Consider the following 246,326-nt stretch of genomic DNA (forward strand, 5'->3'; position numbering starts at 1 on the left):
ACTTTGTCTTGTTTAAGCCACTCAGTCTGTGCCACTTTGTAATGGCAGCTCTAGCAAACGAATATAGGCAGTAACACAGTTTCAAACACATTTATTGAGATGAAATTCACATAACATGAAACTCAATTTTTTTAAAGTGAATGATTCAGTGGCATTTTAGTACATTCACAATGCTGTGCAACCATCACCTCTGTCTAGTTCCAATATATTTTCATCAATCCAAAATAAAAACCTGAGCCTATTAAGCAGTTTCTTCCCATTCCCCCATAACACACTTTTATCAAGTGTGTTCTGTGTGTCAGGCACAGTACATATGCACTTTACATAAACGTACTCATTTAATTCTCTCAACAGTCCCAGGAGGCCAACATTATTATTATTATCCCCATTTTACAGATGAGAAACTGGGCCTCAGAAAGGCTAAGTAAGTCGCTGTAAACAACTGGTTAGATAACTGTAATCAGCAAATAATTATTGAGAATCTGCTGTGAGCAGAGCCTGTGAAAAGTAACTGGGCATCCAGACAATCCTGATCCTGAAGTTGCTTCTGATCTAGTAGGAAAGATGCAGGTTGAACAGTTATCAATTAAGTAAATAAATACATGACTGCAAAATGCTGGAAAGGCGCCATGTCTGGCTCTGGGGCTGGGATGAGAGAAGGGAGGAAGAGGAGAGAAGCCAGAAGGAGGGAGTGCCGGCATAAAGCGCATTCCAGGCAGTGGGAATAGTACACATGTGAAGGCCAGAAGTGGGAGGAAAGAGATCAGCCTGGCTGGGATAGGGTTAGTGAAGGAAAGAATGTCTTCAGACAGGCTTGGAGTGGTAGATAGGGGTCTGTGTCTTTGCAACAATGTTAGGGATTTCAGATCCCTAAGGGCAAGAGAGAGTCATGGATGGCAAAACAACATCCACGGAAAGTAACAGTTATTAGTTCAACTGTCTCAGGGCATTCTGATGATTCCAGGTTGGGGAGGAGGACGTTAGTGAGCCCTTCAATCAGGACAACAGTACTGACAACAGATTGTTCTGTACCTGTGTGTCCCCGCTACCTCCCGCCCCAATTGGACTTGGAGCTCCTGAGAGGCAAGCACACCATCTTACTCACCTCTGTATCCCCAGGGGACAAAGCACAGTGCCTGGCACTAAATGAACCTGAGTTTTCTTTTACGAGGGCAGACACTGAAAAGAGTACCCACTCACACCTGAGTGGGAACTTCTGCTTTGAGAATTCAAATCTACCACTTTTTGTCTCTACGACTTTGAACCAGTGACTCCCAACTTTCTGAGCCTTGTTTTCCTTATCTGTAGAATGGGTACAAACATGGTACCTACCATAGAGGGCCCAAATGAGGAGTCCTTGAGGAAGGCATGTAAAGTGGTTGGCACAGCATCTACTCAAGAATATTAAGTTTGTGATTACAGCATGCTAGTATGGTCAAGCAGATCTGGATTAGCATCTAGAACAAGGGGCTCTGAGCAAGTCTGTTTATCTCCCTGAACCTCAGTTTCTCTATCCGTAGGTTGGAGACAATAATGGTTTAAGAGGGTTATTGGGAAGGTTCGACGAGCTCATGCACAGGAAGCGCCAAGCACTATAAGAAAGATGGATGTTGTCATTGTTGGTCCACGGCTCCAAGGCCCACAGCCCAGTTACTTTCCAAAACGCGTTTCTTTCCCTTCGCCAAGGCACAGTCCCCGCAAGTACCCTGGGCAGAGGGGGTGTAGCTCCCGGCGTGGGCAGGGCACTCCTTGGGCCCGCCCCTCAGGGCAGGTGGGCGGAGCGAAGTGGGGTTCCCCCGGCGCGCGCGCACAGCGGCCCCAGGTACGCGGACAAGATGGCGGCAGCAGCGGTCGACAGCGCGATGGAAGTGGTGCAGGCGCTGGCGGAGGAGGCCGCGCCGGAGACGGCGGGCCTCAGCTGCCTCGTCAATCTGCCCGGCGAGGTGCTGGAGTACATACTGTGCAGCGGCTCCCTGTCGGCGGCGGACATCAGCCGCGTCTCCAGCACCTGCCGGCGGCTGCGCGAGCTGTGCCAGAGTAGCGGGAAGGTGTGGAAGGAGCAGTTCCGGGTGAGGTGAGCCTGCCGCCCTGGCCGCTCGTGCCCTGGATCTGCGCCCCCGGGACGCGGGCATGGCTGGCCTGAGCCGCCGCCTCCTGGCCCGCGCGCGGACCCCACCCCGGATGCCACCCCCAGACCCCTTCCCGTGGACCGACAGACAAAGGCCTCCAGGCCGCCGGCCCCTGGGGTCCGTGCCGCGCGGACCCTCCGGTGCCCAAATTGCGCATCGCGAAGCGCCCAGCAGCCGGGCCCTCCCTAACGGATGACGACGGTAGTATCACAGCTAATCCATTCTGCGCGCTTCTTTTGTGCCCGACACTGTGCAAAAATGTTTACATGGATCTGGTGATGCAGGGATCGTAACAGCCCTTAGAGGAAGCGGGCGCAGCATCCCCTGGTTGGTGGCTGAGAAGCACAGATTTCGGTGTGGACCCGGGATAAAATCTGGCCCTGGCATACTCGCCGTATGACCTTGTGGGTAGACTTCCCTTTTTTGAGCCTCATTCACCGACTTTGCTGATAATTAGACCTACCTTTGACTGTGCTTATTAAATGAGATGTGTAGGGAGCATTTGCCAAAGGGCCCAGCTCTTAGGAGGCGCGCAGGAAATGTTAACTGTCATTGTCATCACTATTATTATATTATCGCTACAGTTGTCCCCATTTTATAGATGGAATGGAGACACAAGCATTCATATTGCAATGCCAAGGTCACTCCGTGAGCGAGTGCGTGTGTGTTGGGTGGAGATTTGAACTAGGTCCATCACCAGGGCCCCTTGACCACTAAACCGTACTGCTTTCCCTGTTTTCCAAGGCTGCCTTTGATTCCTGCCTGCCTGCCTTTGAATCTCTGTTAAGCTGAGGGGATGTTTTTCTCCTTGTAGGTGGCCTTCCCTTATGAAACACTACAGCCCCACCGACTACGTCAATTGGTTGGAGGAGTATAAAGTTCGGCAAAAAGCGGGGTTAGAAGCCCGGAAGATTGTAGCCTCGTTCTCAAAGAGATTCTTTTCAGAGCATGTAAGGATCTGTTGATGTGGCTCTAAGCTTTTGCCTGGTCGTGGTGTGTGTGTGTCTGGGTTTGTAGGCATTAGCTCATCCAGCTCTTTTTTGATATCTCCCTTTTCAGTGCTCTCACAATCCCTTACTCACTTAGATGGCTGCAAGAGTCATTGTGTCCTTTCCCTCCCATCCAACAACATGAAGCCATTTGTCCCTGCCAGCTTTACTTTTCTAAAGCCAGAGAGAGAATGGGGGTGGAAAAGGAGGGAGGGCCCCGCAGCACAATGTAGAGGGATTTTTTTTCTCTTCAGCGTTATTTCTCTTCAAGTGGGTTAGCCATATTTTTTTGCAGCCTCCACATGATTAGGGGGATCATTGATGATTGAACACTACAAATCTCACCCAGTTGTTTTCCCAGAAGGCTTGACGAGATGAATATGGTTCTATCTCTCTGGCTTTGCAGGTTCTAACCAGTTGTGAACTGCATTATTTAAGCTAACAAGATTAAAAGCTATCTGTAAATCAAAATTATTGCTCCCTCAATTAAATTGTCTTATTTTTATTATCCCTGAAAAGTTTTTTTGTTTTTGTTTTTTTTTAAGTATTGCTGAACTGCATGGTTTTGTTTTTGTTTTACTTAACACAAAGCATTCACAGGTCCTGATTCTTAACTTTTTGTAACTCTGGAAAATAGTCCACACCAATATTTTACATTTATTTCTGATTGGGGGGTCTAGAAATACAGCCAGTCTTACTTATTTTATTCTCCAGGTTTACTGAAGATTAAGTCCTATTTTCTAATTTTAATTACTTTTACTTGAGTTCATACATTTGAAATATTTTCAAAGCTTTTCAAGTTTTGAAAGGGAACATTCAAATTTTGAACTTTGGACAAATTTGAACATATTCTTCTGTGGAGAATAAAATTAGGTATTCCTTAGTGCAATTCATCTCTATAAATAAATGTTAATGTTAGAATGGAAAAAGTTTATTTTCTACTTGGAAAAGCCATGCCCTAGCTGAAAGCATGCATAATCACAGATGTTAAATAACTGGTTTAAACGTGTTTGCACACACATATATTTGGATGCTGGATGTGTTTGATGCACTTGGTCACGGGCTGCTAGTTTGCAACCTCTGCTTCTAGTCCAGCTGGTTTTGTTTGCATTTTTAACAGCCTGTGCCTTTGTCTAATAATAATGAATTGTTATGTTTCTTCCTTAGCTCCCTCTTTCCTGATACTACTGCTTAATTAGAAGTATGTCAAGTACTTTGAACAACGCAGGAGTGTACTTAAGATTGATCTGTGGGTGGGTGACGACTTTGGCTCAGGACCCTTGTATTCCTGTGTTCTCTGCGTGCACACAGGTTGACATGAAATTCCCTGGCTACCTTCAGAAAGAAAAGTGGCAGAAGTGGTAGAATTTTAAACTGAGGGGATCTTAAAGCTTATTTGGTACCACCACCTCGGTTTATAGAGGAGAAAACATACAAAACATGCTCGGTGGGTTGAGTTGCCCAACGCACTAGACTTCTCTCTCCGGCCCCTCCCTCCTTGAGTACAACATAGCCTGCAGGAAGTAGTTCTTGGGAATTCAGAAATTTTATATTTCTAGTTCTTGGTTTTTTGTTTGTTTGTTTTCTTAGTTTCAGGTGTACAAAACAATGTAATAGACATTTGCACCCCTCACAAAGTGATAACTCCCCTCCCCCAATCTACTGCCCCCCTGACATCGTATATAGCTGTTACAATTTCTAGTTCTTGTTTCAGAGCTATTTTTCTTCCCATTAGAATTCTTGAGTTATCAGTTTCAGAAATTTCAGTATATGAAACTATCATTAATTTACAACTAACAACAAGATTTAAACAAATTATTGTTACTTTGCATGTTACTTTCCACCCATGGTAAGTGGTGCAAAATAATATAGGATAGCTGTTAACCACTTCCATGGAAATGACCATCTTTCTTTGCCACTCAGATTTGTGTATGACAGTGACGACAACATCATTACTCGTTATTGAGGCCTGTTTGTATATGTCTTTCTTCTTCATAGGTCCCTTGTAATGGTTTTAGTGACATTGAGAATCTTGAGGGACCAGAGATATTTTTTGAGGATGAACTGGTGTGTATCCTAAACATGGAAGGAAGGTAAGCCATGGTTACAGCAGGGATTTTTTTGGTTTGTTCATTTGTTTTAATAATAACCCCAGAATTAATTGCTGTAATTTGTATGTGGCCAAACCATGGGACATGTATTTCCAAATATTTCATGTGTTGCTACAGTTATATTTATTTTAAAATTCTGTGTACTGAGACAATTGACATTTAAAGAAACCATGCAAAAATCCTTTTGGAAAGAAAAGAGAATTACTCGTATGTATTTAGTCCTATTGTGGGTCAAATACGGTGCTCTGGGCACTTGTGTCTATTATGTCATTTAGGTAACATAAATTATCCTTCCTTTATTATGCCCTCTGCCTACCACCACCAGATTTGCCTATCATGCATTGAATATTTTAAAAAAAAATTCTTGGGGCATGTCTTAATTTAATGGATAATTTGTTACAGTTTCTGAATTTGGGGAAGAAATAATCTTACTTTGGCCACAAACATTAGAGATATTTGGTTGAGCCATTCTTTTATCTTTCCTGATCGAGAAGGATCCATTATCTCTTGGTTGTTGCTTTAAAATTTTTATGACTCCTATTTTCTGCTGTGGGGGTTAATTTCCAGTTTGCCTGAAAAATGACTTGCTTCCAGCCTAACTTACCTGTGAGAAAGATTTTCTGCTCTAAAAGTTCTGGAAACTTTGCAAGGGATGAAAGATAAGAATGTTAGTTTAGGGTCTTCCTTAAGAGAGGTTATTGGGAAATACCTCACAAACAAGGCATAAGATATTTTTCTTGTTTTTAAGGCAGTTTAGGGATGACACTTATCTATCAGTGGAACAACTGTAGGGGAGAGGTAGGATGTGTCACTGTTCTAGGCCTCGGAGGAATTCAGATGCAGAGGTCATTTTTCTGTTTCTATTTTGGTTTATCTATAAATGAATTGGAGTATGATCTAACAGTATTGTGCAGCCTTAAAAATAAAAGCTGACCTGTCTTTTTTACATATATATACACATACTTTGAAATACATAAGTGTAACATACTGAGTTTATTGTTTAATTAAAAAATACTGTTTTGTAGTATATACCATAAGTTACTTAACCACCCCTCTATTGCTGAGTAACCGTTTTCTTCTCCATTATTGTGTTACTGTGGAGGGTGATGTTTTGGTGGTTTCTTTTCTCAGTAAAAAGTTCCTGGGAATAGGCTTCCTAGGTCAGACTATAGATATTATTGAAAAAACATAAAATAAGAGTCTTGAATGGGAAGACTGACCATTATAAAAACGTCAGTTCTTCCAAAATTAATACATAAACCTATGGCCATTTGAGTTAGGCTCCAACAGGAGTTTTGGGAGAGGAGAGTTTTTTTATGTGTGTCTTAATTGGATAATATTGTCTAGAAGAAGAAAATCACAAGAAAAGCCAGAAAAAAACAATTTTGAAATAACCACAATGGGAAACTTGCATCACTACATATTAGAACATATTGTAAAGCTACCTGTAATGAAAACAATACAGTGTTGAAGTGAAAATTAATAGCCACATCCATGGCAAAGGATAATTCAGAAACATGTCCCAGCATAAAAGATAATATATTTAAACTCAGAGGGAAAAAGATGGACTATTTAATAGATGGTATTAGACATAACTGATTATCCATCTGGAAGAAAATAAAGCTTGCATCATATATAAAAACTATTAGGTTGGTGTGAAAGTAATTGCAGTTTTTGCAGTTATTTTTAACCTTTTAAACTGCATTACTTTTGCACCAACCTAATAAATCCCAAAAGACTAAACAACCTAAATTTTATCACAATGAAAATCCCTCAATAGGAGATTTTGTGTACAATCTAGGGAGACTTCCTTAACCAAGACCAATAATGCAGAAGCAATAAAAGAATATGGACAAACGATTTTGCAATTAAAAAGTAAACTTCTGTATGACCAAAGAAACCATAAACAATGTCTTAAAATTTCCAAGAGGAAATTGAAAAATGTCCAAAGGATAGGAGGATGATATCCACCAAACAGCAAATCTAAATGGCTGGTAATCATGTAAAAAGACCTTTAAATTCTCTCTTCAAAGAAATGTTAAAACTGTGAAATACTGCTCTTTTACTTACCAGATTGGCAAAAGAGACTGAATATGCACAGCCAGTAAAAACATATATTGTTACAGTCTTTTTAGAAATATAGATATGTTACCCCTTGGCCTGATATATATTTTGAGCCTAAAACAGTGTCGTTTTTAAATAACAAGGGGTATTCTCACATTTGTAAATATTTTGGATGCCAGTTTTCATGAAGGACCCTATTTGTCTTCATTCCTGGCAAGTGCTTGTTTGGATATGGAAAGCTTAGGAAGGAAGAAAGGTAGTTTCTATAAAGCACCAGTCCCTGGATGTTTGAAAACAATGCATTTGTGGTGTTTTCTATGTGATCTTGAAAGAGAGTACATTCCGCAATAAAGATGTGAAACAGCATATTAAAGGGTACATAGTACCTTATAAAATTGACCCAGAATGACCAACACTGAGACATATTTCAATAAAACTACTGATTTTAAAGACAGAAAAGTCCCTTGGGCATCCAAGCAAAAAAAAACAAAAAAAAAAGTCATGAGGGAAAGAAAATCTGAATATCATCAGACTTTTCAATAGCAATGCTCTGTGACAACGGAACAAAGAGTAACATATTTAAGATACATAAGGATCAAAAATGTCAGCCACAGATTTTTATATCCAGCCAAACTGACTTCCAAGTATAAAGGCCACAGACAAACTTAACAGCTTGCAAGAACTTGGGGACTTTTGAGCCCTTCCTGAGAAATTTGCTAGAAAATGAGCTTTAAACAACCAAATAGTCAGAGAGACATTGACATAAGAACCAGTGATGAGCATTAAATATTGGTTTACTTGTAGAATTAAATCCAAATGACAGTTAGTAGGGTAGAAAGTATTTATATAATGGCTATAAGCCCTGACAATGTAGAGGTAATAAAGTTGTTGGGAAAAAAACGAGCAGAGAATGGGGGAGAACACAAGTGACATATTTAACTTTTTGGTAATCATCAAGGTGATAAGAATATTAGTCTTGTTATTCTGAGGCTGGTGTGGTTTGGAGAGAGGGAGTGAGTGGAATAGAGCAGATGAGTACAGATGACCCTTGAACAACTCGGGTTTGAACTGTGCAGGTCCACTTGATACACAGATTGTTTTCAGTTGACCTTTGCAGTTCATTTGAGCTGCACAGTTCAAACCCGTGTGGTCCAAGGGTCAACAGGCAGTTGGGAAGCCGTGTTTGTGGAGGGCCAACTTAAGTTATAGGTGGATTTTCGACTGCTGCGGCGGTTGGTGCCCTTAACCCCCTTGTTGTTCAAGGGTCGACTGATTATGTAACTGGAGAAGCAGGATGCTTCTGGAAGAAAAAAAAGATACAGATATAAAATAGAAGAAAGTAAAAACTGTTAAGTTCTGAATTTGAATGGGAAATTTCAGTATCAACTCATGAGCTGTCTTATATTTAAACATATGTAGAGGGGGGTGTGTCTTTATGTGCACGCATACATACACCATACTTCCTATCTCTGTCCACTGGAAAGGCTTAAAACAATAACCAAGCAAATGGGAATGATCATGCCATTTCCCGTGAGAGAAGCCAAAGTGTTTGGAGAAATGGCTGATTCTAGGTCCGATACAGGAGATGTAAAAGATGAGCCTGGAGCATCTTGGAAGCCTGGAACCGGCTAGCAAGGAAAGTAGCAATACTTCATGTCAGAAGTCCGCGGGGCCAACTAAAGAGGCTTCGATTGGCCCAAAATGGGACGAGGGGAGCATGACTGTGGATAAGAACTAGAATGGACAGAAATAATCAAATATGTTTAGCTCCGTGAGTTCATAATAATATTTAACAACAGCTACTTGGTCACCTTTGGAGGAAAATAACAACCTAAAGTTTTACTCTAAAAACGATGAATGAAAGAAATGAGCATTTATCCGGCCTCTCTAATATATTATGCCATTGGGGGGCCAAGTAGTAGATAAGGAGAAATTATTCTTTATAGAAGTATTCTAGCTAATAAACGAAGAAGCGCTGGTTGAATTAAAATATCATTCCTTTGTAACCGCTAATGAATTAATGGACCTGGGCACTGAGCAGCAGCGACAGCTCACATCACAAAAAGAAACAAGGCAAGATTGCCTCCTGATTGAAGAACCCGCTGCCACCTAGGAAGCAGTCTCCCTAAGTAAATGACATCCGCATGTGATCAAGCCTCTGCATCCAATTTATAGAAAATTCAGAAGACGGAGGACCACGTTAGACTACATGATGCCGTCTACTATCCTAGAATCCAGACTCGAGGACACTTTCGAGTCAAACAGCCAGGTTTCTTCAACAAATAAAAGGCCGGGGGAGAAAGATGGGGGGGAATCCTGTAGATTGAGAGACTTCAACAGCATTGAAAGAGACAGGTCTAGAGTGTTCAGGGACGCAGACTTGGTGAAAACTAGAGAAAAGCAAGGTAGTGATGACCGGGAGGCATAGACGGGGGTTATTATAGATGGGAGGTGACGGCCCCGCCACGCAGGGCTTCTGGGGTGTCTGCAGAGTTGTTTCTTGGCCTGAGTGAAGGACAGGGTGTTGGCCTTACAATAATTAAGCTACTCATTTGTTTCAAGTGATTTGTCTGGATTGATATGTTGTGCACCTCAAAGGTTAGAAAGCTGGTAAAACCTGGCTCTGCTAATTTTCGTTTACTACCTGAAGCTTGCGAGTCCTTTGTTTCTTTGTGAAATCAGGCAGATAGTTCAACACTGTCTCCTTCCTACTTGCCATGATCCCTGTGTGTGTTTGGGAGATTTGGTGAAGAATTTCATTTACTCAGCAAGTATTTATCGGGAGTCTCCTTGCCACACACTATTCTAGGCAGTGAACAACATAAAAACCCTACCTTCTCGGAGCTTACACTCCATGGGGGAGATAGGCACTAAACAAATTAAGGTATTTATTACACTAGAAAATGAGAACTGCTATAGAGAAATACTAATCAGGGAAGAAGCTGGGTGGGCAGGGGGTGGGGGTAAATAGGGTGGTGGGTGAAGACCTGACTCAAGGGGACGTTTGAATCATAAACTTAAGAGGAGATAAGGACACAGATTGCAGAGCTCCAGGGAAGGAACGTTCCAGGAACGGAGAGTGCCATGGCCTGAGGTGAGCTGAGCAGCAGCCAGGCGTGATGAAAGAACAGCAGGGACGCCGGTGACTGGTGACTGGACTGATGGTGGGAATAGTAGGAATTGAGGGCAGAGAGGTTCGGGGGCGGGAGTGGAAGGGACCTTTTACGTCATCATTAGGACGTTGAGCACAGCGGGAAACGTTGAAGAATTGGCAGCAGAGAGTTTCTGTGCTATGATTTAACATGTTCACTGGAGCACTGGCTGCTGTACTGAGCATGGGCGATGAGGGGCAAGGTTCACAGCAGGAAGCTCACTCCTTGAGGAGGGTCTTGCTATGATACAGACAAAAGGCGATGGTGGCTTAGATGAATTAGTGAGAGGTGTTCACATGCCGGCTAGCACACTGGTGGGTGGATGGGACGTGGCTTCTGAGAGAAAGCCAGGAGTCCAAGGTGACTCCATGGTTGGGGGCCTGACTGGAATGATGGAGCTGCCTTTATCTGACCTCACGATGGCTCCAGGAGGGGAAGGACATTCGGTGCTCACCAGATCCCCAAGGGGGGATGTGGCGTAGCGGTCGGACATACAGGTCTAGAGTGTAGAGGAGATATTTGTTCTGAAGAACACATTGGGGGTTGTCAGTGTGGATAACATATGAAACTGTGAGGCTGGATGACATCACCGTAGCAGTGAGCATAGGAAAAAAGCTGCAGCCCAAGGCCTGAGTTCCCTCAGCCAGCTGCAGAGAGGCCAGCAAAGGATGCCAGACACCTCACCCTTTTCTCCTGAGACTCCCCCCTGTTTCCCTAACTTTTCAGGTTTCTCTTTCATTTCCTTTTAGTAAAGCTGAAGCCAGACAGGTGACCGTTTCTTGAATTTCAGCACGGCTGATTTACTGTTCAATTACAAATGCAAAGTCCTAAATTGTGTTGTCTGCTTCCATGATAATAAACTCTATATGATCGTGAACCAATGATGTTTGTCTTGTTTAAGTAGACTCTCCACGTGGTATGATTAGTGTGAAGTAAGAAATAGATCACTGAAAGTTTTAGTATCTTAATTTTTATTGACTTGTTTGTTTGTTTGTTTGTTTTCTAGAAAAGCTTTGACCTGGAAATACTACGCAAAAAAAATTCTTTACTACCTACGGCAGCAGAAAATTTTAAATAATCTTAAGGCTTTTCTTCAGCATTCTGATGACTATGAATCGTATCTTGAAGGTGAGACTTTAAATAACGGTATTTCGATAGGCAGCTAAGTTGTCCTTAAGAGCAGGAGTGGAAACGCTCCCTGAAGAACAAGCAGTGGAAAAGTGAACTATGCCACATGGGCGTCTGGAGGGTCTGGTCGTTTAGGTGGCAGAACTGTTAGATTCAGAGCTGAAATTCTGTCAGAATCTTGAGCTGTCAGCTGAAGACACAGTGTTTTCTAAAGATGCACCATCGGTTCAAAGCTTGAAGCTGAAATTTTGGCTAATGAGATTAATTCCTTGCTTTCCTAAGCTTTCAGGCATCATTTCCAAATCAGAAATAAATTTGTCCAGTTTTGTCTCCATGTGACCTCGAGCAAATCCCTTAACCTCCTGTTAGAGTTTAATGAGGACGAAATGTTCTTGTGCATCAGTGAGTGCCTGTCCCTAATGAGAAGTGAGGAGAGGGAAGTCAAGTGGGCAGGCACAATGAAGGGAATAACTTGCTGTTCCTCCTGAGATGAACAAGAACAAAATGTGACTTGATTTGTTAAAAAACGATCTTAAATTCCTAGCATATTACACCAACACTCCCATAAGTTGTGGTTATAAAATACATTCCCTACTCCCAGAGATTTACCTGATTCATTTTTTCCTTTCCAATGTTTCTCACAGTCATGTCTCCGTTCTCGCCACCTCTCCCAGCAGCAGCTTTCTAGGGAATACTTGCTGTCATGAGCGTCACCCCCTCCTGCCCTCCTGTCACCCAACATACCAGTGCCAGTCCAGCATGAAACCCGCCCTGTCCCCAGGCCTTGTAGCCAGCTGAGTGCCTGTTTTTTTCATTACGTTTCTACTTGCTTTTCAGTGCTGTCCGTAATTCAGTCCTCCCCCAACTCCAAGCCGTTGTCCTCAGTGGCGCCGTGCAAATACACGTGGCCGCACGTCCTCCTTCAAGGTCTCCCTTTTCCTTTGCATTTCCTCTTCAGTCCTGCTCACCCAAGTTCAGTCAGGTTTCTCTTCCGTGGAGTCGCTGGCAGCTGCAGCACTTCCAGATTTTCCTCGCCTCAGAACTCATAGTAGCGTTGACTGCTAAGCTGTATTGCGTCATTTCTATTTTATGTGTGTACAGGTCGTTTCTCCAACTAGACACTGATTTTCTTGTGTTCCTTGTCCTTCTGTATGATCGCCATATACTCCACAATGCCTTTGTGGGAGCGTCTTACAGTGTCATCCAAAACAAAATGAAAAATCGGTTGCGGTTCATGAAAGTATTCTCACCACCCCGGAATCTCCTCGTACGCATCCTGGAATTGAGAGCCATCCTACCTTGGTTATTCCACGGTCAAGAATGATTTGACAAGCTTTATTTTCCATAGGTTATTTATGAAAATGGCTCTTCATTTTCATCTTTCAAATATAAAGTAATATCATTTTTGAGTCACCTTCCAAATCAGTGTTGTCGGTATTGGGTACCATTGAAGGTTTTTCAGTAGTTGAGTGAATGGAAGTAGGCTCCAGGGTTTGGATCCTTGGGGACTGACGTAAATATTCTGATGCCATTGACAAGTCTGGGAATCATAGCATTAGGATGGAATCCACTTTGAAGTGTGACATAAATTCCTTCTGCGAAGAAGTCCCAAGGAGGCCCAGGAGCCCATCCCTGGCTACTGGCAAAACTGGGACTGGGGTCCAGGCCTTTTGACACCCTTTCAACTGCTTTCAACTCCTTGGGGTGTGGGTAGGGGGTCAGGATTCTGAGCTGGTTTGAGACTGCTTGAATTTAAATGATTCTCCAAGAGAAAATGTCCTATAGCCAAATGACGAAGTTAGCCCTTCCGTCTCTGGTTACAAAATTACCTAAGGCAGTGAAGAGGGGATTTTCAAGAGACAATGTCTCCAGTGTACTTTGTACAGCTTTTTAGCTGCAGGGTCCTTGAATGTAACTGTTAATGTAATTTAAAAGTACGGTTATCTTCAAAGGCCATTTGTTGGCTCTCCTCTGAGAGAGATAATTTGTTGTTGAAATGGCACATCTTTCGTTGAGTGCTTTCAACTCTTTTTTAAGTTGAAGAACTGTCTTAAATTTTCAGAGTTGTTGGGTTTCAAACTATAGAAGAATTAGAAAGGGAGAGAGAAAGAAGCTTGAAAAGATCTCCTTCGTAGCATTTATTTGTCTTTGTAATAGAATATCGAAATATGCCACGTACGGTTTTTGAGTCCGTGACCTCTGAGAGAGGTTTGGTTTATTTAAAAACCTAGTGACGTGTAAGATTCCCTCGTTGTGAGAATGTTTTTTGCTCCTTTTCAGCGTCTTAGCAGCCAGGCCTGACATCCAAGATACGCAGCTTATGGTGGAATGTTGTAAAGAGCTGTGGCCCCACACATCTGGGGTAAATGACAAACTAGTCAGAAAAGGGTAGAAATAGGAGTTGATGGCCTGATTTTTGTTCCTGTCCAGGGGCCGTGTACATCGACCAGTACTGCAATCCTCTCTCGGAAATCAGCCTCAAAGACATCCACGTCCAGATTGATAGCATCGTGGAGCTCGTGTGCAAAACCCTGCGTGGCATCAACAGTCGTCACCCCAGCTTGGCCTTCAAGGCAGGTGTGGAATCGCTTTGGACCCCACTGTGTTTGCAAAGGGAAACCTAGAGTGATTGGTTATTAGGACGTTCTGCAGTGTGTTCCCATTATGTCAGAAAAAAGCCATTCAGGACACAGCCCGTGTTCCCCTGGATAATGTACAAGACTTTAAGTACATATTGTCTTCTCCATCCTGGACTGGTGACACCTGGTGAATATTGTGGGGGCGTGGCCAGTTTGCATGTTACGGGTCGTGGGGGACACTGGTCGCAGCCTGGTTTGTGCTTGTGTCCTCAGAGTAGATCTCTGTTTCAGGCGAATCCTCCATGATAATGGAGATAGAACTGCAGAGCCAGGTGCTGGATGCTATGAACTATGTCCTTTATGACCAACTCAAGTTCAAGGGGAACCGAATGGATTACTACAATGCCCTCAACCTGTATGTGCACCAGGTAACTGTGGGTGTATTAGAAATAATTACATATGTATATATACAGACATATATATATATATATATATATATATGTGTGTGTGTGTGTAAGTTCATCTCCGATAAATTGCACAGTTTCTGAAGGCAAGTAGTACATCTTTTTGATCTCTCAGTACCCAGTGAAACTCATTTTGCCTCTAGTATAAAGATACTGCTGTGGTGTTGCCTATTTCATCATGAGTGTCCTCTGTCTAAAACCCTTGAGACAAATTCCTGATTAGAAACAGGTATTTCTCTGACCCAGTTTGGTCAGTTTGTATCTTATGAACACTGATCTAGGAAACTAATCCAGTCCATTTTTTTTTTTTTTGCACCGGCCTATGGGAAGATTGGAGTAAATCCGTGACCCGCTACGTCGTTGATGTTTATTTTTTATGGGCTTTCTATTTGGCTCCATTTTCATATCTAATTCTGTTGCTCTATGTGCTACTTGTAATTTCTTTTGTCATATCTTACACACTTTTTTTCCTTGAAATGGCCTTAAATTCTTTCTGGAAGGAGTACCTAAATCACAGGTCTGTAAACTTCTTCTGTAAAGGGCCAGACAATAAATGATGGGGGCCGTGTGCTCTCTGTCCTAACTGCTCAGTTCCACCATTGCAGCAGGAAGGAGGCACAGACAATACAAAACAAAACAAATGATTGTGGCTGTGTTCCAATAAAACTTTATGTGTAGACATGGAAATTGATATTTCATATGACTGTCCCGTGTCATGAAATACTATTCTGACTTTTTTTAAACATTAAAACTCTTCTTACACAGGCCGTGCAAAAACAGGTGGTGGGCCAGATGTGGCCCATGGACTGGAGTGTGTCAACCCCAGGTCTAACTAAATAAAATACTCATCCACTTAAGCCGCAAAGCCTAGTCTCATGCCTGATACACAGTCGGTGCCTGATAGAAATTTGCATTAAAAGAATGAGAACAGGTGGTTCACGTCTAGTAACTAAAGCATTTTATTCTCCTTTAGGTTTTGATCCGCAGGACAGGAATCCCAATCAGCATGTCCCTTCTCTACATGACAATTGCCCGGAAGTTGGGGGTCCCCCTGGAACCTGTCAACTTCCCAAGTCACTTCCTACTAAGGTGGTGCCAAGGTGCAGAAGGGTAAGCCATCTATGACATGTGGTCGGTCCTGAGCCTTCATTCTCACAGTGCTGAGAGGGAGGGAGGAAGTGTAACTAAACAGGTTAGAAAGAGAACTGGCATGGTGACGGGGCCGGTTCATTTCCTGACTGTATCCATCTCCACCATCTGGTCGGGGGAGAAGGGCACTCTGGGTCTCTCTGTATTTCTCACCACTGCCTGCGACTCTACTGTTATCTCCAAGTAAGAAGTTTAATTTTAAAGAATCAGACGAGGAGTTCAAGGGCTTGTGTGGGCCTCAAAGTCTCTTTGTTCCAAAGCAGATCAGAACAAAGAGTTGTTAAACTCGTACTTTCCAGTCTTCCATAAAAATCTCCCCCTCCTTCCCCACACAAGAGACAGAGGAGGGGAGGGAGGGTGGGCGGGAGAGAGGGGAAGAGAGAACAGGGCAGCCAAGCTCTTTATTGATGTGCAAAGCTAATATTCACGTTCTCACTCCTATTAGGCAAGGTTGGTGATTGATGCGCGTTTTGTAGACCAGGTGAAGAAGTTCTGTTTTGTTCTTTTTTTAAAAAAAACAAAACCTGGGCATAAAGCTCCTTTTCAGCTATAGTCTAGCTGTTCTGAAAGAAATAGTTCATCAACTAGGTAGCTATATCTTCTCATTAAATGTGCCATTATTTAGGTTATTTAATTACATCCTGTTCTTTGAAACTACTTCCCAGTGACTAGCTCTGATACCCTTTGGCGAAGTGATGAGCATATAATAGAAAGTATCTGAGCCTTGACGTCAGACTGGATTCAAACCGGGTTCAAACCGTAGCTTCCTTTGCGCCTCAGTTTCTTCTTCTGTAAAATGGGGCTCAAGTTTTTCATAAAGTGGTTTGGAGGATTAAATGAGATGATCCATTGCTTTACGCTTCTGGTAGAGTTGCTGGTGCGTACGAAGAAAAAACGTATAACTGGTCTCTGTATTTCTACCTCTTAGCTTAAGAAATAAAATGTATATACAGTTGGAACTTGTGGGATATTCTTCCTTATCTCTTTCTCCCTCCTCTCCAGAGGTAACCACCAGTTTAGTTTGAAAGTATTTGTTATTTCCATGCAAATTTTTATAGTTTCTTACATATGTATTTTTCCTTAAATAATAGGTACAAGCTTCCCTTTTTTCCAAATGTAATCTGTTCCTAAAAATGTATTCAATGATTTCTTTTTTGGATAGCAGGCACCCACTTTCCATAATTTTAATTGCAAAAAATGATTTTTTCGGCCCATTCCCTCTCCCTGAATAACCCAACCGATTTCCCCAAATATCTCTAAAATATATTCTTAAATGCTTATGTAACAATCCACCAGGGATTTCTGCATAATATAAAGCATTTAAAACACCAATTACCATATTATTTAGAACAGTAACTTATTGCTGGGTATACTTGCATGTGGTAGCAGAATCATTTTTCCTTCTTAGGCTACAGTGAACATACCCTACCGAGCAAATGAGCAATGAAATAATTTGTTAGCACCCCAGGCCCCAGGCAAAAACAAACATTGAGATTGAGACCCATCAAGAGCTGGTACCTCAGGGAAAGGCAGGGACGAGCCTGAGGGTAGCGAGCCAGCTAGCTACCAGGAGCTGGGCTGCCTCCTCCTGGCTTCCTGGGCCTGCACCCACACCATATTGTTTATTCACTGCCTTTATCATTGGTCCCAATACCTGGTAGGTGAGAGACCCCCATCAAGTTCTTCAAATTGCCTTGGCTGTTCTCAGCCTTTTGCTCTAATCTAGATTTAGAATCAGTTCATCGGCTTCCTTCAAAACCCTGGGTGGATGTTGATTAGCACCAGAGCCTACTGGGATTGTATGCACCGATTAATGTGAGGAATATTGCCTCTGAGTCTTTCTGTCTACACACATCTCCCATACATTTAAGTAGTCTTTAATATCATTAAAAAGATTTTATCGTTTTCTTCATCAAGCTCTTTGACATCTTGTTAGATTTATTCCTATGTACCCTAAGTTTTTGTTGCTGTTGTAAATGGTAATTTTTTTAAATTATGTTTTCTAAGTATTAACATTGTACAGGGTTATGGTTGATAATTTAGATACAGGTCTGGCAATCAGCACCTTAGCTGAATAAGTGATTAGTGTTAATAATTTGTCAACTATTTTGCCTTTTTTCTATAGACAGTTGTGAATCGTGACAGTTGTTTCTTCTCTCTAGCCTCAATAAGTTTTTGTTTCTTTTACTTATCTTATTCTGCTGGCTAGGTCGTCTTGTACAATGCTGAATAGAAACAGTGATAGCAGGCACTCTTGCCTTGAATATGACTGTAAATGGACTCCTTTTAAAACTTCACCTCAAGCATGAAGTTTGGGGACAGTAATTTTCATTGGGATTGTCAAAACTGCCTTCTAAATTCCTAGTTTGCGAAGAGTTGTTTTAATAACTTGGCAGTAGCTATTTTTTTCTAAAATTATTTTGCGTGTCTACTATGGTTTGTTTTTTTTAGTGCTTTTATGCTGAAATAGATTTTTTAATGTTCATCTGCCCTTTCATTCTTGGGGTGCATCTAACTTGATCATATGGATTCTTTTAAATACATTGCTGTATTTGATTTGCTCATATTTTATTTAGGATTTTTGCCTATAAATTCGTGCGTGTATATGTGTGGTTCTAGACTCATAAAAAGAGTTGAAGAGCATTCCTTGTTTTTGGGACATTTATATATATGCCTCGCTAAAGGAAGGCTATTAATGTGACTCAAGGAAGAAATCTGGGCTTTTTAGCAGCTTAGCAGAAAACCTCTCATGTGATTTGCAATGGGCATAAGATCAAAATGAAACAGTTGCTCAGGGAAAACAATAGAGCTCTTTGTGGCCCAGACACCCACCTAAGTGCCTCAGGAGTGCTCCTAGAGTGTACTTGCTGATGCAGTGAGGCCTGGCTCCCTGTGCCTGCCTCTCACTGCTCTGCTCAGCACACCTACCTGGTACAAGAGCACGGGAGGAGCCGTGTGCTTGAGTCCAGGGACACAGCTCCCTGTGGTCTGGAGCCGGTGCCCAGCCTGAGGCCATGGGTAGGCTCAGCAGGTGTGTGACCACCTGAGCGTGGATGCAGAACTGAGGGCAGAAGACCTGTGCAACGTGCCATAACTTTCATCGTAGCCCCAAGGGGCCCGGGTCCCAGGGCCCACAGACATTAACTACTGCTCGTGTGTGGGATCAGCTGAACTTCCAATAGATACTCCAGGCAATGAGTTTGAGGATCAGTCTCCCCGAAAGACGACATTAGATGGCATACGTCAGTACTCTTAATCTTACACGTCAGTGTGCGGTGGTCTTAACACAGCAGAGCACGTGTAAAGGGTCAGGTTTTAAACTTGGGACAAGGCCTTGATGTTTTCAGCAGAAATGCGACTGTGTTTCTCCTCAGTCTCTGATGTGAGCTGCTCCTTGGGGGCTTCTACACCGACTTGTTGCGCTCTGATCAGACGTGGCTGACTCCTGTTCCTTGCATAGGGCCACCCTGGACATCTTCGACTACATCTACATCGATGCTTTTGGCAAAGGCAGGCAGCTGACAGTGAAAGAGTGCGAATACTTGATCGGCCAGCATGTGACTGCAGCGCTGTATGGGGTGGTGAACGTAAAGAAGGTGCTGCAGCGAATGGTGGGAAACCTTTTAAGCCTGGGCAAGCGGTAAGGTTTTCTTGGTTTTCTGATACCTGTGTGGAGTGCGTGTCCTTGAAGGCTTGGGTTACCTTACAGAGAATTTTATTTAACGAACCTCCCTGTGACATGGCAATGCCGTGTGTGCTGTGCAGCACAGTGGGGATCTCGACAGCTGTCACCTACCTTGGAGAAAACCTGGTTCCTGTGACATAAGGCCTTCCAGATTTAAGATGTGCTGAGTGAGTTTTCCTTGAGAGCTCTGCAGTGGACGCAGACAGCCCAAGTCCTTTATAAATACCGAAAGCATTCCGTATTTATAAGCGGACTCTCGTTATGAGGAACGGGAATGATCTGGACGTGCAAAGATGCTCTTTCGGGGGCAGGATGTTCTCCTGTCCAAGTGCTTTGTCATCGCTTCATTTATACCTTTGCATCACTTAGGGAGAATTCTTTTTGTTTTTTAATAGGCTTTATTTTTTAGAGCAATTTTAGGTTCACAGCAAAACTGAGCAGAAAGTACAGAGATTTCCTATCTCTCCCTTGCCTTTGAGCACACATAGCCTCCCCTGCAATCAACGTCCTGTGCCAAAATGATAACATTTGTTACGGTCCATGAATCGACATTGGCACATAGTCACCCACAGTCATACATTCGGGTTCGCTCACTCTTGGTGTTGTACGTTCTGTTCTACTGCTTTCAGCGAACTGTGGCTACTGTTACAGTATCACACAGCACAGTTTCCCTGCTTTAAAGGTCCTCTGAACTCTGCCTATTCAGAATTCATTTTTAATTATGTACAGGGTTATTGAGGTGACTACGTAATGAAAATGCTTATGATTTTAGTTTAGTGCCCATCACCAAAGTGGGGTACAAAATTTATGTTTGGTGTGTGTGTGTGTGTGTTAAGACCATTGTAACTATTTGCTGACCAGAGAGGAAGTATCAGAATCAACATACGGGATTTGTGTCCGTTATTTCTCAAACCCGAGCCTTGGAAAAGAGGGTCTTGCTCAGAAGCCCACGGGGTAAGACGAAGCTCTCTCTCCCCTCCAGGGAAGGCATCGACCAGTCGTACCAGCTCCTGCGAGACTCGTTGGACCTGTACCTGGCAATGTACCCGGACCAGGTGCAGCTCCTTCTCCTTCAAGCCAGGCTCTACTTCCACCTGGGAATCTGGCCAGAGAAGGTAATTATTTTACTTTGATGCTTTGCACTTGCCTTAGAGAGGGAAATCCTAGCTTGGAAGGCGGCTCTCCCAGGCTTATCCTTACACTAACATGGGGGATAAACACAAATCTGTTCAAAGTCTCCCAGTCTTGACCCATAAATCAAATATTTTTTTTTTGTCTCCTTTTATTCTAATAAAAACCTAGTTACAGTGCCAGAAGTTGCCCATTCTCTTTGTGGTCAGGGCCGTAAGTACCCAAAACGACAGGTTCTGCCCTGCCACTCACCCACTAGTGCCCCAAAGGTGTGTTTTCCCCACATCACCCTGACTCAGCAAGGGAACACAGATCCTGAAATGCTCATTCTCCAGCTGTGCTGTTAGCAACTCAATTGACCAGGCACAAGCAGCCCTGTTTGACACAGGAACATTCAGTTCTAGATATGTTGGGGTCCAGCTGCAGGGCCAGTTAAGGACTGGTTATGTCTTTGAGAAGCTGTTGAATCTGATACTGTTCCACTTGGAGTTCTCAGTTTTATAATGGCCCCTTTGGCCAGCAGCAAGCACTTTCAGAAGGTCACGGTGTCGGGGGTCAGAAGCGCTCCTCAGGGAGCTGTGGGTGTAGCAGATGTTTACATCCAGTCGTGTATTGCAGTGCGGGAGCAGCTGGGCGCTTCCATCACGCCCTTGCTTTTCCATGGGAATGTGTTAATAATCCATTATGTTTAGAGCATCCTGGTGAGAGAAGTGAATTCTGAGCTCTCACAGGGCCGTCACCATAAGTCATCTGCTCGTGTTATTAGAGAGTGATGGAATCTCTTTCTTGAGAAAGTAAATCGTCTGGATGACTTGACATTGCTTAGATCTAAATTGTCTCCTTTACTCACAACTTCGAAGATCTGAAATAATTCTAAGAAAGGACACATCAGTAGGAAAATCTCTCAACTCCTCTCTGAAGAAAAGATAACATCTGTGGCCCAGGGAGCAGAGGCATGTGACCTGGTCAAACAGTTAGGGGAAATCTAGACTCCACCAAACTTACCACCTTCTTCCCAGAACGCTGTGGTCTAGGATTTAATAGCTTAATTTTATTTTTTTATTTTTGATGCTAGGATATACATAATTAATTCTTGTCACTTTTTACTTTAGATTCATTCAGGAATTTCATAACTTATAAAATGCAGAGATCCTTTCAAAGCAAGGTTCTTTATAAGTAAATTCCATGCTTAAGCGGCCCATCAGCTTAGGAGAGGTGAGGTTAACATCTCCTTTGCGGGGGAAAGTCTGCAGAAGCTCTGCGTCCTTACCTTCCACCACTGACTGCTTGCTGGGGATCCCCAGGGGGTCCACAGAATGACCAAGGCTGCCTTCCTGGCAAGCAAATGTCACTAAAACAAGATCCAGACGTGTTACACGCAGAACATATGTGCTTGTGATAACCATTCATTTATTCCTAGCAGAGATACGCCCCCCACTCAGAGATCAGGGACGGACAGTGGCTCATTCCCAAGGTGTAGCTGACTCCCCTCCGTCAACACAGACCCTGGCCAGGGAACCGACACCCGAGACAGTGAAGGAAAGCTGAGGGGCTCCCCATGAGGAGGGTTCCAGGGGTACTAGGTAATTAGAAAAGGCTCCTCTCTGGAAGAAGGGTTTGAGGTGGGCGTGGAAGGATGGGAAACCACTTCAGAAGGCAGAAAAGTAGGTTCCTCCAACGGGCAGGAACAGCGAGCACGCGGCACAAAGGTGGTGAGCTCGGTGTTTGCAGCAGAGAGCCACTTGACAAGGGTCTCTGAATGTGTGCGTGTGTGAGGGGAGAACATGGTTTTCAGGGCATGAGATCTGTGTGTGGAGGGCTTAGAATCTGCTTGACCTGGTTAGGTAAATGGGAAACCTTCCCGAGCTAGGAAGACCAGAAGGTAAGCTTGTTTTCAGTTGCATTAAATCAGAAAGAGCTAAAATAAACAAGTCCACTTGGTCACAGGCTCAGTAATCCGAGGCTGTTGTGGCTGCAGAGAGTATGTGATGGTCAACTTTTAAATAACACTTACCAAACACTTCCTTCCAACCCTGTGGGGTCCCTACTGATTTTCTGCCATTTTACAAAACTGAGGCACTTAGAAGTTGGGTAACTTGCCGAGGTCTCCCACACAGGCATGGATGGACCCAAGCCCACCCACAGGCTGCATTCCCTGCCCCCTCCCCACGGGTCAGTGGGCTAAGGCAAGATTGTCTGTAAGAAGCCAGCAGTCAGGGACGTTCTTCTGCTGCCAGATCTGCGTCCCTGTTTTGATCTGTGGTTATCCCTTCATCTTCCTCTGCATTTCAGTGGGAAAGATGTCCCTCTTGTTTTCCAAGGCAAGCCCACCTGTGCTCTGGGTCCAACTCTCCAGCCTTTCTGGAAGTCTGGGTCCAACTTCCAGAAAGGATTGCTGTTTTCCTTTCTTCTCTTAGATCTTCAACTCCCTGTTTCTACTGTCTACTGTCAGCATTAAACATACTCGGAATCTCTCTCATCTTTGGGGAAAAAAACAAAAAGCACTCCCATGACGGGCCGCTGGCATTTCCTTGCGGCTGCCTCCTTACCGCTCCTCCCCCACAGGGCTGAAATCCTGGCGTGCTGGCCGGCCTGCGAGTGGGACGGCCACCTGCCTCGCCTCCCACGCACTCCTCAGAACACGGGCACACATTGCCACCCCTGCTTCTCGCCAGCGGCTCTTGCCAAGGAAGCCACTGACCCCTTTTTGATAAACCATTGTCTTTGCTGCCAAATCCGCCAGATGCATGTCTTTCCTTATCTTTTCTCCTCAGTGGGGGCCACTTGCTACTCAGGACGCGCTGTTCCCGCTACTCTGTGCTTCCTGGTTCCCAGGCTCTTGCTAGTTCCTGGTCCTCTGACTCGCCCTTAAACCTGCACACCGTAGGGAAGTTTCTAGACTTGTTCTCACTCTGCACGTTTCCCCCAGCTGACCTCACCTGTTCCCCCGCGACTTCAGGGCCTGCCTGGACCCCGGGCTCCAGAGCAGCGTGTCCAGATGCCCCTACATCCGCACGTGCCTCTGTCTCCTGGGTCATTGCGTCGGCCTCCTGCGTGCTCTCCGTCCGCTACGCTGAGACCCTTTGAACCTGTTTTATACACGGTTGTCAGTGCTCTTAATCCCATCTCAGTTACGTCCCCTCGCTGCGTGGGATCCTGTGGTGGCTCCTAGGAGAGCCTGGCTCATTTTGTTAGTGTGGCTTCCTAGGTCCTGGGTGGCCTGGCCCTCCTTGCCCGGACTTTCTCATCCCATGGTTGCTCTTTCTGTACTCTCTGCTGCCACGACCACCTCCTCCTTCATTTGTCCCTGTCCTTTGTGTCAGTCCTTTGCACGTGCTGCATCTCTGCCTGGGGCACCTTTTCTGTTCCTCAGCTCCATCGCTGGCTCCCTTCTGCCTCTGACACCCCCTCTCTGGCCCCTTCTCCCATCGTGCTGCTCCTGCGCTGCCCTTGCCTTTTGACCCTCCTGCTCCACTCGCCTGTGCCTTTTAAGGACGAGGACCATCGCTGTTTCTTTCTTTACTGGAATTAGTCCCCTTGCCCTCAGCATAGTTCCTGCCACACAGTAGGTGTTTAAGGGGAAAGGCTCTGAGAGGATATCCAGATTTCCCAACAACTGTCTGGCCACGTGAAAAATGGGTATTTGGAGAACAGACCTGTTTTGGGGAGGGAGAACGTGTTCAGTTTGGGGTATGTTGAATTTAATGGGACCTGGAACTGGGTGCCACTGTCCCAGAACGTTTGGCAGGGGCACAGCATCGGCTCCAAAGGAGAGGAGCCCACAGACAGGTGGGCATCCAGAGGATGGAGCCACGCACTTTCAGGGAGAGCCTCAGGGGAGCCTGCCGTTAAGGGTACAGAGCAAGGCCTGCAAACTACAGCCTGGTCTTAGAAGTTTTATTTGCACACAGCTACGTCCATTTGCTTGCTTGTCTCTGGCTGCTTTCCAGCTACAACAGCCAAGGGGAGTAGTTGAGTCAGAGACCATATGGCTCACAAAACCTAAAATATTTAGCCTCTGGCCCTTTACCGAAAAGGTTTGCCAATCATGAGTGATAGGCTCCCTCTTCCGAGATCTGTACCCCAGAAGTCATGGACTCGGGATTCGAGGCCGAGACATTGGTTTGGACACATCACGGTCCCCAGCTGTCAGCACTGCCCTTCGGGAACACAGGAGGTCCATATCACCACAGCATCTCCGTGTCTGCCCCCTCCCTTCACCCTGCCATCCACACATCAAGGGAGGGAGGGGAGGATTATCCCTGACCCTCATCTCCTCTGGTACTGGGACCTCTTTGAAGAATCCAAGCTAAGCCTGTTTCCCTGCCCTGGTGGGAGGGGCTGCTAGGGAAGGAGGGGAAGCTGAGTCTGTGGAATGTAGCAGAAGCCTAGTTAGTCCTCACTGGTTGGAACTGATAGGGGAACACAAGGAATGCATTACGCAAACCCAGTAAATAGAAGCTTACTGTTAAATCCAGTGCTTTTAGCTACAAAAGATAAAGGTTGTTAGTGTCCCCAAGTTAAAAGACCTCTATTGGGGGGGGAGCTGGATGGGGGATTGTCTCTCAGCTGACAGTGGTGGAAGCTGGGTTTGAGGTACTTTGTGTCAATTCTATTCTATTTTTTAAGTGTCTGAAACTTTTCTTAACAGTTCATTAAAGTATCCCTACTCTTGCTTTGTGTGATGGTGGTGAGACCTAGGGTTTGGAGTTAGCCCCAGGTCCCATCCTCACCCACAGCTTCAGAACCCCATGACCTCGGGCAAGTTACTTCCCTTCACTAAGCCTAATGTCTGCTTCTCCATTGGGCTCATTATGAAACATAGTATATTGATGACCTGCAAGTTGGGAGGATTAAATGAAACAAAAAAGTGATGGGCTTGGCACAGCAACCAGTGAAGAACAAGTGTTCAGTAAAGACTGAGACCCTGCACGTCTCAACCTGGAAGGCAAGATTGGGTTTTAGAATAAGAGCTTACATTGCATACAACGGTAGTTTTCACACTTTGACAGGTTCCAAATCTATCAGGAAATAGGGCTGTTATTAATCATCATTATAAGCAAATAAATGAATTCAAAGGGAAAAATAGTGAGTTTTACAGATCTGGGACTAGAATCCAGGTGGCTCTGTCTTAGGACCCAGTAAGTAGGGAAAGAGCCTGTTTCCAAAAGACAGACGTGTCAGAGGCCCTCTGCTAAGGCTGTAATGTAACTGTGTTTGCATGTCCATGTGTGTATTCACGTTACTAGAATTTGATTTTCTGTAGAGACACCAGGTACAGTAGGAAGAATATAACCTTGAATTCTGCTTCCACTAGCTAGTCATTTAAATCCCACAGAGATATGGTTTCTCCCTGCCCACTTGAATATAAAATGCCATTGTCAGTTAAAATAATGAAAGTGACCAGTAGGATCTCAGAGCCCTGGTACTCAGGCACGTTTAACATCAGAAACTAAACTAATTTGCGTCCCTTCAGTGGCTTGTCTGTGACCTCTTCCACCTTCCCCAGCACTGAGGCAGCGCTGTCAGACATCCTCTTGATCTTGATTGAAGCGGCTTAGCATTTATTTTTCCTCCCCACTCATGAGTGGCAGCTTCAAATTGTTTCCTTTTTGTGTCTAAAAAACTGAACCGACACTGACCAAGAAAGCAAGACCGTTTGCGAGTTCACCTAGTCCAAAATGTGCCTGAAGATGGCAGGCCCTTGCCTCCTTGCCCCATGCTGATTCTTGTCCTCTGTGTCACCAGACCATCCCTTACCTTCACGCTGCTTGAACTTGGGTGTCTGGGGCCAGTTCCCAGTTTCAGAAGTGAGTGCACCAAGCCCGGGCTTAGGGCCGGGGCACTGACTGGGAGAGCCCCTTGGCCCCGCCTTGCCGTCCTTTGTCAGGTTAGGTAGGTGTAGTGCAGTGGAAAAGAAAAGGCCTAAATAAAAATATTATCACCTAGTCTTTCTGTCTCGTCCTGAAGGTGCTTGACATACTCCAGCACATCCAAACCCTAGACCCCGGGCAGCACGGGGCGGTGGGCTATTTGGTGCAGCACACCTTAGAGCACATTGAGCGCAAGAAGGAGGACGTGGGCGTGGAGGTGAAGCTGCGTTCCCACGAGAAGCACAGAGACGTCTGCTACTCCATCGGGCTCATTATGAAGCACAAGAGGTGAGTGCCCCATGGGCAGCGCCGCAGGGATGGACGTGCCTGAAGGGGACCCAACTCCCAAGCAGCAACTGAGCGCTCACTCCAGGAGGACCGGAAGCTGAAGTGTGTCTTTCACCTTTGTGTTTTTAAGAAGGACTGGCCTTCCTGACTGGGAGGGCTTCTCGGGGTTTTGTGACCTTTCCATGTCTGACCCTTTTGTTTGTGGGAAGACGGAAGCAGCTTTCTTTCAGTCTCCATCTTGAATCTGAGTTGTGGGTAGGGATTTGCTAGTGGGTAGGGTGTGCGCAGGGTGGATTTACATAGAATTAAACTATCCTAAGTGATTGCACTGATTTACATCCTACCAGCCGGCTGGTAGCTGATTGCCAGACCTTTAAAAAGGCACTTCTGTAGTAAATGGCAAATGGCATTTCATTGTGGTTTTAATTTTGCGTTTCCCTGGTTACTATGCAGATGAGGTTCTTTTCATAGGTTTCCTGGGCGTTCACGTTGCCTTTGATTAAGTGCCTCTTCAAGTATTTCGCGTATTTTTCGATGGCATTCTTTGTCTTTTTACTGATTTTCAGTCATTCTTTTTTTTGTATACTTGTCTCTGTGTGCACAGAAGTTGCAGATATCTTTTCCCAGGTTTTGGCTGATGTTTTCATTCTTCTGTTGAATTCTATGTTTTATTTATTATGGAAATTTCAAACATATATAAGAGCAGAAAAATGACTGGAAGGACCCAGGTGAAGCTCCCGTAGGAGCTTCAGTGCTTATCACAGGGTCAGGCTTCACTGTTGCCTCTCCACTCCACGCCCTCCTCCCGGGAAGCAAATACCAGATGTCACATCTGTAGCTCTTTCACTGTGTATGTCTACGAGGTAAGGGCTCTCTCTTTTGTTAAAAATACATTTACACAAAAAACCTAAAAACAAAAAAAATACATTTACCATCTTGTAAATGTATTTTAGCTAAGAAAAAGTATAAACAATTCCTTAACCTCATCAAATGTCTATTCTATTCAGATCGTGTTTCCGCAATTGTCTGTCTGTCTATACACACACATACATACATAGTACATATATGTGTATATACACACACACAAAGTCTGTTTGAATAAGGGTCCTTTAATAAAGCTGTCAGATTGATCAATCTCTTGCTTTATGGGTTGTGTTTTTAGTACCCTGTTTAAGAAATCATTCGCTGTCCCGATTCACGAAGATAGTTTAAAAGTTCTGCATTTTCCCTAGGTCTCTGTTCTTCTGACAACCAATTTTGTGTATTGTTGTCAGGCCTGGGTCCAATACCTTTTTCCATATTGATAACCACTTGTCTCGTCACTCTTTGTCGAAAACTTTATTCTTTCCTAACTGAAGTGCTATATTGATAGCGAGAGGGGTTTATACAGAGGGGCAAGGGTGTCCTGGACAATGATTCAACGTGGATACAAGCAGGTAAACTTGTAAGAGTGGGAGCTTGGGAGAAGCCAAGCCACTATTTCTGCATTGCACCGTTGCTGTGACCGGGTCGCAGGGAGTTGATTGGCCCTTGCTCCTGTGTTCATCAGGTACGGCTATAACTGTGTGATCTATGGCTGGGACCCCACCTGCATGATGGGACATGAATGGATTCGAAACATGAACGTCCACAGCCTGCCTCATGGCCATCATCAGCCTTTCTACAATGTCCTGGTGGAGGATGGTTCATGCAGATACGCAGCCCAAGGTAAGTGGCTAGTTCTTGTCTGTACCTTTAGTGACACCTGGGCTTATTTTAAGCACACCTTTGAGCGCTCCGATGCTGTGAGCACAGGTCATCAGTTTATTCCAAGATGGCAGTGTCCCATGGCTGACCTCGCTAGGGCCAATATTCAGCTAAACCTGGGTGGTATGTCCTGATGCGGCTGTACTACTGGTGACGTAGTCACGGTCCTCAGGGTCTCCCCTCCATCACCACCACAGACAGCTAGGACCCTATTCCAGTGTGGCTGCTGACCTCTCTTCTGATTGGTCATTGCTTCTGCCAATCAAATTCCCAAAAGTCCTGCTTCCCAGGCACTACCGTGGGCTCCCTCCAGGAAAAGAGGGTCGGCTTGTGCTCTGCCCATACCTCCCCCGCTTGAACTGGAGGGCATTGAATGGACACTGTTGGGGGAGCCACCCTAGCACCCTCTGGCCTCCTGAGAGTGACAGCCCACTGTGCTCCCCCAGTGAGGCCACGTGAGACCTGTAAGCCACAGCGCTGGCTCTAACAGCACGTGTGCTGCTAGGTGGGCCACTGCCAGCCTGACAGGTGCCAGCCCAGGGCACTCCTGAGACAGGCAAAGGGAGCCCGTGCAGGCAGGTTAGAGGCAAAAGTGCCTTCCTGTGAGCCTCCCTGTTCTTAGTTCCTCCATTTAATGGGATGAATTTACTGCATGCCTGCCTGTCAAGGCGTTCGTGACATTCATTTTATTGATAAAAACGAACGCAAATACCAGGACAGTGCAGCTCCGTGACAGGCAGCACTTCTGTACTGACCCCACTTGAGGACTCGCCATTTTCCTTCCTCATCGTCATGCTCTTACACACGAGGAACGGAAGCACATCGAGGCATGTAAATATAGAAAGTAGGAATCCAGTCCTAGGCCGCGTGGCAAGGAGCCTTAGCCATAACCATGAAGCTACACCTTTTTGTGCCTGGCCTAAAACATCAGGCTTGACCTAACTCAAGATTCTGGTCTGGTCGGTGCGTTAATAGAAACACTACGTATATAAAAATCTCAAGTGTCAAAAAGCCTATAAAAACATTCATAGGAATTATTGTTAATTCATCGGAAGGTGAGAGAGGGTCATATACAACAGGAGGAATTCTGTTTAGAGACCGCAGGTCGCTTTAGCCTCGGTCAGTATTGTGGGGCAGTCGTCGGAGGGGCTTGATGTGTGTGCCCCGGGGGAGGCAGAGGCGCGCGCAGTGATTTCATTTAACTTGAAGCTGTGACAGAAGAGCACACTCCCAGTTTCTAATAATCAGCACGATTTGGAAATTGTTGAATGATTCGCGGACTCTTTCTTCCCCCCACTAATCAGTGGGAAGCGTTTCAGACTGTGCATCGTGGAGTGTGTCACAAGCATGAAGGGAATTGCCTGTCGTCAACCCTGCTGCCCGGCGTCTGCGGCTTCGCCTTTCGCATTCATTGCCCGTTACATAGGTTTGATCTTAACACTTTCAGTGTTTGCTATTTGAGTTTCTAGAAACATTTATGTTAACTTAAACATGTTTAGAGGCGGTAGAACGATATTTGGTTTTAGGTATTCTGAATTTATTTGGTGTGCAGTTTGAAGATTCAGGAATTGTATCTTAAGTAAACATGCAATGTAAGGTGTAGAGTCATCATTGTAGTGACTTTGTAAGAAAGTTAAATATCTGGTTGTCAGTTTTACACTCCCTGAAACTGAGATTGAACTAAGTGGTTGTGGGTAATGTTAGCAAATTACCTTTTTAAATTTTAAATTCTGAAGCTTTTAGAAAATTTTTAGAGCTGACCAACCAGTCTCGCCTTACGGTAACTGTCCATCTTTTTCCACTAGTGATTCTGTCACTATATGACTGGAAGGACCCAGGTGAGGCTCCCGTAGGAGCTTCAGTGCCTATCACAGGGTCAGGCTTCACTGTTGCCTCTCCACCCCCCACCCCCTCCTCCCTGGAAGCAAATACCAGATGTCACATCTGTAGCTCTTTCACTGTGTATGTCTACAAAGTAGGGGCTCTCTCTTTTGTTACAAGTACATTTTAAGTGTGTTTCCTGGACGTCTGTTGTGTGCCAGCCGGGTGCCGGGTTTGGCGGTAAGTGATGCAGAGGCGTCCCATTGTAGGTTCCCCCAGAAGGGCACTCAGGGCTCTTCTCACCCTGTGGGGCTCCCCTGGGTCACCTCCTTCATTTTCACCGTTGGTGCATGTGGTGACCACTCCCAAAGCCTTATTCCCATCCCGGGCTCTTTTCTGGGCCCTTGCCCACCTCTCTAAAGCCCCTGGGCATCTGCACTCAGGAGCTCTTCAGGTGGCTCAGATATTCTTAACTCATCGTCACTCCTCATCCCCACCCCCTGCTCCTGCTCGTCTCATGGAACTGTGCCACCCGGGCACCATCTCTTCTCTGCCCCCGCACCCCCATCACATACCCAGTTAGTCAACAAATCACAGATTCCATCTCCTAAATGTCTGTCTCTCATATTTCCATCTACTTATTTCCATTCCTGTTGCCCTGCCCTTCTCAATGCTACGAACATTGCTTGCCTAAATTACCCCAACTTCCTAACTGGCACCCACCTCCAGGCTCACCCTCCACAGGGCATTTCCTTAGCAGCAGCTAGAGGACCTTCCACTTGTTTCAGCTGTCTTATCAGAAGTATAGTATTGGCCGACCAGACTCCTTTGCGTGGCCCAGAGGTGATCTAGACCCTCCTCACAACCCCATCTCTGTTCCTACCCTGTCATGCTCCAGCCGGATCCAACTGTTTGTTCCTTGAGGTCGTCATTCTCTCAGGTCTTGCACAGGTGGCTGTCCCTTATGAGCAGCCCTGCCCCCACCCCCAGCTTTGGGTCCTGCTTCAGGTTTAATGGCACCCCTGCCCTTCCCCCACTGCCCTCAGATTGGGCCGTGGGTGCCTGCTCTGCACGCCCTGAGCACCCGCCCTTCTGAGTCGTCGCGCCTTCACCTCCACTCTTTCCCCCCTGTGGATCCCATTCCTTCGCCCCATCCTGAGCCCTGTGGGTGCACAAGCAAGTCAGCCCTGTTCTCTGATGAGGCCCTGGCACCGCCTGTCATTCCAGACCCCTAGTCAGTGCTCGCGTCCGGCTGGAGGGATGGAATCCCTGTCAGAGAGGTTCGTCAGCCGAAGTACAAACTAGGGGATGAGTGCAAACTGTGACTGACAGGCTAACTCTCTTTGAATCCAACTTTGGAGTAAGAGCATTTGAAACGTGTGAAATAGTTAAAAGAACACAGTGATACCGACCCCACACTTGCTCCACTAGAATCAACAGCATTTACCATGTTTGTTTGAACTACAGATAGAGATTCAATTTTTCTGCTGAACCATTTGAAAGAAGCCTGCAGACATCATGACCTAAATACTCAATCATGCCTGTTCTAAGAATGAGGACATTTCTTCCTCTGCATTACCAGTTACATCATCACACCTAATAAATAAAAATTATTTTATTGTTATCTAGTATTCAGTCAGTATTCCAATTTCCCAATTGTCACAGAACAACTCTTACAGGGTATGTATGTGTCTGTATGTGTGTGTGTTCATTTTTAAATCATGATCCATCCAGCCAGGATTTATGCACTGCGTTTGGTCGTTATGTCTCTTGAGTCTCTTTTTAATAAAGGACAGTTTCTCATTCCTACTCCTTTCTTTACTTTTTCACAAGACTGACTCTTTGACGAGTGCAGGCGTGTTGTCTTATAAATGGCCTACCATTCCAGATTTGTCTTATGGTTGCCTTATCTGTGCATTGTCTGTAAACCAGAAGTTAAGTCTGAAGCTTGATGATATCAGGTTGATATTTTTGGCTGGAATCCTTCTATCAGATGCCGTGTGCGTCACGATTGCGTCTCATCCAGAGGCCTGTGGTGTTTGATGTCTCTCTGTTCGTGAGGCAGATTTTGGTGGCTTGGCTGAGATAGCGACTCACTCTAAGGCAGAGTGTTCCCTGTGCAGTTAATGAGAAATCCAAGGAGTCGTACTGTGACATCCTGTGCGTGTCCTCTTCCCCAGTAACCTTTCTCCTTATGTTCTTAGCACCGACTGAATTTCCTCCCCTAAGTTATGATGTGAGAATTGCAAAATGGTGATTTTTCTACTGCTGTTATTCCCTCTACTTCTGTAAACAAGAGCTTCCTCCCTCACCTTCTCCCTCCTCCTCCTGTTCTCCTTCCTCTTCCTCTCCTTCCTCCCTCTCCGCTTCCACCTCTGTCTCTATCTTTCCTTACCCCCTCCTGCCATAGATTCCCGGATTTTTGTTTAGTCAATGTGTTAAAATCATTTGGAACAATTTTATGCTCAAATTAGCCCATATTTAGCCAGTGGGAGACCTTGAGAGGCTAAATTTTTAAAAACACTTATTTAATATATATTATTTAACATTTCTGGGTTAACTTATTTGCTTTCAATTATATTGTTTTTAAACTTCATCTAAATTTTCAGCCTTTGGCTCCGTGATCCTAGTAACCTGGGTAGAACCCATTGATGAATGCTCTTCTGATTCATAGCTCTTCACAGGGAGTTGAAGAATGAATTATAGACCACCTGCATGCATGACATCTTCGAATAGTTTTAGTCTGCACAATTAAGGGAATTTTTCTGTCAATATGTGAGATTTCACCTAAATCCTAGTGGAGGGATATGCAGCATCTTGCATATTTATCATTTTCCCCACCAGGGGGCGTGCTGTAATACTTTCTCGGCCCCAGGTGGGCGACTCGGGTCTCAACTTCCCTACGCACTTCTTAGATGTGCTTAGATATGTGGGAATGAATGTCACAGATGCTCTGAATTTCAGTCAGCTGCCCATACGGGGGGGTCAGGAATTCAACTGTTCAACTGCGATGTGAACATCGCCTTCTTGTGCGTGTTTTGTATATAATGAGAGCACCCTGGAGAAGGCTTGGTACGTGGTACGCCCTCACCAAATGTTAGTTCCCTGTTCCGTAATTTGCCTTACACGTCTGACCGAAAGTTTCTAGCACACACCCCCACTCACACACCCACATGCAAACAGCCCATGGTGTCTGCACGTGCTGGCATGTGTGTGAGGATCCCCTCGCATCAGGCCGGGGGGTGGGTACATTTTCAACCATTTCAGAGGGCAGTATGGCGCTTTCTTTTAAATTGTCAAACTCTCAGGTGCTCATTCTGCTCCCCTCGGTCCCTCCACTAGAGAAACACCTCACCCAGCGGGCCTGTGGTCCCCTTGTTATAATCACACGTCAGTGTCATTCATAAGGGCTGGCCTGGTAGATCGGGCTGTATCTAAACTACGGCATACTAAGCTGCAATGAAATCAGCCAGTTGCAGGTGAATGCTTGTGTGTTTTGTATGAATAAACATAAAATAATACTGAATTTTCTCTAAGTACATGTAGTTATATGTAGATACACATATGTATGTTCATAGAAGGACTAGCTACTAGAAAGATCCCCTCACACTGATGGTGGTTTCCTCTTGGTGGGGGAGGAGGGGACCAGGGCAGGACACCTGCCCCCACAGGACTCATAGGTGGTGTTTCCATTCATATATTTGTGGGAAGCTTGAAAATTTAAACTAAGCAGACACATGTCTCTGGAAATTTCAAGGGAATGGGAAAGACTTCTCAAGATTTTTCCAGGACTTTTAAGTAGTCCCTGTTTAATATTTTGCTCAATTAAATTTTGTATCCCTTAGATTTCTCTCTCATTCCTCTTTAGTAGATTTTTTTTTAAACCTTGTTTAGTGGAGTGGGATTTATTTTCCCCTCATAATGCATCGTTGCCAACTCATCATAGTGTTTTTTCCTTCAAAAAAATTTTTTTAATTAATACCTTTTTCCTGTGACGCTAGGAGCCCAGGCAGCTACATGCACTGGAGTCCGTCCAAGGCCCTCTAAACGCCAGGGGCGGGCTGTGAGCAAGCGTCTCGTGCAGTGGCGCCCACCCCTTACGTGCTTTCCCCGGCGCTCTGTCTCACCTGTCATGCCTCTTGTATGTCTGACTTTCTTCACAGCAGGCGCTATCGCCATTTTGGTCCAGACAGTTCTGTGTTTGGGGGCCCCCCATTTGCTTAGCAGCGTTCTTGGCTTCTGCCCACTCGATGCCTGTAGCAGCCCCCCATCAGGACAACCAGAAATACCCCGTCAGAGGCAAAGTGCCCCCGGTTGAGAACCACTGCTCCTGACAAACTGGCGGCAAAGCAGTAGTTCTGAATTACGCACTTGAATTCTTTTTACCTGAAATATCTCTATCCTGCCTATCCTATGACAGGTAACAGTGGTCCCGTTAGAGCAAGGGGACTTACAGCTCCTGGTGGCATTCCCGATTCTTTTCCCTCCCTCTGATATGCCTGTGTACCTCTGCAAGAAAATCCAGCTGTGAAAACCTCAGCAGCTGACCTGGCTAAGGCACCAGGCCGTGGTGACACCCCCCTCCCCCCCCCCACCTCCCCAAGGGAGATGCAGCCAACACTTCACACATTGGGGGAGGGGCGGCAGGGGGAGGTGGGCAGGAAAGGGCATCTTCTCAGCCAGTGGCATTTTGAAACATGGAAGTTGTTTTTACATTTACTGATTTTTCCGATGACAACATTAGAAACTGTAGAACACAAAGAAGGACCTAAGTCACCTCAGAGTATAGTCACAGCAGAGAGGGGTCTGAATTAGCAGACTGCCCACTCTCCTGTCTGAAGAAGCGTGGGTGGCCCTGGTTTCTGCAGAGAACCGTCAGCTGCAGCCTGCTCTCAGCCTGCCCCCGCCCCTCCCTCTCGCCCCGGTCCCTCCTGAGTGGCAGTCACCCTGCCCTTCCCAGGTCCGACTGTCTTACATTTAAGGCCTGGTTGAATCCGCCTGTGGGCAGGTCCTTCACTCTGCTGCAGTTTAGCAAAAGGGAGTCAGACCACCTTGTCTGGTGAGCATTCTGTGAGCTGGAGCCTGGCACCTTGTAAGTGCCCAGTTTAAAAGAATCCATTTAAAATAGGTAGACATGCCACGTAATGCAGCAACCCGGATATGTGGCCTTCCAGGCTCGTCTAAGGAGCACGTAGGTTCTTACATTCCTCCATAGGGTCTTGACGACACACGGCTCATTTTCCCGATTACTAGGCATTTTACTTACTATTTTGCTGAGTTCACGTGCCATCATTTACTTACATAGTGACCTGTACCTGGATGTGTAGACTGTTTTTACTTTTTCACTGTCGTAGGTAATGCTGGGATAACCTCCTCGTTTTTGTCCTGTGCACTCGGGGCACACGGCCTCTGGGTGGAGGCAACCGAGTGTCCTGAGTGTGTTTCAGGATGTTTGGGGATGAAGCACTGCACTGTGGGTGTGAGTCAGTCTGACGGCCAGGCATGTGCAGAGACTCACTTGAGTTAATTCCAGTGATAGGCTGTGCAACATGTGGCTTCGTGTTGGTGGGAACCAACACTGCCCTGGAACGCGGGGACAGTGGGGACAGGCTGCCTGGCGAGCTCCTTTCTGGTGCCAGGTCATGGGATGTGAGGCTGGGCTTCTCCTGAGGGTGGGGGGGAGGGGCAAGGAACGGTGCACAGGGGCCGTCTTTTCATTGGGCCCCTGGAGGAGTCCTCTTCCAAATACTTGGGGGGAAGAAGCCATCTGAAAAGATTTTAGCCTTTAAAATACCTTGCCTGCACTGTCATCTTTTATTTTTTAATCCATTTTAAAGGAGTCTTATTTTTTATTTATTTCTCTAGTAGCAAAATAGCAGGGTATGGAGATAGCACGGTTTTTTAGATTACACAAATGTCACACCCCACCTCCATGTCCGGTCTGGAGCTGGCAGCCCCTTGTCTGTTCATGCCCCTGGATCTCGTGCTGCCCTGTGAAGCACTTGCCTTCCGAGGCACACAGCCACTGCTGCAGGGAACTGGGGTGGAACAGTGTGGTCTCTGTGGGAGGGGCCATATTAGTAGACAGGAAAGATGACAGGTACAGGACTTGTCACCAGATGGTGTATGTGGAGGCTTCGGAAGCTTAGCCGCAGGTGACATGGGGCGGGCTGCGATGCCCTGTCCTGTCCGATTGACTGTGTGTTAAATCACTGAGAGGAACAGGGTGAGTCTCTGGTGTGCCAGTCCCAGGAGACTGCTGGTCTTTGCTGAAGCCAGACATCTTGTTCAGAGAATAGGAAAGTACTTCTGTTCGCTAAGGAGCTGTTGGGGACCCCATGCCTCCTTCCCTTCGTCCCCCGACTGCCACCCGCTGCCTTTTTCCTCTCAGCTCCTCCAAATTCTGTAAACACCTTCTGTCTTTCCTTTCCTCTGCTTCAGAAGTGCCACTCAGAAAAGGTTGCTAGGAGGTGGTCTGGATAAATGACGCCGCAGAAAAGTGTGTTAACTAGAATGTGCCTCTTTGTCAACAGAAAACTTGGAATATAATGTGGAGCCTCAGGAGATCTCGCACCCCGACGTGGGACGCTATTTCTCAGAGTTCACGGGCACTCACTACATCCCCAACGCAGAGCTGGAGCTCCGCTACCCCGAGGACCTGGGCTCTGTGTACGAGGCCGTGCAGAATATTTACAGCGCAGAGAAAGAGCATGTGCAGTAAGTCCCGAGAGCACAGGACCTCCGCCGCTGCCGTCTTCCAGGAGAGCAGGATTCCGGAAGAAGCCTCCACGGACCCCTCTGGAGTCACCCGACGAGGAAGGCCACTCACCCAGGAGTGCCACTCGCCTCCTTCTGAGTTTAGATACGCTCTCCTCCAGCTGCAAACACAACGCCGCTCTCCGCCTACACTAGTGAATTCATTTGAAAGGCACTGTGTTCAGTGGCATGGCTTGTATGCTCGTCCTGTGGTGACCGTGTGTGACATTCTGTCTTCATGAGGTCTCACCGTCGACACTCACCATCGTTCTTTTTCTTCACTTTCCATTTTGTCTCTTAACATTTGTCTCAGAACATCTTATTTGCTGGACAGATGGGGTTACACGTTTGCAGTCATTTCTTTTCTGATTTCTCTGTGAGACACGTGCAGTCCTAAATCAGGACTGTTTGTCTTTTACCCTGAATTTAGTTGCTTATTCAGAGGTGAAGCTGTCAGTGATCTTGGCAGCATCTTGGAGATTGAGACGTTAGCAAACTCATCATTTACATTTGCTCTTTTCTAATTGAAACAGAGTTTTCAGGCATTTATCTTGTTCTTTATTTGAATTAGGGGGATAATACAGTTTTCCCTTCCACAGTCCCCTCTTGGATTTATGCTCTTATCTCTTTGAATCATTACTTTTCTACTTTATTACATAAAATTCTTTGAGAAAATGCATAGTAATGGCCTTGGGGATGGATTTCTAACATGTTCATCCACTATTCCTCCCTTTAAAATGAAGTACCTTTTTTTTCTGTTTTCTTTTTTAATTTTGAAAATCTACTCCAGTGTCATGAGTGGATCATAAATCAGTGATGGGGTCTCTTTATAGTGGGAAGTACAATCTGATGTTAAAATGTTTGCTTTTAGAAATGATAGTCTGTGGTCTCCGAAGACAAAATGAGGTTTCACTTTTGTAACCAGAAAAAAGAAATAGTGAACCTTAAAAATGAATGAAAAAGGTTTCATGCCCCCTGTCATTTCTCAGAATCACTTGAAGACCTTTTTGAATGTGGCAGGGTAGAAATAAATATCTTTCATTTGAAGAGTGTTTGATCAGTGGGAAGGGAAACATGAGTGTAATCTGCTTTCTCGAGTTACCATGGCCATGAAAGCATAAGGATGAAGCCTGTAGTCAAGTCCCACGGGGGAGTCTGATGTCTTACTCAGATCCCACTGGCTTCTTTTCCATGTTCTTAGTAACTGAGCATGAAGGTACCAAGTCTGTATGCAGCTCTGGGACTCCCACCATTTTCGACCTGCCTGATCTCACGTGGGCTAATCTAGTAGTTCCCCATTAGAAGCTGACCTCTGGAGTTAGGACCTAGTTACTTTACTCTCTAAGTTTAAAAGACTCCAGTTTGTAGTGAACGAGGCTTTAGGGGGCGGGGACCCAGTCCCGCCTCGCTGCTTGTCTGTCCCATTTGCATGCAGTATTTTCCCACCATGTTTGATGACGGCCTCTTGTTTATCCTTTGGAAACCCTGGGATGACTGAGGTTTGGGGAAGCCACCTGAGACGTTTAATAGCAAGTGACGGCTGTTAAGCAGTTATTAGCAAAAGATGGGGATTTGGCCACCCGACTCCTTCCAAGCCTGAATTCGCTATCGTTCAGTGTCCACGTTCCTCGTCCGTCCAATCCAAAGGCAGACGATTTGGACTTGCATTCAAAATTGTGACCACTCACAATGCCCAGCCTGCCTGAGGCTGGGGGTTTTACACTACTCGTCTAAAGGTGAAAATTAGAAGATGTGGAATAACTATTAACGAGATGCATTACTAAGAAACTGGCGCATGCTGAGAGTTATAATTGTTGGTTTTCTGATTTGATTTCCTTTTTTTCTTACAGTAACATCAAAGCCAAGAAAGATAGTTTTACCTTTAGTGACCCAATGTAAATATGTATCTAGACGGTTTTTAAATGTGTTTCTTCATGAATGCTTCATTTGGCTTCCGAAGGCCTGTCTCACCTGTGTAAGTTGGTATTTGGGCACTTTATATTTTTCTAAAACCGTGTTTTGGATCCTGTACTCTAATAAATCATAAGTTTCTTTTAAAAATTTTTTCCAAAAGTTTCCAGCCCTGTTATAAAAGTAGAAATTTCACAATGTTAAAATATTAAATATTTGGATATAGTAACTTCTCTTCGAATGAATGCCAAGATTTTTTTGATTTTTTTTAAAATTTTTTTTCTTTTTTTGTACAATGATTAATAAATGGAACTTATCCAGAGAAACCACACAAATGGCATGCCCGATTTCATTCCAGAACAGAAAGCCCTGCCACAACTAGCAAGTGTCTCACTTTTCTTTGGGTCAAAACAGGCAAAAATTTTCTCTGCTGTATTTTTCTCATCATTGGTAAATGAACAGGGTACCTTTACACTATGATTTTCCTGCCACGCGTGAATTTTGTAAGCTCGCTAGTCATCTTGAGAGTATCTGATTATAATGCAAAGACTGCAGCTTTTAAATAATGTTCAAGTACGTGTTTATAAAACGAGCACTGCACATGCCTTGGGGAAAACCCGGTTCTTGGGGTGTCATTGACCTGAGAGCTGGGTGACACACCACATTCCAGAATGACCTGCAATTCTTGGTGATATCACTGCGTACTGTGGAAGGAAAAAGTCCTGGGCCAAACAGTCACCAGTTTCCTTCACTGCAGTGTTTCTCAGAGCCTGTCAGGTGCTGTGTGCACTGTAATTCCCCAAGACGGAAGTGTGGCGTGCCGGCCTTGTCTTCCTGACTTCTTAGACCCTGGAACTCACCTCCCCCAACACACAAACATACACCCCGCAAACCTGTGGCCCAGTGTTTGCAGACCTACTTTGGGAAACACTGTCTCGGAGACAGCAGTTATGTCCAAAACTAGTCTGCCTTCTCATCAGCCCAGGTTTGCCAGGCATCTCGTTTGAAAACATTATCCAGCTAATTAGGTTTTGGCGGCCGCCCTTACGTTGTCTCTGCCTGGACTTCATCACAGTTCTCCGTTCTCAGTGTATTTACACAGCCAGATTGTTTCACGGGGAAAACCAGCATTAAAGACTGTTGCTAAATCGGTTTAACGTTTTATAATACCTACTGAACGTCTTGTTCTAATTTTCAAATGTCTCCATCCTAAATGTATTAAGTTGAGTCCTGCTCTCATGTTCTAGACTTTCTTCTGCTACCATCGAGTCCCTTTGCTATAAAGGGGAAATATTTCTTTCTCTCAGTCCATATTCCAGGGACATGAAATTGGAGTGCCAGTAGCTTTTTATTTTGAAAGTACCTTGTGGCCAGAATAACCCAGATGTAGCGATTCATGTTTGTCTTTTGTTTCTTGGAGGGAACGGGAGAATGTTCTACATGAAATGCGGAACTTGGCTATGTGGCGTTTATTTTTGGAGACATTAATAGCTGTTTTGCATGTTGTTACTTTGTATTGTGTGCTTATGTTGAGCCCGGTACTGCCTAAAGGCAACCCTCCAAGGCAGGGCCAGGTAGTGGATATTTTTTGCAAGCTGCATATGGTCTCTGTCACATATTCTTTGTCTTTAAAAATGTAAAAAAACATTCTTAGCTCGAGGGCTGCCCAGGCCGCAGGTTGGTTGTGGCGGGAGGGCCATGGTTTGCTCATCCCGGCTGAGGTATGTACAGACCTGCCCGGCACCCCACTGTACAGACGGGGAATCGAGACCGCCCTGCTTATAGGTGGGCAACCTGCCGTTTGACAACCACACTACCGATGATTCTAGCAACTACCTCGTTATGTTTTTATCCTTTGCCTTGCAGCAACTTTGACTTGTAACGTTTCGGTTCTGGAAATTTAAAATCTTGGGAGAAAAGGGACATTCCTTTGGTGATTAAAATCATGTGCAATTGTAGCATAAATGTCTTATGGCCACTTAGCAATGACTGTGTTAGGGGAATGCTAGTTCTGTAATAAATAGACCCAAAAATATATGATGGCTTCAACACAAAAGACCTTTCTTGCTCCACCTGCAATGGGCGGGGGAATGGGTGGGCGGGCGGCCCTCGGGCAATCATTGACACCCAGAGTCACCCAGCCACTACTGTCTGCCTTGTGTACAGGCTTCCAAGGGCACCCTGCAGCCATGTTCCTTCCAGCCTGAAAGGGAGGGAGCCTGGAGGGACATGTCTGGGCCGTTGCCCAGGCCGGGAGTGGCACTTATCGCTTCCACTCAGATTCCTAGGAATGGTGAGGAAACAGGAGTAATTACGGACCACAGTCTCAGTCCACTCTGGATATCTTCTTCCCATGGTGGAACACACCCCACTTCCCAGGGAAGCAACTGTGTGAAGTCCGGCTGGCTGTGGTGACAAACATTGCCCTTGTCATTGGTTCAGTCCAGAAATGGATTGCTGGCTTCTGCCACAGCATGACTACCAGGCAGTGGGGGTTATTCCTTACAGGTCGCGCTGCTATCTTAAATCCAGTCTCCGCAACAGATGGCGTGGGAGGGAAGGAGAGGAGACCTGACTGGGCAAGCTGCATCTGTCACTTCTGCCGCAGTGGCAAGAACTCAGGGACCCACAGCCTAACTCCAGAGGCAGCTGGGAAATGGCCTCCTGTGTGCCCAGGAGGGAAACGAAAAGTTGGGGCTCTGCCTTGTCTGTGCGTTTCACCTGGCGCCCATTTCCTGCGTCCTGCCCAGCAGTCCAACGTGGCTTCTTGGGGACCAACCCTCTTCCAATTCCCATTCTCTGGTGAGGCAGGGACAGGACAACTACAATGAAAACTCCCATTTGGGAAAAGAAGGAGACACACAAGCCACTGGGTTCTTGTGACAAAATACTGCTGGGTGGGCAAGGTGAGGACCTGTGTGGTGGGAATGGGGGCGGAGGGTGTATTCTCTGGGCGGCACCCCCTCCTCAGTTCCTCACACCTATTCCTGCCCTTGGACGAACCCTCCCTGGTGCCATCACACGTGAGTGTTGGGGTCCCTCCTCCCTGGTATCTGTGCAACTTTCACAGCCCCAATCCCTGCCTGGTGAGAGTTTGGGTGCCAGTCCTAGACTTTATTTATACAACAAACTTGAGATCCCTCTGGCAATGATTCCCTCAGATTTAGCAGGCTACTAACCTACCGTATTCCCCCCAAAATAAGACCTAGCTGGACCATCAGCTCTAATGCGTCTTTTGGAGCAAAAATCAATACAAGACCTGGTCTTATTTTACTATAAGGCCCGGTCTTATTTTACTGTAAGACCGGGTCTTATATTAATTTTTGCCCCAAAAGACACATTAGAGCTGATGGACCGGCTGGGTCTGATTCTTCGGGAAACGGTATCTGTGCCAGTAATCGTTCATACCCAAAGTTCTTTTCCAGAACTTTGCAGTCTGCTATATTTCCTTCCTCTTCTGTCTCATACCCCTCTTCCCCCTGACTTAACGTTGGCCACCTTAATCTGATGCTAGCCAAAGCAGAGACTCATGGTTTAACGGCCTGTGTCACTCAGGTGATTTTCACCCTCATCCCTTGCTGGGGGTGTACAGAAGCACCCACGTGCTGCCTTTTTCAACCTCAGAAGCCAGGATTTCTGACTCTTCATTTCAGTTCATTTTTGCCTGAGCTCTTCTCACCATACCTCGCTATCAAGCAGCAAAGAGCGACCGGCACGCCACATTCTGTCTCTTCGACTACTTCCCCTAGACAAGCTACAGCACCAGTGACTGACTCCACCATGCAAGTTGTAAGTGACAATTTTACCAAGTACAACCCCCAAACACAGCTCTCCTACCTCCCAGCCTGCTGTGGGTGTCTCCCTGCCACCTGACTGCTAAGCTGACACCATCCAGTTTAGGTTTTTGTCACAGTGGTTCTCCTTTCAAGGGTTTATTTGTTGTTTGAAAGTGGGCAGGTGTTTCCATAGGAAGTTCTACTTCCTATTTGGCTGTTCAGAAAATCTGAGGAGGATGTCAGCTTTTCTGGGGGAGTGGAAAGAACTAAAGCAAGTTGTTTGGTGAACTTAGGAAAAGAAATTATACAGAATAAAGGAAAGACATTTGGAGGAGAACCAGTGGGACAGTCTGCATTACGGAATCCTTGCGTGGTCAGAAGTTCCATCTACTCGTAAAATGACAGCATTCTTAATGGAAATTTTCATATTCAAGTCATTGCATTTGGGGAAAATTACAGAGCACTTTGAGAGTTAATTGTTATTCTCCAAAGCACTCTCCTTTCAAGGTTCTGGAATTCTTTAATAATCAACCACTTATTATGGTGATATCCACAATATATCTTACCATCCCCCACCTTGGTCTTTCTCAGCCTTTTTTCCACTGTTGTCCCCTCCAGGAGACTTATTTTAGACCATGTTTTTCCTAATTGCCTTCCCCCATGGAATTGTTTTGACTTTTTTAAAAATTGAGGTGAAATTCATATAAAATGAACCATTTTAACTCAGTGGCATTTAGTATGTTCACAGTGTGTGCAGCCATCACTTCTGTCGAGTTCCACAACCTTTTCATTACCCCAAAGTAAAACCCCCGTGCCCGTTAAGCAGTCACTCCCCATTTCTCCTTCCCTCAGCGCCAATCTACTTTCTGTCTCTATGGATTTGCCTATTCTAGACATTTCATATAAGTGAAATCAGACAATATGTGGCCTTTTGTTGTCTGGCTTCTTAACACCAGGTTTTCAAGGTTGCTCCATGTTATAACGTGTATCAGTACATCGTTCCTTTTTGCAGCTGAATAATATTCCAGTGTCTGGATGGACCACAATTTGTTCACCCACTCAGCTGTTGATGACCACGGGTTGTTTCCAGCTTTTAGCTGTTCTCAATAGAGCTGCTGTGAACCCCATGAAATTTTAATACCACCGATAACTATATGTCTGTGTAGGCATTGTATGTATATCTGTGCAGGCATTGTATGTATATCTGTGCATTACACATTAAAAGACTAATTGTTTTTCTCTCCCCACAAGAACCAGTTTTGCCCTGTGGGGGCAATATCACCCCAGTGAGAATTTGAACGCCAGCTGGGAAGTGGCGTTGGGAAGAGCCACTGTCTGTTCCATCTCACTGGTTGACCCTGGCTGTCCTGTCCTTGGGTGGCTTTTAATGCACCCACCTTTGTACCAGGAGCTGTCGTGAATACAGGAGAAGTACATTTCTGTCACCTAGCAGTGTTAAAATGTGTATTCTAAAGACCTTTTAGTACAAGTATATGTATTGTGTAATCTTCTTTGCTTCACTTAACTCCAGAATCTCATACAGTCTGTCCCTAAGAAAGAGAGAGCGAGAGAGAGAGAGAGAGAGAGAGAGACAGAGAGAGAGAGACAGAGAGAGAGAGAAGGGAAAACCCAACCCTGTTTGAGATACTGCCTCTTGTAAAAGTGGGATAAAAGAAAGTGACATTATAAGCCTTTCCGAGTTGTGGCTACCTTTTACAAAACTGTCCTAAATTGCTTCCATGAGATTAGAGAATTTGAAAGCTAGGGGACCCCTTACCCACCAGCTGCCAGACCATTCCTTCCCGATGTTTTACAAATAGAAATAGTGAAGCCCGTGGAGGTTGTGACTTGCCTGGCTCGTGCCTCAGAGCGAGGATTGGAGCCCGGGCCTTGGGACCTGACCGAAATGGGGTCTCTACTGCCCCCTAGTTGTTCCCTCTGTAGGGTTTTCTCGCCCTACAGGAAATGTCTTGCTAATATTATCCTCCCTTATTTGAGATTCAGAACCTTGTATGTCTCCGTCACCAACTGTGCTGAGGCCACTTTCAACCACGTTTCTTTCACGCACGTTTACTTTGTGGAAGGAAAAGGAGCAAGTGCTTCCCTCCCCAGCTCAGCAATCTGTGCTCTTGAAATTGGAGGAAACCCCTCTTCAAAACCTACACAGACGTTTTAAAGGAAGTTGCTTTTTGGTTTCTAGTGTTATTGAGGTATAATTGGTGTACGAAACACTGTATGTATTGAATGTATATAGTTTGGCGAGTTAGGGCCTGTGTCACCATCACCGCAATCCAGGTACTAAACATCCATCACCTCCAAAAGCTTCCTGTGTCTCTTTGGGGTTTCTTGTTTTTTTTTTTTTTTTTTTTTGTGGTAAGAACATTTAGGATGAGTTCTACCGTCATAATAACATTTTAAGTGCCCCAATTCAATCGACTGCATTGGTCAAGAACAGTGATTTGGGCTGAGGAATAAGACTCACCCATTGAAGGTCAGTCTGGGGCTGTGTTTTATTTCTGGGTGGGGCAGGGTGGGTCTCAGCCATTCTGTTTGCACAGGCAGAGGATGTAACGGCCTCTCTTCAGCACCTGCCTCATTGCGTGAATCAGCCAGTGACGTCCTGATGCATTGAAAACTGTCATGCTCTCGCCTCTTACCCCTCCTCTGCTTCAAACGTCTGCCCTTCTGGGCCCACTCAGGATGCATAGCCAGTGGGGTGGCTGTACCAACGGCTGCTTCTTAGAAGCAAGCCAGCCAGTTACATCTTTCTTCTTTAATGCTGTTTAATACAACTGTCCACTTCCAGACTGTGGTATGGGCTTTTGTTTTTCTGAGCACTGTGTAATAGGAAGGTTCTTATACACATGCCACTCTCCTCAAACAGCTTTCAGTTTTTAGAGACTTCAAAGCAGTCATCTTGAGAGGCCCAGCCGGAAGTCTTATAAGGACTGGAGATATTGTGCGCTGGGGCTCAGCCAAGTCTGTTCTTAGCCGTTTCCGTCCCCAAAACCTTCAGCTTTGCTCATGTGTGTTTAAATCCAGTTGGGTCAGTTGTCTGTTAGCGCTTGGCGTGGGTTGCTGGGCCAAGCGCTACGAGTCTGTTCCTCTGCTGTCGGGACCTGGACCTCATGATGTGGAAACCACGGTCAGCAGAGGTTTAGAACTGAATGGAAGTCTCCTCGAGTCTGGGATCACCCGGTTCCGTGTGTGTGGGATTTACACTTGAGGTGCCCACAGGTGTAGTGTCATGGCTGTTGAGACCCCACCTGGCTCTGGGGAGGAGGGGCTCATCCATCCCAGTTTGGTTGGCATCTTTCATTCCATGTTCAATGAAACATGGGTATGTATTGTGCATTTCCTTCTGCTTGGGGGAGGGGGCTTGCTTTTCCATCCTGTAAACCTCAGTGGGAATGTAAAGTGTGAGCTCCAGCGGTCAATATGCACACTCGCTCCTATCTGTGTTCATGTAAGAGGCAGGCGAACACTTCCAGAATGTTAGAGGAAGTCATTTACCTTCCTGTGACAGAACACGCTTTGCCAAAACACACAAACATTCCACACTGTCCAAACTCACACGCTTCTGAGCCTTTGTTCTGTGCCAGCCCTGGGTGCACTTGGGATGATCCCTGTTTGGCACAGGAGCAGACTTAAGGCTCAGAGATGTTGAGTAACTTGCCCAAGATAACACAGCTACTGAGTAGCGGGGCCCAGATCCCAACCCAGCTCTGCCTGACTCCAGAACCTGAGCTGTTCTTTAGAACTGCTATAGACTGAAGGTTTGTCTCCACCGAAAGGCGTGTGGTGAAACCTAACCCTCAAGGCCATGGAATTTAGGAGGTGGAGCCTTTCGGAGGTGGTTAGGGCGTAAGGGTGGAGCCCTCAGGAATGAGATTAGTGTTCTTATAAAAGGGACCCCCGAGAGCAACCTCACCCCTTCCGCCACGTGAGGACACAGCAAGAAGCTAGCCACCTATGAACCAGGAAACAGGGCCTCACCAGACGCTGAAGCTGCGGGCGCCTTATTACTCCAGAACTGTGAGTGATAAATGAGTGTTGTTTAAATCACACCGTCTATGGTATTTTTGCTATAGCATCCTGAACAGGCTATGATAACTCTGCTGGTGGAGTTTAACTCCTTCTTCTCCTGATAAAATAGAATAAGGCTACCCTCCCTTAGAAAGATGTCTACACTTTTCATTGATCTCACTTGGGACAAAGATCAGCGAGTGCAGGTTGGTTGCATTAGTGAGACTCAGAAGGGTGGACTCAGGGCACACACTTTGTGACCTTATGCCAAAGTGTGACCTGTGTGTACATCGTCAGTTTTCCTTTCCAGAGATCAGAAGCTGCCAGCCAAAGATCAAAGATGTTCAGAGGACCACCTATTGATTGCTTGGTTTTTCAAGATGGTGATTAAGTGGGGTGCGTGTGTGTGTAAGAAAGGAAAAAAACTGTATTAAAATTACACTGATGGTAACCACTTTGAGCACCTCTTGTCACTGCAGAAGTCAAACGTGACTTGTATTCCTCTTTTGTTATCGGTACATATTGAGTGTTACAATTTTAATATAGTATTTTCCTTTCTTAAAATGTGTATACATTTTTTGGCATCCTCTGTATATGTTATTTATTAACAGTTGAGGTTTCTTCTGTGTGTGTTAGAACTTCCACCTTCCTTGCTGAAATTGTCTGAGCACCATTTATCATTTGTTAGTCGCTTTTGTTTGGTTTTGCCCTCCACTGGAATCTGTGGGTGGACAAGCGCCTGCTGAACAGAGAGGGCTGGTTTGGGGTCTGAGACGAGCAGGTTTGTGAGACGCGGAGCGGCAATCCCGACCTGAGCCCTGTAGGAGGGAGGCAGAATTCCCCGGGCAGCATTGTGCCGGTGGTAATAGAGACAAACAGATGGCTCCCGGGTGAGGGAGGGTGATGAGATCTGGGGCAAATGTTCTGTAGTTTCATCTGGTAGTGATAGACTCTGCTAAGTGTCACTATCTAAGCAAGGTACATTCAGCATGTGTCACCCACCTGTCTAGATTGCACAGCAGCCCAAAGCAAACCGCACCACCAACTTTAAAAGCTCTTTAAGCTTCTAGCACTCTTGTGACCTGCCAAGAGGAGACTGCTGAACAGGGAGCACCAGGGGCCAGGATGGGGGCCAAGCCGCTGCACAAGATGGCCCAGGTGTCCTGCCAGCTGGTCACACACCCCAGGCTATGCCGTCCCCTCCAAGGAACCAATGTTCCCATTTGGGAACAAGAGAGAGTGAGAGTGGTAATTTTCCATCCTCCTTCCCCGGGTGACTCAGAAGAAAGCAAAATCTGTTCCCAGCTTGTTTTACTACTTCTGTCATTTCTCTTGCTGAGCCGCTCAGAGTGAAGGCTGGGAGAGATTTGTCGGCCCCCACTCCCCCTCCTGATCATGAGTTATTCTCACGATCTGCTTCCCTCTCCACCTTCAGAAGCCTTGCGTCTGCCAGGGGCCCACAGTTTGCCTAGAGATGCTGGCTCTCTATTGTCGTTATATTTTAAATGAAAATGCCGCTGCCCCTTGGTGGCCCAGGGACAAGTGGTGTCCAGGAGGCTCAGATGTGAGGTTTGGGTCACGCATTGCTACCTTATGGAATGTGCCCCAGATCCACAGAACAGAGCAGGCTGGGAAAAGTCACACTAGAGAGGCTGTGCCTTCCAAAACACTGTCTTTGGGATATCGATCAAAACGGGGACTTCCTTGGCTCCAATAAGTGACTCACAGAGAGAGGACATAGTTCTTCCCCTCCCATCCCCCATGGACTAGCACTGGCCATTTCTCGCTTAGGCCTAGAACCATCTCAGTGTTGGGAATGACTTGCCATGTCCCCACTGGTGGCTGTTTCAGGCAAGCGCAGGTGGTTGACTCACTGAGTAAATCAGAGGCATCTTAGGAGGGAAAACAGTTATGTGGCCTCACCCCCTGCATTTTTGGAAGTGCAACTTGGGGAATCAGACCCCTCCTTCTCCGCAGAGCTGTGCTGAATCCCCAGGGCAGATGAAACTCCTCTGTTCCCATGGAAATAAAGGGTTCACTACCCCTTATCCCACTGCTTACAGTTCACCACTAGGTCCTGCTGAGGGGACCACGTGGACCTGGGTCCCTCCCTGCTGCCACCACCTTGGTCCAGGACCCCATTGCCTCCTGCCTTGGAAGTTCAACTGCCTCTGACCCGATCTTTCTAAAATATGTGTGTCCACCAGCTACTCCCGTGCTTGGTGGCTTCCTGGCTGCCCTAAAGATCAAGTTCAAACTCCTCCTCCAGCAAGCAGACTGTGTTAGCTGGAAATTACAGGCTCCCTGACTTCCCTGCACGCACCTACTTCTGGCCACTGCAGAGGCTGTTCTCTCTATCGGGAACACCCTACCTCTACCATCCCCCCAGACACCACAACCCCCCCACCCCCGCCCCGCCAGGCCCCCCACACCCCGCCCCGCCAGGCCCCCCCACCCCCCGCCCCGCCTCGCCAGGCCCCCATCCCCCCCCCCCCGCCCCGCCCCGCCTGGCCACCCCCACCCCCGCCCCGCCCCGCCTGGCCACCCCCACCCCCGCCCCGCCCCGCCAGGCCCCCCACTCCCCCGCCCCGCCCCGCCCCGCCAGGCCCCCCCATCACCCCGCTCCGCCCCGCCTGGCCACCCCCACCCCCGCCCCGCCCCGCCAGGCCCCCCACCACCCCGCCCCGCCCCGCCTGGCCACCCCCACCCCCGCCCCGCCCCGCCTGGCCACCCCCACCCCCGCCCCGCCCCGCCTGGCCCCCCCCACCCCCCGCCCCGCCCCGCCTGGCCACCCCCACCCCCGCCCCGCCCCGCCAGGCCCCCCACTCCCCCGCCCCGCCCCGCCAGGCCCCCCCATGCCCCCGCCCCGCCCCGCCAGGCCCCCCCATCCCCCCGCCCCGCCCCGCCAGGCCCCCCACCACCCCCGCCCCGCCCCGCCTGGCCCCCCCCACCCCCGCCCGGCCCCGCCAGGCCCCCCACTCCCCCGCCCCGCCCCGCCAGGCCCCCCACCACCCCACCCCGCCCCGCCAGGTCCCCCCCACCCCCCCACCCCCGCCCCGCCCAGCCCTGGTCCTCCCAAGCAGTTTCAACCTCATTTTCTCTGCCTGACTCCTCTCCACATTACCCCCCCCCCACCCCACTGGGTGGGACATGTCTGCACGCCCTTAGTGTCCTGTGCTGAATCCTATGGGAGTACTTGCCACTCTGAATTTCCATTTCCGGCCTGGGTGCCCCAAAATGCTTTGAGCTCCATAAGGCGGGCACAGGGGCTGGGTCCCCGTTATATTTGTATTTCCTGCACTTAGCGTGGTGCCCAGCATTTGCTGAGTGGAGAGTGCCCTCACGATGTTTTGAATGAGGCTGGCATCAGATAGAAGAAATACTTTTAGAAGGAAAAGGGAAGTAGCCATCGGAATTGCCCCAAAACGGTTCCAGACATATAGACCCTCGTGATGGGGTACGTGTACTGTCTTTGCTTTTTGGGCGTGTCATCTTCCCAGCCAATGTATTGTCACCTTGAGGGTAACTGCTCCTCTGTCTTTTAAATATGTGGCTTATCACAATAAGGCAGGGGTTGACAAACTCCTTCTATAAAGGGCCAGATAGTAAATATTTTAGGCTTTGCAGGGCACACGGTCCCTGTTGCAACTACTCAGCACTGCTATTGTAGTGTGAAAGCAGCCATAGACAATACAGAAATGAATAGGTATGGCTGTGTTTCAATAAAACTTTATTGATAAAAACAGGGGTCAGCCATAGTTTGTCAGCTGCTGCAGTGAGACATTCAGTCAGGTGGTCTTTTTCTAGTCCCACCTTCTTTTCCTAGGTCACATCATGTGCTTAGCACAATGTCAAGGGGGTACTAGGCACTCAGGAAATAGTTGGTGGTTGGTTGAAAATACACCACATGAAACCAGGTATCTAATTGGACGCCAGGGGCAGCATTCACTTTGGTTGCCCATTCAGTAGCCATTTCTCCTCCATTCTTATGAACAGAACCCAGACTTTGTTCTGGTAGCAGTGTATCTAGTTCCAGGATACAAACTAACTGTGAGTGGGTAAAGCCAAGCATGTTAACTCAGTTTGCCAGTGATTGGCCTGGGATTAGGGGGTGTGTGACATACATTCAGTCAGAAGAAACAGCTTGGCAAGATTTTGCTCCCTGATGAAAGGAGAGCACCTTTCCATTCTGCCTCCTTTCTTCCTGATTTGAATGCTTTCAAGAGAGGATGTGATGCCTGGTGCTACTGCAGCCACGTTGCAGCCATGAGGGGAAGGCCCAAAGAATTTCAGAAACACCAGCCTAGAGCCCCAACTTTGCTGAACTTGTGTACCAGCACTAGAAATGCCCATCTCCAACTTCTTGATAAGAGGGATAAAACCAGTCTGTAATGTTTCCACCACGTTTTCGTCACTCACAGTTGAACAGATACCAAATAAGATATATATAATATATGTACACACACACACACACACACACACACACACACACGCTCATTGGTACAAAGAGAAGGCAGCTTAATGCATTTCCTCCTGCTGTGAGACTTCGCATTCTTGAATCATTTCCCTGGTTACTTTCCAATCAAATATGCAGACTCCTTGAGGAAAAGTTTTGTGGTGAAAACCTAGGTACCAGGGAACCAGAGGCCTGAGGAGCCCCAGCTGGGGAGAGCCATCTGTCTCCTCATGTCCGTTTTAGAGAAGCCCAACTTGTGCACTCCCTTTGCATTTTAAATGCAAGAACTAGCAAAACAAAGTATCGCAAAGAGTGACACAGCCACACCCCAGGAACAGGAGTCGCTAATCCGACAGCCCACATTTGAAAAGGAGCCAGGCCTGTCTGTCTTCAGAGGGACTCTTCCCTTGGATGAGGAGCTGGTCGTTGCTTCGCAGTGTGGTCTCCGTGGCAGGAGACCTGGGCTGGTCACTGGGTATACGTGGTGTGTCTCACTGACTCCTCACAACCACCCTGTGCAGTGGGTCTGATTATCTCCACCCCGTAGCTGGGACTTATGCTCTTCATCAGGCCCGCTGCTCCGCTCTACTGAGCGCCCGGTGGCCTCTCGGTTCACTGAACAGTCGAGAGAGGGATCGCTTGTGTTTCTACAAGCCTCGCTGGCCTCTGCCACTGAGCATCTTCATGGAGAAAGCAAACCCTGAGACCCAGGTGCTTTTAGTGAGGCTGCTTGGAGTAACACATAAATATTGCTTCTAGCAGCCGTAGTTAGTGAGCAAGGGGAAGTAAATGTAGTCGCCACCATCTCCCCCTTCTTGGTAAGAGCACCTACTATGTGCATGGCATCAGGCTATGGGACATGTTGGACCTCAGTATAATACAGTCATCTCCGCCAAACACCGGGAGCGCACTGTGTGCCTGGGCTCCCTGACCCTTACAGCAACCCTGCAGTGTAAGTGCCGTTACGTTCTTCTGCTGCTAGAGCCCAAAGAAGAGCAGTAACTAGCCAGGGTCACACAGCTGGCCATGGGAATGCCTGGCCGCTGTGACTGTCGTGTGGGCCTCAAAGTCTGGTCCCCAGACCAGCAGCATCAGCCACACCTGGGAACTTGTTAGAAATGCAGAGTCTTGGGCCCCACAGTTGCGGAATCAGGAACTCTGGGCCAGAGCCCGCAATCCTTGAATCAACTGTCCAGGGCTTCTGATGCAAGGTCAAGTTTGGGAACAACGGAGTAGTGAAGTGTTTTATGCACAAATGGTTTAAAGCCTGTAAAGCACTTATTTGTAAGCATGAGGTCGTAGTGTCCTAACGGCCTTCTGTGAAATATATTTTTCAGGGGCCTCTTTGATGGTTTTTTCAATTAATATTCTATTTTTTTACAAATACAAATTCGAAACACAGTTGTTCCCTAAGATTCTGTGTTGAATTTATGAACCTCACTATTTTGCTTATAAGTTGACCATATTTTACAATCACTTTAAAGGGTTTTTTTTTAAACCACTTCATTAAATTCCCTTAAATTCATGAAAGGAAGTAATGAATTTAATATGTTTGATTCTTCTTAAGCACTTTTCAAAACCTTCCCAAGTACTTCCTGAATTCTTTGCTATCTAATACATTGAACTTTTAAACATGGCAAATCTTAAATTCTCTGAAACCATCGCATACTGTTCGCAAACTTAGTAAAAATTCTCTTGTAACTTTCAAGCTAAAAATCTGTCCAGATGCAACAATGCGAACGTCTTTAACACTTCCGAACTGTACGCTTACAAATGTTTAAGATGATCAGTTTTATGTCATATGTGTCTTACCACAATTAGAAAAAAGATCTGGCTGTAATCGATCACTCAATTCATTTACAATTGGAATCACAAGCCTTTCTATTTAGACGATACCAAAACCTCTTGAACATTTCAAACACTTAAAATATGAAATATACATGGATTACTTTCCAATACAATACAGAGTCAAAACAAACAAACAAAAAAACGATGGCTTTGCTTTACTTCTTCAACTCTGTGCTAACCACTAATTCTCCTGGGGATTAAAGACCCAGCTAAGGAGCTCTATGCCTCCTGACAAGTTGGCGCTCCCCACCTAGTGCAGAATGCGGCAAATTGCTCTATAGCCAGGAAGGAAGAATTGATTTTTCCAGGGACCTCAGCTGAACCCTAATTATACTCACTATGTTGATGGAAGATTCCAGGTCCCCTTCACCCTGCACATGGGGTAATGGCCTCAAAGCCTGGATTCCCTCCAGTGACAGATATCCTAATTTGCTCCAATTTGAATCTTCAGTCCCCCTCCCCCACCCTTTTCCTCAGAGCAGCACTACGGAAGTGTGTTACCTGCCCATACGGCTTCCTCTCATACTGAACTCTGCCCACCTGCCAGGGCCATGACTGCTTTGGAGGACTTTTAATGCACCCCGCTGGCTCTGCACCCCTTGCCCCTGTTACTCTTACTGGCATTCCAGTGAAGGAAGAGGCTGGTGTGAGTCTAGGACAGCCGAGATGGATTTTCCAGAAAGGAGAATTTAAAACTGGTCTTTGGAGGATGAGCCGACAGGAGAAGGAAAACTTGTGAAAGGAGGGTGTGGGGACAGAGCCCCAGAAAGTAGTTTCCAGGCTCTCGGCCTCACATAGACAGGTGCTGGCTCAGGTAGTAAATGGCCATCAACTGTGATGGGATGGCCATCAGCTACAGTTAGTTGGCCGTCAGCTGTAACCAGTGAGCCATTGGCCGCTAATATAACTGCCGTGGCTACGCTAGCAGAAAGAGAAGAGAAAAAGAATGGGGGCTAGCAAGAAGATGGTGGCTGAGCTAGCAAGAGCGGGTTGCAGAGAGGCTGATGCCGCCAGCAAGAATATGGTGATATGACTCCCCTACCTATGGCTCCGTGGGTGTTCCTTGTTGGCCTCACCATATCCTGCGTTCTTGTGTGGGGAGTGGGAGCAGAGACCCCGCAGGTCTCCCCGCACGACAGAGGGGAATTCATTCTAGTCCGATAAACAAAATATTAGCTGGGCACGCTATTGAGTGCATCGCATTTGAGCTCCTCTTCCATCATCTGGTGGGGGCCAGCGAGGGGATGATAAGGCCAGAAATGGGGTAACCAGCCCCTTGGTAACTGACAGCCACCAGACTGAATGGGGGCTGGGGAGAGGCTGGCCCTGGGGGGGTCCTGTCACCCCCTCCTGGAGCCGGCAAGAGGCTCTGGCCCTGCTGTGACTTAACCAAGTGTTTTCCATCGCAATGTGAAAACACATGGGAAACACCTGGATAAAACCACCAGATGGTGTGTCACCGGGCAGTGAGTTATTCCAGAATGCCTGGGGGACAGCAGGTAGAGGCAGCGTCCAGTTGTCCTGGGTACCTGCTCTGGGCAAGAACGTCAGCAGAGCCTCAGTGTCCATTAAGAGAGAGATTTGCACACAACCAAAGCAGGTCCCCAGAGAACCTAGGCCAAAGATGAAGTCCAGGGAGGTCTGTAGGGAGACCGGGAGGAAGACGGGAACTTTCCAGCCTTGGCATATCTTGGAAGTCAGTTGGTCTTGGAGGCTGAAGATCATGGCGCCTCCCCTATTGGTGAGGTTGGTGCCTTGAAAAAGCTATGTCATTTAATCCTCGTGGTACTCTGCAGAGAGGATGCTATTACTATAAACCCATTTTATAGATGAGGGAACTGAGGCTCAGTGAGGGGACACCAAGTTGCCCAAGGTTCCCAAGACAAAAGAAACAGATGGTGAAGGAGGCTGGCTCCCCCAGGGAGAAGGAATGGGACTGGTTTCCTGGTGGTCGGTCACAGGCTCACAGATAGGGAGGTCCCGCCGGTCTTGGTGGTGTCTGATTCCCGCCCCCTGCCCTAGGGGGCAGCAGAGCTCCATAATTGACAGTGTGCTTCCCAGTGGAACAGCCACTGATTCAGATACTGCTTCTGTTACTGCGAGAGCGTGGCTAAGTCATTTAACCCGGAGGCGAGGTCTCCGTTTCCCGTGGGTGGATTGGGAGAACAGTACCTCCTCACAGAGTGCTTCTCCATCAGGGGCAACACAGACCCTCAGAGGGCTCAACGGTGCTGCTCTGAGCACTCTGGTTCAGTTCTTTTACTTTCATTGCCCTGGTTCCATTGAAGTCGACATAGAGGTAAAGGGAAACCAACGTGACTGCCTCAAGGTCACATGACCAGTAAGCGGCAGAGGCAGGATTTGAACCGAGGTTATCCAGCTGCATTGGAACTACTCCACTGGATCTACCTCCGCCGGCGCTTAGGACTTAGAACGCGGTTCAACACAGAATGCACTCTCCTGCTCGCTGTGATTACGACGGGGCCTCGTTCCAGGGCGGCAGGTAAGTTCAATTGATGGAAGTTATAAGAATGTTTACAACGTGCACCGGGGAGGGGCTGGGGTGCCCACCACCGAGACTCTTGGGACATCTTGCATAAAAGAAATAAGTACTTAACCAGCGGCCTGCACACAAGTTTCTCACTTATTTATGAAAAGCCTGCTGAAGTCTAGAGACTTCTACCAGGCAGAGGTGTGTTCTTGAGACTAAGAATAGCTGCTGAGGCCTGACAGAAGACGCCTTCTTGTGACATCAGAGTGGCAGCACCCTCCCTCACAGTCAGCAGCTTGGGGTGGGGGTGGGGGGGGGACATGGGTTTTCTTCAGCTAAGCACCAGCTGCCTGGTTCCTCCTGGGAGGCTGCATGAGCTTTGACTAAGGTGCAGGAAGTGGCCAGGGGATGCCTTAAACGGGCAGACTTTACCTGGAATCTGGAGGTTTCTAACTTGTCACTTCTCCCCTTCCCCACCATCCCACTGTGTGCTGAACGCTGGCCACCTGACCTGACCAGTGGATGGGGACAAAGAGCAGAGGTCACTGGGGATGGGCGGGGCAGACCCCTGAGCAGTCTTGGGACTTACATCCTTCCCCCAGCAGGGAGAGGGCATAGACTCACCTGGGGGGCTTCTAACAAGTGTGGACCCCAGCCCACCCCCCCACACAGGGGGATTCTCAAACACACCCCAGTTTGGGAGCTCCCCATCTCAGGGAAGGAGAACTCCCCGAGGAATTTGCTCAAAGCCCCAGCAGGTGACCACTGCCTCCTTCTGAAGTGAAAATAAGTTCTGGGGAGACAGTACTGATTAAGTCAAACTGAGGTTGAATTGTGGTTCCTGCCAGGAACTGGGAGCTTTCAGTGGCGGTGTTAGAGGGACTGAGGGGAAAGGAGAGAGGAAAGGAAATGGGAACTGTTTAAACGGGTTAATTTAAAACGATGTATTTAATGATATCTTCCCGTCTGCAGGCTCTCAGGCGTGGCATGTCACTAGCATGTTACTGGACATTTGCATTTATGTATTGTACGTATTTACCGCACAGAGTTGTGTGCATAAAGCTGGGTGCTCCCACCTTTATGGTCACTAAGAGGAGTTTGAGGGTAACTGAGGCTGCACGTGATTTTGACCTTGCACCCTGGCTCTGGGAAACTTAGCCCGCTAGGCCTCAGTTTCCCCTTTTCAAAAGCGTGGTTTTGCCTTGACATCTAGTAGGAGACTGACACGTCATCTTTTAGAAACTCATTACACCTGACTTACGTTCACCCACGTGCTTTGTCTTCAAGAAAGGACCAAGGACGTGAAAGCCAGAGAACAGAAGGAATTTGCCCAACATCACACTGACATGACCCAGACCCTAACGTTCTCTTTACCAGGCCTGTCCCTACAAGAGTGACCCCTGATGCTCCGTTGGCTGCGACTGGCAGCCAAGGAGAAGCAGTTCTGTGGTGCCACCTGTGAGCTGTCCCTGTTGGCAACACGGCCCTTAAGGCTGATGTGCCGGCCCGTCTCTGGGATACAGGGTTAATGAGCTGTGTCTCTCAGCGCAGCTGCCAAGCGCCTGTCTTAGCTCAAGGTCATCCCAGGACTCTCCAAGAAAACACTGGCCCAGGCACAGGGACACCCAGGGGGTCACAGAGGAGTCCCACCACCGCCCTGATGGGTTTTGTGATGATTCTCCGCCCTGGAGGCACCTTTGCAAAAACACCAACACCTGGGCCCTCCCCCTCAGGGATTGAGTCCATGCTCCTGGGACACACCACACAGGTATGCTTGATGCATTCCCCATGTGGGTCTCCTTCGAGGCGAGGGTGGCCACAGTAGTCGTCAAACCTGACAATGTAGTGGAGTCACCTGGGGTGGGGGGGGCGGAAACACCCATGCCTGCCCGATTTCACTGGGGTCTGGAGCATGGTCTGAGCATTAGGAGTTTTAAATGCTCCCCAGGAGGTTTAAAGGTGCCTGGGCTCTTGCCCAACCCACCCCCTCCACCCCATCCCCCACCCGGCAGAGGGCTGCTGGAGCTTTTCCAGTCCCTCCAAAAGACACTTTAGCCCATGGTGCTGCTTCGAAATCTGTATATGCATCTCGAGAAAATGCTGTTCTTGACTTCTGAATGTCAAGAAGTCAATCCAAAGGGATGTGTCTGTCTGTGCCATCCTCACTAGGAAATGAAAGCTCAGTGTGAGTGGCATGAAGGCTCTCCCCCTCTGCCCAGCTTTGGAGACAGAGGACAGGGAACTGTGCTGTCATCCAACCCCAGGCCTCAGCACTCGTCTTTGGAGGGCCCTAGCCTATCAGTCCCATGGATACGCTGCAGGATCTGAGCCCACAAATCCCCCCTAGGCATTTTGGGGCACCCCCAGGGCTGTCTCACTTGTGCCCTGATAGTCTGGCTTGGCCACCCTGGTGACCGAGGTCCCCTGGAAAGAACCCTCCCCAGCATGCGCTCTCCTGTTTGCGCTGACCCACAAGCCCACGGGACACCTATAATACCAAGTCCACTCCTGACTGCACCCCCTTCCCTCTCCTCAGAAACTGACACATATTCACCAGGTGACATCTGGTGGCTGGGCTTGAGGCCCAGGTTTCACAAAATCCCTGAGGCACGACCGCTGGGCCTATCTATATTCTGACAGGCCAAGGGGCAGGCACCAAATGTCCTTCTCATCACAAGCTGAGCACAGCTGCCCTCTGAGACTCTCGCCCAGGTCTGCCAGCTGGTGCAGGGAGACTGCCCTCTACCCAGTCCCCACCCAGACATGACCAGGACCAACAATTGTCCCTAAGTTAACCAGTTGACCAGAGTCTTAGCCACTGGTGACACAGTACTCTCCATGTGTCAGCACCACGCAGGCACTTCACATGAAGTGTCATGTACCCATTTTACAGATGGAGACCAAGGATTCCAGGGGTAGTCATTGCCTAAGCCCAACTTCACCCCCAACCTCTACAGTGGACACTCTCAAATCGGGGTACATAACAAACACCCCTGTGATTCTATCTCTGTAGGCCCCTGGAACCTGCATTTTAATACAAGAATGCAGGAGATCAGCCTTGGAGACTCCTTGCCCCGTCCCCTACTCTCCCATGCCCTGAGTCTTAGGACCTGTTCTAGGCCCAGCCATGCTCATCCTCGCTGCATGACCTTGACCCCTCTGAACTTCCTCCCCTGTGAACATGAGAGGGTTGAGCTAGCCAAGTCCAAGGGGCTCTTCAGCGAGCCTCGAGCCCCCCAACTTTTCTCCTACCCCATGTGCTGAGGGGAGCGGGAGAAGGCTCCTTTTCTCCGGGTTTCTCCCACCAGCAGGCTCCTCCACCAGGTCAAACAATGATCCCTGTCCCAGATTTTTACCTGCTTCTATAAGCAGGGACCCAGAAGCCCCCAAGCATCTCCTCCCACCAACTATCCTGGAGTGTCTGGCAGAGGGGCCGGTCCCACTGCTTAAAGAGCTGTTGGGAAACCGCCTGCCTTCCCTTCGCACCAGCTCCTTCCCTCATGAAGGGTAGGGCTTGCTTCCCATCCTGCTCTCCGCATGCAGCCAGCCCCCAGGAGAGCTGTAAGAGGCAGCCGAGAGTGGACCTCTGGGAAGAGCGTAGTCAGCAGGCCCTGGGCTCTGCTGAGTCAGCGTGGCCTGGGGATGCCAGGCTCCCCGCCTCTTCCCTCCACTGCGCCCCAGGCCTGCCCGTGCCCTCCACTGCCATCTGCCCGAGCTGGCCCAAATGGTAGGTGCCTGCTGCCTCCTCTCCCAGGTAAGCCCCAAATTACCGACTCCACCGGCTCTGAACCCCAACATGTATTTATCATCCTGCCTCACAGGCACTCAGCCGGAGTCTCGCTTGTACTTGCAGCCATCCCAGGAGTGAGGGAGGAGAGAAAAAGGGGGCACATGGATGTGCCTGTCCCCCTACCCCCTCTCCCTGGCTGGGGAGGTGCTGATGGTACCGCCCTGCTCTCAGCTCATCCATTGTCCCCAAGGCAACCGTTTCAGGGTCCAGTCCCAGCCCTGTTGCCTGCTACACACTGGGGGTGGGAGCTTGCTGCAGGCCAGGAAGCCAAGAGGACCGTAATAGCAGAGAAAGTACCAGAACCTGGTTTTCCTCGTGGTCTGTGCCCATTGGTGGCCACAGAGGTAGCCCCTAGGGAAGGGGTGTCCCTCCCTGCACCCAAGTGTGGAGTCTGTTCCCACAGGTCCCTAGGGACAGTGAGTCCATGAAAATCCAGCAGCTCAGTCCAAAGGGCCTCTAACTGCCCCTCCCCTGCCCCGTCCCGCCCCAGCTTTGCCCCCGGCCCGCCCCAGCTTTGCCCCCACCCTGCCCCAGCTTTGCCCCAGCCCCAGCCCCGCCCCAGTTTTGCCCCCACCCTGCCCCAACTTTGCCCCAGCCCCAGCCCCGCCCCAGTTTTGCCCCCACCCTGCCCCAACTTTGCCCCAGCCCCGCCCCAGTTTTGCCCCCACCCTGCCCCAACTTTGCCCCAGCCCCGCCCCAGCTTTGCCCCCACCCTGCCCCAACTTTGCCCCAGCCCCAGCCCCGCCCCAGTTTTGCCCCCACCCTGCCCCAACTTTGCCCCAGCCCCGCCCCAGTTTGGCCCCCACCCTGCCCCAACTTTGCCCCAGCCCCAGCCCCGCCCCAGTTTTGCCCCCACCCTGCCCCAACTTTGCCCCAGCCCCAGCCCCACCCCAGTTTTGCCCCCACCCTGCCCCAACTTTGCCCCAGCCCCAGCCCCGCCCCAGTTTTGCCCCCACCCTGCCCCAACTTTGCCCCAGCCCCAGCCCCGCCCCAGTTTTGCCCCCACCCTGCCCCAACTTTGCCCCAGCCCCGCCCCAGCTTTGCCCCCACCCTGCCCCAACTTTGCCCCAGCCCCAGCCCCGCCCCAGTTTTGCCCCCACCCTGCCCCAACTTTGCCCCAGCCCCAGCCCCGCCCCAGTTTTGCCCCCACCCTGCCCCAACTTTGCCCCAGCCCCGCCCCAGCTTTGCCCCCACCCTGCCCCAACTTTGCCCCAGCCCCGCCCCAGCTTTGCCCCCACCCTGCCCCAACTTTGCCCCCACCCTGCCCCAACTTTGCCCCAGCCCCGCCCCAACTTTGCCCCAGCCCCGCCCCAGTTTTGCCCCCACCCTGCCCCAACTTTGCCCCAGCCCCAGCCCCGCCCCAACTTTGCCCCCACCCTGCCCCAACTTTGCCCCCACCCTGCCCCAACTTTGCCCCAGCCCCGCCCCAACTTTGCCCCAGCCCCGCCCCAACTTTGCCCCCACCCTGCCCCAACTTTGCCCCAGCCCCAGCCCCGCCCCAGCTTTGCCCCAGCCCTGCCCCAGCTTTGCCCCCACCCTGCCCCAACTTTGCCCCAGCCCCAGCCCCAGCCCCGCCCCAGCTTTGCCCCAGCCCCGCCCCAGCTTTGCCCCCGCCCCGCCCCAGCTTTGCCCCCGGCCCATCCCAGCTTTGCCCCCACCCTGCCCCAACTTTGCCCCCACCCTGCCCCAACTTTGCCCCAGCCCCAGCCCCGCCCCAGCTTTGCCCCAGCCCCGCCCCAGCTTTGCCCCCGGCCCATCCCAGCTTTGCCCCTGGCCCGCCCCCCGCCCCCCCCTCCACCCCACTCCGGCACAGCCCTGGACACCAGCCTGTAGCACCTTTCATCAGAGGATTTGGGGGAGTTGCCAAAAAATATCATGTGAGCATACCCAGCCCCCGTCTTCTGCCCCAGACGTTAGGATGGTGCAGGTTTCTTCATGTGTGGTCCGTAGATGACCTGCCTCAGAAACAACTGGGACCCTTGTTACAAATGCATGTTCCTAGGCCCCCACTTTGACATGAGGAATCCTGAGGCACAAAACCATTTGAGAATTATCCATGTGGCAGCCCAGAGCTATGACTCGGGTATCACTTCCCTGAGCCTTCATTTCCTGGTGCTTACAAGGAGGGGTGTGAAGAATGCATGTCCCACAGTATGGTCTTAGGACACTGTGAGGTGACATAATACAGACAGTGCTCAGCACTCAGTGAAAGGCAGCCCCTGGGTTATTACCTAGTAGCAGAACGAAATTGTGGTAAACTGATTCCGCAGATGGAAGAAGCAGATTTTCCATTGCCTTCCATTTTTTGCCAGCCGTGTAATGTACAGTGAAGACAGACTCCTGCAAGAGGTATGGCTGGTTCGTGGGTCAGGGCTCTGTCACTTACTAACCTCGTGAACTCGAGTGTATGATTGGAGCCCCTGTGAACCTCAGTTTCCACCTCTACAAAATGGGAATGCTAAATTGCCCAGTCACGTACCCTGTGGCTGTGATGGTTCAATGATACACTTTAAGGAAAGCCACGTGGTTACATAGACACCATTCCCCCCTCTGGTAGTTCCCTGTGCTCACTGCCCCTACCCCCACTTTGGAAGCAAAACGTATAGAAGGGAGAATGACACCCCAGCCACTGTCCTCCGGTCTCAAAATGCGGCCTTCCCAGGGACTCCAACAGATCTTGTACACAAATGTCATAGTAGCATTATTCACAATGGCCAAAAGGCAGCAACAGCCCACGTGTCCACAGACCGATGAATGGATACAGAGAAAGTGGTGTATCCAGACAATGGAATATTATTTGGCCATAAAAAGAAAAGAAGTGCTGACACATGCCACCATGTGGTTGAACCTTGAAACATCATGCTAAGGAAAAAGCCAGTCACAAACCGTTATGTACTTTACGACTCCATTTATAGGGAATGTCCAGAATAGGCAAATCCACAGAGACAGAAAGCAGATGAGTGGGGGGAGGTGGAGGATTGAGGGTAAAGGGTATAGGGTTTCTTGTTGTGATGATGAAAATGGTCTGTAATTGACGGTAGTGATGGCTGCACAACTCTGGGAAGAGACTAAGGACCGCTGACTTGTATACTCCAGACGGGGGAGTCACATGGTATGTGAATTGTATCTCAATATAGCCATTACCCAAAAAAAAGACCATTGGAATCACCTGGAGTTCTCATTTCAGATGCGTTCCTGGGCCTCCTGAGTCAGAACCTCTGGAGAAGGGCCCAGGAATCTGATTTTAAATTAAAACTCCAGGTGATCTGCATACACACAGAGCGTAAAGAACCATCCCTCCAGAAGACAGGCTGGTCAGTGCCGTTTCCTTGGCACTGGGGTCTTGCAAGTGTCAACCCAGCCTGTATTCGTTTCCTACTGCTGCTGTAACAAATGACCACGAACTTGGTGGCTACAAACAACACAAATGCATTATCTCACAGTTCTGGTGGGTCAGAAGTTTGGAGTGGGTCTCCCTGGGCTAAAATCAAGGTGTCAGTAGGGCTGGGTTCCTTCTGGAGGCTCCACGGGAGAATCTGTTCCCTTGCCTTTTCCAGTTTCTAGAGGCTGCCTGCGTTCCTTGGCTTGTGGCCCTTCCTCCAATTCAAAGTGAGCAATGGCTTGAGCAATGGTCTTTCGCACATCATGTCATGTCACTCTTGCCTCTGACCCTCCTGCCTTCCTCTTTTTACGTATAAAGCCCCTGGATTACATTGGTCCCACCCAGATAACCCACATTTACCACCCCATCTCAAGGTCAGCTGATTTGCAACCTTAATTCTCTCTTACCATGTATAGTCTGCTGCTTAATGGTGTAAGATGCCTCTCCCCACGTCTCAGGCAGTGAGGAAATAAAAGTAGCCCATCTACTGGGGCTGTTGCCTTTGTGTCTGAGAAGAGGTTCTAGCAGATACTTCTAAATACTGATTATCACTGTCTACTTCCACAGCCCTGAGCCCTCTGCAAAGCCTGCCCCACCGCTCCATGTAGAGCGATGGTGAAGTTAAAATAGATTTTGGGCTCCTGCCACTGCTTTCTGCTTCTCTGTTGAGTTTGTTTCTCGGACAACAATGCAAAGTTTGAAGCCCATCCAGGGACAAACTTCCATCTGCCCCCTGCAAGTTCCAGTAAGAGGTCAGTATTTATATAAATAATAGAAAACATGCTCAAGCTTCCCTCCCCAAAGAGCCCCCCGTCTCCTATTTTTAGGCGGTCAGCCCTCCCGTCCGAAGCCCTGCCTCTCCCTCTGTGGTCTGGGTTGAGATGTAGATGCTGGTGGCTGTGACTGGAGGGGGCACAATTATTTTAAAATCTCCTTGCAGGGATCACTCTCCCAAGACCAAAAATGATTTCCTAAGATGTGGGGGCTGGGCCGAGATTCAAGTGTGAGTTCTGTTTATTTGTCTCACCAGGTATTGTGGGGAAGCGTGAGCTCGCAGAAGGAGGAGAGAGGGGCTGGCTGTACAGTCCTGGACCCCATCCTCCCAGGGAGGGAATGAGCAGCTGTGGAGGGAGGGTCTGCTCTATGCCAACCATTACATTCTTGCTGAATCTTCTCTATAAAGATGGGATTGTGGATCCATTATACAGATGAATCTATCTCCAGCAACAACCCAACGTTAGCTTGAAAGACTAGGGTGACTTGCGTGAGAAAGGATTCTTTAAATGAGACATGGCATAGAGCACTCGCAGGGTTTCCCTCCCTGGACATATTTTAGGAGAGCATTGCTAATCCTCACTTGTTTGAAGTGGTTTAGTTATGGTCTTCTTTAAGTGAGAGGCTAAGCAAGATGGCACTTGGAGTCCCCGTAAATTTCTTAAGAGTCAGTGACCTAAAGATTAAAGGAGTCTTGTTGCTCCCAGAACGTTGCCAAGCCTTAGGAGTGCTCCCAAGCTTGGTGATTAGAGGGACAGGGGAGTGAGCCAGGTGAGTGCTAGGAACTGCCATTTACCCCGCTTCACATCTGCACTCTGATTCTGGTTTACGACCCGTTCTGAAACACCTTGGTCTTCCCATCCATAAAATGGGCATGTGTTGGGTGCCTCACCTCCAGGCTCCCGCAGCAGCCAGGACCCATTGGTGGGCCCTTTAGTGATGGTTTGTTCATGTCTCTTTGCTTCCAGACTCTGGGATCCCTGACATCAGGGACTGACTCCTTCACTGTAGTGTCCAAATTCCTGGCATCCAGTAGTGAGTGAGTGAATGAATGAATGAATGAATGAACAAATGAACATATGAATTATGACAACAGTCAACTGCAGTTGTCTCGGACCTGCTTGTAAGAGCAAAGTGTTAAACATTCAGGAATTTTGCAAGCCCCAGTTGTTAAATTATTGGTAGCTTAAAACTGACCACAGTGGGCGTATTTATGCCAGAGGAATCGGCCAACACTACAAATCAGGGCTTCCCTTCCCTTCTTCAGAGCCTGTTTATCAGTCCTCCATGGGGAGCACTCACCATGTCAGCCATTGTGTTAAGCACTTTACATTTATGAATCCACATTTAATCCTCACACCCACCATTATTATTGCCTTTCTACAGGGGAAACTGAGGCCCAGGCAGGTGAAGTCACCTGCCCAAGGGTGGTTTCGTAGCCTTCCCTGACACGGATGTGGGAGAGACCAAGGAAGACCATCCTCGCCGTCTCTGGGCTCGGCTGCCCATCGTGGCCTCACAGGTACCAGCCACTCTCAACGTGGCTGCTGTTTTTAATCAGCTCTTCTGGGAGAAGAGACGCAGTTGCCTGGTGACTAAAGTGTTCCCTATCCTCAGAAAGTCACGCTGTGTGCTGTGTGCTGGGAGGATAAAGATACCACACAGGGTGCCCCTCGCCCAGAGCTCCAGACAACAGATCCAATCAGCCCAGCCAGACCCCATGCAAAGCTCCAGGCTTCCTTGGTGACGCCAACAGCGCTATGGGTAGGATTGAATTAAACCCGTGACGTCCTAGAACAGGCAGCAACAGGCTTTGTGTGGAGAGAGCCCTACCGCGTGTGTGCATCATTGCCAGAGAAGGGGGACAAAGCCCGGGCAGAGGGTGGGTGCCACTGCAGGGCCGCCAAAATTCATGGCTACATCTGTCTACCCAGTATTTGCCTTTGGCCTGTCCCTTTGGGACCACAGGTGGGGGACAATCATGGACTCCCCAAAATTCAGCTTAAGGGATAATAGAGTCCCCAGGGGCCATTCTGGCTTGAACATTCCAGATCTCTGTGGCCCTGTTTACCCCCCTGCATGGTCACCTCCTGTTTGTGGGTCTCCCCACTCCTCCAGGAGTTCCTTAGGAGTGAAAGTGTGGCTCCTGGTTATTTCTGGATGTGGCTCCAGGACCCAGCCAGAACTCTGAACACAGCAGGCTTTCCATAAATGTGTAGGGAATAAATAAATGAACGAACGGACCCACAAATTGTGCCTTGGAGTCTCCACCTTCCTGCTGCCACAAGGAGCTCCAGATTGTTTCTCCATGCCCTGCCATCAGGAGTAAATCTCCCTGGGTTAGGTTACCACAACCCAGCCTTCCTCTCTTCCAGCTCCCAGCTGACTGGCTGACTGGCGAAGGGGGCTTGTTTGGCAGCAGATGCAGGAGAGCGATGGGGACCCTGGGATGGCCTCTGGGTGACATTAACATTGAGATCTGAAGAGAAAGCCCAGGCCATAGGAAGAGGGAGGTGAAGGGAGCCCCAGGCAGAAGGAACAGCTTGTCTGGGAGATGACAGTGGCCAGTGGGGCTCGAGATAAAGTTGACCGCATAGCAGGTGATGGAGTAAAGGTGGGATGCCCTCACCCCATACCTTAGGGGGCCTCTCTGGTCACCTGAAGGGCGGAGCAAAGCCATGTGACCCCTCACTGTCCTGGAGCACCTTCCCAAGGCCTTTATCCCCAACCATGCCAAGGGGAGGCGATGCAGTTGCAAGAACTCCATTTTCTGTCTCCCCAGTAGAAAGCACCATCATTGAATCCTTGAATTATTTAATAAAATCCCAGGAACCGCTATTTTAAGTCAGAATAAAATTGTTCCCAGCAGTTGTGGGTAATTCCCGAGGGGTCTGGGGATCCCCTTTCTGACCCCAAGGCCAGTCTGGGTTTCTAGATACCTTCTGACCCAAAGTGCAGTCTCTAGGTCTGCTTTCCAGTTCACTCAGACCAGCTGGAGCTGACAGACAACATTTCCCCAGCTAGGTCTTAGCAGCACCCAACGGTGTTTTTAAAATGCAGATTCCAGGCACGGCCCCAGCTCTCTGAGTGCCCACCAGAGTGGAATGGGCAGCTGGATTTTCAACCAGAATAGGGCTGATTCTGCTAGGCTGGCAGGTTTCTGGAGCCTCCTGGTGGCTCTAAAACGCACCCCTGCTCTGGGAAGGGCTGTGACTTTTGGTTGAGTTCTGTGGTCTGCACTATGGGACCCCCTCCCCAGTGCCTTGTGCAGCTGATGTAGGGGGGCCCACTCAAGTCTCTGTGAGCACTGAAGGACCCTTGATCCCCCCGAGCCCTATGCCGAGGCTCACGCCCGGCACAGACACTGACTACATAGGAATCATTGACGGCTGTGTCACCAAGCAGCACGATGACCTGGCCTTGAGAACTGGAAAGTCTTGACTTTTGAGTTTCTGCTCTCAATGTGTGACCTCTCTGAAAATCAGTGCCTCACTTGCAAAGTGGACATGATTCCACAGAGACCACCTTGTGCTGGGTCCCCTGCCATGCCCTTCTGAGGGACATCTCATTAACTATGTTATCCCCATTTTCAAGAGAAGGAATCCTGGTAAGACAGGTGGCAGGGGTGGCCCCAGGCACCCAACCTGGCTACAGAACCCTGTCCCTTAAGTCATGTTAACACAGAACTTCTCTCACTGACTTGGGGACCACCAGCATGACATCTGACAGTTTGCCTGAAATGCAGCTTCCTGGGCCCTGCCTGAGTCAGAATCCGTGGGTGGTGGAGTTCTCTTCTCAAGTTTGAGAACTCCCCCGCGCCCAAGCTCCAACGCTGAGGCTCAGATGGGCGGGACAGCACGTGGGTGTGTCCACCTCACCAGGGTGCTGGGAGGGGGAGGGGGGGTGAGGGGGTTCCATGCAATAAGCCAAACAAAGCGCCTGGTGCACCTTCAAGGTGGATTACTATTGTTACATGACCTTTATTGTTGTTCACCATAGAGCTGGTTATTGCTCGCTGTCCTCCTTCATGGTCGCAGGGGACTGTCCCTCCTGAGATCTGGGAGGATATGTGATGGAACCCGGGTGGGGTGGGCACGGAAACCTCCCTGAGGTCTGATCCCTCCTCTGTTCACACCCCAACTCTGCTCACACCTGCGTCTTTCCAGAGCCGACAGGGGTGCGGAGGGGGCAAGGCGCGACGTGCACGTCCGCTGCTGAGAGACCTGGGAGGTGCGCTTCTTGAGCCCCCCCACCCCCACCCCGCAGTTTCCGGCCCCGGGGCGGGGCGCTCCCCACTCCCCGCAGTGCTGGAAGCCGGTGCGCGCTAGGACCGCGGCGCGCCGCCCTCCGGTGCTATAAGAGGCCGTGCTTCGGCCCCATGCGGAATCCGCGACTCAAACCTGTCCCCGGAGTCACACTCGCGTTGGACCCGAGGTAGAACCGGCCGTTACGCAGCCGACGCCAACCCAGGGCCTGCGAGGGACGCGCCCCCGGGAGTCCCCGCCGCGGGCACCATGGGCGCTGCCCACTCCGCGTCCGAGGAGGTGCGAGAGCTCATGGGCAAGACCGGCTGTGAGTATTCCTCGGGGGACGGACGCGGGGACACGGATGGGTACCGCTCGCCGGTTAGCGTGGGGGCTCCCAAACCACCGCCGCCCGCCCGGCTTCGCTCCGCCGTGCTGTGTGACCTTGGGCTAGTAGCTGGCCCTCTCTGCGCCTCAGTCTCCCCGTCCTTCAAATGGGTGCCTGTCGACCACTTTGCAGGCTGTGGCGAGGAATGCCGCAGCTGCTCAGCATTGGCACTCTCAGAATTGGCAGGGAACCCCCAGACCTGAGGACTACAGACCCGGGAACAAGCAGGGCCCGAGCTCCCCCAGGGCCCGCGCTGGGACTGGGAGAGTCAGCGCCGGGGAGAGCCAGTGCCGGGGACGCCCAGCTGGTGCGCGCCCCGCATCTGAAAGCCGTTTGGATTCACGATGCGCAGGGGGCAGAAAGTTTTGAAGTCAGCGGAAGATGGGTGGGAGCCGGGCTCTGGCTTCGTCCTCCCATCTGTAAAATGGGTTGAGGTGGACCCACCTCCCTGGGTAGCTGGGAGGTCTAAGCAAGGCAGCGTCCGCAGAGCACTTTGCAGGAGCCCGACGACCTTCCTCGAGCTCGCCGGGACTCCCTGGACCCGCAGAGGCGGGGCGCACGGGGGAGGCGGGGAGACTGTACAGCCAGGCAGGGCTGACCGCAGGGACTTGTCTGGCGGAAGCGCCTGTCGGCCCAAGTCCAGCCAGTCAGGGAACTTGACCCTGGGCCCTGACCTCCGGGGCCGGGCTCTGCCACCAGCTGTGAAGAGGAGTGTGGGCTGAAGACCGAGGGAGGCCAAGTGAGGGGATATTGACTTTGGAGATGGACAGACAGGGTGTGAGCATCACTTCCTTCCTGGCTGTGTGACCTTGGACTAGTCATTTTACCTCTCTAAGTCTCGGTTTCCTTCTCTTTGGAATGGGAGTTCTGCTAGTACCTGGTAGATGTTAAAAAAACGGCAGCTGCAGATGTTACTTCTAAGAAGGCTCTGGCTCCTGACACCTTCTTTGAGCTTAGTGCAGACAATCAGCATCTGTAGTGGGTCCTGGTAAGAAACCAGCTGTTCGTGCGTGGGCTGCAAAATGACTCCTCCTGACCCCCAATCTGAACACCCCTTTCCGGGAGACTTGGATGGAAATTACAGAAAGCTCTCTTAACAACTGGAATGTGTGTGTGTGTGTGTGTGTCTGTGTGTGTGTGTGTATACACGTATACATATATGTATGTCTTCCTGTGTACAAATACAGAATTATCTGTAAATGGAGGGGGAAAAGGTGTGGTACATTATATATAGTGTGAAATATTTTTGTTTAAAAAAGGGGGAATAAGAATATGTATTTGTAATTGCTTTATTTGCATCAGTGACTCTGGAAGGACCCACAACGCAGTAAAAATAATGAATCCTCAGGGATTTGGTGGAAGGGGTGAAGGGGAAATGAACTTTTCACTGTAAACTTAGTTATATTTTCATTTTGAATCATGTGTGAATATTTTACTTCTTCAAAAAGTTTTATAAGGTCCAGTTCAAACCCCAGGCTAATGTGAGAGAGGAGGTAGGATTCTTCTTGCCCTGACTTTCGTGGGTTTCCCCCGTTTTTATTATTTCTCGAGTGCCCCCTCTTTGCCTCTCGCTGTCTTGTATCTGGACAGGTAGAGGTTCTCTATAGCTGGGATCTTCCCCCCCCCCCATCGCCAAGGGTGGGTTGGCCACTGGCCCCCATCTCTCAGGCTGCCCCAAGGGCAGGCAGGCAGTCTGGGGGAATTCCTGCTGGTGGGTTTCACAGGTGATGGGGCCGCAGAGCATGCTGGGAATCTTGTCAGTTTCCTGGGTTCGGTCCTGACGGGAGGTGACATGCTGTGTTCCTGTTCTGAAGCTTTCCTAGATGTGGCTGATATGGTATCTTTTCTTGCTGGCCAGAACTCAAATTTCACTTCCCAAAGGAGGAAGGGGTTCTGAGGTCTGAGGGGAAGATGAACCCCTTCAGTTCTCCATACTGTAAATATGTGGGAAGTTCCCTCTAGTCCTCTGAAAGGGGCAGGCACAGTTTAGGCACTTTTATCTGTTCAGCCAGTATTTATCTACCAGGGACTGGGGATTTAGAGCTGACCCAGAGAGGCTGATGTTCCTGAGGGGAGACACACATATAATCAAATCAACCCATTGATATTAAACTCTGTGAACAAAATAGGGACGTGAGGTCTGGAGGGGTGGAGGGGGGGCAGGGAAACATTTCTTTAGGGTAGGCCAGGAGGGCCTCTCTGAGGAGGTGATAATGGGACAGAAACCCAAATAAGGAGGAGCCAGCCACATAAAGATCAGTGGAAGGTCCATTTTGGGCAGAGGGAACGGCAAATGCAAAGGTCCTGTGGCAGGAAGAAGTTGAGAACAATAAACAAGAATCGTATGAGATGAGGACACAGCCATAATCGGGACTCAGGTTTGGGCAGGAGCCTGATTTAAGGGGTCTTTCTAGGTTTATGGCTTTGGGCAAGTGTTTAGTTTTATTAGCTATGCTTTAAACACATTTGTATGTCCCGGTCACTCTGAGCCACAGCTGAGAGTTAAATCTTGGTCTCAGTTCTTCCTAGCTGCACGATCTTAAGCACGTCATTTTACCTCTGTCAGCATCAGTGTCCCCATCTGATCCTAGGTTGCTAGGCTCCCCCAGCCTCTCTGAGCACCAGGATGGTCCTGGATTTGAAGCATCAACCTGGTCCCTTTCCCCATCTGGAAAAAATGAGAAGGGTGAGCATAGGATGGTGTGGTCGACATCATTGCTTGAGGGTGAAAGTGCTGAGCACTTTGCACGCACTCTGGTGGAATCTTCACGATAACCCTCCAGGGAAAGTGGCCCTATGGTTGTTTTACAGATAAGGAAACTGAGGCTCAGAGGGGTAAAGCAACTTGCCTGCAGTCCCACAGCTTATAAGTAGAGGTTTGGGGAATCACAGGATCCCTGAGGCAGCGGTCCTGACACCACTGTGCTTTCACTGGGTTTAGTTGCCTGTCAGATTTCTAGGAACCCAGAAGGGGTAGGAAAAGCCTGCCCATATATTTTTCTCGCCTGCAGGCCTTTGCACAAACCGTACCCTCTGCCTGAAGCACTCTCTTCATTTTAGCATGTACAATTCAGTGTTTATATACGGGAATGCCTCAGCAACCACCACCCGGGTGAAGGTTGCAAACATTTCATCTTAGCTCTGCATTTTTACGAAGCTCACGCCCTTTATCCTTCAGGACTCAGCAGAGCTACTGTTGCCCCCTTCCAGAAAGCCATCCTTGCCTACTCTCCATGCCTCCTTTGTGGATGAAATGCCCGTCTTCGGGATTCCACAACCTCCTCATTCCCTCCCATAACAGCACACATCACACCCTGTTGTAATTGTCGGCTTTGTCACCTGACACCCCCTCATAACTAGGAGCTTCCTGAGACATGGGGATGAATGTGTCTTTTCACCTTTGCGCACAGTGTGTGGTCCTCAGTGATAACACACGAGACTCATATTAAAGGGGTGACAACCCTGGGGACTTTATAACCCAAGGAGTATTGCCCAGGAACATGTGTCCCGTAGAAAATCTAGTGGCCCCCCAACTAGCCGGCCTTGGCCACGCTGTCCCTCCCGGCTTCTCTGGTTGCCTCCTCAGGCCATGCATCCCATTGGCTTCAGCACTGAGCCATCTCTACCCAAAATAGGCCTGAGTCCTAGCTCACCCACCTCCCTTGCCTGATAGAGCCTCATTGATTGATTTAAAACATAAACAAGTATTCCCAAACATCGCCTCAGCCAAGAAAGCTGACTACCTCAATTGTCAAAATTCATGTTAAAAACCCAAGCGAAGCCATCTTGCTTGTGTGTTTGAGTGGGGAGCTGGCCTTTCTGACACTCCCTCCCTGGCAGGAACATGGAGTCAGGCCCAGGGTGTGTCCCCCCGAGGTGTGAAATGGGCCCTGGACAGGAAGACAGGCTCCTGAGGAACCACTCACTCAAGTCTGTTCCCCTTCACCACCTTGAGCTGACCCCACTTCCCATCCCCCCTAATCCGTGCCTGCTCCTGGACTTGGAAAGGAAATAATAAGGAGGATTCTGGGAAAGGTGGAGGGTCTATTTTTTCCTTCAGGCTCCAAAACATCTCCACGAGCATGTCTATGTAGATGCCAAGAAGCTGCCAGAAGGAAGAAGGAAAAGCAATCTCCCAGATCTGGGGTTCAGACTTTGTGATGGTAACAGCTAGTGTTTACCAGGTGCCTGTCCTCTGCCAAGTGCTGGGCTGAGCCACACACTTTATGCCTAGTCGCTTACAGACTCTCCCAGGAACACTTTATTTCTACTTTATGGAGGAGGACATTGAGGCACAAGAGACGATGCGACCTGCCCAAGGCCATAGGCTGAGTCTCTTTTTGGTCTGTTCCCCAGACCTCATCGTTTGCGGATGGAGGCAGAGTTGTGGGTGGCCTGTGGGGCCTGGCGGGGTGGTGCGGGTACCCCGTTTTCCATCGGATTCTCACCGCTGGGCAATACTCCTGGGTTATAGTCTTCACATGCCCCGGACCACCGCTGCACCCCATTCACCATGTACCACACGTCCACAGTGCTCTAGGCACTGGACCCCCCATTGGGCAGGTGCCTCCCCTACCGTCCAAATGCTCGGGGGCTCGAGGGGTAAGGACAGGCTGGCCAGTCACCGAGGCACAGTAAGCTAAACGGCCAACAAAACCTACCCGGCTCCCTTTCCATTTCCTCCCGGGTGGACAGTGGCTTCCAACTCGGGATCCTGGGGGAGTCTCTACACCCCATGAACTAGGGTACAGGATGGTGTCTGTATGGCTCTGGGGTGGAGTGGACCCCAAGCACTCATCAGGTCCTCAGAGCAGTGAAAATGTATTTCACTGCGTGCACATCATACATCAATAAGAAAGTAGTAATAAAAGCACTTAATTTTTGTTTTAAATAGAAACATGAAAAATCATGGCTCCCTGGTAGGAAAAAACAATCATGTGTGTGAGGCCCCCGGGGGACCAGTCCCCACAAGCTGAGCTCGGGGCAGGCCCTCGGGGTTGGGGGATGGTCTAGTGTCCTGGGCACAGTGGTCAAGATCACAGGCGGGGGTCCCCAGTGGCCACAGCCCTGCAGAGTCCTCTCTACCTTGGTAAGGTCGGAATACCCAGACTTCCCTTGCCCACCTCCCTGGGTGCTCACAGAGTGGACATGTGCAGGCTGCTTTGGGACGCTTTGGAAAAGGCTGGGGAGCAAGTGAATTTCATTCCTGGGCACCGCAAAGCACCCTTCTCGGGCTCACGCTGGTATTTTGTGTTCTGTTAGCTGGGCCCGGTCATCTCACCGTTAGCAGTAGCTGTGGAGCAGGGCCTGGAGGCCCGTGTGCCTTGGGTTTGCCCTGAGCCGCCTTGCTGAGACACGTGGTCCAGGCCACCACCCTCTGATATGTTCATTCCACCCCGTTTGAAAATGTAGTGATTGACCAGATGGTCTGTGATCCCTCCGGCCAGCTATGAGTAAGCCAGCAGCTATTTTTCTTGAACACTGCATGTCAATCATCTTCCGATCCTCGGTACAGCCCAAGGAGGGGGGGATTGTTGTTGCCATTTTACAGATGAGGAAACTGAGACTCAGACATGTGAAGTGACAGATCAAAGTCACTTAGATGCTGCATGTGGACCCTGAATTCAAAACCAGGCCTATTAGTGGTTGCCTGTTTTTCAATATTGCCTGATTTTCAAGTGCAAGGAGAAACTGCCTCTCCAACTTGACATAAACCCCATGCGGTATAGACTGAGACTGTAAGAGTCTACGAGTCTGTACGTCTGAGAGAAGCGACACTGCTGCTCCATGCCCTCATTAACAGTGTTCCACATACTTGGTTATTAAGTTGGAAAGGGGAGAATTAGATCTCCGGGCAGAAGGGATTATTTCTGGATGGTATGGAATGTTCTGGAATTGTGGGCTCTCCCTGAGGAGGGCAAGCTCAGTGGTGGGCCATGAGAGGGGCGATGGGAGGAAGAGGCTCATGTCTGTTTCAGAAGAAGAATTTGTGTTTTCTCAGTGTGGAAGCAATTGGCAATCCACTCTAAGACTTCCTAGCTCCGCGATTAGTAGTAATTAGATCCCTTATGCGTCTTTCTTTCTTGCCTTTCCCACCCCCTATGCTGGCAGGATATTTTTTTGTGAGTTAATGGCCCCCAGAATGCAGCACAAATTTAATCAACGCCCAGATACACCATACGGCCCAATCATAAGGACAGAATACTTTGAGTGTTGATAAGATGCTTTTACTTTTGCAGAGACCTTTAGTAGCTATTATCTCAAGCTGAGGGAATGAGGCATTTTGTGTTCATAAGTACTCACTGCTCTGGGAAGATAAGGCAGGGCCTCCTTCTGCTGGTGGCACTGGGCAAGGTGACAGGGAAGAGCCCGGCACCCTGGTCCTGCCAGCCATCCTGTCTCCTGATTCAACTGTATTATTAATTCATAAAGCCAGAAGGTCGAGTGGGTGATTTCTGTTGATGGTGGCAGCCACTTTGAAGCACTAGGACAAGAAGGCCCTTTGTTGTCCCAGCAGTGTGACCTTTGTGGATAGGCAGGCTGTCAGAAGTGGGTCTTCCGTTCTGGGCACAGCTCCCTGGGAGATGAGAAGGAACAGTCAGGTCTCAAGGCCCAAGTACCTCCTGGAAGGAGGGCAAGTGGCATCAGCACTGTTGGCATGGCGTGGACAGTGATGGAAGAGAAAGTGACTCCAGCGAATGACTTCCTGTGCACTGAGGTTAGAAGGGGGTTCCCTTCCTTCCTCCTGAGCACCCATGCCAGGGACTCCGTGATCAAAGAACCCCAAGTGAGCATCCCACACCTCGCAGGCCTCACCTGCCTGGTCGTTCTAAGGGGTTCTCTTGGCTTTTCCTCACCTGCATCCCTGAGACCTCAGAGATGCACATGGGCACACACTGGCCTCCCATTGCCAAGGCCTTACCCAGCAGGTAGGCGTGGGTTTGAATCCTAGTAGCACGGCTTTTCCCTGTCTAGGCAAAGTAACTTTGCCTCTAGGTCTGTTTCCTCATCTGTAAAATGGGAATCTGTCACAGGGCTGTTAGACTCAAATGAGAATGTAAGTAAAGCTTTTGACACGTCAGTGTTCAATAGTTTTTGGCAGGTATGAATCATATTGATTACAAACCTTTCAGAAGCAGGCTACATTTCTCCTTTTTTAAGGGCATTCTAGAACTTGCTTCCCTAATGCATTCCGTTTTTGACAACTCATCTTTCACGTGCCTAAATTCATTATTTTTTGTCCTCTGTAGTATTTTTTCTTTACTGTTAAGACGTATGTGTTGGTTTTATTATTGTTTTGTGCAGACCCTATTAATTTACTGCAACCATTCTTCCTTATAGATTTAGTTTTCTTCTTACATAGTATACCTTTCAATAGGTTTTTCGATGAGTCTCTGAGTGTTATCAGCTTTGAAAATATCTTTATTTTGCCAGCATACACAAACAATCATTTGGCCAGCTATAAAATTTGAGGTTGCTGCATTATTTTCTCTCAGCATGTTATGGTCTCTTGTTGCTCTTGAGAAGTCAGCCTTTTTGTCTAGTATTTCTTTGTAGAAATCTGCCTTTTTTTTTTTTTTTTTTTTTGCCTCCTTTAAATTTTTGTTGTTTTTTACTGTACTATGTCTAGATGTGGATTTATTTTACTTATCTTGCCTGGGAATGGCTTATATTGTTTCATTCTAAAGATGACTCATGTCTTCCATCATGAAAATATTATCTTTCTCCTTTCTCTTTATCTTCTTACTCAGTGATTCTTATTAGAAATACGTAGACCATGTCATTCTATCCTGAATGCCTCTTTACCTTTCTTTCACATTTTCTATCTTTTCATTACTCTGTACTGTGTTCTGGGTCATTTCCTTAGATCTGCCTTCCAGTTCACTAATTCTCTCTTTAACTATTACAACTTTGATGCCTTAACCTGACTATTAAGATTTTTAATTCCAATGACTTTTTAAAACATTGTGTAACTTCTATATGGTTTTCAAATTCATTATTTTGTCATAGGGTACTGCTCTTTCACTATTTGAAATAATTTAAAGCTTACTATGCTATATAGTCTCTTCTGTTTCACCTTCTTGGGTTGGCATTCCTTTTGTTAATTGTGTCTGCTGATTCTCCCATATGGTGGGTCATTTGCTTGTGTGGTTTGGCTTTTGATTATGAGCTCATCTTCAACGGGGCTGTCTCCTCCTGGTTTTCACATCCTTCCAGAACGATCTTCAGCTCCAGATTTATACTGAGGCCAAACCAAGTGGAGATGGGCTTACCGAATGTACCTCCCCTGGGTTACAGAAGTGCATTGCAGGGTGCTTTGCAGTAATTGTGCTAGGTGCCTTAGGCCTTTCCCTGGTCTGGAAAAACTTTCTGCATTAATTCTCAATTTGGCTTTCCTGCACTACAAAGGTTTGAATTTTCCACCTGCACGTGGCAGAAGCTGGAAGTTTTCATTCCTCACAGAGGCTTACCTCTCTCCTTTGCACCCTGTCTCCTGCTCAGCACAGGCAGCTTCCTTGACGACTCTCTGAGCCAGTGGGGGACATTTTTGCTAGCCCATCTTACATGGAGAAGCAGTTTGTTGTGCCCTAGCTTTTGATAAGAGTCTCACTTCTAACTCATATAGTTCCAAGGCCACGTCTGTCAGACTGAGTTGGAAGCCCCATCCTTAGCTGCTAGAACCTGTACCATTCTGATACACCAGGACCACCTCAGCAGCATCTGGCATTCTCACACTGCTGGGTCTGAGTTCACTCCTTGCTTCTGGCGTCTAGGAGTTTCCCTTCCTTTCAAGCTTAGTGGAGTATTTAAATATTTTTCTTATTTTATCCAGGGTTTCATGTGTTTGTGGTGGAATGGAGAGTCTGTGTTAGCTCCATGTAGCAGAAACTGGAGTTCTTTACCTAAATGTCCTTCCATAAGAAGCCCTCGTACTTTCAGGAAGCCTGTCTTCACTTGGTTTAGCCTCAGAATAAATCTGGAGCTGAAGACAGTTCTGGAAGGATGTGAAAACCAGTTTCTTAGATGCTCTGAAAGACGCCCACTCTCCAAATCTCTACTGATTCTCTGTTGCTTTTTTCCCCCTCCCTCATTTTAGTCTTTTTGTTAAAATAGAGACATTTTTGTCCCTTTAGTTCCATAAATGATACGTATTCATTATCCCAGTCACTTCTCCATCTTGGCATATAGCATAGCAAGTGGTTATGAGAACAGATTCTGGAGTCACAGACCCGGGTTCTAATCCCAGTTCTGCCGCTCTTGGCTGTGTGACCTTCAGCAAGTGACTTAACCTCGCTGAGACTCAGTTTCCTATGTGTAAAATGGGCGTGATAACCACCCTGAAAAGCAGACGCTATTCTGAGGACAGAAGAAGATGATGTCTGCCAGGCATTTGGCTTAGTTCCTGCCTCTGAGTAAATGCTAACACATGGCAGCTATTATTCCCGCTATAAGGCAAATGGCAAAGAACAGAGCATAGCTGCTGGAAAGTGAGTGTCGATGAGCACAGCACAGGCTTTGTGACCTCTGAGTCACGTGCACCCACTCTGACAGCTTTCCGAGTTGTCTCATTGCTCACGAGTGGAGGATATTTTCTAAGTCAAGTCGCTTCATTCTGTCCCAGCATCCCCTCCAGTCCTGAGACGTGGGGGTTTCATTCTGGATAGAAAACACCCACAGAGAGCCTAAGGAGACCCTCAGTACTTGAGGTTAGAATAAATACCGACCCCATGCTGGCAGGAGCCTGGGGCAGCTCCTACCAGGAATTCCTCAGCCTTTGCCACTTATGAAGTGGGCTGGCGTTCGCATGAAAAGGGTTTGAAGGTGCTGGGTAAAAGCCAGCAATCAATCATCTTATTGCTGTTTTTGTTTAGGAAAATAGAATTGGGTTTGGTAACTTCCTTCTCAAGGCCAAGTGCACCCAAGTGTTTCTTTGGTTTATTTTATAACCTCAGCAGCCAGGCGTGGTCTGGAATGTGTACCCATTGGGCCCATGGCGTCCAGCGGAGAGGCAGGTGAAGGAGAGAAGCTGGGCATCCAGCTCCGGTGTCAGGCTTTCGAGTGTGGGTCCCTCCATCCCTCCCCTCCCTCTCAAGGCCCATGATTAGTCATTGCTTTGGCTGTAGCTCCAGGCGGCACACAGCAAGTTGTCTTTTCCCTCCTGAGCCTGGAGCCAGCCAAGAGCCTAGCAGGTACCAGGAGATTATTGCTTTAGGGGCCTAATAATCACTGCCGTGTATCATGCTCCTCCTGCCTGGTTCAGTGCCATGTGCGTGTGTGATTTTTTTTTTTAATTGAGGCGAAATTCACAGAACAGAAAATGTACCATCTTAACCATTTTAGTGTGTATGTCGGTGGCATTAAGTGCATTTGCACTGTTGTGCAGATATCACCAATAATTACAGAACATCATCACCCCCAAAAGAAATATTATGCCCATTAGCAGTCATTCTGACGCCAACATCCACAGCCCCTGGCAACCCCTAATCCACTTTCTGTCTCTATGGATGTGCTCCTTCTGGGCATCTCATATACAGAAAGCATCCAATGGTGGCCTTTTGTGACTGGCTTCTTTTCCTTAGCATCATGTTTTCAGTGTCCATCCATGTTGTAGCGTGTGTCAGGACTTCGTTCCTTTTGATGGTGGCATCGTATCCCATTGCATGGATGGACCACGTTTTGTTCATCCATTCACCAGTCGGTGGACATCTGGGTGTTCCCAGCTTTCGGTGATTGCACCGTGTGTGTGACTTTGATTGTTTTTTGTCGGGTGAGCAGCTTCATGAGGGCGGAGGAGGCAGCAGCCCTGGGACGTGAAGCTGGGGATGGAACCCACAGGTCTCGGCAGCGATGTTAGCTCACCTTTCTGCCTGGCCTGGCTCACCTCTGGGTTCTGAGACTTTGGCCGATGTCTGGGATGAGTCCTGGCCATTCTGTGGGGACATGGCAAGTAGGAGGGCTTGGGGGCCCTGGAAGCCACTGAGTCCTTTCCAGTGATACCACTTGGTGTCCCAGGGCCTACATCCTGGAGAGGACCCTCAGGAGCCCACGGGGAGAGCGGGAGCAAGTTCCCAGCCACCCTTGCTCCTTCCAGCTGTGTCTTTGGCTGTTTACTGCTTTGACTCCCCCCGTTCCTATATTTTTGTGTATCAATATGAACTTTCATATAAATGAGATCTTGTAGCCCGTTGATTTTCCACGTAATCATAGACCATGAACAATTTTCTGTTTCCCACAACACTGGGGGGTGCCAAAACAGTGTATACAAGTGGACACTTTGGTCAGCGTTGCTCAAGCTGTAGTTCGCTGTCATCAGAAGTGTCTGGACGCTGATGGGAACCACTTCGAGCACCTCTTGTCATTGCAGACGTCAAATGTGACTTGTACTCATCTTTTGTTATTGGTATATATTGAGTATTACAATTTTAATATATTTTTTTTCCTTTCTTAAAATGTGTATACATTTTTTTGGCACCCTCTGTATTTAAAAAATATTTTTAAAAGCTGTGTAGTAGTCTGTCTTCAGGATATACCGGGACTTAATCAGTCCTGTGGCTAAGCATTTCCCCAACTTTTTACTGTTCTAAACAGACAATGAACATGACTCTTATCGGTTTTCCTTTGTCTCAATTCCTCAGTATTCGTTCCAGGGAGTAAGTTGCTGGGTCAGAGCACATACATATACCACTAGTGTCCACTACAACTATAACGAGAGGTGGAATCATTCTAAACTTTCTAGGAGTAATGTAAGGAAGGTAATTTTAAATGTTCTAGTAGGTGCTTTAAAAAGAAACAAGTGAAATTAATTTTAATAGCATTTTATTTAACACATTATATCTAAAATATTATTCAACATATAATCAATATAAAAATTACTGAGACAATTTCCATTCTTTTCGTATTAAGTCTTTGGAAGCTGGTGTGCATTTTACACTCTGACACATCTCAGCTTGTACTGGTCACCTTTCAAGGGCTTGGTGGCCACATGTGGCTGGTGGCTCCCTGTGGGGCAGTGCAGGCAGACATATAACTTTTTTGTTTAAGCTTTTGATACAAAGTGACAAGCCACCTCCCCCCCCCCCCACACACACACACACAGATACTAAAGATTGGACTGATTTAACTTCTACCAGCCTGGTGGAAGAGTGTGCACTTCCAATCTCAGGTCGAAATCTAAACCAAAGGTAACGAGGACAGGCACAGAAGCAGCAGTGTCTCTGTCCCTCATCTCCATGGCAACTGTGACCTCATGGGGGGCTGGTGAAAGAGCTGAGTACGGAGCAGGGCAACTGGACAAGTTTCCTTTCCAGGAACCCTCCTTCCCAGAGAACAGACAGGGCCTGGGTGTGTGACTCGGGCACACATATAACAGGTAGGGACCCAGGGTTAGCCCTGGCAGCTGGAGCTGAGGGTACATGGAGCTCAGCTAGGGCTAAGCTCTTGGCTCTGGGAATTTGGGTGCTGAAAAGGGTACCGGAGGTGGGAGATTGCCTTCCTAATGCCTCTGCTTTCAATCAGGCAGGACGAAAGGTGTGTGCACACCTGTGAGAGTTCATGTACATGGATGCCATTTGCTGGAAAGTCTTCATTAGAGAAACTCGGTCTATGATGATTTCTAGCTTATATACCTCTTCCTATCTGTGTGATCTTGGGCAGGTCTCAGTGTTCCCATCTCTAGAATGGGGATCCAATTGTCTTGCCTGATAGGAATGACGAGAAGGTTATGTGAGCCTATCAAGGGTAGAGCTGAGCACAGAGCCCAGGACACACTAAATGCTTAATTACCATTGACTGTTGTGATTGTCATGCTTATACATGTAATTTATGTTTTTAATGGTTTTATTCAGATATATCTTACATACCACATATTTCACCCATTTCACGTGTACTCAGTAGTTTTGTAGTGTAATCACAGGGTTGTGCAACCATCAGCACAATCTAATTTTAGAACATTTTCATCCACGCCAAAGAAACTCAGCCTATTAGCAGTGACTCCCCCTACCCTTCCCCAGCCCCAGGCAACTACTGGTCTACTTTCCATCGCTATGGATTTGGGTCTCTGAGTGTTTCATATAAAGGGAATCATACAGTGTGTCAGGCCTTTGTGTCAGGCCTCTTTCACTTAGCATCATGTTTTCAAGGTAACTCATCTTTAAACAGGTGGTTCAGGAGCCCATGTTTGGCTGCAATTTTTGATCATTATTTCTCATCAATGTACTTTTTTAATGTGCAGCTTCGATCTAGGTTTTCTTAATCTGCCAGTCTAATGGGATCACCCAAAGTGAGGCAGTATGTCCGTGAACAAATGTAAAACAAAACCACACCTATTCTGCCAGACAAATTGAGTGCAAAGCCTGGATCTGCCTCTTTCAAGTTTGGTGACCTCAAGCAAGTGACCCATTCCCTCCAAGCCTCAGTTTGCTCTTCTGTAAAATGAGAACAGTCTGTCTGTCGTAGGGCCATGGAAAGGATTAAATAAAAACATGTGTGCCCAGGACCTGGTACGCAGCCAGTGACTGATGATTCATCAATAATGTATTTGAGATCTTTTGGCTGTCCCATATGGGAGCATAATGTGTGCTTAAAATATTCATTGCATGAGTAATGAATATACATTGTATATTAGAAAAAATTTGGAAAACATAGATGAATCAAGGCAAAACAAACAAAGTCTTTAATCCCAGCTTTGAGAGATAATTGCTATTATTAGTTTGGGAAAACAAGTCTACATTTTTCTTTCATTACGTATATGCATTTATATATGTTTGTGTATTTCCCCCAATGTGCTGTTTTTGTAGCAAGCTATTTTTAGATATTATACGTGGAATGCATTTCCATGTCAAATATACAACTGTCATTATTATTTATTTTAACTTCCTTATTTTTCAATTACAGTTGACATACAATATTATATTAGTTTCAGGTGTGCAGCATAGTGGTTAGACATTTATATAAATTACTAAGTGATCACCCTGGTAAGTCTGGTACCCACCTACCACCATACATACTTATTACAATATTATTGACTATATTCCCAATGTTGTGCTTTATATCCCCGTGACTATTTTGTAACTACCAGTTAGTTCTTCTTAATCCCTTCACCTTTTTTCATTCAGCCCCCCAACTCCCCTCCCCTCTAGCAATCATCAGTTTGTTCTCTGCATCTATGAGTTTGTTTCTGTTTGATTATTTGTTTATTTTGTTTTTTAGATTCCACATATAAATGCAATCACATGGTATTTGTCTTTCTCTGTCTGACTTATTTCACTTAGCACAGTACCCTCTCGGTCCATCTATGTTGTCGCAAATGGCAAGATTTTATTCTTTTTTATGGATGAGTAATATTCCATTGTGTATATGTACCACATCTTCTTTATCCATGCATCCATTGATGGGTACTTAGGTTGCTTCTGTATTTTGGCCATTGTAAATAGCGCTGCAGTGAACATAGGGGTGCACATATCTTTTTGGATTAGTGTTTTGGATTTTTTTGGGTAAATACTCAGAAGTGGGATTGCTGGGTCATAAGATAGTTCTATTTTTAATTTTTTGCAGAACTTCCGTTCTGTTTTGTATAGTGGCTGCACCAGTTTGCAATCCCACCAGTAGTGCACAATGTTCCCTTTTCTCCACATACTTGTCCAGCTCTTGTTTGTTGATTTATTGATGATGGTCATTCTGACAGGAGTGAGGCGATATCTCATTGTGGTTTTAATTTGCATTTCTCTGATGATTAGTGTTGTTGAACATCTTTTCATATGTCTATTGGCCATTTGTATGTGCTCTTTGGAGGAATGTCTATTCAGGACCTCTGCCCATTTTTAAATCAGATTGTTTGTGGTTGTTTATTGTTGTTGTTTGTTTGGTGTTTGTATGAGTTCCTTATATATTTTGGTTATTAACCCCTTATCAGATGTATCATTGGCAAATATATTCTTCCATTCAGTAGGTTGTCTTTTTGTTTGTTGATGGTTTCCTTCACTGTGCAAAAACTTCTTAGTTTGATGTAGTCTTATTTGTTTTCTCTTTGTTTCCCTTGCCTGAGGAGACATATCAGAAAAAATATTACTAAGAGCAACATCGGAGAGTTAACTGCCTATGTTTTCTTTTAGGAGTTTTATGGTTTCAGGTCTTATATTTAAGTCTTTATTCCATTTTGAGTTTACTCTTATATATGATATAGGAAAGTGATCCAATTTCATTCTTTTGCATGTATCTGTCCAGTTTTCCCAACATCATTTATTGAAGAGTTTGTTTTTACCCCACTATGTATTCTTGCCTCCTTTGTCATAGATTAAGTGACCATATAGGCATGGGTTTATTTCTGGGTGCTCTATTCTGTTCTGTTGTGTCTTTTCCCCCCCAGTACCATGCTGTTTTGATTATTATAGCCTTGTAGTATAGTTTGATATAAGGTAGTGTGATATCTCCAACTTTGTTCTTTTTTCTCAAGGTTGCTTTGGCTATTCAGGGTCTTTTTTAGTTCCATATCAAATTTTAGGATTATTTGTTCTAGTTCTGTGAAAAATACCATTGGTATTTTGATTATTTACTGATTAATTCCTGTATTGCATTGAATCTATAGATTGCTTTGGGTAGTATGGAAATTTTAATGATGTTAATTCTTCCTATCCATGAGCATGGTATATCCTTCCATTTATTTGTATCTTCTTCAATTTCTTCAGTGTCTTATAGCTTTCCAAATGCAGGTCTTTTACCTACTTGGTTAAATTTATTTCTAGGTATTTTATTCTTTTTGATGCACTTGTAAATGGGATTGTTTTCTTAATTTCTCTTTCTGACAGTTTGTTATTGGTGTATAAAAATGCAACTGATTTCCAAATATTAATTTTGTATCCTGCTACTTTACTGAATTCATTTATGAGTTCTAATAGTTTTTTGGTGGAATCTTTAGGGTTCTCTCTATATAGTATCATGTCATCTGCAAATGAAATGACAGTTTTATGTCCTCTTTTCCAATTTGGATGCTTTTTATTTATTTTCTTGTCTGATTGCTGTGGCTAAGCCTTATTGAATACTATGTTGAATAAAAGTGGTGAAAGTGGACATCATTGTCTTATTCCTGATCTTAAAGAAAATGCTTTCAGCTTTTCACCATTGAGTATCATGTTAGCTGTGGGTTTGTCATATATGTCCTTTATTATGTTGAGGAATGTTCCCTCTATCCCCACTTTGCTGAGAGTTTTTATCATAAATGAATGTTGGAATTTGTCAGATGCTTTTTCTGCATCTATTGATATGATCATATGATTTTTATCCTTCATTTTGTTTATGTGGTGTGTGCGTATCATGTTAATTCACTTGCAGATATTGAACAAGCCTTGCATCCCAGGAATAAATCACACTGATCATGGTATATGACCTTTGAATGTATTGCTGAATTCAGTTTGTTAATATTTTGTTGAGGATTTTTACATCTATGTTCATCAAGGATATTGGCCTATAATTTTGTTCTTTTGTATTGTCTTTGTTTGGTTTGTAATCAGGGTAATGCTGGCCTTGTAAAATAAGCTTGGGAGCCTTCCCTCCGCTTCAGTTTTTTAAAATAGTTTGAGACTGTCTTTAAATATTTGGTAAAATTCACCTGTGAAGCCATCTGGTCCAGGATTTTGTTTGTTGGGAGTTTTTTGATTACTGATTTGATTTCGTTAATAGTAATCCATCTGTTCAGATTTTCTGTTTCTTCCTGATTCAGTCTTGGGTTATTGTGTGTATCTAAGAATTTATCCATTTTTTCCAGGTTATCCATTTTGTTGGCATATAGTTTTTTGTAGTTTTTCCTTATAATCCTCTTTATTATTCTGTGTTGGTTGTCACTTATCCTATTTCATTTCTGATTGTATTTATTTGGGCCCTCCTGCTTTTTTCTTGATGACTCTTGTTAAAGGTTTGTCAATTTTGTTTTATCTTTTCAAAGAACCAGCTCTTGGTTTCATTGATCTTTTCTTTTCTTTTCTTTTTTTTACATTCCATTTCATTATTTCCACTCTAATCTTTATTATTTCCTTCCTTTTACTCTTTTGGGGTTCATCTTATTTGGGACTATCTGTGCTTCCTTGACTTATAGGTCTATCTCTTTCACCATGTTAGGGAAGTTTTCAGTCATTATTTCTTCAAATAGGTTTTCAATCCTGTGCTCTCTCTCTTTTTCTGGTACCCCTGTGATGCAAATGTTGTTATGTGTGATGTTGTCCCAGAGATCCCTTAAACTATCCTCATTTTTTAAAAGTATTTTTTCCTTTATTGCTATTCTGATTGGGTGGTGTTTTCAGCTACCTTGTTTTCCAGATTGCTGATTTGATCCTCTGCTTCCTCTAATATGCTGTTGATTCCCTCTAATGTAATTTTCATTTCAGTTATTTATTCTTCCAAGCAAGAGAATTGTATTCTTCTGACCAGTTCTTTTTTATGGTTTCTATCTCTTTGTTGAAGTTCTCACTGAGTTCATCTGTTCTTCCCCTAAGTTCATTGTGTATCTTATAACCAGTGTTTTGAACTCTGCATCTGGTAGATTGCTTATCTCCACATCATTTAGTTCTTTTTTCTGGAGTTTTGTCCTGTCTTTTCATTTCAGACATGTTTCTTTGTCTCCTCATTTTGGCTGCCTCCCTGTGTTTGTGTCTATATACTAGGCGGATCTGCTCCATCTCCCAGTCTTGGCAGAGTGGCCTTATGTTGTAGATATCCTGTGAGGCCCAGTGACACAGTCTCCCTGTTCACCGGAACTGGTGGCTCCAGGCTTTTCCCTTGTGTGGGTTGTGTGTGCCTCCTGTCGTAGTTGAGCCTTGCTTGCTGTTGGCATGTCAGTGGGTGGGGTTGACTTTCATGCTTACTACCTCTGAGGGCTGACCATGACTACAGTGGACAAGCTATGCAGGGGCTGATTCCATGGAGCTGAAGTCGCTTTAGCAGGTCTCTGGTGTCAACCAAGTCTTCTTGTGGGTGTGTCATTCGTGGAACTGGTTGGGTGGCATTCTGGTGTGGTCTGAAGTTTGTCACCGGGTGTGTTGATTCTGGAGCCTCTTAGGAAGGGCTTGGGTGCCGGCCAATACCAGCCACCGTTTGTGCCCAGCTGGGGGCTGCCTGGTGGATGCTACAAAATGATTTGTGGTTGGTTGTTGCTTGTGCTGAGCTTGGTGGCACTTGGGAGAGGCTATGCTGTGAATCAAGGCCAGCGGCCACTAGTTCTAGGCTTGGGACCCTTTGGTGGGCCACAATGTGAGCTGAGGCCAGCTGCCACTTGTGCTGGGCTTTGACTGCTTGGTTGAAGCTTTGTTCCAAGCCAACACTAGCTGCAGCTAATGTCAGGCTTGGGGCCACCTGATGGGAGTGACAATGTAAGTTGATACTGGTCACCACTTGTGCCAGGCTTGGGGCTGCTTAGCAGAGATATAAGGCATGCTGAGGTCAGCCACTGCTTGTCTGGGGTTTGTGGACTTTTGAGAGATTTTAGGGAAGTCTGCAGCATGAGCCAAGGTAGGTTGCTTGTGTGGGAAAGCTGCTGGAAGAAGTTGGATCTCAGCGCTCAAGTTGGGTGGGGTGGGGTCTTGGGGAATCCCCAGGGCAGGGTGAACATTGTTAGCCAGGTTGATGGACAGCAGAGATTTGGCACCCACCTGAGCCTGCCGGCTGGGTGGGGATAGGGTTCAACAAAGGAACAATGGTGCCTGCCAGTGCTTCCATCCCTGGAGAGAGCAACTCCAATCCCAGCCCCTCCAGCAAGTCTATTTGATTCAGTTCCTCTCCGTATGTCCCTGGCACTTTTCGAGCTGCTGCCCCAGCACTGGAACTCAGAATGATTGTGTCTGTCAAGAGTAAGTCCATGCACATTCCCTTTAAGAGGAATGCCTGGGACTCTAGCAGCCCTCCAGACACAATCTTCACAATCTCTGCTGGTTTTCACAGCCAGATGTTACGGGGACTCCTTTTTCCAGCACTGGTGCCCAAGGCTGAGGAGCTGTGTGGGGCTGGGACCCCTTCGCTCCTCAGGGGGACCCTCCACAGCTGAGCTATCCCTCCCAACTTTTAACCACCACACGTGTGTGTGGGACCTGCTCATTTGGCATCTCTGCTCCTCCTACCAGTTTTCCTGTGGCTTCTTCTGTGTATCCTCAGTTATAGGATTTCTGTTAGGCTAGACTTCAGGTGGTTCTTGAGGGTGATTGCTCTGTAATTTAGCTGTGGCTTTGATGTGGTCGTGAAAGGAGGCAGGCACAGTTTATTCCTACTCTGCCATCTTGACCACATGTACAACTGTCACTTTTCAAGGTAGCATACTTTTTTTTAATTGGTGAAACATACCATGAACTATTTGACCAATCTGCTTTCGGTGTGGGTATTTAGGTTGAGTCCTGTTTTTAAGCTATTATAAAGAATTCAAAGGTGAACCCATGTGTGTATTCATCGTTGTTTTACCTGTTGGATTTATTTTTCAGGATAAATTCCTGCTGGGTCGAATTACCGAGCTTTTCAAGTAAACTTTTTGTTGTGATATAACATGCATATAGAAAAAAGTGCCTCACTCATAAGTGTACGACTGTTCCATGAACTTTCTGAGAACACATCAGTATAACCTTTACTTGGATCAAGAAACACAATATTCCCAGTACCCAGAAGTCCCCTCATACCCCATTCAAATTACTGCCCCCCATCAAGGACAGCCACTATTCTGACGTTTTTCAAAATTAAGACTTTGTTATTGTTGTTGTTTTTATTATTATTGGGGCAGTGTTAGGTTCCCAGCAAAATTCAGGGGAAGGCCCAAGTCTTTCCCATATAGCGCCTTCCCCCACACATGCAGCCTCCCTCACTATCTACATCTCCTACCGGAGTTTTGTTCTAATCCATGAACCTACACTGACATCATTGTCACCCAAAGTCCATAGTGTACATCACTCTTGGTGTTGGGCTTTCTGTGGGTTTGGACACATATATGTGGCATGTTCCATCATTACGGTACCATACAGAGTAGTCACAGCCCTAAAAATCCTCTGTGTCCCACCTGCTTATCCCTCGCCCCTCAATACCTGGCAACCACTGACCTTGTTACTGTCTCCATAGTTTTGCCTTTTCCAGGATGTCACGTAGTTGGAATCATGCACTATGGAGCCTTTCTATCCTGACGTCTAACGCTGTAGATGAGTTTTGCCTGCTTTTGAACTTCATGTAAATGGAATCCTAAAGTGTGTGCCCTTTCGTGTCTGGCTTTTTTTGCTTGGCATTACGTTTTTGAAAACTCACCCAAGTTATTGCACATATTGTTTGTTCATGTTTGTTGCTGTATACTATTCCATTATTTGACTATACCACACTTTTACACTTTATCCTGCCATCGCTGTGCATTTGAGTGGTTTCCAGCTTCGGGCTATTCAAATCTTACTGCCACAGGTATTCTTGTACACATCCCAAGTACACTGTTGTGATGCGTACCTAGGAGTGGAATTGCTAGGCCATCGGGTATCCAAATACCCTTGCTGGCATACATGTGATATAAAACGGCCATATTTACTCCAGAAAGACAATAATTGCTCCTGGTGGTTACCTAACTTTGCTGTCAGTTTCTACATCTGTAGCGTGGGGCTATAACCCCATCTCAGGATATCAAGAAGAAGAGACGCTTAACGCATGGAGATAAGCACCGAGCACATAGCGAGCTCGCAGTACCGGTGAGCAGTCATAATGAATATTTTCTAGCTAACAACAGCCTCTTGAGAGGCTTGAGAATTCTGAGCTACAGCTTCTTAGAGATCACAGCTTGAGCCTGAGGCCAAAAAAAAAAAAAAAAAAAAAAATTGAACACGAAGAAAGGTGAGCAATTGGCCTCAGAAATGAGCTCCCTCTGGAACAAGAGAAGGCACTTAGGGGACAGGAAATGCTATGACGATGGTGGCGGGAGATAGCAGTTTCCCAGTCCAGCTCCTATTTGGAGAAGCTTTACCCACACTGTATATAGTCCCCAGGACCCAGACCTCAAGGCTTTGAACTCCAGGATGTTCTGGGAAACAGGCAATATGTAGTGGTTAAGGGCAGACTTGGAATTGAGTCCCAGCTCTGCCATTTACTCATTGTGTGACCATAAGCACTCTCTGAACTCTGCTTTGCAAATTATAAAACAGAGAAAAAAGTATCTACTCACTCAGGTTTTGATAATGAAGACAGAAGGTGCATATACATTTTTAATATTGTGTTTCATAAAGTAAGCACTCGCGTGTAGGAACCCTTATAAAACCTGGAACCCACAAGGTCTGGTCTGAGCTGTGGAAGAAACATGGTCCACCAGCCAAAAATGGTAATTAAAAAGAAAAAAAACCGGGCCCGCCCGGTGGCTCAGGAGGTTAGACCTCCGTGCTCCTAACTCCAAAGGCTGCCAGTTCGATTCCCACGTGGGCCAGTGGGCTCTCACCCACAAGGTTGCCGGTTCAATTCCTCGAGTCCCGCAAGGGATGGTGGGCTCTGCCCCCTGCAACTAAGATTGAACACGGCACCTTGAGCTGAGCTGCCTCCCCGCATGGCTCAGTTGTTGGTTGGAGCGCAGGCTCTCACCCACAAGGTTGCCGGTTCAATTCCTCGAGTCCCGCAAGGGATGGTGGGCTCTGCCCCCTGCAACTAAGATTGAACACGGCACCTTGAGCTGAGCTGCCTCCCCGCATGGCTCAGTTGTTGGTTGGAGCGCAGGCTCTCACCCACAAGGTTGCCGGTTCAATTCCTCGAGTCCCGCAAGGGATGGTGGGCTCTGCCCCCTGCAACTAAGATTGAACACGGCACCTTGAGCTGAGCTGCCTCCCCGCATGGCTCAGTTGTTGGTTGGAGCGCCGGCTCTCACCCACAAGGTTGCCGGTTCAATTCCTCGAGTCCCGCAAGGGATGGTGGGCTCTGCCCCCTGCAACTAAGATTGAACACGGCACCTTGAGCTGAGCTGCCTCCCCGCATGGCTCAGTTGTTGGTTGGAGCGCCGGCTCTCACCCACAAGGTTGCCGGCTCAATTCCTCGAGTCCCGCAAGGGATGGTGGGCTCTGCCCCCTGCAACTAAGATTGAACACGGCACCTTGAGCTGAGCTGCCTCCCCGCATGGCTCAGTTGTTGGTTGGAGCGCCGGCTCTCACCCACAAGGTTGCCGGTTCAATTCCTCGAGTCCCGCAAGGGATGGTGGGCTCTGCCCCCTGCAACTAAGATTGAACACGGCACCTTGAGCTGAGCTGCCTCCCCGCATGGCTCAGTTGTTGGTTGGAGCGCCGGCTCTCACCCACAAGGTTGCCGGTTCAATTCCTCGAGTCCCGCAAGGGATGGTGGGCTCTGCCCCCTGCAACTAAGTTTGAACACGGCACCTTGAGCTGAGCTGCCTCCCCGCATGGCTCAGTTGTTGGTTGGAGCGCCGGCTCTCACCCACAAGGTTGCCGGTTCAATTCCTCGAGTCCCGCAAGGGATGGTGGGCTCTGCCCCCTGCAACTAAGATTGAACACGGCACCTTGAGCTGAGCTGCCTCCCCGCATGGCTCAGTTGTTGGTTGGAGCGCCGGCTCTCACCCACAAGGTTGCCGGTTCAATTCCTCGAGTCCCGCAAGGGATGGTGGGCTCTGCCCCCTGCAACTAAGATTGAACACGGCACCTTGAGCTGAGCTGCCTCCCCGCATGGCTCAGTTGTTGGTTGGAGCGCAGGCTCTCACCCACAAGGTTGCCGGTTCAATTCCTCGAGTCCCGCAAGGGATGGTGGGCTCTGCCCCCTGCAACTAAGATTGAACACGGCACCTTGAGCTGAGCTGCCTCCCCGCATGGCTCAGTTGTTGGTTGGAGCGCCGGCTCTCACCCACAAGGTTGCCGGTTCAATTCCTCGAGTCCCGCAAGGGATGGTGGGCTCTGCCCCCTGCAACTAAGATTGAACACGGCACCTTGAGCTGAGCTGCCTCCCCGCATGGCTCAGTTGTTGGTTGGAGCGCCGGCTCTCACCCACAAGGTTGCCGGTTCAATTCCTCGAGTCCCGCAAGGGATGGTGGGCTCTGCCCCCTGCAACTAAGATTGAACACGGCACCTTGAGCTGAGCTGCCTCCCCGCATGGCTCAGTTGTTGGTTGGAGCGCAGGCTCTCACCCACAAGGTTGCCGGTTCAATTCCTCGAGTCCCGCAAGGGATGGTGGGCTCTGCCCCCTGCAACTAAGATTGAACACGGCACCTTGAGCTGAGCTGCCTCCCCGCATGGCTCAGTTGTTGGTTGGAGCGCAGGCTCTCACCCACAAGGTTGCCGGTTCAATTCCTCGAGTCCCGCAAGGGATGGTGGGCTCTGCCCCCTGCAACTAAGATTGAACACGGCACCTTGAGCTGAGCTGCCTCCCCGCATGGCTCAGTTGTTGGTTGGAGCGCAGGCTCTCACCCACAAGGTTGCCGGTTCAATTCCTCGAGTCCCGCAAGGGATGGTGGGCTCTGCCCCCTGCAACTAAGATTGAACACGGCACCTTGAGCTGAGCTGCCTCCCCGCATGGCTCAGTTGTTGGTTGGAGCGCCGGCTCTCACCCACAAGGTTGCCGGTTCAATTCCTCGAGTCCCGCAAGGGATGGTGGGCTCTGCCCCCTGCAACTAAGATTGAACACGGCACCTTGAGCTGAGCTGCCTCCCCGCATGGCTCAGTTGTTGGTTGGAGCGCCGGCTCTCACCCACAAGGTTGCCGGTTCAATTCCTCGAGTCCCGCAAGGGATGGTGGGCTCTGCCCCCTGCAACTAAGATTGAACACGGCACCTTGAGCTGAGCTGCCTCCCCGCATGGCTCAGTTGTTGGTTGGAGCGCCGGCTCTCACCCACAAGGTTGCCGGTTCAATTCCTCGAGTCCCGCAAGGGATGGTGGGCTCTGCCCCCTGCAACTAAGATTGAACACGGCACCTTGAGCTGAGCTGCCTCCCCGCATGGCTCAGTTGTTGGTTGGAGCGCAGGCTCTCACCCACAAGGTTGCCGGTTCAATTCCTCGAGTCCCGCAAGGGATGGTGGGCTCTGCCCCCTGCAACTAAGATTGAACACGGCACCTTGAGCTGAGCTGCCTCCCCGCATGGCTCAGTTGTTGGTTGGAGCGCAGGCTCTCACCCACAAGGTTGCCGGTTCAATTCCTCGAGTCCCGCAAGGGATGGTGGGCTCTGCCCCCTGCAACTAAGATTGAACACGGCACCTTGAGCTGAGCTGCCTCCCCGCATGGCTCAGTTGTTGGTTGGAGCGCAGGCTCTCACCCACAAGGTTGCCGGTTCAATTCCTCGAGTCCCGCAAGGGATGGTGGGCTCTGCCCCCTGCAACTAAGATTGAACACGGCACCTTGAGCTGAGCTGCCTCCCCGCATGGCTCAGTTGTTGGTTGGAGCGCCGGCTCTCACCCACAAGGTTGCCGGTTCAATTCCTCGAGTCCCGCAAGGGATGGTGGGCTCTGCCCCCTGCAACTAAGATTGAACACGGCACCTTGAGCTGAGCTGCCTCCCCGCATGGCTCAGTTGTTGGTTGGAGCGCCGGCTCTCACCCACAAGGTTGCCGGTTCAATTCCTCGAGTCCCGCAAGGGATGGTGGGCTCTGCCCCCTGCAACTAAGATTGAACACGGCACCTTGAGCTGAGCTGCCTCCCTGCATGGCTCAGTTGTTGGTTGGAGCGCCGGCTCTCACCCACAAGGTTGCCGGTTCAATTCCTCGAGTCCCGCAAGGGATGGTGGGCTCTGCCCCCTGCAACTAAGATTGAACACGGCACCTTGAGCTGAGCTGCCTCCCCGCATGGCTCAGTTGTTGGTTGGAGCGCAGGCTCTCACCCACAAGGTTGCCGGTTCAATTCCTCGAGTCCCGCAAGGGATGGTGGGCTCTGCCCCCTGCAACTAAGATTGAACACGGCACCTTGAGCTGAGCTGCCTCCCCGCATGGCTCAGTTGTTGGTTGGAGCGCCGGCTCTCACCCACAAGGTTGCCGGTTCAATTCCTCGAGTCCCGCAAGGGATGGTGGGCTCTGCCCCCTGCAACTAAGATTGAACACGGCACCTTGAGCTGAGCTGCCTCCCCGCATGGCTCAGTTGTTGGTTGGAGCGCAGGCTCTCACCCACAAGGTTGCCGGTTCAATTCCTCGAGTCCCGCAAGGGATGGTGGGCTCTGCCCCCTGCAACTAAGATTGAACACGGCACCTTGAGCTGAGCTGCCTCCCCGCATGGCTCAGTTGTTGGTTGGAGCGCAGGCTCTCACCCACAAGGTTGCCGGTTCAATTCCTCGAGTCCCGCAAGGGATGGTGGGCTCTGCCCCCTGCAACTAAGATTGAACACGGCACCTTGAGCTGAGCTGCCTCCCCGCATGGCTCAGTTGTTGGTTGGAGCGCAGGCTCTCACCCACAAGGTTGCCGGTTCAATTCCTCGAGTCCCGCAAGGGATGGTGGGCTCTGCCCCCTGCAACTAAGATTGAACACGGCACCTTGAGCTGAGCTGCCTCCCCGCATGGCTCAGTTGTTGGTTGGAGCGCCGGCTCTCACCCACAAGGTTGCCGGTTCAATTCCTCGAGTCCCGCAAGGGATGGTGGGCTCTGCCCCCTGCAACTAAGATTGAACACGGCACCTTGAGCTGAGCTGCCTCCACGCATGGCTCAGTTGTTGGTTGGAGCGCAGGCTCTCACCCACAAGGTTGCCGGTTCAATTCCTCGAGTCCCGCAAGGGATGGTGGGCTCTGCCCCCTGCAACTAAGATTGAACACGGCACCTTGAGCTGAGCTGCCTCCCCGCATGGCTCAGTTGTTGGTTGGAGCGCCGGCTCTCACCCACAAGGTTGCCGGTTCAATTCCTCGAGTCCCGCAAGGGATGGTGGGCTCTGCCCCCTGCAACTAAGATTGAACACGGCACCTTGAGCTGAGCTGCCTCCCCGCATGGCTCAGTTGTTGGTTGGAGCGCCGGCTCTCACCCACAAGGTTGCCGGTTCAATTCCTCGAGTCCCGCAAGGGATGGTGGGCTCTGCCCCCTGCAACTAAGATTGAACACGGCACCTTGAGCTGAGCTGCCTCCCCGCATGGCTCAGTTGTTGGTTGGAGCGCAGGCTCTCACCCACAAGGTTGCCGGTTCAATTCCTCGAGTCCCGCAAGGGATGGTGGGCTCTGCCCCCTGCAACTAAGATTGAACACGGCACCTTGAGCTGAGCTGCCTCCACGCATGGCTCAGTTGTTGGTTGGAGCGCAGGCTCTCACCCACAAGGTTGCCGGTTCAATTCCTCGAGTCCCGCAAGGGATGGTGGGCTCTGCCCCCTGCAACTAAGATTGAACACGGCACCTTGAGCTGAGCTGCCTCCCCGCATGGCTCAGTTGTTGGTTGGAGCGCAGGCTCTCACCCACAAGGTTGCCGGTTCAATTCCTCGAGTCCCGCAAGGGATGGTGGGCTCTGCCCCCTGCAACTAAGATTGAACACGGCACCTTGAGCTGAGCTGCCTCCCCGCATGGCTCAGTTGTTGGTTGGAGCGCCGGCTCTCACCCACAAGGTTGCCGGTTCAATTCCTCGAGTCCCGCAAGGGATGGTGGGCTCTGCCCCCTGCAACTAAGATTGAACACGGCACCTTGAGCTGAGCTGCCTCCCCGCATGGCTCAGTTGTTGGTTGGAGCGCAGGCTCTCACCCACAAGGTTGCCGGTTCAATTCCTCGAGTCCCGCAAGGGATGGTGGGCTCTGCCCCCTGCAACTAAGATTGAACACGGCACCTTGAGCTGAGCTGCCTCCCCGCATGGCTCAGTTGTTGGTTGGAGCGCAGGCTCTCACCCACAAGGTTGCCGGTTCAATTCCTCGAGTCCCGCAAGGGATGGTGGGCTCTGCCCCCTGCAACTAAGATTGAACACGGCACCTTGAGCTGAGCTGCCTCCCCGCATGGCTCAGTTGTTGGTTGGAGCGCAGGCTCTCACCCACAAGGTTGCCGGTTCAATTCCTCGAGTCCCGCAAGGGATGGTGGGCTCTGCCCCCTGCAACTAAGATTGAACACGGCACCTTGAGCTGAGCTGCCTCCCCGCATGGCTCAGTTGTTGGTTGGAGCGCCGGCTCTCACCCACAAGGTTGCCGGTTCAATTCCTCGAGTCCCGCAAGGGATGGTGGGCTCTGCCCCCTGCAACTAAGATTGAACACGGCACCTTGAGCTGAGCTGCCTCCCCGCATGGCTCAGTTGTTGGTTGGAGCGCCGGCTCTCACCCACAAGGTTGCCGGTTCAATTCCTCGAGTCCCGCAAGGGATGGTGGGCTCTGCCCCCTGCAACTAAGATTGAACACGGCACCTTGAGCTGAGCTGCCTCCCCGCATGGCTCAGTTGTTGGTTGGAGCGCCGGCTCTCACCCACAAGGTTGCCGGTTCAATTCCTCGAGTCCCGCAAGGGATGGTGGGCTCTGCCCCCTGCAACTAAGATTGAACACAGCACCTTGAGCTGAGCTGCCTCCCCGCATGGCTCAGTTGTTGGTTGGAGCGCCGGCTCTCACCCACAAGGTTGCCGGTTCAATTCCTCGAGTCCCGCAAGGGATGGTGGGCTCTGCCCCCTGCAACTAAGATTGAACACGGCACCTTGAGCTGAGCTGCCTCCCCGCATGGCTCAGTTGTTGGTTGGAGCGCCGGCTCTCACCCACAAGGTTGCCGGTTCAATTCCTCGAGTCCCGCAAGGGATGGTGGGCTCTGCCCCCTGCAACTAAGATTGAACACGGCACCTTGAGCTGAGCTGCCTCCCCGCATGGCTCAGTTGTTGGTTGGAGCGCCGGCTCTCACCCACAAGGTTGCCGGTTCAATTCCTCGAGTCCCGCAAGGGATGGTGGGCTCTGCCCCCTGCAACTAAGATTGAACACGGCACCTTGAGCTGAGCTGCCTCCCCGCATGGCTCAGTTGTTGGTTGGAGCGCAGGCTCTCACCCACAAGGTTGCCGGTTCAATTCCTCGAGTCCCGCAAGGGATGGTGGGCTCTGCCCCCTGCAACTAAGATTGAACACGGCACCTTGAGCTGAGCTGCCTCCCCGCATGGCTCAGTTGTTGGTTGGAGCGCAGGCTCTCACCCACAAGGTTGCCGGTTCAATTCCTCGAGTCCCGCAAGGGATGGTGGGCTCTGCCCCCTGCAACTAAGATTGAACACGGCACCTTGAGCTGAGCTGCCTCCCCGCATGGCTCAGTTGTTGGTTGGAGCGCAGGCTCTCACCCACAAGGTTGCCGGTTCAATTCCTCGAGTCCCGCAAGGGATGGTGGGCTCTGCCCCCTGCAACTAAGATTGAACACGGCACCTTGAGCTGAGCTGCCTCCCCGCATGGCTCAGTTGTTGGTTGGAGCGCCGGCTCTCACCCACAAGGTTGCCGGTTCAATTCCTCGAGTCCCGCAAGGGATGGTGGGCTCTGCCCCCTGCAACTAAGATTGAACACGGCACCTTGAGCTGAGCTGCCTCCCCGCATGGCTCAGTTGTTGGTTGGAGCGCCGGCTCTCACCCACAAGGTTGCCGGTTCAATTCCTCGAGTCCCGCAAGGGATGGTGGGCTCTGCCCCCTGCAACTAAGATTGAACACGGCACCTTGAGCTGAGCTGCCTCCCCGCATGGCTCAGTTGTTGGTTGGAGCGCCGGCTCTCACCCACAAGGTTGCCGGTTCAATTCCTCGAGTCCCGCAAGGGATGGTGGGCTCTGCCCCCTGCAACTAAGATTGAACACGGCACCTTGAGCTGAGCTGCCTCCCCGCATGGCTCAGTTGTTGGTTGGAGCGCCGGCTCTCACCCACAAGGTTGCCGGTTCAATTCCTCGAGTCCCGCAAGGGATGGTGGGCTCTGCCCCCTGCAACTAAGATTGAACACGGCACCTTGAGCTGAGCTGCCTCCCCGCATGGCTCAGTTGTTGGTTGGAGCGCCGGCTCTCACCCACAAGGTTGCCGGTTCAATTCCTCGAGTCCCGCAAGGGATGGTGGGCTCTGCCCCCTGCAACTAAGATTGAACACGGCACCTTGAGCTGAGCTGCCTCCCCGCATGGCTCAGTTGTTGGTTGGAGCGCAGGCTCTCACCCACAAGGTTGCCGGTTCAATTCCTCGAGTCCCGCAAGGGATGGTGGGCTCTGCCCCCTGCAACTAAGATTGAACACGGCACCTTGAGCTGAGCTGCCTCCCCGCATGGCTCAGTTGTTGGTTGGAGCGCAGGCTCTCACCCACAAGGTTGCCGGTTCAATTCCTCGAGTCCCGCATGGATGGTGGGCTCTGCCCCCTGCAACTAAGATTGAACACGGCACCTTGAGCTGAGCTGCCTCCCCGCATGGCTCAGTTGTTGGTTGGAGCGCAGGCTCTCACCCACAAGGTTGCCGGTTCAATTCCTCGAGTCCCGCAAGGGATGGTGGGCTCTGCCCCCTGCAACTAAGATTGAACACGGCACCTAGAGCTGAGCTGCCTCCCCGCATGGCTCAGTTATTGGTTGGAGCGCAGGCTCTCACCCACAAGGTTGCCGGTTCAATTCCTCGAGTCCCGCAAGGGATGGTGGGCTCTGCCCCCTGCAACTAAGATTGAACACGGCACCTTGAGCTGAGCTGCCGCTGATCTCCCAGATGGCTCAGTTGTTGGTTGGAGCGCGTCCTCTCAACCACAAAGGTTGCTGGTTCGACTCCCGCAAAGGATGGTGGGCTGCGACCCCTGCAACTAGCAATGGCAACTGGACCTTGAGCTGAGTTGTGCCCTCCACAACTAAGACTGATAGGACAACAACTTGACTTGGGAAAAAGGCCTGGAAGTACATGCTGTTTCCCAATAAAGTCTTGTTCCCTTTCCCCAATTAATATATATATATATATATATGTATATATATATATATATATATTCAACAAAAAGAAAAAAAGAAAAAAAACCTCTTGTACTTAGGTTTTCTCAGTTTTAGATTATGGGGGAGTCTAAATACATTGTTCACAGCAGTGGTTATCAAAATTGTGTTCCTTTCCCTTCCCCACTTCCCTGTCCTACCAGATTCCCCATACATCTCTCACCACAGGGCTCCCAAGTCATTTCAAGCACCGACCTGAACCACTTTTGACCCTTTGCTACTTCTCTGTCTCTTAATAGGTGACTTCACAAAGCCCCTTTCTCCAGTAGGAAAGAAGCCATCTTCAGGAGTGGAAGAGGAGACAGTCGGACAAGCCAACATCTCTTTAGCGGGTTGGGGGAGGAGAAAGTAACCTGGCTCATGATTGTGCAGCCCCACGAGCTGTTAATATTAGTAGTAGTTGTATTATTGCTAAGGGGATCGGAACTAACGACCCAGAGCTTCATCACAGGATGAATGGGAAACCCTTTTTGGTTTCCCCATCCGGCGCTCGGGTTTGCCAGGTGGGAGATGGCAGGAGAATGAATGGAAGGAGGGTGGGGGTGAGGCAGAAGAGTGGCTCCAGCCCCCGCTGGTAGCTCCAAGTTCAGCGGTCAGTGATGTCTTTCCCTCTCTCATTTTGTTTCTTTCTTTCACTTCACAGTCTCCTCAGACCAGATCGAGCAGCTGCACCGGAGGTTTAAGCAGCTGAGTGGAGACCAGCCTACTATTCGGTAAGATCGTCAGCTGAGTTTGGGTGCTGGGCAGGTCCATGGCTCTTGGGAATTTCTCCTTCTGTGTATCTTTCCTTGACTGCAGAGCGACTCTGGGAGAACTCCTGGGTTGCTCGTTTTCTGAGGCACACTGGTAGTTGTTTTAATTATTCTCGTCACTTCTAGACAAGATGTTCTCCACTAGGAGAAAAACAGCCACACTGTTTGTACAGGAAGCAGAAACTTATAACTAGAGTGAAGAGAAGGGGTGAACAGCTAGCCAGCCATTCTTGCCTTACCTGGCCTTCCTCAAATGGAACATGCCTTGGAATCCCAGACACATATTGAGGACCTATTAAATGCCAGGATCTTGCCCACTGCTGGGCATCCAAAGATGAATAAATTGTGGTGCAGCCCAGTTCAGGGGCTCCGATGTTGTCAGGAGTCCCCATCGCTTCTTGACTCTGCTATCCCTGCCTTGTTAGCTCCAACCTTAGTTAAGACGGTGGGTGGCAACCTCAGATTTCGGTCAAGAAAACTCACCCTCCTACACTGCGTTTTTCATGTGCATCTTTCAGGAGGTGTGCAGGTTACTTTTTTGAGGACGAATGCTTTGACCTCTGTTCCTTCTTCTAGGAGAATGAGTTTAGTCTTAGGTGGTGGTTGAGTTTTTTGGAATCAGGTTAGTGAGAGACCCTACTCAGTGAGTGGATCCAAGTTGGTGAGGAAGCTTTGAGGTGAACCAGAGCAAGCAGAGTTTCCAATATACAGTGAATACTGTTCGACTGGAAACTTCCTAACAGATGTAGTTTCCTAAAATAAACATTCAAGGTCCCAAGGTTACAGTGTTGGCAGTTTGGAAAGAAACCTTTCAAAAGTCCTTTCCCTTAGTACACAGACTTAAATTTCAGTAAGTTTTATGGAAGCTGATATGTAAATATCTCCTTTCTCCTGTCTTTCCAAACAAAGACATGTTGTTAATCCATTGCACTCTATTGTCAAAGCATCCATTTCCAGAGTTTAGGTTCTGGTGGTCTCAAGATTCTTGCAGCCTCCAGTCTCAAGGCAGATTTGAGACAATCAGAACTTAACACCTTTAATTCTGCTCATCTCACTGACTAAACCCATTGAAAGAAAGAGCAGAGCCCAGCAAAAGGTCAGCTGGCTTCTCATTGGCTCTGGTGGGGTCACATGACCGAGTCTGAGCCAATCCCCATGATGGGCTAGAAATGCAAATTGTTTTTCCCAGGGCTGTGAGGGATTGGGGCTTGGTCATGAGCCAAGAGCAAGGATGGGGGTGGAGTGGTGTCTCAGGGCAAGGCGGGCCTTCGGGGGCCGAGGTCCAAGGAGTGGGTGCAGGGTGGGAACACCTCAGCAGGGCACCTTGATGTCTAACCAGAGGTGACACCTTTGCATGCTGGATTTTGGAACATGAAGTGTCAAGGACATTATTCGTGCAGAAGTTCATGGGTGCTTGCTCTGTGCCAGGTGCTCAGTACCTGTTCTGGTGGGCCTCACCACCATGCAGCTCACAGTGGGGGATGTGCCAAGGCAGAGCCCACTTTCTCAAGGTAATTTTCTAGCACGCTGCATCCCCAGCCCCGTAACAAGCCGCCTGGGCTTCCCGCTCTTATGGGTCTATGGTCTATGGGTCTAGGCTGGTAAGCGGCTTCAGGTTCAAATTGCACATGTGTTTAATTTTCAGACTTGGGGGAAGCAGAAACAAAAACCCAGACTTGGGAAACAAGTCGTATTTGAATCTTCTGTATCGCGGGCTGTGTGACTGTGGATTAGTCGCTCCATTTCTCTGAGCTTGTCTCATCTGTCAAGTGTGTCTCAAGTGAGCATTAAAGACAAGCGGGTGTGTGTAGGACGATCCCGCCCTGAGCTGGGTTTGCTGGCATTTGGCAGACAGGCTGTCGTCATTCCACCCTTTCCTGAGGCCGTGAGGATCCACCTTGAGACGCCCAAGTATATTATTGCTGGGGTGGGAGAGGAGGTGGGGAGCACACATGCTGTGAGAAGAGGAGGCTGCGGTGCCATTGGAGGCCCCTCCCACTTTGAGGTTCTAGCATCTGAACCTCAAATTGTCTAGCAGCCCCCCAGGGGCTTTGCAAAGACTTACTGAAATGGTGTGCTCCATACGGATTCTTCCCAATTTTCGTAGTGTGCGCACGAATAACCCGGGAATCTTGCTAAAATGCAGGTTTGGCTTCAGTGGATCTGGGGTGGGGTCTGAGACTCTGCATTTCTAACAGTCACAGCTGCTGCAAGTTCCTTGACTGCACTGAGTCGAAAGGCACAGCGCCTGAAGTGTAGTGAGAGCTCAGCAAACGCTGCTTCGTTGAAGCTGTTCCCCACCAGCCAGGCTGAACGCCACCCTGGCCTCAGCCATCTGTCTGTCTGCTTTCCTCAAACCCCCTCCTGCCTTTTCACACATCAGTCTTGACTAAATCCAACACATCGGTTGGGTCTCAGCAGGAAAGTCTGTCCTGACCCCCCACCCCAGACCTGGTCAGCACCCCTGACAGGCTGTCAGGGCCCCTTTCCTTTTCCTCTGTCGCGGTGACAGCATGTGTCGTCATATCGGGTGCCTGACACATCTGTTTCTGCCTCCCCGACTGGACAGTGAATGCAAACGTGTGCATGGGTGACCTGGGAACCTTGTTAACATGCAGGTTTTGATTCAGTCTGGAGTGGGCCTTGGCACTCTGCATTCCTAACTGGTGTGAGTGGGTTCTGGTCAGGTTGGCCTCACCCAGCACCAAGGACGCCCAGTAGGCCTTCCAGGCATGGGTGGGTGGGGGCTGCACCCCCCCGCAGGTGTGCGGCGGCCCATTGCAGGCTCCTGCCTCCCCCTCCTCATGGCCAGGCCAGGGCTGGAGAATGGGAGCCGCTGGCTCTGCCCACCCACCCTGCACTCTGTCTGCCCCGTTCCTGCACACCCCCACCCCCACCCGGGACCGCCATAGGTATCCCCCTTTCCACACCTGCCCTCTCCAAGTCCTGAGTGTGTCTGTCTGGACCCAGTGAGCAGCTCCTGCTCCCCAGCCTTCAGGGGCTCCCCAGTGCCCTCAATGTTGTGTCCACGCTCCTTAGCTGGGACCCACCAAGTTCTTCAGATGCTCACCTCTTCGCTGAAATCTCAGTGTAGACATCACCTCTTCCAAGATACACCTCCTGCCCCCTGCACTCCCACAGCCTCCTCTGGGGGTACCCATCCCAACATCTACCCAGCCCCCCTTCCAGCCACCTCCCCTAAGAGACTCTTGGGCCCTGGGGGCAGGGCAGGAGCTAGGTCTTTTTCCCTGGCCCTAGTACTGAGTCGGGGGCTTGTAACTGAGTAGCTACTATGGGAATATTTGGGTGAATGAATGAATGAAGCAAAGGAGTGAGGAACAAGTGAGTATAATGACCAGAAAGTCCTTTATATCATCCAAAAAGCATGGGGTAGATGAGACCCATTACTAATAGTATTTCCTTCATTGGGTTTACACATTCCCAGTAAAAGAATTTATCTGGGGCCCCCGGCACGTAGGAACTGTCCACAAATGCAAGCTATTATTTGAGCATGTTTTGTGTGCTGCCCGGCTGGAGCGTGTTACTTCAGTCTTATAACACCCCACAGGAAGTAGTGGTAGGAACGCCTATTCTCCCCGTTTTGCAGACAGGAAAGGCTCAGAGAGGCCACCCAGCTGGCCTGGGTCACAGCTCATGAGTTGGAGGAGTTGGGATTTGAACCAGTGCTGAGATCCTGCTGTAAGGAAGCTGGGGCCATTGCCTTGACGTGCCAGTTAGCCTCAGTCTCCCCGCTTTGCCATCTGAGGACTCTGGGGAGGGGGTGTGTAGTTCCCATCAGTGCAGCCCCTGCTGGGAGGTTACTGTCAGCTGCACACTGTGACAGCCAGCTGAGGCCTGTAGGAAGGAGGTGGACTGACCACAGGTCTTATGCAAACAGGCCTGCAGGAAGGGCCTCCTCCCTGTCTCCCGGAACTGGTTTGCCTAATTCTAACCCGCCCTCTGGGGCCTCGAGAAGGGAGATGGGGCAGCTTTTTGGGCGCCCTGGGCTTTCCTGTCCATCCTCCCAGGGCAAAAGGAATGAGCAGCCGTGGACTGTGTTCTGGTCCCCAGTGCTGTTCCCCCTCTGCCAGGGGTTTCCTGAGTGACCCCAGGCCAGGCCTTCACTCTCTCTGATCACCGGTCACATCCATGGGGCCTGGATGTCATGCTGGGGTTTTAGAGCAGGAAATGGATTCATTTCTTTAGCGTTTGGAAGACTGTTGGTGGAAGCTGGCTGGGTTGTGGGGACGTTTGTCCCATAAGAAAGGTGTTGACTAGGGTCCCCCAGAGTGGCCCCCAGCACCCCAGTCTGTGAGCGGATGTGGGAAACAGTTCCCTTGCACCCTCCCTCTCAGAGGGGCAAGGTGCCTGAGAGCATATTAGGAGTTTTTTAATATCTCAAGTGCAGAAGGCCCTTGAAAGTGAGCCGCAGGCTTTGTACATAGTAAGATTTGTAAGTTGCATTTAAAAGCTTAACACAGAATTGGGATTCGGAATTTGTGACTTTTATAAATTGAAAATAGCTTTAAAAAAAATCTCACAGGGTGAAACCTGCCAAAACTGATTTTCATTTCAACCCGCTATTTCCCACCCTTGTTTCGTCAGGTGACCTCTCTTTCTGAGAATCTTGTAAGGGTGATCAGCGATGGGTTTCCCCTGAGGTCTTTAAAGACAGGGCCTCAGGGTCCCCTCTGCATGGGTTCCTTGTGGCCCAGCACCTGATTTTTAAAAAATTTCATAGTGCTGCATTCTTTTTCTTTAAGAGGGCCCCCCAAATTATATATGTTTCAGGGCCCCCAAAACCTGAATCCACCCTGACCACAAAGCGCTGAGTTCTGAGGTCTCTTGGGGGAATGCTTGAATAGACAAAGGCCATCTGACACATTTGCTGTGCACCTAACTATGCAGAGACTTCTGTCCGCAAAGGTTTTCCTTCTGGCAAGGGGGGCCCTCGGTACACAAACCCATGAAAAGATACTAACTGTGAAGAAAAGGCAAGAATGGCTTCTTGCACTTGTTCTTTCATTGGGCCCTTTAACTGGTGACTTAAAAAGAACGTTTTACTTCCTGATAGAGCCCTGGCAGGCTCACCCATGCCCAAAATTAGACGGTGGAATTCTTCAAACACAGAGATGCAGGCCGGGAGGAGGCCTGATTAGATAGGGCTACGTGTTACAGAAACATTTTTAGGCTCATCAAGCCACCCAGTATGGAGTGATTCCTGGGATAACACAACCACAGACATGCGTGCCTGGGAAGGAGAAAGAAGTGGTGTTCGTGGCTCATGGCCACCAAAGGGCAGAGCAGAGTTCAGACACGCCACCCCCAGTGCCCAGCAGAATGTCATCCCCCCAAGGCCTGTGTTGTGTCCCTCAGCACCTCCCATTGCTTTGTGGAGTCAGAGGTTAGCTCATGGCCGTGAGTATAATGGGAGCCCTAGCTGAGGGCTGACATGTGCCAGGCCCTGGGCTAAATGCGTGGTCTTGAGGTTCTCAGGACCCCTCTGAAGGTCACACCACTCCCCCACTTACATGAAGGTCTCACCGCAGAGCTGGCTGACAGACAAGCTGGAGCCCCAACCTGCTGCGATCATGACCCCAGTCGCCTTTTTCTCCAAATCCAGTCACTTGTTAACCCAGCCGCTTTGCTTTTCACCTGTCAAATGGCTGGAAACGTGCGGCTGTTTTTAGAAGGACTCACAACGGGAAGAGTTGAGGCCCTGCCTAGATCATCAGCCTGTTTCACTGTCAGTGTTCAATGCGTTCCAAGAGTTAACGAGTCCTCCCGTGAAAGCCTCGGCTCGAGTGATGCACATTTATTTAAGAAGAAAAACCTACAGTCGCTTGTAAAGCTGCCCAGGAAGCAGTGGGTGTGTGTGCGCTGTTAGGGCTGTCACACCTGCTCAGGAGGGTGTGGGGGCAGGTGGGCAAGGAGGCAGCAAGTCAGTTTGGTGTGAAAAGGTGCTAAGATGTCCCTGAAGCAGGAAGACGCTTTTTCAATGGTCTTAGATTTATTAGCAAGAACACACATACCATTTCTTTACAAAGATTCTTTCCCCAGAATTAAGCCTGGCTCAGTCGTTGCTTTTAAAAGCAGGCAGTAAGGGCCTTCCGCGGCAGGTTCTAGCTCTGATGTGGTGAGTGAAAGTGCGGCTCCCCTCCACCCCTTATGGGGGGGCTTCTGTTCTAGGGTTGTGTGTGTTTTGGGGTGTGGGGGGTGTGGAGCCAGAATGGTAACTAGCAGAGAAGCAAGTTCATTATATATCATGATAAAGAAACGGGCAGTGAGGGACCACCGTGGGGGGAAGGGCCTTGGACTAGGTGGTCAGTGAATATGCCTCTGAGGTGGGCACATTGGGCTGAGAGCAGAATGGAGAGAAGAAGCCGGGATGTGGAGAGGAGGGAAGGGAGCTCGAGGCAGAGGGGACCACAAGTGCACAGGCGGGAGAGGGGACCGAGCCTTGTCGGCCAGAGTGGTGACAGGACCACTGCAGAGTCGGGGGCAGATCACAGAGGGTTGTCTTGGCCGTAACAAGGACTTGAGATAAAATACTCCTTCATGGTTAGAGATGCCACCTGGATGTTAATTCCCAAACTCCTGCCTCGGCCAGGACATCACCTCTGAACTCCGGACTCGTAGCAACTGCCCAACCAGTTGATGTCCAGAAGGCATCTGCCACTTACTGTGTCCCCAAGTAAGCCGCTCATTGTCCTCCCAGATGTCCCATTAGGGTGGACTTCATCTCCTACTGGGGTTCTGGCAGGAGCCTGTGTCGGGGCCCCCTGCTTCTGTGCCCACCGCCCCTCCTATGGTATTGACACGGTAATGTCCCGGGATCCTGTTACAATGGCACTTCTCTGCTCAGAACGTTCTACCTCGCCAAGAAAAAGAAAGTCAGGGCCACCGATAGCACTGTGTGCCCACAGGTCCCTGTGTGAGGGGCCCGCTACCCCTCTGACCGTCTGCCCTTTGCTCCAGCCACGCGGATGTTCTTGTTCCCGCCTCAGAGCTCTAGCATACACTGTTCCATCTTTCTAGAATGCTTTTCCCTGCAGCAAAGTTTCCATTGGCACTGGGGGCTGGAGACTTCTGGGGGACAGGGGGGTGCAGTCATGTATGTGTGTGGGGTTCAGCAGCATCCCTGGCCTCCACCCACCAGACGCCAGCGGCACCCGCTCCCAGTATAACCACTCAAAATGCCTCTCGACATCACCGAGTGTCCTCCCGGGGTTGAGGACTCTGCTCACGGATCACCTTCATCACGAAGTCTTTCCTGACCACCCCATGGAGACTTTGAGCAGCTCCCTGCGGTCCCTTGTCCCGTCCCTGCTCAGCTGGCCTGCAGTGTGCTTGCCGCTGCCTGAGACACCTGTTCTCCATGTCTAGGACCCCAGGAGGGATATGTCTGTCCCGTTCGCTGCTGGAGCCAGCACCAGCGCAGTGCCGTGCATGTGGAAGGTGCTGGAATACTTGTCGCTGCCTCCGTCATAATTGAGCCCCCGGCTCAGGCATGAGCAGTTACGAGGAGAGGAGAACGTGTGTGAGGAGAGGAGTGGCAGGGAGGAACGCTGCCCCAGCTTTTGAAAGAGACATTTGCTGGGGGGTGGGGGAGCCGGGCTCTCTTGCCAGCGTCTTTTGTGCAGAAGCGTGTGGGTGGGAGAACCGTCTGGGGAGGTGAGGGAGGGCGTTCCTAGGACGGTGAAGCCAAGAAGCCAGTGCTTCTCAAACATTAACGAGCGCACAAATCCCCTGGGGATCGTGTTAAAAGGCGGGTTCAGAGGAAGCAGGTCTGGGCCCGGCCACGACTCTGCATTTCTCACCCAGGTAATGCTGCTGGTCCAGGGAACACACTTTGAGGAGCTCACCGTCGCCTGGGAAGACACATGCTGAATGAGACGCAGTCCCTCCTTCATGAGCCCCTATGGGGCCCCCGTGTCCCCACTGTTTAATATCCCACCACCCCGTGTGGGAAATATTAAAAGTGAACCAATGAGTGCAGGGGTGTCGGCCTGTGTTGCAAAGACCCCAGTGGCTTTCTCGGTGCTGCAGGGAGCCCTGGGCCAGCGGAGAGCGGGGAGGCTGCAGTTCTAGGCTGAGAATGTGTGGCCTCTGTGTCAACTCGGGCGTCAGGAGTCCCTGGTGGGGGTGGTCTGTCTGTGTGTGTGTGTGTGGCGGGGAGGGGGGCCAGCCCCAAGTCCAAAACCCGAAGAGAGAACTTTGCAGTTGAGCTGAACCTCGAAGCCGCTGGAAACCAACCCACACCGTGAGGCTTGAGGAAGAGCCCGGCCTGCCCTCTGTGGCTTTTTTTAGGCTTGTCCTTCCCTTGCAGGCCGGATGCTTGTCTAGCCCTCTTTCTGAGTCCCGGATGGGGCCTCTGGGGGCTGGGTGGGAGCAGATGCCCCACGAAGATCGCTGTCATGCTCTCGCTCTTTAAAACTACAACCAGAAGGAAGTAGCGAGTATGAGGAAGTGCCCGGGGCAGTCAGAACCGGATGCGAAACTCCTCTGCTGTGTGACTGTGGCGTCGTCCCCACACCTCTCTGGACCTCATTTTCTCGCCTGTACCCTGGGGATTGTGGGCACGTGTGGGCGATTAAACGTGGTAGGGCACTTGGCACAGCCGGGCACAGAGAAAGCCCTTGGGGTGTGAGAGGGAAACTGCGAAACCCCAGGGCTCCAGCTCCCTGGGGGAGGCGTGGAGGCTGTGTGCTTCTGGAGCCCTTGTGGGTGAACCTCCCTTGCTGGCCACCGAGCATCCGCTCTGGCCTGACAGCAGTCACCTGTTCCCATGGCTCAGATACCTTCCGCTGAGCAGGTCTAACCAGCCCAGTGGCACCTGAGGGGCAGGTGGGGAGGAAAGAAAATAAGACCGAAACCAACTTTTATGGAATGTTGAACTGTGGCTAGCCTTTCCCAGGCTCTGGACGCAAGGCCTGAGCCCAACTTCTTGGGAAGGGAGGTTGGCAAATAATTAGGAGGGTTCCTGATGACCAGCCGGCCGGTCCTGATGCTCATGCTGTTGCCACGGTTTCCACGTGCCCCCTAAGTCACTTGGTATCATTCTTAGCAGTAGGAGATTTCTCCACCTCCCTGCCTCGGTTTCCCCATCTTTATGATGGAGATAAATTCCTACCTTATAGGATAATAATGTAAAGCTCTTAGAACAGGACCTGACAGCTTGGGCATACATAGAGGGTTACAGCTATTATTATTATTTTAAAATCGAGAGTTCACAGTCAGGCAGTATGCTAAGTATTTTACGGGCATTTATCTCATTGAATCATCCCATTAACCCCGTGATATTATCTGGGTATTCCCACTATCCCCATTTTGAAGGTGAGAAATCCAGAGACGAGGCTGTGGCTCACCCAAGTGCCTGGTCATGGGCAGAGCTTAACCAGCCCCAAGTGTGCTTGACTTCATATCCCTTTCGATATGAGAGGTGCTAGTTTTGCACCTAATTCACAGAGGAGGAAACTGAGGCTGGGAAAGGGTTAACAGGAGCCACGACTCCTTGGCCAAAGAAACCCAGAGAGGGCTTGAGGTCTCATGCGCTAACTAAGCACATGCACTAACTGTAGCAGCCAGTCGCATCCTTTCTGTTCTCCCAACATTCCCTCTCAAGCTCCACTTGGCGCCTTTAACTTCACTGGTTCCCGTCCAGGGCGCCCGGGCATTCTGTTTCCTCCTGTGTTATGAGGAGAAAGCGGGGGGATGGCTGGGCCGGGCTAGTGCAGTGGGGAGAATGCCAGGCCCAGAGAAAAGTGACAGGTGACAGTGAGATGGTCTTGTACAGACTGAACACACCAGGACCCCACACCTAGACCATTCTCGGACCCCAAGACCCCGTCACGCTCCCTCCTAGTCCCCGTCCCCTAGGAGAATTAGCCATTATCCCAACTCTAAGCTTTTGGAGTGTCATCGGTTTTTGTCATCAGTTAAATGTCATCGGTTTTTGTTTTTCCCATAAATGGAGTCATCATGCAGGGGTTTTCTTTGTTTTGTTTTTCAAAGATTTTAGGGAACTATTTTGACAGCTTTAGTGAGATGTCATTCACATATTATACTATTCACCCATTTAAAGGATACAGTCAATCCTAGAACATTTTTGTCACCACCCCTAAAAGAAACGCTTTATTTATTAGCCATCAGCCCCAGTCCCTGGCAACCACCAGTCTGCTTTCTGTCTCTATGAAGTTCCCTGTGGACATTGCGTATAAGCTGAGTCATAGAATATGTGTTCATAGAATATGTGACTTTCGGTGCCCTGCTTTCAGTTAGCCTGATGTTTTCCAAGTGCCTCTGTGCTGTGGCACGTGTCCGTACTGCGTTCCTCTTTATGGCCGAGTAATATTCGATCACTTCAGGCCAACTGTTCTGAGTGTGCCCCCTTCTTCAGAACTGGGCTCTCATGAATCTAAAATGTGGGGGTCCACTGACTCGGGCTCCTGAGTTTTGCCAGGGCCGAAAGCAAGCCAAGCTGAGAGTGCTGGGTAAGAGAGAGCCCGGAAGAAACACAGGAGGCAGAGAACACAGGTTGTCCAGGCCTGGGGCTGGGTCCTCTCTGTAAGGTGGAGGCAGGATAGCAGCCAGCCCTGTGTTTATGGAACCCATCAACTCCAACAGGGCTGAATTCTCTGTGTATGTGCCACTTCCTCCCTCCCAGCATAGATTTCTTCTAGTTCTGAGTCCTGACTCTGAGGCATATCCCACCCCTGGACATTCTTGTTTAAAGTAGCTGATATCCTTCTACTTCCCTGCCTGGGCGTGCCTCCATGTTCCCCGCGATTACCGGCCTGTGCCCTGGGTCTCTTCCAAGGCCACTGCCCATAGAAGTCCACAGAGCAGAAGAAAAAAGTAAGCAGGAAGCAGATTCTGAGAACAAAGGACGGCCTTATGTGGGAAGGTCAGGTAGGTGAGAGACTTACCTGCCTCTATGCCAGCAAATCCATAGCCTCAAGGCCCCATGAACACCTGTGCCCAGAGAGTTTGATTCATGCTTTCCTGTCCCAAGTCAGCACCTTTATCAATTATTTTTAACAGCTTTGCTGAAATAAAATTCACACAGCCTTCAGCTCACCCATTAAAATGTATAATTCAGTGGCGTTTAGTATTTCCACAAAGTTAAGCATCCAGCACCAGGCAATTTGTAGACATTTTCATCATCCCCCAAAGAAACCCATATCCTAAGCTATCACTCCCCATCACTCCCAACCCTCCCAGCCCCCTGTAACCACTAATCTACTTTCAGTCTCTATGGGTTTCCCTATTCTGGACACGTCACATAAATGAAATCATCCTATGTAGCCTTTTGTGTCTGGCTTCTTTCACGTAGTATCAGGTTTTCAAGTTTCATCTGTGTTGCAGAATTTATCCATATTTCATTCCTTTTTATGGATGAACCATATACCATTGTATGGGTAGACTCCATTTTATTTATCTGTTTATCAGTTGACAGACATCTGGGGTGTTTTCATTTTATGGCAGTTATGAATAATGGTGCTATGGACGTTCACGCACACGTTTTCATATAGACATACGTTTTCATTTCTCTTGGGTATTCACCTAGGAGTCGAGTCGCCGAGTCACATGGTAACTACATTTCACCCGTTGAAGACCTGCCAGACTGTTTCCCAAATCTCCAAGCCAGCAACCTGCTGCTCTGATTCTACAATGGCCAAAGCAAGGTTTTCCTACCTGGGCGCTCCGATGGGCCTCAGTGGTCTTTGACCCCTTGTAATGGGATGCAATTGTTGTGTCCTTGCATTTTCCTGCAGGTGAATGTCCAGGACATTTATCAGATTCCCCGAAGCATCTTTGAGCCTCCAAACCTCCCTGCTCCTTCCAGTCCAAAGGTTAGAGGAGTAGGCAGATCAAGGCAGCCGATTCCAGTCGGGTCTCTAAACTCTGAACTCTTCTCGTGGGGCCTGCTAGGGATACAAAAATAAGAATACAGCCCGATAAGTGGTGAAGGTGCCATCTGACATCTGCTTTCTTTTCTCCCCCTTTTCCTGGTGCTTCTCCTTCCTGGAACCCAGCAAGGAGAACTTCAACAATGTCCCGGACCTGGAGCTCAATCCCATCCGATCCAAAATCATCCGTGCCTTCTTCGACAACAGGTGGGTCCTTGTCCTGGAGCCGTCTGATGACCGTTGACTTTGTCCTTCTGGGAGCATTTTGCCCTTGTAATTTCTCACAACCACTTTGTGCTCAGAACACCCCCTCGAGCTGATGCAGAGAAGAGGAGGGGGTTGTGCTGGGTAGGAGTTATGAGCACAGATTTGGGTCAGACAGGTCTGATTTCGTAGCTGGGTGTTTTGGGCAGCTCACTCAATCCCTCTAGGCCTTTGTATCAGTTAGCTGTGGCTGCGTAACAAATGATCGCAAAACTTTGCAGTTTAAAACAATGATTATTATCTCACTGTTTCTGTAGATCAGGGATCTGGGTGCAAACTATTTGGGTTCTCGGGCTCAGGGTCAGCTGGGGCTGCAGTCATCTGAAGGCTCGACTAGGGGAAGCTGTGCCTCCAAGCTCACTCATGTGGCTGTTGGCAGATGGCATCTCAGGGACCTCCCCATGGGGCTACTCACACATGGCAGCTGCTGGCTTCCCTCAGGGTGAGATGTCTGAATGAGAGAGAGGAAGAGAGATTGGGCAGTGAAGATGGAAGCCACTGTCTTTTGTAACCTACTCTCACGAGGGATATCCCATCACTTCTGCTGTGTTCTCTTCATTAGAAGTGAGCTACTAGGTCACCCCACTCTTGAAAAGGGGACTGAGCAGAAGCGAGATGACCAGGAGGCAGGGTTCCTTGGGGGCCATCTTGGAGGCTGCTTCTGTGTCCTTATCTACTCAATGGAGGTAATAACAGCCTCTGCCTCGTGGGGTGGCTGTGAGGGTACACTGAGATGATACGTACGGAAGCACTAGGTTAGCTATCATTATGCTCATCTCCCTGGCTTACAGACAGGGAAACTGAGGCACAGAGTGGTGGTGCACTTTGGCCAGTGCCCCAGAGCTAGGCTCAGACTAGAGCTCATGCCACCAAATGTCCAGGGTTGTTGGAGTTGAAAGACTCATGTGACCGGAAGAGACACTGAGTCTGAGGTTCTGTCAGGCGGCAGGGGTGGGTACGCCCTCCCCAGGCCTGACACCCTATATCTGCAGAGATCGCTGACACACAGGGAGAACGGGCAGAAAGAGGAAGGAAGGGAGTGGGACCGTGATGGCCATAAGATGGGTGAGGACTTCCCTGACCCGTTTCAAGTTGTGTGAGCCTGCACTACTTGACCATGATTGTGCCAGGGATGGGGGGGCTGGTGCGAGGCGCTGAGCCTTCCTGACCCTCAACTATTCATAGGATGGGCATGGAGTCCCCAGGCTGACCCAGAGGATGCAGAGTCCTGCGGGGCCTGTAGGGGAGACCTGAGGAGAGAGTGGCCAAGAGTTAACTAGGCAAAGCAGGGAGAGAAGGTGCTCAAGAGAATAGAACTGCACGTGCAAAGGCCCAGAGGTACAGCCAGTATAAGTGGCAGAGAGGAGGCCCGGCTGGAGCACAGAGAGGCCGGGCATGGTGAGAGGTGTGGGGAGGGCAGGGCTGCGTCACTCCACCCCTAGGCCAGCAAGAGGGGTCTTGACTTCAACCAGGCAGCAGCAGTGGGGGCACTGATGGGTTTTAAGGTGCGGTGTAGAGTGTGAATCAGGTTTGTGTGACGTCACTCTGGCTGCCAGACGGTTGTAGGGGACAGAGGCCCGGGGGGTGTGGGGGGTGTTGCGGTTCCCCAGGCTGGAGGCAGGGCTGCTGAGTGGAGGTGGAGAACAGTGGGTGGCTTTGAGACACCTGGGGAGGTGAGAGAGCCAGTACCCCAGCAATCTTCCTGGCAAATGGTCACGTTCGCCAAAGGCAGAAGGTATGAAGTCACACAGTCAGTGGTGAAGATGGGAGAAGAATTCCGCACCCCCCCACCCTTACCTCCTTTTTAATCCTGGTTCTTCCTGAGGTACCCTCTTTGCTGGGCAGTGGGCCAGTGCAGGAGGGGAGAGAAGGTAGGTGCCAGGGTGGGAGACACGGCCCTTGGTGTGGAGCTGACATAGGCTGTTGGGGACAAGAGTTGGAGGCATCACAAGAAGAAGGTCGAGAGTGACCAGAGCCTGGGACGCGCCTGATGTGAGAAGCATGTGTGTGTCTGTGTGTGGATGGCGTGTTTCCAAAAGGCTCCTTGCAGACATGGTCACTTGTAAAATTGGCCAGGCCTCGGGGTCCCAGCCTTCTGTGGGGCGCCTCCCACCGTACTAGGTAAATTGAGGAGAGGACGATGGCCCCCGGGCCCTCAAACCCTCTTCCCCGGGGCCTGTGGGAGCCTCCTGGGCAGAGAGGCCTTGGCAGGCCTGGTTCTTGGGCCCTCACACTCCTTGTGAGGGAGTGTGGTTAGACTGGACAGAGGCATGAGGGAACTCCTGGGATGGATGAGAAATGTCCTGTATCCTGACTAGGGGTGGCTGCCACAGGCGCACACATCTGTCCAAACTCAAGATGTGTGCCTTTCAGTATATGTAATTACTTCTTTAAAAGAAAAAAAAGTCTGGCCTAGGTCACTTGGCTGTCAGCTGTCACCTGTGGGAACCGTGTTTTCAGCTCTCAGGAGGGGGTGCAGGTGTCTGCTAGGTGGCTCTCCACGAGTGCTGCCTCTGCTAACGGGACAGGGCGTGGGAAAAGGGGCTGGAGCTGAAACCTGCCTCTGGTGCAGGTCAAGAAGGCATGACTTTGGGGACCAGGAGAGAAGAGGAAGATCCCCAGAGAAGATTGGAGGAAGACGGGGTGTCCTGGGGGGTAGGGAGTCGAGGGGACCCCAGTCTGTAGCAAGGGCAGCTCATGTGGCTGTTAGAAGGAATTGGGATGATGAGCAGGACACAGAGGGCAGTGGCCAGGTAGGGGGTGGCGAGAGCCTCCCCGTCTGGGGGTCCTGGGACCTCAGCCTTGGCTGCTACTTAGAGAAAGTGGGTGTGGAGAAAATGAGGCATGGGCTAACTCGCAGGCAGCCTGGAAGTCACTGAGGAGGGGAGGATTAAGGAAAGCCCCCCCCATGGTCTGGACACAGAACACCTTGGGGGGCTGTAGCTAAGGGCCTGCACCTCCTGTATGCCCTTCACAGCTGGTCCTGGGAGTTCTGACAAGGAGGCAAGGGAGGCCCTCTGAGGGGTGCTGGAGGCTTTCAAGAAATACCAGTCTCAGCCTTGCTTCCCCAGCCCCTCCGGGAACAGGACAGGGAGCCCCGGAGCTTGTCTCGGAGGCAATTTGAGCAGCGTCTGTCCCCATGTCCAGGAGCTCCATGCCTTCCTCACAGGATCATGGGAAAGTTAAGGACGAGACAGTATTGTGCTAAGTTGGCATCTTTGCAAACACAGTTGAGAGCTGCCCTGTTCTTGAGCGGGGTTGCAGATTTGAATGGAGCCCCCATTCTTCCATCCACTGACCCTGGCCTTGGGTGCCCCACTTAGGAAATAGGAGTGGAGAGCAGGTGGGTCTGGCTGCAGGTGCTGGGTCTGGGTTTCCTCAGCTTATGCACTCTCGTTGCCTTTAGAGACTATGATGTTCATCTGTGTGGACCTCCCAGGGGCACTAGGAGGGGAAGGGACCCCCTCCCCAGAATCGGGTCCTGATGGCGAAGGTGCCTGGGTCTCGACCTTCTCTGAGAAGGACACACAGCCCGCCAGCCCCAGGCCAACCCCGTTTTCCCTGGAGCTAATCTTATGCCCTGCAGCTTTAGCCACTTGGGAAGGATGAGTGAGCCAACCTCACTCAATAAGTGCCTGCAAGGGGCCCGATAATTCCAGGGGCTATTTTTATGCCCTGTCCATTTGCTCTGTACCCCTGAGATTATTAAGAATCCATCGGGAGGAGCAGTGGGAAGCTTGATAAAAGATTTAAGGGGAGAATTAGAAAAAGGCTCAAAGACTGGGCTTCCTGAGTCTGGGGGGAAGATCTCATGTCCTCTCTCAGATTTGTAGGTTCACGATCCACCGTCCCTATTCCAGGCTTAGAATCCACCTCTTTCTGGAAAATCTCCTGGAATGGAATATTGGGAGTAGTGAGATCTGTGAAGCGTGAAGTGCACTCTTCGGGGGTAGTTGGTATCAAAGAGAGTAGATGCGCCCTAAAGACAGAACTGCATAGTCTTTTAAACAGAGGGACATTCATGACCTGGGTGGGACCCAAGTAAATATTAAGTGCTAACCCTAAACGATGAGTCATCCCGGGCCAGCTGGAGAACTGCCCCTTTGCAAGGACGCGTGAGGGTGGGGCACCCTCAGCCTGTCAGCCTGATGGCAACCCGGCCCTTTGCCATCAGACTGAGGTGTTCGAAGCCAGTCAGTGATGAGGGTTTGGCGGCAGTGGGTCAGGAGGCTTTGTTGGGGTGGGGTCATCTCCAAGCTGTTGTCTCAACACCTATCCTGTGCCAGGACTCGCCAGGCGTGTTCCTCTTGCACGTTTGCTGAGCACCCACTGTGTGACCCAGCGTTAACACGAGCCCTTTCTTGCCCCTTCAGAAAAGCACACAGATAGGGACAACCTCAAACCTGCCCTGATGTGGTGAAAAAAAAAACCAAAACACATAAAAAACCTGAAATCATTGATGGACTTCACACTTGGGTCGTAAACAAACAGATTACTCAGAGCTGCTTGCTGCTGTTCACAGCACTAGAGTGTCAAACAGCTGGTAGAGAGCAAGAGTCGGCAAGCTTTTTCTGTAAAAGGGCCAGAGAATAAATATTTTAGGCTATGCGGGTCACGTGGTCTCTGTCACAACTGCTCGACTCAGCCTTTGTAGCAGCAGGAAAGCCGCCACAGATGATACGTAAATGAGTGGGCGTGGCTGTGTGCCAATAAAACTTTAATTACGGACTCTGAAATGTGAATTTCATGTAATTGGCACTTATCATGAAATGCTGTTATTCTTTTGGGGTTTTTTCCCCCCCAAAATATTTTTCAACCATTTAAAAACAAAAATAGGTGGCAGGCGGGATATGTGTGGCCCATGGGCTGCAGTTTGCCGACCCCAATCTAAAGAAAAGGGTCAGGAGATGGACCTCAGTGATTTACTAGATTGCGTGGTACCTCAGTTTCCCCATGTATGAGTGCCCACCTCTGTGCATCGTCCCACACACCCAGGCAGCCCTGCATCCCAGCCCTCACCGACGGCTGGGCAGTGGTCTGTGTCCCCCCAACCCTGGGGCGGTGAGCTCTGGGAGGGCGACCAGGGGCTGGGCTGAACTTCTGGGGTCCCCGGTGTCCCCAAGAGCTGGTCATTGTGGAACAGAACCCAAGGCTAGCACAGCCATTGTGGGCAAATTGTGTGTCCAGAAGGGCTGAGTTCTCTGAGCTGTTGGCAGTGAAAGGAGGAGATCCAGGTAACACATTTCCAACACCCCCTCTCTGCTCCCAAAGGAACCTGCGCAAGGGGCCCAGCGGCCTGGCCGACGAGATCAACTTCGAGGACTTCCTGACCATCATGGCCTACTTCCAGCCCATCGACATCACCATGGACGAGGAGCAGGTCCAGCTGTGCCGCCGAGAGAAGCTGCGATGTGCGTTCCCCTGCCCGTTTGGCAGCTGGAGGGTGGGGAGGGCCGAGGACACCAGCCCCATCCCTTGGGAGGTCAGTCCCAGTGACACCCCTTGCGCAGGTCGCCGTGGGCGTCTCTCTCCTCCAGTGTCGTCCCATGGGGGCCTCCTCAGGGACACCCCTTAGCAGTTAGTGGTTTTCTGGGAATGGCAGGGGGCTGTGGGCAATGTGAAAAGTACAAGGCCCTGGCTTCATACATCTGGCTTCTGGGCAAAGCAGCTGTGCGACCTTGAACCGGAATGTGAGGGGACTGGTTGTGAACCCAGGGCTGGCTCCCAGGCTCGATGAGATGACACAGGCAGAGTCCTTGGCACACAGGAGGTGTTTCCTGAAAGCGTGTTTCTTCCTTCGTCCACGAGCTGCTGCGGGGCCCTGGGGGACCTGTCCCGGTAGAGCCTCCTCCTGCCTCTGGTCCGTGGAGTGCGCTTGGCTGAGACCCAGGCCGGCCAGGGTGGCCGGCATCCCATCTCCCTTACCCTGGACTTTCCCATGACTGCTGACTTCCCTCTCTACCCCACCCCGAGGCAGACTGGTCAGCAGGAGAATGGAAACAGGAGGGCTGGGCTGCATTTAGCTCTGGACTGGGTACGTGAGGGCTGGTGGGAACTGCCCCAGCTGGGTGTCCCAAGGCCTCCAGACCAAGGGAGGGCCAGGTCTGGGGTCGTGGGAGCCGTGGAATCAGTCAGACTCAGGTCCAAACCCCTGGTTTCCTCTCCCTTAACAAGGTGGCTATGAGCAACGCCTTAACTTCTCCGAGTTTTGACAGCCTAGTCTGAGAAATGGGCTCACAGGGTCGTGTGAGGCTGAGAGGAAAGGATGTTTGCTGCACTTTGCACAGTGCAGGGCCTCTGGTCAGTGCTGGACAATTCCAGGGCAGGGGACTTCGTGAGCCTGAGGCTCCCTGAGGCCGAGCCGAGGGGCAGACAGGATGCTTCTGCTGGCGGTGAGGTACTGGTGATGGCAACAAAGGAACAAAGTGGATGTCACCAAGAGTGGAATGACCTGAGGAGGTGCTAACGTCCCTCATGCCCGTTAGGGACAGCTTAGATCAGCCAGGGTGCTAGGATACAGGCAGTGGGGCTCAGGACCTGCCACAGGGCCAAGACGACAGCCACCCTGTGGGGTCCATCAGGAACAATACTGTGAAATAACACTGACTTAGCGTCATGGCAACAATACTGTCACATCATCCATGTTTGCAGTGTGCCAGGCATTCTGGGCCCTTACCCACCAGCTGTCACTTGCGGATCCCATACCGTACCGTGTAGAGGACGTGTTGTTATTCCCATTTTATAGATGGTAAAACTGAGGCTCAGAGAAGTTAGGTCATTGGCCCAAGGTCACCTACCAGGAAGTGGTCTGTCTGCCCCATGGCCTTTGCCTGTGACCCCTGTGGTTTTGGCTTTTAGGTTTCACTGTTGGGGGTCTTTTGCTCAGTTTGAGATAGATTTCCGTGTGGGGAAGGTTGGGGGGCCAGGGGGACCCAGGCTCCCCTTCCACCTCTCTGACTGAGCCCCTCTCCCCATTGCCGTCCCCCAGTTCTGTTCCACATGTATGACTCGGACAGCGATGGCCGCATCACCCTGGAAGAATATCGAAATGTAAAGTATGCTCCTCGCCCGGCCAGGGCTCCTGGCGCCTCCCCGCCCTGCGGCCCAGATGGAGGCCCACGATCACCTTGTCTCTGCCCCGCTGGCAGGTGGTGGAGGAGCTGCTCTCTGGAAACCCACACATTGAGAAGGAGTCGGCTCGCACCATCGCCGACGGGGCCATGATGGAGGCAGCCAGCGTCTGCGTGGGGCAGATGGTGAGCGCCCTCCTGGGGGATCCCAGAACCCTACCATCTACCTCCCCTGCTGACTTGGTCATAGTCTGTCTCTGGAAGGCCTGACAGGACAGACCACAGCTGTCCTGCTCGCCACTGTCACCGGGCCTGGCACAGAGCACTGCTCAGACACCCTCACTGCTTTCCTGACCTGCGTAGACACTGCCGGAAATCCCAACCCCTGGGGAACGGTGCCAGGCAGGGCAGGCCAGGCTTTGGGGCCTATAGACCAGGTGTGTAGCCTCCTGGGCCCACGGGCAGCACCTGGCACTGTGGCAGACCTGGTCAGCGTACGGCACGGGCTCACTTTACTTATTAATGAGTAACTCGGAGGGGATTTGTGACCTCAAGGCCAGGGTTGGCAGGGAGCTCTGCTTTGGGCTACCTGGTCTGGGGTCCTGAGGAGGTAAGGTGGGGCGGTGCACGTGGATGAAACAGAGGAGAAGGGCTCAGCTTTCAGAGCTTGCAGGCTGTGGAGGGGTGATCCCCCCTCACTCCTCGGCTGCCCCAGAAGAGGCACTTTGGAAGATGACCACTGTTGCTCAGGCCGAGCAGGGGTAGAGCTGGGATGGGGGAGAAAGGCAGGTGGGACCACTTGGGCATGAGCACAAGTGCTGGACACATCGTGAGGCTTGTCAGGGTCACGCTGGTGTAGAAACGGCCGGTCATCTCAGAACTGCTGGGCTGGCCCGGCCTGTGATGAACCTGGGTACGTTAGAGCGGGGTTTCTCCACCTGGCACTACTGACAGGTGGGGCCAGAGAGCTGTCAGGTGGGGGGGGGTGCATCCTGGACACTGGAGGGTGTGGAGCGGCATCCCTGGCCTCCCCCACTAGATGCCAGCCGCACCTCCCAGGTGGCAACAACCAAAAATGTTTCCAGACGTCAGAGGGGAGGGGCAGAATCATCCCCAGTGAAGAACCGCTGAACTAGAGGGTCGGAAATAAATGCTAAGTGGTAACTGGCACTTTGACCGTCTAAGCCAGGGGTGTCCAAACTTTTTTCAACGTTTTTTTACCAAGGGCCATATGCGGTAAAATACACAAACAGCCGGGCCACTCACTCGAGGTGAAGTACTATTGCCTCACCTGGTTTATTTAAGTAAACTAAATAAATTTTTGGAATTTGCTGTGGGCCAATTAACAATGGATCGCAGGCCGCAGTTTGGACACCCCTGGCCTAAGCAGTCAGTCACCAGCAGTGTTCGCTGTTGTTGGGCGTGTGGAGGTACCTGCGGGTCCTCCCCGGAGGCTCCAGGCAGGCCAGGCGTCCCCATGTGCTTGCTCCTCTTGTGGGGTGATCGTGCACGCACTATACCACCGTGTGTCCCCGAAAATAAGACCTAACCAGACCCTCAGCTCTAATGCGTCTTTTGGAGCAAAAATTAATATAAGACCTGGTCTTATTTTAATATTATATAACACCGGGTATAATAATATAATATAATGTAATATAATTTATAATATAATTAATATATAAGACCGGGTCTTATATAATACAATATATATAAGACCCAGTCTTATAGTAAAATAAGACCAGGCCTTATATTAATTTTTGCTCCAAAAGACGCATTAGAGCTGATGGTCCAGCTAGGTCTTATTTTCGGGGAAACACGGTAGGTATCTCACATACATCACTTTATAGATTTTTAGCCTGGTTTTACTGGTGGGGAAACCGAGGCTGAGAGATGGAAACACTTTTCTGGAGTTCAAGGATGGTGATTTTTACTCTGCTTGATGGACACCTTCTTGTAGGGTGGGGTCCAGGCCGGTAAGCCCTTGACACAGTGACTCTGAGCCCCCAGGGACCTATGGCAGGCATGGGACCGTCTCAGGGGACTTTGTCCCCTGAGGGTTTGGGGTGCACCCCCCTGAGGCTGTCCTCTCTTCTTTGCTCCTGTGTATCGAAAGTACACCTCGATTCCTTTGGGTTCACCACAGCCTGCGTGGAGGGGTGGTTTTTTGCTGGAACTTGCCATTTATGGCCCAAGCCTGTCACCAGGGGTCATGGCAGGCCGGGGCCTGCCCCTAGGGGTGGAGACTGGGGTCATTTTCTGGCCTGCATTTTATCTGTGTGCTTCTTGAGCCCAGGAGGAGGTTGCTGGCTTTGGTGAAACCACCCCACTCAGCAAATTAACTATTGCAGAAAAGGGCTGGTGACCTCGGTGGGGAGCGCAGGGATCCCTGCCGGTTGTTGAGCCAAATTCCCATTTGATTTAATTACACTCGCCTTCTTTAAATTGCTCCCCGTCCCACTCCAGTTTCAATTGGCCACAGTTTTCTTAATTTGCTGTAGTAAAATTGTTGGCAGCTGGCAGCTGCTGAGCTGCATAAATTCTGCTCAGCCTCAGAAGTGGAGGCATTTCAGAGCCGATGCCGGCTTCCCGGCTGGATGTCCCGAGCGGCTTTACTTATGGATCCTCTGTGTGCTCTTAACATATTTTCTCGTGTTGTCCTCGGCCCAAGAAACAGATGATCTCTGTGCACACACAGGCGAGAGGTGAGGGGCAGCCACGTCAGTTCAATACCACCTGGACTCTGAGGACGCTAAACATTTCTCCCCGTGCCACCCACAGACAAAGGATCCATCACCCCTCCCCCCGTTTAATGGACTTCCAAAGCCAGTTATCGATTGGGGCAATGATTTCTTTCTAGAGTACTCTGGAAGGTCTTTGGCTTGAGGTGGGGACGGCTTGGCTGGGGTATCAGCCTGGGGTGCTTCCCTGAACCCCTCTGCCTTCCTTCCTTAAACCGGGCACCCATCCTCCAGCCTGAGCTCGGGCCAGTGGAGCTTTGTCTGTAATTATCTCTCCTTGTTGCCCTGGGAACCTGGGGTTGTCCGCAGGGAGAGGGCCTCCCCTTCTCCGGGTACCCACGGGCCGGCAGGGCAGGGGGCCTTAGGAACAGGGCTGGCCCAGGTATCTGAGAACTGATTGCATTTATAAAGTTTAAAAATATTGATTGATTTGTGTTCTGTATTTAAAAAAAAAAAAGTAGCAAAAGGAAACCACAGCGGGTGGAGAATCCTGTCATGCACTTGGTGGGAGTTCTGCTACTCCAGCTGGACAAGCAGCCTCGTCTCTGTGCCCCTCAGTGGCCGTCCCTGTAAACCAGGTGTAAGAACAGGGCCCAGGCGGGAGGCTGTTGTGGGGTCCATCAGTCAGTGGTAACGTCAATAATATTTGTGAAAAAAAAAAAAAAAATTTGTGAGGCCCTGGGGACAGTGCCTGGCACGCAGCAAACGCCTCAAGAGTGCCTGCTGTTGCTTCCTTAAAGACATGTTGGGACAACTTCCAGGGAGGTACAGAGAGAGGTGTCTTTCTTTGCCCCTCCCCCACCCGCCCCAGTCCTGCTCCCTAAAGGGAACCACCCTTGATGGAGTATTCCCTCCCCCGCCCCCGATAAATTGTTTTTCAAAGACATGTACATATACCAGTGTATACCTGCGTGTCTTTTATTTTTGATTTCCATGAAATGGAGTTGAACTGCCGTGGCTTTTCCTCTTCTCCGAGCTCACCCCCCACGTCCACGCGGCAGATGGGGGCGTCTGGGTAGTGGTGCAGGAAAAAATCTACAGGCACGCACGGGGTCTGCACACATCTTTCTGCTCCTTGTTTGTGTGGGTGTTTTCCACTGTGTACATAGCTTGGCACATGTTCTGGATCGGCGTGTATAGATTCCCTGCCCCCCTTCCTAATGGCTGCATGGTGAGCAATACCAGAGACGACCGAGGTTTATTTAGCTGGTGTTCTCTTGATGGGTATGGGATGTCGGCTGGTCTTTCACTGTCACAAAGGGCGCTGCAGGGGAACGTTTCTGGAGACTTGGTTATGCCAGAACCTGAGAGTAGCAGCAAAGTGACAGGAGACCCACCTACCGTCTCCTGAGGCCCCTGTGTGCCCAGAGCAGGCAAGACACAGATGGAGACTGGTGCTGCCAGTGACTGGCGGGTGCGAGGCCCCCCCCCCGCCGGCCAGACATTGTCACAGTGATGCACGGGGCACACAGGCCAGCCCTTCTCCCCCAGGCCCCTTTCCCTAGTGGGTTGTGAGTGCAGATTAGCCTAGAACTGATTCTTATCAGCTGTTGTGAGGGGGCAGGGCCAGGAAACGGCAGGACATGTCTGTTGGTGGCTGTGTGGCTGTGAACCGCAGACAGGTGGTTGTGTGGGGAAGGAGAGCCCTGTGCCTCTGTGCCCACCCCTTGTCCACCCTCATCCACACGGTCCTCCCTGGGTGGGGAACGGGGGGTCCTGGTGAGCCTGTCCCTGCCAGTGAAGGTGGGACGTTGGAGTTCAGGCTGGCTGGATGGGAACAATCCAGAATGATCCTTTCTTCTTGTGACTCTACCTAAACAGGCCAACCATCTGTGTTCTGGGGGTGGGGGGCAGGTACCAAGTCTCCTGGCAGAAGCCACTCACCCTGCCCTGTGTTCTGTCCCCAGGAGCCTGATCAGGTGTATGAGGGTATCACCTTCGATGACTTCCTCAAGGTGGGTGTCTGGGAGCAGAGGGAGTGGCACGGTGGGGCTGCGGTGGGGACTTGCGGGGGAGCCAGCTGGTCAGGAAGAGACTGGCATCTCTGTGGAAAGGGGTCACGCCTGGGCGTGGCCTTTAAAACAATTTAAACTGGTTTCTGCTTATTTGTATTGAGAAAGTAATATTCACACCTGGTCAAACAATGGAAGCAGTATAAAAGGGCCCACAGTGAAAATGCCATTTCTCTCCCAGTATGAGGCCGTAGCCTGCATTCTCAGAAGCAATCCCTGTTCACAGCTGGAACCAGGGTTCTGGAATGTTCTATGCCTATATGAGTACCAGCTTTGCCCAGAAGCACACCCTGGCGCCCCTTTTCTCCTGCTGTGTCTCCTAGATGGAGCTTTTTACATGGCTGCCCACTCTTCCTGCCTACCCTGTGGACTCTCCAGCCCCCACTAGTGGACATTAGGCCTTGCCACGCCTTTACTTTTACAAACCTGCTTCCAGGTTGGGGACAGCGACTCCCCGCTGCTCTGATAGGCAGATACCCCGTTGCAGGGAGACCAACCCACCCTGCCCTCTGCCTGGCCCTTTGGCAGAAAGACAAAAAAGGTCAGGGGAACTGGCCTGGAGTGGGGCTGGGGACTCTGGTGGCCCAGGGGTCAGTGCAGCCGGGCACTCCCCTCCCAGCCTACACCTCTGACCTGGCTGGCCAGTCACCAGCAGGTGCAAGGGGAAGCAGGTGGGGGAGGGGCAGGCAGCATGGACCCAGCGACACTAAGATGGAAGGAGGTGGGAGGTCTCCTTCGCCCTTTGCAGATACATCTCCCCAGGGCTGATCAGGGAGAAGAGAGGCTACATTTCCTTTCTTTGCCTGAGAAACCAGCTTGTTCCCCAGGAGGCTGGCCTCCCCTCTAGTGCTCCCCAAGCCCGTGCCTGGGGGCCTCCTGCCCAGCCAGCACCCCCGTTCCTGAGCTCCACCAGTGCCCTCGACGGCCCCGTTGCCACCTGGAATTTAGCAGGAACCATCCTAGGTGTCCAGGTGTCTTTCCCTGGGAATGTCTCGTCCACCCAAAGAGAGTCAGAGCCGCTGACCAGATGTTTCCTCTGCATCCTCCCACCACACCCAGAACAGGTGCAGGAGGTGGGAACACCTGGGGACCGTGGGGTGTGACAGTGGCAAGAATTGCACCACAGCCTCCCTGCCGCTTTGAATTCCCCATTTCCAGCCTCGTGGCTGTCCCTGGAGATGCTGTGGGTGACAGCTTGAGAGTTTGAAGTTCTTACATAAGCAGGGAGACCGTGAGAAGTCACCGCCCACCACCTCCCTGAATTGGCTTCCTTCCTTCCATCTCTCCGTCTGTGTCCCTCTTGGGCCCTGAGTGGCCAAGGAGCTGCTGGCAAGCACACGGTCCCGGGAGTGGTGGGGCTTTGTAGGGTAGCAGTCGGGTCTGGCAGCCTCGGTGTCCGCTGGGGCCCCGGCCAGGGTGGATTGGGACTGCAGCCCCAGCACCAGGAATGTGGCCACGGACATGGTCTCTGGGTGGAAATTATACTTTTTCTGGGCGTGAGCTTGTCTGCATAGAGCATGGGTGACGTCATATACCCAGGGAGGTTATAAAGCCCAAACTGTTGTGACCTGTTAATGAACGCTGAGGGCTTAACGAAGCCTCACAGTTGCACAGCCCTTAACCGTTTACACTTCCAAGGAGGGCTGCATTTGAGCCCCCACTCCCAACGTCCTGTGGTGTGGGCAGCACAGGTGGTGGTCTCAGCGTTTACTGGTGAAAAGGAGGTGTGACGGGGGTTAAGGAATTTGCAGGAATATTGCAGAGCCTTAAGTGGTGGGTCGGATTCAGACGACCTGGAGCTCAGAGCTCGGATTCAGTACTTAATACCTTGTGGCGACGATCTCAGAGAGAATCCAGCTGTCAGAGCCAAAGGAACCAGTGCAAAGGCAAATGGAGGTTCCTCGTCCTCGCTTAGCTCCCCGCCCCCTGGTTCTCCCCGACGGGCACATCTCCCGTGGGTGGCGGCACAGGGAGGCTGGGGAGACGGCCCAGGACTTGGGCTGGTCAGTGCGAGGCCCTCTCACGCTGCTCGTCCGTTCCAGATCTGGCAGGGCATAGACATCGAGACCAAGATGCATGTCCGCTTCCTTAACATGGAAACCATCGCCCTCTGCCACTGACGCACTCATGGAGAAACTGCACTGTGCACCAGGCAGCCCCCCACGGGGCAGAGCTTGAGGTCCCGGGCCTCAGGGGCCTTTTGCGGCAGCTCCTGCAAACAGTTAACACTCCTCCGCCAGCTCGTTCCCCATAGGGGATGGTATGTGGGACTTCGCTGTTTTTATCTCTAATAAAAAGAACAGGGTTTGTTAAAGAATGTGGCTCATGTGTGTTCCTCACGTCCACTCAAGTGGCCGGGCCATTTGGTGGGAGCCGAATATGAGGAGCAAGCAGCTAACTCGTTTTCTTTTTTGCTTTTTATTCTTTAAAGTTTATTGGGGTGACAGTTGTTAGTAAAGTTACATAGATTTCAGGTGTACAATTCTGTAATACATCATCTATATCTCACATTGTGTGTTCACCACCCAGAGTCAGTTCTCGTTCCATCACCATATATTAAACCCCGTTTACCCTCTTCTAGAGCCTCCTTCCCCACTTACCCTCTGGTGACCCCTAAACTATTGTCTGTGTCTATGAGTTTTTGTTCTTTCAGTTGTTTGTCTTGTTCTTTTTGTTGTTTTTGGTTTATATACCACATATCAGTGAAATCATATGGTTTTCTGCCTTTCCTGTCTGACTTATTTTGCTTAGCATTACACTCTCAAGATCCATCCATGTTGTCACAAATGGTCCTATTTCATCTTTTCTTACCGCCAAATAGTATTCCATTGTGTATATATATATCACAACTTCTTTATCCAGTCATCTATCAAAGGACATTTTGGGTGTTTCCATGTCTTGGCCACTGTAAATAAAGCTGCAATGAACATTGGAGCACACGTGTCTTTATGGATAAATGTTTTCAGATTTTTTGGGTAGATAGGTACCCAGGAGAGGAATTGCTGGGTCATGTGGTAATTCTATTTGTCATTTTTTAAGGAACATCTACACTGCCTTCCATAGCGGCTGCACCAGTCTGCATTCCCACCAACAGTGTATGAGGGTTCCTTTTTCTCCACAGCCTCTCCAACACTTGTTACTATTTGTCTTGTTGGTGATAGCCATTCTGACTGGGGTGAGGTGATATCTCATTGTGGTTTTCATTTGCATTTCTCTGATGATTAGTGATGTTGAGCATTTTTTCATATGTCTATTTGCCATTTGTATGTCCTCTTTGGAGAAATCTCTCTTCAGGTCCTCTGCCCATTTTCCAATTGGGTTGTTTGTTTCTTTGTTGTTGAGTTGTATGAGTTCCTTGAATATTTTGGATATTAGCACCTTATCGGAGGCACTGTTTGCAAAAATCTTCTCCCATTCAGTTGGTTGCCTCTTTATTTTGCTGATGGTTTCTTTTGCTGTGCAGAAGCTTTTAAGTTTCATCTAGTCCCATTCACTTATTTTAGCTTTTAGTTTCCTTGCCTTTGGAGTCACATTCATAAAATGCTCTTTGAAGCCAAGGTCCGTAAGTTTAGTACCTATGTTTTCTTCTATGCAGTTTATTGTTTCAGGTCTTTGATCCATTTTGAATTAACTTTGGTACATGGTGACAGATAAAAGTCCAGTTTCATTCTTTTGCACGTAGCTTTCCAGTTCTGCCAGCACCATTTATTGAAGAGGCTGTCTTTTCTCCATTGTATGTTTTTTGCTTCTTTGTCAAAAATTATCCGTCCATATTTAGGTGGGTTTATTTCTGGGTTCTCAGTTCTATTCCATTGGTCTACGTGTCTGTTTTTCTGCCAATACCATGCTGTTTTGATTATTTTTGCCCTGTAGTACAAACTAAAGTCAGGGAGTGTGATACCTCCAGCATTGTTCTTTTTTCTTAGGATTGCTTTGGCTATTCAGGGTCTTTTGTGGTTCCAAACAAATCTGATGTTTTTTTTGTTCTATTTCTTTAAAAAACACCATGGGTTTTTGATGGGGATTGCACTAAATCTGTATATTGCTTTGGGTAATACGGCCATTTTAACTATCTAACTTGTTCTCAAAGGCTGGTTTGGAAGAAGGGATTTTTTTTTCTTTGGTTTTGGTTTATTTTGGTAAAGCGTCTGCTGTTTTCCCTGCAGAAGTGCTGGGAATTCATTCATCTGCCTTCTTGATCCGAGGCAGTAATGAGAAGCAGGTCCTCGCTCCGTGGAGGCTGGGACTTGGGTGGTGGGGTTCCTGTGTTGGGACCGTGTATTTAGAGCCTGTGCCAGCGGCAGTGACAGCCCGGGATGTCCCCCCCTGGGGGCACTCTGGGTGCTCAGGATGGGTGTGCCATGGCCCTTCCTGGCAGGAAAGGGGGGCAGCTGCAGGGCCCAGCACTCCCAGTCCCATGTTAGTGGCAGACGTGGAGACAGCACAGCAGGGAGGTGGCTGCCCCAGGTAAGCATCTCCCACACCTGTTGTCAGCTTCTGATTGGGGACTGGCTGTGGTGGCTGTGGTGGGGGCAGGAAGCCAAGGTGGTCCGTCTCAGGTGGTGGCTGTGGCCTGTGAGTCAGCAGAGAGCTGGCACATGTCGACCTTACCTCGCTGGTACTTGGGGCGCAGTGCTGCCATGGCTGTGGTGGCTCGTCACTGTTTGTTCCAGGCCTCCTCCTGGCTGTCACGTTTACCATATGCTTGGTTCCTTTATTTACACTGCCTGGGAGGCACCGTTCTAGCCTTCTAAGAAAGTTCTCCTGAGAACTGGGAACTGCTGCTATTTGCATTCTTGAGTTTTTATTTCATAGTTTTGATATTAAGCGTGCTATGTACTACTTTTGTTGGACCCACACAGTGGGGTTCGTACTTTAAAAGGTACAGACGGGCACGTCCTGTTCTTGGCCTGGCCCCCAGTTCTCCCTTCCCCCAGGCAAATCACATTAGCCCCTTTCTTCCACATCTTCCCAGAGCTGTTTCATGCACACAGAAGCAAATATGTTGCTCAGGATGAGGTTAATGTCGGTATTTAAATTTCAAAAGGAAAACAGCAGCAAGGTGAGTTACAGGGGACAGTGAGTGGCAGAAGTCCCAAGGGTGGCAGTTTGGCTTGGCCTCCCCGGTGAGAAGGCTGCCTGCCTGCGTCCTCTCATTGGTAAGCTCGTGGCAGGATGGGTCCCGGGCCTCGGAACCCAGCCATGACTGAGGATCGCCAGCCTGGACCGTGGCACTGCGGCCTCACGAGGTGGACTTCTCCAGGCGGACGGAGGCCTCCATTCTCCCTGATGCTGCCCCGTGGGCAGGCAGAGGCCCCGCGGCCCAATCTCAGGGTAAGTGAAGAGGGCAGTCTGAAGTCACTTTCAGAGCTCTGCTCCTTAGACTAGCACGTAATTCCACAAACGTGTAGACATTTAGAGCAGGTCAGGGGCAAGGCCTCTCGCTGCTTCCTGCCCTCCAGGGGCTGCAATCTAGTGGGAGGACAAACCCTGAAAAGTAGGAAGCAGATAGCCGGGCAGCTTCCGGGATTGGTGGAGTGGGGCGTGAGTTCCCTCCCGGCTCCCCTGCCTTCCCCCGCTGCAGGGAGCAACTGGCTCACACCCTTGGGTTTCCTGGCTGCTCGCAGGAGGAGGAATCGAGCAAGTCACTGGGCGGCCAGTGTGGCACTAGTTAGCTCTGGTCCAGCAAGCGTCTCCAGTGACACCGTATCTCCCTCCCCACACACCTCGTCTGTCCTGTGAGGGACCCAAAGGTGTCCCTGAGCAGCCGGATCGCGGGGCCGGCCCGAGGAGGCCTGGATTTTTTGGGACTCTCCCAGTTTGCTTTAATTTTGTTTTTCTCGACAAAGGCAGTTCATTAATGTAAAGTGTTTTTATAAATAATAAATAAATCTTCCGCCAGCACCTGTGCCCTGAGTTGGAGTTGGGGAGATGTGGGCACGCATCAAACAATTTCACTTGTTCAGGCCACGGAGGGGGCCAGCCTGATGTCTGTGAAGCTTTGGGCCATGGCTTACCTTAAACAGCTAATTAAAGTGAGATTTATTCACCAGCAGCCCAGTCTATGCAGCTCAAAAGAAAGCTCATCTGTTCAGTCACTGAGGGTGTCCTCTGACTGGCAGCGAGGGTTTGGGCTCATTTCCACCATAGTGTGAGCTGCCGGTCTCACCTGGAGCTCTCGTGCCCGACTCCAGGGCACTGTGTTCATCCATGAGATGGGGCTTCTGCTCCTTCTGTCATTTGGGGAGTGACGCACTTGGCGATTAGTCAGTGCAAACCTGCTCCTGAAAAGGATTAATTCCCCACAGCCTAGCGGGACTGCTGGCCTTTGATTAACAAGGCTGAGGGTCGCTGCTCTGGGCACAGGTTTCGGATGGCCATCTGCGTAGTGCGGTGTGTGCAGAGGATGGAGGCAGGTGGCCTGGAAAAGGCTCCTGTTACCTCCTGGACTCGTGGGTGCGCCCAGGAGCGGCCTTCTGGCTGCAGCAAACCCCCTGGTTCCTGGATGGGGCACCTCATGCAAGCAGGTGATGTTTGTTCTGAAATGTGTTCTAAAATAGGCACGTGATTAAGTCAAACATGTACCTTTGTTAACAGCCTTCCTTCTGTCAGGAATTACACCAGGGACTGAAGGGAAGTAGGCAGAAATCAGTGCAAAGTCAAATATTTGAAGGCAGCTGATAAGTCAGGGCAGTGGGGACCTCAGGCTGTGGGTTGAGAAGGTGGCAGGGATGGTGTCTCAGCCTGCCGGATGGGGGGTGGGTGAGCTCCCTTCTCTCTGCATAAGCTCGTTACCCCAGAATCAGGTCAGAAGCAGGATGCTGTCCTACTCTGCCATATTACCACGGGGGAGAGTTACCAGAACTCAGGTTTTGGATGAATGCGGCAATTTGACACAAACACAGCAATTTGGTAGGTTTACAAAAGGGCTATGTAATGGAAATCTAATATGAGAAGCTCAGGGGAAACATTCTGCAGCCACGTTAAACATGAATTATGGATAAGGGAACAGAGTAAGATTACAACAGCTTCCAATTTTGGCCAAGCACCCTCTTAGGGAACGAATTAGTGCTAGACTTTAACAAAACAATTCCATTATCTTCTGGTCCAAGGGACTGGAGAGTTCTTTTTGTGCTTTGCTAATGGGAGACGGGTCACATATGGATCCGATCTTTGTCACTGAGCAGTTGAACCTGTCCCACCTGCCTGCAGTTAACAAGGCTGCAACTAAACAGTGGCTGCAGACAGCAGCGTGACACACGTAGGCTGATGCAGAGTTAAAAATACTACAAGTTGCCTTGGTAAGCGTTCTGCAAACACCTGCTTTGCAAGCTGTCCTCCCACGCAGTGACCTTGGGAAGGCCTTGGAGAATTGAGTGGGAGGAGCCAGGGGTTAACCACAGTTTCCCAGGGCACCAGGGCCACCTTTGTCTCGGGAATCTTCCAGAATCAGTGAACAAGCACCAATGGGTTCAGTGGGTGGACGATTTAGGCCCCAGCAGGACTGAAGACTGATGGTCACATGGTGGCTGCTCATCCCTCTAGCTCGCTCGTGGCAAGTCAGCAAGGGACTGGGGTCTGGTCTTTCGTGGGCAGCGGCAGGTCCGGGAGCAGTTTGCTGTCACCTGCCTCTTACAGAAATGACAAGGCAGCATTTGTCCTAGCACTGGGCAAGGGAAGAAACGGCAGGGCATGAGCGGCTCAGCTCTCGGGGAGGGGGGAGTTTTCCCTCCCTCCCTTCCCTTCCTAGAGCAAGAAAAGGTCCCTAGTGTTGTTGGAAGCCTGCTGCTGGAAGCCCCCGTTCCACATCAGAGGCTGAGAGCGAGTCGGCGCCCACATGGCACCCGCTGGAGCCCAGCGAGAGGGAATCTGCCATCGCACATCAGAGGCAGCCCGTCCAAATCACCGCAGGCCCCTGCAGCCGTCGCCAGGTAACCATCTGGCCTGGCCGCGCGGGGTGAGGCAAGCGTGGTTCTCAGCTCAGCGGCCCAGGCTGGCCAGCTCCAGACGCGCAGGGCTGCCGCAGCTGCGCCCCAAAGCCAAGACCCCAAGGCAGGAGGGAGGCGATGGCTCCTGTCTAAGCCCAGTCACGGGCCACCCGTAATGGCACGCCACCGGATGGCTCTCACGAGAAGGCTGGGCCTTCACCAGGGGAAGCCGTTCCTCTATAATGTTGGGCAAAGTTGGTTTGTAGTGGCCAGGGTTTGTCATAAATAGAGTGGGAAGCACTAGCCTCTTAAATTTGGGGCCTTTAGTTCTCGAGGGGGATATGGGGGAAGAAGACTTCGTCTTGGGGATTGTCAGCTTTCCCTTTCGGAAAGGACCAAAACTCTAATCTTCGGGAAATTCAGTATTTCCTCTGATCAGTGGAAACCCAGTCAGCCAGGCTGAGGTTTCTACTTGACAGAGGAAGGTAATACGTCCTGGAATCTTTTAAACATCAATTCTTGCCTGAGCAATGGCTGCACCAAGGCATGGCTTGGATTGAAAAGCACAATTGAGAGGCAGAGATGGAATTCTCAGAAAATGCCCTGATGCACAATTTCACATGTTTAGTGTTGTGGGTTTCCGGGATCCTAGGCTGGGATCCCAGGTGGTTCTGGGAAAAACTACTCAGTTGTGGACTTCAAAACCAGGCCACCATTCAGGGTGACGTTTGCGTTGGCAGGAGTGGGGGGAGAGCGGAAGTGTGTGCCAGGTGACAAATCACTTGAGCAATAAATAAATTTTAAGAATTTAATATTAGAACCCACACAGACGTATTATCAAGCAGAAAGCAGAAGGCAGAAGTCATACAATGTTTTGCGACAAGACAGTAGGGCCTGGGGTATGCGCCCCCCCCCCCCAAAGTGTATCTGAGACTCTTCTGTCTGTAGGGGAGACATCGGGGGGAAAAATTTGAGAAGCAGAAGACGACAAGAAGAAAAGGAGACGATAAATCCACTACCAACTCAGAACTTGTGAAGAAGCTCTCTCAAAATAGCCAACGGGAAGACAGGTAAGGCAGGAGGAGCAGATGGGGCCGAGACTTTTTTTGTTGCTGGGTAAATGTTGGTTTATGTAATAAAGGAACTTTGATCCTTCCCGCATCAGGCCGTTCTCTTCCAGGATGGAAAATTTACAGCAGGAAACAGTGGCTGAGGGTGGTGTGCTTAGATTACGATTTGGGTCCGATAAACTCTGCTTCACAAAACCCAGGCATTTTTCATGAATGGGACATACGTTATAAACAGGTTGGGTGGGTGGGGGGAACCCTGCACTTGTAACATTTTACACCGGACCAGCTGCTGGCAGTGAATAAGAATAGTTTAAAACTATTTTTAATTTTAGTAAAATTTTTCTGGGTCTGATGGCTTTTAAATTCTTCAATTATCTTAAATTGCTGCCAAGCTAGGAAAGCAAAATGAACTATGAAATTTGACTGGAAAGGACTGCTTCTTAAAAGAAAAATAATTTGGTCCAGTTGCATTAAGACTATGAGAGATGAAAACCTTATAGAGCGAGGTCACCAGGGGGTCAGGCCACCATATGCCAATGACACTAAATACTTCATATGCTAAATGCAGACTGGCTTCGTGTATGAAGTAATTTGGTTGAAAGGAAGCAGAACGCCGCCCTGACAGTGTGGCCGCCCCCAGAGGGGCAGTCTGAGAGAAAGCAGTGCTCCCTGGGTTGAGAAGTGCTGCAGCTCTCGCTTCTGTCCTATCCAGCTGGACGTGGATTTTGAACAACTGGATATCTTAAGCAATCTGGAAAACCTTCCAAAACCGTCACGACTCAGGGGTCTAGGGCTCAAATGATGGCACGCATGTCCCAATTTTATATGCTCATGTACAGTAGAAAAGTCACACTGTCTCCGCACTGAAAATGCTTATTCTGTGTCTGTAGTTGTCTCCTTTCCTGTTCCTGGCGGTCCTTTGTGCCCACTGTTTTTCTACTTGAGCAAGAATTGTGTATTTTGTCTTTTGAAAAAAACTGCGGGGCTTTCTGAAACGTGACTGTTGGTTGGTTTTCTACTTCACTCGTGTGTTTTTTATCCTTTAACTCCTTCCTTCTACCTTCTTGGGGATCACTGTTACCTTTCCAAGCTCTCTGAGCTGACAGCTTACTGTTTCTCCCAGTCCTGTTCTGGGTTTTGTGCTTTCACTGTCACCCTGGTCTAGAGATAGAGAGTGCCTATTTTCCATTTTGATTTCCCTCTTTAATTCAGGAGTGTTTGGCATTTGCCGGTAGGTGTTTTTTTGTTTCCATATTTAGCTTTTTGTTGATTTCTACTTTTAGTGCATTGAGGGCTGGGGGGCAGGGAGGTCACTGAATCTGGCCTGTACATATCAAACTTTGTGCAATCTGGGATTTTTTTGGTGGTCTTCATACATGGTCATCTTTTGTGCATGGTCTACAGGTATTTGAAAAGTTACAAAATTCTATATACAGCTGTTGGATCAAGCTTGTAAATTAAGTAAATCCTTCTGATGCTTAAATATTTTTACTGATTTGATCTGTTGCTTACCCACTATGAGCATGGACTTTGTTTCTCTTTGTAGTTCTGTTTCTGCTTTGATATTCTAAAGGTGTATTAGGTGGCTGCTGCTGGGAACACTAAATCTCGAGGAATGCAATGGTTTGCCCTCTGAATCCTTTGGAAATGGAAGCTATTTATCAAACTGAACAGTTCTCTAGTGTTGTCCTGCTTTCTCTTAGTGGTTTAACGTGATGGTTCCTCTGATAGCTCTTCCCCTACTCACTCCTTGTAGAAGATGGCTGTTTAGCCAATGAATATGTAGAAAATATATACTTTGGATCACACGTTGTAGACACCATAGTAAGCAAAATAGTCATGAATGAAATAATGGTATAAATATATAATTATAAACTGTGGTAGAAGCTCTGAGGAGAAGGTAGTGCTACTGCAGGTTTACACTGGGGTGGGGGGTCGGGGGGGGTCAGAGACCACTCTGAGTGAATACTTGATCTCAGGTCCAAAGAATGCGTGGGCGTTGGGGCCTTGTAGACTCAGACACCAGCACATCCAAAGGCCCCAAAGAGGAAAAGGTGTGGAGAATGGAAAGGTGGCCGGGAGGCCGGGCAGGGCCCAGAAGGGCCTATTCACAGTGACAATGCTGGGCCTCAGGTGGAGCTGCAGCCCTGCCCTGTAGTGTACATGGTGCTGTCGGTGACCCACAAGGCATCCAGGAGAGAAGGGAGCCCCACTGGGCCCGAGGAGCCAGAAGGATGGCTGGGGGTGTCACCTGAGACAGGTAGGGGGTGGATTCAGGGCGAGGCATGTGTCTGTATGTGTGTGTGTGTATGTGTGTGTAGCGGGGGAAGGAGGTATCTCTCTGAGTCATCAGTGTCTGATGGGGCACAGAGCCATGAGCGAGGCCTGACGAACTGCAGCTGCCCGCAGGCCTCGAGAGAAAAGCGAAGGCAGTTCAGGAATGTGGGGGTACGTTTAAAACCTGGTGCAGCACGCCTCTGTTTTCAGGGCTGTAGAGCTGGTTCTTGCCATTTTCTCCCCGCGCCCAGATGAGGCTGCTCCCTAAATGCCGTCGTAGGGAAAAGCAAGCGCGAGGTCGTAGTTGTGGCCCGCCATGGTGTCACAGGATGAACGGCAGACGGGAAGGGCACTCTGAAAGGCCAGCTGGTCCACTGCGAACTCGTAGGCGTGGATCAGCCCCCGGTGTCTGGGGAGAGCAGCGAGATGGCCACAGGGTCAGTGGGCAGGGCCGGCCTTGCCCCTGGGGCTTCTGCCTTTGCAGCAGGCATCTCCGTGAGACAGGAGAGCGACTCACTGTAACAGAGGTGTCCTTTGGGCCCAGTGTATCTGATACTCAAAATTCCGGGACTAGAGCTAAACAGGCAGGCAGACAAGTGTGATGGAGGGAATTATGTGCTGAGAGGCGAGGCACCTCCCAAAGCGGCTGCTCAGAAGCCAGGCCAAGAGTCTAATAAGAAAAGGACCCTGAGTCACCCAGCAGACTGGGGACTCAAGTGTGAGTGAGGCTAGGGCTCCACCACTGTGACGAGGACTCTAACCACCAGGTCCCTCAGCCCTCTGACGGGCTCTCAGCACATATGGTCAGCCCCGCTTTCTGTGTCCCCACCCCATGCAGTCGTCCTGCAGAAGTGGGAGCTACTGGGGCAAACACTGACCCAGGCACTCAGCACGTGTGATTTGCTACATCACTCCCTCTACTGCGTCTGTATTTCGCTGTGTCTGAGAGCATGTCCATAGGGAACAAGGGCACGGTGGGTTCTATGACTAAAATCAAACTGAACTGAATTTTCTGAACAGCTACCAGGCCAGCCCCGCCCACTGACCTCCTGTGCGTGGCGAAGCCGTCCAGGTCGGAGTTGCGCACCACCTTTTCGTAGGGCACGTTGGCCGTGATGAGGCTGTGGCTGCTGAAGGCGATGTGACGGACGGGGTGTCTGGAACACAGGGGAGAGAGGACGCTCGTAAAGGGAAGTCCCACCGCAACGAGCACCTCCTGCATTGGCCGCAAGGGACTCCAAACCCTCTACACCAGGCATTTCGTTTACAGAGGAGGAAACGGGGACCCCAGAGGGGCTGTCTTGCCTGGGTTCCCAAAGCTCGTTTGAGCCAGGCCACACTCTGGGCACCACTCTGAACAAGTCCAAACACCCCTTATGCATTCTGGCCAACCGTCCCAACAACGTGGTGTGTTTTGGACATAAAAGGATAAACTCGGCAGGCAGCACGCCGTAGAGAACAGCTCCCTTCCTGACCCGCCCCGCTGGCCTTGGACAAGTCACTCTAGCTCTCCAAGCCAGGTCCCCACGCGCAGGCTAATTAGTGGTGATCCACAGAAGGTCCCCTAGACCTAAAGTCAGGGCTACACGTGACACATGCATGCTGGGTTGTAAAAGCACACTCAGAAAATCTTGGAATGAAGTTGCTTGAAATCTACGCAGTGAAGGTTTTTTGCTCATTCCAGAAACTTGTATCCAGTGCCTACTATGATCACAGCACGGAGCCAGGAGACTCAGGATGAAGAAGATGTCCAACGCAAGCAGACGCTGCCACCAGAGAACTGCCCAACTAGTTAAAGAAAGTAAGGTATGTTCCCACAAAACACAGCCCATGTTTCCAGAGCATGAGAGATGTCACAAGCCACAAAGATGGGACACAGGATTTGGCACTGGGGAGGAGGAACAGGAGACCACAGGGTGGCAGAGGGGGGAGAGTCTGTTCAGCCAGGGCCGGCCGGGCGCGGGCTTCGTGGCCAGAGCAGAGGACTCTCAAGAGAGTAATGAGAGTGAAGGGGAGCTGAGCACTGTCAGTCCAGGGTTTGCAGCAGCAGCTGGAGGACAGTGTTGTTGGGGGGCTTTGCAAGGAGCCCAGGGAGGCAGGAGGACTGGAAAGCAAAGGGCAGGTGTGAAGAAGACTCAAGGAAGACAGAAGGGAAAGACTAGGACTCAGTCCCCAGCTTGCACCTGGCTGACTGATGGAACCAGGGAGAGGCAGGGGCACACAAGCGAGAGCTGCTGGAGGAGGGGTGGGAGGACCTGGAGTTTGGCAGAAGAGGCTAAAGTGGGGCCGGACAGGAAGCTGACCAAGTGACAGCTGGCCTGGAGCTCAGAAGAGGGTCACAGCCGCGGAGTGACAGGCGAGAACCTGAGAGAGCTCATGGATCCTGAGCAGGAGACCGAAGAGGGAGCATCAGCCTTGTTCTGGTGGAAACGGTGCCCGCGTGCGGGACAAGCCACTAACTGGTGGTAACAACTGATGTGCATTCACAAATGAGTTAGGGAGGCAAATGCTGGGACAGGACGACAGTTCTGGGAAGACCTTACTTACCCTAGCTTCACCTGAATGACTCATCCACAGGCATGCAGCTTTTCAGGGAGAGAAAAACGAGATCTGCTGGAGTGCAGGCCTAGTGAACTAAACGCGCTGCTGATGGGAACTGGGAGAGGGGCTGGTGGCAGTCCCCGGGTCAGGAGCTGTCCTAGGGGCCAGGTTGAGCCAGCTTTTTTAAATAGAAGGGTTTCCTTAAAGGCAAACATTTCTGGGACTCCGTGTGGGAGTTTTAGTTGCCATTTGGCGCCACCTGGTGGCAATGCTGTGCATCACCACAGAGGTCAGAAAAAGGGCGTATGCCGCAGTGGGCCAAGTAAGACAGGGTGACAGGGTGCTGGGCAGGGCTGGACGGGACAGGAAGGGGCCTGGTGGTGTAGACTTCATCCAGGGCTCTGGACGGATAAACGTGGCTGGCTGAGGCACTCGCTAGCACTGCCCTGCATGGAAGAAACCACAGTCTTCTTTGAACCTTGCCACCTCTTGTACTTGACCCTGCGCTTAAAATGGAGACTGTGCTGTCTTCTCATAGGTCTGTTTTAGCATGGTTTGAGTGGGGATACGTCTCAGGTCACACTTACCGACCCTGCCACCTTGGTATGCCCTCCTTTATTATGCTCACAGTTGGCTGGCCCCAGAACATCGTTACAGTGGAGGGGGGGCACCTGCCTCAAGAGCAGGGTTCCCCACTGGAGGCCTGTCAGGTGACATGGGTAAGGTGGGGGTGACCTGAGGTCAGCTACAGCTGATCCAAGCGTAAGCACTTTGAGTACTAAGTGCCCTTCTAAACAGTGTAAGGAAAGTCCAAGAAATGGGCAGAAAATCACATCATGCAGGTCGAGACGTTTTGAAGTGGAAGAAGGTGGGCCTGGGCCAGCCCTGCCTGCCACCTGTGGGAGGGGGGCCTGCAGCGCACCTGCACCTCAATGGGGGAGTCCCATACGGTCTGTACCTGAGCTGGGTATGAATTACAGCACTTTGAACAATGTAAGACAGGAAATGTCTCTCTAATGACCAGCTCCATTTCTGAGCCTGTTTCCTCATCTGGAAAATGGAGATGCCAGCAGCCAGCTCGAGGGGTTATGGTGAGGATGGATGATAGCACGTCTCAGCGGTTCACCAGCATTAGCAATACTGTGATTACTGAAAACACCGCGAAACAGCCTTACCTGGAATGTACCTCCCACAGCTTCTGGTTCATCCGGTAATCCCACACGGAGACCAGGCCCTCCTCGCCTCCGCTGACGATCTTCCAGTCGTCCATCTGGACTGCAGAGACTCCAAGTTGGTGGGCAGAGAGTGACAAGGCGATTTTGTCAGTGCGCAGGTCATGGATCCTCACCCTGGAAGGCCAACGAGCACAGGGGTTAGATGTAAAGCCGGAGATGACAGCTTCCTCCTCAGCTGTGCTGCTCTGTGCACAACAAGCCTATGAAAACAAAGAATATGAAACCCTTCCGGTTGCAAACAACCAAATGCTGATGTAAAACGTTATCTCCTTCTTAGTAGACTGTCATAGGAAGCCAGGAGGCGATAGCAACGAACTACAGTGGTACCTTGGTTTTCTAACGTAATCCATGACTTCTGAAACGTTGGAAAACAGCCGACAGTTAGGCCTCAGGATCTTGCACTCAGCAGAAGCCATGTGACATGTTCGATTTCTGAGTTGTGTTAAAAAACCGAAGCATTTATTTCCGGGTTTACGGCGTTCATAAACCAAAATGTTCGTCAATGGAGACATTCGAAAACCGAGGTACCACTGTAGTTTAGAGTATCCATGACTGTTGAATCAGAATGATTTAATAGCACACAGAAGAGAGACTCAGGACAAATCACTTAGCTGCCCTGTCGCTCACTTTATCTGCTCAACAGGGGAGACACCTGTTCTGGGGACAAATCCACGGAGAGGGACACTGACATCTGACTGGTACTGTGCCCCTCATGGCGTCAGCCTGTGAAGGCTGTCCACATGGCGAGTTTAACTCTCAGCACGGAAATGTTGCTGGTGGTATAATATTCTGGTAAGAGCAAGAGGTAAACCAGCTACTCCTGTCTGCAGCCCAAACCCTTACCTGGTTGGGAAAATGACACTTTTCACATATTTAACTCAGCTTTGTAAGGTATCACCATCTTATTGAAATCTGGAAAGTGAGCACCTATAGTTGACTAAGTGTAACAGCAATCTCTTATCCACCAGAAACACTAACATACTTAGTTGCTGAAATAAGCCACAAGAGCTAAAATTGAATGTGGCAAAATTTATGTACAGGGGAAGTGAACAGACGCTGTGCTATATGTCAAAAAGGAAAAGGCCCCCCACCATTTAGCTGGGGAGCTGGGCACACAATGCTAATGCGTTAAATGTGACCAAAAACGTGCTTCACACAAAAAAATGTGGTGAGAAGGAACTAGCTGAACCATGTTCCCTGCCCTAACCTCTTAGTTATAGATACATGCACCCACAAACCCACTCTTCAGAGCTCAGAGAGAAAATTACTTTAAACCGAAAATTCTGTACCTTAGCTCACCAAATTTGAAGGCATAATTAAGAGTCTGTTTTTGTTTTCTTTTAACAGAAAAGGACTCAAAGTGAACTACCCATGGATACTCTCTGAAAGAAAGTGAAATAGCAAAATCCCGAAGACCTGTGAGGCGCCAGCCCACAGGCCGTGTAGTACGAACGTGTAAAACAAATGCTGAATGTAGTGCAAGGAAACAGATGGCTGAAGACCCAACGTGAGTGTTGGGTCAACAGATGCACACAGGACAAACCCACCTATTAACGAAAAGTGCTTCCAATGGGTCACAAAGCAAAACTCATTATATGCTACACACAAAAGGCATGTTTGCGGTGACAAGGAAGAGAGATGATCATTTTAATACCGGGAAAGGGATTTCGGAGCAAAAAGCACTCGATGAGAGTACTCTACAATGATGAAGGCTCTAGTTCACTCACTGGGCAAACTTGCCAGGAAAAAACAAAAAACCTACATGGACCTAATTTCTTTTTCGCAGGTAGCATCCCCCGGCCCCACTCCCGCTGCTTTTAGTAACTCAGTTTCTTTAGTCATTATAATCTACTCGGGTTTTCTATTTCTTGAGGTATTTTAAATCTCCAAATATGAAAATGTACTCATAGATGAATAAATGACTTTCTAGGAAAATAAGAATTACCAAAACTGACCCCCTTAGGGACAGAAAAGCCAAATAGGTAAAATCACAAACTTGGAAAGCTGTCGAGCAACAACTGTGCCTGCAAAAAAAAGAACCAGTGAAACCGGCCCAGCCTGGAAGGAACAGCCACCCCAGGGCTGTGGCCACTGCTCCACAGAAAGGGCCAACACTTCCAAACTCTGCATACAGCCAGCATTCTAGTACCAAGATACTGATAATGACAGCGCGATGAATGACAGTTACAGATCTGTATCAAGCCTAAGACCTGAATAAAACATTAACTAATAGAATCCATAGCAATACTCTGCAAACAAGAGGAATCCATTTAGGGTATCAGTATAATTCACATTATTGTAACAAACACATGGCAACTTCCATGGATGCTGAAAGAAAATTTGATGAAGTATAACACTTATTCCTCATGAAAAGTCTTTAAAAAATAGTGATCTATTTTTACTACTATTATTTCATTGTTTTTAAAAATTAGATATAACTGAAAGAAAATGAGAGGTAGATAAATTTATCACTAGAGATGACAATCCAAGGTAGTTCAGAATCAAATGTAAATTAATGTCAACATTAATTGCTGTCTTAGGTACAAACAACCACTAGTTTTAAAAGTGTAACCGAAGACCCCACTTGTAATAGCAATTAAAGGCAAAATACCGTATAATAACTTTCTCATCTTAGAGTTCTACCATGTACATTATATCAAAATAAATTATAGATGGCTCAAAGAGTTAAACAAAAAGTTAAACATAATTAAACTCTAAATATTCAGACTAGGGATAAGGCCTTTCTAAACATAAAAAAACAAAACGAAAAAACACAGCAGTCAAAAAGGAAAATATGGGTAACTAACTATATAAAACTGTTTAAGTTTTTCCCACATCAGGGGGAAAAAAAATCATAAGGCAAATGATAAACTGGAGAAAATGTTGGCAACAGAATGGACTGGCTAATTTCTTTTAAAAAAAATTCATTGAAATCGATAGTAAGGACTGAATCCAATATTAAAAAGAGAGTAAAGATAAGAAAAAACAGTTCACAGAAAAAAAAATGCTAAGGGCTTTTAAACATGTGTAAGATGTTCAAGTTCACTGGTAATGAGAAATTACGAAATAAAACTACAATGCAATACAACACTTGCCACGTGTCTACCCAGCAAAGATACATTTGGTAGAACTCTCAGGTCCTTTCATTGACATGAAAAATGTGAATGAGGGGTTAAGAGATAGGAAGAAGGGGACAGTTCAGCATATGTTCAAAAGAAGTCCCAGAAGGAAAAAATAGAGTATGGCAGAGAAGCAATATTCAAATAGTTCATTGTTTCCACCATTGATGAAAGACATGCGTACTCACACTCAATGACCACTAATCAGAATAAATAGAAATCTGTACCTGAGCGTATCGTAATAAAGTGGGAAAATGCAAAGGTCAAAAGAAGTCTTAAAAGCAACCTAAAGAAAAAAGACATTCCCTATGAAGGAACAATAATTAGACTGCCAGGAAAAATTAGAAACAACATTTTAGTTGTCATGCATCTGGATGGCACAATTAACTAGTTCCATCAATCGAGTGCTAGTTAAAGCACTTATGCTACATCCCACAGTGGAAGCCCGAGCAGCCGTTAGAGAATGAGGCAGATCTGCACATACGACAGGCGGCCGTCACCAAGACGCTGCTCTGAGAGCAGACCCGAGGGGCCAGCCGGTGACAGGTGGGGGCGTACACCCCTGGAGGACGCTAACCAGCAACTGCAGCGGAGGAAGGTGACAAGGCTTCTTGGGAAGAGAAGTCCCAGAAGTCCAGCTCCTCCCTATATCTGTCTTTGTGCTTTTGAATTCAGTTTTCAATGTGTAGGTTACCTGTTTAAGTAAAACTGAAAAAAATTAAAGAAAAAATTCTGGAAGGACATACCATGTTTCCACGAAAATAAGACCAGGTCTTATATTAATTTTTGCTCCAAAAAATGCATTAGGGCTTATGTTCAGGGGATGGCAACCTGAAAAATCATGCTAGGGCTTATTTTCTGGTTAGGTCTTATTTTTGGGGAAACACGGTACTTGAATTGGTAACAGCAGTTACCTTGGGGAAGAATAGCAATTGAAGAATGAGGGGAATAAAGGCAGCTTTTACCTTTTATTCTAGACACTGCCGTGTTTTTTAAGGAACAAGAACTCACTCCTGATGGGGAGGGGTACCTGGGGGCTTCAGAGGCACTGGCCACACTCTTTCCTAAGCTGGGCGGTACGTGCACAGGTATTCTGTTACTTGTTAAACTGTACACATACCTCAGACACTCCCATACATGTGCTCTGTGTTAAAGAAAACAGCATTTTAGAAATATGTCATCTTAGAGCACAAAGGAAAGATCCATGAATTCTTCCCAGTGAGACCAGGTAAGCAGCCAGGCGAACCATATTACTGAAGGACTCTATTACTATCACATGCTGTCCAAGCCCTCATTTCCCATGAGGGAGCGAGGACTAGAGAGGTGCAGAGAGAACCTGGCAAACCCAGGTCTTCTGTTAGTGCACAGACACACTTCTCTTTCGGCATCTGAGGATAAGAGAAGGGAGAGCAGGTATCGATGCTGTAAAAGCAACTCTGCCTGTAGCTACGACGGCCGCACTGCTGACTGACGGGAACTTGAAACGGACGGGGAAAAAGAAAATGTTAGCCCAAGTACTTTTCAGCACATATTTGGTTAATAAGGGTCTATTCTGCTGTGGTGATTTTCATAAAGAGCTCCTCTGTTGAATATTTATACTCTATAATTTACAGTTTGGCTGCTAAGGAGACAAAGGCAAACACAAATTTGGTCCAGAAGTTCAAAGTTTGCCATCTGTTTTCCTATTGTATTTAGACACCAGCATGGATGGCTCCAAACAAAATAAACAAATATACCAAAAGATGCAGCATTTGTGTGTTTTGTACAACCAAGGAAAACAAAAATGGGACAAAAACAGACTCGAACTTGTCCCCACAGGAAAAAGGAAAAGCATTTATATGGCATCTCCTTCGAGAGACATCACTCGGGTTTCTGGTCGATAGACAGAAACTGCAAACACCAGTGTGCGAAGCCCACATGAGCGTGCGAATTCGCATTACGGACCTGTGTCTGCCTGGAATGTCTGACAGCATGCGGCACCAACCTGAACCGCAGCATACCCTGGCAAGGCCTGTATCCTCAGCACGCAAATCAAATACTCAGCACTGGGAAACAGGTAGCACAGCAAATGGGCCCCAAAGTATGCCAAGACAACTGAATCCAGGGATAAAAAGCCGCCAATAGTAGGTACTGTGAATCCCTATCGTAGCGAGTATTTCATCAACTTCACCCGTTGAAAAGAAAAATAATTGGTCCGAAAGCTGTAATTGTATTATGTTTAATATTCATGGTTGGGTTTGGAGGGCTGTTCCAACACTCCCTCTCTTCAGCCCCTCTCTAATGAAAATCGCACCATAGGAGTCGGCTCTAGCCCGCCAATTAAAACAAAAGACACCAGAACCTTCCAAAGACTCCAACAGAGGAGCATCCATCTGATGGGCAGGAAAACGTGCTGGAACGGAGAGGGAGGCACGCTCTGGTTGGTCCTGTGCTAAGAGCTTTGAATAACTTATTACAACACTTGCAGATGGAGCAGATACAACATTTACGCCCCACTCACTCTCTCTCTAACAGCAGGCAGCAGAAGCAGAAGCACACCACAACTTTATATTTGTCAGGGCAGGAACTAAGTGCTAAGACTCTTTGATTGGGGGTCACAACTCAGGGCTCGATTCCCACTGCTTTGGATTAAATCGTCCCATATAATAACAGGAAACTGCACTTGGTGGTGAAGATGAAGCCTATTCCGACTCTGGCCCGGCAGTTTCATTAAGAGGGACCTGACCTTCAGCTCTATTTCTATCCAGAAAATAAAGGGAACAAGCAAGAAGGCATTAAAACATAGGCTTTTTAATAAAATGACCAAATTAATCAAGAAAACTAGTATTTTTTTTTTTAAAGAAATCAATACAAGATTCTGTTTTGTCTCACCGGACCTAGGTTTTAAAGAGGATTTTAAATATAATCTTATAGGCCAAAATCAATAGCTTTATCTATATAGCACTGATGATGGCCTTTAACGAATGATTCATTTGAAACAGCAACTAGAAAAGCAGCCCAGCTCAATCCAACGAGGCTTTGCTCTGTATATTGCCCATAAAGGGTAATAAAGCCTTCAGACTGATCACTCAACCTTCCTGGACCTGTTTCCTCACGGGTCAGCTCTGCTCGATCGAACATTCTGCGTCCATAACAAGCCAGCCCATGACACTACGTGTGGGCGTGAGGCTTTATATAACACCAAGCTAATAAGGCACATGATCCCAAAGTGAAAACACGGAAACATTTAGCTTACTTTAATATCCTTTTAAATTTTAATCAGATGAGTATACCTAGAATAACCCCTCGATTTTATGGCCAATTGATTTTCAACAATGGTGCCAAGACAATTCAATGGGGAAAGAATAGTTTTTTCAACAGATGACGCTAGGACAGGGGTATATCCACATGCGAAAGAATGAGGCTGGACTTCCACCTCACACCATATACAAAAATGAACTCCAAATGTATTGTGACCTCATTGTAACAGCCAAAACCTTAAAAATTCTTAGAAGAAAACATCGGGGTAAATCTTTGTGACCCTGGGCTAGGAAATGGCTTCTTCAATACGATACCATCAGGACAAGTGACAAAGAGATAAATTGAACTTCATCAAAAGTAAAAACTTTTGTGCCTCAAAGGATACCATCAAAAGAGTGAAAAGACAACCCACAGAATGGGAGAAAGTATTTATAAATCATATCTGGGGGTTGGTATCTGGAATATATAAAGCACTCTTACAACTCAATAAATAAGAAGACAACCCAATTAAAAAATAGGCCAAGGATCTGAATAGACATTTCTCCAAAGAGTCCAAAAAGCACATGAAAGGACGTTCAGCGCCCTTAGCCGTCAGGGGAATGGAAACCAAACCACAAGGAGGCACCACTTAGGACAACCATTAGGACAGCTCAAGTCAGAGACAGTAGGATAACAGATACTAGTGAGGATGTGGAGAGATTAGAACCCTTATGCACTGCTGGTGGGAGTGTGAAACGGCAAGGCCACTTCAGAAAAGAGTCTGGCAGGTCCTCAAATAATGTTACCATGCAATTCTATTCCTAGGTATATACATTTTATATCTATATCTATATCTATATCTATATCTATATCTATATCTATATCTATATCTATATCTATATCTATATCTATATATATATATATCTCCAAGAGAACTGAAAACACGCAGCTACATAAAACTTGTACTTGAATGATCAGTATTCACAATAGTAAATAAATGTAAACAACCCAAATGTTCATTAACAGATGAATAAATAAATGGGGCATATTCATACAATGGAATATTATTTGGCTACAAAAAGGAATGGAGTAGTGATCCATACTGCAATACAGGTTTATCTTAAAAACACTATGCTAAGTGAAGACGCCAGTCACAAACGGTGGCAATTCCGCTTCTATGAAATGTCCCAAACAGACAGATCCCTAGAGACTAAAAGTAGATCAGTGATTGCCTAGAGCTGGAAGGGTTGGGAGGAAATGGAGAGTCACTACTAATGGGTACACGGTTTCTCTTTGGAGTGATGAAAATGTTCTAAAATTAACTTGTACAACCTCATGAATTTTACATTGAATTGTACAATTTACATTGGTGAATTGTAGGTATGTGAATTTTATCTCAATAAAGCTGCTAACAATGTTAAAAATGAACTTGATATTATGGGGGAAAAGCAGCGGGACTTTCTGGTACAGTGAATGCTGACTTGGCAACCCACTGACAAGCTGACATACGCCCTTACCCCCCATTCTTATTTTGATTCTTCCCAGCAGACCCCTAATAAGCGTCTCCATTCTAGACTGCTGAATTCATCAGAAGAGCGTGAGCAGATCACAGATGAGAAGACCGAGAGCTACAGAATGGGAAGGGGCCTCGTTTACCACAGCCCTCTACTGCCAACTATGGCGTTTATTTAAACCACTGAAAAGAAAGTGGGAGTTCTATTCTGGCCAAGATGGAGTAAGCCCCAAACTGCCTGTCTTCTGCCGACTACAACCAAAACCTCTGGACAAAACATAAACAGCAAATTCCTGAGGACTCTGGAGAGTTAAGTCAAGATGGTGGATTGTGGAGGAAGTGGCCACATGAGGAAAGGGTTTCCCATTTTTTCCCCTTTTCTCTGTCTTGCCCTGAGTGTGAGCTCCAGTAGCAGAGCTGTGTGGTGATGCAGGAGCTAAAACTCCAACAGAAACTCAGTCTTTCTGAAGGCCAAGGAAAGGGGCCTCTGCAATCCAAAGAATGTGTGGGGGGGGGGGGGGGGGGACTCTTTCCCCCTCTTTTCTTTGTGGCTTTGCCCCAGAGACAGTCCCCTCGTCACAGGACTGTAAAACTCTGGGAGAATCCCCATATGCTGGTCAGTGGCCCAGGGAAAGAGTCCCTGAAGGCTGGAAAGTGTAGGGATGAAGAGAGGCAATGGGAGGAGGGGAGCCCACTGTGTAGGACCCCACAAGATCCCAGGCTCACCTCTGAGCTGTGCAGGACAGACCCAAAGCAGCACAGCAGAGGCTCTGAGAACTCAATGCGGTTGAATTGCCATCTGACCACCACCTGAATGGCTCATGTGTGGACAGAGCCACAGAAGCATGGCAAAGGCTTTGGAAATTCAACTGACACTGAGATCACCACCCACAGAGGGCAAGACAGGACTTGTAGTCTGAACCTAACCGGGGTTATTACCTGTTTAAAAAAAAAAAATCTCCAGAGGATTATGTAATAGGATCCACAGTGGACACAACACAACATTCAAAATATCCAGGATACAATCCAAAATTACTTACATACCCCTCCCCCCCAAAACAAAAACAACCCAGGTAAATGTGACCCATTCTCAAAGGTAAAAACGACGAGCAGGTGGCAATCCTAATGTCACCCCAATGTTGGGAATCATCAATGACTTTCATGTGGGTCTTGTAACTATATTCCATGAGTCAAGGTAAAATGGTACGAAAGGATGACACTTGGAGCAGAGAAGTAGAAACTATGAAACAGAACTGAACGGAAATTTTGAATCACAAAATATAAAACCGTTAAAGTACAAACCGCACTGGACGGGCTCAAGAGCAGGATGGAGATGACAGCGCAGTCAGTGAGCCTGCAGTTAAGTTAAGAGACACGACGCAATCTGAAGACCAAAAAGTAAAGTTTAGGGAAGAAAATGAACAGAGCTTCAGTGACCTGCAGGACAATAGCAAAGGGTCTCACATTCACATTATTGAAGCCCCAGAAGGAGAGGAGAAAGGGATTAGTGCAGGGAAAAAACTATTTGAAGAAATGGCCAAAACCTCCCCAAATTTGGTGGAAGAGATAAATGTACAGATTCTAAATGCCCAGTGAACCCCCAAACAGAGCTTAATTAGAAAACAAAAACCAAGTGGTCTATTTCCTGCAGACTTTCTCTTGCTAACCCACTGAAGCTTCTCACTAATGCTCCAGTTCCTAAGCTATTACTTCATTTTTGCCTTCACTGGACAAATACATACTTTCATTGAAAACACCACTGACAGTAAGAAGCACTGTTACTTTATGTGACGTTTTAAAATTCGGCCAATTAATTTTAAGACGCCATTGTGAAAGATACATCCTGATTTCACCGATAAGAAAATACAAGAAGGAAGAGAAAAGTACATCTCGGGATAAATACAAAACATACCGTGTTAAACACCCACTGAGCACTGGAAGACACTGTGGTGAGCGGAACAGACTCAAGCACCCAGTCCTAATACCTAATTGACACCAGGCGGCTAACATTACTCGTTCTTTCCGCTTGGTTTAGAAGACAAAATTTGCATTAAAAAAACTCACTGCTCTATAGCATTAAAACTCTTGTGCAAAGCCACCCCAAGCCCCTCCCCACGTCATAGCCCTTCTCTACCAGCCCGGGAAAAGCACAACCCAGCGATACCTCAGTTTCCACCCTAATCAGCCTCTTAATCTCCATCAGACTCAACTAACTTATCCTCTGTTTGTGTTTTTTTTCTGGAAAGGGTGACAAGCTACGTGAGCTATTTTCTTCCATTTTCATTTCTGCCTATTTCCTGCCCCGCCCCCCAAAAACTTGCAAAATTAGACCCTTGCCAACTAAATCAAGCTGATTTCCTTATTTGAACGAAAACTATTTTTGTCTTAAGCTGGGACAGTTTTATGTATCTTTAGAGTCCATTTCACCCTCAAGTTATTTATAAAGTACGAAGAAAATGCACTGGAAATTCAGTTTTTTAACAGAAAAAAAGGAGATTCTAGGTTTTTAAAAATTGCATCAGCCATTAAGTAACAGCCAAGGATGTAATTCTTTTCACAGTCTTTGACCCCTTTCACCCACTTGTGAAATAAAACATAAGCTGTACAACCCTGGGCGTGCCTCTCAGGAAATCCTACTCATAGCTATTTAAGCCTTTGGGAAAAAACCCCACAAGACCTCCCTCTACTACATTGAAAAGTGTAGATTCCTTATTCCTTCCTGTTTCCACATGTACGATTTTTTAACTCCTGTGTTTCAAATTCTAGTGCTAACACTGCTATTCTGATGCCTAAAGAACCTTCCAGGTGACGGTGAGCCCATGATGTCCCAGCAGTAGTCAGAGAGCTGGTACACAGATTTAGAACAGCCCTGATGAAACGCCACTTTGGATAGCCCCCGCCCCAATTCCAAGTCACTAGTCTGTTCTTTTCATCCACAGAGACGGAGGGGTTTAAAAAGAAAAGAACATTGCTTACTAATAAAATGGACTTCACGTGGTCAAAGGTGGATGTCAAAATGACCATGAGCTCTCGTACACTGAGCATTTAGCTCCTCTCCTGGCCATGGGCACATAATCAGGCAGCCCAGCCTCAGAGGAAAAAGTCAGCGTTCCTAGTCTCCTAAGTGTCACGACCACCTGGGTCTGACTGTTGTTCTAGAGCTAAGTGAGCTGAATGATACAGAAACGGAGGTCTCGTCTCTGGAACACCATTTTGGTTTCCTGGGAGTCGAGCTGTGGCTGACCACCTAAATGGCCATGCTGTAAACAAACTCTGAAGCACAACCTACAATCCCAAACGCTTCCATCTGGATGCCCCAAAGAGCCCTCTGCATTTGCTCTCTTGGAAAGCGAGCCGCTACTAGGTCCCTGTGGGGAGGGACCTCTCAGATAAGCCTTTGTACAGCTCAGTCTGGAAACTAAACCGTGACAGTAAAACTACAAAGCGATGGGTTTCATTTACCGTACCACATGTGGGGCCACTGATCAAGCCTAGCTTTTTGAAGAGAAAAACTGGACCCACATGGAAGAGTTCAGTGCTCAAGCCTCGGAAATATCAGCCATTTTCGGAGGCCTTGGGAAAAAAATGATCCAGTATTTTCTTTCAGCAAAGGTACTCGCATTTTCTTTTGGCTCTAAGGGAAGGGAGCGGTAGAGGGGTGAAGGTCAGGAGTTGAAAATATTATTTGACAAAATAATTATTTGTGCAAGCTGCTGCACTGGAGCCACAGAGATCTAGGCTTTGGCACGAAGGCGTACCCCACTCCCGATCTGATCCCCCCACGAGCAGCCTGCCACCTGCAGCCTGGGGCCGGGCCCGGGGGAGGGGGTGCTGGCAGACCCTGGCCTCCAGCCAGGCTACCTCTCTTCAGGGCAGTGGATCAGACATGGCAGATAACCAGCCAAAAAAAAAGAAAGGAAAAGACAAGGGGGAGAGGGGACAGGGAGGGGAAAAAACCTAAAATTTGGACTCAGAGAGTCTTTTCAAACACTTTAATCCTTTCGTGCTGATGGTTCCTGGAGCGTCCGTGGCTGGCACTGGACTCTGTACCGGGAAAATCCGAGTCCCTAAGCCAATGCGTTAAAGAGAAGACTGCTAATCAGCTAAATAGAAACTGGAATCTGTTCACATAAAGTCTCTTTTTTCCCCCATCACCAGAGGGACACCACAGTGTTCTGAAATACACTCTTGACATCATTTGGCAGGCAACCCTATTTTGTTGAACATGATTCATCCCTTAGGTTATTGTTTTTAATATTAGAAAGTGAGCTTTTAAATGCCAAACAAATTTTGCAGCAGGGAGACAAAAGATATTCCAAGTGGTCTCACTGGACCTTCCACCAACTGCGTCCACCAAATGGCTTAAAAGACAACCTTCCCATGGTGTTTCAGAAATGAGGCAGAGACACGGCTCCGTCCAACTATTACCTAATACGAGACTTTGTTCTCCAAGTTCACAGAGACAGTATTTATGGGATCGGGGCTGAACTCAGGTGGCCAGGCTGTGTGTGCAGTGAGGATGGAGGAGTGGGAACCGCAGAGGAAATGGGCGAGCACAGTGGAGGAGGCCGGGCGCAAGGCCTCGGCGGGCGCTGCGGCGGCTACAGCTGGCTGCGGGGTACTCAGACGTACCTCCTGTCCATGTTGCCACTGACCATGAGACTGGGAGGGCTGTCCCTGAGGTTGACGCACGTGAAGTCGCCCAGCGCATTGCCCAGCTTCGAGAGGCAGCGTTCTGCTTCCAGGCTGTACACCAGGATCTGGGGAGGAAGAAGATGCAATGGGCCATTACAATCCCGCAGACTCCCGTCAAACACGTGTCACTGCAGCGTGGCCCAGGGCAGCGTCATTACCTCAGCTCCCATTAAAGACGGTCTGCCACGAAGTATCCTGACCTTTTCCAGGTAACGATATGACAGGGAGATGGCTGGTAGAATGACAGAAGGACATGCAAAAGAGAAGAAAGGAAAAGCCAGAGCATTCCTCAGGCCCAGGTGCAAACAAACTCAAAGGACACAAAGAAAAATGCCAAGCGAGGAAATTAGGTTTCCCAGTTTCCTAACACAGAACAAGAGGCGTGGAAACTAAGGTCACTGGCTGCTTCTGGTTGGGAATTAATGGGGACGTTAACAGATCCAGAAAGTTGCGGCAGAGCCGGCATGGGTTCTCTTTTCCCCCTCTCTTTATTTATACTACTGGAGGTAAAACAAAAGTCCTGTACAAGTACCCCGGTAGATGAAGCTTGCGTAGTAAACCACTCGATGATTCCTTTAGACTAAACTACAAAGTCCGAGTCCCAAATGTTTCTCTCTTCGATCACTCTCCACTTGCCAATTTTAGGAAGCTCTGTTCCACAACGTATGAGGCAAATAAGACATTCTTCGTCTCTAGACAATGTACTCATTGAATGTGAACACTTCCAGTGACTTCTCTCCAGCAAAAAGAAAAAATAAGGATGACTCATAAATAATCTTTCTGAAAATTATTTAAGTCTTTTACTAAAAAAAAAAAAAAATCTTAGTAATTCAATTCCATTTGATTGACACTAAATGCCTGCTATGGGCCAGTCACTGTTGTAAGTACTGGGGACACAGTCCTTGTCCCAAAATTCACAGTTCAGAGGCCTCCTCATTCATACACACGCACGCACGCACACGCACACGCACACACACACCCGTGCATACATTGTATTCTGTGGACCATGTGGTTAAAATTAATCACTGAGCTCCAAAGTTTTAATATCAGTGTTTTGTAGGGAGAATCTCCTCTCCTAGCACACATGCTAAAATGGGTTTTTTTTCCCTTGTTAACCTACTCATTTATCAGCTATTAGGACACAGTTCTTATTTTAGTACTGAGAAGTTAATCAACTGTCTCCAACGTGAATACCAGCGATCTCACTGTCAACACACATTTCTAACAACGGAATCCTTGGGAATTCCTAATAGTACAAACAACACTATAATGTTATATATAATGCTAACTAATTGTTGCTAACAGCATCTGAAAGGGAAGAGTGTGCACTTGCAAAATTTACAATGGCTTCTTAATCCATAAGACCAGAGAGCAAGCTAAAGTTCATTTTTCTTTTCATGCAGTTGAAAATACAAGTTTCTGAGAAAATTCCCACAATTCTAAAATACCCAAAATAAGATTATCCTTCCAGGTAAGAACACAGAAATAATAAAATCTATCTACAGTGAAAACCTAAAAAGTGCATTAAATCAGCTCCTAGAGGGAGGGGAAAAAAAAACCCAGTAACCTCGGTCTGTCATGAAACTAATATTCTGCATTTATTACCATTATAGGGCTTTCAATAGGGTTCTCAGACTCAGTATCTTCTTGTTTTTAAAATACTTCAAGTTTTATAGCAGGAAGGTAGGCCTTTAAAATATAAAGTGTCTATGGTAAATATAAAAATTAAAATCTGATACTAAGTCAGTTCCTATCCTTTACTTTTTCTAGAAGCTCTTGACAAGTGGATGGATCATTTCGGAGTAATAGAGTGAGATCTCATCCCTCTCGAAAAAGACTGCAAATTCATCATAAAGACATCTAAGTTAGTCGTCAGGAGTCAAGTATTTTCTAAAATGTTTAATAATTCAATGAATTAGAACTATCTGAAGAGTACCTTCACCATTACGTTTAGTTAAAGACCACAGAGATTAGAAAACACATTACCCATCTCCAAGGCAGGTCTTTCCATGTTACAAGTCCCTTAACGACCTTTACCATTTCTCCCTCCCTCCCTCCCGCACTCTCTCTCTTTTAATAAGGTTGAGCAAATGGGACTTCATTTTATCTGATTGCCACAGACTAGTGAGATTAATTATTCATGCTCACACTCTCCCCCTTGTTAAGACCATGCATTAGACTAATTTTTCTCTTTATTGCCCTAGTTGGGTGAATCTCCATCCATGGCACTTGACTCACTCTCAGAGGCGTATGGATATGCTGGAAAGAAGGAAAAAAAACTACCCGTAGTGAAAATCTTGGAGAAAATATTCTGCCCTAATGTGACCGCCAAATCAATAGACGTTGCTGGAGATTTTTTTCTTTTAAGTAGCAAGTGTATATTACAAAGAGCTTAAATAGTGATTACTGAGCAAATCTTCATAGGAGTTAGATGTTTCTTTGAGAATTACCTAAGACGACTAAGCCACGTTAAGACTGGTGTGTATTTGCAAAGATAACTATGGGTGGTTTTCCCTTCTCTTTAGCTTCCAGGTAAATCTTGAGGGCACTGGTGGAAACAAGTATTGTTTAAAAAAAACTTTGGCAGAAAGTTTTCTTTAGGTCTGCTTTTTTCCTGCTTAGAGATCTTCAAGTATTTTTAGAACTCCTAACCTTAGAATCCTTTCAACTTTGTCAAAGTTAATTTAACATAATAATGTAACAAAAAGTGGTAATCTTTTGTATACCCGTCTCTCAGAAATGACCACTTGAAAGCTTAGCGTACGTACGGTTAGACTTTTTCTATACACATTTGTCTTGTGTCTGTCTGCTCCCACCCCCGTATGTCTGTATAAATTATTCTTTTCTCTGAATGGCATTATTGTTCTAAGATTTGTTTTTCCTACCAGATAACGTGAGAGTTCTTTCCTTGTCAGTACCTACAGATAAATCTTGTTCTTCATGATGGTGGCATAGGATTTCTCTATGGCTATATAATTCCATACTGATGGATGTTTGGGTTGTTCCTCATTTTTCAGACAAAATAAAGAATGCTGTAACTCGCTCAACGGCCAGTCAACAGTATTTATGAATCATCTTCTGTGCAGTGGGCACTGGAATGAACGGGGCCAGCGGATGACGTGCCGAAGCCTCAGCGTGCTGCCAGCTGAAACAATCCACCTCTCCGCCAGCTGGTGCACGGCCGCCAGCTGTCCTGCTCCTCCATACGTGGGACTTGCCTCTCGGAGGAGACCCACCTTCCAGCCATGTCCTAGCAGCTGGTGTTGTCAGCAGCGGGGGCAGCAGTGCAGTGAGGAAAGAGGTGGCCACCAGAGGCCCAGCACCCGGGAAGCATCAGCCACTGCCCTGTGCGGGCGGGCCCTGCGTGTGACCACGTGTGACCTGGGCCACCGAGTGTGCTGGAACGGACTTTCCAACAGACCATCAAGGAAAGAGCTGAGATGTGGCATCTGTCAGTCACTGCAGTGGGGTGGGCTTAAGGCAGGCCAACTTCCTCCTTCACCCAGTCAGAACTGGATTTGGCACTGCAAACACTTCCTAAAATCTAGGAGTGCTACCACCCTCGTTATTAAATAGCAACCACTTGCCTACAGAAATCACTATGAAGAGATCAGAGACATGCCGCCCCAGTCCACGACAGCGGTCATGTACTGATGAAGAAAGGAACCCGATCGCGTTTTCTCTGACTTTACGAAAACAGTGAGTCTTCCTCACACTCCTGTCTGCCAACAACAGAATCGACCCGGCCAGCCGCTCACCTCCCGAGAACCCCAGCACTGCCCTCCTAAAGTGGTGAGGAGTGGTCAGAAGGCTTCCTTACAAGACGACAGCATTTAACAAGGCTTGTGAATGAAAGCTAACTTGTCTGCCACCATTTTCAAAAAAGAGAAGGGACAGAGCAAAAGATCCGGAGATGCTGGCTGCACTGGAGCAGAGCAAAAGCTCAAAGGCAGGGGAGCAGCTTTGATTCAAATTCTTGGAGACGACAAATCTACCCACTTTCTTTTCTGAGCCCTAATAACCCACCTCCATTGCGACCACAGATATTTTGCTCTTCTGAAGGGGGCAAATCATGATAAGAAGCCAAATTCTAGAGAGTCAAGCAAATAACCCACATGCTCTCCTCTTCCATCGCTGTCACACTGATTTTGTGCTATGTTTGGCCCTTCACACACAGGGCTGGTTCCCTCTTGTCCGTGCTGAAGGCGTTCACCATCTATACCCTTCATCTGGTATTCCCACGGTGCCATCTTCAACTTAAGCGTTGGCTTCCTCTGACTTTCTCCCAGACCGTGGTTCTCAGACATGGGAGGGGAGGAGATTCACTGAGGAGGCTGATTCTAGCAGGTCGGCTGAGGCTGTTACCAAGCTCACGCCCCATGTGTAAGACACTGGCCTAGACTTTGACTACACGTTCCTGGGGAAAGAAACCCTATCGTTCATTCTTGCAGCTTTAGTTAAGGACCCAGCAAGTGCCAGGAGCTCAGTAAGGCCCTGTAGACTGACCGACACGCTATCAGGTAAACCTAGAGCTTGCCACAGTCTGGGACACAATCAGTACTCAGATATGCCTTGTTTTGCTTAACACATGCCCCCATTACTGGATGCCCAATCTTGCTGCTGGCTTGTACAAAGGAGCCACTTCATCCTACTCAAAATAGAAGGCGGTTCCATAGATCTCTCTCCATGGTATCCAGATTCTAGAACTCCCAAACTATATCCACTTCTGTCAATACGGCAGACAAGAATGTCTGGAAAACCCTCCTGTTTCTAAACGCCGGAAACACTAGGTAAGATTTGGTGTGTTAATAAAAATTCCTTCAACCATTATGCTCACCTTCTAAGAAATCAGAGAAATTCTGAGGAGCCAAAAATGGAGAGCATGAAAACCAGAAAGGAAAGTGAGCTCTCATGCCAGGGATACTCTGAGGGTATCACCAGTGTCGGGAGCCTAGAGAACTGGGAACAGGAGGCAAAGATCCCAGCCAGCACCAGGTGGAACAGCAGAACGGGGACCTCTGCATAAAGCTGGGGTCTTGTGCAGCTGTGTATTCTCAGGAAAAAGCAAATGGGGGGCGGTGTAATCTGTTCTTAAGCGAACAGGGCCTACCCAGAAGCTTGTCTGCCTCCGGTTCAGCTCAGGGTGGAAAATGTTTGCCCTGGGGTCTGTCATCGCACGTCTGCCCTCACACAGGTTGAGTTTGAATTTCTACTACCTACAAGGCCAACAATCCCCATGCCCAGTAATTAGTCTCAAGTATTTTCAGGTTGGTAACATGCCCTCTGGTACCTGGCAGAATCTTCTCAGGAGGAAAACCCTTTCAACTCAGGCCCCTTAGGAGACTGACAAACCGACATCTGCCAAATATGAGCTCATGATAAAAACAAAATTGCAAGTACAGAAAGAAACACCTCATCATAAGTGACAGGCAGAAAACAAACAGACGAATTAGACTTCCAAGGATATCAGATGAAGAAAATGTTTATACAAACAAAAGAGTACAGGGGTCAAAAACAGAAAACTAAAACACGCTGAAACACAAAACCAGAATTTCTAGACATTAAAAAGTCAATGGATGAGTTCAACCAGTAATTAGACGGAGCCCAAGAGAGAATTCTGTGAACTGGAAGATAGATTTTAAGGAATTATTCAGAATGCAACAGAGAAAGAGAAGGAAAATATGAACGAGCAGTAGAGAGCACAAAGAGACAACAAGCTGGTCTAACACACAACTAGTCCAGACAGAAAGAAGACAGAAAATGAGGGACAGGAAAATTTTGACAATGGCTGAGAATTTTCTACAATTGAAGGAAGCACACAAAAAAATCCCAAACGCGAAAAATAAAACTAAATCCACACCTAGAGGCAGAGTGAAACCACAGAAAATGGAAGACAAGGAAAAGACCTTAAAAGCAGCTGAAAGAAGAGAAACGGTCCTAGGAGGGAATGACAATTAGACTGACAGCCAATTTCTCAGTGGCATCCATCGAAGTCACAACCAGTAATCTCTGCAAAGGGCTGAGAGAAAGTAACTGTCAACCTAGAGTTACAAAGGACTCGCCAAATTACCTTAGAATGAGGGTGAAATAAAGAGTTTGGGGGGATAGAAATATGGAGAACACTTGTGGCTAAGAGACCCTCACTAAAGAAACTTCTACAAGACTTTTGGAAGATGGAAAACCATTACAGAAAAAAAGATGTGAGATGCTGAAAGGAATAATGAACAAAGATTCAGGTAAGTGTGCATAAAAGTATACAAATACTGACTATCTACCACAACAATGCTGTATTAGGGCTAAATAAATAGAGCCAACTGTATTAGTCCTTATTATTCCAAACAGTCACGTGCCCCGACTTGGGGCAATCGATGTCCCATGGCCACAAGGATGCCAGATGCAGAGGGGACCCTCTGGCATTAGTGTGGAGTGAACAGAGGCTTCCTTGGATACCTGTACCGTGTTTGGCACATAGGAGGGACTCAGTATACATTTGATGAAACAATGAACAATGCTATGCATCTCTGCCTGTATCTATCGATTACAGGCGGATGATACACCGGCCTTACAGTAAAGATATGCTCCTTGCATACAAATGAACACATTAAGTCATTGTGCTTTCCACCAACGGCAATGTATTTAGCTGTCTCAGAAGTGGGAGGTACAGTTTCATTCGGTACAGATCTTGAAGTACAAGACGAGTGATGCTCATTAAAAAAAAAAAGATACAAAAGAAAAAGACCTCCATTCTTGGAGTAGAATTTACTCATGTAAACGACGCAAGTTGCTCTTCTGACACAACATAAATATGACCTACAAAAAGGTGGTCAAAAATTTCATTACGAAAAATGCAGGGTCTGCATATAGATGGTCACATACAAAGCTAAGTGAATAGCCCCTATAAATTCACAGATGAGCTAAGATTTAAAAAAAAAACAATGAGAAAGACAGACAATTGGGGAGGGAGGGGGAGCTAGTGAGAAAAGAGTAAATCATACACAAAACAGCCAATAAAAAAATAAAAAAGCAGTTAATATACATGAATAATGGATGTCTGATTTAAAAGCAGTTTACTCCGATATGATGTAATTTTTGACAATCAGCCAGAGAGACTATTTTGTAAGTCCTTGCCAGAGATAAGTCAGAGCGTGAGGCTTGCTAACAGGCGTATCTGTGAACATGTGGAAAATGACTTTCACCACCATCCCAAAGGTGACTTTCTGTTGGCAAACAAAAACTAGCCTCTCAGGTGCACTTAGCAGCAGCAACCAGCAAGATGCAGAGCTTGAAGAAATGGACCCCTGACAAGCACAGATCCCTGAAACAGAGCACCCCCTCAGCAGTTTCCATGACATGCTTCTGGCACAGGCCACACTGAAACGCAGCACAAAGGGAGAAGCAGCCTGGGCTGCTTTCATGTTTAAGTTTTAATTGGAGTGACAAGCCCACGAGGCCAAGATATTTCAGGGATGGGACGGTGTTGCTGAGCGTCGCCAGGCGCTGGGGAGGCAAGGCCCGCGTGCGCGCCCCGCCACCACGTGCCAGTGCACCTGCAACCCCCACTGTTCCAGGACTGGACTCTGCCCGGGAAGGCACTGCCAATCACCGCAGACTGTGCCAAACTCGGGGCTTTGTGATGTGGGCAGATGTCTACAAAAGGACCAGAGCGAGGCCAAACCAACACCTATTGTGACCTAAGCCTGAAAGGAACCCAGAGAGCAGGAGTACGCTCCGGTGAAAACGCAGGCAGACACAACCCAAATCTCCCTCTCTCCCCATCCACAGCCATGGGTGCTGGAAATAATTAATAAGGGAAGGCAGGTCTGCTCGGCGCAGTGAGCAGAATACACACTCTGCTTTGCTTCGGCGACCTCTTTACACAATCTCTGTCCTAGCGCTAGAATAAGGCAAAGACGTGACCACAAAGAAATGGTTCATGGGTACATAAAATGAACAGGAAATGTTTACCGTTGGAGCATTTAGTCCAATGAAGAGATTATAATTATCATGCAAATGTGTGACTGAAAGCTGAAAATCCTTTTTATGCTCCCAACAGGCCTCATCATAATAAAGAGCATGGATAGTTTCAAGGCTCTTCACAAATATCAACGACATGTAACTAATCACAGTCCCCATGAGCAAAAAGTTATTATGAAATCTATTTTATATTGGGAGGAAGACTGAGGCTGCAAACTAGGAAATGTACTCTTTAAAATTAAAAGCATTTGGGATTATTTTAAAAACAGGAGGATTACAAATGACATGACCGTAAGGTACAGACAGCTGTGAGCCTATCACACCGGCTTGGGTATCCATTTTCTGCTGACTAGCCTGGCAACTGCTAGCCTGGCCCCAAGTTCGACTAGACAAAGGCTGTGAAGTGGGTACACAGGCAGGATGTGGCTAAAACCAAATGACCGAAACAAGTGACAGCTGATGGAGGAGAGTAAGAAATCACAGTGAACAACGGGGCCTTGGGGGGAAGGCAAAGAGTCCACCCACAGGCACCCCTTCACACCCCGAGGGCATTACGACCTGTAACAGCACGGAGGTGCTGGACCGCGCTGCACGCACAGGCTTAGCAGTGCCCTGCACGTAGAGAACACTCAGGATTAGCTCTTGGTAGCAATCGTGATATGCCTCCCACACAAATCCTGTCAGAACATCATTCCATTGGATTCTGACAACCACCAAGAGGAAGACAGACAAATACTACTGTCTACACTTCATGCATAAAGAAACTGGGGCTTCAGTGATTTTAAGTTCCTTGCCCCGAATTACACAGGTAGCAACAGGAGCTGAGGACACGCTTGGCAGAGCCCAGCTATTCTCAGTCCCGTGTCAGTGTTTGCCACCAAGGCTTCTTCCTGATTCCTGGCAGAAATGGTTATTAATAATGGCCAATGTTTACAGTGTTCTCTTTGGTGCAAACACTGCCACACGCTTCTCTCACCCGATCCCCACAATTCCATAAAGTGGGTACTATGATTTCACTCGCTTTACATATGAAGACGCAGGGGTGCAGAGAGGTCAAACCACTTACACAACCATGAAGTTCTGGAACCAGGATTCAAACCCAGGTGGGTGGGCTTCCAAGCCCGTGCTCTTTAAACCCCTACCCCGGGCTCTCGAAGTGCGGCCCCTGGACCAACAGGACCAGCAGCACTCATCACACATGCAGATTCCCGGGCCCGCCCAGGGTCCCTGAGTCAGAAGCCTGGGGCTGGGCCCGTGGAGCTGTATTTTTCTGACACCGCCGGGTGTTTGAGAACACCTGCAGTACACCTACACTGCCGCCCAAGCCAAAATTGAATTTCAGCCTTTAAAAAAGTGTTTCTCAGCTCTAAATGCTCACTTCCTGTCTCCCAACTGATGCTAATCTGGTCCAGAGTAGTGTTGGGCAGTAAGAGGCTGAAAACGTGAGCTGTGGAGTTGGGAAGAGGCTGGTCACTGAGAGCCGGGACAGCTGGGCAGGCTCCTTCCAATAAGTGGGACTCTGGATGGACCCGTCCTGAAAGGACAAGGAGAGACAGGAGGGGAGAGGAACACTACAGCTAATCAGGACTAAACGGGGCATAGTCCGGAAGCAGGGGTTCATTTTGGACGTGTGGGACTGCAGAATGGGGGCCTGACACTCCTGGTCTTAAAGGCCAGGTAGAAGGTGGGCACCAGGGCCTCACCCACAGCCCTTGGCATGCAGCCATCGCTGACAAAACCTGACATGGACCGTGAGGAGGGGCTCCAGCGGGTGGTAAGACAGCAAAGGCGGGGAAAGGGCAGCGGCAAGTGAGGGAAAGGGGCTGGAGAAGAACTATTTCCATTTCAATCTCAATATATATTTTAAAACTCCTTGTGAACGTGAGGTAAGAGTTCACAGCCCAAGGAAACGCCACAGTGCAGAGAGACACCTGGGGGCGCAGGTGGAGCCTGCGCCAGAGGTCCTCACCTAGAAAGATCCCAAGATTTCTGGGTACTGAATTCGGTCCGGGTTCAGCCAGTATCAATGGACTGTGATGGAGCAGGAGGTGAGCCGAGGCTGGAACCCAGGTCACAGCAGAGCTGCTCTCTGTGTGCGGCACACGGCAGACGCACCCTGGCCCCATCCTGCCGCCCTTTAACCTCATCCCTCCACCCGAGTCCCTTACTGTGGAATGTGAACATTCAAAGGCGGACTGGGCTGGAGTTTTCCTTCCCCATCTTCAAATCCGGATTTCCCGGTGTGTAAATTAGCACCACACTGAGAGAATGCTTAAGAGAGTGACTCTGCATCCCTTAGAATTCCGCTGCAACTCAATAATTGATAAGTTAATTATAAACCCACTGTCTAAAACAGTGCCTTCCAGGAGACTGCAGTGCTGAGTAAATTAATAAATCATAATCATTTATGTGTTGAATAAAAATCAAAAGTTCTCTACTTTGTAATGTTTCATGAGTCTAGCTTAAGGTGCTATTGTACTGCAAAACAGTAAAATATCTTCAGTATTCTGAAATTCAAACACGCGCTGGCCCTTTTCTGTGTGCCTTTCTCCTGCCCTCCCCCAAACCAACACAGGTCTCAAGTGTCTTGATATATATGTATGTATGGAAAGCCTGTAGCCTATCCTACGGTGTTACTGTCTTTACTTATAGAGCAAAGGCAAGCATTTCTAACAGCCATCCTCTTGATCTTCATTAACTGAAAAATAAACTGATTTTCAACCCTTGTAACAAACCTACTTGCTGATGTGGCATGAAGAAACCACAAGGTGAAATAAACGCTAAGACCGACTCCAAGTTCACAGTCTCCCACCGATGTGGAATGGAAATTCCATGTACATGATCAAGAAAGCCATTAGAAAAATTGGGCTGTAAATAAAATTCTAAGCTTAATTCAGAAGACAAACAAGAAAAACGGCAATGATCAGCATATATCTCAATGTAACGCTCCTGTAAGCTTGCTCGGAGCTTCAAGAACACGGATCAATGTTTTTGAAAATTAGAAAATAATACAAATGTCATTGGTACATAAAACCATGCAAGTGCGAGTGACGACCAAAGATGCTTAAGACACAGTGCCCTCTCCACAAGCCTTCGCCTCTCAAAGGCTTTCTACAAAGTGACTCAGCATTCTCATTAACTTATGGCATTCGTTCCGCAAGAAGCTAAAGTGACCCATCCCTTTCTATTCTAATTGCATTCTTTCAAAGCAGTTCTCTAGAAAATGAATCTGGTGAAGAAGCAGACTGCTATCACTACAAGTATGACGTTAGCCCACGGTACCTGTGCTCCAGCAGGCCTGGGTCACCCCGATGCTGCTTTCTGGCCCCTCTGGAAACCCCTCCTCCAGACCTGTTGCCGCTGCCTGGACTGCCCTCTTGCCCAGGCTTCCCTGATGAACTCCAACTTGCCCCCAAAGCTGGTGGAGATGGGGAGGTACTGGTGCTCAGTATCTAACAAGTACCAGCAACATACAAACCACAGGAGCTACCTTCCCCAGGTACGATCCTGTGTCCAAGTAGGGAAACCAAGGCATGTACGTAAACTTGCTGAAGGTTTATCTGACTCCAAAACCCTTGCTCAGTCCCCAGTGGTTATACTGCTCCTCTGACTGAGTGGAAAACACTTTTCTCTGTATTTACTTTCTGTAAGTGCAGCCTCCTGCGCAGGAGTGATTCGGAATCACTTAGAAATCCAAAGTACTCTTAGCTTCCACAAGCAGCAGCAGCGTTTCAAGAACTACTTCCCACAGAATCACCATCATGGTTGTACAGAAGAGAAGTGGTCGGGTCCTCAAAGGGCCCCAGGTCAGAGGTTTCTCACTGTGTTCTGAGAACCCTGAGGGCCCCAGGGGGTGCTTCAGGGTACTCCCAACATGTGAGGGGAATTTCATGTATTATGAAATCACACTAGCAATTCTATCACTTACTGACACCATTTTAATACGAACACACGTACAGAACGCATCTGAACGTTTCCCTCCTCATCTGCTTGTCCATATAATTGCTCATCACGCTAGAGTTCAGCAGGCTCACTGAGAGGGTGTCCCTATGACTTCACGTCCATCTCAGTGTGTAGAAAACCTTTTATACGGCAAGTTGCCGTTTAAGACCGCAAGGCTGTAAGCCCTGAGACAGAGGTCATGTTTGATTCCTCTCTGTTTCCCGTGCCAACCAGAACTAGCGGATAGTACTGTTCAATAAATGATCACTAACAATGACAGTAGCCTCAGCAACAAAACTGGATCCTCTGGGAGTCAGCATTGTTCAATATCCTGGAAAACTTTGGTCTCCAAGAACTCTTTTCCTAAACTACTCCAAGGAGAAAGTAAAGGTAAAACATTTTAAAGGTTTATGATGACAGTGAAAAGGAAATGAGACATTTACTTTGTGAACTTCCAATTCCAAAGTACTCATCCTGCTTGACAAAGACTAAGTTTTTAATCCTTCTCTGGAATGGAAGCTTGAACACAAGAAAAGCCGGACTGCATACTCTGGGGCAGGGATGGGGGCACGTGGTCAGAATTCACAAGCACTGTTTCTGAATCCTAAGGCTCTCCCAGACAGGTAATGAAACTCGTGATGAGCGCACGCAGCCAATCCAGAGTCTCTTCACATCCGTGTGAAGGGCTGCTTATCACAGGAGACGTGAGCCATTCCTTTCCAGCGTGATGTAAGCTGAGGCAGCAGCGTCAGGCCAGCGTCCTTGTCAAACCCATCCAGCCTTCGGGTTACTTCATTGCATCTCCCTGATTAGGATGCAGGCTGCGTGCTGCTTACTACAACCTGCCATTGGATGCCAAGCACTTCAGAACTAAATTAGGAAATGTGTCCATATACACAGGATGATGCTGAGAGCTCTAAATGGGTGTCTCTCTTCCTTTATGAGGCATGAGACTCATCGTCAACATAATGCTCTTAAATGAGACAATTCTGTCTCCTCACCCTCTGAGAGCAAAATTTAATTCAGGGAGCAAAAGAATTAATAAAGATGATACATTATCATAAATATGTTTTCATGGGTGGAAGTATTTTTGACAGATTCAGGAATTATGAGACATAGAAACAAATATTAAAGGAATGTTTGGGCACAAAGGGACACATTAACAGAATTGACTCAGATTTTCGTACTGCGCATGGTGAAGAGATAAGGCCAGAGAAATTGCCTGAACACTGGTTTTCTTTTATAGTCATATGCCACTTAGCAATGCCTACCTTTAAGCTCATTTAAGCCACTGATATCTGAGAACCCAGGAAGGCAGCAGCAAAACTTAAGAATCCACGTTCATCTAAAAGTAAAAGACCTCTGAGTGGCCCTTTTCACCACATACCCCTTGCCCAGCAAGACACAGGAACTGATGACACAGCACCAATTTCCTGCGCAGTCATTTCTGCCAGCAGTAAGCATGGCCTTTAGGAGATTTCCTTAGAGAAGAAGCAGCAGAGCGATGGATTCCTCAACCCACTTGAGATGCCCTCAGCTACCCAGCAGCCTCCCATCCGGGAGCCTCACATGGTGGAACAGCTCAACACAACAGGTAAACGTTTAAACCGTCTAAGCCCTTCATCAAAAATTCCAGGAACATGGATGATGGACAGAAGCCCAAAGGTCACGTGTCCTAACTCATTTTACAGAAAAGAGGCAGGTCAGCTTACTGTCTTACTAGAACCATCGCTGCTCCCTCAAATGGTACCAAAAAAGCCAAGAAAGGCCACATATCAGTGTGTGTTGCAGCTCTTTCCTCCCTAACAGTGGCCTAAGAGGGCTATCAGCCCCACTGGACTGGTTGTACGTAAAGCCATGTGATTCAAAACGAATAGTCTTCCATCCTGAAAGCAGAGAGCAGAGCTACAAAAATATCTAATGAAGAGCAGGACCAGACAAATCTCTGTACGTTCCTTCTGGCCTCATTCTGTTCTGCTCTTTCTGTAAAACCGGCGAGAGAAAAGATGCGAAGGAACTGCTAGGGGAGTGGGGTGCACTGCCATCTGCCACTTCCTGAGGGTTCCGTCTCCAGAGGGCGACAGCTGTCAGAATTACCAAGGCACAGACTCCTTTGACCCAGAAGGTCCACGCTGAGGAACTAACCCTACAAATACATTCACGTGGACTGAACGCCGTGCACAAGCGCAAAAGACCGCAAGCCATCTACCACCCATCACCAGGGGGCTGGCCGGATTAATGACAGTACCTCCAGAAGGTGCAACATCATCAAGCCACAAAAAGCAGAACAAAAAACCCAAAAAGCAAAAACAACAACCAAACACTATAAAGTTCTTTATTATATCATAAGAAATGGTGAAATAATCTTCAAGCAATTGTTGCAGGAAAACGCAAGGTACAGCACAATAATGTGGTATTTCCCTATTTATACTTTTTAAAAAGAGGGGCGTGAGGGCATGTATGGCTAATTTGCTTACATATGCATAAAATACGTCTGGAAGGATCCACAAAAAACTGAGGACATTGATTTGGCTGCAGGAAAAGAAACTGGGTGGCAGGTTGAAAGGGGCGGTCCTGCTGCACACCCTCCCTTTCGTATCTTTATATTTCTGAATCAGGTAAACGCATTACCTAGTCAAAATACACTCATTTAAAAAGATGTTTAAAGAGCTGATCTTTTAACAAAGACTGAAAATAGGTCATAGCCATTTTTTCCCTATGACTTTAGTTGGCCAAAGAAAATGCTGGCAAATCCAAGTGTGCCCTTAATTCTGACCTCTGAAATTCAAAAGCCCCTGTGCCGTAAGCAAACCAGATGTACCAGAGCACTAACTCTCTCTCATCCTTCCTACCTGAGCTGGGAATGATTAAACCAGCTGTATTCACAAGCCTTTTTTCTTAGGCTAAATGGATACGTTTTCACTGTCACTTAATTTCATTTCCTTAGAAAACTGTTTATTAACAGAGTTAGGTTCCTTGACAAGTACCAGTTTGTTGAAATCTGTGTGTACTGCTGTTTGATGCTGCAATGCCAGGAACACAACTGGCGCTCTGTAACTCTCTGCGATAAACACGTGAGGGCTGGCTCGCTGGATATATGAATGGATGACTCTGAACCACTATTATTTGATGCTCAAACAGCTGTGGACTTATAAAATGCTAACACAATCATCATATGATGCAAAGATATCTCCAACGAAACAAAATAACACCTCTGGAATACGTCTACAGGTTAAAGAAATATCAGTTCCTGACCAAAATTTATTCTGTTTATCACCATTTGGACTTCGCTGTCTGCTTTTATCATAGTGAATCCATAACGGACTGCAGCTAAACCCCAGTTCTGTATCAGGGACAAACGAAGATAAACCAAACTCTCTGTTCTCATAAAAGCTTCATCTGATTCCGAGTGATACAGGCCAGAGGCACAGACACAGAGCCCCATGTGTACGCAGCTCCAGGCAAACTCTACCGCTAATAGTCTCACACCAACCTAATAAAATGTGCTGGGAAGAGTGCTGCCAGGCCCAAACACAGACAGCACCAAAATAAGGCATTCATTAGCGAAGTGACACTGAGCGCCACACATGAGACTATCTGGGAATTAAGACGTTACAGGACAGCAGGATGACATGGCTTAATTCACACAGAAATGTTACCTGACAATTACATTTCTTAAAAATCCAGGTTTTTCCGAGGAAGCAGGAAATCCATTACCCATAATCATATGCCTCTGCACAAATAAGGAAAGTTTCACGGTAAAGCCTGACCTCCTTCCTGTCCGAGTGGGTGGCTTTGTGCTGAAGAAACATCTCAATGCAAAGTTATTACCAGCGCTACTAACAGCAACCAGCCACCCACCCAAAACAAGTGTTTGGAGGTTTGCTTATACTCACAAAGGATTGGGATGACGAAATGCTCGATTTCAGAGGGATACTTAAACACATTCTTGTAGTAAAGGTACTTCCACCCTTAATTTTAAAATACCAATGAAAAATATCGGTAACAAGTTATTTGAGGAACTATAAACTTTTAAAAATGAATTTTCATAAAATTAAGGCATTAATCAGCTGATGCTTATAATTAATTAGATTGGAAATTTCCAGAGGCATCCAAAAAAGTACCTATTTACATCAGTATCTAAAGGATGCTCCCAGTTTAATTTTGTGCTGAACTATCCCTTTAACTGGTTTCTCAAATGTATCTACTACGATTTTATCAAAATATTCAATTGCACAGAAATAAATCCACTCACATAAGTCAAAGAGAACTAGAACCTGCCAGATAAAAAATTTATTGAAAATATGAAAAATTTAAACCAGGCTAGTATTAAATATATCTATCACCTCCCTATACTGAGAACTTGAGAAATAAATGAGATAACCCAAACTTGAAAGCATAATGGATGAAAAATTAGAAAGCAAATACAAAGTCTTTCTTCTCTCAACAAATGAGCTCACCAGGGATTGGAAAAGAAAGGTTTTTCAAAGCCCGAGAAAGGAAACTGCCTTAGGAAACCAACTGCTGTCCCCTTCCTCCACTTCCCCGGGAGACAAAACACAGGAGTTATATCATCACAGACTTTCAGCTAACATATGCTAAAAAGGCCCCAACAAAACAGGCCCACCAAGCACAAAGGGTGTCCCTTCTCACACGGAGATTACAGCATTACAGCGAGCCACACAGATTTTCTACTGCTTTATCTATCTTCCTGGCTGAAGAGTACATCATTGGAATCCAGGATGCTTCAACTCTTTGATTACTTACTAAGTTGTAAAACCAGTGAACGCCGACATAAATGAGATCTGACCTGACAGGTGACTATATATTAGGGAAAACACGACGTAAAAATCACAACCAGAGGCCAGAATCGAGCTGCGAGTGGCAGAGATAACAGGACCCACACAGTGATGGTTAACTCGCACATTCGTGCCCGGCATTCTGCTTCAAGCTTTACGTGCACATTTTCATTTAATCCTACAATTCTGTGAAGTGGGTACTGTTATGACCCCTCCTTTTACAAATGAGGAAACAGGTGTGAAGAGGTTCAGCAACCTGCTTAAGGTCACACGGGGTGGTAGGCGGTAGGGCTGAGAGTGGAACGTGTGCGCCCAGAGCCTGGCTGCTCTCCAGTTCACACTACTGCTGTGTGGAGAAGGCCCTCCTCCCTTAGGAGCCACCGGGTCAGAGAAGTTTCTTCCCAGGGATTACACCACTGTCAGCGGGGTCAAGAGCAGGCAAATGGGAGGGAAAACAAAACAAAACTTTATCCCTCCCTCGCCCGATTCCACTGGAACAGAGAGTCCCATAAATCCGCTTTAAGACATTTAATACTATGTACCTGGCCGACAGTCTGGCTAGTAAAATGCTAGGTAGTGATAAAATTTAGCTATCATGCAAAGAATTTCAATTAAAACCTTGTCTCCTTGCTTCTGGCTCAGAGTATCAGAGGCACTTTAATGCAATGTTGGTGAGAACGTTAATTTTGATACGACCTTTTTTGAGGGCAATTTGGCAACGTCCGTCAACATATTAAGTGCACATACCCTCTGACCAAGCAACATAATTGCTAGGAATGGATCCCAGAGATACATTTTGCAAGTTGCAACATTCATTTTAGCATTGTCTATAATAGCTCAAACACTGGAAGCAATCTAAGTGCGCACCAGTGAGGGGATTGGTTAAACACTAAGCGCACGCTGGAATCCTAGGAAGAGGGAGCTTGGTACGCACCAACATGGACTGATCTCCAAGGTACACAAAGTGTGATCAAATATTACAGTGAATGTTCAAATTAAAAAATAATTATTACAGTAAAAGACACATTGCCATTAATCCCCCTCCCTTCGAACACACTTATCCCATCCTTCGTGCCACTTTCGGAAGCAGTTCTGGAAGTCCTCTTTTGTGAGTATCTTTAGTTGCGCTGTCATTGCTGCCTCGATGTCCTGAATCATTTTGACTTTGGGGAAGAGTCAGAAGTCGCACGGTGCCAGATACGGTGAATAAGGTGGATGAGGAGACATCATGTTTTTATTTGACAGAAATGGCCATATACCAGAAGTGATGAATGACACGAGACTTTCCGTTGTGATCAACAAATACGGTGACTGCGGCTGCCAAGTGCCATCCAACGGAAAGGCAGGGATATTCAATACAGGAACCAGTGCATCAAACCTTAGTAACAGTGTATGACAAGTTTTAACTTGTTCAGTGCAGTAAGTTGGTGTGAGCTATAGTTGAGAGAAGGTGTGTTTTAAAGTGTGCCATAAATCATCCTCAATCATGACAACACTCCATGTCACACATCGCTTCTGGTACAGCAATTTCTGTCAAATAAAAACATTATTCTGTGTCCTCATCCACCTTATTCACTGGATCTGGCACCATGTGACCTCTGGCTCTTCCCCAAAGTCAAAATGACCATGAAAGGTAAACGTTTTGAATCGATTCAGGACATCGAGGCAGCCATGACAGCGCAACTAAAGACATTCATGAAAGAGGACTTCCAGAACTGCTTCAGACAGTGGCAACAATGATGGGATAAGTGGGTTCAAAGTGAGAGGGATTAATGACAATGTGTCTTTTACTGTAATACATTTTTTTTATTTAAACATTGACCGTATTGTTTGATAACACCTCATATTACTAAATAAAAATGTTGGGTACAGAATAGTATGTAGACTATTATCTCATTTCTACAAAGGTATGTTTTTAAGTGTATAAATGTACCTATATATGCATTCAATTTTTCTAGATGGAGACCTAAAAACTATTAACCGTTTCTTCTGTGGAGTGGGGCTGGGGGAAAGAAGGAGAAAGGGAACAATTACTTTTTCATTTTATACCTTTTGAAGTGCTTGCATTTTTATACCATGCTAAATATATATTTTCTGAATATGTCTTAAAAATATATCAGAGAGCTTTACGTTTTTAATTGGCTTCTAAAAAATAAAAATTGATATTCTTTTTTTTGTTAATTGCACATCTTGCTTTTTTTGTACCTTGTTTCCTTCGTACACCCATCCCAGGCTCTTCACTCCAAAAGCAGCCTGGTTGGCTGAGACATCCAGACAGGTGACAGGCTGGCCGTAGACGTAATGGAGGGTTCTGGCAGAGTCGTCAGCTTTTAGCAGGTATACCAGATCTCCAGCAGTGGCCACTGCCACAGGGTACCTTCCGGTATCCGGAACTATTTCAAGGTAGTCAACCTGGTAAAGGATAAGACTTGTTTAGTCCTTCAGGCCCCAACTGCAACTCATCCTGACTTGGTCAAAACATATACAGTTGCTCCTACACATCAGTGAAAAGACCAGCAACGCCCCAGAAAAAGACAGGCAAAGGGGCAGTTCACAGGAAGTGAAACACAGCTCCTACACAAGTAAAAAGATGCTCATCGTAAAAGAAACACAATACAATGGCAGTAAGAGGAATATAAAGTAAAAATTCACCGAGATACCATTCTCACCTGTCCTATCAGTAAAGAGAAAATAGTCTGGTAAGATAACTGGGCTGCAAGTGATGGGGAACAACCACATGTGTGGATCCCACTATGGTTGGTGGGATGTAATCGGCCCAACTTCTATAAAGGGAAATCTGGCAACACTTTTCACAATGTCAATGCACGTACACTCTGACTCAGCAAGTCACTTCTTGGAACTGAAAATAAACTCACATTTATGCAAAACGACTATGTGCAAGGTTATTTGCTGTAGCACTATTTTGTCATAGCTAAAAACTGGAAAAACCTAAACGTGAGTTACCAAGGGACTGATTAAATAACTTACAGTACATCTATGTACTGGAATACCTCGCAGTCACAGTAAAAAGCATGAAGACGTTCTTTACAAACTGATACAAATGGGCTTATCTCTAAGGTAACTACAGAGGGAAAAGCAAGGAAGGAAGGTAATGGGATCCACACTGTGCTAACGCGTATAAAGGTGGGCAGAGGAAGTGTGTGATGTACGTGGCTTGTATGTGCATCAATCTTCTAACAATGGCTGCCTTCAAAGAGGGAAGGGAGTCGTGGGATGAGATAGAAGTGAGATTTCTCACCATAAACCTAACTGAGATTTTAAAATTTTGAACCATGAGGGTGTAATAATATATACATATATATATATATATTTTTTTTTTACCAGAAACTGCATAAAATTCACTCAGTTCCAAACGAGCAAAACTCACACTTTAACATTTGTGCAAATACCAACGTGTTTTCAAAAGGTTCAAAGGATCTGAGTTCTCTGCTCTCTCCTGGTTTCAATGTCGGGGAGAGTCGGCAGGCCACCACCAATAGCACTTTTATACCACGCAGTACTCCTGACAGCAATATTGTTACCACTTTCTCTACACCACATGCATACGAGGAGTTCCGTTCAAGAACAATTTGCTTTTCTAGATCCATAAGTGGCACATTTCCCCCGAGTACAGTTTACAACTGGTTTTCACCTCCTGGAGTAAGTTCTGAGCACGCTGTGTGATTATGAAAATCTACGGTGTCACAGGACAGCACTGCCCTGACAATAAGCCCAATGAGTTCAAAAGCCCAAAGCCTGTGCTGTGCAGAGGAGCTTCCGAAAGCAAACATCCGGGTGACGCTGCTCATCCTCGGGCCCAGCAGTGTGAGTGGGGGACCCACATCCACAGCCGAGGGCCCATCAGAAAGGATGGATGTTCCAGGCTAATGTGACAAACACGGGACACTGCCACTGTGATTCAGGGAGCCTGTCTGCAGAAGACAAGGGGCCAGCTCTCGGGGCCGGGTGGGGGTCGCCGCTCCAGTGTCAGTGTATTCAGTGGTAACCCCTTGTCCAGGGGGAGAAACAATACAGAAAAAGTGTTATAACACATGCCTCCACTAGTGGTTGCTTGCTTCCTCTCTCTAGTCTAAAACTCATTTCTTATTTTCCTAAAATCGACATCCTCGGCCTAGCCATTAATTTCATCTTAATGTTGGCATTTGGACAGACTGAGAGGCTCAGATTGACAGTGGCTGTGCCATTTGCTGGGAGCTGTAAACCTACAACGAAAAGCTTCTAGTCTGAGCCAGGATGTCCCCTTATTGCCAAGGCAGGATTTACATTTTATAGCAGGACTCACATCTTAAGTAATTGCCTGAGTTCATATAATTACCGCTGGTCTACAGTGTTCTTTAGTCGGAGACCAGAAAATAAGCACTATGGTAGTTTTGAAAACAAACAAATACGGTACTTTCACATTTTTCTAATAAAACCCAAGATGGGCTAATAGCCTCAGGCGGCTGTGGAGGAACACTAAACCCAAACTGCAGAAATCTGATCGTTAAAGGGACAAGAAGCTTATGGAGGTGAAGCAGTGACACCCTGGCTTTTTAGGTATTCAATTCTAACAAGATTTCTACCAGGAGGAAAAGGGACAGGAAGAGCATTTGTTCCAAAGTCAGGCCATTAATTCATTATTCGATGTTGGCTCTTCTGTTCACACTCCAAAATCAAGTTTGTTTAAATTAAATTCAAATTCAGCACAGACAGATTTGAGCGCTTCCTTCTTACCACCAAATCGTCTCTTCCCATACAAATGTAGATGCTCACGTACAACTGAATTCAGAAAGAGGCTCTCTGTAAAGATCTCTTAAGGTCAGGTCAGCTTCACACGTGACAACCTAGAACACGGCTACCCAATTATCACTGACTTAATCTACTTTCGCTCAGGAGTTACCCTTAATTCCAGGTGAGAAAATCTTGGGATGAAGAAAGTTGAGGATGGAAACCTTCCTTCCCATATGGACCGGGATGATACCGCTGAACTCATTTTCACGTCAGCTGACCTGGGGTTTCCAGGGGTGAATGTTCCGTTAACGGGAAAGAGGCTGAGGCCCACGGCGATGAGAAACTCTAGCCCTGAAGTCAGCCCTGGGGTTTGAGTCACTCCTTAGCTCTGAGACTGGGACAGGCCCATTCACTGCTATAAGTTTCCACTGGTAAACAGGGAACACGACAGTACCTCTTTCGCGAGGCTGTAGTGAGATTTAGGGATGTGAGGCCCACAGGAAGCCCTGACGAAATGGGAGCTGCCAATATTTTGTTGTTGGGAATATGGAGGAATAGGCTCTCTCTTTAATTGTTGGTAGGAATGTAAACTAATTCACCTACTTGTTTATGTTAGACCCAGAGGTGCTAAGAATGAAGAATAAAATGACGAGACTGAAAGCTCACCAGTTTCTGAACTTCAAATTCTGCAGCTATCTGCAAACAGCCCTTCTCGTTGGGGTGCAGCATTACAACATCAAAAGCAGAAGCTGTGGCAACAGTTGCACCTTCGCGGCTGAGGGCCAGTGCCTGTATTCTCGCATCATGCTCAAAGCGATGGATAGGATACTTTCCAGTCCTTAGATCCCAAATATTAAGAACTCCTATGTAGGAAATACAATGCAGGTAACAATTTTAAATTCACGTCAATATGCACAATTATAAAATAACTGTTCAATGTAACGAAAATTAAAAGATAAATGATAAAATGTTTAAAAAAATATTTGCATCACATAAAACAAAAGGCTAATTTCCATAATATATAAAGGGCTTCTAAGATTCAATAAAGAAAAAAAAGCAACTGAAAAGTGAGCAAAGGACATGAGTATGCTGTTCACAGAAGAAGACATACAACTGACATATAAACAAAAGAAAAAATGTAAAAATTCACTCACAATTAGAAAACTACAAATAAAAATTATAATGCAATACGATTTTTTTAATCAAACTGACAAACAAAAATTTCATAAAATATTTCGTTGTTGAGAGTATGGAGAAATAGACTCTCTCTCTTTAAATTGTTGGTAGGAATGTAAACTAATTCCCCTACTCTAAAGGTAATTTGATAATATTTAGCAAATTAGAAATGTATATAGGATAGTCACTGTAATGTTTTTAATTTGTCAAAAGATTGGAAGTTACCTAAATGTCCATCAACAGAGAACTGCTTAAATAACGCTACCTAGAACGTTTGGAATTTAAATAAAATGAGCAGTTAGAAAAGAGAGTCAATAAACAAGCTGTATGAAATGATCACCAAAATATATTGTTAAATGAAAAACTAAAGGACAAAATAGTGGTATATAGTACGCTACACTACTTTTGTGTTTTAAAATTTTAAACACACACACACACACACAAATGGAATCTCCTGGAAGGATACACAAGAAACTGTCAATAGTGACTAGCCTCTACGGAAAGAAATCATAAGATAGGAACAAGTAGGAGGGAAATTAACTGTATACAGCTCCTTGTACATTCTGACATGTTTTCCAGAAATTACCTTTACCAAAAAGATACATTTTTTTAAAAATGTTTTTATGAGAGAGACCTAACAAAAATGGGAGTACGTATGTTTGTCGCTGAGTAGTTTTAACACATGGAGTTCTTAACTCATTCTTCTATCTGTGCATTCATTCGTGCAACAAATAATCACTGAGCATTTGTTCTAGGCCTGGCACTGTTCTTCTAGACGCTAGCAATACGTGAAAACGGCCCTAACGCACCCTCCAAGTGGTTCTTGTAAGTACTGTACATCCTTCCTCACCAGCACCCTCTTGCAGCCCCAGCTGGCAGTGGTGCTTTCTTATGCATTGCTGTAAATGTGACCTTGGCTATCCCACACTTGTCAAAAACTCTGATTTTCCTATACGTCCTTCTCCCCAGCACCTTGAATGCTGCCACCCAGATGAATTGCTCTCACACACTGGTTGTGTCTCCATCTTCTCGAATTGTCTAGAGCAGGTGTCTCTGAGTGAGGTCCCAGAACCAGCAGCATCAACGTCACCGGGGAGCGGGTGAGAAACGCAAATGCTCAATCTGAGCAAATGCTCAAGGTTAAGAACCAGCAGTCTACAGGAACTTACACTTTTCTACCAGCTAGATACACTTTTCTGTATCTGGAATGCCATTTATTCCTTTTGTCTCACCAAATAATTTTTTTATCATTCCTATCCACTAAGCTACTTCTTTTCCCTCAAAGATTTGCCCAAGAAAAAATTACTTCCTGCACGTGCTGCATAATGTTCTGTTCCAATTCCAACTCATTTTATTCTTCAAAATTCACTGAGAAATAATTTGTGGAGCTAACATAGTCTGCAGCTATTTGTTTGAGTTCAAATCCAGCTTCACCGCTTGCTAGCCAAAGGCCTTGGGCAAGCTACTTAAAAGTGAGCCCGTTTCCTCATCTGTAAAACTGAAGATAATATTACCTACCACACAGGACAAACTAAAGGAGATACACCATATAAAATGCTGGAGACAGGTCACTCATATAGTTGTACGTAGTCTTTCATTCCTGCTGTGTTATAAAGTGTATTTAATCTATTAATAGCATGAATTTCTTCCCAACTGCTCATCCATAAATCCAGTTCTAGTTCTGTAACTTCCTATTACCTAAGCTTTTTCATTTTTCTTCTCTTTGCAATCCATCTTCCCATCTTTCCTTTTTCTTGCCTTGTACTTTGTCTTGAAACAAGAAATGCTTTGAACTTAGGATCTTACTGTCAAGGATCCCTTAGCACTAAATAAATATATAGTCAGAAGAAAAGAATACATTTGGGCTGCTTTGCAAGACTTTTAAACTGTCAGGAGGCTAAGTAGGTGATTATAAACAAAAGCAGAGCTCTCTTGAAGTTAAATGCTGCTTCAGATGTAAAACACAGAGTACTCGATATCTCAAGTACATAATATCAAGAATTATGATAAACTTGGGGGATAAGCAGATCTCAAAAGAAAACGTTCTATAACACATTTCCCGGCAAACATTTTGGCAAATTCTCTCCATTCTGACTCAGGGGAAACAGATATGCTGCAGAAAATGCCAGTGGCTCTACACATTAAACAGGAGACAAGCGCATTCCAAGACGCATTGCCTTTGCTTGTAGACATCACAATCTACAGTAAAGAGAAACAAAAAATCGCTATTTGCATAGAGCTTTCCAACATTCAGACGCTTGCATCTGTACGCTCGGGTGCTCACTTCCACCTTGGGAGGAGCAGCCATCCTTATTTATCCTCATTTTATAAAAGAGAAGAGACACAAGCTCCACGTAGTTAAACAACTGTCCAAGGCCACTTGGTACATGATGAGGCTGGGCTGGGATTTAGCTACAAAAGTGCAGGACGAGCAGCTGCATGTACGAGGGCATAAAATAACTATGAGATCGATGAGTAACTGACGTAAACTCACCCTGTGCTCTGCCAAGTGTGGAAGTTATTCAACCACAGCTCACTCTAAGCACACATGGAGTTTATCTATAAACACATTTTTCATTATTAATCAAGTATTGGTTTTGTTGGCATCATTTTCCAGCAGAATTGCATGCAATAAAATACCCTTCACCACAAGGTTGAGCTTCACAAAGCTATCCTGAGAAGGGTCTTTTTGGAAAATACATTCTGGGGTTCCATCAATGTAACGGTCACAGCCTTCTCTTCTGAAGGCCTGTTGTGTCATCGTCTTTCTGTCAACTTTCCCCGCTTCAGCTGTTCAGTGTAGAACTCGGAAAGATCCTCACTTGTCAATGATGCCATTATCATTTGCACGGTCAGCCCTCCAAGCTGACTTCTAAGTGCATCAACATTTAGGGTTATGTCCTCTTGATGAATTGACCCTTCATGAGATGAAATGTCCCCTCTTTACGCTTTTCCCCTGCTTATCTTCCTTGCTTCGCAATCTACTTTGTCTGCTATGGCTAGAGCCACTCCAGCTCCCTCTGACTACTGTTAGCACGAGCACTAACGTTCCCACCCTCCCCCTTTTCCATGTGTCTTTATATTTAATGCTTATTTCATTTTCATTCCTTTGTTGGCTTATTAACCACATCTCTGTGTTGCGTTATTTCAGTGGTTGCTTTAGGAGTTTAACATACACCTGTGACCTACCAGTCTACCTACAAGTGGTATCACACCACTGCTCAGACAGCGGAGGAATATCACGGCCGCACACTTCCATTTCCTCCCTCCCAGCCTCTGCGCTATTGTGGTCATACTTTGCATGTCTACATGTTATAAACCCCACGTACATTGTTATTATTTTTGCATAAGCAGAAAAGTATCTTTTAAAGAGACTTAAATAAGGAAAAAAGCCATTTATATTGACCCATGTAATGACCATATCTAGTACTTTTGCAACATCACTTTAAACATTACTAAATCCAGCAGCCGTGGTAAGATTTAGTTTCACTTTGCAACTGTATTGTTGGATATTTGACCCAAAAACACATGGTCGAGGTGGGCAGGAACAGACACAGCAGCAGCTAACAGGGAGGGATGTTTTGAGTGAAAGCTAATTTTGTGAAGGGCCAATTTATTAGTTAATATAGTTATATCACGGCTACTTTTACAACATCAAGATTGCAAAGACTCAGAACAGTCAATACTTGAATTATAACAATGTTTTATAATATTTTCGCAGATTATCATCCATGTTTACCGACATTTAGCCAAAAAGAAACCAATGCGGCCACCAAGCACTTACTGAGCCCCTGCTTTGGGCCACCCACCACTGAGGAAACCACAGTGAACAAGGCAAAATTAAGCAAAAAAGCCGCCTGCCTGGAGCTGACATTCTAGCGGCACCTACCAAACACCTCAATGTGGGGGTGTATCAACAGGATATGATCTCTGGTCTTACAAAACTTACACTGAAGAGAAGCATTAAAATATGATAGAACAGATACATGCCAAGTACAATAAGGCCACAGACAAGCTGAACTTTTTGCCACGTTGTCATACTATTTCAAGACCTAACCGGAGCAGCTAACTTTTCCAAACAGTTCAAGTCGAACCAGGTCCAGTCCACGACACGACATTAAGGAAGAAGCAGTCAATGCCTATCGGAGCCAAATCAGTTCACTTCTCAAGGAGGTGACAATCTGTAAAACCTGATGCAAACTCATGTGAAAGGCCACGTGTTCTCATATTGCAGACCCAGCGATAATACGGCTTTGGCTCCTGAGACCGGCTGGACGTGGGAGGTGGAAGGGTTGCCCTTTTCCCGCGCCATATACCCTGTGGAAGTGAATTCAGAGCACTGAGAGTGGCTGAACAGCAGTACAGGTTTGCTGAATGCTTGCTTGTCTCATGCTTTAGCAAGGGAACCTCTGGTTGTAAGAAACAGAAATCCACTGAAACTGGCTTAAATACAAAAGGAAACTGAATGGAAAGGAAGGGGGCGATTTCATGGAACCCAAGGGCAGGAAGTATAGCTGGAGATTATAGGGGGTCAGAACCAGAACTAGGAAATCATTCGGAACCAAGGCAGCTCCATGTGCACCACATATCTAGTCTCTGCTTCTCTCTACATCTGTTCTCTGTCTGTCTGTTTGTCTCTCTCTCTCCCCCCTCCCCACAAACCAGCTTTCTCTCTCCCAACACCACAAAGTCTCCTACTCCACGTACACAATGAGACTGACCGTCTGAGGCCCAATGCACTCATTCCCAGACTCAGTCCGGGAATCAAATGCCCTCAGGGCCAGGGGTCCCCATCCTTGCCCACCCAGCTGAAGCCAAAACACTAATTCAAGTGCTATGAACAGGCCCACCTCTAGAGGGGCTGGCGAGGGACCTCAGAGCAAGGTGGCACCCTGACAGGTGTCTGCTACATTTATTCTGCCTGCTAGGCCAAAGTGAAACGAGAAAACGTCTCACCAAACGTAAAGGGGGCTTCTGTGCAGTTCCTTCCTAGTGACCTGACAGGCCCGTCACTGCCGGCATTCCTGGAACCAGGAATGATCCCTCAGAGCTGGAGCTTCCGGCCCATTTCCCCCACACCAGGAACACTGAAAGGAGAGCAGGTGTCTTTCTGTCTCCCTGACAAAACTGCGGGACAGAAGATGTCGAACTCTGAGCTAGTGCTGGGGTCACAACGACGCTGTTTCAATCGTGAGAAATACGAAAAGGATGCAGACAAAATGAAAAGGGAAAAATCTGCAAGCACACAATAAGGGAGGGCCATCGGCCCCGTAAAGGACGCAGGAGTAGGGCTGGGCAGACCCTGCTCTCTGGGCTCAGGACCCTCCACCTTGACAAGGGGCAGCAGGGCTGAAGGAACTGCGAGTTCACCTTAGACTAGGAACAGCCATTAACGATGACATGACTAACGATGGCCAGTCTTTTGAGGAGACATAAAGCCCGCTTGGCAGCTGTGGACCGGCACCCATGCCAGTTTGCAGCATGCCCCTCCCACCTCCCAAAGGAGGCCAGCCAGAGTGTGGTAATGAAACTGCACATAGCGGAAATGGGATCTAAATGAGTTTAAACTGATTTATGCTAGCTTTTGTAAAGATTACTTGGTATCAGGAAAGTGCTACCACTGTGAAATAATGTCAACAATCCTTAAGACCTCCGCCTAATGGTACTTGCACAGAATATTTATATTCCTCATCATGGGAACAAGGACCATAATGGGTACCATTTTTGTTTTATTAGGGATGCATATTTAAATTAATCTGCTATTTGCCTAAACAATTAGCTGCTTCTGTTTGTGTGCACAAAGCCAAAATTGCAATTAGGCTTCCATCAAAAAGATAAGTCCCAACTAAAACTGTCCCGGTGGAGTCGTAAGAGCTCAGGGCAGAACTTTCCAAAATTACTTTTTAGCATAATGGTAATTATGTTAATTGTTTGAAAGGTAAATAACTGCAGAACTGGTTTTGGGGAAAAACCACAATTGGGATTGCCCCTTCCCTTTGATCTTTTTCACGCACCATAAAATTTAAAACAGGTAAACAAGAAAGTCAGACTGGTCAGTTCTAGAACTAGAGTTTGTCTCGTGCTCTTTAGTGCTTTCTCGATTAGAATTCATTTTAGCCATGTGCTCCTGTTCGATGGAGTTTGCACAATACACACCTGAGGCTTGTTCTCAGCTTCATAATAGCCAAGTAGCCAGGGTCAATTCACTGCAGTTCAGAGACACTGAGTGAGGCTGACTATTTATAAAGACAGCTGGCCATCTCGATTTCCACAATGTAAATAAACATTTGCCGATCAGAAACCGAGCAGGAGTCAAAAGATATTCTGCAACAAGAGAAAAGGCCTTTAAATAAAAATGTTAAATACACTGATAGCACTCACTGAACACGTACCCCTTCATTCATCAAGTGTACAGACATCACCATGAAATGTACAGCAGAGATGTGAAGGTGGCATGAAATCTGAGACAAGGAAGTTTTGCTTTCATGGAAGAAGCAGCCAATGGGCAATTAGTCCCAGTGCGAACGAGAATCATAAAGGGCTAAATCACGGAGGGTCTTGAACGCTGAATGACATGTCTTCACCTGGGTGCTGCATCTACTGTGCACGCACGTCATCCGCCACATTCCCGCTGAACACAGCTCTAAAGCTGAACTCTGTTGCCTGTGGCAACAAACAAACAAACAGTAACTATGAGGCACTCTGGAAGCTGCATTTTACACTGACAAGTGAGAGAATCTGAATGGGTGTTTTGGAGCAATGAAATGACTGGTTAGGACACAAGCAAAGCAGGGACCAGACATGAGATGATAAAGCAGAAAGGGAGTCAAGTAGGAACAAAAGTTAAATATATTTAGTAGTTTCAAGTTCAAAGCAGAAGGAAAGAACATTTTTAAAAGGATAAAAAAATGAAGAGATCCCGTAAACAAAAAAGACTATGACACTGCGATTAAATACTAGAAAAATTTACAGTTAGCTAAGTCAAAGGAAAAGCAGATCGATGGGGAGAATGTGGTCCAGCCCTTCTCCGAGGGGAAGTGCTGAGAGAGCAGAAAATGTGCAAGGGACATCTGTGCCTGCAGCCCCTGCCTTTACAATGTAACTGAGGGACAGAAACGTAATATGGAATATATTTGGAAGAGTGTATCAGACACTGATTGTAATCGATGCTTCCAGAGAAGAGTCTCGGGGGACTGGGTAATGGGGGGACCAAGTGTTTGTTGCCGGAGAAAAAACACTCACTTTTTACTATGTATCTTTTGGTACTACTTGCTTTTCTGCATGTAATACTACATCAAACAAGTGTTATAACTTCTCTACACATCTTTATAGACAGTAATATGATGTCGACGAAAAATATCCAGCCTAAGAGAAAGCTTGTAAGAGTCTGTTTGGGCCAAACTGATGACAATCGCCAGGAAGCAGAATCTCCACAGGTTGAGAAGATGCTCCACAAAACGGCGGTTTGCAGCTTATTTTATATGTAGCATCAAAGGGGGAGGGCTACATGAAACCCACTGGGGGTAGATTAAGGGGGTGGGAGAAAACAAGGCAGGGAAATCTCTGGGATTGGATAACAGTAAATTGGAGAGACAAGTACTTCTTGCACATAGGTGGGTGCAGGAGAGTTAATAGTTCTCATAGAGATGTTAATCAACGGACAAGAATAATGATGAGGGATTCTGCACTTTCCTGCTCAGGTCTGGATAAAGGGACTACTGACATTCCAAGGATGTCATCTTAGGTGCAAAACGACAATAGACAGGCTCACTTAAGGTGAAGATTGACTTCATGAAAGAAGCTTCAGGCTAAAGATGTGACTTCCCGCCATGGCCCACCTTAGTTATGAAATTTTTTATGTTCACACCATCTTATGTGGTTATTTTCAGTCTCCTGACCTTGTCAGGTTTAACCTGTGGCTCTTTTTCCGTCCTCAGTGATTAGTGAAGGGATATTTGTATTACTTACTCCAGTCATAATCTGCTTCTATTCTATAATATTTAACTCGGATGTACAAAATTAAAGACTCAAATTCTACTTCTGACCCATCAATGGGTTAAGGTGAATTAAACTCTAAAGGAGACTATAGCATCCCACCACTTCCCCAGATCAGACCAGCGCAGGGCCTGGGCTGGCGTTCAGTAGGTCTCAGCCTCCTAGTTCTCTCTCTCTCTCTCTCTCTCTCTCTCTCTCTCTCTCTCTCTCTCTCTCTCTCCTTATTCCCAAGAGGAAAATATGTCTATCTTCAAACATAGTTGCACTCATATGTTGAGTGACATAACTATAATATTTAGAAACCTATCCTTTAAGAACGACACTGGTAACTATTGAAGCTGAGTGATGGATGCACGGGGGTTCATCACACTACTCCTCTGCACCACAATAAAAGGATTTTTAAGAATAATAACTTGAAAGGCTATCGTTAAAAAAAAGTAAAACCTATTAACTTGTAAAAGTAACAAATATTAACTCAAGTTTTAGAAATGTTTCCGGTAGCTGCACTAGAAACTCAATGACTTCTCAGAACAGATTTACAATGCAAATTCCAGGGATGACATTTTGCAGCTTTTAGAAATGCCATTCCAAATCCTCAAAAGATCTGGATCATACTGTCAATTAATTCCCTTTCAATAACAGTATTAAATGGTTCAAATAAAAAGAAAAAAAATCCATATATATTTAGATTACGGCAAAACGGCAGTCCGTTATGTGTTACCTGGAACCAAGTGAGAAGAAGAAAATGGAAGCCTCAGGTAATCGAACCTCTCACGCAGGCATCCAGATTCAAATGCAAACCTGCCCAGTGTAGCTGAGCTGGGTCCGGAGGACCCTACAGGTTTGGAGTTCTCCCATCTCCCCTTGTGTGCGAAGGATCCAAACAGCCCAACACAGATTTCTCCCCTAAACTCCAGACCCACGGATTCACTTGTCTTAAGGCCAGTGGTCTTCAGACTAACGTAATTTTGAAGAACTAGGTCTCCCTTTCACATTTTACATATAAAACTGACAATTGCTCATCGTAAGTTTTAAGTTGTGGCAAAAAAGTAACCTCTAGCATAGTTCTAAACATTGCCATTTTAAAATAAAATAGCTACACCATTCTTTGGAAACTAAATACTACAGATTAGATATTCATCATCATGCATTTTTTAAAAGGTGGGTGGGGAGGGAGGGCGAGCTTAAAGATAAATAAGATACCAAAACAAAAAGTGTGTTGAGAATCCCTGTGTTGAGAATTCCTAAGTAACCATCACCACAAAAACAGATTCTAATCTCAGGTCCCTAGTTTGGCCAGACAACAGAAAATGAACAGGCACATTCTTTTCTGAGTAATCAATTAACATATAAAAGTATGGCATTAAATTGCTATGAGGAAAAAGAATCTAGTTTAATAATCTAACATCCTTTTTTTAAATTTTGAAATTAATAACCTAAGACTTTTTTTTATTTTGAAATATTTCAGACTTACAATAAAGTTGCACAAATGATACAAAGAGATACAGTATACCCTTTACCCAACTTCCCCAAATGTTAACATAGTATATAACCATAGTATGATCAAAGCCAGGAAATTAACGTTGATATAATGTTTAATCTATAGACTTCACTCGAATTTCACCAACTGTCCCACCAACATCCTTTTTCTGGTCCAGGATCCAATCCAGAATTCCACATCACATTTAACTGTCATGTCTCTTTCATCTATTCCAATTTGGGACAATTCTTGGTTTTCTTTGTCCTTCACGACCTTGACACTTGAAAAGTACTGAACATTTATCTTGTAGAAGATCTCTGAGTCGTCCCATGTTTATTCGAGTTTAAAATCAGGCTAGGCGTTTTTTGGCAAAAACAGCACAGATGTGTCTTTTCGGTATACGACATTGGGAGGTACATGTCAATGTCTCATTCCTGAAAATGGTTAAGTTTCATCATTGGTTACGGTGTTATCTTCAGGTTTCTATACTGTAAAGTTACCATTTTTCTCTTGTGGAGAGATAATTTGAGAATATGAAAATATCTCATTTCCCATCATACTAATTTTAGCTTCCACTGATGATTCTTGCCTGTAACAATTATTATTGTAGGATTTGCCAAATGTTTTCTACTTTCATTATCCTTTCTCCATGTATTAACTGAAATGTTACTGTAAGGAAGAGCTTTCTCTGCCCTCATTTACATCAGTACGGACTCATGGATATTTACTTTATTCTATAGGTTATAATCTATTGCTAACAAACTTTGTTGTTCAAATTGTCCCTGATTTGGCTGTTGGGAGCTCTAGTTTGGTTCCTTTTCCTATAAATAAAAACTGCCCCTTCCTGCATTTTTTAAAAAAACATCTTTACTTTCTGGCTTCGCGACATGTCCAAACTCATCGTGCCTTAGCCCTGGTTCCTTTTATTGAAGAATTAATGATATTTAGAAACCAAAATCTAGGCACTAGCTGTGCTCAGTTATTACTAGGGTAGCACAATATATTCTTATAACTCTTAGGAATTAGAATGAGCAAGTCCAGGTCTTTACCTCAAAGGCCATAAGTCGAGCTCTTAAAAATATACAGAAAGCCTTTCATGGCCTTGGAACAGAGGGGTGGAGCGAGCTGCTTATCCAGGAACTTCTTTTTGAAATCCTGATTTTTAAGTTCTGTTTGGCAGCCGAATTAAAAGGAAAGAGGAACAAACAATTCAGAGTACAACAGTCCCCCCCTTATCTACGGGGGAAGGAGAGGTCTGACAATTAAGTTTGCGAACTCATCCTAGAAAAAGTGCTCCATACCTCATTGCTGAATATCACTATGGTCACCTTCCAAGTACTCCCCTTGGGAAGCTATGCACGGATGGCAGCACCTAGTCCATCCTTCAATGCAATTTTGGAACTTTTTCTGGAATGGCCATCAGAGCTGTCATCCTATTACCCTTGATGTCCTGAATGTCATCAAAATGTCTTCCTTTCAATATTCCCTTTATCTTCGGGTAAAGAAAGAAGTCATTGGGGCCAGATCAGGTGAGTAGGGAGGGTGTTCCAATACAGTTATTTGTCTACTGGCTAAAAACTCCCTCACAGACAGTGCCCTGTGAGCTGGTGCATTGTCGTGATGCAAGAGCCATGAATTGTTGGTGAAAAGTTCAGGTCGTCTAACTTTTTCACGCAGCCTTTTCAGCACTTCCAAATAGTCAACTTGGTTAACTGTTTATCCAGTTGGTACAAATTCATAATGAATAATCCCTCTGATATCAAAAAGGTTAGCAGCATCATTGCAACAAGTTCGCAAACTTAATTGTCAGACCGCGTATGATCATCTCAAAGAAACAGAAAAAATGTTTGACAAAACCAATTTGTATTACTGATAAAAACTCTTAGTTAATCGTCATAGAAGGGAACTTTCTCCATCTGCTTAAGACCATCTATGAAAAACCTACAACTAACAATATACTTAATGGTAAAAGACAATGCTTTCCCTTTGAAATTGGAAAAAAGGCAAGGACATCCATTTTCACTAATATTATTCAACATTGTACGGAGGTCCTACTTGGTGCAATAAGAAAAAGAAATAAAAAGCATACAGATAGGAAAGGAAGAAGTAAAACTGTCAATGAATAAATTGTCTATGAAATCCTAACCAATCTATAAAAATTATTACCAGACTAATAAGTATCTTTAGCATGAGATCAATATGCAGAGATCAATTATATCTCTTCAAATTAGCAACAAACAATTAGAAATTGATATTGCATCAGAAATACAAGATAGTTGAGGATTAAGTCAGCAAAATATGTTTAAGACCTATGTGCTGAAAACTGTAGATGTTGCTGAGAAAAATTAAGGAAGGCCCAAATAAATGGAGAGAGTTATCATGTTCATGGAAGATTGAGTGCTGTTAAGACGTCATCTCTTCCCTAATTGACCTAGAGATTTAATCCAATCCCATTCGAAATCCCTGCAAGTTTTCTGGGGTAGAAATTTATAAGCTGGTTCTAAAATTTTAAATCTTAAAAAACAAACAAACAAAAAAATGCATAGGGCCAAGAATAGCCAAGAACAATTTTAAAAACATAGCATAAAGCTGGAGGACTTACCCTACCAGACTTCAGATTTACTATAAAACCACAGTAATCAAAACGGTGTGATACTGGCATAAGAATGGATCTATGAATCAAATGGAACAAAATGAAGTCCAGAAAAAAGACCCACCCACTGATTTTTTTTACAAAGGTGTCAAGGTAATTCAATGAAGACATGATCATCTTTTCAACAAATGATGCTGAACCAAGCAGGTATGAGTATGGTTTTTCTTTAGTCTGTTAATATGATTATATTGATTGATTTTCAAATGTTAAACTAACCTTGAATTCCTGGGATGAGTGCTGATTATGAGGCATTATCCTTTTAATGTGTTGCAAGATACAATCTTACAACATTTTGTTGAGGATTTTTACATCTATATTTATGAGAAATATCGATCTGTAGTTTACTTGCTTTCATGTACTAGTTATTCTTTTTCTTCTTTATCTGGTTTTAGTATCAGGGTAATGCTCCTAAAGTTGAGTTGAGAAGTGTTCCTTGTAGTTTATTTTATGGCAAATGTGTAGAATTGGCATTTTTACTTCCTTAAATGTTTGACAGAATTCACCAGTAAAGTCACTGGGCTTGCAGCTTTCTTTGTGTAGAACTTCTAAATTACAAACTCAATTTCTTTAATGAAAATAGAGCTATCTAAGTTTTCTCTTTCTTCTTAAGTGACTTTTGGTAGTTTGTGTCTTTCAAAAAAAATCAATTTATCCATTTCATCTAACTGGTTCAATTTATTGGCATAAAATTGTCTAAATATTTCCTTATAGTCCTTTTACCATTTGTAGTATCTGTAATGATGTCCCCTCTTACATTATTGTTGGTAATTAATTTTTTTTTTCTCCTGATCACTCTGGCTAAGGTTTGTCAACTTGATTGCTCTTTTTAAAGGGCCACTTTTCTGTTTCACTGATTTTCCTGTATTGTTCTCTCTCTCTTCTATTTTTTTTATTTCTGCTTCTATCTTTATTACTTTGTCCCTTACACTTATTTTAATTTTCTTTTTCTAGTTTCTTAAAGTAAAATGTTGTATTGTTGATTTGACTTTCTTTTTTCTAATAGAAGTACTTAATGCTATAAATTTCCCTCTAAGCACTGTTTTAGCTACACCCCATCCATTCTGATTTATTGTTTCTCATTTTCATTCAGTTCAAAATATTTCCTAATTTATTTTGTTATCTAGAAGTATGTTGTTTAATTTCCAAATATTTGGAGATTTTCTCTGCACCAGCCCTGCAGTCAGCCATTTGTGCAAGGCGCCTGGCTCCTTTTACTGGAGAGTGATATTTTCAAGATCCAAGCACTAAGTGTGCTTATTCCTACTGGGCAGTTGCTGTTTCTACACCTTCTCAGCAAACAAAGCTAGGACATACCGTGTTTCCCCGAAAATAAGACCTAGCCGGACAATCAGCTCTAATATATTAATTTTTGGAGCAAAAATTAATATAAGACCCGGTATTATATTATATAAGACCCAGTATTTTATATTATATATTATATTATATTATTATATACCCGATCTTACAATAAAATAAGACCGGGTTTTACATTAATTTTTGCTCCAAAAGACACATTAGAGCTGATTATCCGGCTAGGTCTTATTTTTGGGGGAACATGGCATATGAAATATATGCATATAAACATCTCTATTTACATATCTATCTATCTACAGTGAAAATCATGAATTCCACACTGACACCTCCTATTCCGATCTGGCCCCAAGGGGTTCATTCTGAGGATCCCCTTTCCATACCTGTACCTTCCTCCTCTAATAATAAGGAAACTGGCTCCCATTGTCCTCAATACATGTGCCTGCTCACTCTCTCTGTGCTGCCAGCCTCCTAAACCCGGCGGGCCACTGCTCCACTCAGACTACCTGCTCCACCTGGCCCTGGCCCCACGGGGCTGCCTTCCTACTCCACGGGGCCTGCCTAATGGCTTTTTGACTGAAAAGGCAGGCACATTTTGCTTTCAAACAAGAATACATTCCACAATTATATTTATTCCTGCTTTAATTGAGCCCTAGGGTTTAGAATGGAATATACGCTACAACCAAAATTGCAAGTACTGAAAAGGAAATTAAATTCTCTGACTTGAAATTCAGTTTATTTCCTTCCAAAAAATAATTCATCCTCGGTTTTCATTGGGTACATTTAAGCACTTGGATAATTTATCTCTCAAGTCTCACCCGTCTCCCCAAAGCTGTACTGTTTACTGCTCCTTTCCATTTTTAAGCTCAACTGTAATAAGACAGGACAGCTACTTTGAATTTATGCATCATACTGTGTCTTATTAAAAATCAGTTTTCAGTAAAACCACCCAATAAGCCAAAGGATTAACATCGAATCTTGTATTCTAACTTCAATGTGCCACTTTTTTTTCTGCATGAGAAAAATTATTTCAAATTATTTTCACCAGTAACTTCAACACTTCGCAGTTATCCAGAAATTGACCACCCGCTAGTGTGCACCCGACAGCATGAGAACTTCTCCCTCCAGTGCTTTTTAAATGTGAGAGCTCGCAGACCTCTAGAATCCATCTATGCACCCCTCAGTGTGAAAGACAAAGCATTACCAAGGCATGTAGGTGATAACTTGGTGCCAACAGCCTGCGACTACAAAATGCAAATTCAAACACTAAGACCCCGCAGGCAGGGCTCAGTTACAAAGTCAAAAGACCCAGATTTCTTTTTTTCTTTTTTTTTTTTTTAGATTACCATAAAAATACACTGATTTAAAAAATTCTCCTAAAGATTTCACAACTCCCACCCAAGATTGTACCTGTGGACTCCCCTTTGAGGAACACTATTCTATTATTTAGTGACAGTGCATATTCAGTCCAAAGCATCCATAAACAAGTGTAAACTATAATTTCAATCTCTTCTCACCGAAAATAGAAAAATCTTTTTAAAAAAGCACTTTTATTCAGCAACCTCCTCCAACACATAAATACTGTCTATGGCTTGTCTGTGAAACAAAATCCATCTTAGACCACAGCAGTCAACTTTAAAGTTCCATGCCCTAAGAAATACTTCCTCAACACAGAAAGAAGGACCTCAGTTCCGAACTCTGCATTTCCATTTTTAATTCCGCTCTGAATTATCTTGAAAATGTAAGCATTCCTACTGTTAAGAAATTGTTTAAATTTATTAATGTATCCTATCTTTTAAAAGGACTAGCCCGGGTATTGTTTGGTTTTTGTCTTGAAGTTGTTCTATTTTGTTTTGTCTGCTGAGAGTCTGAATACGACTCCTAAAACTAAGCACCACAGGCAAAGGTTTCAGGCAAGAACTGGTTATTGAAACTTCTAAGACAAAAATGACCAGAAAAGAAAGACCTTAAAAAACCAAAATGCTCCATAATCCACAGCCAGTTGTCCTAGCCATCTCCCAAGCAATACTTCAGTGGGTTAATAATTCACTTCTAAAACTTCAATTTTGATCAGGGGAGGAGGAAGAGATTGAATGTTGCATTTAAAGGTTACGTCATTACATTCAAATGTCATCATCCACATACAAACAAGAAACATAAGCAAATCTATCAAAGAACTGATTTTTTATTAAACAGAAAATCATACATAAAACTTTAGAAGCGCCTAAGTCTCCACAGTCGTCTCACTAAAACATGGGCCTCCACTTCACCGCTGAAAGGAAGCTTGGAGAGACCCACTTGCATCCATTGTTAGCAAGTCAGTAAATGAGAAATCAGTCACTTCAGCCCAGGGCAGGCAGTCTCGGACAATGGAGCATGTGTGTGTTCAGACAATTGTACTGGGCGTGCTGCAGAAGTGGATGAGCCACTTTGCCTTGCTTGACGGCACCACAGAAAGACGACCGTTGGCTGTCCCATCTAGGTTTCCACACGCTAACATGCACTGGGTCTTGTCTCTCCTCTCCCCACGTAGGGGAACACGTAAGAACTTCTTTGACCCTAAGAAGTGTGCCATCTCCTTTCTCTCTAACGAGCACATTTTCAAGGCAAACTCTGCAAGCAGGCAGAGGGTTTCCAGCACACCGCCGTGCCCTGACGCGGTGGCTCCAGGCCAGAGGCAGGCAGGCATGGAGCAGATGGAGTCCTGGCAAGGTCTGCGCTGCCCCTGCATTAGCAGCATCTGCTCATTACTCAGAACCTTCGCCTGCTTTATCTAATGCTCCAGGAAAAGCATTTTGATTTGATTCATTTCGGTGTGGTAACGTGCAACACAATTAGTGGTAAAATCAAACTGGAGGATGGCCAGTGCTGACAATCGGAAACAAGGCAGAAGAAATATGAGGCCAGTGGGTTGGAATTCAAAAACTCACAACTGTGGAGCACCTTGCCAAATCTCAACCCCCCAGGTGGGAGGACAGCGTTCTCGGAGGGGAAGGAGGCGAAAAAGGAGGAAGGGACGAGTCCCTTTCTCCCAACACAGTGACCGTCTCCCCTCCTGACGGTGCCGGCGGAGAATCTGCGTGCACACCGTGAGGGGTGTCTCAATGGCTACAGAGCTTCCCTTTGGCACAAGCCGGGAGCTGAAGTTCATTAACTCATTTTATTATCTTAGTCGTCTCTTCTGTGGGGCACAGTTACACATTTTATAAAGCAGACCCCACAAGGTAAGTTTCCTTTTTGCCATGTTGGGCCGAAGAAGTGCGGGTCCGCTGCTACTGGAAAGGAGCAAGGTAAAAAAAAAAAAAAAAAAAAAAAAATGTACGTTTGATGATTTCATTCTGTCTTTGCCCAGAAGTAGCTACTCATGAATAAATATCGTTGGTATAAATATCGCAGTGTCAGTCTGTTAAACTGAAGTCAGACTGAAGACAATGCCTCCTGAGGTCTGGGGGAAAGCAAGAAGTTGGTGTTTATCTCACAAATAGTAACAACACTGATCAGACTGGTAGAACAAGCTCAGAGTGACAGAGAGGCAAGAAAACACAAGAGCTGTTACCAAGGAAATAATCCTAACACCAAAAGGAATTTGGAACAAATCAAAGATTTCATCGTAAATGCTGCAGCCATGGAAGTACTGTCAACTTTACCTAGAATAGGGAACAATCCCCCAGAGCATGACGGGAAACCCAAAAGGACAAGAATGACAGACAGGATATCAATGTAAACAACGACACAGACCAACTAGAACAGAACAAAAGACCCAGAAACAAAAGAACTCCTATCTAAAGACTTGTAAAGGCGGCACCTCCAACCAGTGAGGCAGAAATGGGCTTTCTAATAAGAGATGCTGGAAAAAAGACATACTTGCAGTCATTATCTAATATAGCCTGGACTCCATACTGGTCAAGATTTCAATATAAAAAATAGAAGACAAAGAATTACAAGTAGCAGGTAAACATGTGAAAAAAATTCAGCCTCTCTCACATTAAGAGACATGCAAACTGAAACTACATTTGGATATAATTTCTTATCTGTCAAAGTGACAAATACCTAAAAATTTGAAGCATACTTTGCAGATAAAACTGTGAGGACGTGAGCACACCTTCATACCTTGCTGGTAAGAGTGCAAAATAATATAACCCCATTTGCATTTTTACAGGAAACTATCCTCCCACACGTACGTGAGAAGTGGTATGCACAAGGTTTTCCACTATAGTGCTGTAACAACAAAAGATCAGAAACAACACATCTGTTCTTCAGTAAGGGACTGTGTGAATCAACCACAGTACCTGTACGATGGAATACTATGCAGGTACGAAAAGAAGTACATTCTTTATACACTAACATGGCCAACCATTCAAGATGTGTCATTAACGAGCTATATTCGTATGCTCTCCCATGTTTCCTGCAGCATTATTCACAACAGCCAAGATGTGGAAACAACCCAAATGTCTACCAACGAATGAATGGATAAAAAAGGTGTGGTACCTATACCACACAATGGAATACTATGCAGCCATAAGAAAGGAAGGTATCTTGCCATTTGCAACAATATGGATGGACAATGAGCATTTCAAGCTAAGTGAGATTAAGTCAAAAGAGAAAGACAAGTACTGTATGACATCATTTTTATGTGGCATCTAAAGAAATCAAACCTGTAAAAAAATTTAAAAAGCAGAATAAAATGGTGGTTACCAGGGGATAAGACTGATGATGTTTAAAGGTTCAAATGAGTAGTAAATAAGCCATAGGTTTCTAATGCACAGGATAATGAACATAGATAATAATATTGTATTATAATTATGTAATATAATAAATGTCACTATAATAACAATCATGTTACAACATATAAATGTATCAAAGTAACATGCTGTACACCTTAAACTTACACAATGTTATATATCAGATTATTCCAGAAAAAGATATGTCATTAAGTGAAAAAAGCCAAGGGGTGTAATAATATAAGGTAATATGTCATCTTTTGGTGAGAAGAGGAGGGAGATAAGAATAGCTATTCATATTTGCTTATATTTGCAATGCAGAAATACTGGAAGGATTGACAAGAAACTAAAATACATGATTGCTTTAGAATGGGACTAGGCAAAAATGAATAGAAGCGAGATTTCTCAACACATAACTGTTTATATTAGTTTGATCTTATGTCCCTAAAAATGTATTAGTCAAAAATATTAAATTACAAATATAACCCGCTCATTTATGGATTAAAAAATTAAAATCACACACACACACACTACCATCTAGAAGAATAAACCATAAACAAAAGTCCACTGAAGAATAAATGACAAATTGAATAAATATTTAAAATAGATATGAGAAGGGTTATTTCTTTAGGTTTTTCTATTCAACCAGAAAAGATAACAACCCAAATAAAAATGGTGAAACATTGGAACACATAATTTACAGAGAAAGAAATACAAACAAATAATAACACAATAAAAAGATGCTCATGTGTACTTATAGAAAAAGGCAAACCGAAACAAGTCACAGGCCATTTCCACCTATCAGACAGGCACGAGGAAGCAGTCATTCTTACATACTTTTGGTGGGACTGTAAACTGGTAGAACCTTCTTGGAGGGCAATTTAGCAATCTTTATGAAAACCTGAAGTGTCTGTAGCCTGCGACCCAGTAATTTATCCCATGGCTATATGTGTACAAGTCTATCATGATATCTGTTCAAAGATACTGCTTGCAGAACTGTTTTTAATAACAAAAATAAACAATTCAGAGGGCCCTAATCACGAAGGACTCTAATAAATAAATGATAGTACAGCCACATAATGCAATATTACACAGGCTGAAAAAGAGTAACGTTGACCTGTAAGTGCTAAAACGGAGATATCAAGATGTGTCATTCGGTGAAAAAAGCAAGGTGCAGAACAGTATCTCGAGTAGGACGTAGGTGTAAACGTGTGCGTGTGAGCTGGAGGTAGGGTAACAGGGAGGAACGCTTCAACTTCTTTTTGGAGATGTTTTCTTTCCCATTTCATACAGTTTTGCTCTGTTTGTATTTTATCTATGAAAAATGTTTTAAAACCAAGTATTTAAAACATATTTTGGAAATTATTTGCCAAGTATTTATAGAAGAAAGCGGTTTCTCTATCCTATCTACATGGTTTCCCAATGTTTTTGTGCCACAATAGGGACGAGGGTGACAAAGACAGTTCCGACCGACAGTATAAAACCAGCAGCACTCTTGCACATCACCTCAAGCTATATTTTCAAGCTCACAAGATACCAGACCTGGGGTGCAATACGTCAGGTGCACATTTCTAGAAGTGTCTCTGTGTTTAGTATTACCTAATCAGCACTCCAACCACACATGGCCCAGGGGACACAACCTCAGCTCTGGTCTCTCTACGGACTAATGACTCAGCCTCAAGCAAATCTCTTAGCTGGTCGCTTTGAACCTCAGTTTCCCCCATTTGAAGAAAACTGTATGTGTGTGCACACATGTCTGTGGCAGGGAAGCTACTAGGTAATTCTAAAACTGTACGATTCTAACTGGAAAGTACTGCAACCTGTGCGTAGTTGTTTAAAAAAATCTCATCGATTATTTGGAAAAGTAGCAAACACACTCAAGCTGCTCATATGTTATCTGTCCAGGATCTCAATAAACAGATATAAAATATCAAAATATGCCCCCACAAGAAAGCTGAATTTCTAGATACTAAAAGAAAAAAATCCATCAATGGTATCTACTAATATCAAACCAAAAGAACAGAATTCATGTTGTTAAAATAATAAAATGAAAATATTTTCAAAATTTCAGCCCTAATTTTTATTTTTTAAATGGCACATGGACATAAGATCCCCGGTTACCTACTTAACTGCAATTCTGTCCACTGAGACAACGATAATGTCACACTGATAAGAAGATTCCGCAACCGTGCCACCAGCATCCTGAAATATTCTGTGGTCCACCTTTCAGGCAGGGGGGCAACAAAGCTTTTGGAAATTCCAACTTCTACCATCACGGAAGTCCGCAGCACAAGAGGTAGGAGTATAGGATACCCATGGCCATGAAAACTATTAGCTACACTCTGTCAAGTGTTTCTGTTTTAGACCATTCTTACCTAGTTCTGTAACTGCACAGTTGTTCATGCACAAAAGGAATTCTACCGGTCCCAGAGAGACAGCACATTCCCATAAATTATCTTGTATGGGATGTAAGTGCCAGGAAAAGGGAAGCACGGACTTTTATTTTTCTACTTCCATATCTGTCAATAGATTACCTATGTCTACCCCCTTTGCACTGTTCCCTCTGGACTGAGCAGAGACTGAAGGAAAACTAGGCCAAGTATATTTAATATTTTACACCAAACAAGTTATTTGCTTAAGATGGCTTGGCCAGCCTCGTGTCTGGCACCAAACCCAACCCGACCGTTCCAGTAGGAATTAAACCCCAGTTTTAATGGGTGCTGTGCTCCAAGGCCTGCTAATGCATGGAGGGTTATTGGCCAACTTCTTCACATAAAGGCAAGAGCGAGTGCATGTGTGTGAACATGTGTGTGTGCCCACGTGTATGTATGGACGGATTACAGGGGGAGCCGGCCACAGCTGCTTAATTTTTGTAGAGCTTTTTTTTTTTTCCTTAATAGGGAAGAGGGCTGTGGTTACTTACCATCCTCATAAGCCGCTACCGCCAGCGAGCTGTTTATCCTCACAAAGGAGACGTATGGCTGCATTCCAGGCTCGTCCTCGTCCTCGTCGTACTCGGAGTCCAGGAAGGGGGCGATGTAGTCCCAGGTGCGGGTGTCCCACACCCTCACGTCCCCCGATGTATATCTGGAAACGAAGGACACACTTGGTTCCAAGCACACATCGAAGAGCAGGGCCACAGTGGAGAAATGGGGGACAGGTTTGGAACGGCAGAGGAGTAAGACTGGGTCTGCGGGGAAAAACTCCTGCCACACTCTTTCGATGAGTACGTCCGACAGGAGAAAATGTCCGCTGGATAACAGAAAGCCTGGGAACACGTTTCATGTGCTCACAGCACAATGGTGACAATTTCAAAAGAGAATATACTATACTAATAAAAAAATTGGGTGTCGAGAGCTTCTTTTTTCCTTTTACACTATTATGACTAATCTGCTACCTTAAGTTCTGGTAAAGAGAGCATTAGCAGAAATTTGCAAATGCCACAGTATTTACATAAATACACACACGAAAGACAGGCAGAGAGAGCACAAGAGAGAGGGAGAGAAATACTAAGGACTAATGGCCGTACAGGCACAAGCTTTCTAATACCTCATCCATGCATCAGATTTGACTGGTTAAAGTCCCTAAAGACTAATTGATTTGCTGAAACAATTAAATCTTGCCTTTCGCAGCCAGACAATGCTGCCTTCTCATGAAAAGCTCTTGCCGAAATACATGCCTCTCCCGGTTTTGCCCACTTAGAAAACAGGAGCCCTCACTCTCTCCTATTACCAGTGTTACTCCAACAAATGACTCTCCATCAAAGCCAATGCCGGGCCAGACCCAGCTCGGACACAAGCCCGTTGGATAACGGACTGGCCAGATGATGAGACGGCGTATGGCTGGTCATGGAGGCTCTGATGCTAAGTTCCTTACACCTGCTGCACAGGGTTCAATTCTACACGTCAAGCTACTGTGGGGAGGCGTGTTAGAAATGTTTTAAGAGTCTCCTGGTGTTCCCACACAAACACAGCGATAGATAATTTAAGGGGGTTAACAGTCTGCCTGAGGCCCAAGCCTCAGGAAGAGGTTTCTTTAATCCCACGTTAAAAGTGTAGAGTCAAACAAGGTAACCTCTGAGATTAAATCACGGAAATGTATGACATGATTTATCGATGAAGTAATTACAAATCAATTTCTCATGTGAGATTTCTTAATAAAGAAACCAAGAGCACTCTGACTCAGGTGTGCAGCATTTACTGAACGTAACAGCATTTCCCTCAAATTATTAATTGACAGTGAATACAACACTATCATTCAAAGGTCACGCTGTGACACAAATTCTCTAGGTTGGAGAATTCAGTTCTCTCCCCACAGACAGTGCCCAGAGGGTGTGCGTGTAAAGAGCCAAATAGGAGACACGTGCTTTCGGAAACTGGACTGATAGGCCTCTGACCGCTGATCCTCTAGTAAATAAAAACGCACACTCCACGAGTGTCATTAAGCTTGGCGACACATAAGCAAGGGCGGATATTGATGGCACCACAGCCAAAGCACGGCTGCTGGCTACCAGGCCATCCAGGCAGCGTTCCAGATCACCGTTCTTAACGAGGAACCCTATACAAGCACGCACACCCCACTGCCCCAAAACTACTTGCCTCACCTTGACACCCTGAAAATGACTCAGGCGTTCCTGGAGTAAGGCCACTTGCCTAGCTAGAGACACTGAACAGAAAGAACATGTTCGAATTTCTAGACTGGGTGTAATTAGATTCTTAAGGATAAATTCTATATGAAAGGAACTAGCCAATTCAGAAAAGAAAGGTGAGAAAGATGGCAACATCTTTCAGAAATACAGAGAAGGTAAGGGAAAGAAAGGCAAAGAAAGGGAATTTAGTAGGTCAGAGAACTGGAACTTGGAGAGGAAGACGTGCACAAACCAGGAAGATGGACTACCTTTCCATCACTCTCGGTCAGCCTGTTTTTCATGGCCTGTATATCAGACCATGCCAGTAGTCTTCACATGGTCCTCTGTGGTGCCCCCGAGGGGCTGCAGTGGGGAGCAGGAGGGTACAGAGGAGAGAATTTTAGTGGCCTGAGCTCCAGCCCCACCCCAAGCCCTTTTTACACAAAGAGATCCGAGGTAAAGCAACAACCAAACCAAAACTTGAAAAACTGCTGAACACAGAATACTGAACAATGAAATGCAACTTGTTGCTCTCTCTCATCACTTGAGGGAAGAGGAGAGAGGTGGCCAGAGATGGCACAGAAAAGAACACTCTTAAAATCGAAAAGGCTTCTGATGAGCCTTTTCTTCCATGAAGTTGTCCCACTCACGTGGCAACACCGCACATCTAAAATTAAATGCATCCTCTCCTCAAAAAGTTTCAGCTCATCACTACACTAGCCGACTGCCCAATTCCTTATTTTTGTGAGTGATTCTTTTTTTCCCCACCACCCACACTGCCATGCATGTTCGAGTTGCCCCCCCTTTCTGTTCTCATTTCTGGGAAAGCCACCCTAGTCCAAGTCTCTCAACACCTCACACAGGCGCCATGACAGCCTCCCTACATCTGAGCCTCTCACTTCATTCAACCCTGCACAAGCCAAGACCTCAAAACCACTTGACGCCACAAATCCCTCTCCCTTACGCGCCACACTAGACCACGTGCCCTAGGATCCACACCATGACAGCAGCCTGGACTTACTCTCGTGGCAATTGTGACGTGATCACGTGACTGCTCATCTCCCCACGAACCTACATGCTTCTAAGTTCAGGCGGTGGGTCTTGCTCGTGGATCCAACGACTGAACAGTCACACTGGAATAGCACTTGACACCGAGGAAGCCCTCAGTATATACTCAGGCCTTAACACCTTGTTGAATGAACTTTTAATTACTAGCCCAGCACTGAGAACCCTCCACAAAGTAGCCTCCACTCCTCATTTCCTGCTCTTCCATAGCAGGAACCAGCCTCCAGATAAGCCTGCTTATTCACTGGCTTCCAAACACTCTTGCCTCTTGTAATGCGGGGTCTCTGGTCCTGCTCCCCGCACAAGACCGCAGGATATGGTGAGGCCCAAAAGGAACACCAACGGAGCCATAGGTAGGGGAGTCATACCATTATACTCTCGCTGGCGGCTGGGTTGGAGACACAGGAAGCAGGAGCCACATGATCCACAACCTGCTGTCCGCTTCTCTGTCAACCAACCCCACTTGCTAACTGCAATCTGTGCTGGCTAGCTCAGCCACGGCAGTTATATTAGTGACTAATGGCTCACTGGTTACAGGTGACGGCCATCACTACCCGAGCCAGCACCTTTCCACGTGAGGCCGAGAGCCTGGAAATTGCTCTCTGGGACTCCGTCCCTACACCTCTGAATCTCAGTTCATGTCATCCACCTTTTTGGAGGACGTTTCCTCCTCACGACCCAACGCAGTGGGTCTCAACCTTGACTGCACATTATAGAATTACATGGGATGCTTTTAAAGTTCCTGATAACCAAGCACACCCCAGATCAATCAAATCTGACTTTCTGGGGGTGAAACGAGGCATCAGTGTTTCCAATGAGACACAAGGTTGAGAATTTCCAACCTAGCCCAACCCACCAACTTCACAAGGTATGGCAAAGGCTCTCCTCCTCCCGGAAGCCTTCTCTGACTCTACCGTACACTATACCTGAAGTAATGGCATTCATGCCACATTCACGTCTCCTCAAGCAGACTGTAAAGTGCTGGAAAAGACGGCATCTCAGTGCCATAGCCTCCATCACAGAGCCTTACACATAGCTAAAAATAAATAAATGGTGACTGAAAGGGCATATCCACAAGCAACAACCCGACTGGTGTGAGTGGTACCTTGTGGGGACAGAGTCCCAGAGAGGAGTTTCCAGGCTCTCGGCCTCACATGGAAAGGTGCTGGCTCAGGTAGTAGATGGCCATCAACTGTGACTCGTTGGCCATCAGCTGTTACCAGTTAGCCATTAGCCACTAATATAACTGCCGTGGCTACACTGGCAAGGGGGTTGGTTGCTTGGTTGGTTGGTTGGCAGAGAAGCGGACGGCAGATTGCGGCTCCTGCTTCCTGTGTCTCCAACCCAGCCGCCAGCGAGAATACAGTGGATATGACTCCCCTGTCTATGGCTCCGTGGGTGTTCCCTTTTGGCCTCACCGTATCCTGCATTCTGGGGTGGGGAGCGGGACCAGAGACCCCGCATGACACACCTCCTTTTATTTCCACTGCCCACCTTCCAGAACTAATGATCAGTGAGATGCCCAGAATGCACACATCGATATGCATTAGACTTCCTGCATGTACTTCCAAACTGATTGAAATACATCTCTATGTATATCTCTATACGACACAGGTTAATTATTTAAGCTAAATTATTTCAGTAAACATGAAATTTTCCATAAATATTCATTTAAATGAACTCCATTCTTCATGGCCAAAGAGCATGAGAACAGCACAAATGTTTTGCTGCAAAATGACTCAGGACGCAAAGTATAAGAGACTCTATGTCTCCTTTATGATGGAAACGAAGAATAAATATCCTATTTTAGCAGGTACTATGTGATGACTCAGCAGGAGGCTGTAAAATCTAACACAAGGGAAAGCAACCACAGCAGTGGAGATCACTCAGTGCTAACGAACTTGTGCTAAAGAAACAAACATATTCACGGGGGTGAAACACTGGTTGGGGCAGAGGGACGTGAACCAAACCCTAAGAGCGATCTAAAAGCGCTTAACATTGGCCAGGAGAAGCAAGAACAGATATCAAAGGGAGGTAGGAAAAAAGGCTGATTTTTCTCCAGAGCTCCAGATGTCTTTATCGCTGCCTAATGACAATTACACTCAACCAATTAAGACACCACTATGACAGTTGCATTGTCAGTAAGCCTTTAGACTCCAATGTTGATGGCTCTCTAATTAGTGTCTGTGCAAAGTACAACTGCAACTAATATGTTAGATGAGGTAAGAACACTAAAGAAAAACGGAAGAAGAACGAAGCCTGTCCCAAATGAGTAAGGCTGTCCCAGCCCATGGCACGGGCCAGTGAAACTGGATGCTTTTTCGATCTTTTTTGTACGCTTGGCAAGGCTGAGTTTACCTCCAAACAAATAGGTCAGAGACCACAGCTGATTTTTTGTTGAAAGAATGGGAATAGAGCCTCTCTCAAGCTCTGCACGCCAGAGCAATTGTCAATTTAAAATTATTTACCACCAAAGAGCTTTCATTAACTAGTAAGTTTCCAATAAACAGACTACTTATTTGGACTAAAAGACCTGAAGATAAAGAAGGAAGAAACGGCAGCTAAGAACAACCTTTCCCCTTTCCTCTTGTATGAAGGTCCAGCAGGGTTGGGAGAGGTAGGGCCTTGGTTCCACTGTGCTTCCAGCTGCCAGAGCTTCTCTGCTAAAAACAATTTTCTCAAGGCTTTTCATAATAACCTGGGGGGAACGTTTTGATTAAGAACGCTGGAAGTAAGGTTAAGTGACTTACCCACGGTCACAAGAAACATTTCAGTGGCACAGCTGGGATCAAAACTCCCCACGCTTTTCTTAATCTGCTGCTTCACCAAAGAGCCACTCTGCCTCCTCAGATGACAGTATCTTTAAATAAATATGGCTTTTAAGAACCATCCCCATTTAAGTGCAATATAAGGAATTTATTGTTTTCAATATTGTGACTCAGGCTTGCAGGACATAGCCCCGGATCCTAACTCGTCAATCCTACCTCTATATCGTCTCACGTGGAAGGCAAGACGCCAACACAAAAAGCTCAGCAGGCCGGCAAGGAGTGCGGGGCTGGGCAGATGCAATGGTGCCTCCCACACCTGCTTCACAGGTGATGTGGGAGGGCCTGTGGAATGGATGGTAAAACTCCACGCTCTACGGGGCCATCCTCACGCAGCCAGCCAGCCCCAAATGAAGTCAGTTCTATTCTGATCGGGTACTCACAGCAGCGCAAAGGAGCTTTGTTATGAGGGCTCAGACCAGGAACAGCAAATGGTTTCATTGCTGTGTCAAATCCAATACGTGGGTAGTGGCTGCCTACCGCCCTGTGTTGAGAAGGATTCTGAAGCTGTATTCCATCCAGCCCAGCGAAAAAATAAATGCTCTAAAGATTCCTGATGACCGTCAGTGTGGGAATGAGGAGTGGCAGCATACGTACACCTTACCTGTGCCCCGTATTAAACTCTGCCCGGCCAACTCCTAGTCATTGGTCCAGACTCAGCTGAGAAGTCACTTCGCAGGAGAAACCCAGCCTGCCTCTGGGCCTGTCCAACGTGCCTCTCCCCAGTGTTTCTGTGCCCTGCTCTTCCCTACTCTAAGGTCTCCCACACTGTTCTCTAACTGCCTAGAACTGTATCCCTCAGTCAGTCTGTGTGCGAGCAACGGATGTGTCTGCACTATTCATCTGTGCTTGTAAATGTGGACTGAATACATCTACTGACTTATAAACTAGAAGATGGAAATGGTTTAAAGCCTACAAAGCTATTAGGCAGAGGCCCCTAAAAGTGCAGTGCACACATTTCAAGAAACATTTATGCCCTTAACATGTAGAGGTTTTAAGAACTATTCATGTACTCCATACTTTCTTTAGTAATACCAAAGATTACAAATCAATGAAATCAAGAGTATTTACTGTTTTCTATGAAACATGCCTGCGTGGTATTATGCAATTAACAAAATGAACTCAATCCCGCAGTGCAGCCTTTTTGTGAAATGCACTACTACAAACATCAAGTGCAGCTTAAGACACATCAATTGAGAAATAATGAACATCTTAATGGACCTTACGAGATACATGCACTACACACTTAAAACTGTTTTCCATACATCTTGGTTAATCACAATCAATAGCGTCAGAGTCAATGGTGATTATGCAGAGTTATTGTAACTGTGGCCCTTCCCATTATTCCTTGGAGAACCAGAGATAGATAAATGCAGTCATGAGTTCACCAGTATTTCTTAAGGATATTCTGGAGCTCCTTCATTAAGGATTTAATAAATGTGATGCTCTCCTCTACTCTCTTATCAATATCTTACCTCAGACTTATTTACCAGAAGAGCATGTATACCTCAAAGCAGAAAATAAATAAATCTAAAAGTATTTTTAAAAAGAGGTCCCTAATGGGTAATGATCAAATTCCTTATGGGAAGCAGCCCGATGTCATAAAAGGCAGCAGCACAAAAATCGATCTAAACCAAGGTTGAAAGGAAAACTGTGAAAGAGTTTGGTTTTTTTTTTAAGGAGAAAGACAGAAAGCGTGTCCTTAGTAAGTATAAATGCGGGTAATATTTGTCTAACATAACTTTTATCACCAATTTGTATCTATAAAGCATCTGTTATCTCAAGAGTCTCCAAGTAATCCTCGATACTATCCATTTTTATACATTCACATGAAATGGTAATAGCAGAGTATTAAAAACACCGTCCTTGTGGCCCTCAGCTCCTGCCTAGAAAACACTTTTAAATTCAGGGAAAATATATAATACAGTATTTCAGATCGAAGCCATATTTTTGCGTGGTACATGGTCAGTACAAAGGCACATTTTTAATTACTGGGGAAAAGTGGAGAAAAAAATGGCTCACAGCAAGGTATTTCATGTTACCGCAGGTGCATGTCTATGTTTGAACTAATACTTTCTAACAGTGCTTAATTCTAAACAATGATAATGTTCCACTAGAAGTACTGACAGGCAAACGGAAGCAACCAGAGATTCAGAATTCAAATTTTACATATACCAGGGGTGCCAAAAAAATGTATACAAGTGGACACTTTGGTCAACGTTGCTCAAGCAGTAGTTCGCCGTCATCAGAAGTGTCTGGATGCTGATGGGAACCACTTTGAGCATCTCTTGTAATTGCAGAAGTCAAACGTGACTTGTATTCATCTTTTGGTATTGGTATATATTGAGTATGACAATTTTAATACAGTATTTTCCTTTCTTAAAATGTGTGTACATTTTTTTTTTGGCACCCTCTGTATAAACTAGAAGCTCAAAATTTTGATTCACGTCTACAGACGACTGGAAACCCTCTCAATTATGCTGCCCAGGCTGTATGGACAGACAGAGCAAATCAAAATGAAAGCCAGAATGACAGCCACAGGTCACTGGGCTGCTAGAAAGAGGTGCTACAGTTATGTGTCTATTTGGACACGCTCGCCTCAAAGGGAATGAAGATAGATGAAAATGCACAAGACCAAAGGGGACAACAACATTTTGAGTGAAAGAAGAGAGCTAATATTTTGCAACATTAAACAACCACATACGGCAGAGGAGAAACATGGGTACAGCCACTGTTGCTTCCAGGCAAGGTGGGCACTGTACCCCAAAAAGGGAGATCACATCAGTAGAAAACTGGGGAGAAAAACATTTAGGAGTGTTGAGAAAAACCTTAACAAACAGGATGCTTGATACCTTTTTAAACCCAAAATTGGGGGAAGAAAGTGGTCCTCTAATGTAAATGGAAAAGTGTGCTTTCTTATGCAAACTGAACCGCTGCAGACTTATGAATCTTAAGTAACAGTGAGGAGGAGCGAGTCTATTGCAAAACACCACCATACTCCTGGGCATCTGATAAAAGCTTCTGGTGAGCTAATAGCTTAATGGTTAGCAGAGCTGGCACAAGGCCTCCTCTGAGCCCCAGGCTTGACTTTCCCCTGTTTCACCTGAGATGCTCTCCTTCACTAGGGTGGCAGTAAAGCAAATATACTTCTGGCAAATAAGACCTAGACCTACATCTCAGGTTTTATAATGTGACCTTTCTGAACTCATGATGTCATCTGTTCTCAGCACTCTCCACTTCCACAACGCAACCGGGGAACGAGAGAACAGACGAGGAATCACGTTTAGTCTTTGTCCTCAATGCTAAACGCAAAATTTGAAAAACGTTCTAAAATGCTCAGAGCTGTCACCACCAAAGAAGCAAAATAAAACAAAGAAACAAAACCACGCTTTCTAATCACTTATTATCAACAAACTTTCTAGATAATGTCTCTGCTTCTAAATACAAGCAAAGCACACACTAAGCCTCATTACATTTCAGGAGGGCTACGAGCTCACAGAGAAAATACAGCCAGAGGCTGAACTCGAGGGAAAGAGACAGGTGGCTTGTTGTATAGAGATTGGTGGTGTTGGAACACAAAGTTTTCTCAAGTTAAAGAAACGGGAAACTTTAGCTGGAAAATCAAAGTAAAGGTTGTGTTTGAATGACTTAGTTACAGTTGAAGGAACTTCCACGTATCTAACCAGCAAGGAAAACAACTGGTTCAGGTACTTTCTGGGATGCTGCATATCACTGCTAAGTGGCCAAATGACAGCAAGGAAGGCCAGACGAAGGGCTGGAGTCGGAGGTGGGCCAGTCAAAGATGCTCCGGTGAGGAAGCGCTCGCAGTGCAGGCTTTCCTTCCACACACCCTGCCCTCAGAGTTTCCCGGTGTTAGGCTCCGAGCGCACAAAGATGCTCAATACACAGTCTCCACATTTTAAGAGGAAATCAAGTACTGACAAGAGGCTGAAGGGGAAGGGCCAAGAAAAGGTCACTGGTCTGTGACACGTGTGACCTGAGAGTGTAGCTCAGAGGGCTGGGGTGGCAGCCAGATGGCAGGAGGTTAAGTTGGGGATAATAAAATAGAGAAGTGTACTGTCTGGTTATTTATGGGCTCAATAGGAAGAAAGAATGAGTATCCAGAAGAGCAGGCTTGAGGGACGGTTTGAAGACTTCAAATCAAAAAGTTAAATTGGAAAGAAGTTATAGGTTATGAAGGCACTTTAAAATAGTCTCTTAACCTGGAAAGTCTAAAAATTCATTCCCCTAAATCCAGTAATTCCACTTACAGGACTCTAGCCTAGGAAAATAATTAGACTAAGGCGGGACAATGGAAGAAGTTTAACTCTATGCTACGCACGCATGTGGAATTCACAGTTTCTACAATAAATATGTTTTATTATTTTTAAATAAAGATTTGTAGTACAAAAAAGGGAAAAAAACCTCTATACAGAAAATATTCACATTATGTAATAACAAAACACAGGAAATGACTTTAATGTCCATTACTAGGGAAATGAATAGGAAAATTAGGATATAATTATACCCTCGGAGCTTTTGCAACAAATCAAAGAAAGTAATGAAAAGCATGTAATAACATGAAAAAAAAATCTCCTCAGTTTAGTGAGGGGGAGAAAATGGTCAACAATATAATGTAGGCTATGATTACATTATGTGAACATTAAAAAAAAAAACTACTGAAAAATAAACCACACCCACCAAAACCCATAACAGGGATGGGCTGGCATGCGAGGATTTTGGTGGCTTTCTCGTCTCCACTTTCTAACAGTTTTGCAAAAACAACATGGCTTTACTGCTGCTTTTAGTTTTAACAGACAGATGCATGCCACAAAAGCAAAACCAAAATGACACTGGAAGGGAGCAGCTGTCAGAGTGGCAAATGAGGGCTGGAGAGGGCAGCCCTGCGCCTAGCTCTGCATGGGGGACACTGTCGGAGCCCAGCGGGCCAGTGCCAGTCCTGGCTCATCGGACCTCTCTGTGCCTCAGTTTCCCACCCAAAACGAGTGTTTTGGAACAGATAACCTCTAAAGTTATTTCCGGGTTTAAAACTGTATGATTCTAAGTAGGAAAAAAACAACTCAGAAATCAGAGAACAGAGAAGAGAAAGTAGGCACTTCTCTAGTTTTCCCCACAATGCAGTGTACGGGTGGGGGGAAGGGCAGTCTCTATAAGCACTACGGGCATTTAATGAACTATTACGTACCACCTCCAGCTTTAAAAGATACTTACAAACTAGAAAGAAAATATATGGCTGTAAAGTTAAAAATTCGCTCAACGTTAAATAACAGTATGAACCAAAAATGTTGGGGTGAAGTTGTGGGCCCCCATGATTAGCTGCCCGATAAGCTGCAGGAGCTATGAGAAGGGTGGACATTGGTGTGGGGTCATAGGGGTTCACAGGCCACAGTGCTATATACCCCTACGGGAGGGGACAAGACTCAAGCTGCGCCTTAAAGAACGGGGACTGGGTTTCTTTTGGGGGTGATGAAAACGTTCTGGGATTAGATAATGGTGGATGAGCACACCACCTTGTGAATATACTACAAATCGCTGACATACAATTTAAAAGGGTGCGTTTGATGGTATGTAAATTACATTTCAACTTAAAGAAAGACGTGGTCAGAGGTAACTAAGTAGAACAGTGTGGAGAAAAATGAAAGGTACACCAAGGACAGTAGTAAGGAGAAAGGTAGGTTGGAAACAAATTCCAAAGGGCTCGGAATGTCAGGAAAAGGTAACTGGAAATCATCATCCATGGATAGTAAGGGAAGCAAAGACTCCTGGACCAAAGTGTGAAGGCTCACACTTGAGAATTCCGTGCTTCCTCTGCTGGAAAAACAAGCCTCGGGTAGCAGGGGCCAGGCCTGTGCACCTGACGGGCAGAAGAGTGCCTCAGGTGAGTTTATGAGTGAATGAGCATTTGAAGGTTACTCTGAGTCTGTGTGAAAAGAAGAACAAGGGAGACCCAAAACAGGGTTAATTGTAAGACAAACTGTAGTAAAAATTAGTCTAGGCCTAAGCAACATGACTCTACATCAGGAACATTTACAAACATGACTCTGCATCAGGTACATTTACACAAAGGATTAAAACGATAGAAAGAAGCAAGAGATTTCCCAAGAGCCTTCACTCTCTGTCAATTATATGAAATATATGTAATAGGTTTAAATGCAAAAATGTTACATAATTTAGCTCTAGCTATACAAAACTTCATTCCACTTGTGTAAAGAAATGGAGAGAGAACCAAAGGGAAGGAGACAAGTAAGAAACGCAAGATAAGCAGAAGAGAAAGAAGTGATGAGGTGGCCACTGTCTCTTTAAGAAGCTCCTTGGAGATACATAACCGTAGAAAGCCTGGTGAATACAACATTGATTGGGAATGAGGTAACCACAAACACCGCTGTCTCAAATGAAAAGGGATTCAAGATCTGACCCAGAAAACAAGCATCGTAACCACCAGATAAAATTTTAATGATAAACACAAGATGCTCCACATACAAGTAAGATATGAAGCATCTGATGTTAGGCCATAAACATAAGGTTCTCTTAGAAAGCGGAGCTTGAGGAGCCTCGCTGACCCACAGATCAAGTTTCATTTTATCGACCCACAAAACTCTGCCATCGCTTTGCTTTGTGCTGGCATAACCTGTAATGTTGCGCACACTTCAAGGGAACACAGCGGCAGGAGAAAGATCTGGCATCTGCACTCGTGGCCAGCCTGCCTTTTGTGGGGTCCGTGTCCAGATAAGAAATTCATAATTGGCTTCCGAGATTAAAGTCTCCTTTCTTTCTAATTTCTTTTATGACTCTTAGTCCAATGTCCTCAAAGGTCTCCTGCCACACTAGGAGACCCTTTTAAGCTAGAATAATGTGAGTCCCTTGCTTAGTTTACACGGACTCTCAGAATTAGTGGGAGAAAAGGACCTTACACATGGTGAGCTCTTAGGCTCACACTTGAGCAGTGGAAGGCAGAGCCTAAAGCTGTACTGGTAACTGGATGGACAGCACTCCAGACTTCTGGTCCATTAATCTTTCTAAAATAAGAGCTCAACAGCACTCCCAAGAAGGACATTAACCTCTAAATTGTGGCCAGCAAAACAAAAGCTAACGAAAAGTGTTCCTACTGGGAATACCTTGTTTAAAGTCAAAATACCTTTTCGTAGGCACTGTATACCACAAAATATCAGACCAATCTGACTGGTTGGAATTTCAATTCAAATGGTGCTCTTTAAGGAATGCTTCTTAAGGAAAGAGTTTTCTCTAAAGAAAAAACTCACCTACTACTAAATTAAGTCCAAGGTTTATTTCTGTTTTCCTCCAAGCAGGACCTCTCCTGGGTGGCTCACTCCAAAGCCAATCCAGACTTGGAAGTTTCAGTGTCCTGGTCTCCACTTTACACCATTAAGCAAGAACACAACTTGAGACTCTAGCTCAAGACATCTTCATCCAAAAAGAAAATTTATCTTATTATACTCTAAAGAAATAGATAAACACATCCCTGTAGTAAAGTATGAAGAATTCATGAAAGTGGTTTTTGGAACAGAAGCCAGGGGAATCTACAGAAGCTCAAATTAAATTTCTTGGCCACAGAGACAAATAAAAAGCCCATTTCAGGTCAAGTTGAACAGCGAATCCGTACTGTGTGACGGGAAAGGAAGACGGTGTGTGGCCAAAGCCCTTCCTCATAATAAAAGCTTCAGCACAAGAGAACCAGAACAGGACCTCTTTGTGCCAACACTTATTATTCTTGCTTGACTTTTTTATGTCTTCATAAAATACAAACTCTTTGCCTTAATGAAAATCTAACCTAACACGCCACGAGAGTGATTTAAAAGCTAGGATAGACGGGTTGAGACAAATGGATTACACATCTGCTCAACGACATTCGCGTCTCACCACTAACTTCAGAGCTCTCAGGCACGGAAGGACAGAATCCTCTCCATCGTGGGCCACAGAAATACATGGAAGGTGCGTACTGTCACGGGAAGGTAAGGCCACGGGGATTCGGAGGGGTGGTACGTGAAAACGGAATGACCTCACGACCAAGGGCATGAAACGAAAAATTGTGTTTGCTTACCCAGCAATGACAACGCCGTCGTGAGAGTGCACGTCACATAAAACTGCATCGGGAATGTGTTCCAGCTCACTCACGGCACCCTTGCGATTCTGAGTAAGAAAAAGGGGATGCGGGTTATACTATTCTTGGGGTAGGTGGGACACACAGCATTTCCCTTCCACCAACACGCCATAGCGAGTTTTTACAGCATGTACTGTGTTCCCACTTACCTGGACATTCAAAAGGACAAAGACAACAACTAAAATGTTAAGCTATGAACATTTACGAGTTACCACACACGTGAACAGCACTGAACTAGAGGGCACGGGTATGTGTGGGATGCTGTCCCTGTCCCCGAGGGGGTTACAGGACACAAAGGAAACATGGTACACAAAAACTACAACCCACAGAAGGCCGGTAGTACCTGAAGAGAAAGTACTTAATGACATTTGACCTGTTAACAGTCCTTATAAACAACCCTCAGAATAAAATGAAAAAGTATACACAAAGAGGAAACATCAGGATGGGGAAAAGGATGGAGGAGACGTTATTTCTGACTGGAAGGTCAGCCGTTCCCAGGAACAGTATTTAAAGGAACCCTAAAACCCAGAACATTGGTTGGTCCTGAGAAGGGAACCAGGTGATAGGTGGAAAGAGGCAAAAGGAAAATGTAGCTTCCACTAAATGCCCTTTTGTGACTTTCGAATTATTTGTGCCATGACAATTATGATCTATGCAAAATATATACATAAAACATTTATTGTTAAAATAAAAATAAAGGGGAGCTGGAGGAACAGAAAGTACTTACATGTGAGATGTCAGGAAGAGTGAGAATAGTTAAGCCGAAAGTAAGCATGAGGAATAAAGATATTCAAGAATACCAAGGAATCCCTAACTTCAGCTTTGCTGGACGGGGCCAAGGATTAGAATAGTGTGTATAAGTGCCAAGCGCAATTCTTAGCATATAGCAAGTGTTCAATAAAAGGCAGCTACTGTTATTATTGTTTACATTACTAGCAGGCAGATACTGACATCCATTCCATTAAAACCAACAGTTATTAAGCCGCTACATTCTAGGCACCGTACAAGACAACCTGCATGACGATCGCACTTCATTCGAAGGCCAAGCCCACGGCTGACAGACAGAGCGACACAGCCAAGTGGAGCTGCCCTGCTGGTGGAGAGTATGGAAGGGAAGGACTTGGGAGTCATCTTTGGGGGGCCACAGCCCAAATCACGAGAACGGCAAAGCTCTTCTGAGAGATGAGGTACTGAGAGAAAAGGAGAGGGCCTGAGAGGAAAGCCTGTGGCTTATGGCATTTACTAAGTTCCGTCATGTGGTCCCCACCCCGCCACCCACCTGGGCTCCAACCCTACACTGGTCTTAGAGAAATACTAGAAGGCCGGAGGGAAAAGAGTTTATGCAAACACCAGGAAAAGCCATACTCGTCGCTACAACCAGCTCATCAACTAGTTTGTACATTGGCTCCGAATTGCAGGTCCACGTAAGTTCATGCATTTATAGAGCAACCCCCTTCTCGGGGTCCCCAGACCGCATCACCTGCCCAGGGCATGCTGAAGTCAAGCACGAAGAGCACCAAAGCACAGTATCTGCACGCAAAGGCCGGCGGGCGTCCACAGCCAGCGCTAACTGAGCACTGGCCGCGGGCCCTGCTCTGCAGGAGCAGCAGGTGTGTCATTGAGTCATCCTCCCCGTAGCCCTATGAGCAGGGCTTCTCTGAGCCCACTTCACAGATGAGAAAACAAAGGCACACAAAAGTAAAGCAACCTTTCGTGTTCAGATAGGGCTTTCTGGAATCACAACAAGAATCCCACCATTAGTGTCCACTGTCATTTAGTATTTCACATAATGCAGTCCTCATTGGTCACAGTGTCAGGAGACAGGCCCGAGACACTCCAAAGAGAAGCCTCCCTCACAGCCCGCCCGCAGTTTGACTCCAGTTGATTCAATCCACAACCATGTATGGATCGTTTACCAAACATACGGCTTTGTGCTTGTTAGAGAAAAATAATACATAGATGTGCAGTTAAAGAGCATGTAACCTGTATACTGCTATCAAGGGCCAGGTGCTTTGAGGTGGGTCTTTAAACCCCTTCACTTCTGTCATCTCCAGCCCAGATGAGGAAGATGTACCTGCCTCCCTTCCTCGCTTTCTCTGATACCAAAGAGAAAACAAAGGACATAGTTGCTGCTTTCTATCTCCGGGGCTGACAATTCTGAATGCAAGCCAGGACACGTGGAAGACCTCCAGCTCTCATACCCACAAATCTCAAAAGTATCCCTTCTTCCCAGACAGAAAGGTCCTCATTACTGCCTAACTCTCGGGCTTTCCTTAAATGACAGCCCCTTCTACCAGGGTTCAACCCTCCGCTTTCTGATCCCGCCTGTCTAAGCCCCTTTGACAGTCCCTCATGCCTGCCTCCCACTCATGTCCCTCACACAGACCTACTCAAGCACTACAGGCCAGAGGGCTACCGGGGCCCCTACACAAGTTTCTTACCTGGTGGGGATGCAAATGGGAGTCCAGTGGGGTTTTTACTTAGTGGTGGTATCTTAAGGGCCCGAGAAAGGACAGCTATGCTAATTCTCCTTAGAAAGGTGGTTCTCAACCACGAGCAAGGTTGCCCCCCAGGAGACATCAGAAGATATCTGAAGACGTGTTTGGTTGTGACAGCGGGGGGCAGGAAGAGAATGCGGCTGGTATCTACTGGGAAGAGGCTACGCACGCTCGCTGTTCAACATCCTGCAGCAAAGTACAGGACAGACCCTGCCAAAAAGAATAGTCCGGCCCCACATGTCACTAGTGCTGGGGTTAAGAAAGCCCGAATTGGAGAACCGCTGCTCTTATTAACTTTGCTAGAAACTGTGTGAGGTTGCCCAGATCAAGAGTATGGGCCACTAATCAGGTTATGAGGTGACTGGGGACAGACATGCACACAGGCAATATGCCACCATCAATAATGAGCAAAAGCTTGTTAATCTCAGAGTCTATTAGCCCTGACCTGGACAGGACAGGACAGAGTATGGCTCTGTCCCCTCCATAACTGAACATCCCGCTACCCAGGTGGGAGGAAAGGTGGCCGCCACACGGCTATCTCGTCCTGCCTCGAGCAGCTTTATGTAACACTGTTCTTGACAGTTATTTCCTACAGAAACACTTCACTGTGCAAATTCTTAGCTGTGATCTAATATTTCCGTACAGATTTTGAAGTGATAAATGTGATGGAAGCCAGCCAGTGGGCTATGTGAGGGAAGAGGAGACAGAACTCAGAGCCGTTTAATAATCTCCCTCTTACATTGACTGGAAACAGCCTCTTCAGCTCCTCTTTTGCATTCAGGTGGCCCTTGTGCTTTCCTGGTCCACCCAGGGAGAGGGCGCGAGTGGAAGGGCGCTGCACTGACTACACCCAAGCCCCGAAGCATCCGAGGGCAGGGGCCTGGCATCTCCAGGTCGCCCTTCCTCTCCTGTAGGACAGGATGGTCCCCAACGGTGTGATTGGAGACGGCGAACACAATGGGCAGCAAGTCACCCAGAGCGGAAGGGACGTTCCCCACACTCATCTCTCTTTGCTTCTGGCAGTTACGCTCAGGCTGCAACCGGAAGGACCCGGGGTTCAATCCAGGCTTGGATTCCCTTGTCCTGGCAGGCTGTTCCTCTACAGGTAATGAGTGACACAGGCCATGGCCTACCTTCCAGTTGGTTCTTAACATGTGTTCCCTGGCTCGGCACTCTCGGAAGATGAGCTTCCAGCAGGAATAATCCGAGATGCTGCTCTCGGGAAGGTGCCCTTCCTGCTGGCACAGCCTGTACCACAGCACTTCATCTTCGGCAATCACCTTCCACGTCTTGCTCACCTAAAACAGCAGAAGTGACACAAGTGTCAAAGTCTGCAATTAGAGAAGCCCCTTGTCATCCAAAAATCAATCAACACCTTTATTATTGCCCTGGGTTTATGGCAGTATAAAATGCCTCATTAACAAAACACTCGGAGGTGGAAAAAAAAAAAACACAAGCAAATGTTTCCAATTTTATCTTTCAAGATTTCAAAATTGTTGTATTACCATCTCACATTACATTTTAGACTATTTGGTTAAATTATTATATAACATATAAGAGACAAAAATACACAAATACATAAAAGGCAAAAAATATACGTTGTAACATATTAATAGACATACAATCATATATTGCTTTTCAGAACAGAATCACTTTACTTTTTACCAACAGGCACTTGTATTTCCATCTTAAAGAGTTGGAGACCAATGGCCTCTGATATAAAGAACTATAATAAAATAAATATCCATAACTCAAAACGTCTGCTGTATAAGAAATTCAAACTTATATTAAGTGTGAAAACTTAAAAGATTTTAAATGCGTAGATTAAAAAATTTTTACCAGAAAACTCAAGCTGTTAACCAGGACTGTAAGATCTGATATGGTGAAATTAATGTTATGTCTGGACTGAATTTCAAATCCCAACAGTATCCGGAGGAAATGGCCGTTTTAGCTATTAGTGCTTTGTCTTCCAACCCTAACTTAGGGGAATGATGGATTTACTTCCTCACAGGATAACGTACAAAGTGGGGCAGACTGAAAAAGATGAACTCTGATGGCAAGATGAGAAACTGATCCAGCGGGCCCACATGCTCTTGGGTCTGCAATGCATCCGACTCACTTCTCATCAAGTACGAGTTGTGACCAGTGGTTTACAGTAACCTGTGCTTTTAACACTCCCTTGGGGCCACGTCAAGACATCAAATACACACAAAAGGAGAGAGACCATAAGACAAAAGAAGAGAGCACACAGCATGTGCATGGCAGATTCTCATTGCACGAGTGCCTTGTTTGGTAAAGAACTGACAGGAAGTTAACTTTTGGAACCACAGAGCAAAGAACTCCGAAAATCTGCTCCTTCAGAAAAGCAACTTGAATGCTGCCCAAAATTACCAAAATCAACTTTTTCAGAACTCTCGAAATTAAAGGCTTGCAACATTCTGAGGAGCATTTATTCAAGAAAAACGGCAGAATCTTGGTAAGAAGTGCAACTTTTGTTTTAACTTACACTATTCCCATCCTCCTCCTCCAGCTCCATGGTAGCCTTGAAAATCAACAGCCTTGCAACTATGGTAGCTGTAAAAACCAGCAGCTATAAACCCACTGGAGGGGCCAGATGGGTTTACAGCTCCCCAAAAGTGCCATCCACAGAGAACTGTCACCATTTGACCCATCTGGCAGCTTGCTGAGAAGCTCTGTTCTAGAGGATTGTCTTTATCTGACCTGACTCAGGGCTTGGATCTGTCCTATCTCTAGGGCATTTGTCAAAAACAATTAAGGGACAACTGTTGAACACTGCAGCTGCCCAAGTGAGCATTACCAATCGGGGCTAAAAAGAGAATGACCAAAAGGCTTACAAGGAAAACCTGGGGAATGGGGTGTCCCTAGGGCGCTTTGAAAGGCTCCAATATATTTCTGGGAAATCGAGAAGGCCATGGGCATGTATAAGACAGTGTGTGTGCTCAGCAGAGACCTGAGAAGGCCCTGATCTCTCAATTCTGGCAAACCTTGAGGCCCCATACGAGCAGGAAGTAAAGGCTAAAGCAGAGTTGTACACTGTTGGCATGCTGAAGGCAAGCCCCAACATACAGAGTGTACCTCAGCAAGAGACCTATTGGTTCAATGTATTTAAGGAAATCTCTGTCCAATCACTAGCTAACCACTAAGCTAAATGAGCAGACTTCAGTGGTCATACATGACAAGAAGTACAAACCAGAGAATTAGTCCAGAAAAGCCACTAAACAAACAACAGTAATAACAAAAATAATAACAGATGAACTCTCTAGAGGGGGGAGAATCTGATTTCCAGACCTGTCACATTATTTTAAAAGGCCAGTTTTTAACAAAAAGTTAGGAGACACACAAAGAAATAAGAAAGTAGGACCATATACAAAAAGAAAAAGCAGTCAATAGAACTGTCCTTGAGGAAGTCCAGCTGTTAGAATTACTAAACAAAGACTTTAAATTAACTGTTATAGACATGTTCAAAAATACCAAAGGAAAGTATGTCTGAACAATAAAGGAAGGTATGAGCAAAATATCTCACCAATTGGAGAACACTGATAAAGAGATATAAATTTTTTTTTTTAAGGAGAAATTTTAGAGTTGAAAAGTACAATAATGAAAACAAAAACTTCACTAGAGGGGCTCAACAACAGATTTGAGCTATCAGAAGAATCAACAAGCTTAAGGTCAATTAAGATTATTCAGTCTGAGTAAGAAAAAAAATGAAGGAAAAAATAAATACATAAATAAACAAACCAAAAAAATGAACAAAATTAACCAAGCCTCAGAGACCTGTGGCGCACCATCTATGTGGACCAACGTAGGCAATTATGAGTTTCCAGAAGGGAACAAGGGAAAGAAAGGGGTAGAAAGAATATCTAAAGAAATAATGGTCAAAAACACCCTAAATTTAATGAAAAACATTAATCTGCACATCAAAGAAGCTCAACAAACTCCATGAAGGATAAATTCAAAGAGATCCACACCTAGACACACATGGTTACACTGTTGAAAGCCAAAGAGAGAATCTTGAAAGCAACAAGAAAAAAAGAGAAAAAGACCTATGATGCACAGGGATTCTATACTTCTCATCAGAAATCATGGAGGTCAGAAAGCATTGGGATAGCATATTCAAATTGCCAAAAGAAGAGATTGTCAACCAATAACTGTATATGCAGCAAAACTATCTTTTAAAAATAAAGGAGAAATTAAGCTATTTCCAGATAAACAAAAACTAATTAATCAGTACATTTGCCCTGCAAGAAATACTAAAGGAAATCCTTTAGGCCGAAATGAAAGACTACTAGATAGCAACTCAATCCACAAGAAGAAATAAAGTACACTAGTAAATGTCACCATAGGTAAATATAAAAGACAGCATAAATGTATTTTTGCTTGCACATTCTTTTTCTGTCTAATTAAAAAGACAACTGCTTGAAGCAAAAACTGTGTTGACAGGCATATAATATATAAAGATATAATTTGCATGAAATAATAGTACAAAGAAGAAAGGGAACAAAGTTATATTGGAGCAGTTTTGTTATACTATTGAAATTAAGTTGGTATTAATCCAAATTATATTGTTTTAAGATGTTAATTGTAATATCTAGGGCAATCATTAAGAAAAAAACTTCAAAAAATATGGTAAAAGAAATGAAGGAATTCAAATGATATGCTAAAAAAAAGTTTATTTAAAACAAAAGAAGGCAGTAATACAGGAAAAGAGAAACAAAAAAGACGTAAGACATACAGAAAACAAATAGTAAATGGCACTCATAAATGCTCCTTTATAAGTAATTACATTAAATGTAAATGGACTAAGTATTCCAATCAAAAGACAAATTGGCAGAATAAATAAACATAACCTAACTATATGCCATCTACAAAAGATATAATTCAGATTCAAACACCCAAATAGGTTGAAAGTAAAAAGATGGAAAAAGAGAAACCATGCAAATACCCAAAAGAGAGCTGGAATTTATATACTAATACCACATAAAATGAACTTTAAGACAAAAATTGTTACTAGATTAAAAGGATATTTTTTATAATGAGGGACAATCCATCACGAAGATATAACAATTATCAACACATTAACTTAACAACAGAGCTGTGAAATATGTGAATCAAAAACTGATAAAAGTGAAGGAAGTAATGGACAGTTCAACAATAATATATGAAGACTTTCATAACTTCACTTTCAATAATGGATAGAATAACTAAGGGGAATATCCACAAGGATATATAAGAATTGAACAACAGTATAAACCAACTAGGCATAAGAGACATTCATAGAACACTCTACCCAGCAACAGAGTGCCTATTCTTAAGTGCAATGGAACATTCTTCAGGACAGACCATATGCTAAGCCATAAAACAAATGTCAATAAACTTAAAAGGACTGAAGTCATACAAAGTATGTTCTCTGGCCACAATACAATGAAATCAGAAATCAATAACAGAAGTAAGTAAATTTGGGAAATTAAACACGACATTCCTAAATAACCAATAGGTCAAATAAGCGATTGCAAGAGAGACTAGAAAATACTGTGAGATGAGTGAAAACAAAAATGGAACATACAAAACTTATGAGATACAGTGAATGCAGTGCTTTGAGGAAAATTTATAGCTGTAAACTCCCATATTGAAAAACATCTCAGATCAATAACCTAGCCTTCCACCTTAAAAAACTAGAAAAAGAGAAAACGAAACCCAAAGCAAGCAGAATGAAGAAAATAATACAGATTACAACAGAAATAAATGAAATAGAGAAAACTCAAGGAAATTAAATTGGTTCTTTGAAAGATCAACAAACTTGACAAACCTTTAGCCAGACTGACCAAGGAAAAAAAGAGAAGATTCAAATTACTAAAATCAAGAATGAAAGAGAAGCCATCACTATTCATCACTAAAATGAAAAGTATTATAAGGTAATACTATGAACAGTTATATGCCAATTAATCAGACAAACGAGATGAAATGGATATATTCTTAGAAAGACACAAACTACTAAAACCAACTCAAGAAGAAACAGAAAATCTGAAAAAAGACCTATAACAAGTAAAGAAGTTTAATTAACAATTTTAAAGCTTCACATAAAGAAAAGTCCAGGCCTAGATGGTGTCACTGGTGAATTCTATCAAATGTTTAAAAAAGAATTGACAAATGACAATCATTCACAAATTCTTACAAAAAATAGAAGAGTGAACACTTCCCAACTCATTTGAGGAGGCCAATTTTACCCTAATACCAAAACCTGACAAAGATATCACAAGAAAAGAAAACTACAAACCAATATCCCTTATGAATATACACAAAAATCTCCAACAAAATACTAGCAAACTGAATCCAGTAATATATGAAAAAGATTATGTGCCATGACCAAATGCAATCTAGCCCAGAATGCAAGGTTGGTTTAACATACAAAAATCAATGTAATATATCACATTACTTCAATAAAGGACAAAAGCCACATGGATTTCTCATAATTTTTTTTAAAAAACTGTAAAAATTTAAAAAACAGTAAGAGAGTTCTTTATATTCAAAATGAATCTACACTCTACCAAAAAAAAAAAAATCATGGCATGGCAAAGTTCCTTTACATAATAACTTCCCCAAGGACACCTAAAGCGATAGGGACATATATAGTTTGGTAACATTTTCAGAAACATGTCTTTATGATTGCCTCCATTATTCAAGAAACAGAATGATGTAACAGAAAACCAGTTACACTGTGGAAAAGAAACCCAGACTGTAGTGCCAAGTCTTTCACTAACTAGCTATGTTACTATGAGAAAGTCACTAAGCTTCTCTGCGCTTCTTTCCTCTGCTGTGAAATGGTTGGGGGGTGGGGGTCAAATCCTAAAATGTCCTTTACAACACTAAATTCTACGACCCTGCAGCCTTCATTTCCTCATCTTTAGAATGTGAATAATCATACCCCGCCAGCAACAGAGCTGCTGTGTACTACCTCAGCCAAAGAGGTCACAGAAAAATACATGTAATTCTTTCCACACATGCCACATACTACTACAGACCACTACTGATAGCACTGCAGAATATACAAATACCTTATTACGAAATTATGTTGCTCCAAATATTACTTTAAATAAGGAAGCCATTAGCTTCCTTGTATTTTTAATAAAGAACATTTATTGAATCTCTGAGGAGTTCCTACTTGCTTCATGGCAGCAGATAGAGGCTAAAACTTACCAAGTAAAAATTCATTAGAATCCAAGACCTCAGCTTATTTCAGTCTCAAAATTTCTGATTTCCCATCGCAAGCAAACTACATTAAAAACAATCATTATTACAATACCTTATTCAACCACAAGTATGTCAAAGCAATACTGACCGACAGAACATTCTGATGGCACATTCAAGTTCTGGCTTCCTGAGTACTGCTCTGGCTGTACATGAGGGCATGCAAGCTCTAGGAGTGACAGTCGCATCACCTACGTCACCTGCTCTGTAGGCATGGACGTGTGGCACGGAATGCACAGCATCCCAACTGTGACCAGGTAGCGTAAAGGAATGGAAGGCTTCTGTCACTTCTGTGAACCCAAGTGTCACGCGGAAATGCAGAAGGTGTCACGCTGGCTCAAATTTTCAATGCTTTAGAAACTAGAAAAATAAGAGGGGTCTTGGAGATCAACCAGGCACGTTTCCCCACTGCAGGAGGCGTCCTCACAGCACGGCATCCTGGCCAATGGAAGGCTTCTGGTGAGGAGCTGGCCTTCCGAGTTAGTCTGATTCACTGCAAGACACTCTATTATAAAGCACTTCCTTCCATCGGTTAGAAGATGGATTCTACCTATGGCCCTGATTTTTGCCCTCTTGAAAAACAATCTATTCCCTCTTCCCCCAACGGCTCTTCAAATGGCTGAAGATAGCCATCACATTTCCCCTTAGCCATTTCTTCATTGGTCTAAATACTACCCATTTCCTTCAACTAACTGTCACAGGACGAGTTCCCATACCCGTTATCTCTGAATGGACCCTCATATTTCTGCATGTACAGTGTCCTTCAAATATGGTGCTCAGGACCAAACAATACCCCAAATATGGACTGTCAGGTGCCATGAACAGAAGGATTTTATCAGACACTAACTTGCTACTTCACTGGTAGATAATGTCATCATGGCTACTGAACTAACGGTCCACCAAAGCCTCTGGAGTCTGTTTACTTAATTAACTATTTAAGGCAAATGACAAGGCATAAAGAATATTACAAACAGCCAGGGACTCACCAACCCGCTTAAGAAATAAAGTACTACTAATAAGCTTAAAACTCCTATGCATCTGTCAGTGTCCCCATCCTCATGCCCCCAAAGTTGGTGTTTATCATTCTGCGTGAGTTTTGTTTGTTTGTTTGTTTTTTAGTGTTGTTTTTTTAAAAAAGACCTGGTTTTTTTGTTTGTTTGTTTAACTGGGGAATATTGGGGAGTAGCGTGTTTTTCCAGGACCCATCAGCTCCAAGTCAAGTCATTATTTTCAATCTAGTTGTGGAGGGCACAGCTCACTGGCCCATGTGGGAATCGAACTGGTGACCTGGGTGTTATGAGCACTGCACTCTAACCACCGAGCAAACCCCTCTTCATGAGTTTTTTTAAACAAGAATTGCAATTAACGAAAAAAAAAGTCCCCATTTCTTACTTTCACAGTATGATTATTTTTAAAACTAAATTGTTAACTTAATATACGTTCTATCCATTTTAAATCCAGCTCATTGCACCCCCCTCCCACCCCATATTTTATATCATCTTTGCATCTCAACTCTGTCATCCTTTGCATTAGCTACTTCTCCCATATGTAAGTCACCTGCAAAATATAGTCTGTGGGCCTTTGCATCTTAATTATTTTACAAAAACATTAACGAGGATGGGGCGGAGGACAGAGCCTGTGGCAAACCACTGCTGCGCCCCCCGCACGCTGACAGGGATCCATTAAGCAGCCCTACCAGGCACGGCCATGGCATCAGTTACAAACCCACCTAAACTCACTGCCATCCCACTTCACCATCTTCACCATAATGGCGTCCGGGAAACCAACCCTCATCCGATCACAAGTGAGCAGGCAATAAAAAATGGGGTAATGACTCACTAACACTGGGCTTCCAGTTCTGACGAGACAGAACGCCATGGTTTCAGTTTTGGCATGCCTGGTCCACAGCTGAGCCTGTCCATGACACTGGTGGTATCTGTCCATCTGTCTGTGCCAGAGTGAGTCTCGGCACAAGGCAATCGTGAAGCACAGACAGACGCAGACCAACATCAGCTATGATGGAGCCCGGTCACAACTCAAATAGGTCTGAGCAGAGTGCTTCTGCAACCAGGCCCCTAGGATTCAGGGTTAAATCAGGTATAAGATAAGGGCCAACGCTCTCAAAGGCAGGCAGTGCTAACCTAAACACAGGGCAGTTTACTCTGATCCTTGGCTGACAGAAGCCCTTTTTTTTGGTAAAAATTATAAAATGTACAAGTAATGGCTGCAAGACTTAGAGCGGCTAAGCGATCATATGTAAGTCATGATTTTGTTACATAGACCTGTACTTCCCAAAGCATGCACAGCAAAAGAACAGCTCCTCAGGGCACTAACAAGTTACTTCAAAAAAGGATTCCAGGGGTGGCCGGAAGGCTCAGTTGGGTAGAGCGCGAGCTCTCAATTGCAGATTCAATTCCCACATGGGATGGTGGGCTGGGTCCCCTGCAACTAAGATTGGAAACGGTGACTGGACTTGAGCTGAGCTGCGCCCTCCACAACTAGATTAAAGGACAACAACTTGAAGCTGATGGGCCCTGGAGAAACACACTATCCCCCAATATTCCCCAATAAAATTTATTTTTAAAAAAAGGATTCCCTGGTCCAATGTGTTTGGGCAACACGGGTTTACACAAAACTAGGAAGGATTCTTTGCTGCAGAACTTCTCAGAGCTTTTAATAGACTGACCTGTATTACATATCTCTAAGAAGGAGATGTAAGAAGCTGCATTCCCCAAACTTATTTGGTTCCTAAACACTTCTTACAAGGGCTGTCTCAAAGCTTAGGGCTCTGCAGAAGGTACTTTAGAAAACACTGAAATGGGTTATTGGTCAATGAATTAAGACGTGCTGGGTGCTAACCATATGCTGGGCAGTAAGGCCAGCAATTCTCAACCACTTTCCACCTCAACCTGCCAAACTACACCCTTCTCATGTGGGTGACACCCCATGGACCACAAGGAAATGCTCTGGTCTCTGCCCTTTCAGTCAGATTGGATCACAAGACTGGCCCCAAATAGGGGCAATCTTTATTATTCTGTAGCCCAACCATTAGCTAGACGGCTGTATTTTGTTAGATGGAGCCACTGAATCATCAGCATTTCAGGAGAATCCGAATCAGTACTTAGTTGATTACAAGCTAGGAGATCCCAATTAAATTAAACATTCTGGATAACTTTTCATGGGAACTACACCATACAAATGTCAGCCGCTTTAAAATGGAGGAGCTTTGCAGAGATTGTTCAAGAAGTCTCAAATATATCAGACCTTAAAAACTTTGGAAGCTGAAAAGAGATTTTTAGTATCAGCTTCAAAGAAAATACCAGGTCGTTTTAAATAACAATCTGAAATTTGTACAACAGGGTTATGGTATGAAAAACTGAGAACAAAAAGTGCACGTTTTGGTGCACCATCCATCCCCACCACTAACCTCTAGATCATAGAGCTTATTTTCTAGAAAATGATATTCAGGATAAAGTTTAATTCCCGGATAACAAACAATAAATCTCTGTGAGGGATTTATAAAAGCTAGAGGTGAGAATTACTTCTAAAAAGGGATCAGGATTGCACCTACAATTAGGTATTAAACATAGAAATGTGCCAACAATTTCTTTCGCAAACTATAAAAGGAGGGTGCCTTTTTTTCCCTTCTTTTAAAGGAGGACAAAAATGACAGGTTTTAAGAATTTCTTTTAATCCTGGAGGAAAAAAAAACCACCTAGTTAAACATTCACAAGTAAATTTTAAAGAGTCTCACCCAAATGAAATCTAATTGTTTGGATTTCTTAAGTTATATTAAATGTAGCAAGTTTACAAGCCTAAATTTTCCAACGGCCAAATGGTCTTTTTTTAATACACCAGGATTGGAATGGCTCTGCCCAGTAAAAGCCCCACTGAGTGAGCCTCAGCTGCAAGAATTTGCTAATAAAAGTGTCTCCAGTATTTTGCTTTATAGCACCACTGTGAATTGCAGCACTACAAAAAAAAAGAAAAAGGAAAAAAGAAAAGCCCCCGTGGCTCAAAAATTAGCTTTATTGCCTCTGCCTGGATTAGGGTTACCAGGGAGGCCCACAACAGGGGAAAAGTGTCATTGTTCTGGTCACACATTCATATACCAAGTCTGCTTGGGAGGACACGCCATATACAGAGCTGTATACAGACTCGCTATCTCAATTTCCATTCGCTCTTCAATCTGCTCACTTTTGCCCACACCACGCCACTGATTCTGGTCAAGGTCACCAGTGACCTCCAAACTGCTAAATCCAAATGTCATTTCTCAGTCCTCTCTCACTTGACTGACGGCAGCGCTAACACCTGCTTGAACACTTTTATCCCTAGCCTCCAGGGAACTCGCCAGCCACTCTGGGTTTTCTTCCTGTCTAAAAAGTGCTGCCTTCTCAGTCTCTTCCTCGGTCTCCTCAGCCTGTAACCACGCTGGCGCCCCTGGGCACCATCCCTGAATCCCTTCCTCTACCTGCACTCATCTCCCTGGCCACCTTGTCCAGTTTCCTGGCTTTAAACACCATCAGGCTGCTAACAGCTTCCAAATTTAGATCTTCGGCCCAGAGTTGAACCCAAACTCACCTCCGGACTCACATCCAACTACTGATCTTTTCCCCCAACCTGCTCATCACACCGTTTCCCCCTTGTCAGTAAAGGCCAGCTGTCCATCCAGCCGTTCAAGCCAAACACCTTGGAGTTCGTGTTGACTCCGCCTCCTCCCGTCAAACCCAGCCCATCAGTGGCCCTGACTCCGCCCACTTCTCCTGGTACAGTCCTGCTCCAAGCCACCATTCTCTCATCTGAGTTACCTCGGCAGCTTCAAACCGGTCCGCTGCCATCCTTGTCCCACTACAGCCTCATCTCCACACGGCAGCCAAAATGATCCTTTCAAATGTAAGTCAGACCTGGTCACTCTGCTCAAAACACTTCAATGATGCCCCGTCTCACGCAGACTAGAAGTTCAAGTTCTGTTCATGGGTGAGTGCCTTTCACATTCTGACCATCTCGCCTTCTCTTAGCCCTGTCTGCTCACGACACCCCGCTACTGGTTTCCTATTGATGCTCTAGCAAAGTATCACAAACTTAGAGGTTAAAACAATACAAGTTTGTTCTCTGACAGTTCTAGAGACCAGAAGTCAAACATCAAGGTATTGGCGGCTGGACTGCCTTCCTTCTGGAGGCTTCAGAGAAAACCGTTTCCTCAGCCGTTCCAGCGTCTAGAGGCCCCCTGCATTCCTTGGCTTGTGGCCCCTTCCTTCCATTTGCAAAGCCAGTACCATCGCATCTTCTCTCCTCTTGACTGCCTGCCACCCTCGGATAAGGAGCTTTGTAATTGCATTGAACCCACCTGGATAATTATCCCACAGCAAAATCCTGAGCATCCAGGCGCTGAGCTCCTTTGAACACAGCAGTAAGCTTCACGGCTCACTTCTGAGGATTGGGTGAACAACTCTGGGGGGCCGACAGCCTAGGCACTGTGACCCACCTGCTGTGCCTCAGACACGGCAGGTGTACCCACCTGAAGGGACTGCACGTGCTATTCCCCCCTGCGGAGACCTCCCGGCTGCCTTCTTCCCTCCTCAGGTCTCCGCCCAAAGGTCACCTTCCCTGCAGTCTTCCCTGCACACTACAAAGTGAACCCCACCTCACCTCTGCCGTCTGCTCCTTCTCCATTGCACTTAGCGCCATCGGATAGACTATGTGTAGTGATGTATTTATTGCATCTGAGGCAAGCTTTCTGAATGACAGGTACATGGCACATAGTAGGTCCTCTGTAAATAACTGAAGGAGAAGAGTAAGTCCCACTTTTTTTTTTTAATTCAACACTTTAAAAAACTGGACTGTACGTATTTTCAAAGGTTAGCTTCTAGCATGTGCTGTCCTCAGTCAAACTGAGGCTCTGCCTTTCTTATTCAAATCCAACCTCTTGCTTTCTGCTCGTTTTTCTGTTAAACTTTTTAGTATGGAAAATTTCAAACACACAAAAGTAAGCTGCACACTACAAAGAAGTCTTAAGTCCCCACCACTCAGTAGAAATAATTATCAATACTACTTCGCCATTCTTGTGTTACCTAGCCAGCCACCTTTACTTCTAGAGTTCTTTGCTTTTTCCTAAACCCCACTTACAGGAGGCAGCAACTGCAACCTGGTGAATTAAAAGGAAACTCTTGAGGGTGCTTGCGTCTCGGGCCTGCAGGCATCTCCTGGAGAGAGAATTCTAGTGGCAGAAGTGAAAGTTAAGAACTAAGGGAACCCTGCCAGCAACGACAGGTCTTCAGAGTCATTTCTGCTATGAAATCAATTTAGCTGCACTTGGCTATGGATTCCCGACTTTTAAAGACTTCATTAAGATCTTTAACTATAAAACCTCAGGTTTTAGTTTCTCCTATTTGGACATCTGGGAAAATCGTAACATCACATTTTCCTTGAAACTTGAAATATCATTATCTAATATACTGGTTTTAGTCCCAGAATTACTTATTTATTTTGGTAACACCTACTTCTTGCTCACTAATTTTATCATAAATCTGAAGTGTTTTAACCTCTGCGTCTTGCCTCCTTATACACATTTTTCTACCTTTTGCTTGAAACTGTGACATTGTTGTCAATGCAGCTAAACTTCTAAAACTATACATTAGGAAATACATACAACTAAAGTATATGTTTTAAAAAATGCTAATTACAAAAGACAAACTCCTAGAGATCGAGGCCAGGCTGCCAGAGGTGAGAAATGGGAGGGGAAGAGGTGACCCATGGCCATAAAGGGCAGCACGTCGTGCATCTTCGCTGTGGTCACACGAATCTACACCTGTGATGAAACTGCAGACACGAGTTAGTGCAGGTAAAACTGGTGGGATGTGAACCAGCTCTGTGGTCCTGAGTTTGATATTGTCCTCTAATGACGCAAGGTATTACCAATGGGGGACCAGTTAATAGGTACATGGGACAGCTCTGTACTATTGTTTTGTAACTTCCTGTGAATTTATAATTAAGCTTTTAAAAATGAATGTTGATAAATACCTCAAAACCTTCACTCCTCAGAATTATTCATGCTGTAATATAACAGCACATTTACTCGTCTCATAAAAACCAAACAATTTTGGAATTTTGAACAACAATTTTGTAATTGTTAGTCATTTAAAACTACTATCCTTTAAAGTGCCAGAAATCCTATGGGCACACACAATAAAAGGAACATAAAATTATAAATACCAAGATGATGAAACTGTTCGGTGAACCGCCCGATGTATAACTTACGAGGTATTTCAGCCTCATACATTCCCACGGAGACACTAAACGTCAAGGGACAACTCTTGATAGCATGGAGCTAGAGAAGTCAGCATCAAAAGCACACAGGGATCACCCACTAATGTAGCAGGCCTTTGGATTTGGAAGCAGAAAGCCTCCCAAAGTATAAAGGGAGAGTGGATGCGGAAAGGAGACAACGGCAGACCAAAATGAGTTCTCCAGCATAGTCTGTGGCATAATTAAATCCCAAAAAGTCCTCCCTGCTCAGGGTTCCTTACCATGAGTCAGTTACCAATTTGGCATAAAGATCTAAGCATACAGGTTTTCTCCAAGGACGCACAGATAGTTCACGGTGCCAATTCCACGAAACTGGCCCAATTTCACTAAAATCCCTAGGTGGCTACATTGAAAGAGAGAACAAGAGAGACAGAGAGAATGAGCCCCCTCTAAAATAAAAATCATAAAGCAGCAGGGCCTCCCATTCAACAGAAGGACTTCTTCCCTGTTTCAAAAATAAAAACGCCATGAGAAACAAATGAAAACGCTACTTATTTTTTATTACTTTGTGGTTTTATTTTAATGCTTGAAAAACAAAGCCAATTCTACAAACTACTGGCCATCCACTGTCATCTTCGTGCAAATGCTCAATGAAAAAAAAAGTCTGGCTTCACAGATCGAGCCACTTTAGGGGTTCTGTTTAAAATATTTTCTATTCTTATACATGTGCTCTAAAATTGAGGTTCAAAAAAACAACAACAAAAATCCAACTGGCCAAAGAGGGAAGAATTCTGAGGGACAATTGGACTACTGTGTTGCAAATTAAACTGTTCACACCTGCAGCATAATCTCACCAGCATAACCAATCTACCCTGAAATGCAGCCCCATTGTACCAAAAGGGGGATCTCTTCTTCCACTAGATCCTATCTTTCGCTGATAAACTCTTTGGATGAGAAAACCAGCAGCAGATGTGAAAGCCACATGGCCCTCTACAAAGCAAGAGAGCAAAAAGCAATGTTAAAAGAAAAGATTCCTTAAACAGCAGCTCGCTATCAAGAATGAAGATTTTATCATCTAATGCTGACTTTGTGGAAAGCAGCTCGCTATTAGACCCTAGTCCAAGACTCTGGCTTAACAGCGTCAGGCTGAAATCCAGGAGTTGGACTCACTTAGCTACACCCTTGTTTTCAACTCTTGGGAACGGGGCCAATGTGTAAAGTTAGAATATAACAAATACAATTTCCAAGGGGAAAGTAGAAGACAATGTAGGGGCTCTTACTTAACGTAATCGATAGGCTCTGAGCATGGTTTACAATTCAGTACATTTTATTTAGTGAATTTTAGCCTTTGAATAATTTCTTCCATAACTTCCCAAAGATTTCTGCGTCGAAGAAGACTTGCCAACACCTCCACTGAAGTAATACTGTGGCAATCAAAAACACTGAAAACTTTTTCAAATTCCTATTTAAGTAGAAAAATCATTTTGATGGAGCAAAATGCTTCCTAAAGAAACAGTGTAAAACCAGAAAGTCTCTAAGTTATCCTATATTATGTGTGATTTCATTAAGCTGCCATAGAGGTGGCAAGTTCTGGAATCTAAATCTGGCTATATAGTTTTCACCACTCTAAAATGTCCTTAATATTTTTAACTTCACATTCTTGGTGGCACCTCGGATTTTAGTGTCTAGTTCTCCTACCACTCAATTTTACCAAACCCTTTCTCTTGAGGGTATAGACACTTGTGTAAAACGGATTATAGAATCCAGGGATGGGAAATGGTAACCACTAAACAAACTAATTCTTTGGCAGTTATGGACAATGGATATTCCAGGGTCTTCTGGGGAACACGGCTGTCCATGAAAAGCTAAACGGTCAGCAAACATATACACATTTAATATGTGAGAAATGATATACTCTTCGCCAATTACACTCTCCACCAAAAAGAAAAGAACAAGAGACTAATCACAATGGTCTGTCAAAGCATGGCAAAGCCACACTGGCATCAGCTGGGTAGAAATGCAGACGACCGGGCCCCACCCGGGACCTCCTGAATCCAAATTTGCATTTTATCAAGATCCCCTGCGATTCGTGCGGACAATGGAGTTTGGCCCAGACAATATCTCCCACCACCCCACTCCACAAACGCATGCCCCAGAGTAAGCATGAGATGGGGGACGCTGACCTCCGATTCCCTTGGGGGGTCTCCAGTCTCACGTGCCTCACACCTCACTGAGTGGGATTCTGGTCTTTAAAGGGTAATTGGGACTATATGCCTAAAACATGACTTCACTGTTTTGTCCCCAGGTTGACCCTCGGCCCCCAACCTAACAACTGGCTTGATTAAACCAAGAGCTCGCATCTCACATCTTTGCGTTAAAAACGGTGAGGACATTAACAGCTCCGTCTGGCTCGTCTGAGCACAGACTCGTGAGCCTTGAGCACACAGCCACAGGTCAGCCATCACTCAGACGGCAGGGAGAACGCAGCTCTTGAGCAGACGGTCACCAAAAGATAAACACCCAGTGGGGATGTGGAACATAACCCCTTAAGCTCAGGGCTGCTTTCCTTCAAGTCAAATTGCTACCCGATCCATTCATCCTTTAAAGCTGGTAACACTGCTAAGTCAGTTTCTGTTCCGAAGGAGCTTCCCACACTTCAGTCACACGTGTCGGGGAATCTTGGGCATCGGTTACTGACAGCTTACCTGCGCACACCTTCCCAGGTCTTGCCTGTCCAGGTACTGAAATATATTGATTGCCAGTTCGTAAGGCAGCTGAATGTCAAAGAAGGGCACATCATCCATTTCATTCTGAGGAGGGAAAAAGAAGGAAACGAGCTTACAATGCTGGGATTTGACAATGCTCATACTTACACCCTTTAAATTACCAGAGATGTTCTTAGGTGGCGACAAGAAAGATGCTGGCATTTCCCAGGAGGAGCAAAGCGCCCTCGGTACTCAGCAGGGCACAGTCCCAGGACTAATTCAGAACCTGGCGGCCATTCCCAATTCTCTGACCCCCACAAGCCTACCCTCACGTTCACTTATGAAATCCAAAAGACCATTTCCCACTCGCCTTCAAAAGGGAGAAGCAAGGGCGCTACTCTGCAGCCTGAGGCATGCCACAGGTACCTGTGCAGAAGTGTGTGGAAAGCCTCCTGGCCTCTACGGAAAGGTGAGCAGCAGGCCGCCAAGAGAGTAAGCCCTGAAATCACGGAGGCCCCCAGGACAACTGCTCCCACCCCCCAACGTGGAGGGGAGTGAGTACCCCGAGCCGTAGCAGAAATGCTGACCTAGGTCAATAACGTGTTTTCATCAGGAAAAGGGGACTCGGGCCATGAACATGAGCAAAAAATAAATAAATGAAGCGCTGCTCTTGAGTGAGGCGAACGCCATCTCCCCTTGGCCGCTGGAGAAGCACACGGTTCCCTAATGCACTCAGGGGCTTACGCTGGTTAACCTGAGTGAGCCAGTGCAAACAAAGCCGTTCTTCTTCGGTGTCATTTGTTCATGCAGAGAAATTAGAGCTCGCCTGCCTTTGGATAAGCAATTAGGGATGAGGTAACAGGCTTTATTTGAGAGATAAGGCTGTCATGACGATCCTGGTAGCACAAAGAAATATGAGTGTGAAACAGAAAAAAAGCCAAGTGTGCATATGTACCGCTCTGCCTGTTCTGAAATCCACCTGCCAAAGCTCACTTTGGTGTGTGCTTCTGCAAAGCTAGGGAAAGCAGTGCTCTCCATCCAAACAGAACCTGCTTAATACAATTCATCTTTAATGAGCTTTGGCTGACATCAGTGACTTACTGGTTGCAAGCAAATTATTAATTCACCATGCAAACACAACAGTCAAAAATGGCAAGGCTGACATCTCAAAACTGAAAACAGTCTCAGCATTTTTAAGGGAGTATGAGCACCAATGTAAACCCTACCAAGATGCAGGGTAAAGATTTTTCTGGAATCGTGTTTTCCATTCATCTAGGACTCTCAGGGCTAAAAGATAATCTAGGGTATAAGAAGGAAATGTATTCAACTGAAAAAAAAACAGTGCAAGGCTAAGTGTGAGGGCCAAAAAGGGTCACTAGAGGCCAAAAAGAGTAAGAATTGGCAGTTCTCTGTGGGCAAAGAAGGAATAGAATGTTACATCAGGAGAGAAATGTTAGCTATTCTGGGGTGGGGGGGAAAATGAACAGGAAACAATCTGCAAGTGTTACTGAAAGACAAAGGGGTCCTCGCCTGAAAAAATAATGAAGAGCCATCCTTTAATGTCAGGCTAGGTCCCCTCCTACAATTACCTGGCTTCCCTCAGCAGGAAAAAGAGGCATCACTTTCTCTCTCGGCCCAGATATGACTTGAGACTCCTCCACACAACCCTGAAGGGAGTGACGGCCAGTGGAGGAAAGCCACAGACGAGACCATCATTTGCGACCTTAAACTTCCTCCTGCTTTCTCTTTTGGATGATTTGACTACGGCGAGGCGGAGAAGTCTACCTTACCGACTCCTGAAACAAGAGAAAATGTTCCTGATCCTCACACAAGCAGAATAAGGGCAAAGAAGAGCCTGTGCTCATGCAAACTGAACCCATATTTAGCTTTTCACTGTTAAGAGATGTCAAACACTGTTGTTTTCAGTCAGTCCCTTCAGGGCTAACTAGAAACGGGTGTCTGGACTTGACACTACCGTGAAGAAGCAGGAGAAATCACCTCTGTTCTTCGTTATTCCAGTGTGGAAAAGTCACACTTGTGGTGGCAGGAGCCTTCCCTCTTTTGCCAATTCTCTATTCTCATCCCCAAGGCAATGGCTCTCCCTGAGCATACCCCACCCCTGCCACCATCTCTTTGACCCCAGCCCCCATGAGCCTTGGCATGCAGCACAGCGTGGACGACTAGAGCACAGATTCAAACTGAGAGTCCTGGTTCTGCCACCTGACTAACCGCGACACCAGGCTAAATGCAGCTGAGACTCAGCTTCCTCATCTGCAAAACAGATAAATGCCATGAATAGGGATGTTGCTAAGAATAAAAGGAAATAATACCGTTTCCCCGAAAAGAAGACCTCGCCGGACCATCAGCTCTAATGCATCTTTTGGAGCAAAAATGAATATAAGACCCGGTCTTATATTATATTATATACGGTCTTATCTTATATTATATTATATACGGTCTTATATTATACAAAAATAAGACCGGGTCTTATATTCATTTTTGCTCCAAAAGACGCATTAGAGCTGATGGTCCGGCGAGGTCTTCTTTTCGGGGAAACACGGTATTATGCATGGAAAGGGTTTGGCACAACCACCTGGGCTAAGTGTGTACTAATTGGTTGTTAATTTTGCTATTTTCGTCCCTTGAGTACCACTCCTATTCCTTTATCCTTCAATCAATATTTGTTGATTACGTCCACATCCCGTCACTCCCATTCCACCTTGTTGCTTACACAGAATGCTGTCTCCCCTTGTCATTCTAGACGCAGCTGATAGCTGGTGACAGCGGCAAGGGGATGGGAGAGGGAAGGCTAAGTTATTCAGGAGTCTGAACGTTGGATATATCACAAAACAGGCCTTTTCTGAGAAGACTTTTAAAAAAGAATCATCTCTTTTAAAAGTTAATACCACAGTAATGATCAATGAAGGATTTCCTCTAGCGGATAGTGAATGGAAAGGACACAGCCACCAGGGTGCAAATGACCAGCCGGGATGCTATGGGTCCCACACCAACAAATGATCAGGGACGCCATGCTGGTCTGGAAGTCAAGGCACCAGTTGTGATGGTTCCTGCTTATTCATAAGTTTTGGAGGGCAACAGCTATTTCAGAGCATTGAATTAAAATTGGTAAATACCAATATTACAAAGCCAAACTTTTTTTAAAAAATCACTGTGCTCTTAGAATTATATGTAAACTCCAAAATTATGGTCAATCCAGAAGAGATCAAGTCCCAAAACTTTCATGTAACCAACCTTCCACTGGTTGGGGAATGGCAGGGAAAAAAGGGAACCAAAATACTAAAGGAAGGTCCACATCTTAAGAATATGTAGACCCACAAGGTCGGGATCCAAATGCTAAAGTTTCCTGTTTCCCACGTGGAATCTTTGGCAAGACATTCTATCAATGGCTCTGCAGTGGATGCTACGGTGGGTCTCTCAGATTCCCCCCCCCTGTGTCACTCATTCCCCACTCTGTCCAGAATGCTGCCTGCTGCTGGCTCACAGCTGAGTTAGGCACTGCGCTTGGCCAAACAAGCTGCCTCGTCCAAGGTTACATCCCCTCCTGGAGAGTAGTGTGCATCCAATGACTAGTCAAGGCCTGGCCCCTTGCCTCAATTCGGGACCTCTGAGAAAGGCCAACCCACTAAGGCACCTGCATGCAAATCTCCATCTGAGAGCCTGTTTCATGAATAATCCAACCTTTTTGCAAAGCAACAGATGCAATCCATGATAGTTCCGTGTTCAACATATTCCCAAGGACTCTTATGTACAACTCTGGAGACAGCAGGTAAAATCTACTTCCCTCTCCTCTACTCAAGGAGACATAATGGAATACGAGTAAGTGACATTATTATACCAAGAAACAAACAAACAAACTAGCGTAGCTTCAAGGTTAAGTAAATCATTCATAAACTTCACCTTGCTATTATTAGTAATGCAGCACTTGGGAAACACCTTACTAAAGTATTGAGAGCACCGACCCTGTGATTGAAAACGCAACTCTTTTGCAGGTACACGATTTGACAAGAATGGGGAGCCATCCTGAAAGGAGGTTGTAGCCCTATAACCACGCAAACCCTAATAGCAGCAGCATAATGTCTTAAGCACTCTCATTTGGTACTTCCCACAGTTCGTAAATAGAAGTAAAAAGTACTATTTGCTACGAGTGTGCAGAGAAATACCTTGTAATCTAAAGGGTACTATCAGATTTCCACCGAGGCTATTTTGAAGCACAGAGCCATCTAAAAAGCTATGGGCCACGTTAACCAACTCTATAGCTTACTGACTTAAAAACATGAGAATGAACAAGTTAGCATTTCAGAAATAAAGATATTCCAAGAAGGAAGAGATTAAAGCCCCTGGAAATGTTAATATAGGGAAACTTGGCCACACTATAAAAATGTCAACATGACTAAAATGTTTAGAGAATAATTTCGCATTAATTTGATAGCCCAAGCAATGTGAGAAGGGTCAGATTTACGCTATAGAAGACCATACAGAAGACCAATACATTCAAATTAACGTTCCTTCAAAGTTAAGGAAAAGCATCTTTTTTATTACAACCTGGCTTTTTAAATTAATGGCTCATATATTGATTCTCTACCACTACTGATGACTCTTGTCCTATATTACATATAAAAATTATCTCTGGAGTTTAAGAAAAAAAAAAAAAAAAAAGACGACGAAATGCCCAGGGTCTCAGATCTATTGCCCCAAACTTCCAGAGGTGGAGCTCAAGCATCTCTTCCTTAGGGATTCTCACTAAAAGCTGAGAACCACAACCCTAAATTATACAGATATAAAAATCAATACTTTCTCAATCAAGCCAAAAAGAAAAAAAGAAAAAGAAAAGAAACCCACAAAGGGGTCATGTTACTTTGTTAATTCAAAGTCAGTGAATACTAGATTTTCCCAAAGTCTACTGGACTTACTCCAAAAATGCTAAGAGAAATTGCAAATAGACCCATCCCCAGGGAGGCTGACCTGTACTCCTACGGGCTAATGTAAGACTAATTCTGTAAATGGATTGGATTTGTGCTTTTCTGTTAGAAATCCAATCTGTCTTCTCTTGTTTAGTAGAAGAAGGGATAATTACTAAGAGCCAAATCAGTAAAAAGTGAAGAAAGTGCCTTAAGTTTTGTTCTCAATATCTATCTCCAAGGCAAACAGAACACTAAATCTCTCTAGGTGGTGTTTTAAGAAACTGAGAAAAGCATCTCGAGTTCACACAATAGCCACGCAATAACATTTCTGCTTAAACCTGTGACTGAAGCGAGACTGTTTTCTAAAGGAACTTACTTATCTCAACTTTCCACATACTGCAAGAGTTGAGTGAAGTAGACCCCCAGTCTCACTCAGAAGCAATGGATGGGTCCCAGTTTCACCTGTGTTCTTTAAAGGAAAAAAATGGGTGGGAAAAAAAAGTCTGAGACACTATCAAGATAAATTGGCATTCATTTATTTACAATCCCGATCTTGTCTCAAAATGGTTTTTATTGATACAAAGCAGGAGCCTCTGAGCAATAACACTACCAGAGATTTGCTTTTCTGTTCCTCTGAATTCTTCTCCGAACCATTTTTTTACAATGAAGATGTGATATTTTCATTGACAAAAAAAAATAAAATACATTTTTAAAATAAGGTGTTTTATGTTCAAAACACTATCTAAATTCAGGGCCCTGCCAGCTGCTGGGGTGAAGGAAGTACTGCTAGCGAATGTGTAAGAAATGACGTCCACACTCAAAGAGCTAAAATCTTTTATAGAGATAAGTCATCTCCATGTAAAAGAGAATAAAAACAGGAGAGTACAAAAGACAGTATAGACAGCCCCCTAAGGTATTCCGAAGTTCATTAGCAAATCAGCTATTTAGAACTTTGAAATCATTTCTCCAAGGAAACAATGCTATAAAGAGTGGTTAAGCTCTCAAGCAGTGCACAAAAGGCCCATTTATCTCTTAACTTTTAACCTAATCCCCAGGCCTCGCTATAAGAGCAAATCCCTGGGATTTGATTTACCACTTTTCTACGGGCCTTCCAACTTCAAGAACCGTTCTCATTCACCACCTACTGGTCTGATTCCTTGACTCTGACAAGGGACGGAGGCAGAAAATGCCAATGGAAAGGCCTTGGGGGGCCAGGTGCTGGGGAATCCCAGGAAGCTGCATGGAGAGCGTCGGTGTCAGGCAGAAGAGGCCAACCCCTGCTTTCAAAGCCCCTTTTAGTCTACGCTGGGATCAGAGCTTTTGGATCCTGAAAGGAGAAGTCAGGGGGAGGAGGCACTCCCTTGTCAGAAGCTTAGGGCTAGTGTGGGTATGGATTTCTTTGTGCAAAGAGTAAATAAATAAAGGGTTTCATGTCAAAGGTCCCCAACTCTCCAAGCACATTTCTACCAACAGGATCAGCTATGTAAGTTGTAGAGCCTACTGTAAAACAAAAATGTGGGGTCCCTTGTTTGAAAATGATTAAGAATTTCAAGACGGCAACAATACGGTATTATACGGAGCACAGTTCCCTTCTAAGCCTGGGGCCCTACGTGACCACACAGGTCAGAGGCCATGGGACCAGCTGGCTCCGGCCACCACAGAACCTTTGCATGTACTGGTCTCTGCCTAGAAGCCCCACCCCCAGAACTCAGCATGCTTGCTCCCTCAGCTCCTTCCATGAAAGGAGATCTTCCCCAAAAGGCCCTCTTGGATAGCAATATCTAAAATGCCAGCTCTTCCCAAACACGTTCACATGCTATCCCTTCCACCTGCTTCATTTTTCTCCAGACAACTTCATTCCTTACAATTATTTATTCATTTTCTAGCCCCTTCTTCCCCAGCATGTAAATTCTTTTTTTTCTGCCTTGTTCACTGCTGTCTCCTCTGTGCCTGGAACAGTGCCTGGTTCTAAGAAGCCACTTAGTAAATATTTATGGAATGAAATGAATGAAGCCCAAACTGTCTCAAGCAGCAGAACCTTCCAACAAAGAGATGACCTAAGTTACAAGTCCTTCTAGGATACACAGAGCTTATTTCAAAATGTGCCCAAATAGAGACCTGCTCATTCATAACTGGAGAAAAATGAATGGCACTGACAACAGGACTTTTTATTGGGGGAAAGGAAGAAGGAAGAGAACTTTGGGCTGGAGGGATTAGGGAAGAATTAACATAGGAGAGAGAATTCAAGCTGAGCTTTAGTTAAGAGGAAGGCAAAGAAGAGCAGAGAGGAAGGGAAGTTGTTCCAGGTACAATTCATGAGTTCACATTTGATTCCATTTGTCTTTTCATCTCATATTAGAAAGGTTCCCTGTTTCTAACTTAAAAACAGAAGTGAAGCCATCCAATTTATCTTGTTGACAACACAGATGTAAGCTCTGACACATTAAATATTGGCATAGTGAGCAATAAATATTGGCCAGCAGTATTAAAACGTATCAGGCCTGAAAACCCAAATCCTAACTTGAAGAAGGCTTTGAATGTTCTAATAACCATAGAGCCTCTTTATAAGGTTACCTTTGGAAACAGCCATTCTGCCCCTATTATTTCAACTCGACAAATGCAGACAGGTCCCTCCGGCACTAAGTACCACAGGCAGAAGTACAAGAGTAAGTATCCCTGCCCTCCAGGGATTCCCCATCCGAGCCGTGGGGAAGCGAGGGGCTTAGCAGTGATAACTGTTAGCAACGAGGAAGTGGGAGTGAAATGAAGTCTTCCGTAATACTAATGATAACCATAGCAACAGCGTCATATGTTGGCTGCTTACTGTATGTGTGCCAGGCTGGGGGCTAACAGTGTCCCACGTCTTATTCATTACCTCTTCACAAGACAGACACGAGCATCATCCTCACATGACAGAGAAGGCTGGCAAGTTAACTGGACAAAGGTCAAACAGCTAGTCAGTTGCAGAGACTGAATTTGAACCTGGGACTGCCTGACTCTAGAGCCTGGACTCCTGACCAGGACCAGCCTGCTGCCACTAATGTCATCTTTTTAGTTAAAAGAAGCAAGACGGTAGGCTCCTGAGGTCAGGAAGTATCCGTTCCGTTTACTGTCTATTCCCCAGCGCCCAGCTGATCAACACATATTTGTCTGATGAATAGAAAACACATATTAATACATTCCCATAGTTTCGTGCTGCTTCAAACACTTACTCACCTAAAGTGGACATGTCTTGTTTCTGTTGTTTGCTGCCCAGCAGCCATTCCCTCTTCTTTTAAGAAATCACCCCACTCTCACTCTTGGTCAACACAGTTTAGATGGGGCTGACCCCATTCTTATCTTTAGGAATGGGCAATGGATACAGGCCTGGCCAATTTGAGTCAGTCATTGGCTCACGGACAGACGCATGACCCAATCTGGACCGATGGGAACTAAAGTTCATGATTTGCTACAGAAAACAAAACAGATGCTGTCTTTCCCGGGTCGCTAACCTGATAGAATGTAAGACTGCAGTTGCTGGTAGCCATTTTATCCCAAAGAGGGAAGAGCCTGCCCGTGAATCAAGCCAATAAAAGGAAAGTAGGACCAAGAGATGGAGAGATTTCTAATTACATTATCTACGCACCCAGAACAAGCACTACCACCTGGAATTTCAGTTACATGAACCAACAGATTCCAGTTTGGGTTTTTTAAGTCAGTTTGAGTGGGGTGCTGGCGGCCTGCAGCCCAGAGTCTGGACCTATCACCTGAATAAAAATGAAATCAAGCAATTGGATATCACAGCCACCACAGTGAAGAAGAAAAGCAGCGTATTTACAATTATACTCAAGTGGGTCCACGACCTTCCGAAAGCCTGACTTTTTGAAGAGAGACAAACAGAAGACAAAAGAGAAAGTGCCTACTTGCTGCCTCTGAAATTCTGTCCAGAGGTGTATCATTTCTTTCACTAGTTGAACCACATACCAAGACGATAACTTAGGTGTTCCCAACTCGCCACCTAAAAACAGGTGGCTTCTAAGTGCTAGTATTAAAAGCTGCACAAGAGAAGACAAGGCTCATGGAGACGCTTTTCTAAGTTTTCATTTCAACCGTGCTTGTCCATCAAAAGTATGGCGTGTATCTGGCCAAATGAAACTCTGAGGTGGTGCTGTTCACCTACCCATCAAAAGGCAACTTAACCCTTGACTGCTAACTTAGTAGTTGTTCTCACTCTAGTGGTGATACTGCAGCCTGAAGTGAAAGAGACCGCACTGCACAAAAATACCATAGGATGTACTAGTACAGAAGTGTATCAAATTTGGAGGAAAAAGGGGGGGATGGTTATGTTAGAAGGAGGTATCAGATTTTTATTTTCCATTCATGTCAACTGGATCAGCCTGTGAGTTTCTGGGGCATCCCAGATAAAACGAAATCTTCCTTTTCAAGAGTTACTCATGGATCAAGCCAGGATTTTCCGGAAGACATAAGGCAAATATCACAAACTCATGACCCAAGGCAGACCCAGCAGGTTCTGTTTAATCTGCAGTGTCAGCACTTAAAATGTTATTTTTTGAATTAGTTATCAACAATTAAAAATGCGAGTGGTTTGTGGTAGATTGTCGTATGAACGCCCTTACTCTATTTGTGCCTCCCTATCTCCAGGCATTTGGGTAACTCCACTGACTCTGGCCTTGGCCACAGGGCTTGCTTTGGCCAACGTGACAATAACAAACAGGACCTAGGCAGAGATTTCAAAAGCCTCCTCTCCTAACTATGAGAAGGCCCCCGACCCAGGGCTACGCTGCTGGATGATGAGACGCCCATGACACACACACACACACACACACACACACACACACACACACACACACACCAACAACAACAACAACTAGACAACCCCCAGAAGCAGCGCTGCCTAGCTGACCAGCAGCCAATCTCAGACATTTGAGGGAGCCCAGCCATGCCCAGCTCAACCTGCCACCCTGCAACATGATGAGCTAAACCGTGTAGTTTTAAGCCAAAGTTTTGGGGTGTGTTTTATGCAGCAAAAACAGACAGTCCACATGAAAATACACATTCCCAATTTAAAAACGAAAATCTCAAGACTCTGCAACACTGGGACCACATTCTTCCAGGGCAACAACCAGCTGACCTGGGCAGTGACGACCACCTTTAGCCCAGCCGCAGCATGAATTTCCCAGTTTGTCACTGTCATCTGACCACGTGGGGTTAAGTTCAGTTGCCTTACGCTATCTCAGTTGGGTGCTGTTATTTTTACGGCAAAGAAGAACTTGGAATACTACAGTCCACATACTTGAGTTACTATCAGAAGTGAGAAAACCAGTCCAATCACTTTGGAAAACTCAATATCTACTCAGGCTGAACGTAAGCATAGTTCATGACCCAGCAATTCCACAACTAGGCACATCCCCAAGAAAAACGAGGTACACATTCCAAAAGATGTACAAAACGCTCACAGCAGCGTTATCCCTAATAGTTCCAAACTGGCTATGAACAAACCAGTTATCAATAATGTCAATCAGCAGTAGAATAAATAAAATATGACATATTCACAGGGATAAATCTCACACATAATGCTATGCGCAAGAACCCAGGCACAAAAGAGGACATGCTGTATGATTCTACTTCCATAGTTCAAAAACAGACATCACTAAAATAAGGTGTTAGAAATCAGGTGAGTGGTTACCCATGGGTAGAAGAGCACATGTGGGGGTTCTGATAAGCTATTAATGCTGTTCTGTAATCTGGGTGCTGTTTACATGGATATGTACACTCTTGAAAATCCACCAAGCTGTACATTTATCATTCATACACTTCAGTACAGAACTTTGATTTTTTAAAAGACTTTAAAAAGCGGAAAAACAAGACCAAGAGGAGGGCTATGTTTAAGAAAAATAATTGAGTATTTTTCTTTAGGGATAGCATGAAGACAAATTCTATACTATAATATTTAATGTGATAAAAAGCACAATAGCCATTATAAAACAAATCACTACAGAAGTATGGCTGAAATCTGGAAAAGATGCATAACGAAACACCTGGTGAATGAGGAGAAAAAGGACCAAATGACCTAGGCTACTTCACTCATTGGCATTACCAGCCTGACCTCTGTGGGTGTTGAGGCTTACAACCAACGCATTATGAATCCAAGCCTTTTCCAGAAAGGTTACCATCATTTCTCAAACTTAAGATAGGGGGGTAGGTTTACTGCCCTTTAAAAAAATCAATTACCTTCCTAGTGCTCATCTGCCAAATGGGGCTAAGAGTGGCCATTCAAGAGGGTAGTCGGGAGAACTGAAAAAGATAATGTCTCTAAAGCTTTGAGACAGTACCAAGGAGACAGCTTATAAGCACACAATGAATTATTATCTATAGCAGTGTTACTGATGATTGCAAAATACTAAAAGTAAAATTAGCGGTGCCCAAAGGTTGGCTGCAGCCGAGCAGTACCTAATGTGGAGATTCTGAAAGGGACAGAGATCCGCAGACACATATTCCAGTGCAGGCTTTCGCTAACTACATAGAAACTTAGATTCTGATACGCCCCTTGCATCCTCCAGCAGGCTAGGCCCCTGCCATTTTTAGAATACTTCATTTCGGGCCCCACTATTTTTGGTATCAGTGCCTCAGGAGTGTAAGCAGCTGGAAAGCCTTGGGAATCAGGACCTCAAACCACAGGAAACTACACAGCAGAGAACAATGTCTCCAACTTGCCTGATCATCCCAGCCACCAGGTTTTTGGGCCCCTCGTCTAGAGATGGAGGCAGCAGGTCTGGAGAGGGGCCAGAACCTGTATTTTAATAATGCCTAAGGTGATTCTTACACCAAGTCAAGTTTGGGAAACTCCTACCTGGTGAAATGTAGAGCCCAACAGACCTGGATCCAAATTCAAGCCTTAGAATTTATCAGCTGGGTAGGTATGCAGGGGCTAATTAAGACAACCTCTTTGAGTTTCCTTCACTTGTAAACGACGGCTAACAATGCCTACCTCCCGGGATTGTTCTGAAACTTGAAGACCCTGTCACGTTCGGTGGGGACGATTTCAGCTGTGAGGCCCCCAATGTACCTTTGTCCTAATCATCTTTCCCGTTTATGTCTCCTCCCACGGGCTGGTCTTGCCTCAGCCTACAAATGTCCTTCCATTGGAATAACTCCTGCATAGATCTGGACTGACCTGGGCACCTCACCAGGTGCTAAGTCACCTTTCCAAAGCACTTTTTTTTTTAACATCTGTCAGACTTCTTCAATGTAGCATGTGCATGAGCATCCAGAGCTTCTGCTCGCAGCAGCGCACTTCCCACCTCCCAGCCGTGACAGCCACACATGTCTGCAAACACTGCCAAATCGGGGGACAAAAATCGCCCCCAGTTGGGAACCACTGCTTCCAGAGATACTCTACGCATCAACAACCAGAGGTGTGTGTACCTCTACTCGTTTTTCTCCCCCTCTTGGTGGCACACAGAGTGCCAGTCCAGCTCACTGGGAGGTTTGTACAGGGGGCCGGCCCGGGCCTCAGGCGGAGGCGACGGTCACTCACCAGGTCGCGGATGAGCTGGTCCACCAGCTGCTCCCCGCCCCCGGCGCCCTCACGGGCCGGAGGGGAACGCGAACGGCTCGCCGCATCCTGCCTCTCGGTCCGGGTCACCCGCGCCGCTGGGGGCCGCCCCGCACCCTCCAGAAGGCCCTGGGCCAGCGCCAGGTACCCCGAGGCCTGCTCCCCGCGTGCGGGGCCCACTTCGGGCCTCCGTGGCCGCCGCTCGGCAGCCTCCGGCCGCCGCCGCTTCCTCACAGCCTGGGCCTGCGCCAGCTCCTCCTGCCAGCACCGGCGGAACTCGTCCAGGCTGTGGTTGCTCATCGCCGCCGCTCTCGGTCCTCCACGTCCTCCTCGGCCCTGCCGGCTGCCACGGGACAGTCCCTCCGCGGGAAGTGTCCCCCTCGGCCGGAAACTGGAGCCGCCACGGTACTTGGGTTCCGGTGGGCGGCCCCGCCCCCGGCGTGCCCCTCACTCTGTCCCGGGCGCTAGAGGTTCTGTGCCCTGAACCCGCGCCCATCCTGTCTGCTTTCCTGCCTGTGGCTTTCGGGAAACGCAGACTTTGCGCCAAGCGCCGTTTATTTATCCGACGGACATGCGTGGAGCAACTCTTGTATTCCAGGCGCCAGGAACTGAGCCTTGAAATCTGCCCCCCTCCCCAAATCCACTTAGGGGTGGGAGGCAGGGGACGTTAAACAAGTGAATATGAATGTTTGAATTAGTGGTAGGTGCTATGACGAAAATAAAGTAAAACAATAAAACGAGGCAAGGGGTGGGGAGGGGAGGGCTCACTTTAGAAGGATGGACAGAGAATGACCATCTGAGATGTCAAGCGAACGACGAGCTAAATGAAGGAAACCAGCCGTGGGAAATCGGATCTCAGAAGAGATATTTCCCGAGGGAACTACGAGTGCAAGTGCAAGGCCTATGAGATGGGAAAGACCGCAGCATACAGTCCCACTCCGGCTTCCAAATACTTTGTACCTGCCGTTTTCTCCGCAGGGAATTTTTCTTCCCACGTGGACGTGGTTAACGCCTCTATCTTTCATATCTCAGCTCATGCCTCACATAATTTCCCAACCCCTGCCTCCCCTGCACGCCGCCCCCCCCCCCATAGCACAGAACACAATTTGTAATTTTATGTTTCTGCGATTGTTTATTAATATCTCTCTTCCCTACTGGACTGTCAATTCTATTCTTTTTTTTTTTAAGATTTGATTGGGGAAGGGAAACAGGACTTTTTTTTTTAATTATTGGGGAGCAGTGTGTACTTCCAGGACTTTTTCCAAGTCAATCTAGTTGTGGAGGGCGCAGCTCACAGTGGCCCATGCGGGGATCGAACTGGCAACCTTGATGTTAAGAGCACCACGCTCTAACCAACTGAGCTAACCAGCTGCCCCGCCTTCTGCTTTTATTGAAGCTCCCTCCTCTCCACTTTCACTGCTCCATCCTGGTTCCAAGACCCTTCCCTCTGAAAGCAGAGAAGAAACAGCTTATGTCTTTGGGTCCCTTTTATTTGTCTTGAAAATTCAGCTCCCGTCTGAGGCTCATCAGAGAGGCTTTGTTCAACCCCCGCTGTCACAGAAGGAAGAAGCCCTGGGTCTGCAGGATGGATGCTCTCACTCCAGCTCAGACTCTGAGACTGCAAGAAGCAATTTCGTCACCTCAGAAGCCACAGCACCAAAACAAGCATGACTTTTTCCTGCCGCCGTCCCAGTCAGGGCTCACATGAAGGAAAGATGTTCTGGTTGTTAGCATGACGTTGCCCCTAACTCTGATGAAACAAGGAGCCCAACGTTATTTTATTTATTGCAAACCATCCCTCCCCACTTGTTTTTTTGCAACCCCGACCACATTTTTCCTGTCTCAACAAAGGACACCACTAGCCTGCTGCTTCAACCAGGAAGCATCAGGTTCTCGCTCTCCCTTTCCTCTCACATCAACAAGTCCTGACGAGTCTACCTTCACAATATATCTTGAACCGGTTCGTTTCTCTCCATCTCCCCTGCCTCCATCCTAGTCCAAGTAGGGTTACCAGATAAAAGTACAGATGCCCCATTAAATCGGAATTTCCAATAGACAACTTTTTTTGGTATGCCCATGCAAAATTTGTCTTTCAGATAAGTAAAGAATAACTTTTAGTATAAGTATGTCCTATGCAATATGTGAGACATACTTATACCAAAAAAAACTTCTTTGCTTATCTAAAATTCCAATGTAACGAGGCGTCCTGTATTTTATTGTCTGTATTGGGCAGCCCCAAGTCCAAAACACCATCATGGCACCTGGGTCACTATACTTACTCTGCTATACTTACTTACTGGTCTCCCTGACTCTACTCTTGCTCCTGGCAATGATTCACACAGCTGCCAAAGAGCTTTTGCAAAAGTGAATCAGATCAGGACACTCCTCTATTTTAATACACCACTGTTCCTGAAAGAACAAACAAAATCATCTTTACAAACAGCTTTATTCAGGTATAATTGACATTCTGTTCAATTCTTTCATGTAGAGTGTACAATTCAATGGCTTTTAGAGTATTCACAGATATGTGCAACCATCACCACATTTTAGAACATTTTCACCACCCCCAAAAATAAACCCAACTCCCTTTAGCCCTCATCCCTAATTTTCCCCGAGGCAACCACAGTTCTACTTTCTGTCTTTATAGATTTATATGTTCTGGACATTTCATATACTAAATGGAATCATGTAATATGTGGTCCTTTGGCAAAGTGGTTTCTAGGTTCATCCACGTTGTATAATGTATCAGTACATCATTCCTTTTTATGGCTGAATTATATTCCACTATATGGATAGACCACATTTGTTTATCCATTCATCCATTGATGGACATTTGGGTTGTTTCCACCTTTTGGCAACTGTGAATAACACTGCTATGAACATTCACGTACAGGTTTTCATTTCTCTTCGGAATGGAATTCGAAAGAATTCCAAGGAATTCTTAGGAACGGAATTGCTAGGTTAAATCACTTTTAATCATGTTTAATCATTTGGGGAACAGCTACACTGTTTGTTCAAAGTAGCTGTATCGCTTTATATCCCGACGAGCAGTGTATGAGAATTCAGCGTGTACACCTTCCTATTCAAACTTATCTGTGGTCTGAAGAAGCTACGCCCTTTTCCACCTCAGGGGCCTTTGTACACACTTCCCTCTTCCTAAAATACCCTTCCCACATCACTCCTCAACGCGGCTGCCCTCCTTCACCTTTCCACTCTCAGCTGAAATGTGACCTCCTCAGACAAGCCATCCTTGAGCACCTCATCTAAGTAATGTGTCCACACACAATTTTCTATATCACTGAAATTGAGCCTTCCCTTCATGGGTAAATTGTTTTCTTTATTATTTATTTGTGTGTCTCCCCCAGTAGAATGTAGGCTCCCTGAGGGTGGGAACCACATCTCTCTTGTTCGTCCTGGGTTCTCAGCCTCTCACACAGAGTCTGGTTCCTAGGATGTGCTCAATAATTCTTGGTTGAATGAATGAATGAATGAACGAATTAATCCATGAATGATGGAACCAGGAGGGGGCAGAGGGATTTCTGAGGTTTGTGTCCACACATAATAGATACTCAATAAACAGCTGTCTTGCTGATGAGGCTGCAAGTGATAAAGATATGCACAACCACACACACACACACACACACACACACACACACAGTAGCACAGAGAAAGATGAATTCACTCCTTTAAGAAAGAAGTGAGGGGGTGGCCATAGCTCAGTTGGAAAAAAAAGTGAGGGATGTCATTGTTGGTCTCCTGCTTTCTGTTTTCATAGAAAAATCACTCGGAGCACTTTGGTGCACTGAGCACTTTGGAACTCTAATTGCAGGTGACACACAAATGGAAAGAAAAATAGGAAATCAAACATTTGATCCAATAAGTTGCGATTTATCTGGGCACTTAATAGCAGCAAAGTGCCCTAAGCCGCTCAGAATTATCTCAAGCACTTTGCAGGTAGACATCACAGGAGCCGTCACGAGGATGAAGTCAGGGATGTCTATTATGTGCCTGCATTCTTTGGAGACGTGTCAGTGTTGTGAATCTTAATATCCATGTTCACAAGATTTCTCCAAGGTCAATGCCATATAAGACTTTCTGAAGTTTGACTCTAGCCCTGCTCTGTAGCCTGATCTCTCAACACTTTCCCTCCTCACCTCTAAGCTCTAATCATCTCAACCTCTTATAGCTTCCCACCCCATTATGCTTTCTCTTCCTTGGAACTCTCATCTTCTCTCGCTTGCACCTGCCTACCCCTACCAGGTTTTATTTTAGAGGTCACTTCCTCCAAGAAGCCTTCCCTGCCTTCCTCCTTCTCCAGACTGGGTTAAGAGTCTTAGGTGGACTTCTGGTCCTGCATGTAAGGAGCCTTGAAGTCTCCACTCCATCCTAAGAATTAAAAAGCTAAACAGAATGACAAATCAACAACTCTTCTTGAATCTGTAAGAGAAGCGAGGACACAGGACAAACCACTGCTCCCAAGGCTGCAGGAACAGACAGGTAAACACAGAGAGTCCCGACTTACTGGAGCAGAAACCCACAAGGGGAAACCACTGTAGGAACCAGTTCCAATTACTATCAATCATTCAAAAATAACAGTTACAATGTATTCAATTATGTATGTTTATGTATACATTTTATGCATGCACATATACGCTTAAGAATGCTTATATATAAGTGAAATGATACAAGAGATGGGAGGGAGGAATTAGGATTATTTTGTTATTATAAGGTACTCACACTACCTGTGAAGTTGTATACTATATTTGAAAGTGGACTTGGATTAGTTATAAATGTGTATTGCAAATTCTAAGGCAACTACTAAAAAAACTAAAAATTAAAAAAAAAAAAGTATAACTGATATACTAGGAAAGGAGGCAAAATGGAAACATATAAAATGATCAATTAAAACCACAAAAGGCAGAAAAAGAGTGGAAGACAAAAACAGCAACAAAGAACAAGGAAAACAACAAATAGAATATAGTAACAAATATGGTTACTATTAACCAAATATGGTTAGATATGAATCCAACCATACCAATAACCATTTTGAACAGCAATGGTCTAAATGCACCAAATGAAAAGACAGAGATTGTCAGAGTGGATCAAAAAACAAAGCCCCAATATATGTTGTTTATAAGAAATCCACTTTAAATATAGAGACGTATAGAGTAAAAGTAAATAGATGGAGACAAATATACCATGCTAACATTAATCAAAAGAAAACAGGGGTAGCTATGTTATTTTTAGACAGAGCAGACTTCATAGCAAGAAAGTTATCAGGGATACAGAGGGCATTACATAATGATAATGGGATCAGGTCTCCAAGAAGACATAACAATCCTTAACTTGTATGTGCCTAACAACAAAGCATCAAATTGTGTGCGGCAAAAACTGATGTAGAACAGCCAGGAGAAACAGATCGACCCACTCTCATAGTTGGAGACTCGAACACCCTTCTATCAGAAATAGACAGATCCAGCAGGAAGAAAATCAGTAAGGACATACCTTCATTGTCACCACCATCCATCAACTGTGCATAATGGACACCTACAGACCATTTCATCCAACAACAGTACAATACACATTCTTCTTAGGCTCACTTAGAACATTCACCAAGACAGACCACGCTCTGGGCCATAAAACACAGCTTAAAAATTTAAAAGAATAGAAAGAATACAGTGTCTGCCTTTAAACCACAACAGAATTAAATTAGACATCAATAACAGAAAGATAATTTGGGGAAAATCCCCAAATATATGGAGATTAAACAACACACTTCTAAATAACACATGAAGAAGACATCCCAAGAGAAATTTAAAAGCATTTTCAACTAAAGAAAAAGAAAACACAACTTGTCAAAATTTGTGGCATGCAGGGCAAACAGTGCTGAGAAGGAAATGTACAGCATTAAATGCATATACTTGAAAAGAAGAAAGATCTAAAATCAATAATCTAAGTTTCCACCTTAGGAAACTAGAAAAAGAAGAGCAAGTGAAATCCAATGTAAGCAGAAGAAAAGAAACAGTAAGGATTGAAGCAGAAATCAATGAAATGGAAAAGAGGAACTCAATAGAAACAAGCAGCAAAATCAAAAGCTGTTTCTTTGAAAAGATCAATAAAATCGATAAGCCTCTGGTCAGGCTAACTACGAACAAGAGAGGGGATGTAAAATTACTAACATCACAAATGAAAGAAGGGCTATCACTACAGATCCCATGGACATTAAAAGGATAATAAAGGGATACTACGAACAACTCTGCCCACACATTTGATAACCGAGATGAAATGGACCAATTCCTTGAAAGATAAAATCTGCCAAAACTGAATCGAGAGGAAATAGACAATCTTGATAGGCTTATATCTGTTAAAGAAATTGAATCAATCATTAATAACCTTCCAACATAGAAAGCACCAGGCCCA

The 246,326-nt window shown here is 46.6% G+C and overlaps 3 protein-coding genes and 1 long non-coding RNA gene across 13 annotated transcripts; 3 read left to right on the forward strand and 1 right to left on the reverse strand.

Moving 5' to 3' along the window:
• Window positions 1–1,820: 1,820 nt before the first annotated feature.
• On the forward strand, window positions 1,821–39,311 carry FBXO21 (F-box protein 21). Of its 2 annotated transcripts, none has more exons than XM_019753970.3 (12): window positions 1,821–2,074; window positions 2,944–3,079; window positions 5,117–5,211; window positions 11,452–11,573; window positions 14,004–14,150; window positions 14,444–14,580; window positions 15,590–15,726; window positions 19,226–19,405; window positions 20,433–20,565; window positions 26,531–26,742; window positions 28,292–28,449; window positions 36,843–39,311. In XM_019753970.3, exons 1-12 carry the CDS (start codon window positions 1,836–1,838, stop codon window positions 37,028–37,030), a joined length of 1,884 nt encoding a protein of 627 aa, XP_019609529.1. In that variant the 5' UTR covers window positions 1,821–1,835; the 3' UTR covers window positions 37,031–39,311. The 2 variants fall into 2 exon arrangements, with proteins under 2 accessions (XP_019609529.1, XP_019609530.1); XM_019753971.3 differs by having other exon boundaries at window positions 26,552–26,742.
• Window positions 39,312–67,829: 28,518 nt separating this feature from the next.
• Window positions 67,830–124,996, forward strand: TESC (tescalcin). Of its 5 annotated transcripts, none has more exons than XM_088800991.1 (8): window positions 67,830–68,091; window positions 98,575–98,644; window positions 110,722–110,802; window positions 116,131–116,270; window positions 117,848–117,909; window positions 118,008–118,115; window positions 122,575–122,622; window positions 124,421–124,687. In XM_088800991.1, the coding sequence occupies exons 1-8, from the start codon at window positions 68,034–68,036 to the stop codon at window positions 124,592–124,594; spliced, it is 741 nt and encodes a 246-aa protein (XP_088657117.1). In that variant the 5' UTR covers window positions 67,830–68,033; the 3' UTR covers window positions 124,595–124,687. The 5 variants fall into 5 exon arrangements, 4 of the variants coding, with proteins under 4 accessions (XP_088657117.1, XP_019609517.1, XP_088657115.1 ...); XR_002139398.3 differs by lacking the exon at window positions 124,421–124,687 and adding an exon at window positions 124,722–124,812 and having other exon boundaries at window positions 67,831–68,091; window positions 116,131–116,341; XM_019753958.3 differs by lacking the exon at window positions 124,421–124,687 and adding an exon at window positions 124,722–124,996 and having other exon boundaries at window positions 67,839–68,091.
• A 6,541-nt stretch (window positions 124,997–131,537) lies between these two features.
• LOC148757329 (uncharacterized) lies at window positions 131,538–141,818 on the forward strand. Of its 3 annotated transcripts, none has more exons than XR_016022400.1 (3): window positions 131,538–131,677; window positions 135,639–138,522; window positions 139,078–141,818. It is a non-coding gene; the product is annotated as an uncharacterized LOC148757329 (long non-coding RNA). The 3 variants fall into 3 exon arrangements; XR_016022401.1 differs by having other exon boundaries at window positions 135,639–135,760; window positions 138,374–141,818; XR_016022399.1 differs by having other exon boundaries at window positions 135,639–141,818.
• FBXW8 (F-box and WD repeat domain containing 8) lies at window positions 133,518–240,347 on the reverse strand. Of its 3 annotated transcripts, none has more exons than XM_019753955.3 (11): window positions 239,889–240,347; window positions 227,430–227,534; window positions 211,347–211,511; window positions 207,656–207,744; window positions 193,982–194,145; window positions 172,389–172,585; window positions 169,197–169,403; window positions 150,214–150,341; window positions 137,671–137,844; window positions 135,001–135,111; window positions 133,518–134,363 (listed from the first exon to the last, which is right to left on the reverse strand). In XM_019753955.3, the coding sequence occupies exons 1-11, from the start codon at window positions 240,204–240,206 to the stop codon at window positions 134,219–134,221; spliced, it is 1,803 nt and encodes a 600-aa protein (XP_019609514.2). In that variant the 5' UTR covers window positions 240,207–240,347; the 3' UTR covers window positions 133,518–134,218. The 3 variants fall into 3 exon arrangements, with proteins under 3 accessions (XP_019609514.2, XP_019609515.2, XP_074177928.1); XM_019753956.3 differs by lacking the exon at window positions 239,889–240,347 and adding an exon at window positions 229,019–229,139; XM_074321827.2 differs by lacking the exons at window positions 133,518–134,363; window positions 135,001–135,111 and adding an exon at window positions 136,412–136,539 and having other exon boundaries at window positions 239,889–240,301.
• Window positions 240,348–246,326: the final 5,979 nt, after the last annotated feature.

The sequence above is a fragment of the Rhinolophus sinicus genome, chromosome 9, assembly GCF_057876585.1.
Source record: "Rhinolophus sinicus isolate RSI-liver-muscle chromosome 9, RSI-T2T, whole genome shotgun sequence".
Taxonomy (NCBI): Eukaryota; Metazoa; Chordata; class Mammalia; order Chiroptera; family Rhinolophidae; genus Rhinolophus; species Rhinolophus sinicus.

Excerpts from the sequence above, each read along its gene's own strand:
- TESC (XM_088800991.1), top strand. The coding sequence starts at position 68,034 with ATGGGCGCTGCCCACTCCGCGTCCGAGGAGGTGCGAGAGCTCATGGGC. Across the intron at positions 110,803-116,130 it reads CGTGCCTTCTTCGACAACAG|GAACCTGCGCAAGGGGCCCA; the intron begins GTGGGTCCTTGT and ends CTGCTCCCAAAG. Across the intron at positions 118,116-122,574 it reads GCGTCTGCGTGGGGCAGATG|GAGCCTGATCAGGTGTATGA; the intron begins GTGAGCGCCCTC and ends TTCTGTCCCCAG.
- FBXO21 (XM_019753970.3), top strand. The coding sequence starts at position 1,836 with ATGGCGGCAGCAGCGGTCGACAGCGCGATGGAAGTGGTGCAGGCGCTG. Across the intron at positions 3,080-5,116 it reads AGAGATTCTTTTCAGAGCAT|GTCCCTTGTAATGGTTTTAG; the intron begins GTAAGGATCTGT and ends TCTTCTTCATAG. Across the intron at positions 14,151-14,443 it reads CAGCTTGGCCTTCAAGGCAG|GCGAATCCTCCATGATAATG; the intron begins GTGTGGAATCGC and ends TCTCTGTTTCAG.
- FBXW8 (XM_019753955.3), bottom strand. The coding sequence starts at position 240,206 with ATGAGCAACCACAGCCTGGACGAGTTCCGCCGGTGCTGGCAGGAGGAG. Across the intron at positions 150,342-169,196 it reads GGGTGTACGAAGGAAACAAG|ATCCTGGTGTACAGCCTGGA; the intron begins GTACAAAAAAAG and ends CTTCCTCCCCAG. Across the intron at positions 137,845-150,213 it reads AGTGGCAACATGGACAGGAG|GGTGAGGATCCATGACCTGC; the intron begins GTACGTCTGAGT and ends TTGGCCTTCCAG.